We start from the raw sequence: 226197 nt of genomic DNA on the forward strand, positions 1-226197 counted from the left end.
ACCAAAAAAACAAGCACATCAATCAGTGCCACAGCTAAATTCCAATTTTCATCCAGAGAATGGAGAAGAAAAGAGTGATCAAAGTTTCCGGACACATACAACTGAAACTCATTAAATGGAATAAAGTTCTATGTTCCTCATAGTCCTCAGAAATGTGCTGAAGCATGTTGCTAAGCAGAAGGGTAACTTAATTTTTCACCTAACCTCAGCACCTGAACTTGTATAAGTACAAAATAATAAATGGATATTTTAATTCATATAAGCCACTTTTGATTATTAGGATTATATGACATTCAATTCTAAAAATGATATTCATAACACACTTTAAATTGATAATATTTACATCTGTTCATCTGTATTCAACTCATTAAAATCTTTTAGGATGGGCAACAAAGACAGCCACCACAAAGGGAGATTTTCCTTCAAAGTTAAAAGTTCGTATGCATAAAGAAAGAACTACAGAAGGGTTCAGAATGGATAAAATGCATTTATTTATCTGGGTAAGCCATCTTTTTACCATTTTCTTTATTACACACTTTGTGCTCTATCTTGGGGCCCCAGGCACTCCCAGTCCGCAAAGCTTTTGTATGATAAAGAAAGGGATGACTTTGGTAAATCTCCCCCACAAATCTTGTATACCTCTGGCTCCCACAGTGTGCTGCAGATCATGAATAATGCAAAGTGTTTCTCAGCTTCCCATCTTGTTCGCATATGACCTATAGCCAAAATGATTATGCAGATTTAGAGAAATATATAAATAATCAGATGTTATAAATGGTGACCTGAGGCACAGGAGATTAGTGTGCATTTATCAGTCAGTGGGGAACACAATGAAGGCAGTAGATCCTCCTGTTAGTTTTTTTTTTTTCATTCTTTAGCAAAAGCGATTGGCCTGAATTAACAGACTAATGTGGTAGCTGCTGTTTGCATAGACCTTTAAAATGTAATTATTCTCAGCTTTGCAAATGGGTGATGGAAACAAAGCCTTCAGCTCATGGATTATGTTGCCTGCTAAAGTAAAACATCAGATGCAGCCGGACTATTCTGCCACTAGTTTACAGTGGTTTCTTAAATCCCACTTTGATATTTATAGCTCCAGTCAGGAATTAACATTCACTAAATATGGTGACAAATATATACAATTTGCATTGGGACAACTTTTTCCAGACATACTTTCAACTTCAGTGAAATAAAAACAAGAATTGGATTGGTAAATGTTATATTATTGTAGATATTTTCATCTCTACTCACTGTATTCACAGGCACCTTTCAGCTGGTGATCTTTACCTCCCTGATCTTCATTTATGTCCCTTGATGTTGAACGGCTCATGCTCTTGAAAAGCTATTAAAAAACCTTCAGCGCCATGAATCCTCCAACTACTTCCTGTCATCTTCTTCTTTGTGGTTTGCGCCAGTGGCAACAGCAGGTTGTTGACTATATGACTCATGGGTTGCAAAAAATGTGTTTGCAATGCAGTTTTGCGAAATAATTTTGATACGCCCCCCAAAAAAATGCATCTCATTATCCTAGGGCTAAAACTTTTCATGGAAAAATATGTTTGTTTGTTTTTCAAAACTGGCATGTTTCCATTAAGCAAATGTACTTTCGAAATGTCAAATTGCACATTTATACGGTCAATGGACACAAAGCAACTCAGTTAGTCACCTCATAAAAGTATTTGAATCAAATTAAGGAGTACATCCGTACAATGCACTTTCCTGTGTGTGGTTAACTTAGTCCTTATTTAATTTGATATAAATTCTGCATCAAAACTGGCAGTTAGCTGCTTTTCAGATTTGGGATCATTTGAGCACTTTTTTTATTTTTGATGTTAAATTTTACCATTAACAGTGATCAGAGTAAAGGCTAAATCTCCAGGCACTTAATGTTCACATTGTAATCTAAACATTTTGAAATTTGAATTTAAACTTAAATCAAATAAATCAGATTCAGGCAAATGCTTTGCACCCTAAAACTCTACTGACCTTAAAGTGTTTTTTACTGCCTCTGTGGACACTTCAGAATGATTATTAGCATGAACCGTTTTTCTTTCTCATAAAGAATAACATTGTTCAAAATAGAATCTATTCTCAGTGTAGTCCAAATGACTCTGTGCTCAGCTGAGGGAATAAGCATCGCAATGTCCAAATAAATTGTTCCAACTGACTGACACAAACCAATGTGGTTCTAAACAGACCAAACTAACAGAAATCCTGTTGTTAACCAGATATCTATCTGCTGGTTGGCTTGGCCAGGTAACAACACTGTTGGACAGAGAGGTTTGGTTTAGGCCACATAAGCATCCAGGTAAACACTGTTCAAAACATTCTTTTCATAATTCTTTGCTCTGTGTTGGGCTTAGTTTCACCAGTGGCCTGGGATATATTTTATATTGGGAAATACACCAAAATACCAGCAGCTGCTGTTGCCAGATATTTACCATAAATACTGTCAACGAAAACTCTTACCAGTTTTTTACCAGTATGGTAAAATACTGGCAGTTTTGGTTGCCAGAATTTTACCGTATTTTAGAAATACGGTAGCATTTTACGGTAGCTGCTAGCATTTTATCAATCAATCAATCAATCAATCAATCAATCAAATTTTATTTGTATAGCACATTTCAGCAGCAAGGCATTTCAAAGTGCTTTACATCATTACAAACACAGAAACACAATGCAACATAGAATCAATAATCAAAACACAGCGTTAAGTCAAGTTCCATCAATAAATTTGTAATTGATTACATTTCAAATACAATTCTACACAGATGGGTTTTTAGTTGAGATTTAAAAGAAGTCAGTGTTTCAGCTGTTTTACAGTTTTCTGGAAGTTTGTTCCAAATTTGTGGTGCATAGATGCTGAAAGCTGCTTCTTCTCATTTGGTTCTGGTTCTGGGGATACAGAGCAGACCAGAACCGGAAGACCTGAGAGGTCTGGAGGGTTGATACAATAACAGCAGATCTTTAATGTATTGTATTGTTCAGTGATTTGTAAACTAATATAAAAAATAAAAAATTACTAATAATAGTATTTTAAAGTCTATTCTTTGAGCTACAGGGAGCCAGTGTAGGGACTTTAAAACTGGTGTTATGTGCTCTATCTTCCTGGTAATTTCACTGTAAATTAGAGCTGGTTTTTTTTACAGTGTACACACCACAATAATTAAAAATCTATGACTCTCCTTTGACAACAACAACAATTACAGCTGATTTCATTATTGCAAAATATCAAAAATCTCATCAGTATTCAAAGAGATTGACCTTATTAGAACCTTACTGGTAGAGTGCAGTAGAGCTCCATGAGAGTGTTTATGCTCCCAAGAGGAAATTTCACTATCCGTCTATCATGTTAAAATCAATAAGCCGTTGCAGCATCAGTGTTGACATAGTGTCTAATTATCATAAACTATGGAGATGACTGGAGATACAGCTGAAAGTCATCTTTTGCATTGTCTATCTGCAAATGAGACTTGTCAAACAGGATGGAGCGCTTCTTCTGTCTTTATCTCACTCACAAGGACAGCTTTTATAAATGTCTTATATTCTAATACTTTTACTTTCACTCTTCTCCTTAGTCTGCTGTTAGGCTGCTTCTTTATTTGCAATATTTGTTACTGTATCTAAAAACCCACCTACTAAACAGATGTGACAATATGAAAATGTAATATCACAATCATTGTGAGCAAATCTATTCCAGTTATCAATATCATTACAGCTCTGATAAAATGTGTTGAAAGTAAGCAAAAAGCATTCCCACATACAGATACTGTTACTGCTACCCGAAGGGTGAAGCAGCAACATTAAGCACTTTAGCATCCAAAATGTCATCAAATGGATGAATATATCACAGTACAATAACTTCTAGGTTTGCTCAATTTGCATATCAACTGTTTTAGACAATGTAAGGGGAAAATATTCACTGATATGCTGTTAGTTGATTAAAAAAAAACTCTGCTTTACTCTCACTTCCTTCTGCTTGTGTCTGAAGGATCTGGCTGACATTGTTTGCTGGAGAATCAAGCAAAGGAAAACCTCTGGCATTAAGGTGGTAAAATGGTTTAATCACACATTTAAGGAAATACAATGAAGCTGTTTTTGTTTCTTCCTCCAGTTAATTTTCTGATCTCCGATCTGGAAGAATCTTGTGCTGAATGTTGAAGAGTCCATTAATATTTAAACAGCCTTTTTTATAGCCTCCCAGGCAGCACACATATAGCACCAACACATGGCTCTAACTTTAGGCTCAGTGTTTTCTACAGACACACACTTTCAATATTTGGCAGCCCTCAGGATGTGGAATTGAGTGTATTTAAGCTGGTCAGGCATTCTTACTTTGAATTTTTTTTACTAGACTTTTGAAATTGTGCTCTAAGCCCTCCCTGAGGCCTAAGAGAAGGCAGACATAAACTAGTTAATCAGTATATTTAAATATAAAATTAGACCATTGGGGGCAGGGGGTACAGGGAGAGCATGCAATGAAACAGAGGAATTCACAATCACAATTGGAAACTTAAATGTGGAGGCAGGGGTGGAAATGACAAACAAAGCAGATAAGTTAGTTTTATTATTTATTATTCCTTTATTTAACCAGGTAAACCCCGTTGAGATCTAGATCTCATTTTCAAGAGGGAATATATGGGCCAGTTGTGGCAGAAGAACAGCAGGGGGACAGAGAGGGAGACTAAATAAGGAGGGGGCTTAACTAAGACTCAAAAAATCTACAAACCAACAGAGAAAACTAACTAATCTGAAATAAAGACAATGAAAGGCAGGAAAAACACAAAAATAAACTATAAAACTAAACACAAAAGAATGAACTAGTATGGCAAAATGTGTATGAAGTATGGCAAGACCTTTCTGGCAATAACAAACCCAGAAATAATTAAAACTCATGTGGAGTGTGACACTGAGTTCATGGAAACTTGTTGTCAAAAAGCTGCAAATTAAATTGACTCAGCATCATGCATTTCCATTGTTATGCTGATGATATTCAATTACACTTATCCATAAATCCTGATGAATAATATCAAAAGTTTGGTAAATTACAAGTGTGTCATGAAGACATTAAAACCTGAATGACAGTAAGCTTTCTCTTTTTAAATTCTGACAAGACAGATGTTTTCATCCTTGGACTATGAACTCTAAAAAGGAAAGTCCTTAGTCAATCACTTGATCTGGGTGGCATTAAATCTTTAGTAAAGAACCTCTGGGGTTTTTTTTCATCAAATTCTAAACAGATTCCTAATGTTTTTTTTTTTCATCTCTATAATGCTACCAGAATTAGAAATATCCTGTCCAGGAATGATCATGGAAACATAAGAATGGAATCATCACAATTCTCCTTAACAAAACTAGGGAGTGGAAAAATTGGTGAAATTCCACCTGGATAAGGCCCATAACTCCTAGGGACTTGGTGAAGTATTTGAAAGAAAATAGGCTGCTCTTCCATCAACGTACTGCTGGGCCAAAGACCCCCTTCATTTCAGGCTGAGGCCCAGTCTAGGCAACAGTGCATGTGAAGCACAGCTTCACAGGCCAACATTTAAAATTCTATTAAACTGGGCCTAAGTCCTGAGAATGCTGAAGTCTAGGTCAAAATGTAAAAATTTCCATATTTTTGCTCCAGACTTCAGTCTAGTAAAAACCAGGCCCTTGTTCTATGCTTTGCTTTGTCCAGATGGTGTGGACCCTTGGCTATTGTGAAACGATTGCTTCCTGAAGGCGTGGACTTCGTAAAGTTTGAAACTTTACCCAATTGTAATGTCATATGTAATGACACTATGAAGCTTACTCAAAATTGCCTGCTCTGTAAACAGCCATCCTCCACTGAGAAGAGAGAAGTGCTGAGTCAAACAATTTAGTAGCGTGACCAAGATGGATGAACGGCTTCCTTCACTTCTTCCATTGCCATTCCCAAAACTACAGGCAGACTACAATTTTAAAACAGAACAAAAAATCGACATCACAACTCCTCTTTCTGTTCACTGAGTGGCCTGGTAGAAAATCTACTGGAGGAATCAAAGTGACTGGGAGAATGTCCAGACTGTGCTTTGAATCAATTTGAATCGAGGGCATTTCACATCAATGCAGTGACCAGGCTATATAGACTGTGGCGTTCAAATAATTTTAGTGGTTTAAAGGTGTAGCAGGACTTTCATCATTTTGAGTACATTTGAGACCATTCAGCTGGTGAGGATGTGTTAGGTGCATTTTAGTCACCAGGCATCATTTAGTGATTGCATAATGCTAAAGGAATATGCCAAGGATATTTTTAAAAAGTCAAACAGCGAAGAACTCTCTGTGATCTTTGGAAAAAACAAATAATCAAAATCATTTTCAAAGTTTCCCCCCAAAGGTTTGGTGTTTTTTGCAAGATAGGGTTAGGGCATGTGTTAGAAATGTAGTTTTTAAAATAAATGGAAGTCAGTATAAAATCCTAATATGGGTAGAAATTCAAGCTTATGTGTGTGTGGGTACTTGGATAAAACGCCTGATAGGAGAGTGCTAGATCAGAGATAAATGACTTCATTAAAGTGTAAGTCTCAGAAGCTGGAGTGAGCCACGTCTCCTCCCTCTGTGCCATCACAGATTATGAACTCCATAAATCAATACATTTCTGTAAAAGGATAGCTCTCGTTCTCCAGCTACATTCAGCCTCCAACACTGGGGCTGACACAGCTAAGGGCTTTCATATACTGTCATTATTTCTGCTTTGAGAGGACACTGCAGTGGCAGGGGGAATATGGTGATAGTGTCAAGTTTCCTTTTTCTCATGATGGTGGAGAAAATGTGCAATTACAATGCTGCACCCTTTAAGACCAACCTCTATCCCGAAAAGTCCTTCACTTTTAAATATCTCAGTATTGAATTTTTGGGGTTAATATGGGAGACTCATAACAAGAGGAATAGAAAGTGATCAAGTTTGCTTATTACCGACTAAACAGCATCAACAGACAATTATGGGTAATTTCACAGATGAAGCAGATTTTCCCAGATGCAGATGAAGGATGGAATTGGATGCAAAGTTTTCACAATTAAATGATGATTCTCACAGAGATTATCAACTGCAGGATACATAAAGCTAAATGAGACATCATATGATAATAGCTTGATGTCTTAAACGAAAACATTACAGATAAATTATCTACAAAATGATGGTGGTGTGACTAGAATACTGAATTAGCTTCTGAGGAAATTCATTCAGTCAGAATATCCACTGTTTTATCAGATACATTTGGTCTCTGTACCATTTATCATAAAGTCCAGAGAGCTAGTGGAATGTATCTTGGGGCAGTGCGGAGGAACGAACCTCAGAGATCCCAAAGTTATTATCTATTTCTGGGTTTCCCAGTCGCACCAGGCTTCTACCAAGACCATGGAACATTTGCAGATCTTGATGATGGAGAGTGGAACAGGGTGTGAGCTCCACCACACTTGACCCACAGAAACTAGACCAAGGGACTTCTTATGAGAATTACTGTTCCAATTTTTTTTTTTTTTTTAGAAAATGAAATGGATTTGGAAGATTGGAAGAGATGGTTTTCTTCAGTGACCCCTCCTGGACCTGGCTGTCCTAGGATAAAGTAAACAACATTAAACCCATGTCGAAGGTTGTGTTACCAGATTCTTTGTGATGTTGTTTTATAACTCTGGAAAATTAAAAAAATATATTTAGTTGTGTGGTCAAGAAACTTTCCTTATATTTACTTCCAGAAGTCACTGCGAGGCATGTAAAGTCAAAGAGGCCTGGATGGTACACAAACTAGCAGAGGGTCGAGACAGAGAGATTGCCGACTGTGCTACTATTTTGGTTGAAAATGTTTAGATTAGGGCTGTAGCGATTCCTCAAACGATCTGAGTACCTCAATTATTAAAATTCCTAAATTCAAATGATCTGCCTTGAATCTTCATTAAATTACGTTTCATCATTTAGCGCACCGTATTCTGGCCGGGTGATTATTTGTGTTAAGCAGCTCTCTCACTTGAGCTGTTGACAAATGCTAAGTGTTAGTGCTAAGTTCGGTCTGGGCAATACAGGGGTATTTCATTGAGTTATGATAATGTCCGGGTTTTTATCGTTTCGGAGGACCAAGAAGCATTCTTAAAATGACTGGCGCTATGCTTGGAGTACAGCAGCCTTTACAGCGAACCTTTGGGTGCATTATACAAGAGCGCACAGTGGCACTGCATATCTGGCAGATGTGTTACTGAGTGTGACGGAGCAGCCAAATCCAGTCGTTCACATGGACATAAAGATATAAATGGATGGGCAAAGTGAGAATTCATCTATTAAATTTACTGAAGATGAATGTATAAACTAAAATCATAAACTAAAAACTGGACATTTATTTTTACAAATGTCTTTGTGAACCTGGCTGTTTATTGTTAAATTGAATATTGTTAGAATAATTTTATTATCATTGTTACATTAGTAGTGTTACTAGGGTCATCTATTGGTTAAAGTGAACATGTGTGTGAGACAGAGCTAACCTTTCTTTAGCCCTTAAAACATGTTCTTTGAAGATGGTCTTCTGAGAGTTTGTCGTAAACCTGAGTTTGTTTATACTCTGTGCCCCCTACGTAGCAATTCCTTAGTCGTAAATCTACCTTTTTGTTATGTGTTAGTTCCTGAGTGACTGCTGATCTTATCAGCACCAGCCCTCTTTCTTTTGTTTTGTGTTAATAAAAGGCAAGTTCTACTGCAGAGCTTCAGTACACATGGTGAGTTGTTCAGAGAAGCAGTTCACTGTGTCTTCTACTTTTGCAAAAGCTTGGTTGGAAACTCAAACGTTGTCTGTGGTTCTTTCTTTGTATTTTAGGTACACAAAAATACCTATCAAATATAATTTCAGATTATTAGCACTGTTGCCTTGCAGCAAAAAGGTCCTGGGTTTGATTCCTGGGCCGAGGTCTTTCTGCATGGAGTTTGCATGTTCTCCCAGTACATGGTGGGTTCTCTCCGGGTACGGGCTTCCTCCCACAGTGACATGACTTCTAGGTTGATTGGTCTGTATAAATTTTCCCTAGGTGTGAGAGTGTGAGTGCATGGTTGTTTGTCCAGTCTGTCTCTGCGTTGCCCTGCGATGGACTGGTGACCTGTCCAGGGTGACCCCGCCTCTCGCCCGTTGGAGATAGGCACCAGCACCCCTGCTGACCCCAATGGGAAAAGGGTGTAAGAAAATGGACGGATGGAAAATTTCAGATTTTTGTGTAATTTTTGTCCAGGTTAACTTAAAAAGTGACCTATTATTGTTACAGGTCTAAGCTACACTAAAGTAATTATTAGAGATGCTCAAATATTGGGCCAATGTTGATGTCCAATAGTAATACTGTCAGGATCTGTGTTTTCTGTGTTCATTTAGAGTTTTTTGTGTCCTTGAGTTTCTTCGTTGTCCTGTCCTCCCCTTGATTGTTCCCAGGTGTGTCTCGTTCTGTCATTACCCTCCCATGTATTTAACTCCACCTGTGTTCCTTGTTCCTCGTCGGGTCCTCGTCAATGTCTAGTCTGTTCGTGGTCAGTGTGTATGTGACTGCTGCTCGTTGTTTGGATTAAGTTTTCTTCATTAAATCTCATTATTCATCATACCTGGGTCCGCTGCGTCTGCCTCACCACCAACACCGCACCAATTCATGACAAATACTGCTGTTATGGCAGCATTTACCAGCATTTTATTTTATTAAATTTCTTATTAAATCACTCGATGAATCGTCAGAATAATCGGTAGAATACTCAAATACTAAAATAACGGTTTACAGCAGCTCTAGCTTAGATCGACAAGACACCATATTAACATTATTTCCAAGTACTTGGAATGACTATAGAAGAACCCATCCGGAACAATACGAAGAGCTGATCACATTCTGTTTGGTTAATAGGTGAGTTACCCAAATAGAATGGGTAACTCTGTTTTTTAGTTTAAAAACTAAAAACTCCAGTTTTTAAACTAAGGTGGAGCACCATGAATTAGAGCAACAGCCACAGAATCACTGCTGGACAAACACTTTAATCTGCCAGCATTTTTACAGTTTTGTCATTTCTTCTTCATGATATGGGTTCCGGTGTGCAGTAGAATTTTAGTGCATGTTTTAGGAGCACATAAATGTTTTATTGACATGAGTCGCACAAAGTCCCTAACTGCTTATTTTACATCACTATAATTTCCCTCAGCCAAGAAAGTTTTAATCCTGTTTTAATAGACACAAATGAGTGAGAGAGGAGAGTTAGTGCATAAATATGCTAATATGCCGGCTAACCCCAACACTGACTTTTTAAAAAATCAGCATATAAAATATTCAGCCCACCACCTTACGGAAAGACAGTCAACCCTCTTGATACAAGAGAAAACTCAGAAAATGGCTGCTTATCAATGAATAATTAGCTGATCGATAATATCAGTCTCTTTTAACTCATAACTCATAACTAACCAATAACTTGCATTCTAGGCAGGAGGATAGTGAATAAAGATTATTGAAATGAAAGCAGGTTGAGGACAAGACAGGGTGAGTCATGGAGTAATTGAACCAAGGAGTATTTACAATGGCTGTTTCCGATATTGGCGACATGGGCCACTGCCCAGGGCAGCATCTTGTGGCTGACGTCATGAGCACGCCCCACTCCAAAACTTCCCACCAGACCCCCTGCTCTTACAAGTGGAGGATCTGAATTTCAACAGTAACTAATTACATGCCAGGGGAACCTTTGTTTGTGGGAGTGTAACTCCAGACTGCCGCCCCTCACCTCAACTGGATGACAAACGCTACACCTTGTGTTAATTGCTGCTGCGTTTTTTCTGTATTTTTACAGTGGTCAACCAAACACTCAAAATGCATTCAAACTGTACGGATGTTAAAGAAAGAGTCAGTCATAAAGTGAGTTATAGACTTTTTTTTTTTTTTTTACGTTAAATACAGTCTCAATCTGCTGCTCTTAGCAGAGAAAGTGTACAATCGTGGGTTAATTTGCTCTTCCCAGTGTCGGACAGGCGGGTGGCCGGTAGAGCTGGGTCAGTTTTGTCCTGTGTATTGTGTTAATGCCAGGTTAAACTGTGGAACAGATTGGTTTCCCCCACAATTGTAGACGTTATGTTATGTATTTTATTCAGGGTGATAACTAATTTAAAATAAATAAGTGTTAAGGAAAAGTATTTTGCAAAGCATGTTCATGTCTAAGGTTAATTATTTAAATTAAGGTTTGTAGATTATTTTGTTTATGCCCAGAGTGAAAGTAAAACCAAGATTTAAGTGCTGAAGTCCTTAAACATTACAATTTAGTAAATTGTTAATACTGAGTATAGTCTGAGTGTACTGTCATTTACACTGTGTCAGCATAGTAGTTTATATTCAAAATTTGATTAATATTAAAGGGGGCGGTGGGGAAGGAGTGGTGGTTTGCCCAGGGCTAGGACTGCCTAATACATGTCAATACAAATCTTACAATTAACTTATAAATTGCATTTTCTCATTCATAATTTATCTATTATTAAAGGTTTCACAACCTCAAATAACAAACTTGGTTTTATATTCTGCTAAGTGTAGAATATTAGGCTTGAAGTATTTCCATTTCTAAACTAAATCAGATTAAAAAAACTCAAGATAGTGATAAATTAGGTGGAATCACTTTTGAACCATTTTTTCAATCAGAAGCCAACTTCAGCTTCTGATTAGAAAACTGAAACTGAAGCTGGTTGTGTTTGTGATGTGGTAGAGAATATAAAACTCACACCTCTGCACCAACACACTGAGAAGATTTCAGAATCCAACATTATCAACAACATATAATGGCCGTCCAGCTCAATGCAGGAATAGGAACCTCTGTTTTATTGCGTGGAGGTCATCTTTGGTCATCTTCTCCCGCTTTGTCAGTTTGCTGCAAGGCTGGTTGTTCCCATTTCCTGTTCCCATGAACAAATAGCTTGAACTTTTATTTGTGTTGGTTTTTCAGATGTTTTATCAAATGACTTGTGTTGAAAATGCTAGGTTATGTTCCTCCTCTTGAGAACTTTGCTGAGCATAAATTGGAGTCAGCGTTTCCTTTTGTCACCTTTGTTCACCTGGAAATACCTCCACACTGCTGACACAGCTCCTCCTCCAAAAACCGGCTGGCTAAAAGTCACGCTGCCGGTGAGTGGTTTGTTCAACTGGATCACTGTACGTAGTCGTCTTCTCTTTTTTATGTGGCTTATAGCATCTCTGGGTTAGAAAGTAAATGCTGTCTGTTAGAGGTAACAAACTCCCATCATGTGTCGGGTCCAGTAATATCATAAATAATAATTATTCAGGTAAATTCAAAAATACTTAATTGATCCCAAACTAAAGTTAAATAAATTAAATAATTAAAGTACACACACACTGTGTCAGACAAATACCTAATGCTGATATCAGCAACAGTGAAACCCTCTTTATTTTCAGGAGTCCCAGCAAATGTGGCCAGCTCTGTTAAAAAACCTGAAAGGCTTTTAGTACCATTTGTTCAAAGGGAAGCTTGGATCTAGTTAAACGATTCCTACTCTGCAGCAAGTTAACCCATAAAGACGTCCAACACAGGCAGGTCTCAGACTGCTGCTGGAACCTGAGAGCTGAAGTGATTGGTCACAAAACAGACCTTTTGACTTATTGACAGCTGACTGGAGGGCAAAGACAGACACTTGTGAATGACTCACAGTGGTTGAAGGGATTAAAGGTCCTAACAAAGTGTCAGCGTCATGAAGTGTGAGCAGGTTGCCATTGACTGTATTTCAGGGCAGAACATCCATCATGCCAAAAGCAGACAGGATGAAATCTGTTCTTTAGTGATTGTTATTGGCATGTTGTGGTAAACTGAGGCATGGCTCACATCCAAACACAACTCCTGGAACATCATCCATGTCTCTGTCTGCTTTGTGCTTTGGAATGTAAAAATAAACAAAAATAAAAACACCCAGACAGAAAAAAAAACAGTCATGCATCAAGCTTTTTGATAGATTTCTGTTATGTTAGCTGGTTGTTTACTGAATCTAAAGGGACTTAGTGAGAAAAATCAATAGCAAGACTTAAAAAAATTGCAGATATCCCTTGAGATGCGAGTTCAGAATGTAATTTAGCAAAGGCAAATTCATTTAGTAATGCTGCACTTCATACTCTGAAACCCTGAGAGGAAGCCAAGCGCTCCTCTCCCTAAACTCTGTTCCTTCGGGCCTCCGGCGTGCAGCGAGCACTTCACCCGTAGCTGTCCGCTGATCGAACACAAACTTGTGTGTAATTGTATAGAGCTCCTCTCTCGACCTTCTCTGTCAGGAGAGAAATAGGGGCCATCATTCATCCTTGCCATTACCAGCCTGCCTGCCGTGAATAATGCAATTTGTATCCTCTATGGAGTGCATCCAGAACAACAGACATTCCAATAAACAAACAGCAGATCGCAGTAGAAATCCACTTACAGGGACCAGCCTGGCAACCGGCAGCGCCATTAGAAGCCAGCTCAGGTCCCATCATTTCAGCCCGATGGATCCCTACCTTATCTGTTTTAGTGGAGGCCTATGATAATGAGCCTGCCAGCTTCGTTCTGCTGAAGTGCTGGAACACACACATAAAGTCATAGGCCCAGACAGAAGCACACACACGCACACAGTTGCCTCAGTAGAGAGTTGTGGGACCTCAAAGTGGAGGTAAAGGTCACTCTGTAACCTTTTGTGAGAACTAACAGCACTGAGTGAGGACTCAAATGGATCAGTAAAGCAGAGGCTGACGTGAATGTGTGTTTGTGGGAGCTGATTGATGGGAAGAGCCAGGATATTAGATGCATGCAGCTTATAATTGGAGTAGATGAGGTGTTGTTAGGGAGATTGATGTCACATGCTGTGTAATTGAGTTTTTAATTAACTTCTTAAATTGTACACGTAAGACTTGCTTTTCATTTATTGATTTTCCTGTTGTGTCATCCTCATCTTTAAGGTTCATTTAAGTTTTTATTATTATTTTTTTTTTATCAAGCAAAAGTTTCAGAAGTGCAGCAGTCAGAATAACTGAAGTTAATTCAATCTTATTCATAACTTTTTGACTGATTACCATTGTCATAGTGTGGAGGCTTGACTGCTGGGCTGCCTGACTCGTCCTGAGCTGAAGGTTTCTACTGGTGGGCGTGGCCAAGCAGGTGGCACCACTCACACCTCAGAGCAGTCGCCTCATCAGCCTCTAAAGAATGTTAACTGCTTTCTCTGGGTTCTTCTAAGATCTTGTTCATATGGATGTCCAGAAAGGCAGGACATTTTTTTAAAGATTTATCTTTTAAGTCTGACCATCCATCCATCCATCCATCCATCCATCCATCCATTTTCTTACACCCTTGTCCCTAGTGGGGTCAGGAAGGGTGCTGGTGCCTATCTTTAGCGAACATTTCAGGTGAGAGGCAACAATCTTTCACCTTCTGATAAGTCAAGGGAAAGACCTACAACAGACTGCCTTTCATATAAATACATGCTATCCAAACCCGACACTCTTCAGGAAATTTAAAAGGAGGTGAGACGTTATCTTTCGCTCCTGAGAATCTACAGATGTGTCAGTTCATGCAATATTTACTGAGAGTGAACACTCCAGAGGTTTGTAACTCAGAGATACATCAGCAGTTAGGAGACATAAATAAAAGCTCAAAAGAAATTGTCCACAGCTGGCTTGAACGTCTGAACCTGTAGAGTTTGGTTGTGGTGACACAGTACGCTCAAGTGTTGATAGTAACTAGTACCCAAGTCATATTGTGTAAAGGGATTTTATAATAATAATGAATATAGGTTAATCATTTAAACTGTGTTGTCCTATAATATTCATTTACGGTAGTATAAAAAAAAAAGCTGTTTTGAGCTGGTGAATCATGATTATTCTAATCATTTAAATGTTGTATGGTATTACTGAAACAAAAAAGCCTGATGAGATTAATTGTTCCAATAATCTCTAAAGCAGGGGTCTCAAACTCGCGGCCCGCGGGCCAACTGCGGCCCGCGGGACGATAGTTTGTGGCCCCCGCCTTAATATGAAGTTTAATGTTAGTGCGGTCCGCGAGTTTGATATAATTGGCACTTTTCAGTGTCGTATGCGGAGCTGAACGAACTTACCAATCACGGTGGAGTATATTGCTCTCGGGGGCGGGACATCGGCCGGGCCTATTTGCATTTTCTATTTGTCATTATTTGCATGCGGTACATGCGCAATTTCCGCGGCCGCTCCCGCTTCACGTGCTTCAGCATCCAGTCTAGACCCGGAAGTTGCTGATCAGTGTAACGTAATTAAGGTTAGGCGCTGTAACGCTTGGGTTGTGTTTAAGGGAGGAGAGGAGGCGGCAGATTCGTCAGGACGGTCAAAAACTCACAACCACACTGGTACTGGGAATTCCACAGTGTTGTCCTTTAATAAATACGCTCTTCACCAACCTTACAAAGCCCGGTTGAACGGCTGCTATACTATCAGACATGAAAATTGAGCAGCGTCCAAACAACCCGTAACATTACTAAAAAGTTAGGGAGCTAACATGTCCGTCTAGCACGTTTCTCCCACGCTCTCTACAGAGAAGTCGTGGCGCATACTTCTGACATCATTAGCAATACTAGAGTATCTTAAAGAGACACTACACAATTACGGCTGTTACAGCGCCTGACTACGGCCAAATATGGTAATAGACAATCAGAAAGGTTCGGCTGAGGAGACCGTGTGTGTGAATGCGGTCCAGCCTCACCCAGACTCTACCTCCAGCGGCCCCCGGGTAAATTGAGTTTGAGACCCCTGCTCTAAAGTAACTGATAATGATTGAATTTGTCTTGCCTTGCTGTCAGAAGAAGTCTGCATGTTTAGAAAAAAATTGTTCTACCAGTCTCACAGATTTTTAAGAAATGAGATGTATGACAATACATCTGCTATGACTTCTTTTCAATGAGCTTAAATGTACATTAAAAGTTAGAAGATTGTTAGATTTTTTGAAATTGAAATGTAAGACACTGTTGATGTGAGAAAGATGGGATGGGAGAGAGACAAGTAAACACAAATTAGTCTGTTTTATTGTTTAAAGCAGGGGTTTAAATTTATACCAATTGAATATGAAAATGAGGGTTACTGCCTGAGGGTGTGAAATATTTTTCTATAAAAGTTGCAATATGAATAAAGAACATGAGTTCGTTTCTTATTATGCCTGGGTCAAACTTTCCCTCTGAATCCAAGTCTCCTGCAAATGCTGCTGAAACATTTGTCAAATTTGAGGGCGTTCTTTGGCAACACCTTAATCTCAGCAGGCTTCTCTGTGTTCACACAGAAGGCATCATTAATTTTTATTGGTTCTTTTCTATTGAGTGAGCATTAATAAGCATTGAGAAACGCAGTGGTGGGTTCAACAAAATACAACTAGACCATTGTTGTGTAAAAGATGAATAAATGCCTGAGCCCAATCTCAACAGCTGAATACTACACTGATCGACAGTTTACTACAATATTTTTGCATTAAGGTTTTTGTCATTTTTATGTCATATGCCTAATGGTCAAATCAAAGATTAATCCATCAACCTGGGTCCAAAACAATAAATGTGCTCTATGGCTACAGATGGGGGAGCATGTGGGCACACTTTCTTTGTGAAGTTGTAACTTTTCAAACGTGTGGTACAAATATTCATACCCAACCTTACAAAGCAGGTCAAACATAGTTCATATATCTATATATTAAGTATTTGCTCACTCACTTTTTTGAATTAAAAGACAGATTATTTCACTATTTCATTAATGTTTACTGTTTTAGGTCAGTTAGAATAGCCAGAATTATCATTTGAATAATGAGACAAATTTTTAAGAACAATTATTTAAATACAGTTAATTTAAAAAAGTTAAATTATTTTACTTTAAAGCTATTTACGAAAGATCAGATAATGAAAGTTTTTAAAGCTTCTGATCTGTGTCCCAGAGATGAATGTGTTTTGGAGTGAAATGTGTGAATCAACCCAATAACAAAAGCAAGCAATCTTGTGAAGGTCCTGGCAGAAGAGCGTAATTATCCAGTGAAAAAGGTTTATTTAAAGACGTGGGCTGAAGGCCGCTCAGAGAGGAAGAAGCCATTACGCCAGAAGCAATGTAAGAAGACAGATTACAATTTGCAAATGCATTCAAGGGCAAAGAGCTAAACTTTCTGAAATCAGACAGGAAACAATGGACTGTTTTAAAATGGCCAGCAATGAGTCCTAATCTCAATTTAGACATGTGGTCTGATGAAGTTAAATTGAAAGCCAACATAAAGCAACATCTCAATACACCGACCAGTAGATTCAAGCTTGACTGTGTCTTCCAAATGGACAATAACCACTAAATTATGTGGTAGGTGGAAAAATAGCTTATTGACAACAAAGACAATGTTTTGGAGTAGCCATCACAATGTCCTGAGCTCAGTCCCACTGGTGAAAAGGTGTGTGTGGGCAAAGAGGCTAAAAACCCAGACCCAGGAGGAAGGGACCAACGTAAACACAAGATATTTCAAGTCATACAATATAAAGGCAAATCTGCCAAACACAAAGGAAATGGGCGGAGATATTCTAGCATTACCAAGTAAAAATAAGACTGACTGGTTTAATATTAAAATGATTTTACCGGTTTCAGGTAAAGATATTTGAGTGACTAATTCAAGCTTAACTAATCAGAGTAAATTATTGTGACTGGACTCAGTATGGTCCCTACAGTAAGCTAACATTTCATATTTTTAAAATGTGCTTCTAAAACTCTGAATAATCTGAAACAATATTCTAGATGTCTAATGTTCTTTTGCACAAACAGCATTTAAGGCTCTGTTTAGAACCTAGAGGTTTAACCCTGCTGGGGCTTTTATGACTTTGTAAGTCAAATTGACTACTTAATCATTTTTCAGGGTGTGTAATTGTAAAGCTTGTATGTGTCTGCCTGACTGGTACAGACCTCTTTGTGTGCTTGTTCTGCTGTTTTCCATTTGCCTTTCTGCCTCCTCCCGGCTACAACAAAATAATCTCGCTTTCTCCTATAAAATGGCAGCATCTGTAATAAATATGAGAAAGTGGCCAAGGAGCAGTCAACAGGACACATGTGGTGTTGGAGGGGGTGTCAAGTCTTTATCCCAAAGCAATGACCAATTAGTGAGAGCATTATCTTCTCAAGTGAAGAGGCTTTTAGTCCTACTGACCATTCAGGAGACATTCCCAGGCAGCATGTCTGGGAAGCAGAAACACAACACCACATAACACACCCAGACAGGAAGTAAAAGTAGAGCCATTTCATTTCCTTCATCAGACACAACATGATAGATTTGGAAGGAGCCAGAGCTGTGCCCTGAAGGACAAAGGCCCAGCATGACCTCATTGCCAACTGCCATTTAAAATTCACATCAACACTTTGCAGCTTATGGAGCAATAGCATTTCTTCTCCCCTTATCTGATTAATTTTTCCCAGGGTAGACTCAAGTAACTGTGCGGTGTGGGTGTTTGTGTCCATGTGTGCAACACCACCTTTTGCTTTTGGGTCTTTTTGGGACCTAGAGCATTTTTTTCTATTACTCTAGTCAATAAAAGAACAGATGGGACTTCTCCAGAGGGATATTTCTGTAATGTCCAGTTGCTTAACATGAAATAGACTAAAGAAACAAAAAATAATGATCTAAAGATTTAATAGACCAAACATCAACACAGAATCTATTTAAGTTAGAATGATGCATGTATGCCTGTTGTGAGGACAGAGTTGAAAAGCAAGAGGAGTCAGAAATATTAGAAGCTTTTTTTATCTCTTAACCATTAAAAAAAAAAAAGATGATTGCAGAGATTATAAAAGAGGTCAAATAAACAAAACTGAACTCAGGCAAACAAATATGACCAGACTGCACAAATATACATAGCTGACCTGACAAGGAACTGACATCGGGGAATACAGTCCTGCTCACCATTATTGGCACATCTTTATGTTTTGCATAACTGAGTGAATATCTTCAGAAATAAATGGAAATGTTCAAAATGTATATCAGCAAGATCTTTCAGTTGGAGGTCCAAAGTAATTTAACAGAGGCAACTGTTATTTCAACATACACCATGTTCCAAATTATTATGCAAATTGGACTTAAGTGTCATAAAGATGACATGCTTTGTTGTGCTATTAAATTTATAGGTGGTATTGTGTGTCAGGGCTTTTTGAATCACTATAATTAATTTCAGAGAGCTTGGATGATTAGTTTGTCTGGTGAGCTCAATTAAAGGAAATCTGCTTAAGAAGGATGTTCCACATTATCAAGCAACTCTGTGAAGATATTTTGACATCCTACAAGGAAATTGAAGCAGAAACTTTCCACAAACTCACAAGTTCAATGGATGCAAGAATTGTGCAGGTGTTATCAAAGGGGTCCTATGTTAACATGTAACTCAGTCTGTTAAGATGTTTTTGATTGAAATAGCTTTTGATTTTAGTGCATGTGACCACTTAATGCTGCACATTCAAAGAATGACCGTTTGCAGTTCTTTATAATTAATGTTTAGAAAATCTGCTGTGAATAGTAATTTGGAGCAGTGCATTTTGAGTTTTTTATTTTTGAAAAAAATGCTGTTCTCATGGGGAGCTTTGTTCAGTAAAATTAGATTTATACTGTAATAGTTCATGACTTGAAAATTATACTGACCATCATTTGCATTGACCATTTAAGAGAGAAAATATCCCTTGCATAATAATTTGGAACACGGTGTAGATATTTTAATTCCAAAGGATAAAACAGAAAACCAGCATGTGCAGTAATACTTGACACCCCTCCTTAATATTTAGTTGCACGCCCTTTGGCAGCAATGTCAGCCTCCAAGGTTTCTTATCTGCATCTATAAGTTTGTGAAGTGCTTCTTGCACTTCTCAGGTGGTATTTTCTCCCACACTTCCTTTGCAATACACTCAAGCTCTTGAACATTGCTGGGTTTCTTTCACCAAAGGAACCCAAAGGCATTTATTCAGCTCCACCCAAAGATTTTCAATTAGATTGAGATCAGGACTCATTGCTGGCCATTTTAAAACAGTCCATTTTTTCCTGTCAACCATTCCTGCGTGCTTTTGGAGGTGTGCTTTGGGTCTTTACTTGCTGGAGTACTCATGGTCTTTCCCTCACACCAAGCTTCCTTACACTGGACAAGATATTTCGCTCTAAAATTGGTTGATAATATTCTGATTTCATGATGCCTGTGATACGGCGAAGGCCTCCAGTATCAGATGCAGCAAAGCAACCCCACAGCATTAAGGATCCTCCATCATGCTTGACTGTTGATACGGTGTTCTTTCCTTTAAAGGCTTTATTGCGCAGTCTGTAAATATACTGTTGGTATGAATTAACAGAAAGCTCCACTTTTGTTTCATCTGTCCAAAAAACATTGTCCCAGAAGGCTTGAGGTATGTCCAGGTTCTCTTTTGCGAAGATCAACCATTCTATTTAATGTCTTCTCTTTATCAACGGGGTCTTCCTTGACTTCTGCCCATAAAGCCCCATTTTGTTTAGTGTGTGGCATATGGTACTTGCTGAAACAATTACACTGGACTGCTCCAGGTTGGTCTTCAGGTCTTTAGATGAAGTCAAGTCTATGATCAGTCCCACCGCCGTCCATAATCCTTCTGTATTCAATAAACCTTCTACTGATTTATTCCTGCTGTAATTGTGCTTGCACTAGAGACAGAACCTCATGAAACAAATTTCTTCCTATAATATTATTTCCTGTTATGCCTCCTGTTCACCTCTCAACCTCTTCCTTATTATATTATTCCCTCACTAAAAACATATGTGGAGTGTTACCGAGTTTTTTTCATGCATGTTTGTGAAATCCTATCTTCCATGGTAGACATTTGGGTGCCTAAATACTTGCTCTCACCAAGCACTGCATCTTCCAAGCAGCAACCCCTCTGAGCTGCAATTTCCAAGACACATGGTTGTCCACTGGTTCTTCCTTCTTTTTCAGTTTTTCTGTTTCCCAGTTCTCACTTCATGTCCATGTCCTCCCTCAGTCATTCCAGTGGAAGTTTCTTTGTAAATTGTTGAAGGCTTTGCTATCTGAAAACTTTCTACACTGCTATCCTACCCATTATACAAACCATGGCAAGTATTTTCAGCTTTTCACCATCAAACATAAGAAGAAAAAAACATGTCTAATTACTTTTTGATAGTTTAATTTTTTTTAAATCATTTTACACATATGGAGTTCTTAGTTCTTGCAGGTACAACATTGTTACCAATTCATCTATTTTAGTGATGTAATCATGCAATCCATTTATGCTGCTTAACATGTCCTTTGGCTCTGCATATAGTAATGTAAATGAACAATGTGAACACAGCACACCAAGATGTGATCTGACCTACATACTGGTATGGGGATGTTAGTCCAATGGATGTGACTGATTCATCCATTCAGTCACGCATTACCTCCTGTAGGTCTGTGGGACTGAATATTGGACTACATGTCTTTTACAATTATCCATCACTGCATTCAAATAGAAACAGAAGCAAGACGTGACAACTGAAACAGTTATGTGAATCATTCCATAGTGATGGAAAGATGCTTTTTTTTCTTTTTATGTTGGACATTTTTCTGGATTCCTGGATTCAAACATTGTTTTTCCTATGAATAAATTGATAAATGGTTTACAGGGAGGCTCTATTGTTAAGTTGTCTCGGTTTTATTGATGTGCTAAGTTGTTTAAGCAATGATTGGACCTGCACTGATTCTGCCGTTAATTGCTTTGGAACAATCAAATCAGCAAAAACATGACTTAATGTTTGGTATGTGGATGTCCACCTACTCAAACAGTTTTTTGTGAAGAGCATATAAGTATATAAGTGAGACAGAGAGGGAGAAAGATAAACATGCATAGAAATAATAAACTGTTGATGTATAACAGTGGTTAAGGTTCATATTTTCAAATGAAATACAATGTCTTGTACAGTTAGCGTGGTTGGATGTGCATCTATAATAAAAAAAGAAAAAGGATTCATCGTATTCCTTTGTGAACTTTACAAAAATCACTATTGAATGCATTCTCTTTACTAAGGGACCATGGCACACATTGAAAATGGGCCAAGAACAGCAGTCGCAATGCACATATTATTTTAAGGACGCAGTTCTCCACCAGCTGAGCTTCTACAAAGCAGTTTACTAGAAATGCACCGGTGCAAGTGATTCTTTAAAAATAACCCTATTATATACAGCTGTTACATTTAACTACCCCAGGACAGTTTAGCTTGTGTGTGAACCATGCAAGATGGTTCATACTGTGGCACAAGATATGTACAAAATAAACAAATAAACACTGAAAACTACAAATACCATTAAACAAACAAATTAAAAATAATAATAAATATAAAAAACCAACAGTGTTAATCAAAACAGGCAAACATATATAAACAATCTGAAACATTTAAAATTAATTTCAAATAATTGACTAAATTTACTTTAAATAATTTACAGTTTTAAATAGTTTAAAACATTTATTTTAAATAATTTACTCTCCGTTACATCCTGTAAAACTTGACAGTAAAATATATTGCAAGTAGAACTGTAATATATTGCAAAAAAATGCATAAGGAGTTGCCGCTTCTCTTATATTCAAAATTACAATATAAACTTTTACAGGCAATGTTTATTAAATATTGCACTATATAAATACTTTAATGTGTGTCTGCCAATGCAACATTATATTGTGGAATAGATTTTATATTGTATTACCCAACATATTTCAGTAATTTTGGAGTAAAATATCTTGCCATAAATTTCTAATATATGAAAAGCGGCAATTTCTTATATGTTATTTCAGATATTGCAATAATTGGCCATAAATTTGTCAACATATTTTGACGTACAGTATAACGTGTGACCTTTTATTAATTTCTGTTTCAATTGACTCAGAGATTATGTACCTCATATGATTGCTTTTAAACATATAAACATTGCAAAAATACATTATTAAGAATTACAGTCTGCATCATGTAAACATTAGCAAGGTATGTAGTAAAAAGATAAAACAGCAAATCGACCAACACAATAGCTTAAGCAGTCAAATGTTTCATTTCCAATGAAGTCAGTATTTCATTTTCAGGAGTACACCAAAAAGCAAAAAAACATTCCATTTTTTTAACACTTCAAACATATTTATGTGTTCTGTTGCTCTTCAAACAACCTCAGCAAGTAATGATTATTTTGTGCATTCTGCTCTGTTTTGTCACTAACTTTGAGTGCCAATTTGCGCTTGTGGACTGTGTGAAACCTTCTTAAAACACTGTCCTTTCATTCACTCCTAAATTTGGAGTGAATCAGATTGAATCAGATTGGACTTGCGTTGATGAAGAATAGTTTGGCGATGCTCAGTGAAAAGGTTTTCTCAAGAGTAGAAAATGAATTTTCTCATGAAGTAGTGTTGGCTCCGAAAGCCAGACCATGTTTAAATGTTGTCAAGAGAGAAGGCATAGCTTCCTGTGGCCTCTGGAACTTTTTAAAATGACTGAGGTTGAAAACCAGTATAACAATATATGTCTTTTCTCTGATTACTTCACTTTTTTACAGCCATTCAAAATTTTAAACAGAGCAATTTATTCATATTCTTAAAATGAGAAATAATATTTCAAGATTAAAGAACAAACAACAGTATTTTTTTTTGTGCAGGCGTAACCTGGTTCTGCTTCACTCTGCTGTACCAGGCCAGCCCAAGTAACCCTTCGATTCTGGTGCCAGGAACACATCTAATAAGCATCCATTACACTCCATATGTTTAAGTTAATAAAAATTATATTTTATGTGTTGCTAACACTTTTCTACACTGTGTGCTGAAAAATGCAACTCACCTCTAGTGCAGCTTTTGACATTAATAATTATGGCATTGGAGCCAGGGTGGTAGTGTTCACCATGCAATTCATGGGTTTCAGGTTTGATTGCTGCTCTGCATGCGTCTGTCTTTGCGTCCTTGGGCAAGACACTTCACCCGCTTTGGCTGCTGGTCAGAAGAGCCAGTGGTGCTACATGGCTCACTTCTGTCAGACTACCTCAGGGCAGCTGAGGCTACTATCAAGTAGCTTGATATCATCAGTGTGTGCATGGAAATTATTTAATGTAGAGTTGTCTTTGAGTGTTACACTAAAAGTGTTACACAAGTCTGATTTTGGGGGAGCTGGGCTTTGGGTTCTGTGTGGGCTCCACCAGAGGGAGCCAAGGAGTTGCTGCTCCCTGGAGGGCAAAACTGTTCAGGAATTACACATCTGCATATCATCTGCTTTATCAGCCAGAGGTTAAGAGGAGCCAGTTGCCTTTAATGGTATCCTGTGCCTCCCTGTGGTTTTGGAGCGCTCTATGATTTCTCTGAGATTTGTTGGTGTTCCAAGTCTTACCTGTTGTCATCAGGTAACAGGTTTTACCTGTAGCTTCCTGGATTCCTTTCTCTGTGCCACCTTGGTTTCTCCTTGTGCTTCCAAAGATATCCATAAGGACTTCTGGTTTAATCTTCATGTGTGACAATGTTCATCTCCTCTTCCCCCATGCCAGCTCAGTGTAACCTGTCCACTCTCTGACATCCTATAAGTCCAGCAACTCCACCTGGACTCTCAAAGCTCCCTCGCCATACCTTATTGTCACCTCACACTAGGACCCAGACACGGGATCTCTCTCACCCCCCTGATGGATTCATCATCTGCTGTAAGATCCAGGTTCAATCTACCTCTAGCGTTTAAGTTTGCGCTGCTCATCTGCTACCTAACCTCCTTACAGAGTTCCACTTATTCCCCTTTTGCCTTCAATTCCCCGGACAAAGACGTTTATACGCACATTCCATATTCATTAATTGTTCAATAAACTTTATTCATTTTTTCAATCGCCACCTGAGAGTGTTCTGTATGTGAGCTAATGCTGTATCTACAACCACTGAAAACACTAGTGTCATTTCATTAAACAATAAGAAATTTAAAAATGTGATATGAAAACTTGCTCCTGAATGAAGTGCGGATTAGGACAACAATGGAGAGAGCTCTGGTTACCAGCCCAACAGAAATTAAATGCAAGTCATTTACGCATAATGGGGTTCTATTAGTCAGATCATGCACAATGCCTTAGATCAAAATAACAAACATATGAATAGATCTCTTTCTTTCCATGTTCTCCAGAATTTCCAATCCATATGTCACGCTTTGACCTTTGATCTTATTTCTGCTGAATCTGCTCTCCTTCAATCACTTCTTGGCTCAAGTCTAAAGCTTTTCCTCTAGACCTTCTTCTGACTTTGCAAGGGTCAAACCACAAGTCTCACAACATAGCTTTCTTATCCAATCTTACACACAAACACACACCCCCACCTGCGCACACACACACAGAACACATAATACAGTGCTTTCTCCTCACCATTTCAATTTTCCTTTGCCTCTCCTCTTTTGTGCCCCACCCAGTTTCAGTGTGTGTCCAGAGCAGTCTGCCTTCTGTGTGTAATGCTGCTTCCAACACCCTCCGTGTGTAGGGGTGTGTGAGTGAAAAAAACGGAGAGAGGTGGGTAATCATTGCTTGGGTTCCAATAGCAACAAGATGGGTTTCTGGATGACACCACTATCTCTGCAAAACAGGCACAGGCAGACCTTTAAGTAATGAAAAAAAATTCCAGCATCACCTTGTTGTCCAGAATGCACAAAAAGAGAAACCACACAGGGTGTGATTTGATTTGACAGTTACTTGTAATTAATAATACCAGACAGAGAAGCACAATGATGTAGTAGGCATTAGTGGTGCTATAAAAAGAGCTCTAATTGTGCCTGGGCTCTAGACTGAAGATACAGTAGCAGGAGCACCAGTAGACAAGAAAGTTTTCCCAGGAACTTCACAGCAGAGAGGAAGTGTTGGTCTCTTTTCATTCCTGTTCCTCAGTTTCTCAAGCTTGATGTTTTCTATCCACAGTGCAGACAAAAGGACTGAATCATAACTACTGTATCCTCTTCAAACTACATGGTGGAATAGCAGAATGAAATATTTTCTAACAACTTTCTATCGGTCCAACTGGGTTTCTGCTCATTGGGCTCATAATTCGCCTTTGTTTTTACTGAATGAAGTAAATGCAAACAAACTGACTTGATAGCCTAGAACCTAGCTAGCCAAATGAGACCAAAACATTGCTTTTCTTCGTGCTCATGGAGCTGCTTTTCGCTCGCTGCTGCAGTATTTTCCTTTGTATGAAATGTTTCTTTCAGAGATAAGATTAAGGATTATTTACATCTATTAGGGGAGTTGTAGCATGTCAATCTGCTTAATATAGATCTGTGAAACTTCTCTGAGCTGAAAGCCAACTACATGCTGGATGCCGACAGATGCTGCGTTAGCATCAACAGACATGACAGACACTGATACTGGCATATTTCCAACAAAAGGAAAGCAAACTAAAGAATTGTTTTTTAGTTTTTTACAGATGATTGTGATGGAGACCACGGGTTCCATCCCATGTTGATTATTGATATTATGTTGTTTTCAGTTCAAATGTGTTTGTATTAGTTCTTTGTTTAGTTATTTTGTGACATTTGGTGAACATTCTTTGTGGGTGGGGAGACTGGCCATCTTTCCTGTTCGGAGAATGTGGGAGAGAGGGGGAAATGTCAGTTTGTTTTGATTTAGATTAGTTCAATTTGAGTTAATTGAGTATTTGCCTTTCTGGGTGTGTCTCAGCAAGGTGGATCAGAGAGGGAGACGAATGCTCCTGGAGCATACCAACTTCCATTAAGAGGGGGAATACTCTGAGGATTTATATTTAGTTATATTTACTTTTGATTGACTTTAGATTAGTTTAATTTTAATAATTTGCATGCATGTAAATATTTGTTGGATCATTTATTGTTAGGTTTGTGTAAGTAGTGTTTGTTTGTCTTTTCTTTTTGGATCACCCCTTTACCTGGTGTAAGTGTTGGAACTTACCTCAGGTATAAATGTCAGCTTCTTTGTTTCACTAATATAGAAGGGTGCTGGTGTAATGAAGATTTGGAGCTCCCAAATAAATCCACCTCAAAGACATTTGTTGCCTCACTTCCTTCATTAAACGCAGAGCCTCCGCCGGTCAAAGTGACAATGATGATGATGAAAACAGTTTTACAGATGATGATGGGATCATGAGATCTCATGAGATGATGATGATGATGATGATGATGATTGTTTTTACATATAATGACGAAAAAAATCACAACCCCAACTTATCTTATTGTGGAGGCAACTTAGGTTATCCCATATATGGTAAGAAGAGTCATTTCCACCATCTGGTCTAAAAATACAGTGAAAATGTGTTTTTATATATTTTTCTTTGCAAATCTCATTATAATTTTATATATGAGTTCATTTGATTTCCTCCTGTTTATTTGTATTTGATTTGTGGTGGAAAAACAAGCCTGAAGAAGACCTTCTAAACATTTTATTTGCAGTTGTTCAGATCTTTCTTATGTTTGTATTACCCATTGAACAAATTACCTGTATTAATTGATTGCATTTCTCTTTTTTTCCACAAACCATTTGCAGTTATTGCACCTATTGGTTTACAAATACCCTCTGTTAATTAGGCTTTGTTTATACTGCAAGCAACTTCCATCAACATTACCAACAAACCTTCTTTACAGATAACTTCAGAACTTTAATTTTCTTTATTTCAAGAATTCAACTTGTGTTTTTAATACAAATAGATAAATGTATTTGGTTAAATCTGTATAATAAATAACACAGAGGAAATGATAAATAATGCAAAACCTGTGCTTACCTAATTAAATCTACCACTGAGGTGTTTGCTGTGATAATTCAGTTAGCCTTTATTAACTTCTGATTCAGTTGTGTAGATTCTACATCATTTTGTAGTCCACTACTTTACTGCAGGATAGGATTTGTATAAGATTCATCTTCATCAACTATTAAGTCCCTATAATTGCTTTATTAAAAAATGGTAAGTTACACATCTGGTGTTCTTTGTAAATATGAGCCATTTTAACATAAAATTCAGAATAATTTATGAGAAAAGATCCAACTATGTATGTTTTTGTCCGTCTTGTTCATAATTCCAATATTTTTCTTGTGCTGTAATGGGGCTGAGCCCATCACAATAAAGGAGCAGAGAGAGAAAGAAAGCAGAGTAAACAGTCTGTCAAAGATGCCAGTAATGGAACATTAGTTTAAATAATTCCCATTTAATACATGGTCAGTCAAGCTCAGAGTCTCCTTTGTTGTGTTTTAGGTAAGGAATATACACAGTCATTCTGAACTGAGCTCAGAAAAGTTCAAGAAATAAAGATTTTTGCTCTTTCTGAATTCTAATCTGCAGCCATTAGGATCCACTGCTATTGATTTAATGGGGCCTAACATTAGTGTAGAACCATCAAGGCTAGAGGTAGTGAGACTGAGCCCTATCTGTTGCCTCCTAATGAGATGCTTGAGTTTATCTACCGGTGTAGGTAATGTCCAAACCAGGACAAATTACACTGACAAAGAGCTTCGTTAATTACTTGTGATTAAAAGATAACCTGTTAAGTGCTTGTGCTTCACCATCTGACATACAGCATTAACCTGGTAGTGATTTCCGTTGAGCCAGTTAAAAAGTTGCCCTCCTGTACAGTCTTTTGTTAACAAGCACAGTAGAATAGTTCTGGAGTTTTAACCGTGGGTTCCTTTCGACATCAGGTTTTGTGATTTTCTACCATTTTACAGTTTACATCTAATCTTTAATTATGTTTATCAGAGGCTTCTTAAAATCTGTTGTATACAGAAGATCCTTCCTGCCCACAGCCATTACCATTTGAAGAATATTTCTAAAACCTGTATTTTTCCTTTAGGAAACATTTATAAAGATTTTTTTTTACATATTTGTTGAAACTGTCACCATGTTGTGACAATATGTATAAGGCAGATAATCTGAAAAGATCTAACTCCCCTGTCTTCTCCCAGTGCTAACTAGAAACAACAAGAGCAACAATATATAAAAGACATATAAAATATATGGTATATAAGGTCTTGCTAAAGGGCAAAACGACCGAGGCGTGGGGATCAAACCAGAAACCTGCAGATTGTGGGACGAACTTAAACCACCGTCATCACCATAATTAATTCTTAGAAATGTGTTTTTGTGTAACACATTGCCTGAATGCTGAACATACATTCTAATTAGCAGTAATTAAAGAAGAATACTAGCTAATCTTCATTAATGTTCCTGCAGACTTAGCTTTATGAATCCAATATTTTCGCATTTAATGATTAAATTCAGAAAGTTTTCAGTGCAAAGTAACAAGCTGGGTTAAGCAATGGTAATAAAAGTCTCCATTGGTTTGTGAGGCAAAGCATTCCTGATGAAATGTCAGCATTCATTTAACTAATTCACTGACCTCCCCTTGCATGCATTCATGCCTTGTGTTTCTAGCCTCCTAAAAATAGCCACAGACACCTTCTGAATCAGACATGCACTCTCCATTAAAACACTAACCTGCCTTCATTATTCAAGAGTCTGCTTGGTTCCTTCGCCTGATAGGTGTGCTGGGGGTGTGGGACGGGATAATGTAGAATCAGAAGTGACAGTAACATTCTTCTGCGCAGCATTCAAACACAGTGTTGCTCATTAAAAATGCATCTTGTTGAGTACGAACAGCCCTCGCCTTACAGAGTGGCTCATCAGGCGACTTGCTGGAGACAGTGGAGCATCACACTGACATTCGCCAAGGTGCTGCTCATTTCATTCAACAGGCTCAAAGAGAGGTTTGCTCCCTGTAGACTAAAACTTGTCTTTACAAGCAATGCGTTTTGTAAGGTGTCTAGCAACGTATGCAACCTGGATTACAATTTTTCTTTAAATGTGTTTGATTCTTTTATTTATTATACTGTGATATATTGTAAACACATCACCTGAAGCTAGTAGGTAAGACTGGGGCAAGTTGAGCCACGGCTTGTTTCTAGGAAACGGTAAAACACATTGATCGTGTGACCAAATAGATAGAAAGCATCGTTTAATGAAGTATGTGATGGTAAGACTTTTATTTCTTAAATGTTTCACTCTCACAAGTGAAGTTAATGTATCATAAGTTTCATAAGAATTATGTCTAGATAATATTATATATTTTTTTATAATAATAGTTTTTTTTATATCAATTGTGCTATTCATGAGCTACAAATGAGGTCATAAATTGAAGATAACTGTCCACATAAACTTTGGATTCAAACCAGTATATAAGTTTGGTACCTAGATGAGGTTAACTTGTAGAGATCCCAAATGTGAAAAATGGCTTGTCTTGCCCAAGTCTACCCTATGCAATATATATATAAAGTACAGACCAAAAGTTTGGACACAACTGTGTGTCCAAACATTTGGTCTGTACTCAGACACAACTGTGTGTCCAAACTTTTGGTCTGTACTGCATATATATATATATATGCACCATTTTTGACATCTGAAGAGCTGTTATGAGTCAAACTGTGACTCATGTGCATTTAGTGCATACTGTTCTTTAGCTAAGGTTGCACTTTGCATCTTCTGTCCCATCCAGTATATGACCTTTAAAGTCTGCCATTACTGAGAATATGTTTCTACATTTTTGGCTGTTTGGAGGCGATAAAGGGTGAAGCAAACACAATGAGAGGCAACAAGGATGCAATATTGTGAGAATTCTTTTAAAAGGAACAAGACAAACTTTCCCTGGTTATCTGATGAGACTTAAAGTGCAGGCTGTTGTGGAAATAATGTTGCTGCAATATTAATGATGTTGCATCAATGCAGTGATGCACTGGGCAGTTAGTAAGTGGAGGTACAACATAAATGCTGATTTTAAATCTGACAAATTATGTCTTTACTCTAAGTGGTTTATAAATAATCTAACATCAATTTGTCTGCAACTCCTTTAATAGCTGCAGCTCTGCAACTGTTTGTCTTTTTAAATCTTACAACCAAAGGAAAAATAGTGAATGTGATGGAGGAAGTTTGCTTCATGGTTCATGGACTTAAAACATTCATTTAACTGCTCGGTTAACATTTGTAAAAATATTAACAGACAATGAGTTTGCTAATTTGTCAGAGGAAGTAATGCCAGGCCTGGCGACATTTGTTGCATGTCTTTCCTCTCTCTTCTCCGACCAGAACCTATTAAAGGAAGCCAGATCCACTGATAGACATCTTAGTTAGTGATCTTTGACTAGATCGGCTTTGTTTCTGTTTTACCTTAGTCCTTTTATTATGTATGTTACTATGTATCTTGTTATAGAGTTAGATTCATTGTCATAGTTCTTGGTTTCATTGTAAAAGTTCTCACTAATGTACATAAAATATTTTAATGTATTTTATGTACATTAAAATACATATTAAATGTATTTTTAATATTGTATTAAATGGGAGAAGAAGTTGCCATGTTTATTAACTTCCAGAGGTCAATCTAACATAGATGTAATAATTTACCAGTAGATGGTGATGCAGTGATGCTCAGAGCAACTGTATGAAGGATAGAGGGCTTTAAATTACACATTAATTCCTTTGGAAGTGGCTTGACTTCCAGACATCACTCATTGACTCATCCTCTAAAGATGTGTTTATAAGGATGTTGGTTACTCACTTTGTGCATGTGCTTAAAATTACTCACCACCTGCTTTTACCAAGTCATGTGTGCCTTTTCCATTCAGGAGTTAGTGGGAAGAGAAGGCAGGTTGACCTATATCTGTGGTTTAGAGGATGATGTTGCTACTTTCAATCATGGAACATCATTTTAAAGATTTACCAGAAACCTGAAGGTGCTATGTTTGTGTAATAAATCTCAAATTCTGGAATAGACATGTAGTTTTTTTTATATGTTTTTAGTAAAAGTATTTTAAAGTTTCCTTTATAGTAAGCCATAGCTGCTGTAGCACTGTTTGCTATCTTTCTTCTTATGCTGTCATGTTGGAAACTACATTTTCCATGGGTTGAAACCTGAGGAGATGAATGGTAGTTTGTGTATTCTACCTCTTTGGAATATGAGTATATCCTTTCATGTATTCGTGTTTTGAATGGTGTGTATATACTTGGAACATTCATTTTCAGGAACTTCATTGTAATGCTTTCTTTTTAACCTTTTTAGACAATGGCAGGATAGGAACCCTGAAGGAAATCTCCGGTTTGCAACTGGTGTGATCCGCATACACCTGCTGCTGCCATGGATACTCAGCCATCCCTTCAGATCCTCACTAGAGCCACGCCAAAATGCATGTGCCAACACTCTTCTTGAATGACTTTGAAGGCGGGCTGCACAGTGGCAGAATTGGTACAGTAGCACTGTGGAGCATAGCAGCTCTAAAGTGCTACTGCAACAAATCTGGAACAAACTTCCAGAAAACTGCCAAACTGTTGAAACACAGAGTTCCTTTAAATCAAGACTAAAAACTCACCTGGAAAATTAATCAGCATATTTGCCTTGTACTGATGGTTTTAATGACACTTGGCAAAATGTAATGCAAAATTATTAACTAAATGATGTTTATGATGTTTTTATGTTGTCATGACGTGAAGCACTTTGAACAGCCTTGATGCTGAAATGTACAATACAAACAAACTTGACTGATTGATTAGGTCAAACTCTGTGCTGGCTGTCAATCAGTCAAACAGTCAATCAAGTTAATTTGTATAGCACACTTCAGCAACGAGGCAGTTCAAAGTTATAGAACACACAGTCAACAATTGTCAAGTACCACCGTTACACATAATATGTTCATCAATGTTTCATTCATATGTTTAAAAATCAGCTCTAAACAGATGGATTTTAGTCTTGATTTAGAGGAACTCAGTGTTTCAGCTGTTTAACAATTTTCAGAAAGTTTGTTCCAGATTTGTTGTGCATAGAAGCTGAATGCTGCTTCTCCAGTTTTGGTCCTGGAGATGCAGAGCAGACCAGAACCAGAACTGGAAGGGTGATACAACAACAGCAAATCTGCCACACGACTACAGCTGAAAATCCAGTTACTCAGATTAATCAATAGAGCTACATTTTTTAAAAGCAGTTGTGATAATTATTGGTAGTACATGGGTGCAATGACTATAAGAAGACAGCTTGTGGCCCCAACCTCATGAATCAAACAAACACTCCTGAATTTTGGAAAAAAAAAAAAAAAAAGCTTTCCAGTTTAGGTTTTCCCTTTTTATTTTCTGAATTCATGGCCTTTACCAAGTAGTTTAGATTCATTTTAAAGTTCAAAACATGCCATGATAGTTGACTCTTTAAATTGTCCTTGTGTGACTTATTGAGTTGCATCTATGCATGCAGGTTGGAGATGGATGTGTGTCAGTAATAGCCATCTGATGCAGCTCCCTCTGGGCCAATAAAAGCTGACAGTCTGCAGCCTCACCTTCTGAAACACCACTGAGCAGGTTGGACGAACATTCTCTATGAATTCTTTTATGATGCTTTTCTCCTGTTGCTGGTTACAGTCACCAGCTGTTGGAAGCCATATTCATACTTTTATGTGTGCTTGATGGTTTAAATATAACCAAGAAATCCTGTACAAAGAATCAGAGTGTTTTGTGCTACGAGAAATAAAAGTCATTAACAAAATTTTGTTGAGGAACATTAAATTTCAGCGAGAGCAGAAAGTCTCAGTCATGGTCCTGGACCAGGAAACACAGCTAAATAGCCTTTAACATTTATTACAGAAACAAAAGTGTTGAAGAAGTCCAAGTCCTCCAAAAAGACTCTTCCAATTAATTAACTTTAATTGAGTATAATGTGGTTCTCCCCCATCTTTACAATGATTTCCACCTGACTGCCGTACACTCAATTAAAACACAATATATAAACTGACGTTAGCAGTCAACATTCAGTCTTTGCCTTTTCTTAAGACAATTAAAATGGAAAGGAAGCGGCGACTACTGCTCTGTCAGATATTTTTCTTCATTTCCTGCTGTCACATTAATTTTGTAATATTCAGCGGCATGCTGCTTGTTATGGATGGTTATAATCATTTAGGTGTCTTGATTGTTTTGTCTATATACTCCAGGGAGGCTCCTCTGCCTGTAGAGCAGAAGTAAAATGTCTCAGAGTGTGTAGCAGCAAAACTGATGGATGTAATAACTCCATGCTCATATGCACATTTCCACACAACCCCCTCTCCTGTAGTTTTGTCTGTATTATCTGTTTGGCAGTGATTGAGTGTGGCAGTAAAAAGGCAGTGAGAAAGACACAAGGCATGTGGGATGATTGCCGGGTGGCTTTGCAGAGGGTCCAGGTAATTTCCCCTCACAGTTAACTCAACGCCGTCGTTTGTCAGATGCCACTTGCACTGCTGGCAGCTATTGTGCCAAGCAAAGTCAATGGTACAGTTTATGAATCTGCCCCGCCGTCAACTGCCTGGCTTATAAATCCAAACAGGAGTCAATTGCTCAAAAGACGACTCCATTGACACATCTGGCAGCTCTAGACAGTCGCAAGAATACCCATCAGCGGTACATCCTGGGGGCAGGCAAAGATGAATGAGAACGGTCCTGTCAGAGGAAGCGATGGCGCAGTCTAGAAAAATATTCTCGATAGATAGATAGATAGATAGATAGATAGATAGATAGATAGATAGATAGATAGATAGATAGATAGATAGATAGATAGATAGATAGATAGATAGATAGATAGATAGATGTAAAACTAAAGTTAAATATTAGTGTTGGATAAAATGTGTTTAATAATAATGATAATATATTTAATTTTTAGGTACCAGTCATTGCAAAGTAAAAAAAAAAATAATACAATTTAAAAAATATTTTTTGAATTTTTGAAATCAAGAAACATCACATTATGCAATAACGCCACTTTATGTAATAATATAATAAAATCAGGCTTCACATTGTAATAAAACATAATTGGAATCACATTATGTAATACTCGACACAAAATGTAATGACATCCTTGAACGCATTGATTAAAGACATAGTTTATGCCTTTAATCATGTTCTGTGGCCAATAATTATTATTTACTGTCTTTTATTCACAATGGCCTTCATAGAATGCAGACACATTCACAGTATGGTGAATACTTTTGGAAAATATTGTCATGAGGAGAATGGCAGATGTCCAAGAAGAGTCCAACAGTCCAATTACAGTTTGCTGATGATTTGTAGATTTTATTGTATGGCTGGCAAGGCAAAAATAATATCAACGATCAGAATGATTAAACAAATTATCATAGCCATTTTGAAAACTCAAAACACCAATAAATCAATTATACTACAGCAAGTCTATAGTTTATATGCAGGATACCAAAGTAGATTGTTATGAAGAAGGATAAAGAATAAACAACATTTTAAAAATTATGAATATATGAATGCCATTGAACGTTTTTATTCCTTTAGCAGATATTTATCCACAACAGCAACATAAATTTGTATTGCCACCATGTTTCAAACAGAACAGTCCAGCTGACCAACAGCTGCTGCTCCCTCGATCATATCTGTAGTGGCACTGCATAGATATTAAAAAAAAGATTTCATTTTCTGGTCTTCTGATAACCCAACACAATTTTCTTCCTCAAGGAGAGTGCATTGATTTACTCAAGACCAAAGCCATGATTGTTTTCTAATGCAAGTCACCAAAGCAGAACGTGCTAAATTACTTTTCAGTTCATGGTGGAAATGCAAAAGCAACATATGTATGAAACGGCAAAATGTCAGTGATTTGTAAAAAAAAAAAAAAACAAAAAAGAAAAAAGTAAAGCAGTGCTCCATTTTTCAAAGCAGTGATGATATGCAGATGCTGTCATTCACCCCTACAGCCAGACTTTATGTCCAACTCCCTCAGTGCAAACACCTGTTACTCTAGATCTGTAATATTCCTTTAAGTCATCAATGCTTCTTCTTCTTCTTTTTTAATATGATTTATTTCAATATGATTTTTTAATGTTTTCCATTTTAAATAATACACATAGTAATACTGTAGTAATAGTAGTAATTTTCCTGAACCATGTGAACTTGATTCAGATTTACTTGTATCAATGATTCAAAAGTAAATGTAAAATTTAATTTATGAGAAATACTTAGCTTTTTGAGGACTCTGCAGAGTGGCACCTGGAAGGTCACATGCTTTCATTCTTTAGTTGGAGCTTTTTCTGTGAACATGAATATTAGATGTGGAAAAATAGCAAGGACTTTTCAGACAGACAAGAATCAGAAAGTTTATACAACTCAAGTGGTGCTTGAAGCTCTTAATGGAGCAACAGAGGAAGTGCATTTATTTTTTTATGGATTATTAAATGTTACTGAATAGATGTTTTCGTTGACAGGTTTCTTAAAGGCCTTATAAGGTAATAAACATGGTCTTACTGAATTAATGCTATGTTTTAAGAGGAATGTTTCAATCAGTTGGGTGAACATATCAAATATTGTCTTTTATTCTTTGAAACAGTTGTCCTGTCACCAACCAGGGTTACAAAATGCAAGCCAGTGACACATGAGTAAGCCGCTGAAGTGTTTACATGACATGATCACAGCTGCAGACCATTTGTGTGAAAATGTGTACACTGTAACCTGGCACAATTATGGTGAAAAATTCTAGCTTTCACACAAATAACAGATATATATTATTTTCTATGTTTTCATGGTAAAGTGAAAAAAGCAGAACTCTTTTAGAAAATATGTCTTTTAACATAAAATGTTTTACATTTATAGTGTTGATCTCTGACATGCAGTAAATGGCTTTGGGCCGGGAATCAAGCCCAGGACAGCTGTGTTCAGGACATTAGTCTCACCATGTGGTGCTCCGGCACCACCACTGAACCACCTGCTGCCCCAGCATGCCGCAGTTTTCCTGGCCAGAGCTTAAAGTAAGCTGACCACCTTGATTGGGAAGCAATCCCATACATGTGCTGCATCAAAAGCCTTACTTATAGTATGACACAGTTAGATTAATAATACTCGGGGGGTTAGCTGGACACCAGGTCCTGGAAGCCTCAAAAGCTGAACTGCAGTTTGCTATTCTTGCTAGCAAACAGTCATTGTCCAAAGCGTTTTGCCCTGTTGTGTGTGCAAATGCTCTTCAACTTATTCTAATTACAAAAGTAGCTTGACAATAGTTGTTTTCCACCAGGGAAAGACACATGGTGTGAAGGAAAAATTGTTTTATTATTTTTCTTATGTTTTCATTTAATTCTTTTACTCATCTAATCACATTAAATCTCACATGTATTGCTCAATCTGTTAGAGTGTGCAGACTCTGTTAGACAAGTTTCCTGTTGACCTCTCCCTGCTGCATTAAATGTCACATAGGCTCAGAGTTCTGAGAAATTGATGCACATGCTAGGTGTCAGACAGATGTTCCTGTGAAGCAAAGATGTTCCATCAGCAAACCTGATTCTCAGAAACTTATATGTTTGAACAGAGGATGTTTACCATCTAAGGGATTAACTGACAGATAGGTTGCACCTTCCCCCCACCCTGTTATCGCTCAACTTGTATGCTATAAAAAAATGTATCTGTAACTGATAGTCAGAACTCACTACAGCATGCTGTGTGCTGTTCTCCATTCAAGAATGAAATAAAGATTTTGCTCTTTGCCGTTGCCAGAGTCTCAGCCTGATCTGTTACCACACAGATTTTTTTCCCACAATGGTTAACCCCAACAAATAGATCAGTGACTGACTGTAGTGTAACAACAGTGGTCCTCTGAAAATGATAAAGTGCTATACAAGTACAGGCTATTTAACATTAATGTTTAAAAATATTAAAAAGTGGGGAGTAAAACAGATGAACACGTCAGTCACTAGTCAAGATTTAGAAAATGGGAGGGAAGTAATGAAGTAACAGAGCTGATTTGGAGCCAAGTTCACTGAAGATGGTTAAGCTAAAAGTCACAAACAGTAGTTTTCATTAACTTTACCATACTTTTCCAAACAGCTGTCAACTTTACACCACTGTTTGGAATTACTGTTATTGTTTCATTATTATTATGGCACTAGTGTACCAATTTATAGGGTAGCAAAATACATAAAGTGCTTAAAGAAGAGGCAGCAATTTGTACTTCAAAATGCTAGGCTAGTAGGTTATGCTAATATTTCATTAACCTCTAATTTTGCTCAAATTCACACAGGTTTCAGGCATCAACAGAGATACAGTCACTTCATGAAGGATACTGTGAATCACACTAGTAAGCGTTCACCATTCCAGAGGAGAGGACTCCTCCTCCCTGGGTCTGGGGTATATGGGTGTTGTTGTGTGAGGTTAATGATGCAGAAATTGAGGTGATAAGTTGGGAGAATGGAGCAATCTGTGGCCTGAGAAAAGTAGCTTTTGCCACCTGTTAGCTTAGTTCTCCCCGCCTACTCCACCATCTGTTTGTGGAGGATAAAACTGACCTGGCTAACTTCCCGCAGCAGCATCTTGAGGTTAAATGGATTCTTCCCTGCCCCTCTCTTATCATAAATGTCCACCATTCTGTCAGGTTATGCCACAAATGGAGTAGACTGACCCTGGAGAAGACTGACAAAGGACTCTGGTGCAACTAATGACTAGCTTGCCCATTTTGTCTTTTTTATTTTATTCACATATGCCTTTTATTTAAAATTATATGAGAAACAAAATGCAGTGCGATTTATTTAGCAATTCCATACAGATTCTAACTTAAAAGCAAATCCATGTTCAGTTTGACATTAATCCCAAAAGACTCATAATAAATCATTGACGTTGGCTGAAGCTGTAATATTCCTGGCTTTTTCTGAACAAATGTCTGCTCAGATTTAGGAGATTGACTAACAACACACCCTTTGGTTTATTAACAGCTACTAAAAACAGATGACAGAAATCTTACCTTTGAACAATGGTAGCACTTAAGAAAAGGCTAACTTAAAAAGTTAACACTACTCATGATTGTGTTCATCCAAACACATTTATGGCCAACATTTTTCAGTTCTTTCTCCAAATCAACTGTGAGCATACACACACGTATTGAGTGTTATACCTCAGGAACATCTCTATGTCTCTAAGTGTTTCAACGTTTTACTTTACATTGTAAATGGCAGCACAGAAAAACTTAGATTATGCAAAGTAATGTGACAACAAATGGAAATAATTTTTCTTTATTAACTTTGCCTCCAGTGGGATGTGCAGCTGGTTTTCACATACAGAGATGAAATGTTTTTCCAGTTTCTGGCTGTTCTAAAGGCTTTTAAAATGCAGATGGTAAACCAGTTTCTCAATGATACTTGCAAGAATCAGCTGGCCACTTTAGAAGATGAACATATTTTAACTACAGGAACACTTGCCTTCCAGAGCTGATTTTCACAAGAAACAATAAAAAAAAGACTCCAGAAACACTGAAACTGATGATTTGTGTCTCCATTTAATACAGTTCATATCTGTTGTAAAATCCGTCCTGCAGGTTTGCATTGCAGTCAAAAAGCAATTACAAGGCCGTAATTCAGTGCCATTATTTTTGTGTGTCCAGAAAGCTCTGCTTCCCTTTAGCTAACAGTTTTCATGAAGGTTGATTGTGGCATTGACCCTTCCTGTGATCCTGACTGGACAAAAAAGGGAAAGCAGTGAGAGACCTGCACACAAGATGAAAAGGGGGTAAAGAGCTTCCACTTTCCCGTGAAGATTTACCTTTCTGTCATGACTTTATGTGGTTGAAATGGAAAAGAGAATTGGACCATGTTTACAGCACCATAAAGCTTTCTTTTAAACCCAAGGACTTGGTCACCCTGAAACTGTAACACAGCACCCATAAAACTGAGGCTAACGCTGTCTTTTAAATCTGATGAAGCATTTATCGATTCTTTTTAGATCTTGTTTTATTTGCTCCTATTTCCCCACCTCTGTGTTAATAGAGGCGAATCAGAGGACAACAGAAAAAGACCACTGGCTTACCTGGGGGTTTAATAGTAACAAAATGCAAGACAGAGGGATGCAAAAAACACACAAAAAAGCAAAAGTTACAAGAAGAAATTTATGTCAAGACATTAAGCTCAGTTTGATGGCTTCACTGTGGTCAGCATGGCAAACCTTTTCCAAAACAGAGATTTGATCTTTGAGTAAGTAGAGCTTTGTTTAAGAATACTTTGTTGTTTTTATCAGTTAAATGTTGATTTGATTCACAACATCAGATGAAGCAGTGTTGAATGTTTCTGAACAGAATGTGTAAAAAAATAAAAATAAAAATCATGCAAACTGATTACTGACAGATTGTGTCTTTTATTTGTTGACTTTAGAAAAATATGTTTACTGTAACTGGTTTTGCACCAACAGTACTACATAGGTACTTATTTATTTACTTATTTGATCAAAATAAAAAGTGGTTCCAAAACACAAGAGGTGGTAGAAATTGTCAGTCTCTGCAATGGTCCACCTAAAAATTGTTATTTCCACAACAAACAGTTTTTAGTACATAGACAAAAATGAAGTGACAAACCTTAGTATACTCTGTGCTGTCACAATAATTTTAAGAAGAGCAAAACTTTCTAAAGGATGCAGGCCATCTTACTCTTCACATTACTATAAGTAGATCTGGTTTCCATCTTGTGTTTATTGTGATTAAAGTTATATCACAATATTTCTTCAAATGTGATACATTAGCTTATTTTGAACCTGAAACATATATATTTGGGCATACTTTAAGTTTCATAGAATAATTAAAGCATGTTAAATATGAAAATGGTGTTGCATTGAAGGAAAGTCATTTAGGATAAACCCTGACACCAGAAAAATATTTTAAATGAAATACAAATTAAGTCCATCCACTGCCTAAAATGTAAAAAAGTTGAATTTTATTCTATGGCAACAAAAATATTGAGCAACATTTATGAATGTAATTGCTTAAATATTCATCTACAAAATAAGGTCCAGGATGGCACTGTGGGTGGCTGTTTCTTGCGTCATTTTTTTTTTTCTTTGTGTGTGTATTGATTTTTTTTTTTTTTTTTTTGCTTTTTGTTGCTTTAACTGTTGCTATAGTACATTGACTTTCACCAAACAGCAACTCCTAAACATCAGGCAGTTTTCCTCCAGTTTCATTGTTTGAGCTCCTGGTTGGAAATGTGGATTCTGTTTTCCTATGTGTGAAGGTTGGTTTACTGATATCTCTGTGTTACAGAAGACATGGAGCTCTCACCTGGAGTCATGTTTTTTAAACTGTAAATGCCTTTCCTCAATGAGGGTGTTCTCATTTGTTTTTGACCTGTGTCAAAATGGTAGATGGCTTGAATTATCAAGTGCTTTATCAAGTCAGAGGACTCCAAACCATGACACCACAATCAGTCATTCACACACACACACCCCCCCCCACACATTCCCCCCCCCCCCCCCACACACACACACACACACACACACACACACCCCTGCATTGAGGGCGATGACATTGTAGCCACAGGCTCCCACACTGAGATAAGCCTCCAAATTATTAACAACCTCAACAAATTCTTCTGTAGGCTGGAAAAATGCTCCTTTAGGTCTGGTCAGCATTCTGTCGGACAGTCACAGTTTTGCACTGGCTAGTTTGAAATGCCAGAACTACATAACATTTGTTTGGCATGATGTGCATATTATTCTTCGTTTAAGTGTTTTCTGGTAAGATAGTCAGATAATCTCAATTGTTTTCATTCTAAAACAATTGAATGAATTTCAATTTCTCATAGAGTCGGCCATGATAACTCTCATATGGAATATGGAATGTAACATTCTTTTAGGCTTTAATCTTAACTACCTAGGACTTTTGGCTCTGTCCCTTTAAGATAAAATTAAATATGTGGTCATAGTTGAGTACATCAAAACCACAACTTTTAGGTTCTTCATGTCTGAGTGGTAAGGGTACTTACCAATTGATTTAAATCTTACATTTAAATGCAAAACAATTTAAAATTTGTACTGAAGCTCTCAAATCAAAATAAAATGAATAGTCATTCTCAATAAACACATTAAAATTCTAGAACTATGGACTGTGTTAAATTCAAGCTTGGAAGGGGACCATAAGCAGCTGCATAGTTTGCTTTGCTTTGGACTGGCCCAACACATTTAATTACAATAAAACATAGTAGAGTAGTTGACTGAGTTTCCAAACTCCATGCTAATTTAATTTTTTTTTACAGTTTAGGTCCAAGAAGTGTTTTTTTTATTTTTTTTAATCTGTTTTCATCTCTTTCTCTAGCACTTCAGGCTTTCTAATGACAGAGGAGAACAAATGGAGCTGAGTGGTGCTGTTATGAGAGACATAAAGGCGGTTTGGGGTTGTTAATTCCAAAAATTTCATGAGCGTCACTGCTTTCAACAATTTACATCCAGAGTTATTTTCAGTTTATGGCTAGATTTTTGCAGCATATTTCATGCTGCAGACAGTAATAGCAGATCTGTGGCTGGAGTTCCTGCAGTGAGTTGATGGGCCTTTGTTGTTTTCTTCATTACCTTCTTGATTCAATTCAGAGGGCTGACCCAATTTTATCGACAGATTTTTCTATGAAGATTAAAAAAAAAAGGCAATTCAAAAAATTGAGTTAAAATGAAGAATGACCACGTAGCACTGCCTTTACAGGTGGGATTATTTAAATTTGCCTCTTCTGCATTGATTGAAACAAGCTGTTCATTTTCCTGCTTCACTCTTTGTTTGGCCTTCTGCTCCTCACACAATTCTAACAATTAGTTTACAACAATCTCAGCAGACTAATATCCTTGAGTTTGGTCATTTAGGTTAGAAGTGAGGCTTTTTACAGAAGCTGTCAGAGATTGACTTTCTTTTTTGCTGAGTCGCTCTAAAGAGTCTTATTGAGTTTCTTTGGTCCACCTGTCTATTTGCCTACTGTATTTTTTATACAATAGGCAAAATGGAGGATGCTTCAGTATACCTTTGTTTCTTTGAACAATAATTTAATGGCGGAACCATGAGTGGGCGGTACGACATTATACTGGTGCCTGAATCACACAATAGCTCTGAGATGTACTTATGTGTTTCAAGAAGCTGGAGGAAATAATTTGCCTCCATGCTGCTGACAATAAGCAATTGACTCGTGCAAAAGGACAGAAATTACATTTTTGCAATATATGAGCTAATTACTGGACTACTTTTTGTGGAATGTTATGGAAATCAATAGATTATATTACGACATGAAACAAAATTATGTATTTTGTCAGATTGTCAAACTTATCTATGTGTTTGTGTTTAATTAGGAGGGAAATAGTGAACATATTTGAATAAAAAACCTTAACATCCTAGAAGCAGTGACAGAAAAAGCATTCCCAACATCAGCAGCACCGGTACCACTGGGTTCTTCTGTACCATCTGCAGTCACAACAATATCAGCCTCATTGTCAACATACCAGGAATTGTTTTAGCATTAGCAACACCAGTAACTCAGGCAGTAAGCCTTTCTGTAGAACCAAGCTGGGTCTAAAAATACAATTATTTATATATGTCTGATTCACAAGATCGCCTCAATAAATTATAGTATTATTAGAGTGTAAGTTTTTTCAAATGAGGGAATATTTGCAAAAAACAATTAAGTTTAACCATTTGCAAATTGCATGTCTTGTGAATTCAATTGAATACAGCAAAGACAACAGGAGAGGGAGAGAAAATAATTTACACAACAGAAAAAAGAAACAAGTTATACTATTTTATTCCAAGCTGTTTTAGAGTTAATGTGGTATATTAGCATTCTATTCTGGCAATATAGTTATACTACTCTCATAAATTCATCTTCATCAGTTATTGCTACCAAACATTTGACACTGAGATACCTCAGTCGTTGCAGTACAAACAGTTCAACTTAGAGTCAATAATATTAGCACTTTCCTAGAGATCAGTTTTAATATACATATCATCATATGATTCACAGGATGTAAACCAGCTATTTAAACAAGTGAATGCAACAGACTTCAAAAACTAATACTGATCCCTAACTATCTACTGGTGTTTTACAGAGCAGTAAAACTGGTCAATTTTTACAGTTTTTGAATTGAATTTCTTTCATATCACCTACATTAGAGTCAGACTTAATTCTTTATAGGAATAATTTAACTTGAAAAATGTATTTTATAATTATTTCCTAAAAACTTGGTTAACTCTGCTAACAAGGTAAATCATCTCAGAGAGTGCTGTGCCCAGTCATGATTATAACTGATTGAAACAATTAGGAGGGACAATAGGACAATTTCACCAACTCTTATGACCTAAGGTTTTTATTGTGAAACAACAACAACACAAAAACATGTTCATTTTCCAACAATGAAGCTGCAGAATTCCAGAACCAATACAGCCAGAAACAGCTGGCAGGAAAAAAGATTAATAATGGCCACAGTCATGCCAGACAGCCTCATCATGCCTGTAGCTGCAGTGCTGCTTATGTCACTGCCATCATCATCATCATCATCATCATGATCATCATCATCCAGCAGCAGTAGGAAGAGGTAAGAGAAAATATCACATTACTATGCAGCCACAAAAAGAAGTTAATGTGCTCTTGAAACTGCTCTGCCAACCAGATGAGATCATTCAACTTGTGGCCTATGAAAAAGTTTCCTCACTCTTCTTCAGCACAGCATGGAAATGAGAGCAAAAAACAGAAGGTCAAAAGATACACACACAAAGAAGGAGCTGTTTGGATTAGTATGTGAAAGCACTGCAGTTTGTCCAGACATGTGATCAAATTCACTAAACACTTTTTGAATAACTTTTATGAAAGATAAACACAGTGCTAAAATCCTCTCAGTGCCGCATTAATAGACGTGTGAATAACCTGTCATAAATAAATGCTCCTGAGTGATAACACATGCTTTTTGTTGTAATTACCTTCATTACTAATTTTCCAGGCAAGTATTTCTTGTACTATAATCAGCATGTTAATGTGGCTGCAATTCAAAATGAAGTAATGTAATTTGTGTCAGAAGAATTGATTGGGACGTTAATTATTATGTGTCATACCAAATACGGCATTTTAAATTGAGCCGTAATTATGAGATGTTCCTAATAAACACATTTAATCACATGGGAAGCATTTTAGCACAGGCTTGTAAATGTGCAACATCCTTTTGTTACTTCAAAAGTGCCAAAAGGAATGTCTTTTTTTTTTATTTGAACTTTTATTTAGTAAACATAACCACAGATGGGCATTTATAGTACAAAAGAATTTCTCATGTTATGAGCCAACCAAAACCTTCAATGTGTCCTATTAGGATTTCATGTGACAGACCAACACAAAATGGTGCATAGTTGTGAAAGGGAAGGAAATTGAGACATAATATTAACATTGTTTTACAAATAAAAGTCAGAATGTGTTGTGTGTTTGTTTCCAGCCCACTGAGCCAATACTATTTAGAAACACCTCTCAGTGCAATTAAAGCTTAAATTGTTTTTGGTTTGTCTCAGCCAGCTTTCCACATAACTTGAGACTTTTACCCCTTCTGCTTTGGAAAACTGTTCAAATTCAGACAGATTAGAAGGAAAGATTCAATAAAGATAATTTTTTTAAAGTATTTTGAATTAGATTTAGACTTACTAGCCTAATCTACATTGGTTTATATAACAAATGGCAAACCAGTGTTCCTTTTACATTTAAAAAATATCTGCCAAAATAATCTTGCACACAGATATTCCTTAGCTTATTAACCCTTTCTTATGTTGCATAATATAATTATAAAGATATAATCTATGATTATAAAGCTTTAAAATGTGACAACGTGTTTTCAAATCATTAGCTTATCTGTTTGTGATATAATATATCAAATGGATCTCTAGTTTTCAGATTTAATGGTTTCCTAAACCTGCTTTGTTCTGTAACCTTTCTTTAGTGATCAAAAGTGAAAGTTGGAAACATTTTACCTTTTCCTAATATTTCAGTCAATCTTTTATTGTTTCTTCACTTATTTTCAGCCTGGTTCTGCTTCAGGGTTGCTTGGTGAGGGATGATGTCAGGAAAACAGAAGTTAAAATTAGTGTGTGTGTTATTTTGTAAATGGACAGCTTAAAGTACATCTGTTCTGATTCATTAATACCATTTTATTTGTGCTTCATCACTGGTCATGATCACATCCTACTGAACCAATGGGATTTGACATACATCTGTGTCAAGCTTGCTCACAACTACTTAAGAAATAGGACTGTGTGTATTGTAGTTATTCATTTATATTATTCTGATAAAATAATTTCCATTAGAGAACATATTTCAGAGTTTCTTTCTTTCTTATTCCAGTAAACAACTGAAGATCTTTTTTTCTGCCTTGCTGGGAACAAGCTGTATTCAAAGCACTGACTTGGCTTTTAGGCACCATCACAACCAGATTATTAAAGGATGCTTTTTCTTCATCCAAACCCTCCAGAAATACAAGACATATAAAGACATTTGGTATATTAAATAAAGAACATATTTAAGAGAACATCTCTAAAAGGTTATGCGCCAAAGGGGCTGAATAGACACCCAATAAGTACATTAGAAGACACCAGCTGTCCAGACCTGCTGTATGTGTTTGGAGAAAAGCAACCAGGTTTAATGACTTGTCTGGCATTTTCAAGTGTAGCAAAGGGCAGATAAACTAAAAAAAAAAAAAAAAAAAGAAACCCTTTTCCTTTTGCGTGTACCACAGTGGCTGTTTGTATCCTGCCTTTGGAATTTTTACATTTCCTCAGAAACTAGAACAGCAAACAGATCATTTTCCTAATCGTCTTTAAGTCTTTATACTTCACTTAGGTTGAACACGTTTTGTGTATAACAGTATCAGAATTGTCATCAAAGTTTTCTTCATTCATTTCAGTTACAAGCATATACATTGAGAAATATCTAGAAGATTATTTTCAGCCCATCAAATATCAAATCTCCAGTTTAGGTTTTAAAATTAAAGTTGATTTAAAAAAAGGTTATAATGGATTGAAAACAGTGCAATATTATGACAAAATAATGGGAAAAAATAGCTAACCAGGTCTGTTGATCAAATTTTGTTAGCAAACCAGAGAATTGACAGAAAGAATCAAATTTCTTACTTTGTTTACTTCATGCAAACTTGCTAAACAGTGGAAGTACAACACAATCAAAGCAGGAGAATTTAGTACCAGTGCCAGACCAGCCAACTCTTATTCTACCTGTCATAGCCTCAAACGTCTGAATTGACGTGTTAGAGCTCTGGAAGACATTAAATTATTGGATGAACATAGTGGAGGAAGGTCCAATAAAATGACCAATTAAAGTTCAAGAATGTTCTATCTATTGGTATCTAACGTTTTCAACAATAAACAGTCACCTTAACTGCTAATTAGCTGGACAATTTGGCATAAAATAATAAAGCTGCTACTTAAGATCCAAGCACACAAAAGCAAAATATAAATCTGCTGTCCTTTAAAACATACCAAACCTTTATCCAAACAAGACTCTTAGCATTACATTTGTACATTGTGGTAATATGTTTGCTGTGACCATTGATGACCTCTGTAAACTTAAGTTAATATCTTTAAACAGAAGACTAACCCTTAGATATTCAAACATAGCAGGCAAATACAAATTGTGCCCAGATTAGTTAGATTTTTTTTATATATATATAATTTTATTTAATCATCCATCAACAACAGGTCATTGACCAAAGGAGCAAAGCAAACATGGCATTTTTTTTTGTTCCATCCCTTACTTCTCCCCATCCATCCATGCCTAGCTCCAAACAATAGAAACAACAAAATAAAGAAAAATGTAAAAGGGTAAAAAAAAAAAAAACATGATAAAAACAACAATAATTATACAGCTGAAAAAAACAAAACACAAGTATGAAAAACCAAAAGGCCAAGACAGAACTCAAAAACGTGGAGTGGACAGCCTGTAAACAAGTGTCCCCACAAGCATGGGCACACAAACCAAGACAGGGCGTGGATATTTAAAATTACACAGGTTGACAATCACTGTCAATAGCCAGAACCACAAGTAACCGCCGAAGATGCCGGGCCGGGGGCACAGGCACCCACACACAGCAGAGCCAGCTCCTGTACAACTTTCAGGCTTTAGGGAGGGCATCCAGTCTCTCAAAATAAAATAATAGAGGGGTCCAAGTTTTATAAAATTTTTGGATCGAACCTCTAACACAAAATTTGATCTTCTCTAACTTAAGGGACAGGGACAGATCTTTCAACCAAAGAGAAGCCTTGGGTGGGTGTTCTGATTTCCATGCTAATAGTATTCTTCTTCGGGCGAGGAGAGTTGAAAAAAACAGTACATTTTTAAAATCGTGTGTTAATGATATACCCTCCCCTGGGATTCCAAATATTGCCAATTCAGCGTTGGGTTGGATAGTTAGATTTTAGATTGTAAAGGTGAGGGTTTGGAGCCATGGCTTTGATTAGGGAGAATAATGTAGTTAAGGAGGATTTAACTAGCAAGGACCACGCCACAAATATATTGTCATGATTTGAGTTTTTCTGTGTGTTTATTTTAAGTTTCTGTGTCTTCTGTGTTGTCCTGTTTTCCCTTTGATTGTTCCCAGGTGTGTCTCGTTCCCTGATTACCTCCTGTGTATTTAATGTCACCTGTTTTTCTGTGTCTTTGTCGGGTCCTTGTCGATTTTGTCGAACCAGTCCGTCTGCGCTGTCCATTGGTTTACCAGTGCTACCAGTGTTGAGCCTTTTGTCTTCCACTCAGCTGTGCTGCATGGATTTTGGACTTTGGATTGTTTTTGTGCCTTATTTTCTTGATTATACAACCATCATTCATCTCTACCTGGATCTACAGCGTCCTGCCTCACCACCTCACACCACAACTTATGACAGATAAAAATTTAAAGATTTATTGATGAAAGAATGTGGGATGAAGGGATGGAGGTATGGAGGCATGTGTGATGAAGGGATGGATGGATGAATGACAAAGGGATGAGGGGATGAAGGGATGAATGATCTTGATTTGGTTATCTGGGGACAATGATGGAGGACTTGGGAGGTTAAGAATATGCATGGGGGTTTGGTCTTCGGGAAACCCCCAAGTTTCCCGAACTTGGGGGAAACTTGTTCGGGAAACAAGTTTCCCGAACAAGTTTCTCTGTTGGGGGAAACAGAGGGCCCCCAAGGGGTCCTTGGGGGCCCTCAGAGGACCCCCAAGACGAAACCTGCAGCACAAAGAAACGAAACATGGTTATTACTGAAGGAGGATGAAATGAAAGCGATAAAGGGTAAGGGAGGGTGGGGTTGACGAAGCTTAACAGACTGAGATGAGTGGGTGAGCAGAGGCTGCCTGGTAAATTAGAGGTGTGGTGAAGCATGGTCGAGTTAACATTTAAGTTCACTTAAGTGTTAACTTAAGTTAACACATTAACTCAATTTCACTATGCCACAAAGATATGCATTTAAAGAGCTATTGATGAAAGGATGAGGGATGAAGGGATGAGGGATGAAGGGAAGAGGGATGAAGGTATGAGGGAAGAGGGGTGGACGATGAAGAATGTAGAGATGAGGGATGAAGGGATGAAAGGATAAGGGGTGGAGGATGAAGAGATGAAGGGATGAGGGATATAGAGATGAGTGATGGAGGGATGGAGGGATGAGGGAAGAAGGGATACAGAGATGAGGGGATGAAGGGGTGAAAGGATAAGTGTTAAAGGGATGAATGACCTTGATTTGATTATCTAGGGAGAATGATGGAGGGCTTGGGAGGTGAAGACTCTGCGTGGGGGTTTGGTCTTTTGGAAACGGATCTTCTTATTTTCCCGAGCCCGCACGGGACCCCCAAAAGTGTCTGATTTAAATAGAACAGATGAGAGAACGAGCTTGTCATGAATCACTGAGATTATTGTGGATGCATGAACAGTACGCCGGGGATAACCAGCAACTTAAAACTTGAATTGTCTCATCGGAGACGAAGGGATGGAGGAATGGAGAGATGAAGGTATGAGACGATGAAGGGATGCTGAAGAGGCGGCTCCTATACAAAAGAGAATTGGTGGAATAAAGTTCAAGAGAGATGCTAGGTCTTAACAAGACTTGACTGAGATGGCTGGAGATGCAAATTCAAGTGGCTGGATTTCAGGATTATGAGATGAGGTGTGGACCTTGAGATGAAACGCTTGCTGAAATTCTGGTCTCAAATTAAAGACTTTCGCATAGGGGTTGAGGATGGAGTTAGGATGGAAGAGATTAAATGGATGGTCTACATGTGGCTCTAATACACTGTAATAAAACGATATGTAGACCAGTTACAACCAGATGTTATAACTGGTATTACAACATCAGATGATGTAATACCAGTTTTCTGCCAACTATTAAAGACCATTAATATTTGGGAGAAAACTGGTATGTAATAATAATATGGTACTTTTATACTGTAATAAAACCACATGTAGACCTGATTACATATACTATTGTTGTGAAAACTGTTTAAACATTTTGCAGCTAATCAGAGTGATGAACAGCATTTTTATGTTTATATTTTCCTCGAGTTATTCTGACTGCAAGGCGTTTTGTCCAGCACAGTGTCTTTGCTTTTTTAGTTTGCTTGAAAGGTATTATATGAAGATTTGATCCTTAGGAGATGCAATTAAATATGCTTCATTTACTTTCTCTGACTGAAGACATAAATAAAGGAGCTATCATTAAAAACGATTCTGTCTGTACCTAACCCAGTATGCACTGTAGAACTTTTGCAGCAGCAAATCTGGTCTTCAGTCAGCCTAAGAAGAGCACACTTCACCTCGCTGAGCTCCACTGACTACTGACTAAAATTAGCCAGCAAAGTGCTTAATAACATGGCTTCCACCTACTTGAATGTTCTCTCAACAGCTTGTGCCATGACTTGATCCCTCTGGTCATCAAGGGCTTGTTGCCTGGCAGCGCCAACACCATGCTGTAGAATTCTCCAGGTGAATCCGAAGGCATTCCCAGACCAGCAGAGAGACAGTCCCTCCAGGATGTCCTGTGTCTCTTCCGGGTGGGACCTGAACACCTGACCAGGGATACATCCAGGAGGCATTTTAAATGAGGCTTGGTCACCACAACTCCTCTTGATGTGGAGGAGCAGCAGCTCTACTCTGAGTTGCTCTCTGACGACTGAGCTTCTCACCCTATCTATAAGGGAGAGGCAGACACTGATGAGAAAAATCACTTCAGCTACTTCTATCCATGATCTTGTTCTGTCGTGACCATAGATGAGGTAGGAATGTAGATTGACAGTTAAATTGAGAGCTTCACCTTTTTACTGAGCTCTCTCTTCACCATGACAGACCGGTACAGATCGGTCACTGCAGACCCTTCACCAATCTGCCCACGGATCTGCTGCTCCATTTTTCCCTCATTCGTGAACAAGACGCTGAGATATTAAACTTCTCCACTTGAAGCATGACCTTTTGTCAGAGCCAGAGAAAGCACTCTAACCTTTTTGGTCTTGGATTTGGAGGCACTGGTGTAATTAATTGATATACACTAAGTATTGATGCAGTTTTTAGTCAGGCTAATTCTGGAGTTAGTGGAGTTACTGATGTAACTACCTGGGCATGTAAGGTGGTCATGTTACATTTAGTTGTCATGATACACAACCAAGGTGGTAACATCCACAATTGTGTCTGTGTCTCTGTGTCACTACTTTATGAAAAGTTCTTTTCAAATATATTACAAATGGTGTAAAAAGAAAAAAATTAAATACACTTCTTTGTTAAAGTACTTCTGTTTATTTGGTATTCCAGTGTAGTCACAATACCTCTCTGAATGTTAAATTTACTGTCATTTCACTTTGACAACACTTCTTTTTAGCAAAGCACGTCCTGAGTAAGCAGACAGCTCACATTGCTGGTGACAAACTGTTTAAAGCCACACCTGTTTAAACGTAAAGAAGACTGGACAACAGCTGGATATACATTTCATTTTTAATTATCCAACACACTTTTAGCTATAGGATTAAATTTCCAGTGGAAGATTAGCTAAGCAGGTTCATGGAAACTGGATTGGTGAATGGGTCAGTTTGATGTCTGATTTCAGAATTAGATTGACATTTGTTGCTGATACTAATAGTGGATGGAATAAATTCATTGCTACAGATTTAGCAGAGGTTTTCTTACAGTACAGATTGCCAGAAGAGTGCATCTTTTTCAAATGGTAAAAATTTAAAGCAGTGTCAAATTTCAGAGAGGGCTTTACATTTGCTGCAAGCAAGATAAAGTGTTGTCTATAAATCAGCCAAGTACAAAAATAATTGTGGAAAACACACAACTCTTCATCAGCACCAGAAACAGCAGCAAGACTAAATGTGAGAATGGTAATCAGGAGGAAGCATGGAAATCAGAGTGTATTCACTGGTTGGTGCCATAATGAAATATGACAAATGATTTATGTCAGGCATTTGTTCTGCTACAAGAGGTAATTTGTTATATTGAAAATGCAAAGACACTCCCCCTTTGTAATTGAATCACACAAAATAATGAGTATCCTGTTTGTTTGCTGGGACTGTTTGTCTTTGTTCTCTAATGTTTTGTTTTCTACTGAAAATGAATTATGCCATACATTACGCCAGCACATTTGATTAAAACTCAGTGATAATGTAAAAAAATTGCAGCGAGACCTTTAAAGTTTTAAATCCGCCAGAAAAACTTTCAACTTTGTTGTTGAGATTTTGCCACTCCTTGACTTAATTTCTCAATTTATAATTTTGGCTGCTTTTTTCTCCCAAAAAAGTAAAGACTCCAGCAAAACTCCAACTCTGTAATTCATTAAAACCACTAAAAGAATTAATGGAAAATTTAAATTAGTATTGTAAGTTATTGCAGTAGCTTAACATAAATAACTTGTGCAAAATATACTCTGTTAATAATTTGACAGTCAAAACATTACAACCAAAAACCTACAATATTTATCTTAGATGTCTGTGAACTACTAAGACTTATTTTCAACAACAACAAAATTGCTAACTGGTGACTATGCTGACAAGTATTTGAAAAGTTGGAAAGAAAAACCTTCAGTCTGAGTTTTATTGGTTTTTCTGCACTAAGCTTTGCCAATGTAAGTACTCCAGAATTTTCCTCTTATCAGAGTTTTTAAATTGGAGTTTTGTCAAGAGAGCAGATGTAGTATCTCATCTCCAGGTATTCATTTTTGAGAAAAAAATGACTAGTAGACTTATAAATCATCACAGAGAAACTCAAGCCAAAAGAAATGGTTTTTAATTTTACTTCAGTTGCAATATTGATTCAAAGGTTAATTTATAAACTCTTACACCAACATCCCATGTATACTTTTAGCCCAATTATTATTGGGCTAAAAGTATGAAGGTGTTGATATAGAATAGAATTTGTAATATATGAAGCCTGTAACATTCAAGCTCTATAAATATTACATCACAAATCTGATCACTTCCCTCCAGATCGCTGGAGGTTCTAAAAGAATAATCAGAGCCAAATATTTTAGTTTTCTTTTAGTTCTGGAGCCAGCTCCCAGTTTTAGTCCAAGAGGCAGTTTAGTCCTGTCCATTTTTAAAACTTTCCTTCTTGACAAAGTTAAACTGACTTAAGTCTGAGCTAACGCTGTAGGCTTATGCTGTGTTCCATTTATTTCGAAAGTCCGGTCTTAGACCTCGACATGACATCACACCTGAGTTAACAGTGTTCCAGTTAACATAGTCGAAGTCAGAATTCTAATATGGCGATGTCATTGTTTATAGTATCTCTTTTTTGTACTTTCCATAAGCAAAGACCACTTTTAATAAGTGCAGTAAGAGTTGCAGGCGCCATCTGTAATGTTGATTTTAGACACACACTTTAAGTGTATCATGAAATGTATGCATGTTTTCTCCACAGGTGTCCACTGTTGATGCGAGGAGTGGTCATATTGGATCTTGAAGTTGTAGTTTTAAAACTTCCCAGACTTTCCGAGTGGGCAGTATGACTTCAGGAAGAGGAAATTTTAGAGTTCCAACTACAAATGGAATACAGCAGATGACTGCTGGGGGAGCTAATGACCACTTTTTCCTCACTTTGTTGCATTTTCTACTACTCTCCAGTTTTACAATTGTTGCTGTTTTTTCCAGCTTTTATCTTTATGCTCTCTGTCAGGTTTTTCTCTTCAAAAAGCTACTTCTGGTCTGATGGGGCAGATCAGTTACTGGTACCAACAACTTCATGAGCTTCAGTAGACATCCTAAGCTAAGCTCCTAAGTAAGACAGGAGATGTGATCTCACATCTCCTGTCTTACATCTATGCAACAGAAACCATGCAGCTGCAGTTTAAGTGTTGCAAAAATCACCCAGTGCTATAATTTATTTATATGCTGTCCAATACAAATGCTTTACACATAATGGGATGCTGGATGAATGAGGTGCAAAATGAATAAAGCAGTGAATGAATAAAAATAAATAAGAACAGGTAGTAACCTAGGTAGTAACATTAGGACATTAGGGAAAATTAACTGTTGCACAAACTGAAACCTACTGGAGTCTGTTTCTTCTATTTAGCAACTTTAGTCACACATACACGAGTAAATCTACTGTATATTTGAACTGAAGAAATACTTCAAATGATTAGGTACATGATGATATCTAAAAATGGCCACTTCATCACCAACTAATATCTTCATTAGTCAAAAGTAAATTCTGAGGTCTAGACAATTGAGGATCATTGCAGTAATTGTTGAGATGTAGAGCTGGTCCTTCTCCAGGATGGAGAACGTTTTTTCCAGGTTTCAGTAGAAGACTCTGAGTTATGCTGGGTACAAGACACTAAACCACACGCCTTCTATCCCACACAGCGGCATCCTGAGGTCTCTACATGCAGAGATATTGTTATTTTGCTTCCATGGTGTAGTCTTGGAAAGCATCCTATGGTTTTCAGGTCTCTATGAATCCAGGTCTGTATGGTGACAGACAAGTCACCATAATTAGTCGTTTTCACAAGCTAGCGGCAGAATATTTGCAGACTTTAAATATATGTGATATATGTTGAAGGCTCCTGCTAATAGGAGGAAGGATTCTCACAACGTATCAAAGCAGCAACTGCATCCACAAACTATTCTATATCTTTCTAAGAGTGCAATATCATTTGTGCAAGTTGGTAAGTAGTTCTCCATTCCTCTCAGAATAACTTCTGATATAAATGACAGCGGACCTTTCAGCTCCATACCACACCTGGCTGACCTTTCAGCCAGGTGTGGTATGGAGCTGATAGCTGCCATTTTCCTTTTCCAACATGTCTCATACCTCCACTTTAAGAGATAACTTCTAAATCTTTGTCCATAAATGATCAAAATTATTTGAAGAATCAACACCTGAAACTCAATCACTCTAGAGTCTTGTAAACCAATGCCACTTTTCCACAGGCTCTACTGCAGCTCCTCTCTTCTCTGAAGTGATTGTTTTTCTATGGACCCTGCAAGGTCTGTGGCAGGGAGGAACTTCTTGTACTTTTAATGCAGTTGGCAAACAACTTGAGGTCCACTACTACCACCTTCTTTGTGTTGTTCTTCATAACTATGCAACGAAAACGGGTCTTATCATTTTTTCTGACAGAACAGAAGAAGAGAACTGGGCTGTTGCTGTTTTTATCTTGTCTGGGATTCCTCTGACATAGCAAGAAGAGAGGCACAATGGGAGAAAGCAGCAAATATGATGAGAAGGACAGCAATATCTGCAGGAGATTCCTTGCTTTGCAGCCTGAGAAAAGCAGGTGGCCCAGAAGGTACATGGTAAGCTAATGCTAATGTTTGTATTCCAACTGAAAGTTGCAGTAGAGTACCAAAGTGGGACCATTTTTAGTCATTTTTAATAACAATTTTATGTTGTTGTGAATAACTTATTAGTGTCAGAATTGTCTCATGTTGGCACCACACATTTTTTAATAAATATTTATAGTGTGTGTGTTTTCGGATGTTGGGAATTGGTCACCGCAGACCTTTCTGCAGGCCTCTTTGTGGTGTAGCGTCCCTGTATTCACTCTCACGGTGCTTTCACCCAGTGGGTTCACAACTTCAGAATATCTAGAGACATTCACCTTTCTGGAGCAGGGAACAGGAGTGGCACATTTTCTTATAAAGAATTTTGTGGCTGGTGTTCTTACATTGTCAAAGTGCAACAACAATCTGTTCATTACTTGTTTTTAATTACTGCACAGGTTTGATTATAATTCATCTGATGTTCAAGATGTTCAGGTTACACTGAAAATGAATGAAGTGGTGTTCCTTAGTTTTGATCAAATCTTCAGTGTTTTCACATAGATACACTGAAAAGAGTGATTGAGGGCTTAACACAGCTTAAATCTTTATAGGACAATAACAAAACAGAATCCAGTAATGATGAAACGTTTTGGACATGTATTCTGACTTTCCTTCATTGGAGTAAAAATATGTCTGAAGTAATTTGTTCAGAAGTTATAAGGTGCTCTGCATCAAAACTACTCCATAATCCACTGAACAGCATAATAGCATAGTTTCTTTTTTTATTTTTTGCAAATTGTTGTGTGTGTTTAATATAGAAAAATCATTATGGATGGTCAATGTGGGAGATTTGCATAGAACAGTCAAGTAAAAGATAATATACCAGAATAACTGTTGCATAAACGTTTTACAAAAGAGGGTCATACATACTTAATACGCTGATACTAGTTTACAAAAAATCTTTTAATTCAATGTTCTTTTCTTTTCTAAACAATCTCACAGATCTGTTGATCATGGTAACATTAAAATTGCACAACAAACAGCCTTACAGAAGCAGTTGTCAGTGTGTAACCAGTTCACCAGAATTGGATTAGACAGAGAGAACTCCTCAGTGTATTGCTAAGAGATACTATCAGCATTCAGCTGCTGTACAAAATCACTCTGCAAGCTCCACTGTGATTACTTTAATGCTATCAAAGCCCTGCTCTTTTTCAGGACTGTCTTAATTAGTACAACTTTAATTAAGGCCTGATTCCTCCAGCGCCGGCTTTACTGCTCAGTGCAGTGCGGTCCATTGTACATTTCAAAACGAAGCTACCGGCAGTGGGAGACCCCTGCAGAGAGTGTGCTGACTGCATGTTGGGAGTGATTACATTCACTCCTGATTGGCCATGTGTGTGGCAGCCTCTGTCATGTTTTGGTTAGACAATTGTACTCAAGTAAAGACTGGTTGTCAGCATCCCTGTAAGGCCTGATGATGATAGCGTATCTGCCAGAGGCAGAAAATAAATCTCATTAAAAGTGACACAGGAATTATTAAAACTTTTTTAACATACATTGTGATACCAAATGTTGCCTGTCTCTACTATCTCAGCTTTTGGGGTGAATAATTATTGTAGTCTGTAAATGTGTTGCTGATGAAGATATAAGAGTACTGCTCAATGTAGAGCAACAATTAATGTTTACCAGATTTCAGACAAATTCCTGTCAGACTTGTTGTTAATGTATCTGACATAAACTGCTGAGTGTGTTGGACCCATTAGAGCAGAGGACGCAGACACTGGAGGTCCAGATGCAGTCTGCAAGTGACAGTGATTGGAGAGCAAACCACAGTGTGTTCTTGAGGTGACAGAAGTGGTTTTGGGTCTTTTCACTAATGTGATGCTGAGACTGACCAAGAGACGAGATAGATTGAAGCACTCTCTGTCTGTAGAGCTCCGAGCATTTCATATTTTACACGAGCGATTAATAGACTCAGAGTCAAAAGTTGTGTCAGAAGCCAAACAATTTTTGCATTTGGGATGAGTGTGCGTATGTGGGCGTGCTTGCGTGTGTGTGTGTGTGTGTGTTGGAGAAGGGGGTTATTCCTTACCACTGCAGGTACAGGTCCACATTTATCATTACCAATAGGCCTATTTTAGAACAAAAAATTCTTGACCGTAATTACATTTGGCCTTGCCCCACCCTCATCATAATATTTTGTTATGTTATATTCAGAAAATAATATAACTAAAGAAGCGGAGTTAAACACATGAAATAAAAAGTGTCCTCATAAGTTCGAGCTTGCTATAAGAAAAACTCCTGAATAATCAAACCCAACTGACCAAAAGACAAAGAAGCCGGCAATATACCTACACAATATGCTAGAGCTGAGAAAAAAATGACACATTCTCAATTTCTTGCAGCAAACAGAGAATGTGCCAAAGTGCTAGGTGTGACGTTTTCTGCTTCATTTCATGATGTTTTCTATACATCGCACCTTTTCCCCTCCTGTACTCTGGCTGCCAGAGGGAAGTTCTTTATTAAAATGGATGCCAGTGTTTGCTCAGGTGAGGGTGGGACTTTCTGCCTTGTGGCCCCTTTTCCCAATCGCTGTTGACTTATTGCAGGTTGCCTGGTAATTAGGCTGGGTAATAGCCTGCTGTGAGCGACTGGGGTGCAATCACAGCCAGGTACTGTGATGTATCACATCATACAGAGGTGCCAAATGCAGGGGCTCCAGTCAGGGTCTGTGAGAACAGGGAGTCAAGGTGTGACAGGCCCTGCTTTAAGGAGGAGGTGGAAGTGTGAATTTAATGTAAAGGTGAGTGAGTAGTGTAGGTTGTCATCTGATGGCTCTCTTCTAAGATCCGCTACACGTATTGTTTTAATAATTGTTTGCAAGTAGAGAAATTAGCTCTGATATGTATAGTAAACATGATTTAGTCTGTATTAAAAACTAGGAGCTCAGGGATGGAGTGAGTTTGACGTAATTAATTAGGGTGACTTAATTAGCTGCGAGTCAGAGGATGAACAAAATGATTCAAAATATAGACACAAGCACTATGATTCTGCTTGGAGAATTCATGTGAATTAAATTTTAATTAACCGTTTTCTGTTGAGCACTAAAACTCATTAACAACCTGGCAAGTCTGCCAAGTCTGCCTGTTTTGTGCTTTCATAGATTTCAGGACATTCTCGTGGCAACAGTTATTTGCTACTACTTCATAATTGTGAAGTTTTTGTCTCAATTGAGAAAGGCATACAATAAAAAAAAAACACTTCATGATTGGACAAAACACCTGATTGTTTTCAGCAGCAGTCAGTGAATTTCAATTTGCATTGCTTAGTGTATTATGTTCCACCAAAGAAAGTACAAGGTTTTTCTCAAACAATACATATCAGATTAACAAAAAGTGAAAAGGTTTTCAAATACATGCAGCTGAAAAAATAAGTTTTAAACATGTCAATGTATTTCTACTGAAATGAAATTCCCACAAGACACTGTGTGGATGCAAAGAAATCAGAGCTAATTTGTTTGTACATGATGTTAAGCATGATGGAATCATATATGAAATAAGTATTGGACACGTGGGATAGGAGTAAGACCTAGAAAAAGCAAATAAATTACCTGACATCTGTCAGTATTTAGAAAGCATTCCTACCTCATAAATACTTCCTACATATGTCCAAATCCATATCAACTGATGGCTTATTAAAAATTTCTCATCACTAAAGTATTATTTAAACTTATGAAAGCAGAGAAGCCTGCTCAAAATGACTTCGCTGTTGAAAACCATACTAATGGAAATGATTACACCTGCACTTCTAAACATTCTGACTGTCATGGTCACTATAAACTAACCATGACATGGTGCATTTCACAAATTTCTGACAGAGGAATCAAAAGAATAACCAGAAGTGTCTTACAGAGCCAAAGAGCAGTCAGAGATTGAGAAAGCCCTGGCTGTATGGGGTATTGTTTTTCCCTAGAGAACAATAAGTAGTGCATTCAACTACAATGTGCTCTGTGTGCATTAACTGTACGAGACTTGGTGAAGAATAAGCACATAGAAGTGTGTTTAAAGTGTGCTGCATTATATTTGGACAAACTAGTAAAATGTTGGGAGAACATATTCTGATCAGAGGAGGCCAAAGCTGAAATCTTTGGGTTCTCGGTGTATGTGGATGAATGGGCCACATTCATCCACAACATTCTGAATTTCACAGCGCTGAATTCCACAACATTCCGAATTCAGCGTGTCGTCACAACCCTAACCCTCCATACAGCCTTTAACAACGTTTTTACCTGTGGTGCAATGAAAAGTAGTTCACATCAGCAGATGTGCAGTTCCACCCAGTTTTCGCCAATTGCTGCTGCCACTAGTCTGAAGGAGCTGTGTAGAAGGTGTGGGGGAGGAGTGCTCTGAGGCTGAAGATCGACTGGAGACTGCAGCACTGAAGAAAAGCAACCTGGAAATAGGCTTTTAAACAGGCATTTAGGTACCCATGAATAGTGGGCATGGGAGATTCAAGGATTTCTCAAACATGCATGAAAGGATCAAAATACACAGGAATGTTTTTGAGGGAATAACATTACAACATGATGTAAAGCTCAAAATATTGTATTTTGCATAACCTCCACCCCTTTTAAAAATGATAAAGCCCAAATTGATGTCTGTGTTTAAAATCAAAGCACACCTTAGCTGTTTATTTTTGAATAAGACAATGAGAGCCTGTACAAAACCACATAAATATTTAGTAGTACTAAATGGAGCACAGTATGCAGATAACTCATGGTGTGGACTGATCTGAATTAGAACCATGCACTATGTAACTTAACATGACCTTAATACTTGAACTCTCTCCCCTTGTGGGATTAAATGGAGCGCTCATCAGTTGCCTGACAGCCTGGTACTAATGGCTAATTGGTTTACTGTCGGTTTCAGGCCACAATAATTGACCCCACACCAAGTCGTTCTCAAAAAGCAGCGACTTCTGGCTTCATTAGTTCTCCCTTTGAAGCAGACAGAGGACAACTTTCCTGACCCTCGGAGAATTGGCTGCTTGATTCCTACAAATTGATGTTTGGCTTTCTGTGTGTTTTACGTTCCCTACCAACACTGTGCACTTTGATCATTTTTCAAAGCAATAGGGCTACGCAGAGACATGAGTCAAGGCTTTTACACAGCCTCTGGGATTTGGATAAGCGTTGGAACACTCAAAGAGTCTACCTGTTCACTGCAGGAGTGTTACACTGATCAGAGCGCAAAGGCACAGGGGGCCTGACATGCTTTGCACTAGTAGGCTAGAATCTAACTGTGAACACTGTTGTTTTATGTCGCCATTAGAACTGTAGACTTTCACTTTAGAAAAATGTACTAAGTAAAGCCATGCTAATCTCAAATTAGTCAGAATATCTGTAGTGTTGCTTTGCAACCATAGAGCTTCTGATTAACACATTTTCTTCTGGCTCTAGAAGGTCAGTACTTAGTTTAAACCAACAGAACAATGAAGTCAGAAGAAAACCCCTGTTCTACATAGGGCAATATGGCAGCTGAGGCACAGCCCAGATTTAACCAACAAGAGGCCAGATGGGCTCAACAACCACAGATGTTTGTTGTTTGTTATACACAAACATAACAAACAGCATCATAGAGTTACTAGTTGACCAACATGCATGTTTTAGATGGCAGGAGGAAACTGGAGTTCCAAAACAGGATTGTGTTGTACCTGGAGAACGCCCTTTATCATGCCCCCATCCTCATCCTCACCCAACAGTAACCTGTAATGTGTACTTGACCTCTTCTCGCTCTCATTGTGCTTAGACTAAGTAGCATGTATGTGAATATTTTGTCACTAAAATTAGTGACAATGTTGAAATTTCTCATGATAGTAACATTTTTTTAGATGTACCTGTACAATCATTAAAAACTGCGCCGATTGACTGAAAGGATTTTATGTAGCTATAGTAAACATCAAGTCAAAGCAGTTTTCACTGCTGCTTCACCATCAACACACAGAACTTGTAATTCAGAAAGTGCATTTATTGTTATAGGTCAGTGTAAACCAATACAAAGAGTGAATACCTCCTGTTAAAATAATGATACAGAACTGATTTGGAAATACAGCCGGTCCAGATTCTCTTCCTTTATTACAGATTCCTGCACTTTAATTAATAGTGCCAAGGTCCTAAGAACAGATAATGCTCTGTTTTTGTTTCAATAAATCTGTTTAAAAAGGTTCTGTAAATTCCTTGATATTCATGAGGCCTGCTGTCTGTCTGCTGGAAGTTAGCTGGCCTGTCAGCCAATAACACTGGGCTGGAAATCACTTTGACTTCTCTTTTGCAATGGAAATTTGTTTGCAGTAGAACTTCAAGTCACCCAGTAAATGCATTCAGGGGGTAAGTAGGAGCTATCGTCACATCAGTGTTTGCTTTATCCCTTCTGGGTTTCTAAAAGAGTGTGAAGATGTTGATGACAAATCCTGTTTCTTTATGCAGAGGTAAGAAAGACCTACTGTTCTGTAGTTGCACTTTCTCAGTTGGAGGGGGCAAAGAGCTGGAGTGACAGCTGGGGAAGAGGAGCAAGCCAAGGGATTTATAGTTCAGAAAAGACAGGCAGCTTCAAAAGCAAGACAGTGCCATTGTCAGAGAGTAATTTCATTTCATGAATAAGTGCTTGACTGCTTACAGTGACAGCCTAGTCCTCATCCTTCCTGTGCTGCTGTAGCTCCTATTCACTAACTTGCATATGTGCTTCCAGAAAAGCAAAGACCAGTCTGATAAAACTCATGTGCAACGACTAAAATCCATTCCACCCAGCAGGATGTTCAAAATATTCAAAAAAGAAACATGCATGTGTGCGTGGAGTTGACTTTACTCAGGAACTGTCATGTCAATAGCTTGAGAAGGAAGTGCAATTTGGGGTTTTAAGTAAATATCATGTGTGTCTGGTGACAAGTTGAACAACGCAGGAAAAAACGCAGCAGCTCTGCTTAGACATATTCAACCTTATAACACACTTCATCTTAATGCAGAGTACAAAACAGAGGCACATCTTAGACAGCCAGTAAAATAACTGCTGCTGCTGCTTTCCTTAGAAAGTACCTCTGGACCAGAGTTCCTCTGTCCTTGACTTCTTTTTTGTGCTGCACACTCTTTAAGCTTTGGTGCAAAGTCTGCTTGAAAACGTTTTACTTTTTGGCATTATAAGCTGAATTTGACTGTGCTTTTAATCATTAGGATTAGAATTGATTTTGAATCTGCCTTTTTCAAGAATCTCCACTTACAAACAATGGAGAGATCTGATGTTTCCATCATAGCTACACCGCAACTGCAGTATCGTAAAAAAAAATCAGAAAATGACATTGTATGATTTTTAAATAATTATAGGTGTGTGATAAAATGGAAAATTAGAACTTAACATTTGGTTCCGAAGCAGAACTTCTACATTTGTAGAAGTCAGATGTTTCCTGTATTTATTGGTAGGTTAGTACTGCAGCAGGGATATTAGCTCTTTCCTCCATTTAGGTCTTCGCCTGATCTTTCAGGTTTTGTGGTTGTTTCCATAGGCAATGTGGAGTTTCAGCTCCCTCTAAAGATTGTCTATTGCCTTGAGCAATAGACAATCTTTGACACACTGCTCTTCATGTTTCAGGTACTTTCCTTCTTCAGCACACCTCAGTTTAATTGATGGCCAATTAACAACTTTTTACTGAACTGTACACATCTGAATCAGGTCTGGAGACTGGCTAGGCCACTCCAGGATCTTGAAATGCTTCTTGGAGCCACTGCTTAGTTATCCTGACTGAATGTTTTCGGTCATTTGGGTCATTCTCATGCAGCCACTCCCCATCGTCAGTGCTCTACCGAGAGAAAGAGGTTGTTGCTCAAAATTCAGGGTCTATGGCTCAACCTTTTCTCTCCTGAATACCCTGCAGCTCTCCTGTCCCCTTTGCAGAAAATTTCTCTCCCATGCATGGTGTTCCACCCCCAGTCAAAAGGAATGAAAAAGGTATGAACTTGACCTGCTTGCAGCACTCTTATAAATTATCTAACTTCTTCTTATTGTACACTTAAATTACACTTTTATTATTTTTTTTACATTAACACCTGAACCTATTGAAACGGTCTCTGAAGCAAAAACAACCCATGGAACCTCAGAATGGGGTTTTATAACTTTGTTGTGTGGGTTAGTGAATAGTGGAGTGTATTTGTCATTTTGAGATTAAAACATGAGAGCCACCACACTCGGAGCCCAGCTCAGCATGCTGTTGATGCTTCATCATCAGTTATGCTTCCGTGCGCTGCTGCCTGATCGGTGGGACACAATAACGCTTGCTGCACCACCCCAGGTGGAAGCCTCACAGAGCAACATTTTCATGAAAACAAACACACTAATGTGCAGATGGGCTGAGTGGGACCTAGCCCATGATTCAGGGCCACATGTAACCGGGGGTGACAGTGCTCCATTTTAAAGAGGTTCAACAACTGATGCATTATTCATAGGGACCCTTTTTTTCACGAGTCACACAGCTTAACTTTGCACTTTAACATTGTTATTTCTCTGGTTAATTTGGCACTGTCACATTTCTACTTTGGGTTGGTCATATCAGCAGCTCACTGAAACATACAGGGTGGCATTCCATCAGTTACTTTTAAAAGGTAATGATTCTTAATGGATTAATTAATAATTGAGCAAGAAGTATGGTAAATATTTCCTCAGGCTGCATCTACCCTCTGCCATATAAAAAGATAATCCAAATCAAGTAATATTTCTAATGCTTTGACATTAAAGGTTCAAGGAGGAACATATAAAATCATGTAAACCATCAATTGGAAAAGTCACAATGTAATCACCAATTGGTATTAGCTGCTCCATAAATGAATGTCAAGCTCTGCATTGAAAACAACCCCCTGCTTGGGTTCAATAGTTCTTAGGATTCAACTATCTTATCATACTTACTGCAATTACTGCATGTTCTGAAACACCACTGTGTCTCATTTGTCAGTAAGCAGACTCAAAGACTCATTATAAGGATTCACACTACCTTCCTCAAAGTGTGTATCTCTACCTTTTCACTCCATAATTTCCCAACATTATTGATTTAAATGTGGTTGCTGCAAAACCAATTAGTCATAAAAGTGATTCAAAATGTTCAGGTTATTCTTCATTTCAAGGTTCATAAAGATCTCCCACCTTGCTCATAGTGTTCATACACTGTCCCGAACCCAATGCAGAACAGTTAAGTATGTCCATCTTTTACAATGCAGTGCAATGCCTTAAAAATCAGGGCACTTGGGTAGAAAGACTTGGTGTGTTATTTACTAAAACCTGGCCTATGATGAAGTCAATAAATCTGGATTCAAACACATTTCCTTTGTACATTCCAATCAATGTGTGTTAAGTAACTTGTCTCTTGACACACATCCACTTACATATGCAAATAGATGGAAATAAGCCATGCACATGCATATTGCCCATGCGTGTGTAACCTTATAGCATCTACCTACCATAGTTGTTTTAATTTTCCATTATGTAAAAATAAGAATAATGCGATGTTACGATGACATCAGTGAGAATGATGTAATTCTAACATATTAAAATGTCCATGTGTCTGTTCTTTTGAAAAAATAAGCAGAAATTAAGATAAAATCACAGCATGTATTTGAAGAACTGGAGGATCTTTCAAAGCTGAAGTCAAATTATCAACATATGCATCCATTGTGCGCAAATTGTTGCACTTTTTATGCTTTTTATGGACCACAGGAAATGAAGGACAGAGTCTAGAATTCTAAAACAGTGTAGAAAATTGTCGCCATTGTTGAAATTCTACTGGGTGAATCCAAGTCAATGAGAGAAAGCCCTGAAATATTCCTGTAAGTCTGATCCATCTAGCTCCTGGAAGCTTTGCTGCTCCAGCTCCTTTTAGTTGGATGGCCTTTGTTTGTTGACGGTCATTTGTCTATTATTCCATGACAACTCAGTCAGCTCCACCTCTGGACTGGGCTAGGCTATTTCAAGTATTCCACCACAAATTATCCCCATGAATGTGATGAAAAATATGATCAGCATTTCCTGTTGCTGATGTGGTTTGCCATTTCTGAAATCGTTCACACCAGGGGGAGTACTTGTTTCCACCCCTCTCCTTCCCATTCCCTCCTTTTCATACCCTTTGACAAAAGAATTATGTCTGTTTTTGTTGACTGCTCAGTTCTTTGCCCAGAGGTCTTTAGTGCTTAAGCTTTTCATATTCACACATAGAAAAGCATGAAGGTCCAGGAACACAGATGTCAAACCTAAATTACTTCTGAGGGATTACACATTCCCTTGATTAAAGACTGCCTGTATGAATTTAAATTTTATTCAGGAAAAAAAAAGCTAAATAGTCTTTTTTAACCAGCAGCTTGTAACAATTGAATGTACCTCTGCCTCTCTTTCTTAATGGAGTACAATATTATGGCAATTCAAAACTCATCAAAGTAGACATTCTCTCATCCTTCACATCTTCATACTGCTGTTTCGTCCCAATCAATCGTCTTTGTTTGCAAGTAAGGAGACCCTACCTGGCAGCAGTGGGTATCCTGGGAAAACCCAGAGCAACAGTGGACAGAGTGACAACTTGAAAAACATCAGGGTTCCAAAATGTGTCTTTTCCTAGTTAGATAATGGGCTATTTCTGGCATAGAGATCAATCTTTCACATCATTAAGTCGTGTCATGGGGGCTTCTGCAGAGGAGCAAACAGGAGGGAAGCAGTGATGCTGAGATGAGGAATGTGATGAGAGAGCAAACTGACTTTTCAGCACAGAGTTCAACTAGTGACCAAGATCCAACTGAAACAGAGACAGTGATGTGAATTTGTGCCACAATCTGTATGTATAAAGAAAACAGTCTCATTTAGGGTTTTTCTACAGCAACTTTAATGAGAAGTGAAAAGGAGATGAACATTCAACCACATTATTTAAAAAAATACTTTAAATAAATTAGAGAATATTTGGTAGGTAAGCATTTGCCACAAACCTAAATTTGTTATAAAAATAGGCAAAACTTAAAGAATATAAACATACATTTTCAGTTGTGTTCATTGATGGAGTGAACGAACATTAAACAGCCTTGATGGATAAATAAGTTTTTCTTTTAGGAAATTAAGATAAGATTCAGCAATCTATAGTCAGAACATGACTTTTGTGTTAACTGGCACTTCTGTTAATTTGATTTTAAGGGTATGCAAATAATTTAACCCTCTCTTTGGTCTTAAGGGATGGGGTGACTTAGTTTTTTACTCTGTGGGGTTGCACTGACTCCATGTGTGGAGGTTTACATAGGATTTACCTAAAATAGGTTTTAAAGAAGGTATATTCTCAGCTGTATGCCAAATGGATCTGCAGAAATGGTCTCTTATATCCAAGGATGAATGCACATATAGCGGTACAGCACATTTCTATATTTTTGCTTATCTGTCTCTTATTAAATAGGGCTGGTCAGTCCACAAATTTTTATATATTTTTTTTCTGACATTTCTCTGCTCTTTAGGAGGCAGTGGGAGAGATGAGACAAGCATGGCACTGGAAGTGGAAGAGCTCACAGAGCCACTCATTAATATGTCAGCGATCAGAGCGATCCTATAGATGCAGCTCTTACACTCTATGAAGGCTCCTACACCAGCGATCAATGGCTTCATCGTTCAGGGGATAATCAATAACAGGAGAACCCTGGTGTTTAGCTGAGATCAGACATGCCAGGGGTTTCATTTACTGGTGGAGGGACTTCCTGTTTGATGGCTGCTCCATTGTTTGTTCAGCCATTATTCCCACTGTCAGTGTTTTTCATGAACTCGATCAAATGGATGCGCTCGTGTAGAGAGCTCACAGATTTGAGAAGCTTGAAATGAAACTTTAACATGATTAACCTGCAATGAATGCAACTTATCATGACATCGTTTTGTGATGCTTTCTATAGGGGAAGAATTATGAATTTGTGAAAAGGGTAGCTTACCTCTCTGCAGACCTCACATATCCTGGACACCAACTCTTTAGAATTTCCCCTTTAGGTTGAAGGTTGAAGCACTTTCAGGCTGAGCATTACTTACCCCAGACTGCTGTGTTGCTCTGACAATTACCAATCAGAGTGCTCAGATTGATACCCTATTGTCTTCATTTTTTATAGTTTTTAGATATACAGTATACTTACAATACCTTTACGTTTATTTTGTTGTTTTATATATTCATATTTAAAATGTCTCTATTAAGAGCAAATGCAATCAATGTCAAATCTGTTGTTTTTGTGCACAAATCTGATAATTAAAGAGCATCAACAGGTGAAAAAAAATCTGATATATTTAATCATTTTTAAATGAACAGAACAAGAAGACTTCCAAACAATAAAACACTGCAAATGGATCCTAAAATTCTGAAGCTTAGAGGAAATATCTATGTGAATGTATTATATTTCATAGGGTTTAAAGCAACAATTTGCAGCAGCAGACCTCTCGTCTTGCTGGGCTGCTGTTTCATTTGGATCAGATGGTACAGTTTTGTTTCCAGCTGGCACTGATCCCACTCCACTTTGCAAACACTTCCGTATGTGCTCCAAAGTGATCATGTTCTGACAAAAATCTGTTTTCTTTTCTCATTTCCTATCCAGATACTGGCTGTAATAAATCCCGTGTGTTAAGAAGCTTTTAGTATTAGCCTATATAGGGGATGTAATTGTATTGATTTTAATGTCAGCTGTGTCTTAACTGTACTCTGAGTAGCATTCAGTTAAGCAGTTTTGATTCTGTTCCTGTAAAGCCTGTGTAACAACATTTTATCTCAGCTTGATTTGTTCATGTTCCAACCAGCTTCTTTTTAATATCAGGAATGGTTGGCTTGTTTGCTTTAAGTCAAGTGTCTGGAGCCAAATCACTGACAGCCAGCTCTGTTTGATCTTCTGAAGAAGCTTTTAGATTCTTTTGGGTTTCTGTCCCTTTGTTCTGTGGCTTAAATTGAGTATTGTTGCATATCTTTGAAGAATAGCGTAATACCTCCCTTCTGTCAGGATGGAGTCCAAGATTTGAACTACATAATGGAAAAACAGCCTAGGATTTAAATTTTCTCAGCACAATTTTCTGCTGTGTTTTATAAATTTAATCATACTTTCACATTTTATCTGATAACTCATAGCCTTGTGTTATTGTCATGCATCTGAAATAAATTTGATATCCATTACAAAAAAATTCCCGACTGCCCATCATCTGACAGATATCATGTTTTATGACAGTGGCAGCAGTGGTAGGAGTTTGTCCTGTAATCGGTGGGTTGCTGATTTGATTCCCATTCTGTTGTTGTTTCCTTGGGCATTTCACCTTGCCTGGTGGAGCCACTGCAAGGCAGCTTCACCATTGTCAGTGGTTATAATCCAGTAGCTTGCCATCATCACTGTGTGAATGTATGCCTGAATGGGTGAATGACTGAATGTAGTATAAAAACAGTATACAAGTATTTTACATCACATTTTTTCCTGGAAGCCTTCCACAGGAGCATTACTCATAATATAGCCTTTTCTGATTCTCTGGTCCAAAGATAAAAACTTGTTTGCCATCCAGACTTTTGTGTCTTCAAGACATAAATACAATCAGTTTTCCTTACTGATTTGATTCACCAACATCCCATGATGTCAGATATGTCAGAATTAGACTTAGAATCAGATTTATTATCCAAGATTGCGTGGACAAAGAAGAAATTTGACTTTGGTTTCACACATGAGCAGACACTAAGTTTAACCAACACTCTGCTGTGTTGACCTTCACAGTTTCCCACCTGAGTTCATTGTATCTATCTACATCCAGGCCTTACTGCTGCCATGGCAGTAATCAGTAATCACTTTTTCCACACAGGGCCATGCAGATTTGAATTTTTTCTCCATTAATAATAAACATCTTCATTTAAAAATTGCATTTTGTGTTTACTTTTATTGTCTTTCAAAATATTTTAAATTGGATTGATGTTCTGAAACACTGAAGTGTGACAACTGTGGACAAAATAGGAAATCAGGAAGGGGGTAAACACTTCTTCACATCTATGACATTCACTTTTCATGTGCCTTCTTTGGAAACATTATTGTCTACTCCTCTAAACGAAGAGTTAAACTGGAAGAGATCTTGTGCCCTTTTATGCTGACTGGTTTCTAAATAACAGATTGAAGGTTAAAGGTCATGTGAGTCCAGTCCTGGAATACTGAAGAGTTGGAGAACAGTGTGGCCATGAGGTTGCCCAGTATGCTGTTAGCTGGTTGTCAGTTTATGAACACAGATGAGACATTGCATAGATACATTATGCAAGACTGATGCCCCAGAAAATGGGAATTTCTAAAAATAATTTTTACAGTGAGCAAAAGACAAAAAATATTTTCACAGAAGCATCTCACCTTGTTTATTTTCATTCATGGCTGACCTACAGTTTTAGTAGTATTGTTGTTTGCACTAAGTATTGGCAGTTCAACTCACTACTGCCCTCCTGTGGGTTATTTTCAGTTACTACTCTCCAAAGCTTGATAGCTGTTATCATTTCTTACTTTTGTACATTACATTTGTCAACGTACATCAGAAATATGAATTTCTTGCTCTCTTCCACCTAGGTCACTTTGTTAACCACTTTTTTTTATCCACCGGCTTTTTTAGGAGAATTTAGAAATATTTCTTTTACAATAAATCTTAACTTTAACCATACTCAGTGGCTGTAAATCAAAGTCTTCAAAATGAGGCAGTTCTGTGAACATATGATATGTAAATGATATGTGTTAGCTTTTTTTACTGAACGAATGCTGCTCAAACTGTAATGACGTTTAAACCTAAGAGAGTCTCATACATTAACCAAGGAATTGTAAACTAAAAGTAGTAATCTTGTTTCTAAATTGCTTTGAAAAATAGCAAATTAGCTTAATTAGGACTAACTGGCCATAACCACTCAATAGTGGAAGCTTGGAATAAACTTATTAGAAACACCCTATAGACAACATACTGAGCAGTGTAAAACAGATTTCTTCCTCTTTTATTAGAATGAAATAAATCATCAAAAAAATGCTAATATCATACAAAAATAATTTTAACTATGATAATCACATCTTTTTCAGGCAATTACGTCAATTTCACAAGCCACACCCAGCAGTAAAATGAGGATGCCACCCAACAGGACTCTGTCTGACAAACTGAGAATGGCTGAAAAAGCTCAAACAGTCATTTCAGAGGCAGACGACCTCTGTAGACACCATAAAATATAAAAATAAAAATAAAAATTTAAAAACTAAAGCTACATGTGATCACTTTTGAAGTAAACAAGGAAATAAAACAGTGTTATGTGGCTATGTGGTTATTAGATAGGTTTGCACTAAGAAAAACTCTTGCAAAGAGATTCAGTGGAGATATCTGAATGAAGCACGCATAATCTCTTCTATTGTTAATCCACTTATTTTGTAAAACGACACATTTAGAACAGGAGACAGTGTTAGAAATGGGTGAATTCATTGTTAGTAGCAGCTGAATAGGAGGTGTGTCTGAAAGAACTCCTGTCAAACTACCAGCTGCATGAAAATCATTCCAAATGAGGGACTTACACACTGGGGCAATTGCTCCTTAGTGGAAGCAGAAGCCTGCGAGTATGGCAAGAAACCAGAGCACCCTGTCTTTGATGTTGTGAGTAACAGTAATATCTTTGTTTGGAACCAATTTCATTTCCTTTAAAAGCCTGACCCCAGCACTTAGTAGCTAGGAGTTCTGTGGTAATGATGTGGGCTTGTGAGGAGAAACCTGATAGTAGAAAAGACCTGCAGAGCCCATTACTGCTGACCGCTGAACCACAGAGACCTTTAATGTGCTGTCACCAACTATCTGAACAGCTTTGTCTTGCCAGCAGTTCCTCTGGAAGGACATCACGCTGATTTGTAAAGCAGATCGATATGCAATGATATGGCTGAATTAAGTGGCAATCCATCATATGTTTGGAAATGTAGACAGCTCTTATAGAGCTGTAATACTTTCTTTGCTTCAGTTGTGCTTTGCCTTCATGACACTTTCTAGTGTTGGTTTGATGTGTCAGATAGATTTATGAAGGTAGCACCTAAAATACTTTCACATTCATCTCAAAAGGCTTCATCTCTTTTCGACTTAAAGTGTTCTTTGCTAGTATATATGTTGAAGCCATTTTTTTCCATTTTATTGTGATTTTTCAAAGGCCTTGATGAAATGCCTGGGGCATAAATTGGTCATATTACTTTCCTCTACACTTCTCTGTTTGCCACTAAAAAGAAGCTACACACTTTGTAGGTGGTTGTCAGTTCTAGGGTTGTAAGTCCTACATTATCTGTTCTGTCCATCCATTCACTGTCTATACATGCAGGACTACAGGAGGGGAGCTGGTGCCTTTCTCCAGTGGTCATTGGACTAGATTCTGGGTACATGAAGTGGAGACAGTTAATTTAATGATAAGACATAAACTGATTTAAAGGTGGATATTTAGTATGTTTATTACCTCTTTTAGTCATAACTATACTACATGAAAGCAGAGTACTTCCAATATAAAACTTGTGTTTCAAATTGTTGAATTTGCTACAGTGGACATTTGGGGTATACAGTATACCACACTGGTTGTGTGGTCATTTGAAGTTTGCAACTACAGTCTACAAAAGAGGTTAAATGAAGCAGAATACAAAATGACAAAGTGTAGCAACAACTTTTACCACAAACCCTGCAAACGAAATACAAAGGTGTATAAAACCATTTGCTCCCTACAGATTTCTTGTGTTTTTGCCTTTGCTGCCATAGCTTAATGTCTCAAATTATCAAACACATTTTTATATCATTCATAGAATATTAATTAACTTTGATCACATTTCTTGGCATGCACCACCCAAGACCACAATCAAGATATCACTTCTCTAGAACCTGTCTGACAAATTGAAATTGATATTGATATCAACAAATGATGTTTATTGTAGTAATACAAGCAGTAATTTGGTATTGGAAGAAAATACAGGTTGGTTTAGATAGGCTCCCACTCATTAATAAATGTGAGGCATTATTGATTTGCAACAAGAAATTTCTGGGTTCAAATCCTGGCCATTCCTCAGCTCCCTTGTCTGTTGACTGCTGAAGATAGACTTTAGCACAGATTTAGTATAGCAAAGAAATGGACATATGGCTTTAAATAAATTCAGTTAGTAAAGGGATAAGCGTATTAAGCCTTATTCTGATACATCATTGAAATTAATACAATGCAATTACATTTTTTTATGTAAATTGTACATAAAGTAAACTGTAAGACAATTCCAAAAAATAACTGCACCAGCAAGACTTCCTGGGGATACAACTGAAAATAATCTGACAGTGGAGAAGCAACATCTGGAGTTGAGTTTTCTGGTTGAGTCAAAGACCAATTATATTAAAAAAAAGAGACCCGCATAACAGGACATTCATTTGAATTACACTAAATAGAAATAGAAGCGAGTGTTTACCTCTGGAGCTCACATCTGTACACATCATTTTTGACTGTCTATTTGATCCAAAAAGTCATTTTTTAAATTTAGTCCAGTGAAAATTAATTTCTATGTCTATTAAACTCTGAAATTAAAGCTAACAAAACATGATAAAAAGAACATAAATAACACAATGGATGCAAAAATGTTCTTTAAAAAATGCAAGAAGTATTTTAACTTATCTTTGGCACCAAAGATATTTGCATGAAAGTGATGACAGCTTGATGTAGAGGGTGATTTGTCAAAGGCAAGAATATAATTTTATTGCCTTTGAAAGGTGACATATCAAAGATTTTACAAAATATGAAGCTAGGAATTCCTTACCACTTCACTGATCTGGATGCTTCAAATCAAATTGATGAGAAACTATAATAAAATCTGACAGGCTACATGTGATTAAGCTTTACTGATAAATATTAAGTAGATCAGTGAATGAAGTCATTCTACTGTGAGGCAAAAATCCAGACAGAAAACTCCTTATTGAAAGCCAAAAATGTAAGCAGTGTGTAAATACACTAACCTGAACTTCTCATCTCCCACTATGGCAAAGTCTACATCCAACTGAGGACACACTGACGGAGATCATGAGACTGAATGTCAATAAAGCACTTTAAAAATCCTACAGGGAAAATTAGATGGCTGCAGAGTATCATTACCCAAAAAATAACAAAAAAGAAGACAGGAACATCTAAGAGATGTTGAAACCAAGAACTAAATGCATAAAGCAAATCAAATAAATAAGAAATAAACAGAACAGGAACTCAAATAATACACACACGTGTCATAACAAAAAATCCATTATGCATAGATAGATAATAGCAAAGTACTTCCAATACTAACCGTGTGTTTGTGTTGACTTTGCAACAATGGGCATTTATGGTATACAATGTGTCACACTCTCTGACAGCCTACTTCCTGCTGTCAGACAGGTTCTGTTTAAATTATTTCTAGATTCTACAGACCTGGCAATTTAGCTAAAGCTGAACTAAAGAAACCAGAACCAAAACTGGTTTTAATCATAAGTTATAACTTGTTTTTCTGTCAAACTGACCTCATGGGATTGTGGTCAAAAACGTATGGCTGGTTTCATGAATCACATATTCTAGGATTTAGAATATTTTAGCCATCCTAGATCATTTTTCTTGTAGCTTTGAAATTACAAAGCAAATTGTTGTCAAATTTAGATCTTAACCAGTATCTGCCAGAAACACCTGCTGGTCCTTCATTCAGCGAGTTCAGTTTCTCTGCCCTAAAACTCAGAGTTCTGAACATACCAACGTCACTCAGTTGTTGTCGCGTAGGTTTTAATGGTTTTATTCTGAATCATGTTCTTTCTTAGAGTGGACCTTCACTTTATTGTTTTGACGACAGAGCTAGTGCTGGTATTGTTCCCTGGAGACAGACGAAGAACCACTATATTGTCAAACCCAGTCTCAGTTTTAGCTGTGTGGCCTATTAAGGAGGCTTTAATGTCTCACTGCAGAGTTCAGTCTGATCCACAGAGCCCATAGGAGCAATAAAATGTTGATTTATCTCCTTCCCCCACAGCTCTGCATCCGGAGCCTGGAGAGGAGCTAATGATGTACTACTGCAGCTATTTAAACCCCTACTTGAATACTGGTTTAAATATGGAAAGCCAAGTGAGAAATTAGCAGCGGTCTTGCCAATGTGATTCCAGTTTGCCCTGTTCACCCCAGACACCCTGATGTGCATTTGCCCTTTTAAAGGGGAACGGAATGAAATATAACCAAAAAGAGAAATCTTGACTTATGAGAACATTCAACTAATTAAAAAACAACCACTTTATCTACAGAACTTATGCAAGTAAGGTTTTCACAGTCCTTATGAAGCAAGTGAACCCGTCTACTAGTTTTGATTAAGATCAGAATTAATCTTTTCCTTTTATAGATTGAAGCATTGTTTTCAATGCCATAAATAATTATTTCTCAATATTTCTCAATATTTCAAATAGTTCATTTGTGCTTTAAGATTGGTTTTGTGTTCCAAAGTACTTTCTCAAGGGTCTGTTACTACAAGGCTACTGAGTCTTTAATGTAATAAGCACTGAGGAAAAAATCCTGTCAGTAAGCAGCCTTGAGTGCCATTATGTGGAAAATTAGGTTCATCTGGTTGTTCAAGGAGGGCAGAATAGATGAAGCTGTTCAGTGGGCTAATATGATGCTATGTGCATGTTCTCCCTGTGCATGCGTGAGTTCTCTCCGGGTACTCCGGCTTCATGCCACAGTCTAAAAAACATCAGGTTACTTGGTACCTCTAAATTCTCCTTAGGTGTGAATTTGTGCCTACATGGTTGTTTGTCCTGTCTGTCTCTGTGTTGCCCTGCGATGGACTGGAGACCTGTCCAGGGTGTACCCCACCTCTCGCTCGAAATGATGGATATACAGTATATATAATGTCATTTAGAGTGAGAAATTTCTCTTTCAAAGTTAAGGTCTTGACTTATAGTCTGAAGGTTGCAAGTTCAACTTTTTCTTCACATTGCACCCCAGTGTCCCTGGTGAGGTAATGAACCAGAAATGAGCAGATTCTTAATAAGGTTCTGATGTATCCATACATCCATTCATATATCCTATCATCTTCTGTCTTTTACCTGCGTGAACCAGCAGTGAGGATGTCAGAGCTCCATCAGTGAAACAAACATTCCTCTCCTCAGGGACACAAGATCACAAGGTATTCTAGCCCATGGTGTACTCTAGGTGTACTTGAAATATTGATTTTCTTCTCTTTTATTCCCATTTCCCAATTGGAATAAAATTATCTGGAATTCTGACAGGCAAATTTGGAAGTCTTCAAGCAGCCCAGCGTTCAGCATCTATCATGACCCCAGTGCATGTAACCAGCCATATTGTTTCTCTTTCCTACACAAGACTGAATTGCTGTGGTTAAATGAGTAGGAGAAAAATTCAGACATTGTTGAGTCCAGTTACACTGTCCAGCTGAATCAGTGGGTCCAAAAGCACACAACACACTGAGGAGATACAGAGTCCCTCTGATCAGATGTGTGAACTTCTAACACCAGAAAAAAAAGACTAGAAAGTTAAATGCTGCATAAACACTGGACAATGCAAATCAGATAGTAGTAAGTGAAAATAGCAGTGTGAGTAGAGTCCTCCAGCATACTGCAGAGATCACTCAGGATAACATAAGTCAGTCTAACTATAATCTTTATCAGAAGGTAAAGTTTTAGGCCTGGCCTGAATGTGTCCTTTAAAAGTAAAAGCTTGAGGAAGATGACAAATGACAGCATGTGTATCATATCAGTAAACATACTGTTCATGTCACCAGTGGTGGTCAGAGGCCTGGTGGCCTCACCAGCTTCACTATGGTCGAGCTGCACCAGGGGAGCTGGGGCTAGATGTTAATGCGTGTGTGTGCGTGGTGGTGAATGGGTGAATGACCTTCTGCATTAATGAGAAATTTCTGTTCCACCGCTGAATGAAACCATGTTGGATAACAGAAAATATGTTCAGCTTGTGGTCATTTCATTTGTGTCGTGTCTCCGGGTCCTGGGAGCTTCAATCTTTACATCACACTGACTGCTGTTCTGTTTTATAGATGTTGTTCATTGCTTTTAAATGAACTGGATTCTCTCCTCTGCCTCACTTTAACTTCGTAAGAACTTTATGATACATGAAATGAGAGAACTTTAAAAGGCATTCAGAGCTCAGCGGTAACTGCTTTTATCAGTCATCCTGGTCACTAAAACTGTTTTATAATTTTACTCTGTGTACTAAATCGTGTCTCAATGTTATACTCATCTCAGGATAACAAACATATGAAGTGAAATCCACATATTTTGAATCTTGCCCAGAGAGAGTGCCATATGATGAATGACTAAATAGTGTGATTTGGATCAAACATGCCCATTGTCTGGTTATTTCATAACCTGAGCACCTGACTGCAGTGTGGTAATTCAGCTTGGACAGTTTAGAGCATGAGTCACACTGAAACGGTGTCTGTTGCCAAGCAAGGAATATGACATAGCATTTGATGCTAAAATTATTAGTATTATTGTTTTTTACTATCTTTTGTGTGTCTCTGATCGCATAGCAACGTTTTATCTGAATCACAAAAACAAGTCAGAGCAATACTGACAATGAATGAATTGTCAGTATTGCTCAGTGGGCTAATGTAATGCTATGTGATACAACAGGAAATGTATCATTTTTAGTCTGGAAATGATGAAAGATATCAAATAATTATGAATACAGTTATTTCCCACTAATATTTAAAATACAGTACATTGTTGGTATGGGTTGTGATAAAGAGGGAAGAAGCTGCCCTGCGGTAGAAAATAATTCTCTTAACTTTGTCTGCCTGATGTATTAGAAAAAAGCAATTCTGCAGCTGTAAAACATCACAGCAAACAAAAACTGAAAAATGCAACACCTTAGGGGTTTAATAAATGCAGAGCTTTGGGAAATGTGAAAGAAATTAATGATTGACAAATCTGAGATTAAAATAAAGCTGAAATATTTTAGCTCTGCTGACAGAAGCTAACAGAAGATGATGCATGTGCGATTTAAACCTGCAGCACAGTGTGGCATTACACTTATCTCTGCTGAGGAGAAAACATAGAGCCTGGAGGAACTAACAGCATAATCATTCCTCTTAGAGATCAAATTAAGCCTATTACAATCTCTGAATTAGACCCCCTGCTGAAAAAGTGAAGACAATGAAGACATGAAGAAATGTTTCTGTCTGATGTTGATTAACCTGGAACATGGAGTGACTTTAGGTTATTATGTTTGGAATTTCAAGGTCTTTGTTGCTCCTAGCTCAAGTCTTCAGCCATGAGAGGTTTGATGAATAGTACTTGAACGAATAAAATGATGCTGTGCGACTGTCTGTGTAGAAATGAAAGTCATATTAAATGTAGGACTGTGAGTCTTAATGATCATTCTATATTTGATTTAAGAGCTGGTGGATGTTTCAGAAAGTAAACTGTAATGTGTTTGGTATTTTTAGTGATGATTCAGGCCAGGGAAGGTTAAAACACACTTTCATTCAGAATATTTGTTAACTACCATAGGATGAAAAATTATTAATATCCCTGGAATATTTCTACATTTTACAACATTCACAAGCTTTGATTTCTTTATGAGGATTTCATCTGACAAGCTAATATGAAGTGGTACATGGTTATGAAGTGAAAGGAAAATTAAAAACACATCCCAAGCTTTGAACATGCCTTAGAGCTCTGATCAGTCCAACATCTGATCATGGAGAGAGAATGGACAAACTGACCTACCAGGACATGGACGTCCACCTGGACTGACAAGCTGGACAAGGGCAGGATTAGCAACCAGAATGTCCAAGATGTCCACAGCTGAGGTGGAAGAATATGTTTACACAATTATTAATTTTGCAATTAACCAATTTGGTCCTTGTGGCAGAGTGACAAGTAGAAAGCCCTAAGAAGACCCATTTTTAGTTGCCATGGGTAACCCAGCAAACATGTGAACGAAGGTGCTCTGCTCAAATGAGACCAAATTTGAGCTTTCTTAAATATTCTCTGTGGGAAACAAACCCCCATTACCTGCTGCCTTTCCACCAACCTTTCCACCAACCTGCTCATAGCAGACCTGTTGGACATTAGATCCCACCTAACACAGTTGTGTCCAACCCTTTGTATCAAAATCCCCATGTTTAATGTTCAGAGGTGTTCATCTGCAATGGTTATCAAACACGGATCATAGGATTCAGTTCAACAGCAACTGTTGATTTCATTGCTTACAAGGTTTTGTCTAAAAGTTAAACCCTTAATAACAGAAATTCTACCATGACTTGAACAAATAAATAAATCAGCTATTACAACAACACAGCAATAGATTCAGCAAGAATATCAATGTAAAATAAGTCAATCGTTTTTTGACAGTTTTCAAAGAACCACCTTATTTATGTTGGGTCATATTTTTTGTTTTCTAAGTCTTTTATTCACTTATGCACTGTCAGTAAAACACATATGCACACACGCACACACTCTTTGATGTTTTGTGTCCAGACTTGAAAACTCCTCAAAAAACACCAATATTAGACAGACACTCTGGTCATAGCTCAACTTTAATGTGGAATATATTTTTATTCAAAGAGCTTACATGACATTACATTATAATACTGAATAAACTTCATCAGATCTGAGTAGCTACCTGTTCAAAAATAAAATACAGCACACTGTGTACAGCAGTGGAGACAGTCCGATTCTGCTTGGTCATTCCAGACATTCTCTGTAAAACACTGCATTTAGGAACTGGAGAAGTGCCACATTGATCAGAACCTCTTCACAGTGAAGACAGAAATGACAGATCAAACAGACAATATACTGTACATGCTCTTTAAAAACTGTGGTTTTACATATTAGGACATAGTGAAACGCGTCTTATGGGTCTAAAATTACTTAAATCCAACCAAGTGGATGGAGTGAAAGAGGACATGAAAGTAGCCGGTATGCGAAAAGATGTGAAAGATAGGATTGAATGGAGACAGATAATTTGCTGTGGCACCCATAAAGGGAAAAAGCCAAAAGGAAAATAAGATCAAGTGGATAAAACACAACAAAATAAAAGCTTTATTAACAAAACAGAACAACAAAAAAAGGTTTGTTATTATTAGTTATAATTATGACAAATAGCAAACAGGTTCTGACAATTTACACTTGAGTCATGAATAATAAGTATCTCTAATGATGAAAGGCATCAGCTATGACATTAGAGAACCAAGAGCTTCCCAGAGTGGAAGTGCCAAGAAATTCACCCCAAGGTCAGATATAAAGCTCCTAATACTCACTTCCTCAGGCCTCAGTGTGTCAAAAGTTACAATTCATGACTGAACATGTCAAAAAACACATAACAGGTAAGACTCATTTGGAAGAAGTGCCAAAAGAAATTATTTTTTCTGAATAAAAGAAAATAAAAACATGACTTATGTTTTCAAAGTTGCATTTGAATGACATTCATAAGACTTCTGGAACTAAATTATTTGAAAGGATGAGGCAAAAATCCTTTCAAATATAGACAAATATGGTGCTGTCCATATTTGACAATAATGGACAGCATCATGTTTAAGGAAAACCAAACACAGCATATCAGCACAAACACCTGGTATCAACTGTCTAATGGCGGTGGAGGGGTGATGATCCAGGCCTGTTCAGTACCACTCACTTTAGAAAGAGGCAATTTCTAATAAAGGCTTCATATATATATTTTAATGTCAAACTTTTCTTTGCTGGCTTCATTAAGAGTTTCATAAATATCGACACAGTGGGAACTGTTGAGGTCAGATGTAAAGAAAGTTTAATGCCTGATATGTAAAACCATAAAAGTATCCTATATTCTAGTTTATTTTTACTATGACAGTGATGTGATCACTAAAACCCCTCTTGTGATACCTCTGGTTATAATTCAATGAAAACAGAAAGGAGTCAAATTTCCTAAAGAAAACACTGAAAAAGCACAAGTCATGACTACATGAGTTTTGAGTTATGCTATAAAAGGCCTCCGTTCTCAAGCTTGCAGACATGCACATTTAAGCAGAGCTGGAGATGATGGAGTAAAGATGTTTGTTTTCTACAGGAAACCAACAGAGCGGGTCGGGCATCCGACTGGGACACCGTGATTACAGCAGCTACCTGTAAAACACAACCAGAGCAGACAGAAGGCATCAATCATCCAGAAACATCACAACGGCTCCACCAGCAGCAGCTCCACCAGCAGCAGCTCCACCAGCAGCTTCATCTGGCAGCAGCTCCACCAGCAGCAGCTCCTCCCTCCTTAGTCTTACTAAAGACACAAGGTTCAGGACTCTCACTAGAGCCACAGACCTGTAATTTCTTTTGTGAAAAATTAATTGGTACAAATTCTAAAAGTGTCACAGGTTATGGGAAGTAATTTATGATTAGTGGTCAATGGCAGAGTTTTAATTAAGTCTGGGCCAGAGTTCAGAGTGCTTGAGATGGAAGTGGTTCATTAATCACAACCAGCAAACCAGCCCAGGACATGAAAGGCCTTTGTGCATCACTTTTATCTGAATTACATTTAATAACTGTCCTGCTAAAAACATGGCTGAGTAAAGCCCTCAAAGCACAATTTTAAGGATTAAGTTGCTGTTTGATTATAAAATATATGTGGATGCAAAACTAACATGTTTATAAAAGGCATCTAGTTTTTATGTTATTTTTAGCAGTAAGTATATTTAAAAACAACATTTAAATGGAAAACTAAAATGTTCACAATAAAATATAGATAAACTAAATGACAAAATGCTTCTGCAAAAGTAACTGGAGGTCTGAGCAATTTTCCAAACATCCTCAGGTAATGATCAGTGAAAAATGTAAAATGTAAATGATCTGACGTGTGTCCAGGTAGATAACTGCTGACTAGAGAGAACAAACAGGTAAATGGGGAACTAATGGAGAGTTATCTATGAATTTGGATGTTGATATTCAAAGTTCCATGTTAGAGAAACAACAAGAATGTCCTATGAAGTCAAAATTCTGAGTTTTTTACTCAATGTGGTTGCAGGAAAACTTACAGCTTTAAACCATTTCTTAGCACATTTCATTATTTGCGTTTTATTAAGCCAGAAATGCAGATAATGTTGCAAAATGTTTTTGAGTTATGAGATTGACATAAATACATTACTGTACTTGGTGTTGTGGTGCTAATTCTAGTTAGCACCTAGTTAGCACACTCTCAATGTGGTTGGATGTTTTTTCCACCTCCAACTTTTGAGAAAATGAAATTGAATACCTTCTAAAATGAAACAGAAGAAAATGTGAGGTTTTGCATATATTGCAAAATCAAAATCCCACAATGCTGCTGCATGCTAATAAACCGTTTATAGTTATGATCATTTCTACCTCTGTGTAATTGGTCACACATAACTCACCAACTTCTAAGACCAAATATTTTTGTTTGGTTTTTGAATACATGCTTTCAGAGAACTGCATTGTTAGTAGCTTATACTGCTAACAGTTCAGGTCTCTGAGGTCAACTGAGGTCACTCCCACTGACCTTCTGATGTTCCACTGGGAACAGGTGTTGGAAACATCACTTCCAGGTCCGAGTTCTGATGGTCAAAGTGAATGGAGAGCAGCAAAGGTCCGACTTCCATCTAGTGTCTAGGACAGGATGCATTTGCCACCGGTTGATGCTTTTCTACACGAGACTGGCAGTCTAATGAACAACCAGTGTGATTCATTAACCAACAGAAATGATTTCCATGTTGTGACTTTTTAAGTCTCAGTTGAACAGGAATCATCTTTAATCCTACATGGAGTCCTAAATTAGATCCTGTTTTACCTTACAGTTCCTCAGAGCAGTTTAACCCTTAGAACAGATGGGGCAGTTCAAGGCCCGTGAGTCTCTTCAGCCCACTGACAACCTTTGAGTGGCGTTTGTAGTAAAAGTGAAAACTTTAAGAATGCCAGTGAAACAATTTTTATTTTGAAGGCCACCGTCTTAACATCATTGGGTGATTACATGCTCTCATCAGCGAGTTGCACCTTTATCTGGACCCAGGTTTCACATTTAAACACATTGAATGTCAGTTAATTTTAATTACCCTACTGATGCTTGCTTTATACAAACAATACATTACTCAAAGTTACTGGGTGCCTCATAAGTGACACACTTTGTAATTATAACAAGACATGAAATATTTGAGACATTACACTTATTTTCTCTCCGTATGGACCTACATTGATGACAATATAGCTTACAGTCTATAATAGACTGTTAGTTAAACAGCTTTTCACCTATAATGTCCTGTGTACACAGCCAAAGACACACCACTTGGTTCTGTGATTTCTTTTCTTAGATGATCTAGCTTCTAAACTGTATACACTACGGTGCACAGGAATTGGACAGAATTAAATAAGGAGGAATAAAAGAGAAATCAAAGCTCACACTACATTTTTATGATTGGGACATCAAAAAACAACCAAAGCTATCATTACATTTTAGTGATAAAGCCAATTAAACACACACACAGTTGCCTCAATGGTTTCACAGCAGCATTACATCAAACAACCTAAATAATATTGAAGTTTTGGCTGAAATTCTTCCTCTGTGGTTTGGAGAAATGAAAAACTTCCATCTGACTAAGATGGGATTACAACCTGTGATGCAGGAAAAGTAAGCACGAAGAGGTGAGAATAGGGCGAGAGGGAGAAAACACAGAGCACCGGAGGGAGAGGAAGAGTGATGACAGGATTATGAAGTTTGACAGGAGAATGAACATGACCGCACTGCAGAGCCTGTCCATGCAAAGACCCCAGGCGACCGTCAGATCGGTGATTTTGTGCCCATCTGCACAATGTTACAATGCTGACCAGCTGCAGGCATGCCAGTTTAGGATAACAGAAGTTACGTTAAACACGCCAACCATAAGAAGATCTATGCGTGTGTGTTTGGATGTAGGTATAGAGAGGAAACATGTCAGAATGTCATGATAGATCTTATATATGATACCAAGACGTGGACATATTGGAGCCGGCTTGCTGCTGGAGAAAAGCCATCTCTGCCTGAGACATGCATTGAGAATAGATGAACATTTTCAACTTCATCAGGTTAGGGTTGACTGGTAGCTGGATTTTAATATCTTTTTTTCAGAGTGGAATGATTATACAAAATGTAATGGCATTAAAAAATTAATAAAAAGCAAAACTAGATTTTGGTGCATACATTTGGACTAATTGAGGATTTTTGCTAATCAACACTTTCAACTAAATCATTTTTAAATTGTGTTGAATTCTCCAGATTGGGTTTAAACTTGACAAGAGCAAGTTTCATGAAAGTATCATCTGTTTAAACATTCCTGCTCGAAAGGATTTATTCACAGCACTTGAATGATCTAATTCTCCCATCAATGAGAAAATCCCAGAAGGTCAATGAATATTTAAGAAGAAAAAAATGAGGATTTGCACAAATTGAGCAGATCTTTTAGAACCCAGCAGACTCTGTTACTAGTCTGTACATAAAAACGGCCTAATCAGATGTATCACCACTGCACCAAGACATGGAAACTGATACAGCCGTTCTGTTCAAGGCTCAAGTCAGCCATAAAAAAGAACTGAGTTATTTCTACTAACAGATTTAACAAAGAAGACATCATCTCCAGGACAACAAACTAAAATACCAAACTAAAATAGAGGAACACATCTAAGCCTTACACCACCCAGAGCCAGAGTCAGATTCCCTTCAGGTAATCAGTCTGTGAAACTTTGGAGATTGTTTATTTTTCCCTTAGTATTTACCTTTATTTGTTTAATCTGATTTTTATTTTTAATCTTGTCATTAAACCCAAACACACTGTAGTTTTTTAGTGTTAAATAAACTTTGCATTACTATACAAAAGTTTTTTTGTTTAGAGCCATGGTTCCACCTTCATCCATTGTGCGATGAGATAACAGGCTCCTGCCCACTGCAATGCAAAGCTTAAAATGCAATTTTGCAAAAGGGACTACTGGAGTCTTCTCTGGAATGATCACTCTACAGTATGTCTGGCATTTATTTAAGTACCTTTCATTTAGCAATCAAAGGAGTTCTCAGGAAATCAAAGGAAACTTTAACAAAAAACTCCAAGCACAAAAAGAAACAAACTCAGAATATTTCTATACTGAATTCAAAAATAGTGCATTTTTTATTTGAAAAGACCACCTGCTTTGTGACTCAGGCCCACACCTCATCCCTCAGCTAGCTCCGGTCTAAAGACGAAATAAATAAATAAATAAATGATCCATGACTTTTGGTTTGCAAGCACCTTAACACATCAAGCTGCTTTTTAATAGCTGTAGTTATTTTCCACAGCTTTACAAACCAGAATCAACAGCCATTAAAACAAAGTTTCATTTAGTTGTTAAATAAAAAGTCCAGAACCCACACATTATTATGCCAGGCCCTTTCCAGGCAACAGCAAGTTAACATTCATAAATCTGACTTTTTTTTCTGAACCACCAGAAACATTTCTCCTTTTAATCAGGTAGCAGACAAATCTGCTTATGTTCGGTTGCAAGCGTCGCTATTAGAGTGAGGTGAAGTGGTTGATCACAAAAAAATAATGAACTGATTAACTGAGCAGAAACTTAAAAACACTCGGTGATAAAAAGTTGAGTGCAGACAAGGTCATTTCCATTTTCAGATGATAAAGAAACTCTCTTACTCTGCTCAATATTTACCAGCAGTAGAAGCGAGCAAGCATGTTTCCACCTCGAATCTGATGGACGGGCCTCTGATCTGGATCGACCCAAAGCTTTTTCGGACGAGTCTTATCTGTTCAGATCAACTCTGGTGAAGCAAACGTTTTCTTTAGTGGAGCTGATGTTGTAGCTTCCACAGGTTTCCACACAGTAACCCTCTGCTCCTTTTGTGACTCAGGCCCACACCTCACCCCTCAGACAGCTCCAGTGTAAAGAAGAAGCAAGCTTCAGATATGCAATATTAATATTTTCTTTGTGTGACTCAAGGTGCCTCAAGGTCAGGTATGGACTTGAAATTGCCCACATAAGGAAGAGGAATCTTCTGAGCTGTCCATGAAACAAACTTAAAACATACCATGTAGTTTATTTCAGTGGATCCTAAATAATTTGCTGATTTTTTTTATTATAACTCTAAATCAGTTGCAGAAAATTCTCCTGATTGGGGATTTTTTCCTAGACCCACGTTTCCCAGCCCTGGTCCTCAAGGCACAATGCCCTGCATGTTTTAGGTATTTCCCTGCTTTAATCATTCAGCTGATTGCAGTTCAGCAAACACCTGTTAATTGAAATCACCTGGGCTGAAGCAAAGAAAGAACTAAAACATGCAGGGCAGTGTGCCACAAGAACCAGGATTGGGAAACACTGTCCTAGAACACATCTAAAACATTTGAAAGAGCTTGGGAAGCTGAAAAGGCTTCCGATGCTACTTGACAATCTATTGGCAGACATTTGCAAACAAATCCATCCATAATTGCCTTTTATTTTTCTTGCTGCTGATTAGCTGTAGTCCCAATAGCAGAGATAAGGAAGACTGTGGATGTTAGCTTCTGCATTAGTACTGGGATGGTTTACACTGTACGTATTGATGCATATTAAAACTGCAGTATATAATTTTATAAAGAAATGTGTTTTATACATATTTGTTGAAATTTTGATTATGTTGTGACAAAACAATATAAAGGACAGATAATCTGTGAAAAAAATCAAGCTCTTCTGACTTCTCCCGGTGCTTCCAATGCTAACTACAAAAATACACCACTCAGTCAGAAACAGTGGTGCTTCCAGCCTTCCCCCAGTCAGAGTCAGAGAGAGTGCTGTCAATCACTTCATGTAGGTGCCGCTCATATCCTCCCCCTTGCTCTCTGCTGCGCTACAGCTCCTTCCCCACATTGGAGAATGCCACGAATGCTAAGGCTAGCTAGCATGGTTACTGATGACGGCATACAAACAGTTTTCCTGTAATGCTGAGGTCTCTCAGGCATGTCTGATCGTCTTCATTAAGAGCAACATTAAGAGCAATTGTGTTAGCAGTGCTGCTACTTGCACTCAGACATCTGATATTTGCTATTTTAACACTAGTTTAGATTACATGTGTACTTTCCACAATGCAACTTAGTGTAGTGCTTAATGTATTAGAAGCCAAAGAAAGAAAGAAAAAAAAGTCAGTTATTTTCTTGACCTGACATGAGTTAATGACAGCTGAGAGGAAAGAATCCAGCTGAGCAGACAAACATGCAGTTGAAGGTTTGCTGTGTTTCGCAGTGGAGCAAATGGAGGTATTTTATATGGATGTAAGATTAAAGGTCATGAGAAAGTATGAAAATGCTTCTCCTCAACTTTTGGCTAATCATCCTTCCACAGCTGTGAGCTAAAGGAGTCAGCAGCCCCGTCAGATCACTGTTGTCACAGCGTGTCGTCTCCCACTTTGCAGTGACAGAGCATTACCCACCCAGCCTCTAATCCCCTTCAGCAAAGTTTGTGGTAAGCTGACGGCATGGCAGAAGATAAATAAGGATTTCTTTTTTTTTTTTGCCCTGAAATAAAAAAAAAATTAAGAAGTTGCTTAGCCCTTTGCAGCTTCAGATAGAATTTCCTGACAGGTAACATGCACAAAAAGCAGAAATAATCAAACCTAGTGAGAATAAACAAAGACCTTCCAGCCTCTTCCTTCAGTGAAGAGTTAAGTTAGCAACAAATCTGTAAGCAAAGAAACTTTGCACACTCTGAGTAGAGACTGAGGACGTCAGTGACAAATGTCTTGCATTAACTTTGTTGTTTATGTTTCCCACAGAGGATGTGAAATAACCCTATTAAATCAAGTACTCACTTGGCCATTAATCTCAATGCAGCTGACTAGTCCCTCAAAGCTAATGGGGTTTAGAATTTGCATGAGGCGAGTTTACCCACAAAGCTTCGCCTAAGAGGATTGCTGTTCAGACAGAGAGCTTATTGTCACACTTGTTCATAGACACGGATTAACGATACCCGGCCCAAAGAACTCCAGGAACTGTTGCAGCAACTCATAAGTTCTCCTTCACTGGCTCAGATATCCATCACAGAGAGACAGACATTCAGCCTGCATGATGCACGGCAATATCGCCAGCTTTTGTCTACAAGATACCATAACATGTCAAGCCCCCTGATATAATGAATTATAATGAAAGTTCTTGTTACCAAAATATATGTTTGTGTTGGTTTTGAAACTTCCAGAGTCAACTTTTTCAATTCACACACATTCTTGTTTCAAACAATTCCTCATTCCCGAATACACAGTATTTATTTTTCTGTCATATCATCAAAGCCTGCCTGATTTCTGGCTCTTGTGTTGTCAGTGGAGCTTTTTACGTGATTTGAATAAGCTACTTTCAGTGTGAGCATATCTGCTGTGTTTCATAGTGACTAAAGCAGCTTTTCAGGCTAAATATAACATAGATCAGCTGCATTAATTCTTCATAGTTACCGGAAGGAGAGAGGTGCTGTAAATGTGGCTTACAGTAGAACCATAACTAAAAGTCAGGTGGAAAATAGCAGCAGAAAAATGCAGAAGTTCTGACATAGTTTGATCAAAACATATTTTTATCGATCAGGTTACACATTAAAGTATTTAGAAGCATACGTAGGAACAATAATGCAGTATTGGATAATGATGCAACATTTGCAATTGATCTTCTAGTTTTGGCTATTTTAATGGTAATGAAGCCAATGATAATAACTAGCCAATGACATAATAAAATATGTTATTGTGGGGTATCATATAAGTGTATTTATAAAAGTTAATAATTGCAGCTAATAATACCATACATAAACAAGACTGTATTCCTTGGAAGAAAATATGTATATTTCAGTTTTTGTGCATTAATAATGGTGTGTGTAGACCAGCATATTAATAATTACTTTAAAGTCCATTTGACAAATATATCACTTTGCAGAATTTGTTAGAATTCAGGAAGAGAACGACGGTCATGTGACCACATTTCACACACTTATACATTCTTCAAGGAAGAATTTAGTTTTTCGCCATTGATCTTATAAACAGTCAATAACATGACTGTTTATAAGCACCTTAGATTAATGACAAATGTTAATACATCACTGGCTTTATTACAACTAAAATGGACATTATAAATGTAATACCTGCTATAGGCAGGCAGTGTTTTTTTTTAAATGGAGGCAGTTGGCTGGGTGAAGAAAATCCTGCCTAATATCACTAGGCTGTTAGTGATCAGTAGCACACTGCTGGCGGATGCTTAGTGTACTACGGAGCAGAAAGCTGACATCGTTCTTTCTCCCTACGTCCAGTGGGTGGTGAAGATTGCTACAATCGATAGTAGCCACACAGGCACATCCGCTAGAAGGAAACAAATGCACCCAGTACAACACTTTCATTCTATTGGCTGAGACCTTGCCAGGCGACTGTGCCAAAAGGCGTTTTCAAAAGCGAGCAGAGTCTGAGCAGAAACTAAGTTTGAGCGTAAGGATAAGTTTTGAGTAGAATCATTACAAGTTTTGGGGAGAAAGACAAGAAGTCCTGCTTTTAAAATAAAAATGTAAGCAAAAGTATTAAAAGTTTGACAACAAAATACATAAAATCCTGCTTTCAGACTGAAAATGGATTATGATCTTGGACTATGGCAGATAAATTCCCCCATACAAAAAAGCATAATGCAAAGACATGATTTTTTCAAAGCACTTTTATTCCTAAGCTAAGGTGTTAAGTGTTAGTTTCTCTATACATTGTTGCTTAAGAGGTTTTTAGCCCATTAAATGTATTTAACCTAGATCTCCATCAAGTTTGATATTCAGTATGATCACACAGGCTCTAACCAATTTAAACCCTAATGATACATTGACTGATGTTACTTTTAATTAGTCTTTTTAAAATGAACTTCCATTTTCATAGTCATAGTTTTATAATAAACTTTCTAAAAATTTATTTTATAAAACAAAAAGATCAGCTGTATTGTTTTTTTTCTGTAAAATTCATTAACAAAACTGAAGTCCCTTTTTCCAGGTCTTTGTTGCTCTAGTGGCTTTTATTCAACAATAGAAGGACAGAGAGAGAATGTGCAGCATGGTCCAGGGCTGGGAATCTGCATATTGTGTGTCTGCTCACCATTGAACCACGTAGTACCCCTGAAGTCCCAATTTTAAGCATAATTTGCATATTACTAAGTAAATTATTATTTTCTATAAATTATTAATTGTCTATAGTTGCCTCCAATTTCTTCTTATGATCAGGTTATCAGACATAAAGTCATCAAACTAACTTTAGCCATGATGCATCACATGACAGAATCCTAACCAATACACGAACAATCTCAGCCTGACAGCTTTCACTTCCTGAGTCTTTCTGATATAAATCAATATGGTTTATATAACACAAATACACAAAAAAAACAAATATTCCCCAAATAATAAGTTGATAGAAAAATATTGATCACTGAATGTAGAGTGGATTAAGGAAAGTTTCATGATGATGAAACTAGAAAAAATTTAATTATTTGTCACAGAGAATCAACATGTTTGATCAAAGCTTATTTACATCCTCATCATTAGTGTGATTTGTCACAGCTTTTCGCCATTCTGATCATTTTACCACGTCATCTACTTCACAATAGTTATTAATAATTCTTATAATGCTCAACTGTCAGCATTTCGCTGTGGTCGTCTTCTTTTATAAACTTATTTTTATCTGGCATAACAAAAAACATAAAATGGAGAAAAGACAAAAACCAAACAGCTGGAGATTCTCCTCAGTACTTCCAACATTTTGTCATGTTAGAAGATATATATTTTTATCTTACTCCAGCAAAATTATGAAAAAAATCTTAGAATTCCAAAACTTTTAGGAATTTTTTCAAAATCACGTCACAATGAGCTACTTTTAATCTGGGCCAGGTCTTTATCTTCGTCTTTTCTTTGCTCTTCTGTATGTGTAATCTGGCGTGGGTAGTAGGAAGTATAAGGCCTCATTTTCAGGTAGATGTAGAATTAGCACATCTTAGGACTATGCACACACTACCCAAATGACTGTGTAAACAAGATGTGAGGGCATAATTCCTTTAGAACCTAGTGTCAGTTATTGCATTATTTAGAATGCCGTAAAGAACCGGCCTATTGATTTCCAAGCTGAAGTGGCTCCCTTGTTATTTCTGTCATTGTCACCCTCATTAAACTGATGTATGGCACACACCATCCTTCATTCTGCCTTCTCTACTGCTGCTCTCCATTTCTCTTTCATTTGCTGTCTACCTTATAGTGTGTTGAACTAGGCAGATTTACTATGGCTTTGTGGCAGTTACAAAGTCCAGTCTGGTATAAGTATATGAGCACTGGTCTTTTTTTTTTTTTAGCTGCAGTGCTGTTGTGCCTTCTGAGAGATCACAATCACAATCATCTTTGCATATGAATGAGAGTTTTCTTTTCAAAAAACAGAATTTGGGGGAAGAATTTAGAGTGGCAGAGCAAATCAGCTGTGCATCAGCAGGAAAAAGTGCTTATCTGCCAACTGGAAGGCTGGAATTTTAATTTCTCCCCTTACCACACATTGAAGTGTCCTTAGGCAATACACCAGGCCCCACATTGTATGTCTGTGTGTGAAAGGGTGACTTGTAGTGTGGCTTGTAATTGGTCAGAGATGCTACATTCAACAAATCCCTTCATTTATCATTTTTAGAAAGTTTCCTGTAGCCAAAATTAGAGAATTGTAATGACATTTAACTTTTATTTAACTTTTGTTGCTTAATACATTTGTACTCTATGTGTAAGTCTTCATCAGACAAACCAAGATGCAAACGCTGTGTCTTGTTCTTGCTCTCATTCAACAGAAGAAAATACATCTATCTATCTATCTATCTATCTATCTATCTATCTATATATATATATATATATATATATATACAGTATATACTGTATATATATATATAGATAGATAGATAGATAGATAGATAGATAGATAGATAGATAGATAGATAGATAGATAGATATATATATATATATATATATATATATATACTGTATATACAGTACAGATCAAAAGTTTGGACACACTTTCTAATTGAATTCAATGAGAAGGTGTGTCCAAACTTTTGGTCTGTACTGAATACAGACCAAAAGTTTGGACACACCTTTCTCATTCAATGGGTTTTCTTTATTTTCATGACTATTTATAAGGCAGGAAATCCCAATTATTAACCTGACAGGGCACACCTATGAAGTGAAAACCATTTCAGGTGACTACCTCTTGAAGCTCATCAAGAAAATGCAGAGTGTGTGCAAAGCAGTAATCACAGCAAAAAGTTGCTACTTTGAAGAAACTAGAATATAAGGGGTATTTTCAGTTGTTTTGCACTTTTTTGTTTAGTGTATATTTCCCCGTGTGTTATTCATAGTTTTGATGCCTTCAGTGTGAATCTACAATGTCAATAGTCATGAAAATACAGGAAACTCATTGAATTAAAAGGTGTGTCCAAACATTTGGTTTGTACTGTGTATATATATATATATATATATATATATATATACACGCAATGGAAATGTCTGCCTGTCCGTTTGAAATCCTTTAAAAAACACATTACTTTAGTGTTCCAAATTTTTGTTGAGGCTGATAGGAATCACGCTGATGTAGACTGTGCTGCAGGTAAAACATCCAAGCTGCCATTTCTTATTAAATGTTGGGACTCTATGCATTATCAGGTCTTTTTATAAAAGACCTTGAACTGCGTGTACTCCTGTTAAATTGGCAGGCATTTCTCTTCCAAAAACTGTGAACAAACATTTTTTAATAGCCAAAGAGCCAGATTAGTCCATCACATTACAACATTTTACCAGTAACTGTCATATGCCCTGTCTTTTAAATGTTCTTTTGATGATCACAGTGGTAGGTCACAGGGAGGCAGTTTATTATTGTAAATCATGTTGGTAGTCATGTTCATCATGTTAAACAAATGCTTAACAGTGTTTACAAATCATGTTTTAAACTCTGGAGAAGAATTTTACGAAGCAATGCATTCTGTTCCATTTTTATGGCTGCTTTTCATGCTCGATCCATTTCATTTTTGCACCAGATTCACAAAGAAGATGGTGCTAATAAGAAAATTCACCCACATACATGGAATCCAGAAGATAGGAGCTATTTGCACCACTTTTTCCCACTTTTTGCCAATAAACCCAGTAGATGTAGAAAGTGATTACAGATAAACAGTAAGGAAGAAGCACAACCTAATTTGCAATCTGTCTTAGTAATTTCAGCCTCTGGTCACTCATACTGTACATAAAGTTACAAAAAGGAGCCCTGAAAGTTTACAATACTTATATTGAATATTTCCCCATTCTTAAGTTCTACCACCTGCAGCATATCTTAATTTCTACCACTATCCATTACTTTGCAGATATACAGTATGTCGAGAGCTCTGACAATCTAATTTACACCAGCTGGTACATCATGGTCATTAAAGAACAAATGTCTTCTCTCTGAATAAAATATCTCAAATAACACCTTACTTAATGAGCGTGGCACTGTTGGGATAGCCCTGTGTGTAAAGGAGAAAATGCAGATTCAGGTACAAATGTATTTTACATTGCTTAATAAATCTGACTCCTGCTTTCAGAGTAATTACAGTTTGGATTTCTGCCAGACTATGAGACCTGTGTGATGCAAACTGCAACATCAGTGGCAGTAAAATATTCTCATCCAGATGCTTCTGTGACCAGTAATTTGAGATCTAGATTATTCTAATCACTGATTATACAGAATATTATTTTCACATTAGGATAAAACCTCCAGTGAGAGGGAACAAAGACTTGACCAAGAACAGCAGTTCTAGAGGCTCCATCTCCTGATGATGGTTGGCAAGTGCAAATTTGGTGTTTTTGTGGTGAAATGTCAGTCAACCAATAAGCTTGGCATTAATATTAATATAATATTAATAAAACTACACATTGGACTTGAATGCAAGACAGATGAGTCAAGCACATGTTTGACCCAGTACCACATAGAAAAAGGTTACACAAAAAACAAAAGTCTGGGACACCTAGTCTGGGACACCAGGGAAGCACCCCCGCCCCCACCCTAACCTGTACATAGCCAATCATCCCACTGTAAAACATGTTTCAGTCAACAGCATCTTTTCTGTCTTCTTAAAATGGCAAAATTCAACATAGACAGAACTCTGAGGTGTATATGTTACAAATCCTATGTTTAATCAATTTTGACTCTTTTGATTTGTTGGTGTGGAAATCTTGGTGTAAGAGACAAAACTGCTTTAACAAAAATTGTGAATGTCAGCAGTAAAATCACAGGTGCTTCTGACTGGCCTGTACAACTTTCACACTTTGAAAAAAGCCACTTCCATTCTGTCAGTGATCTCTGTCTCCACTCACCTTTTCCCCATTGAATCATTCTTTTGATTCCCTTCTGTTTGGAGCAATAGGTCATAGGTCGTTCATTTCTAGTGTTGTCTCTCTCCTTAATGTAGGCAGGGAGAGGAGTTGTTAGTCTTTTAGTTGATAGAAAAAAAAAAAAAATGTCACCCCTCAGTTTAAATGGTGCGCTCTCTTATTGACAGATTTTTATTTTTTTAAGAATTATTGATATTTATTCACCTTTTTGTCATACAGTCATCTACTTTTGATTAACAAGTTTTGTATTTTAACCTCCGTTGGGTGAAGCAGGGGAGTTTAGTGCCACACTCTCTATCTAAATATTAACTGTTGGTGTGTTCTTGTTTTTGTTATTTTTATTGTGACCTGCTGTAAAATGAATTGCCCATTGAGACATGAATAAAGACCTGACTCTGAATCCACTTTAAGCCAGAGTAGGCCCCAGACCACCCAGGGACCAGGGTCCAGACCCCACACCTGCCCACAGCCCAGGGTAGAAGCAGATGTCTGTGGGCAGGACGGAGCTCTTGTAGTGGTGAGTATTAAAGCAAATCTGAAGAAGCCTCTGACTGAAGACATTCTTTTGTTGTATAAGAGTCTCATGAAGAGGATTATGTTGGATGCAAGTCATTCAAAGACCAGAGTTTTGACTTGCCTATAAATGAAATTCAGCATGGATATATCCTGCTTTAATGATCATTTTTGTAATGAGACTGAGATTAATAATCATCTTCTCAATTTTAACAAGTATTGTGGAATTGATGTTATAAATTGCATAATATGCAAGGCGACGGTAAGTTCCACAGCAGTGAGAAAAGTTGCTTACTCCTGCTTATAAAACCAGCTTAACAAACACAGTGAGGCAGCCGTTTCACTGAGATTAAAGTGTGTCTAAAATCCAAATGTTTGATGGAACGTGCTAAGTGTGACAAACTTATTACGGCTGTGCTGAGACAAGACTGTACTGGGCTGAACTCAACTAGTGAGTAACAGCATTTTCCTCCAGTAGGAATAATAATACTTAGTGTTTCTCCCCTCCTACACAAACACAAAGATTTGTTGTAATCCTGTCTCATCTGCTAAAACAAATTTTGGTCTATTTACATAAACATGAAGTGCTGCTAATCTGAGATCTGAGTAAATACAGAAGCAGTCAAATCCTGCTTGAAATACATGCAGCAAAAAAGCATAATGGAGAAATCTGCAAATAGTACAGCCTACAAAATTGTGTTAAAATTAATGAAGTTAAAATGCAGCCAGACATCCATTAATGATGAATCTGTAGATTACTGTCTTACCCTAATGTTGGTTTGAAATGTACTGTAAAATTTGGAGAAGGTGTGGCTCTAACTAACATGTTTGTCATGAATGATTAACATTACATTGTGTGTGTATGTTTACTTGGAAGGTTTTGATTTTACAATGTTTGCTATTACTGAGTAAACGAGTCAATAAGATGAACTTGTATTTAAAGAATTTATGCAGTACTATTGTTTTTGTTGTTGTAGCTATTTTCTGGCTGCACAAAGTTTATTATGAATATATAGTGATTGAACTACAATTGTGCCAAATCACCAATGATAACTGAAGGATAAATTAGAATAACACATGTCATCTGGCAAATTTGCTGTTAAAACACGTTTATCATAATTTTTCACAATACTTTATAAAGTGCTTAGGTTAACCAGCAAAAAGTTAGCTTTTTCTATCAAAATTATTAACAGATATACAATTTCATGTTTTGTTTAGGAAACAGTGGATCAGTAAGTGGAGTCATCTTGCAAGCAGAAGGTTGTAGGTTTGATTTCAGCTTTTGCATTTCAATGTGCCCGTGGACATGGCACTTTACCCCACGTTGCCTTGTGATCTGGTTATTGGTTTGAGTGCAGCTGGGTGCGCATGACTCTAGTGTAAAGTGTTTTGAGTGGAACATATGACTGGAAAAATTATGCATATTCACAATTCAAATAGCAGAAGATTGGAAGAAATAAACATTTTCTCTGACAGCAAAAATATAAAGAAATAAAAAAGTGACTGAGTGCAAATGCCTTTCCCAAATGCAATAGGACACAATACAGGCGATGGTCTATGTGCACATCCAGGAAGAGTGAATGCTGCAAGTCAGTGACTCGATGCAATCTGCTGGGTTTCCTTAGAACATTTTTTAAACTATTTTAAATAACTAATTGAGAATACTGTATTTACTGTTTGAGAACTAAGATCAATTGAAATATAGGTGATTGAATTTAAATGATTTTTTTAAAGTGCCTTAAGATGTCATTTGTTGTGCAGTGGTGCTATGTAAATAAACCAAAATGAAGTGAACTTTTTATCAATCAAGCAGATGGTAAAGCATGGAAACTTTTAAAATGAATAATATAAATAAAATATCAGCAAAGTTTAATAGTAGTTCTGAAATTAATATCTACTGACATTGCCTGAGAGTTAAACAAGGCTAGCTATCAAGCCAGCAGAAGGCAGTTTATTGATTACACATGGTAGTAAGCTTTCTGACGTTATCTTTAAGGAGTTATGATATGTTGCGTTCATGTGGTTGCTGTGATGGTGTGGATTTTTTTGTGACTTGTTCATTTAGAGGAGTTATCTTCCTTGGCCAACTGACTGACAGATTACAGCAGAAGTGAAGGAGACAGACAACCATAAGAAACAGCCCATTAAATGGAATTTAAACTGCAGGGCCAAAACAAAAACTTGCAATAGTCCATGTTTTAAAACATGGACATAAAACTATTGAACACTCTTGAGAACATATTAATTTCTTTTTTTTGTGTGCTGGATACTAATATACTGATTACCTAAAGCATTATCAGAGTCTTGGTGACATGTAAAACAATGCAGTAAATAACATTAAAGTTACCATACCTTTCATCATCATTTCTAGAATGGGAAACATTTTTCTGCTACACAGGATTTGATTTCAGTACAACCCAAACATTAAACTTGGTGTGGCACTGAAAGGGTGAAAATGTGTTATTCATAGCAAATACCTCACTCTTTATCAAGTGAATTATACTTCAAATTGCTGCTATTAAGGACCTAAAATTGTAACCAACAGTTCAGTTCAGATGAACTGAAGAGTTCTGTTCTTCTGAGTGACTCCTGCTGTGCTCAGGTGAACACAGTCAGACAATAAAACCAGACAACAGTCCACCTCACAACAAGCTTGTTTCTTTTATTTTCTGCAACTGTCGTGTCGAGTCACTTTAGGGTTGACCATCAATTGCTGAGCCTCAGCACCAGGTCCTCACCACAGGGACATTGATCCAGCATGCTGTTTTATGAATAGAGTTCTTTGCTCCGCTGGGTTACCATTTTACTAGCTCAGAAGAAGATAAAAGACAATCAATATTTTATGCAAGCAGTAATATCTTCTATTGAACATGAGGAGGAAAAACAACTTCCCACCTCAGAGCAACATGAGGGTATAATTACTTTGGTTCAGTTTAAAGTACTGAACCAAAATAAGGGCTGTTTAATAATGAGGAATTTCAAATCAATTTAAATACAATGTTTAGGGTGAATTAAGAGTTACTTTTAAAAATTAGGTGAATATAGCCAAGGCTTCATCTTTATAATTATGCACATTTACCAAGTATTAAGACTTCATGTAGCCTGTCCCAGATTAGAAACAAAGTCATGTTTTGCAGCCATAAATTATAGCATAAAATGTTTTGTTTTCAAATTTAAAAGTATACCAAAAAAATCATAAATGTGGCTACCATTCTTGTAAATTTAATTAGAAGGAAAAGGGATGACATGAAGAGGTAATTCATTGATGGTAAATGGAACATCGCCTCCTAAAGGTGACCTTATTGAACAGAAGAATTCACTCCTTAAACCAATTGTCTCTAACTTAAGTACTCTGCATACTCTTTCTAGCAATGACTAATTCTTCTGAGTTCACTCAACAGGCCTGCACGATCAACTGTGACCTTTTGACAAAGAGGGTGTAGTGACTCATATTTAAAATTACTGTCTCATATTTACTTTAGGGAAATATAAAAAAATATAAAAAGAAAATCTAAAACTTTTTTTTTTTTTTACCACAGCTCTTCACCAAAACATCAGTTTTAATCATCTGTTCTTATCACATCAGGAAGTCAAAAATCTGGCATCATGTTTACCACTGAAGATTAACAAGAATTATTCTGGTCAGATGGAACTGACAGAATACACAATATGATGGGTTCTAATCTGATCCTGATATCTGAGTTCATACGTTTCCTGATAACGATATTTTCTGATCCACAACTTAGTTAAACACTTGTTTTCAGTCATGGGAATATGGTCATTTGTTCAATTGTACTATTCTTCCATTACTTATGAACAGGAAAGCAACATATTTAAACCCCTTGGCTTGAGGCAGAGGTTGACCTTTGACCTAAAAGGAGCAGCCCATCTTTTCCATGTGGCAAGACTGAACAAGTAGTTTGGAGAATTTCAATTCTGTTCTGACAAATGCACTAAAGCAACTGAGAAAAACTGTAATTCTCCTCTTTAGCTGCCTTAATTACATCGAAAGTACAGAAAAGCACTATCGACTGTACCTGAAAGCAAAAGGAATTTGTCAGAAATGGGATTCAAACCCAAACCTTAGAGTGCATAAACATAAGTTCAACTACTCCCAGCTGATACAGCTTAATCTCACACATCGGTGCTGGCTCCTCCCCTACCAGTGAAGTAGGATTTCCCACCATGAATGAGGATCAATAAACCATATAGATGCCCCTACCTCTTACTGTCTTTATGAATTTAGTGAAATCATAACTTGCTATTGATTTAGAAACACCAGCATAAATGTGATTTGTTGATGAACGTGTAAGGCATTGGTTGCAAACGTCACTCCTTGAGAAGTCCTACAACTTTTAGATGTCTCTCTGCTTCAGCAATCTGGGTTCCAATATTAGTTCATTAGCATAACACCGTAGAGCTTGACTGCACACTAGTGAGGCAATTTTGACATTTAATTTAAATGTGTAGGACAAGCAATACCCTGGTCCTACACATTTAAAAGTTGTAGGACTTTTGTCTTTCCATCTGATGGCAGTCTGAGGCCAGTGGCATAAGATCTTTCAATTTTGAGGAGAGATTTTGTACATCATTAATAATATTTTCTCTGCTCTGTGGTCTAAGTGTATGCATCTCTTTTTATTTAGCTAGAAAAGCATGAGAGAAATAAAATACTATACATTTTCCATGGCATGTTTACTTATTTATAACATTTTATTACGTCATACTACTTTTTGATACTCTATCACATGCATTGGAGTTTGCAGTTGTAATGGGACAAAATGTACAAGGGGTGTGAATACTTCTCCTGTGTATTCTACAAGGCAAAAAACTTTACTGCTTTAACCAGAGCCCCAGATGAGTCAAGATTTTATACCATTCACTCAGTAACATAAATGATTTCAGCTGAACAGGAAACTGAAGATATTAAAGCATCAACACTACAGCAGAACATAAATAATTATTTTTCTGTATAAGCCAGATAGAGACAAAATTCATGACCTTATCATTTAAGTACCTGTTCAACATTTATGTCATGTCACCTTATCATTTAATGACATGCATATAACTCAAAAGGGTCTGGGCAATATAATCAATTCAGAATGCAATCTTAGGTATATCACACCTTAGAAAATGCCATAACTTTTGTGTGGTTATTCCACATGAGCGTTACACAACCTGACTTTGTAAGTAAAGCAGTAAAAAAAAATGTAAGCGCCAGCTCTATACTTCAACTAAACAACAGTTACATTTCAATGCAAAACAAAAAGTGAAAAGGTTAATATCCTAATAAAGGGATGGGAGTGATTTGTTCTTATAGCTCTTACCAAAGAGGTAGGTTTCATTTTCTTGCTGAAACAGCAATAATGAGGATGAGGATGGCGAGAATCAAGGCTCCGGCCAACAGAAGGTAACACTTTCTTTTCCTCAACTGCCTCTGTAGACCAAAAGAAGCATGTTTCATCATTAGGGCATAATAATCATCTTACTTTTAAGACAATACATGTAAACATTTTAACATTACATTCCTACAATAGCATAGGGAATCTGGTTGTCAGCTAAGCCATGGAGGTCCAATATATTTTATGTGCATGGTTTCACCTATTTGCTGCAACTGGGACGGTATGATGGAAGTTTCTGTCCCAGTTTTTCTGTAGAGCTGTGCTTCGTAAACAGCAGAAGCAGTGCAGCTAGCTATGTGTTCCAGCATGAACGGACAAGAAGCAGCCGGCAAGCAGCAGCTGAAAAAGGCCGCCATATTCCATTCATATTTCATTCATATTTCATTCACGCCTGATAGTCCTATGAAAAACGAGGAAAACTCAGCATGGTCAAATACAAGTTGCCACAAAAAAATCACATGTTCTAATACTTGGTTGGACCACCTTTAACTTTGCACACCATAGCATTGTTTGAATAAACTTCTGCAATGTCACAAGTTGTATTTCCATCCAGCTTTGCTTTCATTTTTCAGCAAGACCATGTGTTGATGATGGCAGAGTCCTACCACTGTGCCAATCCTTCTCCAGAACATCCCAAGATTCTCAGTGGAGTCTGAACTCTCCATGTGGAAAAACAATGTCTCATGCTCCCTGAATTTATTTACGTAACATTAAATATACTTTGAAGTACATTTATTTATAAAATGTTACATTTAAGTAGTATTTTAACAGTTTATTTATTTGTTTGCTTTTGATCCTTCCTAGTTTAGAAGGTAATTAGTTCCATGAATTTTATTTAAGGGTAGAGGAGTAAAGGAGACTGAATAAAAATGTATGTCACACTTTTTAGGAACGTGTTTGCTAAAGTGTTGCATTTCACTTTACAATTATGAATTTTATGATAGTAAATAATATAAAATGCCTACAAAATACACTGAAGTTTATTGGTGTGAAAATGAGAAAATGTTGAATTAGTGTAAATAGTTTCCAAGTGATTACTTTATGAAGAAAAAGGGATGAAAACAGAAACATAAAAACAAAAACTTTTCAACAATTTTACCATGAAAATAAAAGTTGTTTTTCATTTAATTTCTTTATCAGCAGTGGGAAAATTGAGCTTCTAAAAAGGCAAGCCATTTGTCTCACAAAACAAATTAAATTAAAATTTCCATGTCAATTAGCTTGTGGTAAAAAGTAGAAGCCATGTTAGCTGTGGTGTGCAGAAAAATTGTAGGAAACATCGAAGAGCAGGGTTATGGGGATATTTCTATATTTTCCTTAGCTGCTTGTCTCCTCGGGCGGTGACGATGTGTTGGAGCACAGAATCTATGTTGTTTTGAAACGCTTTTTCTTCCATTTTTTCCCAGCCTGTTTTCTGCTACAAAGGCAGCGAGAGCAGCGGCGTTAGACCAGAGCTGAGGCTGGAGTCTTTAAATCCTGACGCGCTTCAAAGCACGGAGAGAGCAATTCATCTTCTTATCTGAGACTCAAAACAGGCTTTCTGTGTGGAAGAGAGAGGGGGTGAGGAGAAGAGCGAAGATGGAAAGAAAAAAAAATGCTGTCGAGTAATTTTCCGTTTAAACGTTCCACTCCACAACAATTTGCATAAGCAGCCCTGCGTCTGTGATAAGAAGATTGGTAATTTTCAAAGGCTCTGTGGGGATTGAGAATTAAAAGCCTTTCTCCACTATCTCCCCTCATGCAGCTGGCCACCACAGATTCCCCTGCCTCTCTCTCACATTTCCTCCTAAACTACTCCTTATAAACTTTCTCTTCCTCTCTCCCTTTTTTCCTCTTCTCTTTCCTCCTTCCTCCCCACCCGCTCCTCCCATACACTCTTCCCTCTCTTTTTCATCCCAATGCTGCTGTTATTTGGGGAGTACACAAAATAAATAAGGTAGATTTGGGAACAAGAAAGGGCTTAACATAACAAAGGAAGTGTTGCTGTATTTTTAAACTGGAATTTTACAGAGCGCTATGCAGACTAAGCGGGAGGACAAAGCAGCAAAAAGATGGGACGCTCTTATCACCAACAACTTAATCTTCTAGAGTGTGTCTCCTTAGTGCTGGCACTTCAGGGCAGATGGGTGGCGCAAAACGTCAGAAGAAATACACACCTTCACACAGTTTGAAAATCAAACTTAAATCCTCCAATGGGAATGTCTTATATGTTCTGGTATATCATAAATTCAGACAGTTTTAAGAGTTGTAAAACCAGTTGCCAGGTGACCTGATATGTTTACAGCCAATTTTTATATCTATATTGAATTTTCATCTTTATATAAAATATCAAAGGAAGGTGAATGATAATTTGGAACGTTGCTGTCAGTTTGAGTGTCTGGTCCTACAGTGGATCCTTATCTTGTATATCACATTTAACCGATTGACTTCCAAACTACAATCCACAAACAAATGCTCATTTCTATTATTACAAGCCATATTTCACCAATGTGAAAAGCATTCGCCAGCCTGATGCCAAATGTCCAGAATGGTGATGAAGTGGCTGATGAATTTGGGTTTTTCTGCTTCCAAAGGCATCTTATAGTAACCAAGCTGTCTGCTGTCTATCTGTCTCTATTAAAAACATGTAGTGCAGGATAATCTGATAATACATCAACATTATGTTAGGCACAACTTCAAGCTAAAGATCAGTGTTCCTGAGCCTTAAACTCAACCAGTCAACTATAGTGGTGTGTAAAAGAGTTTGACCCTTTCTGATTTCCTTTTTTTTTTCCATGTTTGTCGCACTTCAGTGTTTCAGAACATTAAACCAAATTAAATGTTAAAGACAAGTAAACACAAAATGCAGATTCTAAATCTATATTTGACCACTCATGTTTGCAGAATGTAACCCTCCACATTGGAGGGTTAAAAAAGCATTAACTAACTTTTTAAGTCCATGCCACAGCACCTCAATAGGCAGTAAGATCCTTATCTGCCTTCTTATATGCAGAAGGCAAATAAGAAGCTCAAGAAGTACCAAAGAGGCCACAGGAAACTATGACACTCCTACAGGAGGAAAGTGGTTCTGGAAGATATAAAGACTTCCACACTTTACCAAAATATTTGTGACTACTTAACATCTTAGCATGACATCATACTGCAATAACACTGTGAATGCAGTTTATGGTACTGCCCAACTAATCAACTATCTCACTTATCTCTACATGTTGGAAATGCTTCCTCAGTCTCTAGGAGGGAAAAAAATATTGTGTGACATGAGAAATGTCCTCATAATCCAGTAATGTAATGCAATGATAATGACCATAATATTCTTCTCTCTTTATCACATTTGGTTGGGAAAATTGGAAGTCCATAAAATAAATAATATTTACAGCGGAACTGCCTCACTTGTAATCGGCTTATGTGCAATTTACATAAACCTCAGAGTCCCTTGCAGCCACCCTGATTATGATATTTAAGAGGAGCAGCAAATAAACATAGACTTCATGGCCAATTTTGGCATCATGAGGGAACGACCTGCAATAATAATCATCAGCGATGCAGCAAAAACCTTAAACACCATCAGCATATTTGATGTTTTGCAGATTGGCTTTGGTAAAAAAGTTAAACTTTTGCTAAGTTGCCACACAAAGCCATGCCCTGTGGTGTCCTCCAGAAGAGTTCAGAATTCAACTTTTTACTGTTTATTATTATGGTTTTGGTTTAGTGATGTTTATTCCAGATCAATGATACCTATTCAAAAATATTGATGTTTATGTGGTCAACATAAACATGTTTATCATTTCAGAACATGATGATGTTCTGAAATGATAAACATTTAATGATGTTTTTATTCATGAATATATATCACATTATATTCAGGAAAAGTTTTGAGATAATTCATCAAAGACTAATATTTTAACAGGGCTGTATGAACTTGTATGCCACTGATCGCCATCAACAGAACCTGTGGATTTTGGTGTCCATTAATTTTAGCCAGGATTTTCTAGAAGACAGTGGAGGAATCAACATTAACAGAAAAAGAAGCGAGTATTAGTATATATAGAAATGAGATAATTCAGTCTGAAATATGACAAAGTGTGACAAACATGAAAGACACATGGTAAGTGCACTGAGTGATGCAGAACAGAGACATTAATGTGACTAAGGAAAATGACATTTCTTAAGTCCTAGAGTATGAATAAAGCTGTTCCGTTTGGGAGAATCACAGATCAGTTTGGAAGTTTGTCTCCCTGACTTTGTGTGTCTGTCTTCGCCTTTGTTGTTTTTTTTCCCATTCAGCTGGTCTGCCTCTGTAAAGACAGCGAACGTCTGGATTGGTGGAGAGCTAAATTGCTTGGTGTGAGCTCCGTCACGGCTCAACTCTCCTTGAGATAATGAAATGACAATTAATGGGAAAGCTGTTGCTGTTCGCTCATTTGTTCGCTTGGAAGTGGAGCAGCAGCTTGGGAGGAAAGACAGAGAGCACTGCTGTCAAGACGGAAGCTGGAGAGAGCTCAATAGTTGTTTTAATAGCACATATAGCAGGTTATTGGATGTCAATAATTTATGAAAATTAGGAGATGACTGAATAAACAGATCAGTTAAAAAACATTTTGTGTAATGGGCCACAGCCAGTGGATGTGTCTGTAGGCAGGGCTACAATGAATATCTGTAGATCTAAATCCAGCCCATCTGACAGTCAACAGGCAGGAGGCAGAGTAAACACATACACATACACATGTTCACACACCCACACCCACATGTGGGAGAGTTCATTCTCCCACATGTTTCAGGTTGTGAGAGGAGACGGGAGTAACTGGGGAAATCTGAGGCCTGGATGAGGAGACCATCATTTAACCCACAAAGTTAGACCCTGTTTCTATTAAGAAACCTTCAAAATATAAAGTTAACCTTGCTGATTACTCCACTGCTGTACAGCAGCACGTTGTGTTCACTATTCCTGTTGAATGATGATTGTGTTTACTTTTAGAGGCCACAGTTCTTTTGACACATATTTAGGATTTTTCTTCGGTTTTGGATTTCTGTAGCATTTTCAGCCTTATAAGTTCCTATTTTCAATTTGTCATTATATTCCTTTGTCTTGCGATTTGGGTCCTCCATCTTGTCAAACCTTTTTGACAAGACATTAAATTAACTAATTTAATGTCTTGTTCATGCTGGGCAATAAGGCTTAATTAATTCTTTAGCTTTCTCATACCAAATCCGATTTTCAATCGACCAGAGTTCAAAGTTTAGATAAACAAAACCTACAAAACAAGCTTGTCAAACAAAATGAATGGCTGTGGGTGGGCTAGCATCAGTTAGAACTATGTAGTTCTTCCAAAAATGAAATCTTCAAAATCAGTAAATGTGATTAATTAATAAAACTGATTTATCGCCCAGCCCTGCCTGTTGTTATATCAGATAAGATTTTATTGTATCCTGTTATGAAATGCCAAAATCTTACCTGCAGTAAATAACTCTAAGGGTCCCAGGAAATCAAATTTTTTTTCTATATTTTTATTTTCTTCTCTGAATTCCAATTTTTCCACTTTTATTTTCTAATTTATAAATTTCAGAAGTAAATATCTAATAGTATTTATTCAAGTTATTAAATGATGTTTACACAACTGAAAACAGAAGCAAAATAAACTAAACTTAAGAATTTGTAATAAAGAAAACCCTAACAATTACCTTTCTTTTTTTAACCAACATTTCTGCTGGAAAAAAAAAACTTTCTTGTTGTATATGACTATATAAAATGATAGAACCAGAAACATTAACCTGTGAGAATGTAAACATTAAAATATCAGCCTGTGTTGGCCAACCGCTATTTGGAATAATAATCTGTCTTTTGCAGAGAAGATACCAAATATGCTAACAGAGTTTCTATTTCAACTACTTAACCTTTCAAGAGATCTGCCCTTAAAGACAAAAAACACTGACCTATCCCTTTAAGACTTGATGTTTTTTCAAGATCTTCTAGTAATTAAATTTGTTTGAGAAATAAAAGTGGATTTATTCACTTTTAAAGCTTTTAAATTTAAATAAAGACTTAATGATTGTCATTTGCTATAACTAAGAGATTCAGATGAAACATACAGTACAGACCAAAAGTTTGGACACACCTTTTAATTCAATGAGTTTCCTTTATTTTCATGACTATTGACATTGTAGATTCACACTGAAGGCATCAAAACTATAAATAACACATGTGGAAATATGCACTAAACAAAAAAGTGTAAAACAACTGAAAATACCCCTTATATTCTAGTTTCTTCAAAGTAGCAACCTTTTGCTGTGATTACTGCTTTGCACACACTCTGCATTTTCTTGATGAGCTTCAAGAGGTAGTCACCTGAAATGGTTTTCACTTCATAGGTGTGCCCTGTCAGGTTAATAAGTGGGATTTCTTGCCTTATAAATAGTCATGAAAATAAAGAAAACCCATTGAATTAGAAGGTGTGTCCAAACATTTGGTCTGTACAGTATATAAATATAAATATTATTATGTATGAAAAGCACATTAGTTTTTCCCGTGTTTATCTGAACAAACAGGTAGATGTGATGCAGTTCTGTAGATGTGTACTGCATTTAAAGAGTTGTATACTTTATTAACCCCTTGACACTTCATTCAATACATTATTTACCATAGCTAGAGGCTTACATAGCATAGACACATAGAGCACAGCCAACTGCTATAGTTCCTGAAAGAATGGCACAATATACACATATTTCCTTGAACAGAAAGAGCAGAAGCAGACCCTGGGGCATCTTTTAAAACGTCTCTCCAGAATGTGCTCTGAAGTGGAAATTTTAACCACCCCAATCCACAGAACAGAACAAAGAACATTCCTGCCTAATTTCTAACAGCAGTTGTTGCCTAATAACACATTTTACTCTAATGTAACATACGTCTGGGCCAACACCCCAAATGTATAATTATTATCTCGGTAAAAGGCACTCATGTACTACAAATTATATATGTTGTTCTGTTATTCTGCAAGACGCAAGCACTTTATGTTTCCTCTCTCTACGTATAATTCATTGAAGTGAATGTGGAAGCTAGTAAAGGATGACATGAAATTACATCATCTGTGCAGTTATTCTGGGGGTGGTAGTAGGGGGGGAAATAGAGGGGGGGTGATAAAGCTGTGTAATCAAGTGAGCTAAGTCTCTGTTTGCATGGGCGATCAGGCTAAGCTTCCTGAGGTCGCATTACAATGCAAATGCCCAGTACTGTACAGTTAGAACAAACAAAGATTATGCAAAGCAATGTGCAGTAGACTATAGTGCAGCACAGCTGATTGGTTACCTGATACTGATTGGCCTTGGCAAGCTCCTGATTGGCCGATTCCACGTTAGATGATGTGGTCTGAATGTAGTCTTCAATACTGTCTGAAACAAAACAAAGACAGTTTCAGTTTCTTTCTATACTACATCACTGTTTGCAAGCAGTAGCACAACTTCACAGTGGTTGACTTTATCCCCTAATAAATGTGTGCATTAGTACCTCAGTGGGTTTAAAAACTTTCAAGCATAAAAGAGTCATATTACTAAAATAAAATCAGGGTTAGATGGACAAATCAGCAAACACTGAAATATCCCAACTCTTTCATGTGTCCACTAATTCATCTTCAACCTGAGGTTTGACAGGTGTAAGGAAAAGTCAATAAAGACCCAGGGATAAGACAACAATGTATGCTCATTGTGACCACACCCAACATGACATTTATTACTCCAAGGCTGAGTTACATGGTCTAAGTTCCATATATTAGCAGCATATTGGACAATGTAAAGCCAATGTTGCATTTCTCCCAAACTGAAGTGTTCTTCCTGTGATACATCAATAGTTGATAGGTATTTTTGTGTACCTAAAATACAAAGAAAGAACCACAGACAACATTTGAGTTTTTAACCAAGCTTTTGCAAAAGGAGAAGACACAGCGAACTGCTCCTCTGAACAGCTCACCGTGTGTTCTGAAACTCTGCAGTAGAACTTGCCTTTTATTAACACAAAACAAAAGAAAGGGGGCTGGTGCTAATAAGATTAGCAGTCCCCAGGAACTAACACATAACAAAAGCAGTTTTACGACTAAGGAATCTCTACGTAGGGGGGCACAGAGTATAAACAAACACAGGTTTACGACTAAGGAAACTCTCAGAAGACCATCTTCAAAGAACATGTTTTAAGGGTTAAAGAAAGGTTAGCTCTGTCTCACACACATGTTCACTTTAACCAATAGATGACCCTAGTAACACTACTAATGTAACAATGATAATAAAATTATTCTAACAATAGTCCTCTTCACTCTTCCATCAGGCTCAGGGTTTGTGTAAACAGATGTCGAGTCACAAAAGTCAGCCATCCTAGAAAGGCTGTTTGTAGTCTGTCTCCACTTTGCAACCCTGCCTGATAAGAATTTCACTAATGCCTTTTAAGTCAATGAAAAAAATGCATTGCAATAAGCAGAAGGTGGTGCATCTATAAGCTAGAAACTGATACTTAACATTGCTAATAATGAAAGAAAATACTCATCATGAGCTTGAATGCCATTGCTTTTTGGATTTTAGTGATTTATTTCATTTATTTTTCTAGGCAGGAATTAATATTTAAAGTTTTTTTTAATGAATCTAACTTTTATTAAAAAATATATGTTTTTCACATATTTATTAAGTCTGTGAAAAGAGCAATCTCTTCCACCCTGAGCTACTATAGACCACTCCCAAGTACTGACCAAAAACAGCCAATCGGAGCCCAGAGGTGGGCCTTAGCGCCATCAAGCGCTGCAATATATGTAGCGCCATGTAATCGCTGTTTGTGATCTGATAATGGTGGAGAAACAACTTACTGTTACAGAAAAACAGCTTCCCATCGGTAGCCATGCTAATTAGACTCAGCATTCATGTGCTAGCTGCAGCGTAGCAGAGACCAAGCGGGAATGAAAAGAGGGAACAAGCAGCGCCACACAGACAGTTGACTCACAGCTCTAAGGCCCTCCTACTAGATCTGATTGTTTCTTTCTAGTCAGCACTGGGTGCACTTGGAGAAGTGCACATATTATCTGTCTCATATCGTACTGTAACAACACGGTGATAGTTTCAACAAAGTTGTAAAAAATATGTCTAATAAAAGATACCGTACATACTGTTCTTTGACATATAAATTAAATATTTTATTATGACTGGAGCTAGGGTAAAATTGTGAAGTTTTAATGGATTTTCTTTCATGCATGTTTAAAAAATTGTTTAGTATCCCATGTCAACCATTCAGAGGTGCAAAATGTCTTGGTGGACTAACTACCTCCTTTGAGGCACATCTCCTCCTTGAAGCTGCAGCTCCCAAGCTCCAGCCTCTCAGAGCGATCTTCTCCCACTCTGCTCCTTCTGACTAGCCAGCAGCAATTAGCAAACACCTGGTGGAACTGCACAGCTGCTGGGGTCATTATATGAGCTACTTCTCAGTGTAATGTTGGTAAAACATTGTTAAAGGGTAAAGAGACGAGGCATGTTGTGATGACTGTTGTGATGAGTTTCAGAAAGAGATTTTAAAAGGGTAACATAGTTTCTTGATTGTGCTGTAAAGTGTCACTATTTGCCCAAAAATACATAATACTGCCTCTTTACGAGCTGAATAAGTGCAAGTTTAGCAAAAGTTTGAAAAAACCCAGATGTATTTCAGTTAAAAGTTTAGATTAAAAATGTAATAATTTCAGAATTGTTTTTAATTCTTGTAAATACACTGAAGCACTGGCTTCATTACCGACAGGGCCATTGTTCATACTGTTACAGCACACAAACAGCCCTGACAGCCCATATCATTACTACTGATCCAGCACAAACTGCTGAAGTGGCACAACCTACTCTTCTTTTCTGTATATAGAAAGTTATTGTGATGACACAGAATATGCTTGATGAAGTAGATGCTTCAGAGGGTTTTGCATCATTAACTAATTACTCATCTTAATTTACAGATTCCAATAACGCTGGGAGAGTGGCTGGTTGTTGTGGGGTGGTGTAAGTGAAAAGACTACTGTCACAGAAAAGAGGGTACAGGCTTCCTCTAGACAGACACTGGACTGCCTGATGGTGCTGAGAATTAGCTTTAAGATGTAGGAAGATGGGGAATGAAGTGCTGAGAATGAATTTTGAGGTTAAACCCAGAAGTAAAAATAGATGTTAGAGTTTTGTTCCTTCCTTTCTCCAAGTTCGTCTGAGATACTTGGAGTATTTGTTTCTCCAAATAACAGATCAGATAAAGGACTGAATTGATGCAGTTAACCATAATTGTGATGAAAGGTGACCACTGTGAACTTTTAAAAAGTAAATTTATGTATGTATACAATTTCCTCCACCCAGAACTTCTACAGGACTAAGGCCAGTTCACATTGCTGTATACCTGGACAGACCTGGAGACAAGGTGTTAAGACCTTTGCCTTCTGGTGGACGCTGCAGAGCAGTAATTGCAAAAACCAGCTTCCACGTAGACAGCTTCTTCTCCCAGGCTGTCTCTAACTAGCAAAACGAACACCTTAAAGTCTGAATAGCCAGTTACTCTGCTGGAAACCAAGCAGAGGTGAGAAGAGTAGGTAAAAATTGCACTAGTAAGAGCAGCATTACTTTCACATTTATACTGGCTGGCCAAAAAAAAATCCTCCAAAAAAGTCACATTAATATATTTTTTGACCGCCTTTAGCTTTGATTATGGAACACATTCACGTGGCATTGTTTCAAAAAACATCTGCAACGTCATAAAATTGTCCACTCAGTGTTACATTAGTTTTTCACAGAGACCTTGTTTTTCTAGTGTTTCTAGAGTTTGACCACTGAGCAAATCCATTTCCAGAACATCTCATAGACTATCTGAGATTAAAGTGAAATTCACCCACAAAACATTTTTTTTTTTAGTAATTAATTGTCTAAGTATGTTATTTAGAATTCTATCTTTATGTTTCTCTGCAAATTTTGACATTTTTGTGCAATTTATTCATTTTGGCATTATTTTGCCTAAGATCATCTCTGCTGGTCTCCTTCAATCAAACAATTCATAGGCAGTTGAATTTTCCTGTTGGTTGCAGCAGTATAGCTTGGTACAACTTCTGCACAGCCCTTCATTTGGATATAAAATCTCACCCCTTTTATCCTCCTCCCGACCCCCACCCCATGGCAAGAAAGGAGTTGGAGTAGCGAGAGTTACCATGGTGACAGGTTTGCATTGATTGATAGCATTTCTTGACTGTGTGATTTATTTGCAGTGTAGGCACAGAGTGGAATGGGTCTGCTATGCTCTGACTATTTGGTGAAGGTTTGGTGCTGAAGGGCTGCAGTGCTGAGGAAGCGGGGAAAGCTAATGGAGGCTAATGGTTGCTCTCGCTGCTCGCTCAGATAGACAAGCTATAGCATTGTCGCTAAAGAAGTCTCCAATAACACAGAAGAAGAGTTGCTAGATTTATCAATAGATGTTTTGAAAAAAGTCACTATAGCAGTCTGAAAGATCGATAAATATACCAACAAATTGGATAAGTTGACAAAAGAGCTTCTTTCTTCCTGATCACAGAGCCACTCACACCCTCCACTTATCCTTACACTTCGCCATGTCTCTTGTCTCTAAATTTGCCAGGGGCGGGTTGAGCTTTCAGAGGAGGGTTAGCTACACTTTTACTCTGTGGTGGCCAATTTATAAAAATGACCTCTCCTGCTCCCTAAACTCCTCTTTCACAATTTGATCATGGTGAGTCCTGGCATTGGCAACTTGAAATATGTCAATGCCATATTGACGTTGACAATATGGCGTTGACATATTGTCAATGCCATATCGACAATAGCATTGACATATGTCAATATTTGACAATATGTGCACATATGCTGAGGTCATCATACCTACTACTTCTCAGTGTAACACTAGCAAAACAGTAGTAAAAGGGTGTATGGAGAAACTTTGTGATGGTGTGTTGCATTCGGAGTGTCAGAAGAAGCAGGAGCTTCTTAAAGAGACAGAGGCCCAATTTCAAGATGCTAAATTGCAAAGACAAAAGTCTTTAAAGTAATATTGGATATATATAACATTTTTATGATGATTGTCAGTAACATAGTTACTTGATTGTGCTATGAATTGACACAATGTGCCAAGAAAATAAATAATATTGCTTCTTTAATACAATTTTGGCAGTTTCTGTAAGCTCCTAGGATTGTTTCTCTGCTTGGTGGCAATGATTTGACCCTTCCTAAAACCTGTTAAATCTGTTCAGTTTTTCCAACTGAAATCTCAACATGTTCAGTTGAACACCGCTAACTGAAAACCATGCCTATTCCAGCTTTGTACAAATGACAGGCTTTAACATGTCCTTTGATTCCTGTACCAGTGTCTGTCTGCTAAATAACCTTGTTGACAGCATACCTTCACTTACAGGACCATTTGGCGTGCCTATATTCTTGTGCTAGCATGAATAGGCAATAAAAGCACAAATCCGTTCTTCTACAATCTATTCATTTCTTTGTATTACTTGCTGCCTTTCTTGCACACACCTCCACAGCACAGTCATGTGTTATTCATATATGCTACTACACTAAAAAGGCCATGTTCACAAAGAGGCCAACAGCAATTTCAGTGCATCCCTTTTTAATGGGAAAAGGTCCATTATCGGCTGACTCAGTAATGATAAGATTGGACCTCTGCTGTGGGATAATGAAGTCTGTGGTCTTCCTCTAAGTCCTCCTCTATCTGTCTGCTCGCCCATTTGGATGGAGGCACACCATGTTCCTCCACCATGCCAATCCACATCAACACTGAAAGTCAGCAGGTACTTACATTCACTGCAAAAAAGACACAACCTTTAATTCCCTCTATGTTTGAGATTAAATAAAGCTAAATGCTTTGTGGATTGGTTTAGTTAAAATGATCTACATTGTTTCCACATTGTTTACAATATTTGCTGGCCTGTTATGAGATTTTGTAATTTGAACTTTCTTCAAATTCACAATTTTACATATATTTTCTCATTGAATTGCATGCTGCTGCATATTTTATGAGTGAAGCAGAAGCTTTATAAAAAAAAGAAGTTTTTTCAACATCTTTTAAGCTCTCTGTAATTAATTTAGTGCCATGGTTATGGCCATTATTCAGTTGACTGTAATCATGGCCAACTGAAAGCTGAAGCTTTCAGTTGGCCATATTTACAGGAATATTTGTCTCCTGTAAAGGAGACAAATATTGTTGTCTCCTTTACCTTAACATGCTGCTTTCCATCATTAATCATAAGAAAGATCAGACCGTACCTAACCCAGCATGCCACCCAGCTCCTGATGTGGTCTATATGGTCAGCTACTGTTTCAACTAAAACAGCAACCTCCTCCTGTGAAACCTCTGCAGACGGTCCAGAGGACGAAGGCATGTCTGGTATTCAGTCTGCCTAAAAGGACTCATGTCCTCCTTTTTTTTGTTGACCACTGGGTACACTTTTGCAACATGCATCAAATTCAAATATTGATATTAGTCCCATCTACTTGAATGCTCTCACTAAGGCTCATGTAGTGATTAGGAGTGGCTATATAGAGCAGGCTTCAGCCATTTTGGCGTTCTACGCTCCTTGTTTCCCACAACAATTGTATGTATTAAAAACAGAATTAGCCAGACAAACATTTCTGTGGCATTTATTCTTGCATTCAATTGTTAGATTAGCCTGAGGCATCTCAATGGAGCCAATAATAAGCCAAACTTATGGAGATCCACCGGTCTCTTCCTGATATCTTGGTAGATTTCTTTCTCCATGATGTCACAAAAAGAAGCAATGTGTTTAAAGTTTTTCCCCAACTTTATCATCTGTTCATGGTCTTGCAACATGCAGCAGCAATAACAAAACTGTGACAGTTTAATAAAAAAATTCTGAAAAATAAATAAATAAAATAAAATGTACATATGGATTACTTGAAAAGTGTCATTTTGTGAAAAATTGTCTGTCCGACTAACCTCTAAAAGCTGATTTAATGTCAAAAATGTATTTGTAAGAAAATAGAAAATGCTTTAACTTTATTTTTGTACCAGAGCAGCGAAAAGAGTCTCATCTTCACTCCTATTTAGAAAATGCAACACGGTGCAGCATTTGATACATCTCCAAAATAAAAAACAAAAAAGTAAAACTAAAATAACACATATAACCTCACCTTTATAGAGTGAGTCTTATGCTAATTTTAAAGATAGCATTCTTGACTTTGGAAATTATGTTGTTTTAAAACTTTGTGGTTTATTTTGGCTTATCCATTTTGTTTTACTTTTTGCACAAAAACAAGAAGAGCTGTCAGCATCATTGACTTTTTTCTCTTTAATATGCTGAATGGGTCACAAAGAGAGCTGTGTAGGGAACACTGTTTAGATTATTTAAGCTCAAGTTTGGCATTTGGCTGATAACATGTTGTAGTTTTATTTTTTTTCCAAACTCATTATTCTTGGTCCTTTTTTAGCAGTTAATAGGCTGTGAGTGAAGAATGACTGTCCCATTCCAGACAGTTTTGTTCTTCATATTAAACTCATCTTATTTGCTGTTATACCACAGCAGTTTCTTGGGGCCTCGTCCAGGATTCCAGAAGTTGTCAAGCACAAACATTTTTGGGTATGTGGTTTATGATACTAGCAAAATACCATGTAGTTATCTTTAAATATAATCTAAGGTTTTACCCAAAACTACTGCAGTTGTTACCAAAATACTTAAAAGTCTATTCACTTTAAAAAAAAGCTAGTGAGTATTGCTCTGATGCTAATCAGGATGAGAAAACTCTTGGAAATAAATCTTCTCTTATTGAAAGGTTATAAGGTTCATTTGAGGTTCTAAATTGAATCTAAATAACATACATTTTTAACATAGTACTAACTTTAAATATTGGTTTCAAAAGTTTTCTTTTGAAACCAACATTTGAAAATATGTGCTTTGTTCTGCTTAAATTTATTATTTAGAAGTGGTGTTATTTGTTTGTACTTTTATTTTATTATTTAAAATATCCACATTTGCAGTTACCTTTATACATTTTTCTGTCTAATACTTTTTCCCCCAATAAATAAATCTGATGTTATAATCAGTCAGTTGCAGAATTGTTCTTTTAATCAAATACTGTTTTTCTCCTACTCGATTGATTTTTCTGAATATTATTTTCTACTTCTACTCGCAGATAAATAATGAAGTAACGTTACTCTTCGGTACAGTTTTTACTTACTCTACCCTCCTATGTTCATATATCTGTGGCAGCCTTAAATCCATGTTTAAACAGTTTGTTCTCCTTGACCAACTAAACTTTGCAAACCCCAAACAAAGCTACGGACAGTATTCTCAGCTTGGATCTATCTATACTCTGAGACCTTTCACCTCGCTCCAGAACTGATGTACCACCCAATCAGCTCAACATTTTCCATGTATGTCTCTTTAGCTTCACGGTTGTTTGACATTTATTAGATATCAATTCTCTTTTGAGTGTTCTTGATTAAACCAGACGGAACAATTCCAGCAGCAGAGCATATGTATCTCAGTGCTAAGTTTCATTCTTCTTGCCCAGAGTAAAACACTTCAGGGAACTGAGGAGCATTTACAGAAATCAGAGCGTCTAACTGGATTTTCTCTCACAGACCAATGTCTGTGTAATCCCGACTGCATTTTGCTTCACATCAGAGAAGCTTTTCTGGTGCAAAGGTTGAAAAGTTTGTTTTGACCACAAGAATTGTTTATGATAGTAAAGCAGTTTTAGCAGTTTTCTTATGAACTTTTCTAACTGAGTCAGGCAAGACAAATGAACCAGCCTTTAAAAAAAGAGAGAAAAAAAACAATAAAACAACGTCTTACCTATTGTTTCTCCTTGTTCGTGGACCATACTGGCTAGATCCTTCATTATTTGACTGACATCCAGCATGTCTCTCTGCAGAAAAACAAAACAAATGAGAGCTATTGGTTAATTATATTGAAGGAATTAAAAAATGTTGGAAGCGTGATCTGCAGCAGGTGTTGTGCGCTTCTCTTTCTACAACCAAACCAAAAAGGGATTTAAGGAACCTGACTGGATCGGGGTTCTGATCATGTCTGAATAAACTGAGCTCCTAATATCTGTTTATGGTTGTGTGATATTGTGTCAGCCACAGTCCAACAAACATATTTTGCTTTCCTAAATTTAAGAACCTTCAGGCTGTTTTTGGATGCACTGCTTGTCAAAATGTTATATGCTAGAACTATTTTGATGATTTTAAAAATCATCAAAAATCTGCGGTTTCCCAAACAACCACAATGAAAGATGTTCCTGGGTAAACCTTCCTGTCAGCTGTGTTCAGACCTCTGAATCTCTGGGAGTTTGGTTGATTTGTTTTATTTTTTATTTCATATATTTTGTCAATAGTACAGATGAAAGACACATCATAAGAATGTGTCTTTATGAAAACAATCAAGTATTTTCACTTAGACTTTTCCCATTATTATCGCCCAGATATATTAAACCAAATACAAACATACAGCAAGTATGACATTCAATTCAATTAAAATATTGGGAAATTAAATATTACAGTTTTCTTTAAAGAGTTGTCGTAGAAGCTGATTATTGTGGGCAGAAAGGATTTCCTGTAGCAGTCTGTATCACAACAGGGCTGAAGAAGTCCCTGGATGGCAACACTGATATTCAGGTTTGTCTGTAATATTTTTTTTATGTTTTTGAAGAATTATTTTTTGCCTCATCATTTTCAGAGGCTCCAGAACAGAACCAGCCTCTGGTTCTGACCCTGGCTCTGATGCTGCTGACCAAACACAAGACACTGCACTTTCCACGGCACACTTATGCATAAGACAAGGGAGTGATACAGTTGCACGAAAGAAAGTAGACAATATAAATAATGAACAAAATACACAAACACATTATGTAATACTCTTGGACTGATCTTATTATTAAGATTAAGATATTAGGAGAGCTTCTGAGAGTGACCCATTCCTTCACAAATATTAGTTAAAAACAGTCTGCATGCTTAGGAGCTTCATTTTATTCAGCTATTGCCGTGGAAGTGATTGAAACACCTGATTCTTATAATTCTTATAATTTGGATTATTTGCAAATACTTTTGGCAATATAGTATATGTTTAATAAAAACCTTCAACTAAAACACGGTTTGATCACGGAACCAAACATTTCCATTTTTCATGTGGCTGTACAGAGTTTTTAAATGAAGTAGGTTCCCCCTTTAATAACCAAATTCTGTTCGTTGGTGTTTAATCCTAACTACTCTCTGCTTTGCCTGACTGGAAAAAAAAAAAAAAAAAAAAAAACTTCACAGTTTTTATTCACTTATTCTTCTGTCAGGGCACAGAGCAAGCTGGAGCAGTTCTGGATGACCGCAACTAATTCTCCACAGTCTCTAAGCTTTGAATCTACTCTCAATATTTCTGCTCAAAGCAAATGAAAGCTTATAAAACCTCTGTCTATCTCCTGCTCACAGGCCCTCCCTCCCCCTTTCTATTCCTCCATTATGGCTCTGTGCAATCACAGCTGCGTTGTGTAGACTAACCCACTGGGCCATCCATCACAGGTGGTGGAGATTGCTGTGGAAACTGGCAGCCATCCTGTCACTTGGCAAAAAATGCTTGGAAGGAGCCAAAAAGGCCTCTGGCAAACCTTGCACTGCTAAAGACTTTTTTGAATTTACCTTTAGGCAGGCAGGTCTATCAAGCTGTAATAGAATAACAAATTTATTTTACCTGGCAAAGAACTGGGCAATCAGGGCTCATTTCATCACAATGACAAAACAGTGTGTTGCCAATTTAGTGTCAGTGGAGAGCTGTGTGTGGAACAAGCACACACACACAGCAGAGGAAAATGGCAAAGATGTTATGGGTTAGGGCCTTTGCCCAAGGGCTGAGTGTGTGGCCAGGCCTGGAGCCAACAATGTGCCCTTTTCCATTTTTCATAGGCTTTAAATTCTGATAGCAGTGAGCCTAGCAGCCTCTGGATACTGGCAATAGGCTTAGAACCAGGCCTGAAGATTTTTCCATTATGTTTCCGACAACAGGTTTATTACAGCGGGGGGGTTTATTACCCAGAGCAAAGTATATCAGTACTACTCAGAGATGGGGTTTAAATTCTGGTCCTTAGGGGACATTAGGCAAAACAAAGGGCTACTTCCACATTTTGATTGTTCACTACCTGCTAAAATTATTAACTTTTTGGAATGTATTCATTGTTTTAAGTATGACTTTATAATACTTCAGCAGTACTTCAGGACTGTGTCAGCTTCATGAAGGTCCACAGATGTCACACCATCTGTGGACTGTTTGCATGTTCACCCTGTTTTGTTATTTTGTCTGGATACTCTGGTTTCACTTCACCATCCAGAAACATGGACGGTGGATTAAATAGTGAGATTAAATTGCTCTGAGATGAGAGTGTATCAGCATGCCACTCTGTCTGTATTGGCCCAGTGAAAGACTGTTGGATCTCTTAACCTGAAGGAAGGCACCAGCTCATCGAGCTGGGGGTTTTAATCTGATATCTACTGGCAATGAAAGCAACATGACAAAGTTTCAGAGGATTTAGAGAGCTGCTTCTTAATATGTCTGAAAATTAAGAAACTTGATAACTTATAGGAACCAACTAAGGATGGATTTGGAAAAATAGCAAAATAAAGTCTGGATCTAATTTTTTAATTTATTTTTTCCTCCCCTCCAGGGGGTCTTTTTGTGGGCTCTAGTGTCCCTTATATAAAAGTAGGCTGACAGGAAAGGGGGACGGAGAGGTGGAAAGACATGTGGTAAATGTCGACGGGTCTGGGATCGAACCCGCAACTGCTGTGTCAAGGACTCAAGGCCTCCAAACGTGGGTCGCGCTATCCCCTACGCCACCACAACACACCCCTGGATCTAATTTTTATATTGGTTCTATGTACAGTACAGACCAAAAGTTTGGACACAACTGTGTGTCCAAACTTTTGGTCTGTACTCAGTTCAGACCAAAGGTTTGGACACACCTTCTCATTGAATTCAATGAGAAAGTGTGTCCAAACTTTTGGTTTGTATTGAATACAGACCAAAAGTTTGGACACACAGGTGTGTCCAAACTTTTGGTATGTACTGTATGTAAAACCTTTATTTTGAGCTTAATGAAATGAATGTAAATCTGAGTATATCAAATCAATGGGAGATACAGGAGGTTTGTGCCCCTTTTACTGGCAGTTAAAGGCCACCTTATGCTTCTTTCGAAATAAAAAGCCTCAGGCAAAGGACAACAACATAAAGGTCTGAGTACACAAATGTAAAGGACTTAATGATGATTTTTCTTCGAAGTTTCCTTTCACAGCTTTTAAATGCAGACTTTTCTTATGATAAGCTTTCCAAATCATAAACACATTCAGTGTTGGAAGTGATACAGAGTTTGGATTAGATGAAGCCTCACTACTGACAATGTCTTCTGATCAGCCAGCCAGAGAAACCCATTTCCTCTGAACGCATGAAGAGATTATGTTTTTCTTTTCAAATGGTTTTGTCTTTTTCATTTGACGGGGAGTTTGAAATTTGTGTTTTGAGAGTCTATGTAAGACTCGTGTTTTAAACTTCTTCCTGCAATTGGTTCACTTAGTTCTTGATTTTCATTTTCTTTCCTACTTGAAATGACCCAAATCAGGTATATTTGCCCCTATGCAAACTGTATTTGATCTTTTCATGACAGTCTGAACATTGCAGATTGGACACATACATTGTCATAATAAACCCCATAAGTATCGGCTGATGCAGGTAAAGTAGTACTGCAAGAAATGCTTTTTTAAATAATAATAATAATAATTATTATTATTACTATTATTATTTTCCAGAAGAATCAGCTGGCAGAAAACCAGCCTCTTATTTATGTAAAGTTTAACCTAAAGCTGCAGCAGATGCAGAGGGCAGCACTCTACTGCTTACCATGGCCAGGGCTCACCTCTCACTAAGCAACACGCAAAATTTGAACTCACAAAGAATCAATGAAGTGTCCCCAGGCTTTTGTTGGATGCTCCAAAACATTACGATCTAAGTCTAAGACTTCCTCAGTGTCAACGCTCACCTCTGGTCTTCTGGCACTTAGTCAATAGTGCTGTTGTTTCTGTGAGGAGAGTGACTAGAAAGAGACCATGCTGGAACAAATGAAGGGCTTTGGGTGGGTTCATTTCTTCATGAGACAAACATGCCAATCTGAAATTCAGACATTTTTTCTGTCTGATAAAGGGACCACAGCAGAGACAGCAAATAATTAAACTTGAGTCCAAGAGGGGAAAATAATCACAACAACAAACCTGCCGGAGAATCTGATTGACATTTAAGTCAAAATGTAGCTCCAGCTGTAAGGATTCATCTAATACCGCTTGGTTTGAGCAGTTGATGGAGAAGCTGCAGCTCAGCATAAAGCTTTGCATCCTGTGCAGAAAACAGGTTTCATTTACAGTGGAAAGCCTTGTAAATGATAGTTCCTACATAACATCTGGTCAGGACATTCAGTTTTAAAAAATCAGCAAACCTCTCTGCAACTCAAAGATTTACAGTTTGTTCATATATTCTGATGCATGATCACAAGAGGTTTACTATTCATTATAGCAGGGGGGAAAAAGGGATTCCAGAAAGTAGATTAAAGGGTGACACTTTTTCTCTCTTTGCAAAGATTGAAGTTAATAGAGGCCGACAGCAGTAACATTAACCCTCTGATGTCTGAGTGACTGACTATACAGTCTTCCGTGACTGGGTCTTTTTTGACCAGGGTTACAATCAACGTGTTTTATGCTACTTTTGTCATTTTGATTCAAAATAATGTTTTGTATAATACTTTTTACTGTGTTTTATTTCACACAAGTATTATTTTATGTTTGAAATATTTTCATTTTTCATTTTTTTAAACATTTTTAGAACAATTTGTTGAACATTTTTAAAACAAAATGACAACAACTGCAATTTTACAACAGCAATGATGAAATGTCAATAACGGACAATGTCAACATCCATTGTGGGCATGAGTGAGAGTGTGGGCATGGGGAGAGGGTGCGAAAAAGCATGTTTCTTGAAACTAGCTAGCTAACCAAGCTAGCTAACATTACTGTCTGTATTCTACTGTGCTGTGTGTATCAAACAGGTGAGTGTATGTATGTGTGTGCATCCATCCATCCATCCATCCTCTTCCGCTTATCCGGGGTCGGGTCGAGGGGCCAGCAGCCTAAGGAGGCCCAGACTTCGCTCTCCCCAGCCACCTGTTCCAGCTCGTCCGGGGGAATCTCAAGGAGTTTCCAGGCCATCTGGGAAACATAGTCCCTCCAGCATGTCCTGGGTCTTCCCCGGGGGTCTCTACCCGGAACACCTCACCAGGGAGGCATACTGATGCCCAAGACACCACAACTGGCTCCTCTCTATGTAAAGGAGCAGCATCTCTACTCTGAGTCCCTCCTGAAAATCTGAGCTTCTCATCCTATCTCTAGGGGAGAGTCCAGACACCCTATGGAGAAAACTAATTTCGGCCGCTCCTATCCGTGAACTCGTTCTTTTGGACATGACCCAAAACTCATGACCATAGATGAGGGTAGGAACGTAGATCGACTGGTAAATCAAGAGCTTTGCTTTTTGTCTCAGCTCTCTCTTCACCACGACAGACCGGTACAGCAGCCGCTTCACTGCAGAGGCTGCATCAATCCGCATGTCGATCTCTTGCTCCATTTTCCCCTCATTCGCGAACAAGATCCCAAGATACTTGAACTCCTCACTTGGGGCAGGACATTCTCCCCGACCCGAAGAAAGCACTGTATTCTTTTCCAGCTCATTTATTTATACATTTATTTATATAGCTATAAATTTTTATTCTATTTATTGAGATGATAAAAAAAAGAACCTTGAAGACAATGATCAACATGTTTTGCATGTCATTCAACACACTCTCTCTCTTGGTTTTCTCATCCAGAGTGTCAGACACACACAGAGACACCCACACACATGCACACACAAATAATACACATGCACAATAAAGTATAGGCAGTAATAGTAGCCAGTTGGTTAGATAACTAGTGTTGGCTAACTTTGAAGTAGGCTAATATGTTGAGTCGTGACAATAACTCTGTCATAGTACTCATGATTGACACGCACACACATATTTGTGAGGTAAAAAATAAAGATAATACTTATATGTAAAAGTTATTGCTATGTAAAATATTATTACTCACGGGTGACACTTAGGACTTAGTGTGTATGGTTCACAAAACATGTGTTCCTGACAGTCACAGTTAGTAAGAAACAAAGATTCCCATTAAATTTCATAGGAAATGAATGTGGGTCATTTTTGACCCACTCATGGAAGAAAGGGGTAGTAATATAAAGCATGTAATTTCTTAAAATATATAAAAGCTAAATTAAAAATTTTAATTGCATGACATGACATCAGTAACATATTTTTTGAAGAATACCTGGAATATGAAGTGATAAAAACTTTTCATTACAAAGATATTGCAAAAACATTACTTCACCTGGTCAAAAAGGACCCACTTAAGAGTTAAGGGGGGTTATCAGAGGGTTAAAATAAGAAGTCTTCTAACTATATGATGGAGAAAAAAACCCCAAAAAACAAAAACAATCAGATGTGGATGTTTCCACTTGTGCCTGCAGAGGGAAGTGTGGCACAGTGGAGTACTCCTGTCAGCTTCCTTAAAGGAACCAACACTCTTAGAGCCTGTTGAACACAAGAGACAGCAATAGGAAGACAAGTAGCACAGAGACTGCACAACCTCTGCTGGAGGGCTGGAGACATTTACGCACTCTGGTACAATGACATGAACGTCATAGAGGACAAGACAGCTGGGCAACATTAAAAAATAAAATAAAATGAAATAAAATAAGAAAAAAAGATTAAAGAAATCATTAGTTCTTATTACGGTAATTAAAATTTTAAGTTTATCAGTTAGTATTTTAAAAGTATCAAATGCTGTCTCCTGCTGCTCTGCTCGTCTGACCTTAGTGATCCTTTGGGAGTGTGCATTCAGACAGGTTTTCTCTTTTACAGTCCACTTCAACCGGACCGAGACCTAGGTTTTTAGGCGGATCAGAGTTCGGTTTTTAAGTCCAATTTGGAATTCAAATTTGCATTCAGACCTCCCCAAAAACTCAGACTTTCTAGACAAACGGATTAGAGTCTGATTCAGGAATCTAATCCTGGGTTGGTCTGAAAACACCCTTAATCACGACTTGCCTATTCTATTTGAACGTGTGTGTGACTTGCAGTGTAAAGTTGCTGTGAGTTTGTCAGCATGAAAAGGTGTTGAAAAAGTTTTTTGTTTTTGTTTTTTTATTAGTTTTGCTAGCTCTGTAACAATAGGAGCTGTTATACTGGCCTTTTTTAAATATATTTGTTCAAACATGTTGAAATAGGAAATGCCATATAAACTGGCAATATTCCATGCTGGAATATTAAGAGTTTTCTTTGGAAACCAAAGAAAGCCCTCCTGTTGGTGTTGGTCTGATTTTAACAGTGTGTTACTGTATATCAGCTGCCCTCTGGGTCAAGGAGCACATCAGCAGATTCTGTCATGTCAGCTGTGATGTAGCAACATTCTGTGATGCATTTACTCACCATAGATACGTTAGTCACAATTTGCTGTCAACACTTGTCATCTCAAGTTTATTTTGTTCTTGATGTGTACTGGCCTACAAGAGGGAAAACTATTTCTTTATGATGTGACTCTTTTTTCTAAAGGGAAACAGTCAGCAGCTTTAGATAAACAAAACTTACTGAGGCAACTGATTAAACATTGTCCAAATGACGATGTTTTACATCAATTTGGTGGGAATCATTAGGTATTTGGCAAATTGATCTTATTATGATTCAGAAGACTAATGTGATTACAAATCAACTGATGACATAATCAATGATTACCCCTCACTGCTCATGTTAGATACACAGGTTCCAAACATAGATGTTGTGTATTAGAAAATTCACAGTTATGGTGTTATAAGTTATAAGATTCTGGAAATGGCTTTCTGCGTATCACATGTCAGAGCTGTTTTTACCTGGTTGTGATTGTGTAATTTTTTTTTATCTTGCATCCATATGCACTTATTCATAGTGCATAGGATGTGTGATTCAGTGAAGTATCTTTAGGTGGAATGTCATAACCAAATAGTTGGAATGAACTTTACCTTTTAAATATGAGGGGCCGTTTAGGACAAAAACTATGTTTTGTCTCTCACACACTACTAAAGACTCATACACACACAAAATATTACAATTGCACATACTGTATATACTATTAATCCTTGTGTTGTCTTGAGGGTCAAAAGTGACCCATTACCATGTTTACCTGTGGAAAAAATAACCTAAACTATCTTTTTCCGACTTAAAATTTTGTGTATTTTGTGTATGCATGTAAGACAAACATTTTATGCATGTGTGATATTTTGGTAGTGTATATGCACAATTTTAGTATTTTCTGTGTGTGTGAGAGAGAAAAAAAGATATGTGTGTATGACATTTTAATAGTATATATGTGCAATTTTTATATTTTCTGTGTGTGTATGAGTCTTTAGTAGTGTGTGAGAGACAAAACATAGTTTTGGTAGTAAACTGCCCCTTATATTTAGGAGTTACCATTGGTCACTTTTGGTTACAGTATTGTTTTACTTTCACTTCGATGTTGAAATGTGTAGCATAGTTTATGTTATTTTTTGTCATTTCAGTGATTTTCGTTGTATTTCACATATCCTGTATGCGGCTTGAATCCTACCCAAGAAATTTTATCTCAGCATGTCATATTTACCACAAACAGTCAGGATGCCAGAGTTATGTACTCCTCACATACCAGTTTTCTTCATTATACATTTTGTGTTTTTTAAAATTAGTTCCTTGATTAACATGAGGATTGCCCTGTGATGAACCAGTCGCTTCAGTGAGGCGCCACACCCAGCTACCCGGTGAGGATAAGTGAGTATTGACAAAGGATGGATGGATGAATATTAGGACAACTGAGACATTTGTTAATAAAATCAGAATCGCCCTGCTCTACAAATTGATGTAGCAAAAAACAGATTGTTTTCTCCTTCCCCTCCAGGTGACTGGCATTGTGCAATACAAACAGATGAGAAAATATGCATAACAAACACTTGCTATCTCCTTAACAACAGCACATAATAGTGCTGAGATGTGTTCCTCTATCACCTCCACCCACAGCACATATGGAACAGCCATGTGGGCTTGAGAAGTGCCCAGATTTTTAAATGTGTTTACTTTCATGCCATCTCCTATATTATGTAACCTGTACAGCATGCTACATGGAAGAATAAAGCTATTATGAACCATCAATGTGGAGCTTTGGATTCTGATAATATGTACAGTTAACCCTAAACACACTCCCAGGGATATTGTTACAGCCCCTGGCCTCTTGAGGCTGTGCAGGCTCTTTGTTTTTTTTTCTATTATGCAGGATCAGCTGTGAGGGCACACCCTTTCTGATTGGCTGCCTAGAGGCTGCAGGAGAGCAGCCACCCCATTGGATCAGCAAAGCCAATCAGACGTTGATGAGGCCCACCTGCACCATATAAAAGACATCTGAATTCATTCCTCCAGTGGGGCAGCTAGCAGGAAGAGGTTGTGTAAAGCTGACCCCCACCTTCTGTGTTTGATGACTGTTTTCGGACAGTTTGAACAATTTTGTTCTTGCTTCTTTTGCTAAGTGGTGAATCTGCTTTAGATAAATCTTGAACAAGGTAGAGGCTTGTGTTTGGGAGGTTTTGGTGCTCTCTTTTGTCCTTTCTTTTGGGTTGTTTTGAGTTACTTTAGACTGACGTGTTTGAACATCTTATTTAATTTGCACTCAGTGATATCTGCATTTGCTGGTCCTTTACTTTTGTTTAATTGGGTTAAGTTGTATTGTGTTTTGGTTCTGTGAAAACCTTCTTTTTGTAATAAATAATTTTTTCATTCCACTTTTTCTCTGGACACATCTTTATGTTACCGTCCCTGAACCCCTAGACCTTGGGGGGCGTAACAATATATATATATTCTGTATATATACACAAAAATACAATGTTGCAATCAACTTGTCAACCTAACAATGCAGAGTCTGGATGGATGATATGGGTAATCAAGTTAGCAAACCAAGACAAAGGACATACATTTTCATCTGCTGCTCACTGTGATTCCTCCTAACCCCTAACACTCCCTCACATGTCTCTCACTTTATTTGAAAAGTGTGTTTAATGCAGATATGAAATTCTCCCTACATCTCCCACCCAAACCCAAAGGCGTTGGGAAAGAAGAAACAGTGTCAATGCTGCAGCATAAAAAGAAGTAAGAAGATTTACTCATAGTTTCAGTACTGAAAAAAGCGGGAAGGGTAAAACAAGAAAAAAAAAAGACAGAGTATGATGACATTTCTTCTTACCAACTGTATAAGTGACATCTTTTTGCCCTCTATGAATAAATGGTTTAAAAATGTATATTCATGTTTCCTTTTCTGGCAGACATCCAAAGTCTAAACATCAGTGAAGAAAGTGTTGCCAACAGCAGGACTGGAAGGACTTTAGGGACACAGAGACTACTGTTAAAGACAAAGACAGTAGTTAAAAAAGGATCTACCTGCTTCCTTATTTGAATTTCAAAACAACAAAGATGAAAGTATCTATTTATCTCTAACATTTCTCTAGTCTTTACTGCAATGGCCGTCAGCTCAGAAGCCAAAAATGTATTCATCTGTTTCCAAGGGAAAGATGCAATAAAATCACCTTTAACATTTGGAATGGTGAATTGATCTCTTATGAGAGGTTTTTCTTGTTTTGTTTTTTCAAATGAGCAAATGACTTCTACTGAGGTTTTAATTTTCTTATGTGCTCTTGTCACTACAAATATCTGTTGCAATTGATGGATTGTATTATTGAAAATATCCACTCTAACCAAATACTTTGCACTGCAAGTTTACTCACTATAATTAGCTACAGCAGTAGTTCTTTTTTTATCAGTGTCTGAGCCAAATAAATAGCAGCTTAAATATATTTTTATTGTTTTCACCTCCAGTCACCACACGTGTAGCAAAAGATTAAATTGACTAGTTAAGAAAGTGAGAAAAAGTATAAAAACCAGATCATACTCCAGAGTTTGGTTTCCAAGACAGATAGGATCTTCAACTTGGCCTTTTGAGAGCTGCATTAAGAATAAAATGAAATGGTCTGATTATGCATGTGTTTTCATCATGCGTAAGTCGAGACTGATGTTATTGGTATAGTATCGGTATCGGTCGATATTAGCTGTAAAATTTTATAGGCCAGTCCGACAAAACAATTCACCGATATAAAAGGAGTTGTTTTTATTTGATGAACCAGTGACGACAATGTCTGCAGCACAGCACGTCATAAGACACTGTTAAGTATTAATGCAAAACTGATGTGCTTTTCATTTGTTTCTTGTGAGCAAGTTGAGTTTAGTTGTGTGAAGATTTAGAAATTCGCACTGTTTGTGTTGTCATTATCTCAGAGAGATAAAAATGCATTTTGCATTTGGTAGCAGAGTAAATTGACAAAGATAATGCAGTATTTTAATTCCACAGTAGAGAAAGCCATATAGTTTCAGTAAGTAGGTATAGGCAAAAAAATATCTGTATTGATATTGGTTATCATCCAAATGAGTTTCAGTATATCGGCATATCGGATATCAACCAAAAATCTGATATTGTGCATTCCTAAAATACTCCCCTCAATCTCATATAAATTGTCTTATAGGAGAGAATTTTGGATGTTACACCAAAATGGTCTCATACACATGCTTATTAGCATTATTATTTATTGAGCAATCAAATGTTAGTTCTTATTGGGCTTATTAGAAGAAAATGTATGTATTGTTTTTATGAAACAGTATATCTACTCTATGACAGATATATTCATGCATCAGTTGGGACTATAATTTCTTTCCTCCATGTCTTAATTTTACAGTAATAATTGCAAGGAGAACATTTCCTGTCACTTATCAGTGGAACAAGAAACCTGAATTAGAACATAATAAGGTTTCAGTGGAATATTAGTTTTTGATGTCACGCCAGGCTGATATTCTTGTTAATTCTGATGGGGCAGCCAGCTGTATGCAAAATGATATCATGAAATTAGCTGTTCAGGTTGTGATGAGAAGTAAAACAATACAATGTAATAATAAACATGTTTCATTATTAACTTAATCTTTGAAAATTCTGCTGAATATGAATAAAACACTGTATGCTTATTAGAATTAATCTTGTGTAGATTTCAGCTATAGCTCTGGACCTGAAGGGTAATTCCAGTGGACTCATAATCTTCAAGGTGCAATGGTAGGATAGGCACGATTTACTATTCGATCCTTTTTTTTTTACCTATTAGCCATGTGTAGTGTTGAGATTCCCCTTGAACACTGTCCTGTCTTATGTCTTTTTTCAAATTAATTTTTGATAAAAATTGTATCCTGTGCCAAAGCACATAAAGTGCGGATGGAAGGTGACAGTAAAAATGGGAATCTGAAGTGCAGCATCGGCTGGATAGAGATATATCAGCCTTACCAGCCTTACTATGTCAAAACATATTTGATGAGTCAACCCTAAAAGCTGATAAGAGATCTACAATAATCAAAAACAGTTGAAAGTGAAAAGGTTTTCTAAACTGCAGATGGCACAGATGTTCTCACATCCAGATAAAGCAACATGAGTTTCAGTTAGAGCTGCAACATTGTAAGGCTCCTCTGGTCTCTGAGGGGGGAAAATTAACCTCAGATCCAAACTTTTCATGAGCGAGGGAGAGAAACTGATAATGATGACAGATACGAGGTTCTCTTGGTCCTTTGGGAGGAAAGTTAAAAGAAAAGTGAGGTGTGTTGGGACTCACTGCTGATTTACTGGTGGGAAGAGATGTGAGTGGGAGGGTGTTTGGATGGAAAGAAAGGAGGTGTGGAGATGAAAAAGAGCATTGTCAGATTGTAGCACTCCCCAAAGGAGAAACGTCAAGCCCCTTAGCCCGTGCCTGAGCGCTGCTGGTGACATTTGTCCATACAGCTATGACTAAAGAGCAAGCCAGGCGACCCTGCCTGAACACCAATCATCTGCCTGCCCCATCTCTGCCACAGTGCTAAAATGAGACTGTCATTTTGTACCGCTGTTCTTTCACTACATGTCACTGCATGGCAAAAAAAGATTGATGCTCTTCCTTTTTTCGTTCTTTTTCAGAACCCAACTCTTTGTGGTAGGATTAGCTGATTTGGAACACTGATGAAGTTCAGACAGCTCAACTGGGCACTAAGATACGTCTTCATTATGCCTAAAGTGCTCCTAAAACATTATCATTAGCCTTGAGAGAGCTGGATGGCAGGCCGCGGTCTGGAATGGGGCTGCCATGTAAAGGCCTGTCATTTTAAAAGAGGAATCTGGCTGCCTGTGTCAGGTTTCTAACTGCTTTCATACAGTCAGATGTTCTTGTGGATAACAAATGAAGCCAAAGTCAGTTTTTGCCATGAAAGTTTTTACATTTTTATGAGATTGAATTTGTCGCTAATTTCACTGAAATTAGCGACAAAACCAGATTTAAATTGTCCTACACTCAAAGGATTTTAGTAAAAACTCTTCTGGCATAAAGGCAGCCATGACTTTCTGTGCTATAATCTTAGTCACCATATAGGTGTTTCTGTGCTGCTTACAGGGCAAAATGTAGTATTTTGCAGCCGAGGAGTCTGATGTTTTTCCCCTGAAAGATGCAAAGCAGAAATGTAGGCAAAATACAGGAAAGCATTGAACATAAGCATATCGTGAAGGTTAATTATGGTGGTGATAGTGGATGCTCTTACATATACAGTATAACTGGCTCTTTATCCATCCATCCATCCATCCATTTTCTAACACCTTTGTCCCTAGTGGGGTCAGGAGGGTTGCTGGTGTCTATCTCCAGTTAACGTTCCGGGTGAGAGGCGGGGTTCACAGTGGACAGGTCGCCAGTCTGCTGGCTCTTTATTTAAACTAAAAATCCATTTTATCAAATGAGTCACAAATTTTTAAAGACCAAGTTATCAAGTTTCAAGTTTTTATTAATTTTTAGGTTGACAAAGTGTTCATCAATAAAAATGTATTAGGTATCAGACTGATGGTTTAAAGATCCATCCATGTATAGAAACATCTCTGTAGTGTTGTAGCTTTTGGTATTTCTGTGGTATTTCATGCCTGCTCCAAAAGGTAAATTGAAAAACATTTTAATTCCAAACACATTTTTCAGGTATAGGCACAACAAGCCTTGATAATTGGGAAGCTTTCAATATCCAGAAGCAACTTGGGAGAACTGTGACAAAATGTTAATACGCTTTTGAAGGTAGCAGAAGAAAATGTTGCCTGACTGAATTTAAACTTCCTAACTACACCTGTGTTCGCCTCCAGGCTACCAGTATTTGAAGAAACATAAAACAATGTTGTTTTTCTTTCTCTTCTTTTTTCACCCAATTCTATGGAAAGTGAAGAGTGCCATATTACAATCAATAAATATGAAATAAGGATATTAATGTGTCATTAATTTATTTTAACTTTAAATAAATACAAATATAATCAATCAAATATAGAATTCTATGTGAATTAAATGCGTGGAGTTAATTTTAAAACCGACATCTAAATATTTCACAAATTAATTTATTTCATGCTCTTACGCTGAAGCACATAGTGAAACAATTCAAACTGTCAACTGCACCCATCAAACAGAGTGGGGGGGCTCGGGGCAGATCCTGACGTCTGATTGTTATCTATGTTCAAGACTAAGCACTAGCTGGTGCAAGCTAGTGGGCGGGGCTAACATTGATTTTGAAGTCTGTGGTTGCGTCCTCCATGAAGGACCACTGTGAGCTCTCTGATGAACTTATTACTTCATACTTCAGACCATTAACCAGAGTTAAATATTAATCACTTTAATTTTTAAAACTGATTGTAGCTCTCTGTTCCGAGGTACCATAATTATACATACTCAGCAACATAACAGTGTTTTGTTTCTACCACTTTAGAGTCATAGTCCATCATCACTCCTTCAGGGGTTCTTAACTCTGCAGTCACTGGGTTAGTAGCTCACTCAATTGGACTTTATTTCAAACCTCCAGATTTATTATGGTGATCCCTTACTTCTATCTGAAGCAGAGCCTCCTCTCTTTGACGAAGAACCTCCACATCCTCCTCACTGATCTCAGACAGGAAAGCTTGGACTCCTTCCTCAGCACCTGCTGCTTCTGCAAACAGTGGGTCCTCTTGGTTCGGGTCACTGGATGGAGTCTGGGGACTCTGAGGGCACATGTAGATAACACAAACGTTAGAGTCATCTATAAAGTTGTCATATAATTGAACTATTACCTGTAGAAAACATGCAAACATGACATGAAAACCCTGGCGTTTATCTTCAGTTGAAGTAAATACTGCAATAGTGTCTTCACTGTCAGGGTTCTCACTAAAATCAGGAAGATAGAGCACATCACCCCACTTCTTAGGTTATTCCACTGGCTCCCTGGAGCTCAGAAAATTAAAATACTTAAAAACACTGAATTACTTAACACCAAAATACATTAAAGATCTGGTGTTGTTGGATCAACCTTACATACCACTCAGGCTTTCTGGTTCTGGACTGCTCTGCATCAGAACCAGAACCAAGCACGGAGAAGCAGTATGCCGCTTCTATGCGCCACAAATCTGGAACAAACTTCCAGAAAATTGGAAAGCAGCCGAAACCCTAAGCTACTTTAAATCAAGGCTAAATACCCACCTGTTTAGAGTTTACTTTCAAAAATTGTAACTGGGATATTATTAAATTTAGTCATTATTCCAATATTTTATGGTGATAATTTTGATTATAATATTTGAGAAAACGTGACATTTGTTGCTTTTATTTGTTTTGTGTTTTCATCTTATAAACACCTTAAATGACCTTTTTGTTGAAAGGTCAAAGTGGTCCTCCTGTCATTTGCATAAATATACAGCTCCCTGTCAGAAACAACCAATCAGAGCCAGGAGGAATGTCTTAGCAGTGTTGATCACACTCGTGCTCTCCATAACAAACAGCATTGATCAAGCTCAAGATTGACAGTGGGCTGCAACTGTGCTAATGAAACAACTTAACATTACAGGATTTTTTTTTTTTTTAAGTATGAAACATTGAAATGAGAAACATTCAGTGCTGCTGAAAACTTTAGACATGATTGTAGCTGCTACCACATACTTTCTGAAATGGTTTTTAAACAGGTGAGGATTAACAAAACTAAACGAAGACACTGCAGTAATGTCCTGGGAATTCAACTCTATGCGTCTTTTTTATAACAACTGAAAAAAAATTAGCAAGAAATAATGACAAAATGTCTGTTTAGTGCATTTTGCTGTAATGACTAAGTGAATGTAGAGCCACATTTTTTCCACATGCTCCCACGGAAACATGCAAAGGAAAGAAAACAGAACATGAGCCAGAGTTAGAAAAAGACATGGTTTCCTTTTTTTGCATTGCTAATATATTTCACGTTTGTGAGGTTGATTGCACAGCTACTTCTTGGTTGAGGGGCCAGTATGTGTCAGAGCACAGGGACCAACCTGGGCTGACTCACAGCGCTGTGTCTATTGGCCAGTGTGACTCACCAGTCAGCTAATTCTGTAACAGTGTGCTCACTCCTCCACAAAGATACACGCCACTGTGGAATGAATTAGTTTAGCAAACAGACGAGGGGAAAAAACTGTCAAGACAATCATGCTGACACTTTATTCCATAAGTTCACAAGCTGCTGACATGCTCAAACAACTTCAAGTTTCCTCCTATTGATTTCTAGTCCATTATGATGGTTATTTTAAAGAAGTGTGTGGGAAACAGTCAATACCTTTGGTTGAGAAAATGCTTCCGGATGCATATGTATGAGATTCAAAATGTCACCTTTCATGATTTGATATTCTCCCACTGCAAATGTTTTCACTTGCTCCACAGTGCATAAGATGTTTTTAGATCAACTAGTTGTTCCATAGCACACTCTGATTAGTGAACTCGCCAGGACACAATGAAAGTGGTCAGAGAAATATAATTTACCATTCAGCTTTCCACCCCCGGAGGTCTCTCTGTCGCATTCTTGCAGACCTTGCTAATGTGCCTTTCAGAGAAGAATAAAATAATAATTTATGTGACTTTCGTATCATAAAAAAGATGGGTTTTAGGGGTTCTATGTGGAAACAAATGTTCCTCATTAAACGGTTTCTGCCAGATCAAGCTGCAGTTCCCTTTTCCAGTTAAGAGTACAGTTAGTGTTTAAGTACATGTCATTGAGTAACTATGTTGTTAGAACACAGAGCTGCTGACAGAACCAAACACTTATGCCCCCTTTGTTCGGGATTATTGCTTCACTAAGACATAAAAAAAAAACTGTCCAGAATGTGAATGGACTTTGCAGGTTCTTGGTGAGACCTTCTGGAGCACAGAACTTAAATAGACATAAAACAACAAAAATGTTCTCAGATTACTTAAAGCATGAACAAAACCTCTGCATGGAGATAGGGTGGTCCTTTTACCATGGTGGCTATATATAATTGTCCCACCGACAATAAGGGCATAGTGGCAATGTGTTCATTCAGTGAGGAATGAACACACTGCTGACCAACAAGTCCACATCAGACTGTTGAAGTTCTCCAAATAAGTTCCAGTAATTCTTTTGGCCCAGCAGCTGCTCCACTAGGCTATCTGTGTTTAACTCAACCACTGCTATAAATTTAACCACAACCATTTTAAAATTCAACTTCAACAAGTAATGTGTGTTCTCTCTGCCAGTGACGTGCAGTCGGGGGAAGGCGGTGCCTCATCTGACGTCAAACAAAACCAATTTGTCCACTTGACTGTTCTATAAATTTGTAGAACTGCCAGGTTTTAAAAACTGTATAATTTAAATGTTTTTAGAGTCGAAATGCTGAATTTACTCGTTACATGTTCAACATGGGAAAACAGTGAGGTGCAAAACAGTGAGGAGCTATGCCTCACTTCTGGTGGTTTACTGTCACACACTCTGATTGAAGCAGGCAGCTGGCACATTCATTACTGTCTCTCTTTGTATCAGGAATATATTTGATCACACATGTGCTACACATATTGATGTCCCACAGTCTGTCTAGCATATTTAATGAATCTGTGTCCTTCTGATTGGCCATAAATGCGCAGTACAAATGCAATAGGTGAGGCAAATAGTAAATGCTGCGTTGGGGGCAGCACTGATCCCTCTGGGTGGGAGGGAGGGAGGGAGGAAGGCATGGAGGTGATTTTCTTTGTGTAAATAAATCATACATTCACCCAGACCTTCACATAGATTCCAACACGCATGATCAGACAGACAGATTAATAAAAGTGATGACAACAGAATTTCAGCAAAAAACAGTAAAGCTGACAAAAATTGCAGCAGCTCACCAAGGTATTTTCACAACTGTGCTCAACATCAAATACTCCAGTTATTAACCCTCAGCTCTGATCTAGTCACGCAATGATAATAAACTAATTCCTAGCAGCCTTAAAAGAGTATAAGTTCCAACAAGTTATGTGCCACTAGTATATCGGAATGGAATACACTATACAGCATATAGTGTATTCCACTATACTATACTGTGTATTCCACTCCGAATACACTGTATAGTACACTGTATTGTGTTGAAGATACAAAGGGCATCTCATTTAATCTCATCTCATCTCATCTCATCTCATCTCATCATGCCACTCTCACATGAATGGTGGTTAAAAAAAGAGGATTTTCACCCACTGCATCAACTCACCTTCTTCTTGTCTTTCTGTGCTGGAGGGAGCAAGGCCCTTGATCGCTCTGCGATTTTCTGTAAGAGAACCAAATGAACAGACAGGGTCAAAAGAACCGATTTCTCCTCTATGTTAAGAGTTTTTTTTATTCCTGTCACCATGTGAACAGATATGTATGGTTTTCTGCCAGAAATCCCAGTTGATTTATCACCTAACAGTCAATGGAACATGGCTTTGAATTCCAGCTACCTTTTGAAGATCCCCGTAGCGCTGCACAGAATCTGAGAGTTCAGTCTTCAGTCTGGTCAGACGTAAACGATCTTGCTGTGCAACAAAACAAGATTAGCTTTAATTAGCACAAGTATTGTGTAATCTGCTGTCTATTCTTCAATTGACAACCCATGAGGGAGGAGTGGCAGCATAAAATACCCGTGAAGACCCGCTGATTATATCAGAGAGCTGTTTGATGAGATGACTTGTGCTGGTGATGACTTTGTTGGTCTGCTGCTGAGTGGAATGTCTGGGGCAGAGACAGAGACAAAGTACTGGCTTATAGGAAGGCATGAGATGACATGTTCTCAGCATAGATATTGAAGCCATACATATAATCCACTGGTCACGTTATTAACCAAAAACACAAATCAATTACCAAAAATAGCAATTATCAATAAGATTTGCTACCTGGATCACAAACCCCATTATATATACATAATGCATTATGAAAACTTATTGACTGTGTGAATTTTCAAACAGCGTGTATCTTATTTAAAGTAAAAAAAAAAAAACAGTTACCAGAAAATATTCAAAAGTTTTTTTCAAAAGAAGGACTTCATAATCTCAGAGGGGAATGTAAATTCAAAGATCAGAACCACAAGAAGTTTGTGGTCAGTCTGTGGTCTGAAACTATAGAGCAGTTTGACCGTGTCCAAACATTAAAAACATTTCAGACTTCTGTATAAGGAAATGCTCTACACCAAAAAAAGACACTAGCTTGATTATATTGTGTTATTATGTTGTTATGGCATCATTAGCATCAATATTATTGTTACTGTTAATACTATAGAGCTAATATTAGTAATACTCTTATCTATGACAATATTGTAAGAACATGATTGGATGTACTGCATCATCAAGAATCTGAGAGTAGTAATGTAATGCTACAATACTTTAAAAAAAGAAGAAATCAGAAGTATTGTCTGTTTTGTTGGTGCTTTACAAAGAGATTTTGGCTTAAACATTTCAAGTTTATGACTAGCTATAGTTTTGCTGATGCAGGACTACCCATGGCATTAACAATGGATGTGGCACCCATGTAGAAAAGGCTACATCTCAGAGAGAGAGGTTTATCTGATCTCTCTGTCTGAGGTCAACGATGACCCATAAAATATTCACCGGTTTCAGATGAACACACACAAACATTGATCTTCTGATGGCAGCAGATGTTTTAGAGACTTCTTCCAGACTAAAAGACACACAACAACATTTCATTGTCAACACAGAAAAATCAAGTGAGTTTTTGTGGGTTGTTTACGTGGGTTGTTGTTTGTCTTATTTTCACAGCATATCATTCATAAGCTGTGCATGATTGCACAGCATATTACTAAAAGGTCCAACTTGTTTTAAGTTTGGTCCCTTTTCCTTGGTTTCATGTCAGGAACAGTACTATGTTAAATATTGTTTCATTTAAATCAGATGAATGTAGGCTTGGCTCCACATTTTTTTCCCTCAGTGTTTGAAAACATATTCACAGTTTATGTTAGACTTCCATTCAATAGTGCTGCAGTATCATGCTGTGCCAGTAGGAGAAATTATTGGCGGTGAAAACAGTGTATTCTCTGACACTGGGTTCGCTTTCCTCATAGTCAATAACTTTCTCAGCTCCCTTTTCAGGTTTCAAAGAGAAAAAGTGACAATAATATATAAATAAAATGTTTGCAAAGACAGTTTTTTAAAGTTAGTGTGAGCGTTTGCTACATGGGTCTGGTGTTGTTCTCTGACTATTCAGTTCACATAGATATCCCACTAACAGACTTCAGAAAATTCTCTATATTGGAAAACCTTTCCAGGATTTGCTAGTTTTTCTCAATATAAGCAAGTTTAGCTTGTGGACATGCTAAACTGTGAACCACAAGTTTAGCATGTAGTCCACAGCAGAAATACCTGTGAAACAATAACCTTGTTCAACTGCCCCTTAGCCATTCACATTCAACAGAATTGCTGATAAAAAAAATATATATATGTTACTAGGAGAAAAGATAAAAACATATAGTGTATAGAATATTTATTGATCATGTTTTTTGGTTGTGTTGAACAATCCTTTGATTTTAGGTTGATATATTAAAATTACAGTGTAGCACAAATTGGAGCTGAACTAGAATTCAGTTTGAAATATTATTAAATAATCAGCATGCATTTCTCTGAAAAAAGTGAGTTCACGGATTGTGCTTTCTTTACCCTTTGCCAATAAAATAGTGACCTAATTTGACATTTTTCAAATTGGCCTGGAAATCAGATGTTTTTAATGATAAACTGTTCATCATTAAAAGCCACTGACTGATTGCTTTGTTTGATAAGTTGATAACAGCTGACTATGCTGTATTTTGTGCATGCAAACATCACAACATGTTCAGTTTTAGTGCCTGGAACCCACTGTGTGTGAGAGTGATTCATAGAAAGAGACTGGTGAGATTCTCTGAACATGTTTCCCACTATAACTGTAACTACCATCTATGAAATATGTGCTGTTGTGAATGGTAAGACGCAAACAGCTTATCTTGACTTAACTATAATTAAATTAAGCTTTTAAGGATATAAATTAATAGTTAGAATGGTTATCACTTTGAGACAGCTTTCTTAAACATAGCTTTATTTCCTTTGAGTAATATAGTGATGATTAACCTAACTCAACATTGTAACATCCATACTCTCCCTTCTTTCATGTTTGTATTTTGTCTGTGACAAGTGCCGCTCAGGGAAGAGGTAGAACGTACAACCATTTTCATAACTCTGCAGCATGTGTCCTAGAAAGTCAGGTTAAGACTGTTATTAAATATCCATGCTGTCAGGTCGTCCTGGGGTTACAATACACACATCACTCCACCTTGCAATTTTCCTGACTTGACACTGTGTCAGTCTGGTGTGCAGAGAAGGGATGCTACACAGAAACGGTTCAGTTATGGTTACTCAGATATTGATCTCCATAAAACTGATGGCAGGGGAAGGACCGGTAGACCACAGAAGACGCTTGTCAACATAACTTTGGATCTGTTGATTAAAAAAAATAACAATATATTTTTAATAAGTTAGGTTATGCATTCTGAGGAGGCTCATTTCTCAAATTAAAACTACCTTTTGAAAATAACCTGTAAGCCGATATTAAAGATATTTTTCATTTCAGTATTATTTTATTCTTATTACAATGAGAAAGAAATCTTTCAGTAAATATCAGAACAATGTAAAGCTGTATCATTTTTGTAAATTACACTTTTTTGACATTTGTCAAAAAGTAGTCAATAGAATTTTTTATGGTATAACAGAAGTCAAACTGTTAATTGCTGAACCTGGGATGAAGAACATTTTGGGAATTTAATCCCAAACACTGCAGCAAATCTACAATAGAATGACTGAAAATGAAAATAAAGTCTTTAAAGTACTATCAAAGATGATCTGGAATCACATTCACACATTTCTAGTATTAATGATATAATGCACTTAATTCTAGATTCTTTTGTGATCAGTTAAAATAAGAAAATTAATTTTAATATACTAATCACAAGAAAAGTAACAGAGTTCATATGAAATTCACACTCTTCTGCTTTCACAGACAAACGTTCTCTGTCAGTTTTGAGAAGGCCTGCCTTACATGAGAACAATGTTCCTCAAGGTTCTTGGAGAGGTGTGTTACCAAGAGATTTAGAAAACCTTGGAGAATGTCATTCACCAGAGCTTGGAAAAGGCTGGGTGTATTGGTACACAATGGCCAGAACAGTCTACAGTCATTAACACTACAGTAGTTATCCATCCATCCATTGTCTATATCCACGTATGCTTGTAGGGTTGCAGGTGTTTAGTGCCTATCGCCACTGGTTGCTGGACGAAATCTATATTTTCTATGATTAAACAATAATCTATGATGGGTAAAAAAAAAACCTTTTTATTTGAATTAAATCAGCTCCTTCTTAATGAATAACCAACCGTTTGCTGGTGTCAGTGAGAGAAACAGAACAGATATCTTTAAAATGTCAGCTATCATCTAAAAATACCATCTGACCTGTGCATTGGTGCTGATGATCTGCAATGATTCATCAATGCGTCAGCAGGAGTCCCACTCACAACAATCAGATCATGTCCACCTCTGTGGAGCTGAACAGCATCACTACCCAGCAGGAAATCAGCTGGTCAGAGTCCTGCCTCTGCCTGCTTCCAATTAGAAACAGCATGGTGAAAGTGTAGATGCTTATTCTGCAAATTTCAATCAGCCACTCTGGTCGTATGTCTCTCCTGTGTGTCTGCCATTTGCTTTTCCTTTGGGGTTGGGCTAGTTGTGATGAGGGAAGCTGGGAGCAGCTGGCTGCAGGGGAAGGTGTGAGGCTCGGGGGAGGCATCGAGTGGGATCTGCATTCTGCAGAGCACGATGAAGGAGTGCTGGCTGTTCTTAGACTGCGGTCACAATCTCAGGATTCTAACTGATAGTGTCCAATTTTCTGAGCTCTGACGTGCTGGAGTTGCTTCTCTCAGCCTGCTGCCCTCGCATCGATTCACCTGACAAATCAAAATGTTTTTTAAAAGCAAGCAGTGACTAAAGTCACAAAAAGCAAGAGTGCTATGATGACACCTTGCCAACATAAAAGTGGAGTCAATTCATCACAGCAGCCCAATCAATATCTTAGCTGAAAACATCAGGCAGCGTTCAGAATTCTTCTTCTTGGTTTATCTGATGGCAGCAGAACTATCTGAAGCAGAATCTGGGTGAACAATCTGATCAGGTCAGTGTGTAGCAAAAAGCAGATTATATTCCAGATTTATTTCCACTGTTTACCAAATAAGAATCAGAGGGACACATCTTTGAAGTTCTGTAAAGTTTGTTCTGTGCATCTACAATATCTCCACACTGTTATTGTTTCTTAACTGAAAAAAAATAACATTCATTCATAGACTTTAAAGATTTACATCTGTCACTTGTAACTTGTGATTCCTGGTTCACCAAGAATGTACCTAACGGTCTATGTCATAAAGACTAATAAAAAAAAGTCCACCTCACTGCTATCATACACAAAGCTGCAGGTTTGGATTCCACGTGACATATAAATATGCATCTCAGATGAAATATACACCTACAGTTACTCATGCATAGCCGGAAAGCAACAGGACCCCACACTAATGTGGGTTTGAGAGGGAAAGTGATGCTGGCTGGTTGTGTAATAGTGGAGGAGGATGAGGTGGAGAACCACATCAACACAATGTGTGAATAAATATCTGTGGCATATTCTACCTTTTCCCTGCTGTAAGAAAAGTTGTTTTTTTTATCATTTATTGTCTATGTAAATTTGAGGTGACATTAGGTTGTTGCAGATTAACTATTAATTCAAAGTCACTGTGTAGTAGAGAAATGGTACACATGTTTTTAATTTAGACAATATTGTGTCTAATGTTCAGGATTATTAACACAAAATGGAACTTGTTATGATTTTCTTTTGGAATTGTTTTTTTTTTCTTGCCTCTCGTCCATGAAGACCAGATTATAAGAGTGTTCCTATCAACAGGCTTTTCCACTGTTAACATGGGACTCTTGACTCTTTCTCTGATGAATACTTTTCATTTGGTTCAGGTGGCTGGGGGAGAAGATTGCAAGATGGCAGCTCTCCTAGAGTGAACTAAAGTTTTTGTGCCGTGTATCAACACTGTCAGTCGTCATTTTATCTGCCCTAAGTTCAGTTAGTGGGTTGGCCATTTACTGCCTGTCTTCCCCTTTGCTTCTGTTAATTAACTAACTGTTGAGTAAAGACAACCACAAAAACTACTGAAAATTTTAAAAATCACTCAACAATTATGCACTAAGTTATGTTGGTCTCTCACATGACAAAAACAAACAATGAAAGGAAATGTGATAAAATATAAAAAAGTGCATAGTGAACATTACAAGTACTGTAAACAGTGGGCTAACAGAGACTGTGAACAAGCGTTGGCTTTATTTATACATAAATCTGCATTACAACTGAATGAACAAAAGCATCATTCTGTGGAAATCTTTTGGAACAACTGGATTTCTTGTTTCTTTCTCTTTTTTATCGAACAGCATCAATGCAGTAGAAAAATACAGACAGGTAAAAGTAAAAGCAGCCAAACATTGAAAGCTTCCAAGGCTGTCATAAAATTGTTGGATGGGATTGATGACATGCCAGCTAACACAGCAGGAGGTGATGCATTTTAAAAGGGTGCAATCATCTTAGATTGGACACTTTGTCAACAATGTAGAATCTGGCCATTTGCAGAAGATTGGCTGAAAACAACAATCAATAGGATTTTAAAAACTAAGAGAAAATAAGAATGCTTAGCCGTAACAGCAAGGGTGTGTATGCATACGGGCGTGCGCAGGCGTGTGCGTGCATGTGTGGTGTGTGCAGGGGTGTGCGGAGTGTGCATGTGTTACTCACAGGTTCTGTCGAAGCTCTGTTGTGTCTCTGGAAGTACCCAGAGACTGAAGACTTTTCTCCAAGATGACAACTGAAGAAACAAATGCATGAAACAATCTTTTGAGGTCATCAAAGGATCTCACACACACTTCCAGACACTTTAAGAATCAGTTGGGCAAGCTTAATATTTTTAACAAATAAATTGGAATTCTGTCAAAATGACCACATAGTTTTAGTAAACATTTAGTAATGAAATTTAAATCCATTGTTCTATTCTAATAGAACAATGAGTGTACGGTAGCCAGTCAATCCAGACTACCGTAAGAATGGGGCCTGGGGGAAATGTCATTATGTCATAATACAGGAAATTTACGGGAAAATACTGATACAGGAGCACTGCGGGTAAGAGGGATAAAATGCGGTGACTTCCCAGCCAAAACAGGAGACTTGGCAGGTATGACTTGCGACGCTATTGGCTGGCATTTACAGAGCAGTCAATCCAGGAGTACCATTTCTTTCCCTTCATGCTGATTGGCTTAAACTAGGCAGTTCTTAGTGTTTTTAGAGGGAGTTTGAAGTATTGGCAAATTTGTTTCTATTCACTTGCAGCTGTGGTCACTGTGTTCCTTAAATTAAACATTAATGCTTTACTTCAGATTATTGTTTTTTTTGTTTGTTTGTTGTTTTTTTTGAAGAAAAGTTCGTGATTTCTCAAAGTTTGTCAATGAGGATCAATAAATACCTCCAGCTAAATAAGTTCCTAGTCGTGGAGGGGTACGAGTCAAGGTCAATAAAAACTCCCAAAGAGGTGACATTTACAAATTACATAAAACCTAGAGTTTAAAGAGGCGTGTGTTTTCATGTCACCCACACACATGCAAACCACACCGAGTTTAGGTGGTGAGTCATGACTCTACCATTGCCGTTGATCTGGAAGATATTGGAGGAGGCTTCTTGAAACACATCTTGTAGTTCTGAAGGGCTGACCTGTGTGGCTTTGAAGAAAAAACAGTTTGAGAAAGGCAACATCACAAACATGTACAGCACTGCAAAAATCCCTGCACATTATCAAGGTTTACAGCTATCTGGTTGTTTGTTCAGAGACACCAGAATGACAGACCTTATGGTATCTCTCTTGACTAGTGATGATGGAGGTGGATTGAAAAAAATGTTGCATTTGCATTGTTTAACAATAAGACATGTTTTTCCTCCAAACAGAATATGAACACAATTGATACAAATTCGAACAGAGCCTAAATAATAATAAGCACCACAGGACTCTTCATAGTAGCAGACATGTGACTGTAGACTGTTATCAAAAGTCCTGTTTTTATATACATAAAAGTAAGAAAGTTCTGTAGCCACGCTATAAAGCTCTTCTTATCTGCATTTAAGCCAGAAAATGAAACCAGCCTTTTTATAAGCAGGTACAAGCTTCAGCTGTTCATGACTAATCCAACCGTTCTGCTGCTGTCCTAATTACTGATACTAATGCATATTAGAATACAACAGTAGTGGTCAGGTACAGTTTGTATTCTAAATATGCAATTCAGCGGTTGTAGTATTTTAAAATGATGTTTCTTATTCATTTTAGAAAGTATCTTTTATCAGGAGCAGCGCTTCTATCTGGGGAAGGAACAGACTCACTTGTTAGTGTTGTTGCCTGGCAGCAAGAAGTTCCCGGGATCAAATCATGGCCAAGGCCTTTCCGCATACTCTCCCCCGTGTGTGTGGGTAGAAATGATCAAAATATGGCTTCACATTTCTGCTAATGTTGTCATCTCTGGACCATATTTTACCAACTTAGGAATGTTTGTCTTGATATGAAATTTAGGAACTTCTCTTTGCCTGCAATGAATCTATATATTGGAATAATAGAGATATGAATCAAGATATGACTTAGAGAGGCATCTCAATATCAAGTGAAAATTGGTGAAAATTAATGATGGGGATGGAAGTCAGCAACACTGAAGTATTTAAAGTGTATTAAATTGAACTCTGTGAGTTATCAAAAATATTAGCTTCATTTAAACCTTGAACTTCAACTATGTTAGACTCAATCCCAACCAAAAGTATTTAAAGAAGTGTTCTTTTTGATCACTTTCCCAATTTCTGATATGATTAAGCTAGCCACTCTAAACACATCATACCACAAGCCACACAGTCATTAAACCTTTATGTAAGAAATCTTCTCTTGATCAAGATGATTTGATAAATTACATACCTATATCTAATCTTCCTTTCTTTTATGAAATTCTTGAGAAAATAGTTGCTAATCAACTGTGTGAGCATCTAAATGGTAATGACAGCTTTGAAGAGCTTCAGTCACATTTCAGAGCTGATGAACTCTAGTGAAAGTTGCTTGGGCCAGTTCTCTCTACTTATATTATATTCTATTACTCAAGTACAGTATATTCTTCCATAAATCCTGTTGAATCTAATCAGTTAGGTACAGTAGGTTACATCTTGAAGACATAACAACCTAAATGACTTTAAATTTTCTGTTTTAAATTAAGACAATAGAGAAGTTGTCATGTTTGAACCAAAATCAAACCACTTAGCAGGAATTTGAATGGCATTATATTGACCTCAAGTATTAAAGTAAAAAAAAATGTTGTTATATTTTACCTACTTTTAAATCTCGACTTAAAACTAATAGTTTCTGTTGAAAACTTTATCCATTTTGGTAAAGCTTATATTTAGAGATATACACTTGGTTATTCTGAACTGATTTTATAGTGTTAAGGAAGAATAATTTATAAATTAACTTTGGAAAAAAAGTTTGGCTCTCTCTTCCTCAAACTCCCAGGTCCTCTCAGCGGGCGACGTGCGGCCACAAGGAAAAACAACAATGCGTGTTGACGTCACAGAATTACAGAGTTTAATCCCATACAAAGCAACGTATGAATTAACAACAAAACTGCAGAGGAACAGAGATATACATTCATTACCTGAGACAAGAAAAAATAGAGAAAGAAAAAACAAAGAAAAGGCAAAGACGCGTCTTTGGAGAGAGCTGATGCAAAAAAGCAAAATAGTGGCAGCTGTCTGAATTATTACTCCTGTGCACGAACTCTTATACTGAAGGTGTGTCTTTCCTTTTTAATATATTCAATCAAGGCGTACCTCTGGTTGACCAACTGGAAGCTACCTTGGACACTCAGAGAAACTTAGAACTCCCCCTAATTTACGCCAAAGATCAAAGGCCATTTGCTCTCTGTTTCAACAAAAGAGCCAACAGCTGCGTCCTGGCCTCCTGGGTTCTACGGTCATTTGGGTAAAGAAAAAACATGAGATAAGATTTCACAGATACCTGTGGAATCCGGAGTCTCTCCCATTATCTCTCCTTACATAAATTCTCAGGAGAAACTTAAATCCAGTAATTTGGTTCAAGGAAAGGTTATCTTCACAAAACCCCATTTAGCATAAATTCTGAGCAATTTTCTAATACTAAACAAAACATTTTCATTCAAACAATTTCCATTTGATTCTGATATTGTCACAGATAGTACAATTTTCAAATACATTCATCATTTACTAGATTAGTAGTTCTAAAATTAGATAATACAATCTTCATTAAAAAACATGTTATTAGTACTTAGAAAAATGTCTTAGAAATTAAATGTTAGTGGTTTCAACATTCTATGTTGTATTCAGTTTTACACCATCCCAGATGTTGGTTCTGGAAGACTTTTGATCTTCTGTGAACCAAACAGACTTCTCTCCTCCAGGCTCAAGTGATAGTGCCCTGCAGGAGATGCTAATTTTATGGCCTCCTGTTCTCTGACAACACAGCAGGAGCCCCATTGAGAGATCCCCTTTGATCTGCATTTGGTTACTGTACTTTGAATACTTACCCATCAATAGTTTAGTTTTAAATCCTTAACACAAACCTGTTCAAAATTAAGAAATTTGTTCAAAATAAGAATGTTCAATATACCTTTTACACATGCCGTAAGATTAACTGTATTAAGCACTAAAAATAATCATTTTTCCTCAACAATAGCTATGCTGATATAGACTTAGGCTGCTAGAGAACAAAATGGCCACCTTTTCTCACTTTTCCGCATTCTCTTTCCCCTCTTAAACTATGTATTATTTGCTATTATTTCAGCTTTTGGTGTTATCATCTCGCAGTGTTGAAGCTACCGCTGGCCTAGCATTCTGTTGAGCTGTGACACTTTCTGGATGGCTGGATGGCTGAACTATGCAGCAAATAACTTGATGTTCTCCCTTAATTGTCTTTGTGTAAAGCACCCTATAATTAAATTTTTTGAAAATTTATCCTACATAGATCTATTGTTTCAAAATGAATAATGGACATGGAAGACCACCTCTGATGAAGAGTCCCTTTGTAGTAATGATCATGCAACAGACAGAATCATTAGGTTGGAATCTGTGGGCTGGATTCTTCCTGTTCAGAAGGACGTCATGGCTAAATGACAGGTGCGGGGTTAATGGTCTGAAGCTGCAATACATATCATGACCCTCATAAGCTCCATGCAAAAACACACCAACCCACACTTTAACCAAATACTGCAAACTATTAACTACTCAAAATAATCTTCATTCTGACATCATCATGAGCGCATATCTACAAAATGATAGACATGTTAAAATACATGTCTATCATTGCTGCGACAGACTGGCGACCTGTCCAGGGTGTACCCCGCCTCTCGCCTGGAACGTAGCTGGAGATAGGCACCAGCAACCCTCCCGACCCCATTAGGGACAAAGGATGAACAGAAAATGGATGGATGGATGGATGGATGTTAAAATACTCAATAGTGTGAAAAGAAAGAAGGTAATTAATGTTAGTGTGTCATTGAGGCAGGCAGGCAATAGTCAAACATAAAAAAGACATTTGAAAAGTACCTGTGCGAGTACCGTGACATTCTGACTGAACATCATTAACTTCACATCCCTGATAAACTCTTTAGGTAATAATGAGCAGTCAGCTGATAACTGTTACAGTGTAATAACATACATACAAAAGGTTGGTTTTCCAACTGAAAAACACTGATTAAATCAGAACGACCACACGTTTAACATAAAGCTAATTTATCTTCCATTTATGTTTCTCCTATAAAATAAATCACGCTACACAACAGATGCCAGACAATAAAAATTGATAATAATGTATCTGTGATTATCTGCTGTGAAGCCTGTTCATTCCCTGTGCTGTAAAATTAAGAAATTCAATTATTTATTTTGTTAACTGTGAGAAATTCAGGAGGATTTCTTAACCAGAAAAAAATTATCTTCAACAGTATAAAAGCTATTCTGGTCTAAAGATCAACACTCTTTAAATGAGTAATAATCACAACTAGAAGCCTTCCTTCTAGTCAAAAATAGATGCATGGAGAAAAATACATGTGCAACCAGAAGTTATGTATGATTAAGACATTAAATTGTAATAGTTGTTCCTTCAGAACTCAAAGGTCTGTCTCCTGTCACTTTTGGATTCTCAACCTCTTAAAGGTTAAAGAGAGAAACATATAATTTGTTTTTGGTATGTATACAGCATTTTTAAAACTCAACGTATTGTAGTTACTTGACAGTGGAATAAAATGCACTATGTGCCTGAAAAAAAGACAAACGTAGTTCCTCCCCTTTAACAAAAATATTACATAAATAACTCAATTGAAAATAACTGATTATCTAATCACATTTGATAACAAAGCATTAACTATTGTTTATGTTTTAGTAAATAAAATCAAAAGAAAAGAAAATTTAAATGAAATTAATCAGAGCTTCTGCAGAGAAAAAGTGAATAAATAATAAAGAAAGCTGTGAAGTATATTTTTACTTAGCATATCTAAAATTGCTAATGAGAAACTGCAGTGAACTGATTGATGATCATCAGTAAAGTTAGCTTCTCTCTCTCTTTTTAAAAGAACAGAATAATCAAAACAAAGTGCCTTCATGTCTTGTTCTGAACTGGGCGACAGCCCCTCCATGCTGGGGATAAATTATCATCAATGCCATGTTTCAGACAATCTGCAACCTGTACAATTATACTCTCAAATCAGAGAGGAGTCTAATCAGGAGCTCCCATCTCATTATAGTCCGGGTCACTGGTTGTCTCCTCACTGATCAGACATTTTTATTGTCCTAAAAAGTTCAATCCAGTCTCTGAGGTAAAGTGGCTCCAAAGGCTTGTCCTGTAATAGTGATGGTCTAGTCTTCACATCATAACACACAAGGATGTTGCTCATATGCATCTCCCATACATCTGAGGAAACATCTTTGCAGATCTCCATTTCTCTGGAGTTTCCCCAGAAAACATGACTGGATGTATTTCAACTGACGGAACCAGAAACTACTTAAACAAATGCAACTTGAAATCTACCAGAAAACTACCCTGAAAGAAACAGAGGATTTGTAAGGTAGAGGTTTGTTGTGGCAGACTGTTAAGCATGTTAAATGGTAGACATATTTTTTCTCAAAATTCTTTTCTTGGATACGGAATAAAGCCATCAAAACTGCTGAGTATTGTTGATTGTAGCATTTTAGTTTTCCATGGAGCAGACACACAGCAGCAGCATGCATGCATGCATGCAGCTGCACAATATGAGACACATTAATTACTAAAGATCTGTGGATTATTTAAAAAAAAAAAAAAAACTGAACTAAACTGATTTAAATTCTGTGTCAGAGCTTGATGTCTTTCAAATTGTCATCAATTATGAGTTTGGATGGTAAATTTTAAGCCTGACTGGAGCTCCACTTTTTCTTTCCTCTCACATTCTGAAGTTGGGATTGTCGCTCTCTAGCTCAGCATTTTCACACAGTGGTCATCTGTGGTATTTATGCTGTAATTTTGCGTGATTACTGTAAATATTATTAATTTACATATTGCTTATGTGTAAATTATTACATATAAGCAGATTGTTTTATTCATTATTGTTGAATTATTATGTGTGTATTATACAGGTGTGCTGCTTGGGCTGGTTCTGTGTGGAAAAATAGATCTTTATTTAACCAGATTCCTGGTTAAATAAGTCCATTATGAGAAGAAGCCCTACATATTGTTTAAATGAAAACACTTTACACAGCTCATGGTTGCTCTCACATCTCTGCCCCAGACAAATCATCTTTTAGTTTTCCTGAACAATCTGAATGAGATGAAATATCACACTGCTCCTCTCACTTAAAGTACTTCCTACAGACCTTGGGTCCCTTTTTTATGCTTGTCAAGAACAGAAGAGGCTTCTTGGCTGCCCTTTGTGTCACAAGACATTGTCTTTATATCATATTCATACAGATACACTCACATCAACCTCATTCTGCTCAACTCAATTCAAAAAGACTTTATCTGTCCCAAAGGGAAATGAAATGTCATCACTCATACCATCCAAGTATCTTCAAAGAGTCGTTGTGGATGGTGATGCTGTGGGCAGGAAGGATCTTCAGTAGCAGTCAGGCTTGCAATGACTCTCAGAAAGCCTCTGACTGAAGCCACTACTAGCTGTATGCTAGTCTCATATTTTTAATGACATGCTAAAAGGTCCCTATCCAGGCAGCAGAGATGATTTAGTAAAGTAAACTTTGAAATGAAATAACCTGATCTTTACTTAATAACCGCACAATAAACTAACATCATTCTCTAAAAACCCAGAGCCTCCAAGCTGAGTTCATAGAAAGTATCAACAGTTTAATCTGCAACTGTTTTTGAATGCCAGGCAGTCAGAAAGGCAGCAGTCATTCACCCAGGATGTAATGTTGGGATCTACAAGGCAAACTCAAGCTGAGGTTAACACAGCTGTGTATTATGATGCAGGGCCACAGAAGCTTGGATCAATGGTATCTCAGTCGGTCCATTAATCTGAGCGTGGATGTCTGACACGTGGCCCACTTTGGCCACTTACTGCCCATCAGCAGAGCATGGAGCTGAAGGAGCGAGCGTTCATCACAGCTTTGTCACATCCAGCCCAGCCTCGTGCTTCATTACAGCTTAATAAAGCAGACCCACATTTCCTGGGTGCTCATCAAAGGCAGCTAACCATGTGGAGCAATGGACGGGTCAGGTCCAACGGCGGGCTGCTTCTTCTGCTGCAGACGGTCAGGTGGGATTCCGTTTACCCGCCAAGATGGAAGAACGTTGGGATTCTGAGGTCAGCAGATTTTCTCTCTCCTCCAGCTGAGGTAAACCTGTTTTTAGTTGTAGAATTTCAACTATTTTTTGAAGTGAAAATAATTATATAATCTAATCTAGATATTCCTGACTACTACTCAAGCATAGAAATGACATTTTCATATCAACTAGAATTTGATTGATCATTTTTAAAAGTCCACAATGAAAAACCTTATATTATGGTTATACATTTCACATGTTACATGATCATTTGATTGCAAACAGTTGCTAACCCTGTATGTATACATAATATTGCATTGACTCATGAATTACTCATAATCATTCATAAGAAAATTCAGTCAATTCCATCTATAGTGTATTTGAAGAAAGGAAGGACGATAAATGTACTCATTTCATTTTTCTGAGAAAACGCTATTTTTACTTCAGGGTACTTCTCTCCAAAGAACCAGATTGTTCAATTTGGTTTAATAACTACAATAATTATAATTTTATCCAGTGTATTTTATCTCCTCTAACCCATTCTCTGAGCTTGCCCCATCCTTTTCTAAGAAAACACATGTAGCGGTGGTTGTTGGGTGATGGTGGGGAACCCACTTGTTTTGATATTGTTTGATTAATACATTTCCATCATGTAGGAACATTCTATTTGTGTTACATGAATGAGATGAATGTATGTGTGCATATTAAAGGGGATTGTTTTCCACCACAATCAAGTATCTACAGTATATGTCACAGAAACTGACTTCTCAGTTGCCTTGAAAATGGCCTCTGTGTCTTTAAGAAGCTTCTGCTCTTTCTAAAACTTTGGCTTCAACACATCATCACAACATGATGCCCTTTACAACTGTCTTTAGGACTGCGGGACTGAGAAGTAGTTTCTATTTTAAGCTCAGCAGACATGTAGTTCCACCAGGTGTTAGCTCCTCCAGACTAGTGCCAGCAGCACCTAGCATAGAGCTGAAGGTACCTTGCAAGGATTTCAAGGATTTCTTTGACATGCATGAAGGAATAAAAGTAACACTGCATCTGTGTTTTTGATGAGGGAATAACAACATAACATGATGCAAAGCTCAAAAAAGTCTATTTTAAAAAAATAATACTCCCCAGTGTGGCCCATATGCACTCAGGACCAGCTGGTACGACTCACACCTCATTAAACATCACTGTTCAGTTAAAAACAAATAATATGAACATAAACTATTACATACTGTAATACCTATTTGATGCTGTTCAGCTACCGATTACAAATTCTGTAATGTATCTGGTCTACTTTTATTTTTAATCTTGCATTAATCAGAACAGCATATGGCTCGTCAATATGTGTTGACACTGAAACCTGTGTTGTCATGCCATCATGCATGAGATGCTGGGCTGTGTTGGTGCTGACATGCTGCCTCTCAGACAGAGAGAGACGGTGGAGGGCTGGGAGCGTTTGCCGAGAGAGGGTGGAGAGATTAGCCTAATCGACAGCTCTATTAGAGACTTAACCTGTGCTTTGATCATTTTCTGAGCTCCCCCTCAGATCAGCCTGAGCAACAGCCGGTAAATCTGACAGGCTCCTGCTCTACTCCCCATCCCGCCTACATTCTCTTCACATCACCTCCACACATACCCCTCATAATGTACCCAGGCTCCACTACGATGAAAGGAAGCCTTTCTAGAGACTTAGCTTTCCATCTGCCTGGCTACAGCAGAAGTGATTTTAAGAGAGAAGCTGACGGCCGTACTAAATCAAAGGCAGATGTACTGTATGCTTACAGTCTCTGCAGTCTATAGACAAAAATCCACTGTGAGGGTTTTTCTTCTTTTCCTGTGACAGAACCTCTCTTTCTTCCTTAATGAACTGCTAAACTAGACCATAATGAGTTAGTGAGGCAGAGTGAAGAAAGTGATTGAATTGGACATACAGATGGAAATTGTGACACACATGTCTGGGACTCAACAAAAATACACAGCTGAAACCAGATATTTACATATCAGATTACTGACTGTGGCTTAGTGGACAGAGTACAGTACTGTAGTCTAGAAATGGAAAGGTTGTTGATTGGATTCTAGCTTCCTCCTGTCACATGTTGTTCTTCTCCTGGGCAAAGTACTTAACTCCATGTTGCCAATCTGTGTATTAGTGTATAAATGTGTCCACAGTCAGTGTGATTGGGTGAATGAGTCAGTAGTGTAAAGCACTTTGAGTCAGTACAGCAGGAAAAGTCAGAAAAAAATTATGTCCCACTTCCCAAAATGTTTGTATTTGCTAAATGCCATAATGATATGGAAGCAATTTCACCTTCTTCAAATTTTGAAACCTACATACATTTCATTGATAGTTTGAACAACTGGCAATCTGTAAAAGGTGCATCCTGCCTCTCATCATATTACTGCTGCCAAACCATTAAACCGCTGTGAGGTTTAATGGTTAAACCATCCTTGGAGGAAAACTGTGGGCAACAATGGAAAACATCTTGTTCCCTTAAAGGTTGACTTTTTCCATCAGATTAGAATTTGGAAAATTTAAGAGCATATACAAAAATTGGCTGGATTTTATATCACACTGAGATCAGATTTTGTTGAATAAAATTGGAGTTTTAGGGGGACCCTGATAGAGATACTGAATGTAAATAGGAAATTTAATATTTTGTTGACCTGGAGGAGAAGACTGACAAGAAAACTTAAATTTGGTTTTGAAACTGTTTGGGTAGGTTGTGAAATATAGTAGATAGGAAAGTTGTCCAACACATGTATAGAATGTGTGTGAAACTTCTCTTGGATAGCCTCTATAGAACATTTAAAAGAAAGAGCAAAGTCTGGATGTACACTTGTTTGGAAAAGTAATTTCAATAAAATTTGCATGTGTGTGGTGGCGTGTGTGTGTGTGTGTTATCCCTTTTTGCTGTTCTATCCTCAAAGTAGCAAAAGTCTAACAAATTAATATTTTACCCTTACTTATTTGCTATGCTGCTCATAGATTGTTAGCTTTAGTTTTAATAATGTGTGGGACTTCTTTGGTTTCCATAACAACCTTGCTGGATATTTGGGTGAATGTGAACACAATGTTTTCTGTCCGGTGTCTCATAGAATGGTAAATTCATCATCCAGCCTACTTGATCCAAGTTATGGGCCTTTCAATCCCTTCTCCATGTGGTTTTATTTAGTTCCTAACGAGAGCTTAGGAACTAAATTATGAACCCATCTGAGCTGCCTCACTGTCATTACAGTTAACTTTCAGGAGCGCTCTTGGCTTTGAATGTCTGACAGATCTGTCAAGAAAATCCGAGCTCATCCCACTTCCCCATGCTGGAGATTTTAGTTTAACAGTAATAATAAATAAAGTTATCTTTAAAATGAATCACTCAAGTGACATCTAGGCCCAACAGTAGACTTAAGTGTCAATAAAATAAATCTGGTTGTGTGTGTTGTTTTGTCTCATGCAAACTTTGCTTTAATTCTACTTTTTTCTATCTAATCATAAGAAATCATAGTCAGACAGAGAGAGTCATTAAACAGGAAAAGCAGGTTTCCTGGAAAAAGAGGAAGTTTCCAGCCTGCAGATTTATAAAAATAGCTGAGACTATTTCTTATTTTAAAGCATGAAAGTTTAAAGAATTAAATCTAAACATTTTGAGTAATTTGATAAGATTCAAAGTAAAATACTTATATTAATATTGGTTTACTTGTAATAATATTTACACGTACATTTGTGGGAACACTTACAAGAAAAACAAGTAACTGTAACTTTGGTATCAAATAATTAGAATCATGGATTATTCTTGGTTTCTTTTCAGAAGAACATCTGTAATAACTCACATTAAGATTATAATAAGTATAATTAATAAGTTATGGTTATAAAATCATAAATGAATGCTAAATCAGAGAAGCTAAAGAAAATAAATGTGATATAAATGTGATTTTGACATTAAACTTGAAATGGTGTAGAGGGTGTAACTGCAATTAAACATCACTGATATGTTGGAGGTAGAGAGTAGGTGAAAGGTGAACGGTTAAGGGAAAAAGGGGAACTAACAGGAGAGCAGAGATGATCAACGCCTTATTTAGGTAAAAGGTTGTGCAGACAATAGACACAGGAGGTTGAGCAACCCTGAGACATTAGCACAGACATCAGGAAATGTCTGTAAGACAGTGATGGATATGAGATCATCTGTCTGAGCAGTCAGAAACCCTATAAAAGGTGGGTGCAAAAGAGGAACCTTTTGTTGGATCCTCCGGGCAGCTTCGAGCCAAGAGATGGACAAAGAACTCTGCAGCTGAAGAAGAGCCGGAGCCACAGAGCCGAAGACTGTCCCGCTCATGGAGACCAACCGGTCAGGCCCACAACCTGTGGCTTCACATCGCACTTCTCTCATCAGCTGGGTTCAGACCCCAAAGACAAAGATGAAGACAAAGGCAAAGACAAAGAAGAAGAACTGGTGCCTTTTTTCCTGCCAGCACCAAGTCCTGTGTGACCTCACCATCCATGCGGAGAGGAGGCTCATCAGACCTGCGGAGATCCTGACCTTCATCGATCAACTTCCTCCTCCTGCTGCAGCACCTTCTTCATCATCAGACCTACAGAGATTCCTGCCTTCGCTGATCAACATCTTCCTCCTGCTGCAACACCTTCTTCATCATCAAGCCAGGTCTGGGGTTCGAAACGTCAAACTCCGTCCGTCTCTCTCAAAGGTTCCCTTTTTTTTAGTTTTCAGTGTCAGCAGTAGGGAAAGACAGACTAGATGATTGATTTTACTTATTTGATTATTTCTGCTACTGAATTAAGCTGTACTGACCCTTGCAAAACTGCCTTACTAATAAAATATTTAGCATAAAGAAAATCTAAAAGATGTTGTGGACATTCAGTTAATGAGTCACCTTAAGGTTCTTTGATGGTTGTAAAATAGCTGTGATGTTTGATTCTGGAGAGGAAAAAGTTTAAAATGTTTTTAGGTTGCTGGTAGCCCAAATTTAAAACGTCATCCTTGGGACTCACCCGAGTCACTAAAACCTACCTGGTTCAATAAGAAATGCAAGTTGTAAAATAGAGAACGAGCGACCGTTAACAGGTGTGCTCTGTGAAACTAGTTGGCTGTAGGCTGCTCAGTCTGGCTAATTCACAGGGGGAAGAAGGGTGGGACACCTGGATGTAGGCCGTCAGAAAACCAGGCGAATCGTTTCTCGAAACCAGCTTAAACAGAGTTTACTTCAGTTCTGGACAGGGTAAATCCCGGCAGATTTAGGAAACTCAATTAACCCGTTAGAAGGAGAGCTGGTAGCACATCTCCCCTCTCAGAAGAGGAAGTAGAGAGTGAGACAGTAGAGACAGAAAGGAGGGGGGGGGTGTTGCGCAACAACAGATCATAAAGCAAGAAGTTTTAAAAGAAACTACACTAACTTCATGTTTTATTGTTCATGATACAGAAAATAAAATTTTGTGACTCAATGAGAAAATTGCATCTATCTATCTATCTACTGTATATATACAGTATATATATATATATATATATATATATATATATACTGTATATATCTATATATAGATATATATACTGTATATAGATATATATAGAGATTTATCTCTATCGATAGATAGATAGATAGATAGATATGTATATATCTATATATAGATATAGATATATCTATATATAGAGAGAGATATAAAGAAATAAAGCTTTAAAGCTTTATAAAACTTAGCCTTTTACAAAACTGCAGACATTGGTAGGCAAGGCATGTTTTTTCATAAAGGTTTTGTTTGGCTCTAGTGGCCTTTGTTTGAAAATGCTAGGATAGGAAAGTAGGTAATGAGAGAGAGGGTAGATATGCAGCAAAGGTCACCAGGCCAAGATTCGAATCTGCAACGCCCTCATTGAAGACTAAGGCCTCCATATGTGGGTTGTGTTTAACCCCACATAAGACATGTTTGCGAAAGGTTGGTGTTTTATTCATTTATAATAAACTAATAAAGCACATTTCAAGAATTATCCTGAAATGCAAAACATTTCAGGATTTTTTATTTTATTTTAGGTAAAGCAAGGTCTGATTCATTACCCTGTAATTGATTCCATTCAGCCAGACAAAGCAAAGAAATAATAGGTTTCTGACTGACTGGCCTCATCTGACTGACCAGATAAGGCTCTAGCAATAACTAAGTCTGGCTATTAACCTGGTCTGGAGCAGGCTAGCTGCACAAGATACATTGTCATGGTAACTTACTTGCTATTGTTTTTTTGTGAAACAAGAGTCCAGGCTAACGTAAACCAGGATATCCAGAAAATTCTAGCTTAAGTGACTGTCCTGGTTTTGTGGAACAGCTCTCTGAAAATTAGGTGAAAGGTTTGGAATCACTTTGGTTTGTCTTTGTATTTACTGTTTGTGTGTCTGGTGACCCAGTGATCAGCTAATGTCCTGTTGTTTACACCACAGATCAGCTGCATGTGCTCTGTAGGGTGGCAGTGATGCCTCCTCTTGAGGTGGTATCTTGTTTGTATTCTCATTTGTAGTGATTTATTTTTAATGATGGTCTTTCCGTGTTCTTCTATTTTTATACATTTTGCTTTTGTGCACTGGGAATTCACCCACCAAAGAACAATTAAAGATTTCCTCTATATGTAAATCATTTTTCTCATTTCCTCTGGAGTGTACAGTCTTTACAAATAACATAATGTGGATGTTCTTCAGCAAGTTTCAAACTGTCTTGAGAAGGCTCTAGAGCAGGTGTCTATGCAGCTGCCTCTCTGTGGTGACAGAGGAAAATAAAGAAAATCCCTTCTGTTTGTAAATTATTTAAACTATTGTTCTCCCAAAAGTTAGAAACATGTTTGTTGAAAGAGAAGTCGACCAACCACCCAACTGTCAGGCAGTCTGCCCAGCAAGAAGCTAAAATCCACAGCCGTTCTTCCCACAGCTAGAACAGTTCTGTTTCCAGCCTTGCATGCATTGAGTTTCTCTCAGTTGGTCAGAGAAAATCTGTTTTACACACATACACCTGTAGCTTGGCTGAACATGTTTTGCCTCCAGGCTTTTGTCTCACTCCTACCCCATTACAAGGCTAATGAAAGCACCAAGAGGATCAAATCCAATGAAGCTGCTTTTCACACCGCTTAACCCTTTAGAAAACCTGTGACCTCTGCATGAGAGAATCAGCTCACACACACAAGCACACACTCCCATCTACTGCTTCAAATATGAATTTTATTGTAGAACAGATGAAATCCTCTCAACCATTCAGCATCTAATTGAAGCTCAAAGCTGACTGTCTGAAAAATGAACTGCCTTTCTCAGAAGTGTCTGTGTGGGGAATCTGAAACTATGATTCAACTAAACACAAAAATGGTTTCTCCTGACTCAAACCTTTAGTATGTCATGCTGTGAATAAAACATCACAGCTCTCCTGTCCATGTCTCTTTTACTACCTAGCCCACATGACTTCAGAATATGTTCAGGAAACCTTTTTTCACATTAAGACTTGTAAAACATTTTTGAACATATCCTCTATAATTTTACACTCAGTGAATGTATTGATAGAAGAAAATCAAATGTATTTTCTTTTCATTTCTACTTCCGGTTTATGTGATGATGTATTTGTTTGCTTTTCATCTCATGTGGTTCAGATTGCTTGAATTATTCATTTTTTCATGAATGACAAATGTGTTTACTAATAATCCGTGAGTTTGACTGTTTGCTTCTGAAGGCTGGAACAACGGTGACTTCAGGTGGATTCTGATGAAAACACAGTGATGACAGAAACATCTGGTGAAAAACAAGTTTAGATGGATTCTCCTATTTTACATTTGTTAGAAAAGTTCACAGTTTCTGAAAATAAAATTGTGATCTTCTAATATCACAAAATTTGATATTAGAAGATTTTACTTTAACTTACACTGTAATAGCTTTCCTACATCCTCACTGGTAGGAAAGATATTACCTATCAGTGAAGTAGGTAATACCTCACTGGTAGGTAAAAAGATGATGTGAAAATGGGATGATCAGTAGATTGATATCAGTAATCACATATTTTTTTAAATGGGTGGTATTATGTAAAATTGATGTTTTTGAGCTTTAGATCATGTTATATTCTTATTCCCTCATCAAACTCATACCTGGAATGTTGCCTTGATTCTGTCATGCATGTTTGGGAAATACTTTAAACCATTAAGCTGTGCCAAACACTTAGTTGGACCTAGTGCCGCCTTGTAAATGTAGCTACTTATAAGAGATGCAGTTTCCAAGCCTCCACCTCACAGAGCAGCCCTCCTCTTCAATTCTCCCACTGAGCTCCTTCAAACTAGCCAGCAGGAATTAGTAAACACCTGGTGGACCTGTGCATCTGCTGAGTTTGATATGTCAGTTACTTCTCAGTGAAACGCTGTAAAAATAATTTCTAAAGAGTTAATAGAGGAGTGATGCTTTGATGATTTCTTGAAGGCAGAATTTAAGAAAGAGCAGGAGTTTAGACAAAAGTCTAATTTCAATGTGTTAAATTACAAAGTCAAGTTTCTTTCAAGTCATATTTGACACATATAGCTTTCCAAAACAACTGAAGGTAAGATTACTTGATTTTGGTATTGTGGTGCCTGGAAATCACATAATACTGTCCTTTAACTGATTACTTTCAACTAGTTTAGTTGGACGCATTTTCTCTATAGGCTTCCAGTTGAGTCATGTTCTGTCTGTTTTCAGATGGTGGATTGAATGGTGTTCATTGAGAGGTCGATGATTTTGCTTATCAACCTAACCCTGCTTTAAACTTCTTCACATTGTTCTCCCTGACCTGTCTGCTGGATCTTCATGATGCTGGTTTGTCTCTAACCAACTGACCAGAAACAGAAAAACTGCAGTTATACTGGAACTAAATGACACAGAGCTGAAATCTGTATGCTAACTAGATGACATCTGAAGGATTTTATTAAGGGGAATCATAATAAAGGGGAATCATACAGTTTTCAGATTGCTTTTGTCTGATACTTTTATTTCACATTTTATTTTATTTTTGCCACATGTCTTCCCTCTCTTTCATTACCAACTTTCCTGTCTAACTACTTTCAAATAAAGGCAGCCTGAGCCAGAAAAATACTTTATTAGTTTAGGTTTTATTTGAAGTAAATAAAAACTTCAAATAAGTTTTTATTTGAACTTATTTAAAGTTCAAATAAATTCAAATAAAACTCAAATCAGTCTCATGTAAGACTGATTTGAGACTTACTCAAATCAGTCTTACATAATTTGAATAAGACTGACTTAAATTTATCAAGTTAAACCAGCTTAATGCATTAAGTTGGATAAACTTCTTACCAATTGAAGCAATTCAGTGAAGTTCAATTAATTTCTTTTTTCACTGTGATTTGTTGAGTCCTGAAGCTCTAAAATGCAATGTGAAGGAACTTTTCATGTGCAGCATGAAGAGGCACAGTCATTTGATGAAGCAGAACTTGCCCTTACCTACTGGCTGATAGCCCTGCCTGGTGGGGCCCCCAAACGGGTTTCGGCTGCCAAAGGATCCTCCATCGATGGACCCATACGACATTCTGATGTTTGGCGGTGTTTCAGCTGCGTGCAATTGGAAGGAAAAGACAGTTGGCAAGAATTAAACAGGAGACACCAGTTTATTTCCTCTTTCAGTCTGCCAGCCTTGAAATGAATGCACTCAAAACACTGACAACAAACATCCATCCATCCATTTTCCTTACACCTTTTCGCTAATAGGGTTGGGAGGGGTGCTGGTGCCTATCTCCAGCGAGACATTTCGGGCAAGAGGCGGGGTACACCCTGGACAGGTTGCCAGTCTGTTACAGGACTGACAACAAACAAATAAAGTAAATATGGATGGGATCTGAACTCTTAGCAGGTAGAACTATTGAACAAGGTTAATGACGGAAGCTTAAAAAGAGCTCCTCTCCAACTTCTGCCCATTTCTAAAGCAGTCTTTATTGTTCTACAAATATGGTCAGTTCATTTATGCATTGTTTATACAATATAGAATTATGTAGCACCATAATAAATCAGTTTTATTATTTTCCAAATTGTTTTATTTTCTTCAAAAATTCCACTTTTTCCAGTTTAATTTTTCTAAATTAAATGTTTTTAAACATATTTATTAACCCAAAAAGCACATAATTATTGTGTGTATGAAGACACTAGAACAAAAAATAGCCATGAGTCTGTTTTTCTGTTTTGCAAATATAACACACTGCTGATGTTCAACAGAACATTGCTTTTACAAGATGAAAAAAAAGATGTTAAATAGGTGTTTCCTCATTTTTTAAGGAAAAAGTAAAGTAAAACTTGTGCAGACTTTTATAATGATCAGGACTTTTGTTTATTTGTGTTCTTCCATCTGTCACAGGAATCTCTACTGGAGTATTGACTGTAAGTGTTGCGTTCATGCATGATCAGAAAGATGGGACATAAAGCTAATCAGATTCCCTGGGCTCAGAGAGGAAAAAGAAAAGTCCTGGCCTCAACAGTCCCACTGGTCACTGGAGTATTTGGGGTTGAGACTCCAAAACTGTCCCAAAGATAATCCTAAAGATCCTCTAGTTCCCACACTGGCACTAGGGCACCCAAGCTCTAAGTAGAGCCCCCTGAGTGGAGGGTTTAAGCAGCTTCATCAAGTTCTGCACTCATATGAAATGAATGCAGAAATTAAAAAGCAGCTGTTCTACCTTCTATTATATGGTGATCCAGTGTGAACTGTCTGGATCTGTATATTTATTCCCAGGCATAGAAAACCCCCTCAGACTGCTCCGTGTTGATGGTGGCTGTGTTGGTGTAAATGCAGTGAGACACAGAGGCTGATAAGAATCCCTAGTGTCTGCAACAAAAGGTTTATAATTCTGAAACTGATTCTGAAATAACTCAGAGTTAAACAGCTTAGGATTTCCTTTCAAACTCAGCTTCATTCATGTTCATTCTGCCTGTCCATGAATAAATAAACATGTAGATAATATGGACAAACCTTGGACTGTGCCGAGGTCTCAGTTCGGGGCTTCCACAGATATCACAGCTAATAAAAGCAGTTGTCAGGCTGAAAACATCTTCATCAGCTCAGATCCCCTCTGTATGGATGGCAGCAGAACTGTGATTCTTTTACTGTTAAGAGTTCTGTCAGGTTTGTTTCTATGATTACAGTGGTTTCATTCACACACAAGAACAGCAACACGTCTTTGAATTTCTGTAGCTTTTTAAACATTATGCATTTTGGAATAAAACATCTTGATGAGGCTCCCTCTTAGAACTGATGCAGAAGAAGACTATCACCCTGGTATTAAGGGTTTGATTTATTGGGATTAGTTTTCCTGCCTAGGGAAAGCTTCTGAATGAAAAAGAACATGTAAGCTGTGGATTTTTACTTGATGTTTTTAGTTAGTTTAGCTTTTAGAAGTGCTCCATTTCCTCTATATTTTTTTTTTACTAATACCACGTAAGTGGGCTCTTATCAGTCCCTAGTGTGTGACCTACATCAACAACATCTGTCTTTTTTATAATTATGTAGCTTATTATGGTGCTGGACATGCAGCTAAATTCTTTCAGAATGTTCAGCCTGTTTGATGTCCTGAATCATCATCCACCACCTTCCCTGACTGTAGTAAAATTATTACAGACAGTTACAAATGGTTTATTTTCAGCTTTGAAAATCAAGATAAATATTTTATACATGCATCTTTGTAACATGTCATCATGATTTCTCCTCAGTAATTTTGCTTTAAAAAGTGAAGCTCGTAGATTCATTTCACACAGACGTGTCAGCCAAGCTTTTGTTTCCATTCATTTTGATGATTCTGGCTAACAACTGAAAATATTCCATGATATTCCATAATATTCCAGGCATTCCTCAACAAACATGCTATTGATATCATGAAATTCAAATTTTTAATTGACCTTTTACACATTTTCATAAATAGCATGTTTTATACCACTACCCCATCTTTTTTACAGGTCTGATTTGCGGCAATGTAGCAGCAAGACTCCCCCAGTCTCATTTTCAACTTGTGCTAAAGTGCACATTTTAAACTACTCACCAGTTTTTAAATTGTGTTAATAGGCCAAGTAAAACCGGAGTTATGCTAAAATAAGCAAACCATATTTTTCAAAATGTCAGAGACATGTTAAAAACCGGCTTTTCTGGGAATGTGACACGAAATGAGCTACCAAACTTAAAAAAGTTAAACACAACATAAACCTTTGTTCTTAGAAATCTCACATCTTCAACAAATAATTATGTACTGTATTTTGTTGCTAAGAAACCAAGTAAAGTTTCTCAAGTTACGGTGATAGAGAAGCGAAAAGGAGTAGCGGCAAAAGCAGTGAGATAGCAAAATTGATGCAAAGTTTGGATATCGGGGCGATCGGTGGCATCCACTTTGTTTTTAGCTTAGTGGTTTCTGTTCTGTATATAAAGGATTATGTGAAGCATGAACACGCAGCCGGAGTCTGGGCGCAGTGAGGATTTCTATGATGACGATGACTGATCGATCATTCTTATTAGCAACTGACAAAGAGTATCAGAGACTGAGAGTACGATGAGATCCTGGCAAACTGAGAGGCAGCTACTCAGAGATCCAAGCAGGGGAATAACGGCGCTGCGCAGCTGCCAGGAGTCGATCACTACGGGGTGAGGCAGAGCCACTCCTCCAGTAGCTAGTAGTAAGCAGCTTACAGCCACGGCTAACTCCGGGAGCCAAGGTTTCTCCTATAGACCAAAATACCTTTTTTTTTTTTACCTTGTTCCCCCAAACAATTACACAGTTTTTGTCATCTTTTTTTGACCTATGATGTTTTTTTCAAAAATTGCATACAAACAAATGAGGAATTGCCTTTATTTTCATGCTAATAATGTTGTAAAACTTTGTTGTTTGCAATATTTTTACACCAGTTTAAGAAATTTACAGTATATATTGTAATTCTAAATTATAAAAACCATTTGTTGTGAATATTTGACATTTTCACAGTGAAAAAATTTAAATTTTTCCAAATCGGATTTTGTTTTTCTGTGACTCAAGGTCCAAAATGCAGCCACAGTATGTCCAAAGGTAAAAATTCATAAAGTTCAGGTTGTCGTGAAAAAAATGATACTACATAAGGCAATATTATATATAATATAATGGTTTCTATTAAGATAAAATTAAAATTTGTCAAAAACGACCATGTATACCCTGAACCAAAGTGAAAAATGAAAATATTTCAAACATGAAATAATACTTGTGTGAAATAAAACACAGAAAGTATCATACTAAACATTATTTTGAATCAAAATTACAAAAGTAGAATAAAAACATATTCATTTAAACATGGGTCCAAAAAGACCCACTCATGGAAGACTGTATAGTCAATATGTCATGCATCAGAGGGTTAACCTGACTGTCCTTGACTGAACAGTCAAGAGTTAATGACTGGATGGATGTGATTAGGGACATATATTTAAAAATGTTTAGTTTTGTTGTGATATTTTTTAATGTTCGGAATGATACGGTGCACACACAGAAGAGTCACTAAGAAAACATTTTGCACCTTTTCATATAATTTTGGTGCAATATTTATTCTACTTCAGTAAAATTCCTTCCAGAATCTTATATTTCTTATACTGTGGACCAATGGTATTTGCAGGGGTTTGAGCCCACAACCAACCTGGAACAACAGAAATCTATGAAAACTAAAAACTCTTTGTAACACTCTTATAACTGCCTATTTTAATAGCTTCAACACCAAATATACCTTAACATGCATTGATACACAAAGTGGAAACTACCTTGGCTCTGCTGCAGAAGCTATCATACATGGTCTTATAGTCTATCAGCACCAAGGATTCATGGCATTGTATGGCACTCGCAGATTTGCGGCATTGCAAATGCTACCAAGTAGAGTATCAAGTAGCACCAAACTGTTTCAGTTTCCCAAGCTGCATTTTCTTTTGAATATTTTAGATGTGTTTTACAAAAATATCTGAAAATTATCAAATATTATACAAATAAATTTAACTTACATTCCACAGAAAACACATGAATAGATGAGAGTACTTCAGATTGCTTATGCAGCAATGACTGCTGATACTGGCATTGCTGTATAGGCAGAACGCAGCATAAGGCTTATGCACAGAGTCATGCACCCATCCTGTATGTGCCAATACTGCACATCCAGCTGTGTGTCAACAGAAAGCCATGAGTATGTGTTTTAAGTTCTTTGCTTTACTTAATAAAAGAGTTGAGAAAACATAATGTGCTGTAGTGTGATGAAAATTAAAAACTGCAGGAAACATGAAATGTTGGAAGTAGGTCAGAACATGCCTGAATGAACACATTAGTCAGAGGCAACTTTAAAACATTTGCATTTCTGCAAGGTCACAATTAAACATGGGTGTAGATAAGTCGAGGACTGGAACATTTGGAGCCATCAAACATCCAGGGGCTTAAGGAACAAGTGGATGTTTCACAGTCAGCTTCTTCAGGATGTTAGCCCATAACCCACTTACAGGAAAAGAGGGGCACAGGGCATAGAATGCTAATCTGAACGCTGCTGAAAAGGTCAGAACATCATGAGAACATGTGTTTGACCTGCGGCCAGAGACAAACAGATGAAGCTCTAATCAACAAATCTCTCTCTACCCTCCTCTCCAGGCTCTTCAGCATGCCTAGCAAAGGTCGGAGTACAGCACTGGTCAAGTGGCCAAAGCTCTTTCCCCAACCGTGAAAGACAAGCATTCAGACAAGCAGGAGAATGTGATTACACTCCGGCGTCCCAGCGCTGCCCATTGTTGCAGGGAAGCCAGTGAATCCAGCTTATAACCGAGGCACTTCGGGAGCAGGCGCAGGATGGAGAAGCAGCAAGAGATTCAGTGTCCGCACATTACACAGGGACAGATTCAGTGGGCCAGGAGAAGGTTTAATCCGATTAATTTTCATTGAGAAAAGAGATTAATTACTTTTGGCAGTCCACAAACAAGCTCCACTCTGCTTGTTTCATGTCCACTGACTGTGTCTTGCATCCCTCTGAAGTGGGGACACGCATCATCTACGTCCGGGGGCATGAGGGACACTCTGTTCACATTTAAACCCACAGGCAGAAAGCTCAAACCTTTGCTGTTTGAAATGGAAACAATATTGTAAGTAATTATTTTCATGCAGAAGAAAACACTGAGTACCGAGAAGCCAGAAATTACAAATTACTCTGCAGGATATGAGACCATGAAACCCCTAGAGGTCTCCAGAAAGCACTCCTATGAGTCTTACTGAGATCATGAAATCCTTCCACTTCAAGTCCACATTTAACTCAGAAATTTACTTTTCCATGAAAATCCACAAGAAAATCCAGTTTATACAGCCCACCTCAATCTTTGAACATGTTCTGTTTAAGTTCTTATAGGTACAACAGCATGAAGGGATTGGAATTGAAATAAACAAACAAAACAGGCATACAATTGACATGACTGAATCCTGTTGTCCCTGTATTTTATGACAGAGAACTGCGTTCAAAAAACACAAAGCAGATTTAACTGCAGAAATGACATGTGACTTAAAGCAGACCAATGCCAGCGTACAAACAACAGACAGGGTCCTACTATAATCATAATGTTTGAACTAATCATATGCTTTTACATCACAACCACAAACTAAGACATGATTTTATGCAAAAGTTCAACAAACATTAAAACATACAGTAAACATAAAGTGAAAGAAAGATAATAGATAGTTTTCAAAATGTTTTAGAAATAAAAATGGGAACGTGTTATTGGGAAGCTATGGTGATGTGTAGATAGTAGGATTGTGAAAGATTTTACATGGGACTTCCTCTAGGGTTGTTTTTTAAAAATGGCCTTCTTCTTGCCACTCTGACTTAAAGGCCACATTGAAGAGAACATGGCTTGTAGTTGTCCTGAGGACAGATTATCCCACCTGAGCTACTGGATCTCTGCAGCACCTCCAGAGTTCCCTTGAGCCTCTTGGCCACTTTACTGAGTAATCCTGCTGTTCCTCTGGGACAGGAGTGCCTGAACCATGGCAACCCAAAGAGGTTGTGCAAATGTTACTCCCATTGTATGCTCCAACCTTGGATGAAATGAGTTGGTGCTTTTAAACAGTTTAGCTGATCAGTCAGAGAGCACTTTGCATCTAATCAGTTCATGTTTCTCTAAAATAAGTGGGGTGCGACAGAAAGCTTCTTTCTATGTGGCGGCCATAAGTCCCACTTGCTCACCAAATCCCCCACCTGTCCAGGGTTCTGAAAAAAGCCCACATGCCTCAACAGATGTTCTGTACAGTCTCCTAACTGGGTATGGCAGGTGTAGAGAGCATGACATAAAAGCTTTACAGGGAGTGGTTAAAGTGGTTGAAAAGGCCATCAGCACTTTGTTTCATCCCTTCTAGAACATCTGCACTATTACATCAACTATATCTTCTGGCACACTGTTTTCCTTCTGCCCCCTAGAAAGCAACACCCCCTAATTCACAAAATCAAGCAACAACTTTTGTCCTTAGATGTTGTATTTACATAAAATACCTCATGAGAGGGACCAGTTATATGGCAGTTAAACAAAACAATAAAAATAGTGCAAGAAAAGTAATTTTATTTATTAATACTCGAAACAGGATCATGTGAAAAGTATCTGGCTCCTACAGCCAATAGCAACTGTTGTCCAGTGTGTGTGATAATGGGTCATGAATGGAGGCTCTGGCAGATCAGAGAATACATGTTGACTTTATTTACAGAATAAAGTCAATATTCTGTAAATAATATTGATGTCCTCTAAATTGACCATTTAGAGGTCCTTGGGCCTCTAAATGGTCAATGTTTCATTTATTATAGTTCAAGAGTAACTCTAAACAACTAGGTTTTAAGGCTTGATTTAAAGGAACTCAGTGTTTCAACTGTTTTGCAGAAGTTTGCTCTAGATTTGTGATGCATAGAAGCTGAATGCTGCTTCTCCACATTTGATTATGGTTCTGATGGAGGCCAGAACCAGAAGACCTGAAAGCTCTAGAAGGTTGATACAACACCAGTAGATCTTTAATGTATTGTGGTGCTAAACCGTTTTATAAACTAACAACATTTTTTAAAAGTCTATTCTCTGAGCTATAGGGAGCCACTGGAATTACTTTAGAAATGGGTGATGGGCTCTGTCTTACTGGTTCTAGTCAGAACACCAGCAGCAGCGTTCTGGATCAACCGCAGCGAGGATTGATTTTTTTTAGGCAGACATGAAAATGCACTGTTGCAGTAAACAATGTGACTAAAGAAAAATCCCTGAATGAGTTTCTCTATATCTTTCTGAGACATTAGTCCTCTAATCCTGCAAATGTTCTTCAGGTAATAGAAAGATGACTTTGTAACTGTCTTTACAAAGTTTCAAAGTCACATCCAGATTTGGGGCCTGGTCACTAGTTTGTAGGTTTAATAACTGAAGCTGTCTGCTAACTCTTGATTGGTCCTCTTTAGGTCCAAAAAGGCTGTGTTAGTTTTACAACCAGGCTCAAAGGTTGATAAGCCCAGCTAAGTATGAGTGTACATGTTAGAAGTTTTCAACATGTGCATAAGACATAATTATTTATTATCTTCTCTTATCTCTTATCTTCACCAGGTTAAAAAACATGTATGTTTCAACTCTTGCAACTTGCCTGATATTTGGCTAAATGCATAATATTGGGCAGTTGCACCTTGTTCAATATTGTTGTGTTCCTACTAGCTGGTTATTTGACCACTTTCTTCAGAATTAGAGTTCATTTAGTTTGCTTAGTTTCATGGCACAGACTATGTGTGACTTTTCGTTTCATGCAAAAATAAATATTTTATAGCTCGATGTGGACATTATATCCTTTGTAGTAGTTTATCTCTAGTAACTGTGCGAGTAACTGTAGTAGTACTGCATCTTCACATTTTTCTAAATCCTGAAATGCTAAAATTCTGCAGTGCTTATTTTTATTTGGTTTCGGAAGAATACCTTTTCTCTAAGAAAATGTCTGACTTTTCAGGCAATTTTAGAACTCACAAAAAGCCAGGTGGTAAAAGCTTACTCCAGCGCACCAAATGCCACTTTTGTATGCGGACAGCCTTGGTTTGTGGAGAAAAATAAGCCCTACACTTGTAAACAGTGTAGGTGCTGCAGAGCAGCGTGCCCCCTCGTGTGACTCTGCAGGACACAGAAGGATGGTAAATACAGGCATGGCAGGACAGAGTGACTAGATCCGCAGCTTCTCACCACCCCCACTGCTTTTCATTCAGTCCTCCACTCCTTCCCCAGCTGTCATTATCAGTACCACAAGGCTTAAGCTCAGCCTGTGCAGGCAACTGAGCAGAAATAAGCCGACACCCTGGCCACAAATGCTGCATTCATCACAAACAAGCAAGGAGCAACATGAGACTGCATCCTGTGCAAGAGGGCTTAAGAGGTTAACAGGACGATGTTGTCAAACAGATTATTATTATTTTACACAAACTAATTCATGCTTTTTTATTAATTTTGACATTTTTTTAGGGATTTTTGTTTTGGTAAGAAAATGATGCACATTTTCTGAGGTAAAAAGCCCCTGAAATAGAACTTATCAGCAGACTGCGTGCCACCACAACAGCAAGTTTATCAGTTACTCTGAAGCCTTTTAAAATGAACTATGAGGAAAATTTTATGTGAAAATGATTTTATATGCCTCTGAAAGTAGTCATCCAGTTGTAATAAACTGATTCAAAAAGTCAACTGCTTTAAAAATTTCCTGTGGGCTTCCTGCAGTAATATAACGGATGGCATGTTTTATATTGTATTCATCTCTCTAGCATAGTCAGATGCATTATGTATAATAAAGTGTCTTGGTAAATAGGAAAGTACTTCCTCAGTTCATTGGTTTTAATGTATAAAGGTTCAAGGCTTTAGCGCATTCTAAAAGTATTTCAATCTAACCCAAGGTGAATAAAACTACACATGACAGATTCCCCCATGATGTTGTTCAAAACAGAAAAAATTAGAAAAAAATGAAGTACACCCCGAACTAAGTACAAGCAAAGAAGAGTTTGATATACTGAGTCAGAGAATAGAACTGTTCCTTTGATGCTACCTTCTTCTCTGTGGAGTTTGGCTGTTTCTCACACTCCAGAAACAATTAAAGTATTTTCTCAAGTCAGCCTCCTTTAGCCAACATGTTAGCAGTTTAATGCTTTTTTTAAGACAAAAAAGTGAGCAAGTTCAGACAGACTTATAACCCACTTATAGTTTCTTGTTGTACTGTATATGCTGGTATATTGAGAAATACATGTTCTGTGGATCTTAAGCGTGAGAAAATGATGGGGATTTGAAGACATTTGTAACATTATATTTGAAATATGTGTTGCTTTTGATGGACTCACATTCTTAATCGTCTGTATACAGTTGTCACCAGAAATTTACTCACAACAAATAAACATACATGTTTTTTCTGTCATTGTGGGAAGATAAATAAGACCAAACATCCCTTGTTTTAGGTTGGTTAGAATGAACAAAATTATTTGTATTTGCTAAATCTCACATTAATGAAAAAAAAGAAAATGTCAAAGATCTATCCATTAACGTCTCCATACATACATTTCCTCAATATCTGGTAGCAATGCCTATGAAGTGTATGACCTGGGTTAAACCTCTGGGGTTTCCTTCCACCAGCTTCTCACAATAGCTTCTGGTCCATTCCTCCAGACTCAGGTTCAGGCTCTGGAAGTGACTCAGGTTCCAAAAGAACTGAGGGCTCGCTCTCACACATTCTTCATAAGGTAATGGTATTTTACAGCTGTAGTTGGCAAACTGCAAGTCAGTTAAGCCTCTGCTAAGGTGCAGACTGCAGCTTTTCTACACCAGCAGAACGTTCAACGACAAAAATCTATTATTTTTGCTAAAATCAACATATTAACAAACATAAATAAATTACTTAAAGTTATAGATACTATTTTAACAGTTGCAATTTGTTAAATTAGCAGCAATTCAGGAAGCTGTTAGTACTTTGTTTTCAATAACTGACAAGTAGATCATGTTATGCTTTTGAACCTTTTTGTAAATATCATAATAAAATGAAAAAGGTGTAATTCTATGTGTATCTCATACTGGCCCTCTCAGATGTATATCTCAGACATGACCCTGTTTACGACATCTTATATAAGTCAGTGGGTCATTCATGGGCCCCTGAAGGCATGATGGCATTGTGAGGAGGTAATTACACGATTTGGATGTAGTGTGATGGAGCAAAGACAAATCTTAGACACACACGCCAATCCCAGAGGGACCGGAAATGGACACAGCTCGGATCAAGAGTTGATCGGATGTTTGAAGTTGTTTGATGAAATGTTTTAGTTGATGGAATGTACAGACAGAACCCCCACAGATCTCAAAGATGATGTGTGAGTTTTAACTAGCAATTTGAATATAATTACACTGCAGCTTCACTTGGTGGGGAAATGAGAGGCACCGGCATGGACGCTGCAGTGAGGGCTTCACTGTCAGCTCTGTTGAAGGATAGTTACAGGTTGGGCTTGAGTGTGTGACGGAGTGTGACTCAGTTTTAAAGATGCATTTTCTTTTTCTCTTGTAACATTTAGGCATAAAATGATCACTTTAGATTTTCACTGGAAGAGTTTGGAGTTGCTTTGACAGCTTGGGATAAAAGTGTTTTATTTGGAAATTACACAAAAGTATTCAGAGAAGGCATGCATACAGAACAAGCATCCATTCTTCAAAAACAACAAAATAACGTGTTGTTATTAAATAAATGTATTTATTAAAGCCTGATGTCTTCTAAGCTGATTTGAGAAAGCTAATCATTTGTATAAAGACAAATTGGACAATATACATCTAAAATGTACTATTAATAAGCAAAATTTGATAAGAGAATGGGTGTCCCTCAACTTGAACCCAGATTTTAGTTTGCCTCTGATCAATGTAGCTGAGAAAAAGTACAATACATCATTACCAAAAAAACAGACAGTGAAGGCTCAGGGATTGCCAGAAAAATTAAACAATCATTCTTTTCAATCTTTTTCTTCATCAATCTGTTTCAATGAATCATTCTGTCTTTGCTTGCTAATGCTCCGTACCTCCATCATACAGCCTTATATTTATCTTTTGAACAAAATTCCAGTCAGTCGGTCAAGTGGCAGATTAAAGTCACGTCTACCCTGGTAAAACTTTCTGTTGTGCAGAAGAAGTAACCAGTTAAAAGATATTTGTGTTTCCTTATAGAATGTGCTGTAACCCAAAACCATAGAAACAGAAACCAGAAACAAAACTCCAGCCTGTGACTGTAGACCACTTCCCTCACAAACACCTTGGATCTGCATGGAAATTCTGTTAACCTCTAGAACCCGAGATTAGGGCTTTGTGATGGTCATGCTGCAACATTGACTTTGTTGTCCCAAAGCAACTTTGTAGCAATATTGCATATAAATACACACGCATACACACATACAGTATATGTCTGCGGTTTACTAATGTGTTTTTCTTTACACAACAAATTTGTTCATGACCTCAAAGAACTTCAAAGCAGTGAAACATGAGAATGACCCCAGGCCTTTATTCTGTGTAAGCACATTACTGTCATGGGTCTGGAAATCGAGTCCATGGGACATGATCACCATTAAAAGAGCAGTGCTGTCTCTGTAGGAAAAGACTGACTGTAATGAGGCCGACTCATTTTAGCCAATCTGCTCATTTTGTCATCTGAAACATCCTGAGTCCCATCTCACATTAAAGCTCCACAACTAATTATCTCTCTTACACAGTACAACTAACTGACTCAGGTCAATGGATATATAAATGTGTTAGATATGATTCATTTACCAACCCAGAAATGTCTGGTGGAATTATTCCACACTGCATGACACACAGCAACAGTTCACTTTGCTGTATGTGTATGTGTAGCCTTAGGCAAGTTCAAGAACTCTGATATGGATGCGGAGATTCATTTCTTCATCAAGTTATCTAATATCTAGCTAAGAGAAACCAGCAACAAGCTCATTAATGTTCTGATAAATGAATTTCAATAAATTGTCCAGTTTAAAACAGGAATTATTTTACCATTTATAATTGGGACAAATGTTAACAGATATCAAATGTACATAAATAAGGAAATGTGATTTCTAAGTAGAAACACCTTAAAATTAATGGGATTAAGTTTTTATTACTGATGGTAAAAAGCTTAAGTTAATAGAAAATAATTTATCACCTCAAATTACTTTTCCATATCTGTTACCAGTGAAGCTTGAGTCTTGTTTGCCTTAATCAGAATATTTGCTTATAAAATATTTATCTCAAATGTCAAATCATAATAGATGATGGCCAGCCTGAGTCATGCAATTAACTGATTCCTTCCTTATTCCCCAGGTTTGCCGGGGATTCATAAACAGGGAAAATTAAAACGATTATTTCATATTTAACGTTTTACCCACCTGCATCTGGCCAGAGTACCTGTCACACAACTGGATGATTATTTTATAACTACTAAACATTGATTAACAAACTTATGTTTCCTTTATTGTCATACTCTTGTAAAGTACCAGCATAGAAAGAAACAAAAACATTTTGTAGGAATGTCTATTAGAATAACAAAAAAAAAAAACAAGCAGATAATCAGCCAATAACTCCAGAAAATTTATACTGAGACTGAGACTGTCGAAAGCAAATATTACCATAATTTAATAGGTTTTTTTTCTAAGAAGATGAGTAGACAGTGAAGAGGACAATGGCAGGACATGGGAATGAAGAGAGTCTCCGGGAGTTTTTGGGAAGCTGGACGTAAACCTGGAACTGTAGTCTGCTCACCTGAAGAGTTACCTGTATAAAACAATGAAAAATAAGAGTTCATTCTCATACATGAAATGCCAATCGTAGGGAAATGTGTTTTTTAATTTATTTACAAATTAAAGTATGGTTCTCTGATTATTAAGGGACATTGTATTAAAATATTCTACCTACTACGAATTTAAATGCCCAAAAACGGTTAATTAGCTAATAAAAGTAATTGGTTTGGAAAGACTGTGTTGACACAAATTATAAAATACCAATATTAACTAAATAAATAAATATAAAAAATGTCCTAAGAGAGAATATAATTTCTATTCTGCTGCTTGCAGTTAACTACCGTATACACTTTATATCTCACTTTCAGCTGCTACGAACAGATAACAGGCAGCGGAAAATGACAGAGTGACTTGCCAAAATCAGGCTGCGGTTAGAAGGGAAAGAATGTTCCAACCGCACGTTAAACCGGCAGCTCCCCAAATTTTAAAGTATAAATATTCTGGATGAACTGAGTGGATAGATGAAGCTATAAGGTCTACCTTCTCACCTAAAAACAAATTAAAATGAGTTTTCATGGCAATTAATAGTGGTAAAAGTGCAATACATTTCTGTACTCACCTTCTCTATTTACCGCTGCTCGTGGCGCCTTACATTGTGAGATGCCTTGCCGGCTCAAGTCCGCAGAAGGATGCATCGATGCATCCTCGATAAAATGGGCGGAGAAAGAACACATCCGGGTACTTTATTTCTTGCCTGGATGCGTACTTAGAATTGGAACAGTACTTGGGCTGCTCTCGATGACGTTTCACGGGGAGCGAGAACACAAGTACTGACAAGAATGCATATTGAGAAACGGCCCAGGACTTTCTTAAAGAGACAGAAGCCCAATTTGAAGTTGCTAATTTTGTCATGGAGTGCGGGTGGTGAGAGTGGTGAGGCAGACGCAGCGGACCCAGGTATGATGAAAATGAGGATTTAATGAAGAAAACCAGTCCAAACAACGAGTAGCAGGCACACGGAAACACTGAGGACGACTAGACTGGACGTTGACGTAACATTGACGTTGACCCGACGAGGAACAAGGAACACAGGTGGAGTTAAATACACGGGAGGGTAATCACAGAAACGAGACACACCTGGGAACAATCAAGGGGAGGACAGGACAACGAAGAGACTAAGGACACAGAAAACTCTAAATAAACACAGAAAAACACAGATCCTGACAGTACCCCCCCCTCAAGGGCGGCTACCACATGCCCAAAAAACAAAAACACAACAAGGGTGGGCGGAGGGGCGCCGGACGGGGGACCAGAGTTCAGAAAAAACAAAAAACAACCCACCGTTGTGGGCGGAAACACAGGGAGGGCCAAGAGTCCATAAACAAACAAAAAACTACCCACAGGGTGGGCGGAGGCAAAGGAGGCGGGAACCACGGAGGTGGTCTGGCGGTCGTCCGCGGCGGCGGGAACCACGGAGGCGGTCCGGCGGTCGTCCGCGGCGCTGGAGGTGGGAACCACGGAGGCGGTCCGGCGGCCGTCCGCGGCGCAGGAGGCGGGAACCACGGAGGCGGTCCGGCGGCCGTCCCCGGCGCTGGAGGTGGCGATGAGTCCCGGGGGCCGCCCACAGACGGCGACGACGAGCCCCCCGAGGCAGGGTCTCTGGTGGAGCACAGGGGGTCTCGGTCGGAACGCTGGGGGTCTGGGTCTCGGGTGGAACGCTGGGGGTCTCGGTCTCGGGTGGAACGCAGGGAGTCTCGGTCTCGGGTGGAACGCAGGGAGTCTCGGTCTCGGGTGGAACGCAGGGAGTCTCGGTCTCGGGTGGAACGCTGGAGGTCAGGGTCTCGGGTGGAACGCAGGAGGTCAGGGTCTCAGGAGGAACGCAGGAGGTCAGGGTCTCAGGAGGAACGCAGGAGGTCAGGGTCTCAGGAGGAACGCAGGAGGTCAGGGTCTCAGGAGGAACGCAGAAGGTCAGGGTCTCAGGAGGAACGCTGGAGGTCAGGGTCTCAGGAGGAACGCAGAGAGTCTGAGTCGGAACGCAGAGAGTCTCGGAAGGAACGCTGGGGGTCTGGGTCTCGGAAGGAACACTGGGAGTCTCGGAAGGAACACTGGGAGTCTCGGAAGGAACACTGGGAGTCTCGGAAGGTGCGCCGGCTGGAACGCCGGCTGATTCGGCCTCGGGTGCGCCGGCTGGAACGCCGGCTGATTCGGCCTCGGGTGCGCCGGCTGGAACGCCGGCTGATTCGGCCTCGGGTGCGTCGGCTGGAACGCCGGCTGAAACGGCCTCGGGTGGAGCTGGAGGTGCGCCGGAGCGGAGCCTCGGGGCCGGCTGCGGGGGCGAGCCGGAGCGGAGCCTGGGGACCGGCTGCGGGGGCGAGCCGCAGCGAAGCCTGGGAACCGGCTGCGGGGGCGAGCCGCAGCGAAGCCTGGGAACCGGCTGCGGGGGCGAGCCGCTGCGAAGCCTGGGAACCGGCTGCGGGGGCGAGCCGCAGCGAAGCCTGGGAACCGGCTGCGGGGGCGAGCCGCAGCGAAGCCTTGGAACCGGCTGCGGAGGTGACAGCTCCGGAAGGCGACGAGGGGCCGGGTCCACCGGCGGCTCACGTCGCTGTCTCCGGGCTGACCGTGGAGGTGGCGGCTCCGGAAAGCGACGAGGGGCCGGGTCTGCCGGCGGCTCACGTCGCTGTCTCCGGGCAGACAGCGGAGGTGGAGCTGGAGGTGCTGGTCCCGGAACTGGAGCAGGATCTGGGCTGGCGGAGAAACTGTGCGGCTTGGGAGGCAGAGGTTCGCCAGCCATGACGGCTAGAGCCGCCATACGCTCCCACTCTGCCTCCCTCTGCAACTCCACCAACCCCGGGTGCGGAAAGCGAGGAACCCAGTAGTCCAGCAACAGTCCCAAGCGGATGGCGAAACCGAGGCGTCGGCCGGCAGCGTACGGCTTGGCCATCGCCTCCTTATATTCTCCGATCGTTTCCGTCAGCTCCTTTAACTCCTCTGGGTCCATGGTGAAAAGAAAAAATAGCGTGCCTCACCGTTCGGTCTGGTCGGGTCCTACTGTCATGGAGTGCGGGTGGTGAGAGTGGTGAGGCAGACGCAGCGGACCCAGGTATGATGAAAATGAGGATTTAATGAAGAAAACCAGTCCAAACAACGAGTAGCAGGCACACGGAAACACTGAGGACGACTAGACTGGACGTTGACGTAACATTGACGTTGACCCGACGAGGAACAAGGAACACAGGTGGAGTTAAATACACGGGAGGGTAATCACAGAAACGAGACACACCTGGGAACAATCAAGGGGAGGACAGGACAACGAAGAGACTAAGGACACAGAAAACTCTAAATAAACACAGAAAAACACAGATCCTGAGAAATTTACCAAGTCAAATTTGATATGTATAACATTTTCATAACAACCGAAGATTACATAGTTACTTGATTATGCAATAAAATGATTCAGTGTGGGTAGAAAACACATAGTAATGGATCTAAAATAAACTATTTGCTGATGCAGATGTTGGTGCTGATATACTGTGCATCTAGAAAAGTATTTCATGCAATTTGCCACAAGTCATGTAGCAGAAAGAGCAAACCTGTAGAAGATACTCTTAGATATCGTTTGTCAAATCTGAATGAGCTTGAGATGTTTTCCAAAACAATTAGTAAAACCAAAAAGTAAAGACATAACACACACACAGACACAAAGCTTACAGCTAAAGATTGTTCTAAAAGTATTGGATTGGGGAAGATAGAATACAAATTCACATATGTTTAACATATGTGAACAGAATAACACCTTTGACCAAGATGGCGGCGCGTGAACAACGCGAGGCTCAGCGTCTCTCCAGAATCTGCTCTTTAGTGGTTTTTTATCTATTCATGACTGGACTTTTTTTTCAGAATTGCACAGCGTTGCTGCACTACAGCAGACACGAACTTCTGGATCTTTGGAGCAACAATTTTGACTCTATGATCGCCGATCTCCGACTCATCCCAGAGATCTCCAGAACACCGGAGGCTGCTCACTTCTCCCGGCCGGGTGGAAGTGTACGCAGGCCGCGACGAGAACGTAAACAAAGGCGGGGTAAGCGTGGAGGGGTGCGAGCTAGGCTAAAGCTAACACCACACCGGATCCCTTTACCCAGCATTTTCCTCGCCAATGTCCGTTCTCTGGCTAATAAAATGGATGAGTTACGACTATCCATCACGAGTGACAGACGGATTATGGACTCAAATGTCATGTTTTTCACCGAAACATGGCTAAACAACAGCTGCCCGGACAATGCTATCCAGCTAAGTGGACGCCACACACACCGAGCTGACAGGACAGCAGATGACTCCGGCAAGACCAGGGGCGGAGGTTTGTGCATTTATATTAACAAAGCTTGGTGCACAGACTCTGCTACTACCGAGAGTCACTGCTCACAGAATGTGGAGTTTTTAATGGTCAAATGCAGACCTTATTACCTCCCAAGGGAATTCACCTCGATCATCCTCACTGCCGTGTACACCCCCCCGGATGCTAATGCCAAGCTAGCCATGAAAGAACTCTATGCGGCTATTAGCAAACACCAAACCAAATACCCCGAGGCTGCTTTTATTGTTGCAGGTGATTTCAATCACTCCAACTTGAAGACAGTTCTTCCCAGATTCCACCAACATGTCTCCTGCCACACCAGAGGAGACAAGACCATGGACCATGTCTACTCCAATCTGGCTGGAGCCTACAATGTGACACCCCTCCCCAACATCGGACAATCAGACCATCTCTCCCTGTTCCTCACACCTCGGTACTTACCACTCATCCAACGTGTGAAACCTACCGTGAGGACAGTAAAGGTGTGGCCAGAGGGCTCAGGCACTGTGCTCCAGGACCGGTTCAGGAATACAGATTGGACTATTTTCCATCATACAGACTTGGATCAGTACGCCTCATCTGTACTGAACCATATTTCCACCACCATAGAACGTGTCACCACCTGCAAACGCATTACCATGTACCCCAACCAGAAACCCTGGATGAACTGAGACGTTCGTCTCTTGCTGAAAGCCCGCAACATCGCCTTCAGGTCAGGGGATGCACAGACTTACAGTGCAGCCAGGGCTGAGCTGAAGAAGGGAATCAAGAAGGCCAAACACCACTACAAAAGGAAGGTGGAGGATCATTTTTCTAACACCAACCCCCGAAGTATGTGGCAAGGCCTTCAGATTCTCACAGACTACAAGAACCCCAATACCACCCCCGCTTCTACTGATGTCTCCTTCCTCAACGAACTTAACAACTTCTATGCTCGTTTTGAGAGAGGGAATACCACAACTGCAACCAAAGCAGCTAACACCCCAGGCCAACAGCCACTGACTTTCCTCCCCACTGATGTAGGAGCGGCTCTGAGCAGGATTAAATCCCACAAGGCTGCGGGTCCTGATGGCATACCTGGACGTGTCCTCAGAACGTGCTCTGGGGAGCTGGCAGGAGTGCTGACGGACATCTTCAACCTGTCCCTGACCCGCGCTGTGGTACCGACCTGCTTCAAGTCTACCTCCATCGTCCCAATCCCCAAGAATCCCAACCCAACCAGACTCAATGACTACCGCCCGGTAGCCCTTACCCCCATCATTACCAAGTGCTTGGAGCGGCTGGTCCTAGCACACCTCAGATCCTGTCTTCCCCCCACACTAGACCCCCACCAATTTGCATACAGGCAGAACAGGAGCACAGAGGATGCAGTCTCAATAGCGCTGCACTCTGTCCTTTCTCTCCTGGACAGTAAGAACACTTACGCCAGACTGCTGTTCTTAGATTTTAGTTCAGCATTCAACACTGTCATCCCATCACAACTCATTACCAAACTCACAGACCACGGCATCAGTCCACTCATGTGTAAGTGGTTGCTCGACTTCCTGACCAGTCGACCTCAACATGTCCGGCTGGACAACCACTTCTCATCCACCATCATCATAAACACCGGAGTGCCACAAGGCTGTGTGATGAGTCCCTTCCTCTACTCCCTCTTCATCTACGACTGCAGACCTGTCCATGGCTCTAACGCCATCATCAAGTTCGCAGACGACACCACGGTGATCGGCCTCATCAGAGATAATGATGAGGCCGCTTACAGGGAGGAGGTAGACCGTCTGGCTGAGTCGTGCGACAAAAACAACCTGCAGCTGAACACCGAGAAGACCAAGGAGCTTATCGTGGACTTCAGGAGGAACGCTGACCCACATCCACCCATCCACATTAAGGGGACAGTGGTGGAGCGTGTGGACACCTTTAAGTTCCTGGGAGTCCACATCTCCGAGGACCTGACTTGGACGACCAGCTGCTCCAAACTCATTAAGAAGGCGCATCAGCGCCTCTTCTTCATGAGGACCCTGAGGAAGAACCACCTGTCCTCAGAGATCCTCACGAACTTCTACCGCTGCACCATTGAGAGCATCCTCACCAACTGTATTACAGCTTGGTACGGGAACTGCTCTGTCTCCGACCGGCAGGCGCTGCAGAGGGTGGTGAAAACTGCCCAGTATATCGCCGGGGCACCGCTCCCTGCCTTCAAGGACATCTACAGGAAGCGGTGTTTGAAAAGGGCCGGGAAAATCACAAAGGACTCCACTCACCCAGCACACACACTCTTTTCCCTCCTGCCCTCTGGGAGGCGTTACAGAAGCCTACGGACCAGAACCACCAGGCACCGGAACAGCTTCTTTCCCACAGCTGTCACGCTTTTGAACGCCTCCTGACATAAAACATAAACTATAAGGACTGTACTCCCCTATCCTCTCATACAACAATAACACATGGACTATCCTCACACACACACACATCACGGACTGTTTTCTTCACACACACATACAACCTGTAAATTTTATCTGCCATTATTTATCTATAATCCATTCCCTAACATTCTTGCATATTCTGTATAATCTGTATAATCTGTGCATATAGCTCCCATATTTATATTTATATACAATATCTACAGTATATCTCTTTGCTATAACCCCTTATAGTCCATACATACATAGTCTTGTACGTCTGTAAATAAATATTTATATCTCGTAGAGCACTTCTGGATAGATGCAAACTACATCTCGTTGCTTGTACTTGTGACAGTGCAATGACAATAAAGTTGAATTCTATTCTATTCTATGTTCACATTTGAAGACTTTTCAGATATTAGTTTGTAAAAAAAAAAGAAAACCATTCATTTCCTCTTTCTCAGACTTTACAGTTAGAAGCCAAATTTTGCTTTAGATAGAATTACTCAGAATTCCAATGAAATATAGAAATTTGCAGTTAAAGTGTGCGATTAATTTCAACAAGCATACACATTCTGCAAGGCACTAGGACATTGTACTGTCTGAAGCACACAATCCCAATGTGGAGGCATAGACACCTCATCCCCAACACTGCATCACAACAGGCTTTAACTGCAGGCTGATGAGACACTCCATGCAGTGGCCTAAAAATTCAAAACAATTCAGACTGTTTACATGAGCTCCATAAGCTCTCTGATCATCTCACAAGGAAACATGAATCAAGTCATGCACTCATTTTACAGCAGCACAATATTAACACAAAGTTATTCTAGTAAGGATACATTAACATAACCTAATTTAAAAAAAAATATTGCAATTAAAACAAGGTAGCCTAGATTAATGTTTTATGTTATATTCTTTTACAGTCCAATTCTTGCTAGTGTTGCATGCACCACAATATTCAAAGTCAAACGCCATAAAAATCAAAAAGAGGAAACAGGTCTGATTGTCTGGAATATTTATGGGTTAAAGTAAAGAAACGTATGTGAGATCTTATGGCAAAAGCCATCAGTCAGTGAAACTGGAATTTCATGGGTTTTAAAGTATGCTCTGAACATAATAAATGACAGAATGAAAGAGGAACTTAATTTTTAAAAAAGTAAACTGAGCTTCTCCTCACAGTCATGCTTCTATGTTTAATTTCCATTCCTCTGACATCAAACATGTCCAGGTTCATACACACAAGTATATACAGTTGAGGTCAATATTATTAACCCACTTTATTTTGAATGATTACATTAATTTGCTTTACACACAGAAACCAAATTATTTCACAAAAATCTATTTTCTCTTCTTTGTAAATTAAATAAATTTAGTCTGAATCATAGGAACCTGATTTCCTCTCTTTAAATAAAGTACAAAGTAAACTTAGAACAACTTTCCCATAACTTTGAAATGTTTGAACCTTTAATTTGTGATTCTTGAGCAGAGGTTTTCTAAATGTGTTACCCTGCAACAAATAGTTACCACAACTCTTTAAAATCCTTCATCACCCTGTCAGGTTGAGGCAATTAACAAAAGCAATGTACTGTATATCATACCAGATAATCCTCCTTCTTTTTAATATTTCTCTTTGTTCCAAAAAATGTGAAATAGGGAAATATAATAAAATATACACAGGAACTACCCCACTATCCTACTGCTGCAGTAAAGCAGGTCAGACAAAACCCTGTTGTCTGTACAACTACTGTGTGTCCAAACTACTACAGCATGAAATTTAAGCTTGCTTATAGTTGATGATTAAAGTAAACTGAGGTTTTGCAAAAGCTGTGAAGAAATTCAAGTTACCTGGCATCTGATTTTGATCTTACTGACATAGACAGACAGCCACATGGCAAATTTGTATGAAAGGATCGAAGGAGGGAAAGAAACTCAAAAGGTAATGTGTTTTAAAGCTCAACCTTCTACAGTCATCTCTTCGGAGAAGGAAAGAATGATGAACACTAAAACCACAGTCTGTATGTGTAAAAATGGGCTCTGCTTTGCCGCCTCTGTTTACTATCACCTACCTAGCTGACGCTGCCTAACTGAAGCAGGGATCTTTGTGGGGTTAATAAATCTCCCACATGTTCCTGTTCTGATCTCAGGTCCTTCTGAGATCTGCCTTCTGCCTTACTTTAAAAACAACCTTCAGTCTCAAGAGGAAAGCAAGAAAACAAAAACACCTTTGGACAGTGAAATTGCCTTGTCACATAAAAAGAAGGCATTATTGTGATAAATCACCCCATTTTTTTCCATAACTAAAGTCTGCCATGGTGTACCTTCCAGTGGCACCTACCATCCTGAGCTCTGATATGGATGGACTTTACAGAATAACAGAGACTATGGCACCTCACAGGAACACTTACTGGGTCAATTGTTTTTATTATATGTATGCTTCCTCTTGGTCAAATTGTGAGAGAGCATGGGGAAATTTTTCCTTGTTATGCTTATGATATTCAGATTTACGCAGCTACCAGGATGACTTCACTTGAGGTTTCATGAACTCTAAAATTTTACATCTGGAAAATTGCCAAACATTAGAAACATTTTGTCCATAAGTTATGCTGAAAAACTAGTCCAGGGATTTGTAACTTCAAGGCTGGGCTACGGAAAGTTTTTACTATCAGGAAGTTCAAAGAGTTCAGTTAATAGTTTTAAATTCCTAAACTACAAAAAGTATTTTTATTAAATCGGTTTAATTCAGTTCATAGTTGATGAGTTCAAATGTTGTAGATTTGTACCTAGAATGGATTGTTCTCCAAATTAATGAGTTCTTAAAAAGTGAACTAGCCCTTTAATATAGTGCTGGTAGTGGATTAAAAATCGGGCATAGACTTTAGTATTGCAATGTCCCTCTTAGTGTCATTTCTTCTTTGTCTTTCTATTATGTTTTCCTTTCTATACTATAGATGCTATATTGCTGCCACTTGACAGTGGTGAGCCCTTCGGAAATGCTAATTTAACTAGGTGTTCTCATAACAGCAGACAAAAAACCTATGTCATCTACATCAACACTACAGAAACATCAGTCACTAGTTGCTTTCTTCCTAAAATAACGAGTCTAAAACACAGAAACAGAACAAGACCTTGTTAGTGTCCTGTTTTATTTATTCTTACTAAATGAAAAAACAACAATGATTATGTCCAGAAGTCTTTTAAACGTCCAGCTTATGATCCAGGATCTTTGTATTACAATAAACACTATAGCCTCTAAAGTATGTAAGTCGAATAAAAAATGTTTTTTCATGTGTAAAAGATGGCTCTCCTCCACCTCCTCCAAGTGCTACTATTGCTGTCTGAAGAAATGCACCGCTCCCAGTCAATAACAACCAATCAGAGCCAGTAGAAGTGTTGGAAAAATTATTATCTAAGTTCATTTAAATTCTGAGTTTATCTGAAAGGTTATGTTTTCATATTATTATTATTTTGTGTTTTTTACTAGGTTCCTTTTCTTTCTGTGATACATTATTAACTCTTCCAGGAAATGGGGACAGTGGCGACCAGAAGCTTGTGACTCACTGAGATAATATCCTCAGAGAGACACAGGAAACAATGCCATGTCAATAGTCACGCTCAGACTTAAGGAAAAGAGCTTGTACTGTGTAATCAATTAGGCCACGTTGCAGCTGTTTAGAGCTACAATGTTCATGTGATTAGGTCATACTTTGTTTCAATAAGAGGTAGTTGAGGACTGAGAGCCGGCGGAGTTGATCCCAGACAGTTGTTTGACGGCAGCTCTCCGTGTCTGGCTTCTCTCCCCTCTTCTGCAGAAAAGCAACTTGTGTTCTTGGTTGATTCCTTGCAGGTTGGGAGCCAAAATAGACCCAACAAAGAGGGTCTTAGTGCTGTCAATAAAGCTTGCGTACTCACTGCTTAATGTGCTAATGGTGGAGAAACAACTTTCCACCGTCATTGGTGGCCGTACTAACTAGCCTGATAAGTTGTGGCAGGCTCCGGTGACTAAGGAGTTATAGTGTCGTAAAGAGAAAGAGAGGCTTTGAGCAGCGCATGCACAAGCAAATTTACACTACTGACATTCCTCCTGGTTCTGACTGGTTGTTTCTGACACAACCAGGTTTCTAAGGTTAGTACTTGATGGACTGGGAGAAGGCAGAGGAGCTTGATTTTTTTCACAGATTATCTTTCTCATGCTATGCTGTCACAGCAAAGAGAGAATTATAGCAAATATGTAAAAAACGTAGATATATGTGGGGTTTTTTTATAAAAGTTACATACCTCAGCTTTAAATCATTTTTAGTAGATCAAAGTAGGTATGAATATTCACTTACTATATATAAACATTTAAAGAAGGAGCTGTTCTTTTACAGGGACATTTGTTCAGGAGGTGACTATGATCTGGATGCATATAGGTCTTTGAAGCAGGTTTTATCTCAGTAACATCATTGAACCTCATGTATCGTGTTAGACCTCTGATGTTGGGGATTTGCTTTTAAACACACACTAGCACAAAAATCTAATATTAAATCTCTGAACAGAAGTTTCTGATTTACACTGATGTAGCTCGGTGCCACATCAGTTTGTGCTCACACAGAATGCTGACTGTGCAGAATCAAGCAAGGGAGACACGAGGAAAGTATCCAAAATTTGTGCTAAGGGTATGACTAGCACTACTTCAACACATACTGACTCAAGGACGATCAAAAGAAGCCATCCGAGAAATTCCTCAAGAAAGAGTAGGGACGTATTTGCTAAAAATCGTGCCCAAGTTCTGAGTAGGGTTTTGAGCATATACCTGGTTTAATATTTAAAATGATGTAACCAGACGAGTTACATCGAGGTTGCGAGTAAATTTTGTTCACGGTAAGATCATCAGTTCTCACTATGTTGAGTCCCTTAAAATAAGACAAACATATCCATGGTGTGAGTAAGGGCATCGGAACAGGGTTTTACTAAAGTGTAAACGTCTTAAGAAATAAAATATATATATAAAAAACTGCATTCATATTAAGTGTGCAAAGGACAACTGAAATACTATCATTTCCTCCAATTTTGGTCACATTTAGAGGAAAAATGAAGATGTACAGTAGCTGCAGCCATCAGCTGAAATCAGAAGTGCAGCAGGTTGAACCAGTGGTACTGTGAGGTACAGAGACAATGCAAATAACTAAACCTCTGACAGCAGCAGACGCCGCAAACCTGCGTGTGGGAGTTATGCTGGGAGACGATCTGAGCTGGACGTGGCCAGTCAAGTGGCTACTGACACTCTGCAGTGACGTCAACTGATAATCCCTCTATCAATCACATTTGCAATCACTATGGTGCAGTCACTATTTTTTTTAGATTTTTTTTTTTTTTTTACTAATTATTTTCCAGCAGACATCATGCTGGTTTAAAGAAGAAGAAAAAGTAAATTACTCAGTTACCGCACTCGGGTGTTTGATAATTTTTACCATTGTCTCCCAGCAAACTGCTCACTGTGTCTCTATGTGCCTCATGATCCATTTGAACAAATTGATGGAAAACAGTATTCAGGGGGCACAAATAACACTGAAAATGTTGTGAAATTTTTCTCAAGGACTGAGAAATGCTGAACCTTTCAGAGCAAAATCTAATAAACATGTTTTTACACGTCTTTGCCATAAAGAGCTTGTCTGCTCACCCTTTTATCAGTTAGGAAGAGCAGCACTTGTAGATTATAAGGGCTTTCTAAATGGTTTTTTGCTCTAATAAGGCAAGAAGGGTAACATCAACGCTGTACCAAAACAAAGGCAGGAACTGCGCACACAGGATAAATTGACCGGGTTTGTTTGAGTTGTCCACTTATTCACTCTGTATGTCTTTATTTGGCTTCACTGAGCAGCAGTGGTAGAAAGCCCCTGCTGCATTTTGAACAACACTTGACTGCAGCATTACTTCAATTCATCTGGGATTTATGGCTTCAGTTGAGGTATTATTTTCCTCAACTGCTTTTGCAATGTTAATTAGCTACTCCCAGTTGTAAACCACCTTGTTGCTATGGTTATGCCTAATAGATAATCAAAAGTAACAAAAAGCATCAGCAGAAAGTCTTCCAGCTACCTGCCATCCACAACAAAACAGAATAATGGTCCAAAAGTATAATTTTTCTGTCAAAAACAGAGAAATTAAAGATTTAAAAAAGTTAAAAATTTGAAATAATAGCTACTCCAACTCACTGTCACTTTGAGCAGAGCAGTTCTAGAAATGTCCATGTTGTTGATTTAGTATGAAGCATGACCCTGTTGTGCTATTGGTACTTGATATATAGATTTCTCTTGTTTTCTTGATCACCCTAACACGGAGGTTTCACTGTGCCACATCTGCTCCAAGTTTTCTCGCAATCGACACACATCCCTATCAAGTTTTCATATTTCATCTGTCAAAGAAAGAAACACCATCGGTGATTTCATCAGCCAAGTGGAAACAGAGGATATGATTTTCTGCACAGTCAGCTGTCCACTGCTTATTATCTATTACATTGCTTTGTGTGTATAATAATTCAATGGAAATCATGCTATCAAAATTATATTAGGATCCCTGTGAGTTCAACCCAGTGCGATGTCAGGAAACATTTAGCATTTGAACTGCAATCTGAAAACCTCAACTTCTCTTTTAGTCCCAGGAACTTTCCTACATGTGAACAGAAACACTCTCTGCTCTTCAGAGGGAGGCCCACAGTACCACACCACGCACTAATATCAATGCAAGACTTCTGGGCACGTTTTGCTCTTTGCGTGGAGTAGGACTAGTTTGTTTCAGCTGCATGGTCAGAGACAAGACAGCAGGTTCATTGCAGCTGCCATGCCAAAAGTGTCACAATAAATTGACACATTCCAAATCATAAAAGTTGCTCAAAACAACCTGGAACATATCCAGGTGTGAAAGGGTGGTGGGTGGTTATCAACTACTCAGTTACTCAGCTAAGACACTGGGAGAGAAATCACCGACCATCTGTGCAAAATACACACACACATTTTACCAGAGACATTAGATAATGCTGTTGTCCACTGACAGGTAACAAGACCTATCTGGTGAAGAGACCTTCCCATAATAGGAGACACAAAGTGTTTCTCCTGTTTGTGTCTTCCTGATTTCCACAATGCCTTTGTGTTGCAAAGCCACTTGTACTTATTCAGTGTAAGATCTTTCAGGGCAGAGTGAGAAAACAGGAAAGCGAGAGAGTTATGCCAGATGAGTGAGAGGTGGCAACCCTAAGGCCTTTGCTCCTGTCTCATGTGTTCTGCTGCCTCCATCGGGTTTTCTTTGAGTGTTGTTTTGTTTTTGACTCCACCCATCTTCCCGTCAACTCTAATATCCCTTTGGGATCAAGAAAGTATCTTTGAATTTGAATAGTTAAAGAGAAGCATCTCCAGAATGATGCCATCACGATTTGTTTTCACAGTTTGGATGCCGTGATAACTTCTTTCAAACTTGACATAGAATTTCCTTTGTTTTCTTCCAGAATTGCAAGATTTTTAGAATTCCGTACTCCCTGACTAATATTCTCCTGGCCTGGTTGGCTAGTTTAGGTAGACGTCCATCTCTTGGTAGTTCCAGTTTGTCCATCCTTTCTGCATGTTCAGAAGATGAATTGAACAGAGCCCTGTGAGATTTTAAAGCTGGGATATTGTTTTAGAACCAGACCCAGCTTAAACTATCTACTCTAATGTCCCTGTAGTGGGCTGTTCTCAGTTGTCATGTCAAGTAAAGTCAAATCTTATTTTGAAATTTTCAGTAAAGTCATTCCTTTCATTGACAGTGAACCCTATTTTCATACAAAATTGTTGTTTACAAATGGATTGTTATTTGTATTATATGTGCACAATCGTCTGACAGGTCTTGTGCCTTCGGTGCCACAGCATATCAGCATGTTTCTGTCTGATCACAAATAATGATAGCACCGCTGCTCCAAAGCAAACCGGCTAACAGTAAGCAAGAGTAATAAAGCAGAGCAAGAGTAATAAAGCAGAGCAGTTAGCAGTCAGAAAGCCTTCTGCAGGGTGAAGTTTTTCCCTCACCCTGCAGAAAGTCCCATGTCATTGCACAAACAAGGTCTGCTTGTCTACAGCGCTGTTTTCTCTTCCTCTTCAATACTACGTGTGGATTTGCAAGGATAAAGTAAACAGTTAGAAGGGATATTTCAATGGAGCATTAAAGATCAGTTATCTGTGTTTGTTCTCTGTCACAGCCTTGGCCTTAGGAGGGCAAACACCAGCAGCACTCTGGCTCACTGCATAAACAGTTTGTAAGGAGAGAAATGTGTGGATTGGAACCTTTGAGGATATTTTACTGATTCCATGTTCATTCTCTTATTGCACAGATTTAAGACCAATACAATAATAAACCCATAAATAACAAACAGTATCTGACATGGGTTCTTTACATGACTTACTGAACACAAATTGCAGCTTTCTAACAGCGATAGATGGAAGGTGCTGCTGGCTCACTGGGTGAGGCAAGACTCTACAAATAACTCCAATGTTTGTGTGTCTTTAATAGGATCAACTTTCTTTATTTGGTGTGGAAACCATGGTGACAGGTACTCTATCTCAGAACTAATAAGCTGAAAGAGACACCTTAATGAGAGGCCTTAGATTGTTAGAAAGTTGGTTGTGGCAATGCCAACTGGCAGAGCCACAGGTATGTAACAATTTTTCAGTTGTTTTAATAAAAAGAGTGATGAGGACAAGAATGTGGAAGAATTTGGATGGAAACAGAATTATATAGAGTTTTGTGGTGGGAGCTATTTAATAATGTTACAGGTTGCATATCTGCAGAGTTACTGTCATATATGAACTAACCTATATCAACATACTGTAGATTGGTTGATACAAAAAAATTATAATGTTTTCAGGTCAGATCAAATGGAGATCATAGATCACGATTCTGAAAAAGAAAAGAAAATGTATTCTCCATCAGGATGATACATCATTCACATCTGGTGTTTTGTAAAAACGTTGTAAAGCAGGAATGCAACGGGCTTCCAAATCCAGTTTTTTGAAGTCCTGATTTTTTTTGGGGGGGGGGTTAAAATTAAGTTCTCACAGATAACTATCACTTGATTTTGTGTATGAAAAATTGATTTTTACTGCTTTCATCAACTCCTGCTATGCTGTGCATTATATTTTGTGATAATATTGCAAGTTTATAATATACTTTTAATGTATATATACTGTATATAACAACTACAACCTGAGGACAGTTCTAAAATGTCCCCCAAAAATCCAAACTGATGTTATATTTGTGTCCTTGAATTGTTAATGTAAACCTTTACTACTATAACAATACAATTCAGCTTCATCTTGAAATCAGAATCATTGGTGTCAGTAAATTCTTAATTGGGGGAAGTTTTCCAAACCTGGAAGAGTTTGTAGGAAAGGATTTACTACTTTTTTGAACTGGGTAGTCTTGGCTATAACACTTCATTACACTTCAAGGAGTTTTTTATAATGGATTGAGTTGGGCTTTTCACATTCCAATGCTTCATGAGTAAAACAGGGTATTATATTCATCTGGACTCTGAACATTCAATTATATAACAATTCAACTAAAAGAAGATGCATTGTTTAGGTGAGAAAACATAAAAGCGCAGTATATGTTCAAATGAAAAGAAATCAAAACTCCTCTGAAACAGCATCAAAGCGACATCAGAGACATTGTGTTAAACTAGCTTGTACAAAACTGTGTGGTAAAATAAAGATATTGAGGACTGACAGAATCACTCAATGTTCCTTTGCCAATAATGTTGGGCTGCAGCTCTGACTCATACTTCAAGAGTGCTTTTACATTTCTTTTTAAGTGAATATTCAGTCACATTTCAAAACTGACTTCCCATCCTTATTTATATTATTGAGGAAATGTTACCTGCTGAACTGTTCCTTTGAAGCTAAATGCATGTCTATATGCTTCTGGCACCTATATGGCAGCTATATGCGTCCTTTCCTTTCTTTCCATTCCTTTCCTTTCTTCCATTCCCCTTCTTTTCTTTTCCTTTTATTTATTTTCATTTTCTTTCATTCCTTTCCTTTCTTCCTTCAATTCCCTTCCATTGTCTTTCCTTTCCTTTCTTTCTTTCATTTCCTTTCCTTGTGTTTCCTTTCCATTCCTTTCCTTTCCTCTTTGGAATCCTATGCCTAGCATTCGTCTTCTATATGTGAGGGAAAGGATACTTTCTTACATAGATGACAAAAATTGATAAAAAATATATATATATCTGAATTTATTAAGATGGCACTTCTTTCATCTTTGGCTGTTGCAATCATTTCTGTGCCCTCAAGCTCTAAAAGCAATCATAGTAGGGTCAGACTAAATGAAAGTTGTATTTTTTTTATTGTATTGAAAATGTAAAAAGAAAAAAAAACTTTTGATGAGAAAATATATTACAAGTTTACGAGTTGTTTTACCTTACAGCTGGCAGGAGGTGACTTAGAGGGGACTGGTTTGGTCATGTAAGAGTTGGACAGATGTACATGAAATGCTTTTTCATAGTGGACATTGAATGCATTTATAAGTTGTTTAGTTGTTTGTTGAAATTATTCAAGGAATAATTAGTAGATGAGCATTTAATCCATATTCAGAACATGATTCTTGTGGTTATTGTTAGGCTACAGGAGTAACATCAGAAAAATCTTGAGTTAAAGGTTCAGAAATTCTAGTATCTCCATTTTTTGCTTTTTGGAACTATTACACTAAATGATAATGTGACTTCACCTAAATGTTTTGAATAGTCAATCACATTATGGTTGGCAATCAGTGGGAGGTACTCATTATGAAATTGATTGCAGGAGACATGTAGCTCTGATCAGAAAAATGTCAGAAAGCGTTCCTGATATTATCCTGCTCAAACTTTAGGAGACAACTGTTTTATTATTATTATTATTTTTTTTAAATAAAACAGTTAATATTTTATTATAAATGGTTTGTTAATATCTCCTTAAGACCTTGGTTTGAGAGCTGATTTAAGGTTAGCTACTGGAAACATGCACAACTCACTTCAGTTCTAGTCATAGAAGTGATCGCTATTTAACTGTGGAGGCTATGTTCGAAATGAAAAGGTTTTAAGAACCATCGCCTGCATAAAGAGAATAAAAAAGGTTGTTTTAAGTCAGTAATAACAATGAGAACCTTGATGAAATAAGGAGAGCCTGATGAATTAATCAGAATTGACAGATAATTAGATTTCTGAGTAACCAGATAATCAAAACCCGATATCTACATTTTACATATTAAAGACATATTCCTTTCTTTATTTTTGACATAAAAATGGACAGAATCTTTCCCTTTTGTATAATTTCAGATACCAAAGATATTTCTGGACAAAAATCCTAGAGCTTATTTCTGGAATTTACTGGAGTCTGGAAGAAATGTGTAATGAAAAAATAAATAAAATAAAGTCCTGCAGATTTGAGGCTGACATTGTAATTTCTGTTTTGATCTGCCCTATTGCTGACCTGCACCAACATGAGCACGTCAGTAGACATCAGTAGTTTAACTTCAGTGGATCTGAGAACATGAATGTGGTTCAATTTGAACATGCAGCCATTTATTTCAGTCACTCCATCACTAAGAAACATGTTATATTGATTAATCACAGACAGACTAATGTTTCCAAACATTTATTTCTGTTAGTTATGGTGATTTTCTAAATGAAAGGATGACATATAGAATTAGATTGTTGCATCAGACAATGTTCCTATTTAAAGGTATGTACTAAAGATTTAAATCTTTACCAGAAATGTCTATTATTTCTGGTAATGTCAATATGTGCTTTGTGTTCAATCAGTCATGATCTCCAAAATGAAATATTAGACTGTTATTTCTATGTTACAAGACACTGCTGGAACCTTCAGCACCTTTTATTAAAATATTTTAACTGTATACATGTGTCTGAGTGTGTATATGGAATTATAATCTGCCATTAATTAGAAAAATTCACACGAAAAATTAAAACTTGCACCTGATTCTTGTTCCCAATGATAACTGTTGCTGAATGTTTTAATGTGATCATACTGCTCTGGATGAAAGAACTGTTCATATGAATCATTAATAGCATAAAATGAATATAAGATTTATCCACGATGACTGACAACATCTACTACAGTATGCTAGATTTTATTAGAAAATTTAAGACTGGAATCCTTTAGCATGGTCTGTAAAATCCCATGCTGTTTTATGAAATGATGATTTGATATCTTTCTGGTGCAGCTGTTGCTAAGATTATTTTAGTCTGGAACATCTGTAGAGAGCTGACCTCTTACCTACTAAGATCCTTTAAACAACTCCCTGCCTGTTCTTGTTCAGTGCAGTGAAAGCAGCAGCATACATCTTCTTGCATTTTGCCATGGAAGCCATAACTTTGCTCAGTTATGATGAGTGAGACTGTTTACTTTTTTAACCTTTGCAGCCATGCTGGGAGAGGCAGCATGATCAGTGTTCGTAGCTCCCACTTTGATCACTCCATGCCTGCTGGCTCTAAAAGCATTTTCACCAAACATGACCATGGGAAAAACGTCTACTCATTTTCTTAATGCCACAGTCTGCTGACATTTAGTCACACTTTGGTGCTTTTACAACTGAAAAGCCACACTTGTAGACTTATCAGGGCTTAATTTGCCTGAAAAAAAATCGTTTCCTGTTAGCCTTAGAAACAACACCATCTGTGTCTTTATGGATAAAGCAGGTGTCAAGACACACCTTTCAGCTTGATGACCATCAGTAACAATGAGTCAGAATTCAACAAGAATGCTCAAGGTGACCTTGAGTCAGTGAGTTGGAACACTGTGCTGCTTTCATTTGTTTGAAAGGACCAGAGAGGTTGTCCTCTCTGCACTTATTTTATTGGACCACCAGTAGCAGGTGACATTGCTGCCTCACATGCATACAAATGTCACAGTGAGCAGGTGATGGTCCTGTGGAGATACTATTCAATGTTATACTAATTCCTCTCTTTAATCTGCGTTTAGGAAGGGTTTCTTCTCCTTTCCCCCAAAATCCCGCACCCTCATTTCCAACCTGGCTGGGGGTTTTCTTTGCAGAGCATTCCATCATGCAAAGAACTTAGCATGACCTTTCAGTTGACCTTTTCTGAAGAAAAAAAACAGCCTTCATGTTTCAACAGGGTTGGGTTTTTTACATCCTTATACCTACAGTAATGTTTTAAGTAAGTTTAATAATTAAATTCCTCATGTCCTCTAGCAGGAAATGTGATATAACTAGAGAACATGGTTTTATTGTTAAGACTGAAGCATAATAATACAACTTACACAACTGTCAGACACAGAGTTTGATGTCAGAATACATTTGCTGAAGGTACAATTTGTTCATTCAGAATTTACTATTCCAAAAGCAATTACACAGAATACTCTCTTCTCTGAATGGTACAAACACATTTTGTGGAAGAGAGTAAGCTACCACAATTACTATACTGGAAAATAAGGTAGCCTGGAGAGTCTCTTAAGGTGTATCTTAAGATGTAGCTTTCCATTTTAAAAAAAACATAGTTTGTGATTTTGAGTTGTTTTGAAATGAAATCGTTTTCACCATTTAAAGTTCCTCAAATTAGAGCACACTAGCATGCCAAGACCACTGCTTTTCTCCACATGTGTTCTTCCACTTCTTCATGCAAAAACTGAAGAGTATTGAGTAACAGAGTCAGTTTATAATTATCAATATTTTATCTATTTGCTAAATGCCACAGTAATAACAGAACATGTCAGAGATTTATTTCTTAATGTCCTCAGCATTATAAGTGTATACAGAAGAGCTTTCTAGTATATTTTCTTATTTTCCCACTGAACAGCAGACCACAACAGCATCTGTTTTAAACCATGAACCTCTTCAAGCTAAAACAGGTCCACACAACACACAGTCCCTTGTCACTTCTTCTATTTCACAAAAAATCCAATAGTGTTTTAATTCAATTAGTAAAGAGTTAACAAAAGTAATTGTAACATCCCATCAGCAGTGGAATATCTGTCTCCTCAGGACTATGGGCAGGCCTCCAGTGAATTGGTAATGATTTTCCTGACTGGAGTGGAAGAGAACAGCCTGAGGACTTGGCCTGAGATAAGGACAAGTAATGATCTTTGGCCAGTGAGTGAGACATGCTGTGGCCGCTTCCACTCTTGTGGTCTAATTCTGCACTCCAACAAATGCTCTGCATGGAGTCATTGCCCCACTCAAGGATGTGTGCTGGAAGTCCCACAGAGGGAGACTAAAGCTCAGTGTCTGGGATGTGCTGGGAAGTTCCTTAGGGGAAGCAAGTGATGTCCTCCACTATGCCATTTAAAAAGGCCAGTCTTTCATTCTGGTAAGGGGAGGGGAAGAGAGGATATAGAGGGTGGGGAGGGGGTGAAGGGGCTTCCTGGCTGTGTCTGCATGACCGTAACAGATGGCCAACTGGACAGCCACAATGGGGCCTTCTGGTGCCATCCTCATGCTACATATGCTTCACCCTCCGGCTATGACTTCCTAGAGATTGAAATTCCTCACAATTTTTCACAGCCGTCACCATGACTACACAGCCCTTAATGGCTGAACAGACTTCAGCATGGATCAGCACATACACACAGCAGCATTAACAACCTCTTCAAAGCGTAAATCACCATATGTGAAGGAGTTTAAAGTTGGTTGTTGGTTATTTGTTTAAGAGACTTAACACAAACATGGATAATGGACAGCTGTGTATTGTAACTGCCTTTCAATATTTGTTCACTTTCTGATTTCTTGGATCCAGATGATTAATTAATTTAATTTCTTTCTATTTATGACAGGATAACCAGGGGCATTTCCAAACAATGCTTAGCAGTCATCTGGAGAATCCTAATGCAGCAGTTGGGCTGTTTTTTTTTTTTCAAATGATAAGCCCTCTCTGATTTGTGGAATACTTTGAGGGCAAACACAATTGATTTTATTGTTATCAAAATGGTTCTGCGGTGTGTGGTCAATGAACTACTGAGGCAAGTGGACAGAATAGAGAGCATAAAGTGCTTTGAAGGAATTTAACCAGGATCACAAAATCATCATTCAAGCCAAATCCATCCGTTTACATTCAAGGCAAAAACACAAAGTTTGATCAACTTATAAAGAAATACAATGTCATACAACTGTTAGGGAGTAGTAGGAGTATGATCGTGTAGCATGTTTTCCAATGACATTGCGTGAACAAACTTATTCATACGTGCTTTTAATTGTTTTTTATTTAATAAAAACAGAAATTGAAAAATTTTGTTTTGTTGACAAGCGGAATACTTACAAATTTTTGTATCCATTATTCAAGAATGCCATTGCGCATTGAAGGAAAACAAAGAATGGACAGAGGTTAAAACATTACGGCCATTCTAAACCTGACCATCACACTAACGCTTTACTGCATAAGAAAAATGGTTGCAACAGACAAGTATAGAGGTCACTGATTACATGATCACTATTCAAATCGTGCACCTGCAGTGACTTTCTGGATCAAAGACAATTGGTAGCTGGTAAAACTGCTTAATCTTTTATCTTTATATTTTGGTCAGACACATGACTAATTACAAAGAAACAACACAAACACAGCTGCTCATTATCAGCATTCTGTTGTTCTATCACTCCATTCTCAGGGGAAAGTAAACTGTGGCATCTCTATGCCCTTGCCAATACTTTGTGAAACAAACAAAGTTGTGAAGCAGAACTAGGAACTAATTTCATTAGCGGCTGCCATTTGTGACTGATTACAGGGTGTTCTCAGTGGCGGGCAAGGAGGTCTAAGGTTCTAAGAGGTTAATAACCAGTAACAATCAATTACTCACCCAATTTGATATGATCAATGGGGTTTCCAATCAGACAGACAAGAAGACGAGGCGAAGAATACAATAAAACCTCAAACATGCTGAGCAATGAGCAACAACTGAGCTCCACATACATGTTTTATTCTAGAAGTTTCATCTACAGTATGAAGAATGCACTGTATCACAATGCAGATCATGGTGATAGTCTGAAAAAGAATCCATGTCCCTCAAATTGTTTCAGCATTTTGTCACTTTACAGCCACAAACCTAAATGTGTTTTCTATGGAGTTTCATGTGAAAAACCAATATAAAGTGGTCTAAAATGGTGAAGTTGAAAAGAAAGAAAACTTGATTTGTAATCTTTTAAACCAATAAAATCTGAAAGGTGTGAAGGGATTTGTATTCAGCCTCCAGAGCAGTATTTTACAAAACCACCTCCAAATGCAATAACAACTAAAAGTCATTTAGGGTTTCTGTCTTTGGGTACATACAAAATAATGAAATATTTGTTCACTCTTCTATGCAAGATAACCGAAAGCACACTCAAATCAGATGAAGAACATCTGTTAACTGGAATGTTGAAGTCTTGCTGGAGATTCTCATTGACTTTCAGTCCAGATTTCATTCACTCTGCCTGCATGCTTATTCTGGTTATCCTGCTGAAGGGTGAACCTCTCCCCCCAACCCCTAGTCTTAAGTCTTCTGTAACATTTTTTCTTCCATGATTGTCCTGATTTAGCACCAAGCATCTTCCCATTAACTCTGACTAGCTTCCCTTTACCAACTGAAGAAAGCATAAGGGTGCCACCACCATATGCTGTGGTGTGTTCCAGGTATTGTCCTGTGTCAGGAAAACCAAGACAACAAGAGTTTTTTCTGAGACAGTGATGTCCAGTGTCTGACCTGTCCTTGGTCTTCACAATGTTGTTTCTTCACTAACGTTGTCTAACCAACCTCTAGATTTGATTTACGAGTATAAAAGTAAAGGGGGATAAATATATGTCAACTACACTGTTCAGATTTTTATTCTAATAAAGGTGTTTTTTAAAATGATCATTTTCATTCCCCTTTCTAGTAATTATATTATGCTAGTGTTTAGTATCCAAATTAAATACATTGAAGTTTGTGATGCTATTAATGCGAGAAAATATTAAATGTTTCTTAGGTCTGAAAACTCTTGGACGGCAGCTAAAAACCATTTATGAACAGAGGATTGGAAGATATTTGAGCAGATACAGCATGATAAGAAACAGATAAAACCAAATTCCTCAGCAGAATAAATCATGCTCCATGTGCATTGTCAAAAAAACACTGTACACAATTGATATTTTAATTAGTGCCACTGGTAAGGCTTTGATATCTAAACCTTTGTCCCGCTAGTATTCACACAACAGAGTCTAGGCTTGTTATCTGAGGTGGCTTAGTCTCATGTCAAATGTAAAAAATATTCTTTCCTTTCTTTATTCCAATCACCATTGATTTTGAAAGAACTTGTATCACCAAAGCCTACAGAATCCTTGTAGGCTTCTATGTATAAAGAGATAAAAGGCTTCTATCTCTAGATATCCTTAACATTTGGGTTAAGAATATCAGCAGGTCCTGATCATAGGACTCAAGGACCTGCCAGTGTGACGTGGATGTAGACGTTCTCTGATATAACTGAGCTCTGTAAGTCAGTAAAATAATCTTACTTTGCCCTCAGACATAAACCACAAGAAGTAGTATTACCAAATCCAGCATAACTCCGAGGTGCATGCGGACACTAACAATCATATTGCAATACTAGTTATGATGTCCATTTTTAAAGCTCATGAAAACTTATTTTTCTCATTAGCCTTCAGCTTAACGAACCTGATTTCACTCAATTTTTTATGGATATTGATCTTATCAGTCTAGCTACATTTTCTAAATGCTTTCTTTATCTTATTTATCTAATACTGATGTTCAGCACTTTGTTTCAGCTGCGGCTGGTGTTAAAGCGCTTTATAAATAAAGTTGATGATGATTTGACTCAGACAGTTGGCAATCAAGGAGAACATTACTGCTCATGTGCCCAAAGACAGCTGGTGTGTGTTACTCTCTGCCACTGAATGAGCAACACAGAAGCAGAAAAGAATGAGCAAAACCACACAAACTGGAAACAAGGAACTATAGAAGGATCAATTTCATCACAAAGAAGAATCCAGAAAAAAAGAGACAAAACAAGTAAAAAGGGAACGTCCAAGTTAGGCAATGGACATACTGTAAGTCTTAATAGATTTATGTATTTTTTTTTAGAAGCTAGTTTCACTTAACCAGGGCTGGACTTAGGAGGGTGTGGGCCCCTGGGTTTGAGCCAAGGTGTGGGCCTTACTTAATCATTGTTATACAGTTGCATATACTGTATATAATATACAGTATCCCTGATTTCCTTCCCTTTGGGTGGTCGGCGCTTGGCAATGACTTACTTGTGGAATCGATCCTATCCACAAACCTTATCTACCTACAAGGTCACAAAAATCTGCCACTGTTCACCATGAGAGAGAGCTGACCGACAGTCCCAACCAGCAGATCATCTCTCCATGCAAAGTTTACAACAGTCACTCCATGATTGCCAACGTTTTTGCTATATTTTGCACACACATGCACAAAAAAATTTCAGCAAGTCAGATTTTTAAAGATCGTGATGGACGAGAAAATTACTACCGATGCACCTTTAATGAATGTAAAGATCATTACTTCAAACAAAATAGTTATTAAAGAAATACTTGAACATCTTGAGTATGTCTATACAACAAAGCTTTCCTAAGGAAGAAAAATTTGACAATGTTCTCTATCCATCCTCTATGTACATTATTTATTTATCCTTCTTCAGTTCTATCTTTATATGTCTCCCTCCCTCTTTCAATTTTTATCAACTGTATCTTTCTCTGTTATTAGATAACCTCTCTTTCTCAGGTTTATTTCCATACCAAGTTCAGACAGTCAGGTTATTTCCCCTCTGAGAGCCAAAATTGGTCAAAACTTTTATTCGGTGATGACTGGATTTTAGCTGCGTGTCATGGCAGGGCAGGACGCACTCGAGCTAATTTGTAGAGTCGGTCCTTCGCCATAGGAATAGGACAGTTCCTCCCGCTGCTGCTAGCTGGAAGCTAAAGTTAGTTCCGCTTTTTTAACTTCACATTGAGTGCAAGCGAGCAGAGCAGTCTGTTGCTTTTTTCCACTCACGGTAACCCGTTTCAAAGCATCACTGGCTTTTAGCATCGTTTAAAATACAGAACACAGCCGCGGTGGATGGAGGATAACTCACCCTGTTTGGATGTACTCACCACTTGCGAGATGGCTTTCAAAACGTGATCTGGAGAATAATTGTTTCTGATGTTTGTAAAGCTGTTCCGATGCTTTAAAATTAGCGTCCATATTCCCTGCTTCTTGCCCAGTAAGCTTACACAAACTCATCAGTTTTTTACCCAAAACGCAGGATCAGTACTGTATAGATTATCCGTGGTCATTGCTGCACCTGGCGAAGAAGTTCGCCCTTCCGCCGCCTCTGGGCGGAAACCGGATCAGTCAGAGATAAAGATTCTGGGGGACCATAGAACCGCTGTTTGCAAGGCTAACGTCTTGAGAAGCAGAGAGGGACGATGGTTCTGTTCCATGTCCAATATGAGTTTTAAAAAACCCTGTTAGCTTGGATATTTTCTTCATCACCTCTCGGCCGCGCTCCTCTTTTTCTTTCGCTCCTGTGTTCTTCCGCTGTCATTCATTCTGTTGTCCGCCATCGTAAAAAATCCCTCCCTGATGCTCCGCCTCAACGCGTAAGAAGTGTCCAACTTGGACCAATAATAATTAGGCATTCGTGATGGACATTTACCTGAACAAATCAGACATTTTTTCAACAACACCGCCAAAATCCTCTTAGCCAGTGATAAAATTAAGACATTCTGACCTTATTCATTCACAAAAATACAAAGCATCTTTCGGGGGCCCCAAAGCGCCGGGGCTGAGGCCCCAGTAAACCCATGCTAAAATCCGGCCTTGCACTTAACATCTTCAGAGGTTGGTGGAGATAATAAACTGTAATAAGGCTGCAGGTTCTGTGGTGTAAGTCCCAGAGCCCTGAAGGCTTTTGCAAGCCAGCTTTGAGAGACTCTGCAGCCTGTTTTCAACCTTAAGGTGTTGACCTACCTTATTCCACATCATGAAAGTCCTAGAAACATAGTGGCCCACTTGTGTAAGAAAATGAGCACAAATCAGGAGGACCCTTGCAGTTTGCTCATGGCTTTGAAGTTGGAGTTGAATACGACATCATACACTTGCTTCAACAAACCCACTGTCATCTGGACAATCAGGCAGCGCTGTGAGGATCCTGTTCATTTAATACAATTCAGCCTGATCTGCTGATCAGAAACTCTAGACACAGGTGGAGGCCTCAACAACTACCTGGATCTATGACTATATCACAAGCAGACCACAGTTTATGACACTGAAAGGTCATGTGTCTAAAGAGGTGGTTAGCAGTAGAGGAGCTCCACATTGGACTGTACTCTCACATTCACTCTGTAGACCTTAGCCTTCCAGAACTAGACGGTGTCTTGTCATCTACAGAAATACTCCAATGATTTTGCAGTTGTTGGGTGTATCAGAGATGGACAAGAGGCTCAGTACAGGTCGCTTTGTGTCATGGTGTAGAAACAATCAATTCTTCTGTGAAGAAGAGGTGGTGGAGGACTATAAACACCTTGGTGTACTTCTGCTCAAAGAATACATTTTGGTTATATCATCTATGTATACGGTAGATAAATGCATTTCTACACTGTGTAAGATCTTTCGCTCTCTTTTATTATGGATCTTTCTCAATTTGCACTAGGTTATTTTAAGTTAATATTTACTCTAGCAAGCAACAACAGCACAACATTTCTCATGTTTGTAAAGTTCATGTCCTCTTGATTGTTCTTAGGCCATTACTTTGTGATTCATTAACATATTTGGTCAAATTACTTGTCTGGTCTGGTCTTTAATTTAGATCATAACTGTAGACATATTTTGCCTTTACACCATTGCTAAGTGGGAATGAATAATATGCTTAAAAAAGTCATACCACAAACCTTCGATAAAAGTTGCAGTCCATGTAGAGGTCAGCCCTGGATTAAAGTAATCTGTAGGACATTTCCCAAAGGGCATTGGATTTACTTTGGAGTCATTAATACTAAAATATTCACGCAAAGTCAAGCAAATCTAGTTATTTACATAGGGGGACTGTTTGCCAAAGGACGATGAAAAAATTCTGTCCATAACATAACAGATGGCAGTTCAGAATGGAAGCCATGTGTAAAAGTCATCCACAAATAATATGGAGCTTTTGGGTCTCATGCCATACTGACACAGCTAAATGCCTGGATGTGGCTCTGAGCTTCAACATTGACATCATTACAAACAGTCAGGAATAATAACGGTCACTAACATTCTGTTAAACATGGAAATAAATACAAATTAATAACATAATAAAGATTAACAGCACTACTAGTTTACACAATCCACAGTACTCCTGGAATATTTGTGCCTCCGTAAAGGTGCAGTTGGACCGAGTTGGCATATGATTGGTAGCTTTTTAAAGAACTGCCCCTTTTATTATACAGTGGAATTGGAAGGTATTATTCTGATGTTTCACATTTGACCTGATGCTAGAACAGTCTTATAAGAGTTTACCTGCATACTGTAAGGCATAAGATTGTATTTAACTGAAAAAGAGACGTAGATTTAACTTGACTTGCGTCGATGTTTTGCCAATACTCAATTAAAGTAAGTTCAGGGAACATTTGGGTGTTTTATGAAGTTCAAATATGAACTTAAATCAAGTAAATAAATCGGTTTATTTCTCTTCATCAAGAATATGCAAACTTGTTTTTGTGAGGCAGCAAGTTCGCATATGGTTTTTAAGTAAGGAGAACTCATTAGATTTCACAGTGTAGAAAGGTTTGTTGGAAAATATTTTCTCTGTTATTTGGACAGGGAGAGATCATACCAGATCAAAAATAAATAAATAAATATGAAGTGAAAAGCTAATATGAGACCCATTTTTATTTACAAATTGCATGCTCTTGGTGCACAAACAGCCAAACGTTGTATTAGATGTAATTCATGCAATTTATGTAAACTGATTAGTGTGAACAGAATGTGAGTCTCTGCTTAGTTTTACTGTCAGGTTTCATTTTCATCATTTGCTTTTTTTATGCAGAAATGAGTCTGCCTCTGGGAGTGCTGTATTCCTTTTTTTAAATAATTAGATAACAGACTCAAGGTGAATCTATACCTGACATATTAAAACTGGAATGGCATAGCTGCATAATTAAAAGCATTATAGGAACAGATGAAGGGTTGGATGAAGAAAAAAAAAGAAAAACATGTGCCAATTTCCTATAATCGTCACATGGGTTTTGCCAGCACCCAGGGTTTATAGCCATTAAGCTATAAACATACACAGATCACCAACTTTAATGATAAAGCAGTGCTTGATAGACTCTGAAAGAAAGTTTCCCAGTAATCCACTGTTAGTGAGTATCAAATAAAAAAAAATAAAAAGCATCACTGATGTCAGGATTCCAACAGCTAAAGGAGACCTACTGGACTACAAATACTTTGTGAAAGCTATTAGGAATGGCATTGAATTTTGGACCCACATTGATTAAGATTGTCTTCTGCTGCTACTGCAGCACACAGGTGGAAAACCACAGGAACTACTCGAAAGCCTTTAGCTCTGCTAATTCTAAAATTCTGAAGAAATTTCTTGAGGATCTTGGTTGGGGAACTAAAATGGCCAAGAGACTCTGAGTTGATATAGATGACTAGCCTGCTTTTCCTCAAAGTAAAGACAGATCTATCTCCTGACGTGTTTGGCAATTATAACCAGTATGATAAATGCAGGTGGAGGCAGACACATTATCTCACTGACGGCTTCTGGAAATGCTGGTGAAAGGAATTCCTTATGTCTCATTTCCACATGGCAGTGTGGTTGGCGCTCTGTTTTATGGTGCACCGTATTCAGGTGAGTTTCCACTGCTGGGCAGACTCTCACTCACCAGGCGGGGTTAAAACCAAACACCTAATGTGTTGCCATACTAGTGCAACAGCAAGTGTGTTGGTTCAGTATGTTTTGTGCCTGTCACAAGCAGTAACATTTTCTGACCCCCAATCATGGTATTGGGTATTGTGTGGCACCAGTAGCTCCACCTATACCATTCCCCCACAGACCTCCAACTGAAATAGGTTTAACAGTCACCCCACAACAGTGCAGTACTGCTAAGTGGAATTACGCAACTCCAAGAGCTTCCGCAAGGGGTTTACATCTGGAAGATAATGTTGTGCTGGTGATGTGATGCTTAACATGGATGGCACTTCACTCAGAAGTTCATCAACTCTTAGAAAGGTCATGTATTTAGGACAGCAAAAGAAAGTCACCCAAGTTAAAGACCAAGACCAATAAGGTTTATTGGCCTCTCAAGTAAATATCTGGTCAAATGTCACATTTTATTCTTAACGTCACATTATAAAGATGGGAAAAAAATGTATGAATAGTAAAAGCCTGCCTTAGTAATAGTATTTAAAACTCATTTGTCTCCTTTTTAGAATTAAAAATAATTACTTCAAAGACCATGTAAAGTAAATTGTTATAAATGACCAGTTGTAATTAATTTTGGAGTGGAGTCAACACTTTGCTTCACCTGTCTTTCATTCTGTGCCCTCTTTCTTCAGGTCATCTCCCACTGGGTATGGGAGCTAAAACTTCACTCTTCAAGAATCTACTCTTGCTTCCCCTGTGAACCCTGAACCTTTGTGACTTTATGTTCCTGTTTTAAAAAGTCAGAGACAAAAAAATATGGCAGCAAGAGGAGAGGAGGAGCATTGATGTCTCCTCAAGGCAGGTATGAACTGATTGGTTACTATAAAAAGAAATGATCTGATTTGAAAACTGAAAAAATTTGGACCCAAAATGATCAAAACATCAAAGGTACACAACTTGTTTCCATGCACTGTAAATGAGGCAACTTTGATTTCTGTTTGATTTATTATGCACTTCAGACATGAGAAGAGTTTTACTGTTGAAGCCTTAAAAGAGAAGGAGTTTTACATGTTGACATCATTTACAGTAAACACTGCAACTCCAAAAGGTGGCATTCAAGTTCGAAGGTCTCATTGTGTTCTGGACACTACGTACTTATAGTACACTTTACTGACATCCTCTGCATTGAATTGCACAGCATACACTTTGTATACTCCTTGTAAGCAAAGTCCAGCTTTTTACAGCTCACACAGGACCTTTGGAGAGCAGAACGGAAAGAAAGACATGCAGGAGTCCCCCGGCCATGCTTCCTACTCCACATATAACTCCTGCATTAAATCAGAGGTAAACAGACTCATCTCCTCTTCACACATATCCAAGCCAGACTTGTCCACGCAAACACTCCAGCGTCACATACAGCCTGCAGGCACACAGTTTTTACAGATAGATTTCTACAGTATGAACATCTGTGCTCTATTGTTGTCTACAGAAAAGCCCTTTTAAGGCCTCCCATCCCCCTCATCCTTGCCTCCTCTCTCCGCCTCTCTCCTCCCCTCTCCTCCCCTCTCTGTGCTGTTAGGCTGCAGCATCCCTCTGTAAGGGCAGAAAACGATAAGGTAAGGAAGAGCGACCACTCCAGCTTTACCTTTCAACGCCGGGAGTGATGTAAGGGATTCAGCTGAGATGTTGCTGCTTCTGAGTGTTGGCTAATAACATCATATGACCACAAACCACCTGCTCCCTCTGCTCGGTCATATGACCAGCTTTAGCTCTGGAACAGCACTCTGGGATTTGTAGTTTGTTTGTGTAGATAAGGCCAGATAAAAACATTTTGACTCTAATAATTGCTATTTAGAACTCAGGAGAACTCTTACGGATTTAGTTTTTATTAAGAAGCTACATAAAAAGCAGCAAACGTCTAGTAATGAGATGAATTAACTCATCATCAGGGTGTGGTCCTCTCTTGTGTATTAGCACAATGGAATGATTTAGAGAAGCATTTGTTTCTGAACATCAGTCTTAACCCCTTGACAAAATACATTGCTTCTCTAAATTTGATAAGTCAAAATTCTAACATACTAAAAAAAGAATTACAGAGCTTGCACAAAATGCTTTTATGAATTATTATTATTATTATTATTATTAGTAGTAGTAGTAGTAGTAGTAGTAGCAGTAGTAGTAGTAGTATTAGTATTATTAGTATTATTAGTATTATTATTAATATTTCTGAACTGGGTTTGAACCGTCCATTGTCACATTCTGTAGGTGCAAATACCAGAGTTGTGAAGTAAACTTTCCTCCCATCTTTGTAAGAGGGCTGGTAAATATTAAAAGCGATGTTCTTTCATCCGGACTAGCTAGGGGAGTTATTGCGCATATTCTTTGCTTAATCTCTTAATAAAAACATAGCATTTTGATTCGTTCTTGATTAACTCAGTGTTTCACCTTAGGTAAGACTTGTTTATTCCCTTAACACTGATTTCTACAAAAATAATGACACAAAAACAAAAAACGTGACATAAAATAGGTGCCTATGCTAAAATGTCAGATGCAAGATTACAACAAGACAAACTCAAGACAGCATATTAGGAGAAAACACATGGAGTCTCCAGTTTGTTTCAGTAGTTGCCAGGAAGATCTGACAACTACTGAAACAATGTGGGAGGTGTATATACAGAAGCAGAGCTCAGTCACCATATGGACACAATTTGATAAAAATGATTAAGAAAAAGGAGGAACCCAACACCTTTAAAATACTAAAACCTGCTATCTCCAGCAGGGAGATGGGGAAAATGCAGGGGGACCGGGGAAGCAACAGGAAGAACCAGGGAGGAGTGAATAAAGGACATGTGATTAAATACTGGGAGGTTGAATGCTGGAACAATAGACCTGGGCTGATGAGCTAACAGGTGAAGATGTGAGGGGAGAGAGAAAGAGAAAGTGACACAATTGGCAAGGGAGAGCATACTGAGGTCTAGGAGATGATCTAAGAAAATAACTAGACATAAGAATCATAATAAGATTATGGTAAATAAAAAGGACTAGACACAAGAAATAATCAACTAGAACCATTGAGAAGGAACTGAAGTAAAAATAAAAAAGGCAGAACTAATAGAAATAAGAAACTGGAACACAAATATTAATAAAACCCAAAACAAACAAAAAAAAATCCTGACATATCCTGAGATCCTGACAAAAACAAAAAAATCGTGTTGATCTCAAAGGGAAATTAGAAAACATTTGTACTGTATTTTTCGGACTACAAGCCGCTACTTTTTTCCTACACTTTGAACCATGCGGCTTATAGCCCGGTGCGACTCTTCTGTGGATTTTTCTTCAACCGCCACGGGGCTCTTTAGCAGGAAGTGAATCATTGGAAGTCAAAATTTGAAATCAAAGAAGAAAGTGCTAATTTTCATTTAGAACAAGCACATGCTAGCAGCAGGCAAGATGGAGAAATTTTTTCAAACTCATACCCCCTCATCATGGAATAGCTCAGTGCAGCTCATATATGTATGTTTCCAGTTTTTTTTTTACTTTGTGGGTGCGCCTTATAGTGAGATGCGCTCGATAGTCCCATGGTGATGTTAAAAAAATCATCATGAACTATTTGAAAGCAGGAGTGATGGTGTGAAGGTGCAGGCAGTGGGAGTCGTGCTGCCCACCTGCAGGCTCCAACCAGGCTGGAGCCCTGTATTGACAACCAGGCCAGCTGGACAGCATCTCTCAGCCAAATGTGAGCTTTGCCTCAGGCTTTAGAAGCAATATAGAGCTATGCCTTGTTGGTTGAACAAATACAAGGCAACTTAAATTTGTAGTGATTCTGCCACAATCAGAGCAGCCATTCCTTTCCTCGGAATTAGGCTCCGAAATATTGTCTAAATGGCCCATGATGCTCCAAGCTGTATCATTTGATCAAGGAAAATAAGATTATGTTGCCCATTATTGTAGGAACAAGAAGTTAATGTTGTATCCTGAGTCGAACATTATGTGCAAATAAAGCTGATTAAAATATTCTTCAACCTCATGTGTGCAAATGATGGTTAACAGCTGAAAGGAGCTCAAAACAGGCAGAACTGATTGGGTGAAATCCCAATATCAGAAAATGATGTTGTGTATTAAATGTAATGAATATGTTTTGTGTTGCCCACAGAGCTATCCTAATGTGTACAGGGAAGCTTATAATGGGTCACTTTTAAACAAGTTTAAACATGCTCTTCAGGATGCCACATGGCTCCGTGGTAGAACAGGCGCATCAGGACGCTGTAGTCCTCCTAGTAGTGGTGGTTATCCCTGGTTTGATTCTTTTGGTTTGTGGCTCCTTTTTTGTCTGTTTGCACTTGTCTGTCGTCATCTATGCTGTTATTTGGAGATGTTGTCTGGTCTAGTTGGCTGCTGGATGACGAGAGATAGTAAGAGAGTGAAAGCAGCAAAATGGTGTAGTTTCAGAAAATAAACTAAGACATATTAAAATAAATAACTTTCCTTACATAACTATACAGGGTGGTGAAAATTACAATTTTAAGATAATCAAATAAATTTATTGATTAAAGAGGGAGACAAAAGGCAGTTTTCAAAATATTTTATTATAGAAATTGAGCTCTACAAACCAACCTGGCCTTGGATGAAATTGTAATTAGTATACATTGAATTACAGTGTAACCATTCCAGGAGTGATCAACTTACCAAAATTATACCAAGAGTGAATCAATAAATCACCCAAAAGGTCAAAAACAAACCAAGAGCAGCATCTAAGTGAAATCATCCTGGCTGACCAGGATTGAACTAGACCATCCTGACATTGACGATTCACACCTGCCATTAAAATCAATCATGAGCGCTGTCTCTGCTAATGTTTTGGAAACATCACAAATACTTGAACTCCATTATTATTCAGGCATGGCCTTTTCAAAATCCAGAGCTTAAGCATTACCTAAAAGAGGATCTCCATCCTCAAAACCCCTCCAGTGTGACTGAATAAAACAGTTCTGAACTAAAACCAGCCTTAGCTAAAAGAGGTTTGTATGGATTTGTAAAAAAAAACAAAGGAAGAACTGCATTTTGTTTTCACTATGGTTATCTTTGTTTGATATGTGCAATACATTTAAGTATTGCAAAAAGCAGAAACAAGAAATGTATGAAGCAAATACAAATCACACCACTGTAAAATAATTCTGCTGGATCACTCGTGTTTGTAACCTGCAAAGCATGCTAAAATGTTACTTTTGGACATTTATTCTGATATTCTTTTTGTGATTAAAAAACAAAAAATAAAATAAAATACATATACTCGTCCTTTTAAAAGCTGTCAGTCTGGCCATGAACATTGCTCTCACCTTCAAATAGCTCTGCTTTGTGTTGTTAAAATGCTGTTCTGCTCCAACCACTGCAGCTCTTTTTACCAAAAACTGGGTTTTCTCCTGTGGCTCTCGGTCCCCAGAGACATCTGCCTCACTGACACCAAAAGTGACCTTCACACTCTCCCACTGTCCAAACAGTGAACTGCATATGGCAAGAAAAAAAACAGCAGAGAGTGTGGCCAGCTGTCCTGTTCAGAGTGACAATGATCTATGTGGTGATCAAGCTGTTAATGACTTAGTTGGACCTCAGCCAACATGTGCTGTCCACATCCACATTGACGGAAAATTCTCCTGCCTTTAAAAAGTCTTTAATGCCATCCATCAATGTGTGAAACAAGCTGTCCAACAGGAATAATCACGTTGATAAAAACACCATAAAAATCTTTAATAGGGCAAATGAATTGAGGGAACATTAAAGGGAATACACCTCAATAGTTGAGGATGTTATAAATTTATAATAACATCTGAGATGTCTGCTGGACATTAATGAAAGAGCAGAACAGAACAGTTGTACTGAGCCTGTGTAGTATACAATGCCCTGTTAATAAACATCAATACATCTTATTGCTTTTTAAAGCATTTTTGTATTTCTAAAACACTGTATTCAATATTTCTGTCCCAGAAAACTGAAAAGCACAAAAACAAAGTATTCATTCAGTCAATGAAGTCATCATTTAAAGGATTGACCTGTTTGTCTAAGCAGAATCCCCTGAGACCACAGAGAAGTGCAATACTCCTGGAGGTTATTAAAGGGCTGTAACAGTTAAATCAATCAAAGCAACCCCACTGTTTAGATTACAGTTAAATTAAACATTTACAGTGACAGTTAATATGTTATTCTGATATTTATAAAGTGACTCAAGTATAACAAGCAGACATAAGTGGTTTCTGGAGGGTAAGTGAACAACAAAACAGATATTTTTTAGGGGAGCCATTTTACAGCATATACATTTGTAAAACTAGCTGACCAATATGCTGGTTACTCAGCTTGAGTTGCTAAATAATGGACTGGCCTATGGTGGGGTGGGGAGGTGAGGGACAGTATCTGCTGATTTGTGACATTACATTCTGGTTTTGGAAACTGGTCTTTTTCCAGACACCAAAAAACATAAAGTTATTGCTAAAACTGGCTAGGTGTTTTTATAAGAAGCACTTGAACTATTTTGAGAAGCAGTTGAGACCAAACTGGAAGTAGAAAAACATGCAAAATGTGAATTTTGCATAATATGTCCCCTTACAAGCATGGGAACATTACGACATGCAAATGTTATCACCAATTTTTCTTGGAGACGATGCTTACATATCCCTTTTTAATCAGATTTTGTTGTTTTCAGTAAGCAAAGTCATTAATTTTTCATAATTTATATTAGTTACCAGAACATGTTAAAAATCTAGACTGTATGTGAAAACTGTGTATTTTTTATCCTCTCTGTGATTTTCATAAGGTCTTTAGTTTTGAACTGATCCATGTCATGTTCCTCATTACCATTATTCCTTGCACCTGTGTTGCTCCCTGATTGTTTCCCTTATTAAGCCTCACTCAGTCACATTCTCACAGACTGATTATTGAACACATTATGCAAGTAGTTTTCCAGCACTCTTTATCTCACCCTCATTGCTGTGACCTCGCTCTTGTTCCCCGGATTTGCCCCTACCTGGATCTTGACAAACACCCAGATTACGGATTCCCCATTCACGCCTATTCATACGGATAACTATTCTGCTCTCTGCCTGTTCATATAAGACCATGGCCCATCTGACCCAGGACTTTGATTGAGATTTGTTCTTTTGCTGAACGTGGAGGGGGATCTAGTCCGTCATCACGGACTGAAGCGCATAGCATGAGCGTCGCCCCACATTAATCAATCAATCAATCACATTTTATTTGTATAGCATATTTCAGCAGCAAGGCATTTCCAAGTGCTTTACATCATATCAAACACAGAAACACAATGCAACATAGAATCAACAATCAAAACATGACATTAGCGCTCTTCCTGCCCAGGTTCACATCCCTGAGGCCTCCTTTCTTCGTTCCTCGGTACAGAACCTGATCAGCAGATAAGGTTGGTGTACATTCCACACACTAACCGATTCTTTTTGAGTATTTCTCAGATCACTGATCTCTTCTCTCAGGCCCCTTTAATGCTGCAGCTGAATAAATAAATAAACTCAGAATAAATCTGAGTTTATTGCTCACTCCTGTGTCGTGACTTATTTTCTGGGTCCCTCTAGTGAGTCATTACATTCTCATAGTTCCTTTCTTCAATTATATGGTACACGCTTGAAAGGAACATATGTTTATATTTCTTATCTTTCCTGATCCAAAGACAGAACCTTCCTTGCTGCACATTGAAAGTATGTGGGCTTCCCAGAAAACTCACAAACTGATGAGGAGCTTCACACGACCTGCCAATTAAAGACATCTTTAAAGATGACAGAGCTGGTAGATGACAAACACAATCTGTACCATTATTTATCATGACTAAGCATGCCGTCTGGAGAACCAAGGCAGCATATGCCAAACACAAAGTAGGTAAACAGAGAGGAGCAGTGGTGGAGACTTACAGCACAGCCAGTAACAGGCAAAAATATTACAGGACAGATGCTTCAGACGCCACAGCAGATCTACACAGAACAAGATGGTGGAGTGGATGAGAGACGAATTGCAAAAAAACTTCAACAGCAAATAATCTAATCTCAACCTAAAGTTATGGAACACAAGTAAAACTAAATAGTGTTTCTCCTGGATCTCAATAAAGTTGAGTCTTTCATCAGACGTAGATCAAAAGCCTTTAGGAGGGGAATATTACCGGTAACTTCACTGGTCCCCAACCAGCAGAGAGAATTGCAAAAGAAGTAATTTTAGCTTTTAGTCAGCAGACACTCTGCAGAGGAAGAAAGTTTTTGTTTTTTTTACCATTGGGAGACCTTGTTTGGTAATTGCCTAAATTACTCCAATATTTACATATAGGGACATCCATATTTTCACCAATTTCTATTACTATTAATTGCTATTGAAATATCATGACTTTTTCAGTAGTTATGCTGACACTTTGCTCCGTCCATTGAGTCTGGGCTCTCAGGTATTGCAAAATGATTACTTCCTGGAGGCGTGGACTCTGTTGAAGTTTGAAATTTACCCAATCACTAACATTTGTCTGTGTGACATAAGTAATGCACCAGTTTGATGTTAAGAAGCTTACCAGAAATTGGCTGCAGTGTAAACATCCATGCTCCAATGTGAAGAGATTAGAACAAAGTGGATGTTAATGTTAGTTTAATATTAGGTCAGCACTGACTTCACATCGTTGTTCACTTGCTATTTCTAAAACCACAGGCATACTAAAATTCTACCACAGTGCAGAAGATATCGTTCAGAAGTTCTCCTTCTATTCACTGATTGGCCCGGTAGAAATTCTACCAGAAGAAAGAAACAGGAGAAAGCCCAGACTGTAAAGTCAGTGGAATAGCACAGTAAGGCAAGCTATGTATTTATGTGTTATTAGATGACAATATTTAGAGTTAAAAAAGGCAATAACATAACATGCAACTAAAATAAAAAATATTCTTTTTTTGCACTTCAACCTTTAACCCTCATCCAAAGAAAATACAAAGAAAAACCAGAACCTGGGTGTCCTGCTGCATATTAAGAGGTTAGATTCTAATCAAGTAATCATAGACATAGACAGTTTATTGTCATTCAATTGTACATTTAAAAATGTACAAATTGAAATAAATTTTGTTACAAGGCCCCAATAATAATAAATATTTTAAATAAGAAATAATAATAATAATATATATAATAATTATTTTTTGTATTATTTCTTATTTAAAATGTTTATTATTATATATATATATAATAATTATTTCTTATTTAAAATGTTTATTATTATATATAAATATTATTTTGTATAATTATTATATATAATGTTTATATATATATATACACTGCTCAAAAAAATAAAGGGAACACTCAAATAACACATCCTAGATCTGAATGAAAGAAATATTCTCATTGAATACTTTGTTCTGTACAAAGTTGAATGTGCTGACAACAAAATCACACAAAAATCATCAATGGAAATCAAATTTATTAACCAATGGAGGCCTGGATTTGGAGCCACACACAAAATTAAAGTGAAATAACACTACACGCTGATCCAACTTTAATGTAATGTCCTTAAAACAAGTCAAAATGAGGCTCAGTATTGTGTGTGGCCTCCACGTGCCTGTATGACCTCCCTACAACGCCTGGGCATGCTCCTGATGAGGTGGTGGATGGTCTCCTGAGGGATCTCCTCCCAGACCTGGACTAAAGCATCCGCCAACTCCTGGACAGTCTGTGGTGCAACGTGACGTTGGTGGATGGAGCGAGACATGATGTCCCAGATGTGCTCAATCGGATTCAGGTCTGGGGAACGGGCTGGCCAGTCCATAGCTTCAATGCCTTCATCTTGCAGGAACTGCTGACACACTCCAGCCACATGAGGTCTAGCATTGTCCTGCAATAGGAGGAACCCAGGGCCAACCGCACCAGCATATGGTCTCACAAGAGGTCTGAGGATCTCATCTCGGTACCTAATGGCAGTCAGGCTACCTCTGGTGAGCACATGGAGGGCTGTGCGGCCCTCCAAAGAAATGCCACCCCACACCATTACTGACCCACTGCCAAACTGGTCATGCTGAAGGATGTTGCAGGCAGCAGACCGCTCTCCACGGCGTCTCCAGACTCTGTCACGTCTGTCACATGTGCTCAGTGTGAACCTGCTTTCATCTGTGAAGAGCACAAGGCGCCAGTGGCGAATTTGCCAATCCTGGTGTTCTCCGGCAAATGCCAAGCGTCCTGCACGGTGTTGGGCTGTGAGCACAACCCCCATCTGTGGACGTCGGGCCCTCATACCATCCTCATGGAGTCGGTTTCTAACCGTTTGTGCAGACACATGCACATTTGTGGCCTGCTGGAGGTCATTTTGCAGGGCTCTGGCAGTGCTCCTCCTGTTCCTTCTTGCACAAAGGCGGAGGTAGCGGTCCTGCTGCTGGGTTGTTGCCCTCCTACGGCCTCCTCCACGTCTCCTGGTGTACTGGCCTGTCTCCTGGTAGCGCCTCCAGCCTCTGGACACTACGCTGACAGACACAGCAAACCTTCTTGCCATAGCTCGCATTGATGTGCCATCCTGGATGAGCTGCACTACCTGAGCCACTTGTGTAGGTTGTGGAGTCCGTCTCATGCTACCACGAGTGTGAAAGCACCACCAACATTCAAAACTGACCAAAACATCAGCCAGACAGCATAGGTACTGAGAAGTGGTCTGTGGTCCCAACTGCAGAACCACTCCTTTATTGAGTGTGTCTTGCTAATTGCCAATAATTTCCACCTGTTGCCTATTCCATCTGCACAACAGCAGGTGAAATTGATTGTCAATCAGTGTTGCTTCCTAAGTGGACAGTTTGATTTCACAGAAGTTTGATTTACTTGGAGTTATATTGTGTTGTTTAAGTGTTCCCTTTATTTTTTTGAGCAATGTATATATATATATATATATATATATATATATATATATATATATATATATATATATATACAGTACAGATCAAAAGTTTGGACACACCTTTCTAATTCAATGGGTTTTCTTTATTTTCATGACTATTTATAAGGCAGGAAATCCCACTTATTAACCTGACAGGGCACACCTATGAAGTGAAAACCATTTCAGGTGACTACCTCTTGAAGCTCATCAAGAAAATGCAGAGTGTGTGCAAAGCAGTAATCACAGCAAAAGGTTGCTACTTTGAAGAAACTAGAATATAAGGGGTATTTTCAGTTGTTTTACACTTTTTTGTTTAGTGCATATTTCCACATGTGTTATTCATAGTTTTGATGCCTTCAGTGTGAATCTACAATGTCAATAGTCATGAAAATAAAGGAAACTCATTGAATTAAAAGGTGTGTCCAAACTTTTGGTCTGTACTGTATATACAGTATATATTAGAAATATATATTTCTAAAATATATATTTCTAAAATATATATTAGAAATATATTTCTAATAAAGGATAAATCAGCCAATTGTGTCTTGATTCTAGGTTTTGGGTTTGGTTTTGTGTACTTTATTGTTGCTGTTCATTCTATTTATCAATTATGTTTTATTTCACTCTTTTGATTTATTCCTCTTAATTATTTGTTGTTATATCTTTCTCATTCTTGTGCTTCTTTATTTCAGTCCCTCACAGTGTTTCCGGTTATGTAGTTTAGTTATTATTTTATTTCTGAGTCTACATCTAGCGTTCTTTAGTCATTCTAGTTATGTTATTTCTTTGTTTAGTCCTTCTAGTTATTCTAGTTCTGTTTCTTAGTTTTTAGATCAGCCTTATTTCTGTTTGGTTCTTTCATAGTTTCACCTCCTTTCTTTGTCTCCTTCTGATTTATCATGTTTTCTTTAAACTTAGTATTTTTCTAGTGTTACAATTATTTCCAGTCCCTTGTGTTTCCTCCCTCACTCTATGTGTTCCCCTGTGTATCTACGTAGCTTCCCTGTGCCACCTTCTCCCTGGCCCTCAGCCTGGCTCCTGCTTCAACCACGCTCACCTGCAATCAATTAGCTCATCAGCCCTGGTCTTTGTCTAGCTCTAACCTCCCAGTATTTAAGCCTCTCATTCTTAAATCCTCACATCTAATCCATACTCCAATCTGGAAGGTGGCCGTAATGCACCTATAAGTTGTTTGCCAACGGCTATCAAAAAAAGAAAGAAGGAGATCCTCATGTCTACTCCCATCAGTCCTCTGTGTTTTCATGTGTTCTCCTTGTGACTCTTGGCTGGATGTTTTTGGATTTGTTTTCTTCTTATTTTCATTATTTTTTCATCTACAAACAATCAATCTATAAACTCAGTTACTGCCTCTCTGCTTTTGGGTCCAACTTTTCACCAACCAACATCATGACAAACTGATCTTAGAACAACACAATTAAAATGGACAATGATAATTATTTCTATGCCTAAGCTATTCTTAGGGGACAAATATCCAGTATTTTGATTTACTGGTAGTGATTGGTTGTTATTTATCCAAACAAATGAAGTATTTGTAAGGAATACCCTGCGATTGGCTGCTGGAGTTGTTTATTTGAATACACTTTTAAGGCCTGGCAGACACTGAGACAGAGAATATTTTAAAAATCAACAGTCTCGACTTTGTTTTTATAAACATTGCTGAAGAAAATTAATCTTTCATGTATGTTACTCTAACAAATTTTAATAAATTACATTCTGCATGGTTTTGATAAAACAGACTATTTAGAGAATAATCTTTAAAGAGATTACAGGTTATTCCATACATTCTGGAATGAATTGAATAATTGTGAAACAGGCATTTAAAAGTCTCAGATGGATGATATCTTTGAAAAGGAAATATCTATATCAACTGCTCTTGCTGAGGTACTTTCTCCAGTCAAGACTCACTTGTCTTAGTGTTCCTAGGACTTTACAATAGATTTCCTTTGTCCTGAATCTCGATCCCCTTCTTTTAAAAGGCTTTACACAGTGACTCAAAGATCCATTTCCCTCTTCACATCTTTGTTTGTAGTCCATTCATCTTGCAAGATGTCCTGCGTTTTTAGTATCGATTAGCTGTTGCCTGCTGTCCCAACCTGAGCCACAGGAGACTTTGACAGGTATGTCTGATAATGGTGTCATCTCCTTCTCATTATCCTTTGAATTCAAGCAGGATGCCCAGGACCCCTGCCAGATCCCCAACACCTCAAGAACTAAATCTGACACATAACACTGTACACAGCACTAAAACAGACTACACAGTACTAAGAAGGAGCTTTCTTCTGTTTCACACCAATTGACACATTTCACTGAGACCTCTCAGAAATAAAGAGGAAAAAAGTGCAAAGAACGCAGAGGGCTAAACAAACTAACCCCAGAGGAAAAAGGCAACATAAAAAATTGTTTCTCTAAAACACAATAGTTTACCAGAAGTGGAGGCGGATTTGTCACAGCTCAATGATGTTTTCATGAGGTGCAACACAGGTTGTAGTGTACACAAAATCTAAACTACCTTTCATGGAAATTTGCACAAGAAAAAAAAAGAACTGTATGAAAAGACGGCAACTGTGGGAGAGGAAGCTCTTCTGTTAGAAATGACACTCAAAAGCAAGACTTGGATTTGATCTTGGAAATCACCTGTCAGATGCAGCTGTCAGAAAGCTGAACGGTTGTGTGCTGCGAAGACATTTAGACACTCTGGTGAGGCTGTGCTGCCACTCACAAGCTTTTTATTAAAACATGCTCTGACAGACTGCTGTAGAAAAGAAACTATTAAGGCTTCTCCTGGCTTACTGAACCCTGAACGTCCTTCTATTTACAGCATTCTGTATACAAGCTGACAGTGCTGCTGTTAAACTGTGCAATGCATCCCACTGGATGCATGTTAATTTGTTCTTCTATTTTTACAGCTTTTTTTCTGTTGAGTGGCTTTGAATAGTTTGCACATCATTTATGCCCAAGATAATTTGGGCCCTAGCAACACGGACTGTGTGTTTCACTTGTCCCAGTGCTTGCTCAACATTTGTTGTCCTCGCTCTGGTACTCCAGGTGCTTTCAAACCATTTTTATATGATGGCCAGCTGTCCATATGGTCAGATGAGAAAGATTGGAGTTGGAATTCACAGCCGCCTGTGTCTCCCCAGCTGTCCCAAACACCCAGACAGGAAAGTTTATGAAGCTTGATGTTCCCAGCAAATCAATTTAACCTAATTTATACAGCTTTTTAATCCTAATTATGAACTTGTTTTTGTGTCAAACAGCTTAGTAAATCTGCTTATTGGACTTTCTTGTGTTGTTTTTTAAACATTAAACATAACTATTCTCATTAAAAGTAAAAAGGCAAAATAAACACACCCCATGTATTAGACATTTTTCTATGTTTAATGCCTAGATATTTTCTGGCCTGTCCTGAAAGGCAAGCAACAGCATAAACACTACAAGTTAGCTAAATTCCTGTGAAAATAGTACATTTAAAAGTAAACAGGTTTTACCTGAGGTACTTTGTTTTGTTGAGTAAATAAAATCAGAATGTGAAAATGTAATACAATGTTGACATCCTATCAAAGCAAACAACAAAATGGCTCAGTGTGTCTTTATTACTGAGACTATGTTCACACAGCAGGCAAATGAGAGCCAAATTTGCTTTTTTTTGCCTATATGCAACCTATACCTGGCTCTTTCATGAGTCTGCAGTCTGAACGGTCATGTTGCATTTTACTCAGCTTTTTAGGTTATCGTTGTGAGACATGCATCACAATTTTGCATCAGAAGAAACCAAACGGGAAAGACTAGATTATTAATGCTGAGGTGTTTACTCATCAATTGACCTACTAATAATTAATCATGAGCAGTTTTTTTTTTATGTTCTGAGACTGAATACTATTGTTATTCAAACAAGAAAGCCAGTTAACAGCATTCTGAAGCTCTGCAATTCTGCTGCAACTGTACCACATATATGATATAATGAAATGCATAGAACTCATTCAGTTGATTATTTCTTTAAATATACAATCCATACCTCTCTCTTCAGTTACCTTCATTGAGCTGATCTCTTTATTTCCATAAACGAGTCCTTTACTATGGCCTGTTCTTTGTTGTATTCTTGGCAAATCCAGCCATTCCATTTGCAATGATCCTCAGACACTGTAAGTGATGCCGCTCACAGCTGAGACCTTTTGTCTTTACCATGTTCAGTTCTTGGAAAAGTCCACCTTTCAAATGGATTTATAATTATTCCTGAGACTTCATCTATGTCAACCACTGTGTTTAAAATGAAAGTAAATTCACACAGATTAATATGAACAGTGGAGATTGCTGATGGTGTTTCACAAGCAAAATTTTGGCCATCCAATCAACGTGCTGATGGTCAACTGAAGAGATATGAAGTAACCACCTAGTACTTTTCTAAATCCTCTTGCGTATTCTAATATTTTCATATTCTACGTGTTTTCCAGATTAAAAGATACAACCAAAATACTCACCAAATCATGGCTGCTCATCCTCCCTCAGCAATTGTACAGGCCCAAGACACACACCTTTCCAGGGGATATTTAGATCCTACTTAGAACCTTCTGGATAATTGATCAGCTTCATTGTTTTTTCCCTACAGTTCCTTCACCTCTGAGTCCTCTGCCTGGCTGCTCACCCACATACCTGATTCTCGGAAATCACACAGCACCTCTCCTACAAGGTAGACCAAATTCCTCTGTCCCACTCAGAGCCATCTCCATTATGCAGACATTCTGAGATATCCCCTCAACCAAACGTCTCCTACAGTCAAATCTCCCCATGACTGTCACTGTCCTTCCTCTAGAGAACAAGAAAAAAAAACATCATTGCCTTTTCATTATAAACTCTTTAAGAATTGTCTGAATGGCTTTCCTGCATCTGAGTCAAAAAATGACCTCATTATATTTGTGCTCTATAAGATATTTAACATAGTTCCTCCATGTGTCTTTAGGGTATGGCAAGCTTAATCCAAGTATGGTTTGTAACAGTTTGTCCTTGAACAGGTTTCAGTCTGATATTTTCCAGGGCGATTAAAGAATTTGATCGTAACACTCAGAGAGCCTTGTTAGGGTTGTGTTACTCATTTTCATTCATCAAGTACCCTGCATGCCAATGTTGAATAAAAAATCCCTTGTGCCACGAATGCAAACAGCTGAGTTGAAGAGCTCCACTACTTTTTTTAAACAGAAAAACAAACAGGCGGACCTTAACAGAAAACTTCTATCATTTAAAAAAGAGAAGAAAATTAAATATTGTTGTAACTTTTATTATCTAAGGTTTCAGAAATAATTGAGAACAAAATGAGAGCTACATGAAATCTTCATTTCAAAAGTCAGTGAGAAAAACACAAGCTTATTTTCCTTGTCCTGCTGATACCTAACATTCAATACAAACATAAAGTAGTAAAAAATCAACATCATAGATAAAACAAGGAAAACAGATGCAGTAAAGAAAATAAAATTGAAACACACTGAAATTATACAGATAATACATTACAATGATTTTAAACCCATAAATACCTAAAACAAATAAAAATGTAATTACACATTTAGTCCATGATGTTGAGATCCTGTCTCAGAATTTTCTTTTTGAGAAACCATAAAGAGCCTTGAGCTATCTCTTGATAGCTCAGACGCAGATGGGGGCGGGGGGCAAACTTTACACTTGGCACAATGCAGTCAGACAAGTACCGTTATCCTGGCAACCGCCAAACCCAGACTCATCCATCAGATGGTGCTTAATTTTATACACCTGTCACCATGGAATTGATTGGAACACCTGATTCTAATAATTTGGATGAGTGAGCAAATACTTTGGCAGTATAGTGTATCTGTACTACTACACGGCCAGAGAGGAACCTACGCAGGGTGGCTGTTGCAATGTGAAGGGATTCAGGCCAGCCCAATGCAGTGAGCACCCTGTCAACAGAAGGTCCTGGGTTCAATTCCCGGCCTGGAATCTTTCTGCATGGAGTTTGAACATGCACATGTTCTCCCATGTGTGCATGTGTGGGTTTTCGCCAGGTACTCTGGCTTCCTCCCACAATCCAAAAACATGACTGTTAGAGTAAATGGTGTAGCTAAATTCACCTTATGTGTGAGTATGCATGTGTGTATGCTTGTTTGTCCTTTCTGTGTCTGTGTTGTCCTGCAATTAACTGGTGATCTGTCCAGGGTGAACCCTGCCTCTTCATCCTCTCAATGGATCCATCCATCCATCCATGCATTGATGGATGGATGGATGGATGGATGGGTAGCTAATAAGCTTTATGTGGATATTTAAGAATATATGTGCTGCTGGGCGTACTAGTGCATACTTGGAGGATGAAGAATAGGTGAGCAGAGCAAAATACACAGTTGACCTGGGGGATAGTGCACATATATCTGTTTGTGTGAGTTATGACATTGAAGCAGCCTGACAGACTTGTTCTCTGTCAGCAGATGGAGGCATACATAATTCAGTCGGGAGGCAGATTCATGCTGTTTCTCTTCCTGTCTCATTGCTGCTTCTGAATAGAGACAAGGCAGGATTTGGCTACAAAAGAGAAGGAGGGCTTCATGTCTAGGCTTGCTGTTCCAGAGGTTGTCTGGGACATTCTGGAACAACTCCCCTGATCCCATGTGCATGGGGTCAAAATCAAGCCAGTTGTGTATTAAAACTCTGCTTGTGAGTGAAGATTCCTCTGCTGTCTTTTTTGCTGTGCCTTTACACTGCTGTTACAGTTTGACTCCAAATTTGGCAGATGGATGTATTGCTTGTTTAGTTTCCTGTTGGTGAAGAGAAGTTCTGTTTAGTTAATTCATGTTTTGAACATAAAGCAAGAAAAAGGAAATATCATTGCTTGCTAGACATAAACTACAGACTACACAGATAAAAACACTGAAAGGAGGCACAAACTACTCAGAGAGAACTTTAAGTACAGAAAACATTTTCCGTCTGATTTTTTTCATTTAAGAGAAAAAAGCTTTCCACACTTTGGGGAAAAATAAAATAAAATTCTGAACCATCCTTGCCATCAACAACAAATTCAAACAGTTTGTGTGGAGGATGAAAAATGTCCACTTCAAAGACATTAGTGATCCTTGTTCCAACCTTAGACCTGTACTGTCCCTGGATGAAGGGGAGGCCAGCTCCCATGATCCTCTCTCTAGGCCTAATTGTTTGATGCAAATTTATTTTATTACACTAATATAGTCATGAAAGTATTTTAAATACATCTATATTGTTTTTCAGTATTGGTGTGCTTGCTTGGATTATTTTCAGGATTTCTTTCCTGTTCTGGGTTAGAGAGAGGCAGAACCAGAGGGCCAGCCTCTCGCCTCAGCATCAGCTTCTGAATGTTTGCCAAAATTTCTTTCATCAGCATGAATGAAAGAATGAAAGAAGGTAGACACCTTTAAGCTGAAGGTGTCTACAGCTTAAAGAACCACTGCTCCTGTTTAACAAAACTTAGTGACAGACAAAGTTCTGTTAAGACTCACTTCACTAGTCTTACACAGTGAGTCTTGAGTATATCCCTAACAACCTACGTTATGTTGGTGTACAGACTTAGAATAGAATAGAAGTACTTTATTCATCCCAGCAGGGAAATTACTTCGCAGTTACAGCATAGAGACAAGACACAATAACAACTACCACTGAGTAGTAGTGGTAGATAAAATAAAAATAAAAAATAAAATATAAAATGCTGTTAATATAAGAAACAACTTAAGAGCAGTCCTTGCAAGGATTCAAAAAATGCATATATGTATATGTAAATATATGTACAGCAAGTGTGCCACAGTGCAGTTGTGCAAAAGACTTGTGTTACATTGCGCTGTAAATGATAAAAAACGTATTTGTATTTCTTCTGAAGTGCAGGGTCAGTCTCAAGGCTGAACCAAAATAAATTTACCTTAAACATTTTCACCCTGTTTCTCCAACTAAGTTTGTGTCTTGGACTGTTTTTGGCTTATTTAAATTGATTATACTCCAGAAAATGAATCCTCTGCTGAAAACAGTACAAATGAAGCAAAAACTAACCTCCCTATTGTATTTATGTCACTGTAAGTTTCTCAATTGATAAGAATACGTACACCAAAAGGTAAAATTATGAGTTTTGGTGTTTAGCTCCTTTATTAATTTTCTTTAGCATAAAGCATTAATAAAATATTGATTTTTGTACATTTAACTAATGCTAAAAAGAAGTATATAATCATTAAGTATGTCAACTCAGTAGTTTCCATTCTACAAAAACAGTAAAAAACTGTAAAAAGAAAAAAAAATCTATCTCTACATGAAAGCCCACAGACAAAAGAAATAATACACGCATGCAAGGTTTTTTAATACAGAACACACACTTATGCAACATTTTTTCACCACATTCTTCCATCGCAACCTCCTTTAAATTTCTTCACTGGGAATCACTTCCAGTATCTTTCCTTCTTTTAGCTATTTTTCAATGATATGCTTGGTAGAGCAATAAATATCAGTTAAATATGTGCAGATAGGCTGCATGCAAACTGTTTGCAGGGCTTTTAAATGTAATTTAATTAACAACAAAGTGTGTATGTACCTATGCAGTGGTGACAGAGCATCTTCATTTGGAGTGCTGCTTGAGACCATCTGATGATTGAAGAACTCTTGCTGTTTTTTAGACTCTTGAGGGAAATTTGTGACTCTTAGGCTGATTAATGTTGCACTTTGTTCTGAAGTTCTTCATATAAGATCTCAGTCCAAAATTTTATATGTTTTTATCAGAGGAAAAGGAAGGAATTGTCTCATAATGAAAGACATTTCTTTAATCAATGCTTATTCTGGCCTCCAAAATGTCCACAGTCCTGTGTTCCCCTTCCATCATATTTGGGTTATATTTTGACACTGAACTCAGCTGAACTTTTGAGACTCAATTCAAAACAAGGGCACAAAAATTAAATTCAGCATGTGTGGAAAAAACACAATGCCAACAATACAACATGGTAGTGGCTCCAATGTGCCTCTCCATTAGCTGGGATTTCCACCAGCCGCACTTTCTTGGAGTCCATCATTAAAACACACATCATACATTCTTTTTTCTCTTCTGTGAATATTTCACCTCTTATATTTTCATGTTTGCATTACAGTTTAATTTTGTTTCATCCCCAGAGCTTCTACTCTTCACTCTTCTGAATGCACTCAGTTTTTCCACAGGTGATTGTGCAGCACTTTTTTTAGTGAACTGTTCTCTGGAGGCCAGTGCTGAGGAACACCTCTGCTCCTCAATAGGCTTATAAAACATAAAGCAGCTTTCCCTGTATCAGCATATTGGTAATTGCAAATGATAGAAATTGATTTTCTGTCACTCATAATGTTGATGAAGAGGCTCAGCAAAATATTTTTTCCCCACAAGATATGTTTTCACTTTTTAGAAACCTGAAAAATGTTCAATTGACAAATTTGTGGATAGGTTGTTGAGTCAGACGTAACAATGACATATAATAGTCAATTCTTCATGAAATGTTGTTGTGTTTTTAATACTCAGCTGTATTACATTCAGATGTCACAATCAGCATAAAACTGGCGCTGTTGTAATTTATTGTTGAAACAAATTAAGGTGGAGTATATTGTATAATTTCCTGGGAGTTTAACTTGGCATTGTATTATAATGTGAAATGGATTTAAAGAGACTTATTACAGAAGTCTGCTCTGGATCACTAAAATCCCATCTGAAAAATCTCTAAATATTTATAACATGCTGATGTCATAAAACAATACTGCTTTTTCAGATTGTTTGTGTCACAGATAAGATATACCTTACTGTCTAATAAATTCAGACCAGTAGAAGCTGTACTGCCTTGGATGATTCTTACAACTGGGAGCAGCTGATTAGCATATCTTGACTATGTTTAGCACCTGAAAAGTTCAAATAATTCCTGAACTTTGACCCGAAAGACTCTCTTTAGAAAAGGAAAAAATAATAAGCTCACAATCCAAAACTGAAACAACACAGGAACCAACAGGGGACCTAGAGACATGGATGGGGAGCAAAAGAGTTCAACTGAGGGAGCCGGAGGAAAATAAAGAAACCAGGGAGCTTATACAGGAAGAGAAACTGGAAATGACAAAGAAGCAGGAGAACTAATTAGCAATGAATAGATGCAGATGGGGAAGGAAATGATTGGCAGCTGGGATCTGTAGGAGAATGGCCAAGTGAGATGAGAAAATTAAAGAAGACCAGGGAAGGGAAAACAAAAACCTAAAGAAAGTGTAACATAAAAAGACATAAATATAAATTGGCACAAACAAAACAACAACCTGAACTGAGAAAAGGAAAAGACTGAAATGGAAACAGAAAAGAAATAATCAAAAGGAGAAAATATCTGAAACTAATAGTCCAAACAACAAGAATCATGACAGAAAGTCTTCTGGAGGATGCCTAAGCAGTTGCTAAGTTTGCATATGCCTTGGGCCAGAAACTCCCTATACCAGCAACGCTGATCCTGATCCCCAACTTGCTGCTAATCCTGCTGAACCCATCTACCTACACCCACCTGGACATCTTTTATATATTACTCAATATTATACCATAAACCTTTTCTTAAACCTTTCATGAAGACTTTTTATTGGCTTGATGCATCTGATTCAGAGGCAAGCATTAAAATATACAGTATATCAGCATCAAAATATACTGTATATCAGTATGCACTGATATTGAACATTCTTACATTCTTATTCTACATTCTTGCATTCTTATTCTACGGTCCTTACGGTCTCTTAGTAGGTTCTTTTAAATGGATTCAACATCACACCTATTAAGGAGGAAAGTTAATAAGTTAGCTTAAGTTTTGGAAACAGCATGGCTCTCCTTTTCCTCCTGGATGCCCGGGTCCCGAGTGGATGTCGTCACGGCCGGCAAGGAAACGGCAAGGCACGATGACGTCACAGAAATGCAGAGTTTAATTCAATAGAAAACACCGTATGAATTTAACAAGAAAACTTCAGAGTACACAGAAGTACATTCTTTACCTGAGACAAAAGAATTAAAAGAAAAAGAACAAAGGCACCTTTGGAGACAGCTGATGCTTAAAAGCAAAACAGGGCAGTTGTCTGAATTCTTATTATTGAGCATTCCCTTTTCTAGTGAAGGCGTTTCTCTTTGTTAATATATGCAAATAGGGCGTACCTCTGTTTTGACCAACCAAGAGCTACCTTGGAAAATACTTAGACCTTCCCCTGAGTTTTAATGACAAATATCAAGAGTCATTCTAGTTATTAAAGTTATAAGTTATTTTCACAAAACCTATCTTGCTCCTCTGCAGTCAGCTTCTCCAAAGATTTGAATCTTTACCTTATCACAAACAATAATGAGATAGAAGTCTTTTTCATCCTGTAAAACATAACATTCAAACCATTCCCTTTTGGTTTCCGATATTGTCATAGTTAGTACATTTTCAAATACATTCCATTTAACTAGATTAGTACTTGTATCTTGGGTAATATATTTTAATCTAACACACTATTGCTATTAATATTAAAAAGGTGTATCAGAAATTAAACCTCAGTGTTTCCAAGATTCCTAAGTTGTGATCAACTCCAGATGCAACTCTGAACTCCTGAGACACCCCCGACCTCTGACCTGCGAGCCGGGGAAGATATTCTTTATGGCCTCCTAATTTAAAACCTTTCAAGAGCATAGTGTTTTATGGCTGCTCTAAGTTACAACCTTGCCAGAAAATGTTTATCTGTGAACTCCTGCTTGCATCTGCTTTTGTCCAAAGGAATGTTGGTCTACTTAAACACACATGGCATTAGCTTAACTTATATTAAACCATGAAAAATAGCCATGATTCCTTAACACACCCTCATAAAAAGAAGGATTTGAAGTGCTTTCTGCTGCCACATTAAGAAGGAATATCAGGCATTTGCTGGCTGGTAATCCCAGGCCATCCTCAGCTCTCAGGCTTTCAGCAATAATCAAGAAACACAGGTAGACGCAGTGTAAATTAATCCTACAGATTAGTGGGAGTGTATAAAAATGAAGAAAGAGGATAGAAAGTGAAGGAGAAAGAAAAAACATTTCTGACATTGATAAAAGCTCTGGAAAAGATTTTGAACTTCAGGAGATGGTGAAAAACGTTGATGCTGTTGGAGCTGCTTCTCCTCAGTTCCAGATGTCCAGATCAATTCCAAACAAATCCATGCATCAAGACAGTTTTTATTAGATATCAGTAACAGAAAGCATTGATTAAATGATGTTTGCTTCAGGATCATTAACGTCTGAGTTAAGGAGAATTCATGGTCTACTCTGGTGTGCAAAATATCTGACACAGAGGCAACAATGTTTCATGTAGTGATTCTTGAGAAGAGGGACAAAACAGGTCCTATGGATAAAGCACAAAATTTGAATAAAATATACACAAAATATATATTTTTTCAAATATCTAACTAAACTAACTTGTGAGCACAACAATATATGTTTTCCTGGTGTTTGCTGAATATTTTTTATTTTAAACTTTATAGTAGGTGGATGGTGTCTGTAAAATCCCTTGTCCTGGAGCATAACTCAATACATTATAATCGAGTTATAATGTATTGAGTTATACACAAATATAGGAATACTAAGATAATATATTATGACAATTAAGTATAAGTATTCAAATAAATAATTATAAAAGTATCAATAAAGTGAATTAAAAATCATTTATATATATTTTCCAACTCCATTGAAATTTGTTCCAAGTTTTTGTCAACACCGTCAGACATAAAAAGAATGTAGAAAAAATCAGGCATTATTTGGGGGTCATCAGAACTTCTGAGGACCCTATGACCTCTTCCCTTCTCTTTCTTTGCTAAGAGGGCTAGGACGTTCTGGTTAGTTTATGTTATTCTTTAGTTTTTTCTTCTGTTTTATTGCTAAGTTGTTTGTCACAACCATGATGTGTCAACACCATAACTGACAATTTACAAAATTTTTAAGAACTTTTGTGTAATAAATGCTTAATTTTAGTAAACTGTAAAGATTCCATGGACCTGATGAGCTACAATATGGCCTCCTTCAGAATATCATCATATAAATTGAGGTAGTTTGGCATTTTGTCAACCCCGTCAGATGTCAACTTCATCAGAGTTTTTAACTGACAGTGTGACTCTTTTAGTGATGGTGTTGACAAATCTCACTTAAAGTGTGCAGTTTTTACTCACTAGTTTGTCACCACCGTCAGTTCTATGTCAACTCTGTCAGGCACTGTCAACTACATCAGATGGACTTTATGTTGGTTTTGTTTTAAATAATATTTCTTTTGTTTCTTCAGCTCAGCATTTAATACTATACTTCCCCAACGTCTGGTGTCCAAGCTAGCAAACCTTGGGCTCCCATCAGCCACCTGCAGTTGGATCCTGGACTTCCTAACAGGTCGCTCCCAGAGGGTCAGACTGGGCCCCCACACCTCCACTGTTCTGAGGCTGAACACCGGATCGCCACAGGGTTGCGTGCTCAGCCCACTTCTCTACACCCTCTACACTCATGACTGTGTCTCCAACCACCTCAGCAACAAGATCATAAAGTCTGCAGATGACATGACTGTTGTTGGTCTCATCTCAGGCAGGAAGGGGGAGCTGGAGTACAGGGATGAGGTGAAGCGGCTGTCAGAGTGGTGCAAAGTCAATAACCTGCTCCTCAACACCTCCAAAACAAAGGAGCTGGTGATCGACTTCAGGAAGAACAAAATGGACATCCAGCCTCTCACCATCAGTGGGACCTGTGTGGAGAGGGTCCCAGTGTTC

General features: G+C 37.9%; 1 protein-coding gene across 1 annotated transcript; it reads right to left on the bottom strand.

Annotated features, from left to right (window-relative positions):
* Positions 1-79059: 79059 nt before the first annotated feature.
* On the bottom strand, positions 79060-203280 carry tsnare1 (T-SNARE Domain Containing 1). The gene is made up of 12 exons (XM_032558887.1): positions 203185-203280; positions 158667-158774; positions 142063-142140; positions 141167-141236; positions 134943-135033; positions 134763-134837; positions 134534-134590; positions 130886-131041; positions 115614-115686; positions 107105-107187; positions 99730-99839; positions 79060-80641 (listed from the first exon to the last, which is right to left on the bottom strand). The coding sequence occupies exons 2-11, from the start codon at positions 158749-158751 to the stop codon at positions 99744-99746; spliced, it is 864 nt and encodes a 287-aa protein (XP_032414778.1). The 5' UTR covers positions 158752-158774; positions 203185-203280; the 3' UTR covers positions 79060-80641; positions 99730-99743.
* Positions 203281-226197: the final 22917 nt, after the last annotated feature.

Source organism: Xiphophorus hellerii, chromosome 3 (assembly GCF_003331165.1).
Source record: "Xiphophorus hellerii strain 12219 chromosome 3, Xiphophorus_hellerii-4.1, whole genome shotgun sequence".
Lineage (NCBI taxonomy): Eukaryota > Metazoa > Chordata > Actinopteri > Cyprinodontiformes > Poeciliidae > Xiphophorus > Xiphophorus hellerii.

Excerpts from the sequence above, each read along its gene's own strand:
- tsnare1 (XM_032558887.1), bottom strand. The coding sequence starts at position 158,751 with ATGTCGTATGGGTCCATCGATGGAGGATCCTTTGGCAGCCGAAACCCG. Across the intron at positions 135,034-141,166 it reads ACAGAGCTTCGACAGAACCT|ACATTCCACTCAGCAGCAGA; the intron begins GTGAGTAACACA and ends TCTCTGCCCCAG. Across the intron at positions 115,687-130,885 it reads AGGCTCTGCTTCAGATAGAA|AGAGACATGCTGGATGTCAG; the intron begins GTAAGGGATCAC and ends GTTTTTCTGCAG.